Source organism: Pelophylax lessonae (assembly GCF_965119305.1).
Source record: "Pelophylax lessonae genome assembly, chromosome: 2".
In the NCBI taxonomy this organism is placed as follows: domain Eukaryota; kingdom Metazoa; phylum Chordata; class Amphibia; order Anura; family Ranidae; genus Pelophylax; species Pelophylax lessonae.
The window spans coordinates 653,667,804-653,956,161 of NC_138769.1; the positions used below are offsets into that span (position 1 = coordinate 653,667,804).

Below are 288,358 nucleotides of genomic sequence, written 5' to 3' on the forward strand. Positions count from 1 at the left end.
GCTGATGATCTCCTCTTGTTTCTGAATGACGCTGGCCCGTCTCTCGGTGGTTCCCTCAGGATCCTGAATGCTTTCTCCGATGTGACGGGACTCAGGGTGAACTGGTCCAAATCTCTACTGTTGGCGATTGACCCTGAGGCCAGGAGAGACTGTGGGCCTGATGTTGCTCTTCAATGGGTAGATAGCTTCATGTACCTTGGGGTCCGAGTCTCAAGGAACCCTACCGATTTTATTGCCCTGAACTTGGACCCGGTTGTGGCCACACTCAGGGCCAACCTGAAGGCGTGGGAGAACCTCCCTCTTTCCCTGCTAGGCCGGATCAATTTGATCAAAATGAAACTCCTTCCTAAATTGACATACTTGTTTCGACACTCTCCGCAATGGATTCCAAAGTCCTTTTTCACTGCGTTGAACAAGATGTTTTCTAGTTTCTTATGGGGCCCCCGCCCCCCCCCCCGTTACAAATTCGCCACCCTTATGCGTCCCCTCTCCCAGGGAGGACTGGCTTTCCCCGACTGTCACAAGTATTTCCTGGCCTCTCAGCTGGTCACAGCTGTCTGGTGGTTGGCCCCGGAGGCTTCCAATTCCGCAGTAGTGGTGGAGGCCGCGGTGTTGGGTTCTACGGAGGCGCTGTCCCTTCTCTTGTTTCGTGGCCCCCGGGCCCCTTACGAACTGACTACCTCCATGCGCACAACGCTTCGGGCGTGGCGCCAGGGACTTCTTTTGGAGTCTTATCCGAACACCGCGTCCTCCCCGAGCGCCCCTCTGTGGAGGAATCCCTCTCTGCCCCACCTGTACAGTCTCCCTGACCCGGTGCGATGGACCAAATTTAACATTAAGAAGGTCTCGGACCTTACGTCTGACCTCACCCTCCCGTCTTTCACGAGCCTAGTCTCGGATCGCAATGTCCCCCCCTCGCACTTCTTTCATTATTTACAGTTGTCCTACGCCTTCAGAGCCCAACTCCCCCTTGAGAGTTCTCAGCTGGTGCAGTCGGATCTGGAACGGGTCCTACGGTATGACTGCTCCGCTTGGGCGGTCTCGGTGCTACACCGCCATCTCCTCCGGGTCTCCTCTCTGGAGCTCCTGGGCCTCCACTCTCGCTGGGCCCGGGACGTTCCGGACTTGGACTCGGTGGACTGGTTGCATATCTGGGATTCCCCATTCAAGATTCTGGTCTCCATGCGTGACCGTTTGGTCCAATTCAAAATTGTGCACAGGGCTTATCTCACCCCACATCGTGTGCATCGAATCTATCCTGCGCAGTCCCCGGAGTGCTGGCGCTGTGGGGGTGTTCCGGGGGATTTTTTTTCACATTTTTTGGACTTGCCCAAAACTTTCAGCCTACTGGTCCCGTGTTTTTTCGGTGTCCTCCGCTCTTTTGCAGATGGACCTGGACCCTTTCCCCCGGCTTGGCCTCCTGGGACTGTTGGATGACTTGGTGCCTAGAGTGGCGGACCGCACCCTCCTAGGTCTCCTGCTTTTCTATGCCCGGAAGATTATTGCTTTACACTGGCGCAGGCGGGCTCCCCCCACGCTCCAGCATTGGAGGGAGCTGATAGATGGAGTTCTCCCACTATATCGAGACACATACGCACACAGGGGCTGTCCGAAAAAGCATGACCGTGTCTGGCAGCGGTGGCTGGAGGGTTCCTCGGCTGCCCTGCTGGCGTGCACGGAATAATGGCGGTCCACAGTTCGGTTGCCTCGTTTCCCTTGGTTTTGTTGTTTTCATGGCTGGGGTGGTTCCCCCCCTTTTTTTTTTTTTCCTCTCACTATGCTGACTGTGAACGCCATGTCTACCTGCGCTATTGATATGAGTGACAGAATTTTTGTTTATCCCTTCAGTGCCATGTAACTGATTGAATGCACCATTGTTGTTTTTGTAGTGTGTTGTTTTTTTTCTGTTTTATACCAATAAAAAGATTTAAAAAAAAAAAAAAAAGAAACATCGTACAGCTACTCCATCCCCTGCACACAAAAATGGATGAGCGTCCAATTGGGACTTTACTGCGGTCACACTTTTTGTTTAACCATAATTTCTACTTCTTCAAACCTCACTGCTAAAGCTATAAAATCACATACATGTAAGCGCTTAAGTTCCTCCAACATAGGAATATAAATAATGATGAATAAAAGGATCAGTCCAAATAAAATTGTATGGAAAGTCCATATAAAAAAAGTCCAATATATGTTGGCAACAACAAGTGCACCAAGCAGCTCTTCTCAGGAGTGAGGAAGAACTCTGGAGAGGATACAAAAAAGCACAGAAAAGCGCTCTAAGTGCAGATTGATTTAATAAGGATATTAAAAACAATTGTAACAATTCACAAGAGCCAAGGGATAAAAGGCTAGTATCACAATAGATTTGGTTCTCCTCTAGGTGGTGCCGTCCATCCACATAAAGTAAAACATCCGGGGTGAACTGTCCGTCACAGAAGGAAGCTGGCTGCCTCCTGTGGATATCCGGGTCCTGGGCAGAGCTGTAGTTCGGAGGTGGAGTGCAAGAGCGGCGTCACCGGGGAGCTGCTGAGGACACAACGCATTTCTGAGCATGCGCCAAGTCCTGAACAGACATGCGCGCTCTTTCATCAGGTGTAGGGGAGTAGTGATACTAAAGGGTCTTAAATAGAAATAAATGAATGACTGATGCGTGACCAGAATGGGGAAAAATTGCGAAAAAAAACTATTGGCCAGGGGGGCGTGGTCTTGGCATGGACGAGTGAAGACATGCAGGCAGTGAGCTCCCGGGAAAGCAACCCTCCAGCACCAACAGCAGCGGCTCTCCGAGCCACAACTTACCTTAAGGGGGATGCCCCCAAGCAGAGTCAATCCCAACAGCCTCCACGTACCCCGCGGCCTCGCTCCAGCTCCATAGGAGCATTCTTTTCCAGCTCTCGCCGGCCCGGGCCAGAACCTTACAAGGTGGCGGCGGCAGACGCTCCACGGCCTACCCGCGCAGACTCCCTGATCCCTTCACCACGGTTAGTGATGACTGCCACACAACCCCCGACCTCTCCCAGATCCTCTGCCGGCCACAGTGACCAGGACGACCCAGCCGTACTAATCCCCAATAAGGACTTGCGGGCTCATATTCTTTCCCTCCCAACAGCAGCAGACCTAGACCGCTTTGCTGGCAGGGTGGAGCGGGCCTTCTGCAAGGAACTGGACGCAGTTAAGGCAGAAACAACCCATCTAGGGCTTCGGGTAGAGACTGTGGAAACTAAGGTGGAGGGTCTCATACCAGCCATACAACTACTAACTGACCGCTGCAAGGCCCAAGATAAAAGGATCGATTCCCTGCTCAATCAATTGGATGACATGGAAAACCGAAGCAGGAGGGGGAACATTAGGATCCGGGGCTTCCCAGAGGCTACCTCACATAGGGACATCATCCCCATGCTGCAAGGCATATTTAAACAAATCCTAGGCCGTGATGCTCCTGACCATATTGAGATAGACTGGGCCCATTGCGCCCTGCGTCCACCGTCGGATGATCCTGAAAGACCACGCGACATCATATGCAAACTCCCCAAATATATGGTTAAAGATCGTATCATGTCGCACATGCGTGGGGTCTCTGCAGTGGATTTTGATGGGGCCCAGGTCTCCCTTTACCCGGATATTTCCAGGCGCACTTTAATGCAAAGAAGGGCCCTGAAACCCTTACTTGAAGCTATCAGTGATGCTTATCTTACTTATCGATGGGGCTTCCCCTTTAGTCTCTCCGTTACCAAAGAGGGGAAATAACATGTCTTCCGTGACATGGAAGATCTCCCACACCTCCTGTCCCAACTGGGCCTTCCATGGGTGGATATCCCAGACTGGCGACCAACGTTGGATGTTCCTCTCCCTGCTTGCTCCCCACCATGGCAGTCTGTCAGAAAGAGGAGTAGGAACCGTCCGCGTGCCTGGCCAGCGCGTCAAGATACCTGAATGCTACCTTTCTGCTGGCCCTCCATTGAGCTGAGACCTAACTGATCTTACCTTTATGCTGCCTACCTGGCTGTCTCCTGCTGCCTGGGCCATGGAACCAGCTTTCCTTTCCACAGCAGTAACCTGCAAGTTTTTCTTGATGTTTTGTTATCCTTCTAGACAGTTTCTATCTTTTTCACTTGCCCGGCTACTTTGAACTTACCTCCATGGCCTCATCATCTGGGCTACTCCGAGGCCCTGCTGCTGCAATTTCAGCTCCCAGCTGCCCTGCTTGCCTCTCGGGGCCTCAGACGGCGGCACTGTACACAGGGTGGTCTTTGCCGGTCTCCCTGTGATCCATGCCTTACCTTCTTCCCCCCTGGAACTCAGACTTTCTTGGTCTCTCCGGAGACATGGACTCCACCCCCCTTTTTCTAGGGGGGTCGACTGGCGGTCCGGGTGCCCTGCTCCCCCTTGTGCCTCTGCGGGGTTGCCGGGAGTGGAGGTCACCCGGATGGCCAACTTGACTCTAGGAACTAAAATATGGTTTGCCGCACCACTTAAGCGGCTGATGTTTGTGGACTATTTTTACCCCCTTTTTCCCTTCATTTTTTGTCTGGTGTTTTGGTGGCTAGTTTTTTCTGTCCATGCAAGATTTGGGATCTTACTTATGTTTGTGCTTCTACTGCAGGTTGTGCTGTGCTCCTCTGACTGGTCGGGACGGGTCTCTCTCTCACTCCCTATGGGAGTGAAGCACAGTCCTACTAGAGCAATATTATGGCTCCGATCAAGGTAATATCATATAATGTAAGGGGTCTGGGCTCTCAATTTAAGCGGGGCAAGTTGTGGCTTGAGATGAGGAGGCTGGGGGCGCAGATTCTCCTGTTACAGGAGACGCATTGCCGACCACAAGCGGAACTTCGCTTACCTACCTACCTATATAGTCAATGGTTCTTTAGCCACTCTCCCCGGGCGAAGTCAGGGGGTATGGCGGTGGCGATTCACTGGAATTGTCCCTTTCAGCCAACCGCTCACCTCTCTGACCCCCTCCTTAAAGGCACTCTGTACGGTCAGGCTATTAACATCGCCTCCATCTATGCCCCCAACTCCGGCCAGTTGACCTTCCTGGACTCGGTCCTAGAGACACTGACTTCGTTCCGCGAGGGCATGCTGATTCTGGGGGGACCTTAACATGTGCTTGGACCCACGCATCGACTCTTCCTCTGAACGATCCGCAGACTCCTTGTCAGCACACCGTCGTTTCCGGAGACTGCTCCACTCCCATGCCCTGATTGACTGTTAGTGGCTTCTACACCCATCTGCAATGGTATCCTGCACTGGGACACCATTTTGTCAAGCAATCATTTTGTGTTACTCCAGCTGCCATGACAGTTTGAAAAGACCCTCGCTCACACAGCCCCTCCCTGGGTCAATTAACTTAAGAATGCGAGCTTCAAAAGAGCTGTTACTTCAAAGAACCTTATCTAGGAACCTTATCTCAGCACATCCTGGCAGATGTCCACTAAGGCTGACCAGGCTGGGTTGTAAATTCCCCAGCCAAATTGTTAATTTGAGATGTACCAATACGTCTAACAAATCCATCCCCAATTCATAAATGCAGACAGGAACATGGCACATTAACAAAAAGTATACAGTATATTTGGATGAGAAATAAAATACTGAACGGAACGAGATCATACATGATCATGTTCGCTCCTATGGAAGACAAGCTAGCTGTCAGATGCCTTACGGGTCAGAGGTTACTTGGAGATAACCTGTGTTTGGTGTCTATGGATGTAAAATTCAATGCGGCACAATAATATATCAGTTTCAAGAAGAAAGCTGGTAGATATTGGAAGATATGAATTATGTTATAAATCTGTCTAAACGGGAGGTTCCTTGCCATAGTCTGGGCCACTGTGTTTATTGGTCAAGGACCTCTGGTGACACCCCCTGGGGTCTCAGAGAAAAGGAAAGAAGCAGATGGTTTTTTCAGTTCTCATGTAACATCAAAGAAGAAACATCTCTCAAGTTTGAGGACCGATCACACATGCTCAGCTTCTGAAACTCTGATAATACAAGGACATTGACTGCAAGTATTCTTATTTCTAATTCTTTATCTTAATTTTCTAAATTGCTGAATTGTGTGTCTCTATTTCTTTGAAACCCATTTTCTGTAAATATTTTTATTTTGCACCAATTTTAACCTTTTTATTAAACCTTATTTTGGAAAGTGTTAATCTTGTCACTAAGGTCTTAATGCAAAGCTACCAAAGAACCTGTCTCTTGAAGAGCGCTACTGTCTAGAATAACTACTCTGGACATTCCTGTCTGCGGTGACAGCGCATGTTACAGATGATTATTCTAAAGTAATAATTGGTGTTTCTAAAATTACGAGCATCCTCTGGGCTCATGATAACGTAGAGGTGGTGGCAGAGAAAGGGTTAATTGCTTAATTAGCCCAGTGACAATCGCTCTGAGCCTGCTGGCATCTGGATTGTTTCCCGCAAGCTGGAAAATCTTTGTGCCAGGTGCAGCTGAGAGTGGCATTGTTACGAAAGTGACGGCAGGGTGTGAGATTGCCTGGTCCTTGGTCACACCATCTACCCGGGACTACAGCTATTACTCCCCTGTACATGGCACATACACGCGAATAGATTTTTTGTTTCTTGACCAGCCTCATTTAGACACCCTCGCCAAAGCTGATGTCGGGATCCACACCATTTCGGACCATGCTCCTATTTCACTCTTGTTCGCTCCCTGGGTTCGGGCTGATAGGGCCATGATGTGGCGTTTGAACGAGAACATCCTTGATGATGCGGTAGCCTTACAGAAAGTCACAGACATTGCGTCCCTGTACTTTACAGAAAATCCTCCCCGAGAGGTTTCCCCCTCCTCGGTTTGGGAGGGACATAAGGCGGTTGTCCGGGGGGAACTTATTTCCCAAGCATCACGCCTTAAGAAAATTTGCACGGAAGAACTGAATCGCCTCTTAGAGGACCTGCGTAGATCTGAACTGGCCCATAAAAAAATCATTGACGGCAGATTCTCTGCAGACCCTTCAGAAACTGCGGGAGGAGGTCGCCGCACTTCTGGACGTCCAAATTCGCAAACGCCTGCGGTACATATCTCACAAATTCTATGAATTTGGCAATAAATGCGGCCGTATGCTGGCGCGGGCGCTGCGGCGTCACCAAACGACCTCACACATACATAAAATCCAAACGGCCCCCGGCTCCTACACGCAACATCCCTCACAGACAGCTAATGCATTCCGCGACTACTATGCCCATTTTTACCACATCACCGAGCCCCTCTTGGCCGAGGCTCTTTCTAACAAACTTTCCCGCATCCGGGATTATTTAAAAGGTGGCCAGGGTCCTCAGATTGCCTGTCCGAGATGGGCTGGACTTGGAACGTCCTATATCGGAAGCTGAACTAGCTTTGACCCTGAAGACGTTGCTGAACGGGAAGAGCCCTGGCCCAGACGGGTTCACGAATGCCTATTATGTCAAATTGGGATCTACACTGCTCACGCCTATGTGCTCCTACTTTAATGCATTGGCCAGTGGCATGGCTCCTGGCCCACATTGCTTATCCAGTAGTTATCGTCCTACTGAATACGGACATGAAAATTCTGGCGCATATATTGGCGAACAGAATGAAACCCCTTCTCCCCTAGGTCGTTCATTCAGATCAAACTGGTTTTATAGCGGGGAGGGAAGCCAGGGACAATTCTAACCGGGCCATCCAGATCATCCACTGGGTACAATCCCAGCAGCACCATCCACCCTGTCTCCTGCTGTCCACTGACGCAGAAAAAGTGTTTGACAGGGTGGATTGGGACTATATGATGGCAGTCCTTAGACGCTTGGGCCTCGGTCCCCGCATGCTCATGTGGATATCAGCCCTTTATGCATCCCCAAAGGCTAGGGTCAAGGCCGGGGGCTTCTTATCAGAACCCTTTTCTATTCATAACAGGACTCATCAGGGCTACCCGCTCTCACCCTTACTTTTCGCCCTGACACTGAAGCCTCTTCTCTCCAGGGTCCGGTCGAACCTCGACATCAGCGGTGTAGTGGTTGGATCGACAGAGCATAAATTGTCTGCTTACGCGGATGATGTTCTTTTCTATGTCACTCAGCCCTTGGTGTCCCTGCCCAACATTATGTCTGAATTACATGACTTCCCCGTTTGGTCTCGAATTTTAAAATCAATTTGAGTAAATCAGAAATTATACCCCTGAATGTTCCCTTGGCCCTTTGTACTCAATTGCAATCATCCTTTTCTTTTATGTGGTGCTACTCAACACTCAAATACCTGGGCATTCCCCTATCTGCCAACACCACTGACCTGTATACACATAACTACGCCCCCTTGTTGACGATCATTAGGCGTGACCTCACATCCTGGAATAAGACAGCCTTCACCTGGATTGGGAGGGTTAATATCTTGAAGATGAATGTTTTACCATGTATATTATTAATTCTCCAGATGGTGCCCATTCACTTGCCAGGATCCTTTTTCTCAAGCCTCGACAGCCTCTTTGTCCACTTTATTTGGGGGAATAGGGGACCCCGCCTGGCGCTTAGCCTGCTGAAACGCTCGAAGAAAAAAGGGGGGCTCGGGGTGCCAGACGTGCGGCGCTACTATGAGGCGGTGGCCCTGCAGAGGGTATTAGATTGGCACCACCATGTGCACGGTAAGCTCTGGGTGCCCATGGAAAAGTCCATGGCAGGCCGTAATCTCTCACATGCTCCGTGGCTCTCGGCCCAGAGTAGGGGCCTCTCATGCCTGACCTCCCTTCCTACTATTCATGCAGAAGGATGCAGAAGGATCCAGAAGGATCTTTCCTTCTTTGGGATGTGGGCACGGGATGGCGAAGTCTGTTGTGGCAGGTTCATTCAGGGGGGAGTGCTCTTGCCCTTGGAGACATTGCAGACATGCTATGGTAGGTTCCCCATGGATTTTTGGAGGTATCACCAGCTCTGCCACTTTGTAACTCTCCTTGGATGCGAGGTGCGTTCCCCACCCTCGATGACCTGCTACAAGAAATTATGTATTGCTAAAGACCTCACTTTACCTCACTCAATTTCCTTGCTATATGCGTTGTTGGACTCAGGGGAACGTGAGCCGAGGCCGCACTTTATTCGGGAGTGGGAGAGAGACCTGTCATTCCTTTTCAGACCAGCAGTTGGACCACCTATATCAGCTCACCCATTCCAGCACAGTAGACACTAAAATGCAGGAGAACTGCTATAAAATTATGACACGATGGTACAGGGTGCCGACACGTTTGGCAAGGATCTTCCCAGGTGATCTGTGCTGGCGGGCCTGCGGGCAGCGCAGTACCTTCCTCCACATTTGGTGGGAGTGCCCTGCTGCTACAACCTTTTTGGCAGGATATACGGGCGCAGATATGACTCATCCTGGATGAGGACATACCCGACAACCCTATGTACTTTCTTTTGCATGTGCCGCCTACTCCTCTTAGCCGCTATCGCAAAAGCATCTTGCCGCATCTTCTGAATGCGGCTCGCCGCCTGGTCCCCATTTATTGGAAAACAGTACAGATCCCGTCTCAGGGAGCATGGATCAAAATGGTGAATGATATCATGGCGGCAGAGGAGTGGATGGCTTGTTGCAAAGACAGATATGACAAATTCTATGCGAAATGGGCTGTTTAGATGCATTACGCACCACCTTCAGTCACTGACTGTGTACCCCCTTGTCCTTAAACCTGATGCACGTTTCTGGTTATCCCCCACACTTTTAATCTATCTCTAGCTCACCGACACCTTTCCGTCTTTCCTTTACCTCCTTGTATCCCTGTCCCCCACCCTCCCTCCCTTCCTTCCTTTCCCGTCCCATCCCCGCCTCGTCTTACTGCTACTGCTTTACCCCCCCTCCCCCCCTTTCTCCCCAGGTTTGAGTGGTACCGTCGGGAGTTGGAACCCGCATCAACTGAGAATGTTCCTTTTTTCATGCTGTTATATGCTAATTTAAGATTGGTACTGCCTCCCTTTTTTTTTTTCCCTTCTCTGACCTGATTCTACGCTATGTTTATCGTATTGGTTTCTTCTACATGTTTTATTTCTTTGTTTGCCTAATTAGAAATAAAGATTACTTAAAAAAAAAAAAACTATTGGCCAAAAAGGGGAAGGAACATTATACACTGGTACAGCATTCAGAATTATTAAAATACAATCTAAAAATGCAAAGGTCATCCAATTGATTGCTATTAATCTCAATAAGTAAAGCATAACAATAATGAAAAAATGAATGAAAAATAAATAATACAAATAAATCACAATAAACATTAATGAAAAATAATATATAATAATAATATAAAAATAATGTAAAATATAAGGAGAAAAAAAAAGAAAACACAAATGAAAAAAATGTAATATAATAATAAAAAAATGATTATATATATATTAAATATATATAAATATTAATACATTTGAAGAAAGTGATAAAAAATAATTATAATAATAAATAATGAAAAAAATAAAATAAAAATGATGATAAACGAGTAATGAATATGAGCCATATAGAATGTGGAACTCCCAAAAGAAAACATATATATGGGGGAACTAACAGAAGATGATCATGTGAATGTCATACACATGATAGTCATCTGTAAAAAAAAAAATATATATATATATAATGTATAAATAAATACAATCTTGAAAGGAATTAAGACACAATTATTCAAAAGAAATGATTATGCCGTAGAAGTGGGTAGGATACCATAGGATAGAAACATAGTGTCAGAAGTGATTATGTCGTAAGTGTGGGTGAAATACATAAAGGGTTGCAACATAATGAATTAATCACAATATGGCATGCACATCCAGTTCCTCATTTAACCCTCGAAGTGCAAGGGTATCAAGACTATATATCCAGAAGGTTTCACGTAGGCATAGTTTGGAAATGTTCTACTTCTGACAGATCCCTCGAGATAGACTCAATCACCCAAATTTTTAGGGACACTGTGGACCTGTTGTGTACTTCTAAAAAGTATTGTGGAACACTAGGTTTATCGCACACGCCCTCAATGAATTGGCGATGTTTGCCGAAACGCTGTCTCACGGGTCTGATAGTAGGACCTACATAATGCAATTTACAGGGATATATACAAGACAATATACTACATAATTGGTTGAACAGTTATAGAATCCTTCCAAGGGGCAAGTTTTACCTTTACATGTAAAGTCCTTTTGGCCGTGTTGGACAAAATTGCACATTTTACAAAGTTTCTTGTGACAGGCAAACATCCCTTTTAGGGAAAAAATCATAAGGGATTTTTGGGGGTCTTGGATCTTTTTAGCTTGCTTAGCGCAATCTTATTTTTAAGGGTGGGGGCCCTCCTATATGTCACCTTAGTTTCTATCCAGGATCACTGAATTTAGATGTGGGTCTTGTTTCAGAATATCCCAATGTTTATACAGGATTTTCTCCATTTTCTTATATTGACAATGGAACCTCATGACAAAACGGACTGGTGGATCATCAATAATCACCCATGATGTAGAAGGCTTCCCGGGAAGGTAAGTCAGATGAGCTTGATCTATCAGTTCCTCAGGGTACCCTTTTTCCAAAAATTTGAGCTTTAGATGTTCACTTTGTGATACATAGTCTGAATCTCTTGTACAATTCTGTCTTAATCGAAAAAATTGATCCTTGGGAATGTTTTTGGTGCACTGTGGGTGATCACTATCAAAATGTAAATATGAATTACCCCCAGTGGTGCAAAAATGGTGCCTAGTTCGTGCCCAAGTTCTAGGTCTAAAAAGGGAAGGGTATCAGAACCGACGTTATTGTGATACTTTTATCCCTTGGCTCTTGTGAGTTGTTACAATTGTTTTTAATATCCTTATTAAATCAATCTGCACTTGGGAGCGCTTTTCTGTGCTTTTTGTATCACTGCTAAAGCTAGATCCTGCCCGTTTAGGATTTACCTGTTATATACAGCGGTTCTCTAGCCTTATGGTGTTTCCCAGTTTATGGTTACTGCCGCCACGCTTTGAATGATGTTGGTTCTAATGGTTTGTTTTAATGTCATTTAGCATTTTTTTCTTTTATGATAGATGTTATAATGGTGCCTCCAGGGGGGGGGCGAGCGATTCCGCAAACCTTTTCTGATGACTTTGCTCACCCCCTGATGGCAAACAACCTACCCCTCCCTTGCTGGGGGGGAAGTGAGCGGGGATACCCCGCTCAAGCATGGCAAACACTTGTGTGCTTTATCCAAACCTTCCAGGATATTTTGTTATGTTTTCTACTCCCTCCTTGCTCCTTCTTAAAAATTTCTTCACCTGGTCCATCTTGTTACTTTTCCCCCTCTACTCACCTGTACTTACCTTGCTCCTAGGCAGATGTTATTGGTCGATATTGGGCTGGAGCTCCATCAGTCACTTCCATGGCAGCCCTCAATCTAGTTTTGCTTAATGTCAGAGGTCTACACACCTCGGGTAAAAGACATGCCCTATATAGGAACTTAAAAGATTGCAGTGTGATATAGCTTTCCTTCAGGAAACGCATCTCACAATCTCTACTAATACTAGGCTGTTCTCTCCAAACTACCAGGACTGGTATTACCAGTCTCTCAGATATACATAAAGCAAAATGGGAGGACATTGGTTTTCGCAGAGGGTCCTCCTTTACCTGTGAGGCCACAATGGTGGATATATATGGAAAATATTTGTTTCTGAGGGACAGGGTGGGAAGCATGCCATGTATGTTAGCCAATATCTACGCCCCCAACCACGATCAAGCCGGCTTCTTGTCGACTACCCTATGAAAGTTAAAATAATCCTGGAAAGGGTTGTATTATTTTAGCCGGAGACCTCAACGTTCCTCTGGAACCTAAACTAGACACCTCACTGGGCAAATCATCCCAGTCTCACACACGACTCACCTATCTCCGTAAACACACAACTCATGGACACTTGGTGCATTTTGCACCCATCAGAAAGAGATTTTTACTTCTCAAAAAAGACACCAAACATGTTCCAGGATTGACTGTATCTTTATCAACCACCACCACCTGGGACTTTTGTCTCAAGCCAAAATTGAATCGTTCTCTTTCTCAGATCATGCTCCAATGTGTTTAACATTGAGGGTCCCCTCCTTACCTGAGAAACCTTCCAACTGGAAACTTAAAGTTTTACTGCTAGACGAGGTGGATAAGTCCCAGATTGGATCAGACATCTCCTCCTACTTTGATGTAAACACATCCCACTGCACTTCCCCAGCGGTTGTTTGGGAAACCCACAAAGCCTTTGTGCAGGGCAGAGTTATAGAACTAGATTCATGTTTAACGAGGGAGAGGTTACAGCGCCAATCTGATCTCCTCCAAGAAATTCAGACTCTAGAACGCAAACATAAAGCTTCCCTTTTACTCTCTCTCCTCCATTCCTTGACACAGAAAAGGGAAGAACTGAAAGCTATTTACCATACTGAACAAAAATGTTCCTATCATATAAATAGCTAAAAAAATATATGAATGGGGAAACCAACCTAGTTAATGTCTGGTCAGGTCACTGCAAAAAAAAAAAAAAAAAAAAAAAATCAGCATCCTTCATACAAATCTCCATCAGACGAGTTAGTTTACGACTCCAATGCCATTGCCAGGGAATTCAGAACCTTTTATCAACAGCTCTATCACGTACAGAACCCTATTGGCGACAAAAATCAGAAACGAACCACAAGACAAGACTTCTTGTCCCAAGCTAATCTTCCCAAGCTCCCCCCATCGGCATTCAACATTTTAGAAGAGCAAATGTCAATAACAGAAATACGCTTCTGCTCTGAAATCAATGGCTACGGGGAAAGCGCCAGGTCCAGATGGACTCTTAACTGCTTACCACAGATCCTTTCAAGATATAGTACTCCCATTTCTAACCACATATGTTAACACCATTGCATGGGGGGGGGGGGGGGGCATTGAGATCTGAAACGTTACATTCCCAAATCACAGTCATTCCCAAGCCAGCGAAAGACCCGAGCATGTGTGGGAATTATGGGCCAATTTCACTTTTAACCATTGACGCCAAATTGTACGCGAAGGTGCTTTCCTCCAGACTCTTGCCTCTAATCCCTTGTTTGATCTCTGGCAACCAGACAGGCTTTATCCTCTGCAGGGAAGCTAGAGATAATGCAGCTCGAACGATTTCTCTCATCTCATATGTTAGATCTTCTCAGCCCACCCTACTCCTATTCATTGATGCTGAAAGAGCATTTTATAGGGGGGACTGGGAATTTATAATGGCAGCCCTTTCCCATTTGGGTATCAGACCCATTATGCCGGCCATTATTGCGGCTCTATATAAAACACCCACTGCGCAGATCTAGGTCAATGAAATCCTGAGTGATTCCTTTCAGTTGTATAATGGCACAAGGCAGGGCTGCCCTCTCTCCCCGAAATGATTTGCCCTTTCCCTCGAACCCTTCCTAGCATTTATCCGCAATAACCCCAATATACATAGTATTACAATAGGTAATATTGAACACAAATACACTGCATACACAGATGATATTTTATTTTACGTTCAACAACCCAATATCACCCTGCCCAATTTAATGGCGGCCTTCAAACGATTTTGGAATATCTCCAATTTTAAAATACATTTTTCCAAATCCAAAATTCTTAACATATCATTGACTAGATCAGAGGTTAGGAGGTTATAACCTGATTTCCCATTAACCTGGCAACCCACCGCTTTAAAATACCTAGGGATACATTTGACGGCTGATCACTTCCAAATTATTTTGCATCAATTACATTCCTCTGTTAAACAATAGCAGACAAGATCTTAATAAATGGAACCATTTAGCCACCTCATGGGTGCGCAGAGTGAACGTCATTAAACTGAATGTGCTTCCCAGGGTGCTCTTCCTTTTTCAGATGATCCCCTTTACCTTCCACCTGGCTTCTTTAATATTTTGAGATCTTTAATTCTCAAGTATGTTTGGTACCTCTCTCGTCCATGTCTCTCCATGTCCATACTCAGTAGTATGAAAGTGGATGGTGGGCTGGCCCTCCCAGAGTTTAAGGCATATTTTCAGGCAATAGTGCTCAATAGGATCTTGGATTGGAAACACCATCTACATTCTAAACTTTGGATTCAAGTAGAACATACCCTGAATGGTATAACCTCATTTCCCAACAATAGTTCCCAAACCAATTTAGAGATCTTGCAACCTACACTTCTCTGCCAACGAGATCTACTTTCCCAGTCTGGGATGCTGTACATCAAGCTTTTGGCTGGAACTATAACTCCCCACTGATGACTATCATAGGTCACTGCTTTTTTCTACCCGGGGAAACTGGATCCTAAATTCCACGATTTTAGTGATTGATCCATTAACAAGCTACTAAGTCTTAAAGTATAATTGAAACGATATCATCGCTATAATCACTCAATGCTTGAATTGCCTTGCCTGACTGGTTCCCGACATCTGCTCTGCAAACATATGTTCGCCCTACCTCTGATCCAGAGGGGTTAGTAATGTTCACATCTACTGTGTGTCATGTGATGTGCTTACTTGACTGATTGGTATTGTGTCTTGAATGGAATATGCTTTCATACATATCTCTGTAGGAAAATCAGTCTTTCTGGTCTCTCTGGCCCTGAGGAAGCCTTGCGGTGAAACGTGTCGGCTTGCTAGGGACCTCTATACTGCGCTGTAACAGACCATTGTTACCAACTGGTATATATGTATTGGCACTCCCATTAGGCGTATATATCTACATATCTTTTTTATTATATGTGTGTTTTGTAATTTTATCAATTTTGGATCAATAAATATGTTTCTTTTATGAAAAAACACACTGTCATAATTGTGATCCTCCCTTACATATCTGCCCCAAAAACCCCATCTTTTTCTCTTTTGTTGTATTTTTTGTTCAATAGGGGTGTTGGCGAAACAATCACGGTACTTTTGTTCTACTGTATATAGTGTGCACTGTGACAGGGAGTGAAAAGGTTAAATAGAGGGGTGTATCAGGGGGTTAAATGTGTGCTTATGTGTACTGGTGTCAGTGTAATGCTTCTGTACTCACAGTTGAGGTTATCTCCTCTCACGCTGGAACTGAAAAGGACTCCAGGAGAGGAGATTACAACATATCCTGTGCCTGTGTTTACATTACAGGGGCACAGGATGTTCTGCCATTGGTCAGAACCAATCAACAGGTCCAGGCCAAAAATCAGACCCCCCCCCCCCCAGCTCCGCACACGACCGCCAAAAAAGTACAGTATATCTGTGACGGGCGGTCGGCAAATGGTTAAAAAATACTTTATGGAAATAAATGATGAGAACCATGATGAAGTGCAAGTAGATTTTCCCTCCAGAGTTCATTACAGAAACCCTTTCTGCTGCTTTCTGGAACATCAAAGTGTTTCTTTACCAGCAGCATCTTCAAGTAAGGAAGTCTCAAAAAACCAGAAAATTACATCAGAAAACCTGGAGAAAATTGATCAAGCTCTTTATAAAGCAATATAGCAATATATGCTTCTGGATCAGCATTGTCAATAACTGAAAATTCATACCGACAGGAAGCTTTTAAATTAATATGGGGGGGGGGGGGTACCTGTTCTTATGTATAGGTGAAATGTTAACATATACATTCCTTAATATTCTATTTGAAATAAAATTTTAAAAAGCAAGTTTAGTTTATTTACTGAAGAAGCTTCAAAATGACCAGAAATGTAACATTTCTACTTTTATTCATAATTAACATTTTTTTTATTTTTTTTTACAATATCTTGTTCTTTATCTTCTTAATCCCTCCATACATCAGTTAGTCGAAGTGTTTAAGGAGGCAAGACAATTCCCTGGTACTCTTAAAGTCCCTGAGGATGACAGAGCCAAAGGTTGAGCAGGCTTTTGCTCAGAAGTAGCAGCAACATGACTACTGAACTGAAGACAGAGTTTAGGCAGGACATTTCACCCTGTCCACAATTGTGTTGCACAGTCATGCCCAAACAAACCAGACCCAGCAGTAGCTAGTTGCCATTCCACATGCACACAAACATCTGCAACCATGATATACATACCTGCAGTCTGAGAACATATACATGTAATTGCTATACGCTTCCTCCTTTCTAAGGGAACCCACCTTTCCCTCATTTTGGTTGTTAATGTTTTTTTCGTATGTCAAGAATTACCGAAACTTTTATTAGACCAGGGGTCTCCAAATTTCCTTCAGACATTTGGGGGGCCAGACTAGCCATTGGGACTAGAAAAGGTCCTGTCCGTGTGAAAAAACAATGCCCCATCATTGGTGTCTTTGGGAGGGACTGTGCCCTATCGTTGGTGTCATTGAAAGGAATTTTGCCCCTTCTTTGGAACCAGTAGGGAGGGGAGATTATGCCACATTGTTGGTAACAGTGCATGAAATAGTGCCCCAAGGGCCAGACAAAAGCAAGCAAAGGGTGACCACTGTATTAGACCATTCATTCCCAACGGTTGTCAGCCTGTATAAACAGTAAGAAAAATCCTTCTGGCACATAAAATGTTTAAAGCTGAACGTAAAGGTAATTTTTTTTTTCCCTGTACAATGTAGGAACTGCTCATTTTATTCTAGGGGAGAGGGCAGCGAAGATCTACTTAGCTGATCCTTCCCACAAAAGACTGATCCAGCACCCCCGTGCTCCAGTGGTCTTGAAAATGGACTGTTGCTGATGTCAGAATGCTCCAAAGACAAGAACAGTCCACTGCTGGAAAGTGGGAGCGCGCGGTTTTCTAGAGGATCAGCAAATCAGGTGAATATAAACTTTGTGCTCACCCCTAGAAAAAAAGTTGGGCTTCAAAATCGTTGCATTACAATAGACTTTTAGCCCAATCTGCAACAGTATCTCTCTTACTAATCTATACATTTGAAGAATGATATACTGTGTCTTATACCTGATTTCATGTATTATTGATGTATACGATCATATATGATGTGGAGTGTACAAAGACCAGGGCAGATTTTAACTCCAATATATATTAATTTATATATTTATAGTCAATGCTCTAAGGGGTCTCTTCCTGATCAATATTGAATACATATCACACTTTACCTTAGCCAATGTTCCGGATACAGCTGCTGGGGAAAACTTTTGTCCAGAGTAGCCAATCAGGTAAAGGTTTAGAGCTAAAAATGCTAGCTATTACCAGTATCTCAATAAATTCCAATATAGGGACTAGTGCTGGTGACACACCAGGATTCCCTCACTTTGGAGTGATTTTCTGTCACTTCCTGTTTTGGCTATGGGCCAGGAATCTCCCAATTGGGACACAGAGTAAGGGAAGGTTATAACTGTCAGTTTTTTTTTTTTTTTGTGTCATCTATCCAAAATAACACACAGTTTTGCCTTTAGTTACACTTTAAATATATTACATATATTTAATAATGCCAAAAGCCTCAAATAAAATTGTGTAGCTCTTTTAGATGATACAATATTCATTTTGTGTTAGGTTTCCATTTATGGGCTATTCAAATCTTTCCAATGCAGTGCATTACAGCAATTCAAGTAACGCGTCTAAGCACACTATGGTGCCATTTACTTTGAATGGCGCTCCAGTGCACTAAGGCAAAGCAGCTCCAAATCTTTTATGCTGTAGCACACCACAAGGCACTACTGTACAATGTAAAAAAATGGAACATGTTTTGGGCTCTTTTTTTAATTTTGATGTTTTGGCTTGTCACAAGCCTATTTGAATGGGCCAACTGAAAGTGTTAATAAACCCAGGACTCTACATTCACTATATCTGGTCTCCCACAGTACACAGAACATTTTGTTTTATTAAATATAAACTGCTAAATACCTTTCCACATTAGCAGTTTTGTGACTTCTATTAGTATCTGTTTAAAGCTTGTAGGAGAGGTTTTCATTCTGCTCCGACTGTCCTATGAGGCTGCAGGGCCCCTGACCCTCTGTCTGGGCGGTGCCGATTGGCCCTGTGCTGATCACATGCACCCTCCCAAGGAAAATAAAATTTCACACCAAACTGATAATGTGCAGAGACTCTGTACTATTAGTAGATGGATTGGGGACAGTAAAAGAAGAGAAGATCAAAACAGCCTTTTTACACAATGCAGAGGATTAACCCCTTAGGTTCCACAGTGAGTATAACAAGCATGCTTCACTGCATATGCAGACTGATTTCACTGTTGTGAGTTTAGTAACACTTTAACCACTTAAGCCCCGGAAGATTTTACCCCCTTCCTGACCAGGGGGTATTTTGCGATTCGGCACTGCGTGACTTTAACGGACAATTGCGCGGTCGTGCGACGCTGTACCTAAACCAATTTGGCGTCCTTTTTTTCCCACAAACAGAGCTTTCTTTTGGCGGTATTTGATCACCTGTGCGATTTTCTGATCACGCGCTATAAACAAAAAAAGAGCGTAAATTTTGCAAAAATAGCAATATTTTTCCCTTTTTTTTATATGAAATTCCCCCAAAAATAAATGTAAAAATCAAAATTTTTTAATATTTTCGGCCAATTTGTTTTATGCTACCTATGTTTGGTAAAAAAAAAAATCGCAAAAAGCGTATTTTGATTGGTTTGCGCAAAAGTTATCGCGTTTACTAACAAAGGGAAAGATTTTTGTCATTTTTGTTGTTTTTTTTTTTAACGCGTAATGGCAGCGATCTGCGATTTTTTTTGCGGTACTGCGACAATGCGGCGGACAGATCGGACCCTTGACTGACATTTTTGACACTTTTGGGGTTACCAGTGACATTTCTACAGTAATCAGTGCTATATATATGCACTGTTACTGTAAAAATACACTGGTAGTGAAGGGGTTAACTTTATTTGAGAGGGAGGGGCTGTGTGTGTCCCTAGGGGCGTGATTCTAACTGTGATTGGCTGTGGCTTCAACTGTATGCAGAGTGATCAATGGATCTACATAGTAGATCCATGTGATCATCTCTCATACAGAGAGGAGAATGACAGGCAGCTTGTTTACACAAGCTGCCTGACTTTCTCCCTCTCCCCCGCCGATCGCAGAGTGGCCGGCGGCGATCGGGTCCGCCGGTCACACGCGCGGGGGGGGGGGGGGGGTCCGTGACCACGCGGGAGCGCGCCTCCGGCGGCGCGCGCTCGCTCCCTAAACCCTCACAGGCGAGCGACGTAGACCTACGTCACTTTGCCTGTGAGGGGCTGACCGCCCACGTAGATAGTCGTGCGGCGGTCGGCAAGTGGTTAAGGCATCGCATGTTAACGCATGAAAAAGTGTACATTGATGCAACGCTCCAGGATGTCAAGGTGTGAATGTGCCCTTAGAATTAGATCAATAGAAAGCTTTTCCAGGCACTGTTTTCCATTGACAGTCATTTCATACAAAGGCCCTGCTAACATTCATCCTTTCATCTCCATTAGAATTATAAATAAATAAAACACAAGACATGAACATTTTTTATCACTAGTATTAAGTAACAAATTATTTCTCATAACAAAGTACTTCTCATAAAATAAGCATGGACAGGAATCAGAACACATAAAAATCAAGTGCTTCTCTACTTAAAAGCTCAACAAGATTTGTTTAGGGGTTACAAACAAACTACAATCTGGTCCCTTGTATTCTAATAAGTAGTCTGTAAACAAAGATAAAACATAGCAGCAATGCAATGACGTAAGAGACAAATTTTGCCTTACACAAATTCAGAAGATGTGACCTTGGGGTCATCTCCCAACGACATGCAAATCACTGTATTAAAAAGATTGTTCCCTTTATTTTAAGTTACCTCTGTATTAAAATAACAGCCAGCTGCAAATCACTGAGTGTTAAAGAACATATCCACCCAAAGCAAATATTTCCCACAGTCATCCTTCAGTATGGTTCACATGAGACAAGGCATTGTGCACCTGAAGGAAACACAAGGCTGAGAGATATTAAAGGGCTCCCAAGAACCAGTAGCCTCAGTTCTTGTGTTTCCTGCCTCCTGCAAACATGCTTTCCCCCTTTTTTTCCTTCCCCAGAGACCAGCTGCAGGTGTCACAGACCTCCCAACAGCAGTTAAGGGCATGCAAGAAGGCTACGTGGTCCTGTGGATCTGAGGCCTTTAGTTGCAGGGTTTTACGCTTCATTATGCCCCCTCCTCCTTTTTTCCTTCCTCTAGCTTTTGTGCTGGCTGGGGGTTTCCTGTTAGGTGGAGGTTGCTTGTGTAAACTTCCCAGATTTAGGATCCGTATGGAGCAGCATGTCCACGACTGCTTGGGTCCCACCTCTGGAGCAGCAGTGGAGGTCCTCGTGAAGCGGGTTTCAGTATGTTGCCAGCGTTTTAGAAGAGCCCTTGGTGCACAAGTAAGGATCTTCCCAGTGGGCACAGGTCTGTGATGCGTTTCTAATGTGTTGGAGAGCAGTGGAATGCACAGCAGTGGCACCCAAGGGTGACACAGCAATGCTCATGTGTTAGACGTTTAAGGGACAGTGCTTCTTCGGTCCTTCCTGGCCACACCTACTTTATAAAAGGAAATAATTGTGACAGTATCTCATGATGAGCGACTGGGATTGGGGGTTCACACTTTGCAGAAATGTACAAGATGCAGTCTGAAAATGGTTAGTAACTTTATCCCCCTTCCCTTTCTTTCTCCTTTTGCTGGGCGGGTAGTCACTGTTTTTTCCTTTCAAGACTCACAACAGCCAGTTCCTGTGTGGCAAGAAACCTAGATTTTTTTTTTTTTGTTAGAACCGCTTCAAGCCCACTTACCCTAGACATCAGCAGTAAAAGCCCACTTACCCTAGACATCAGCAGTAAATAACATGTTGCAGAATCGCTCAACTTACAGAAAAAACTGTAGCCAACATGATCGATGCTTTGCCCAAATCGGTCGGTTTGATTGACCGTATGACTGCTCCAGGTAATCCAGTTCACAGGACAGTCTAGCTCAAGATGCAGTCAGATCAGTTGGCATCTAGATGCCACCTGTGTAGCCTACCTTTTGATTGCAAGCTCCTCTTTGCACCAGAACATGAAACGATTTTAGAAAGATCCACAGATAGAAAGAAAGGATTCTTAGACAAGTGTCAAGGTTTTAATACCAGATGATTCGGAAGAACAACCAAAAACTACACCAAACAAAGACAGCTTGCTGTTCAAGCCTGCAGATGCAGCCCCTAAAACTCAAGTGATGTCAAAGAGGAGGAGGTCAGCTCAGGACCCAACCAACTGACCTCAGTATTATTCAAAGAAGTGTACATGCTGGAACTAACCCACAGCACTCCTAAGTTAGCAATCACCTCAACACACACAAATACGCAACACCCCTGTTCTAATCCATTAATTTTCCATGCTCCCACAATAGTTTTTTTTTTTACAGAATGGAAAAACTAAGACCATGGAATAATGTCCCAGGACTAATAAATGTCTCAAGTTCAATTCTAAATCCTCATAAACCTTTATATGTTTTCACCATAGCAAATTAGAAATATTGTAGCTTACTCGGTTTCAAATCCGAGTAGTCCCTGTTATTATCCCAATTCATAACATTTATGTTGTATCCATCCGGGACACAATGTAAAAGATCACAGGGCACCCTTGGCTCATCGTTCTACAGAAATGAAAGACGGAAAGCAAAACCGCATTCTACTACTTGTGGAGTTTTAAAATACCAAGAGGGTTATTATAGAAGAAAGACTTGCATAAAAGACAATACCCATGGATCCTCCTAATCCTTGTGGGGGAACTAGTTTTTCCACATGAGCTACTGGCTCACTCCTGCTGTCCTTAACATAAAAAAAAGGGAATTAAAATGCATGTACCACTAAAATCAGATGCGTTAAAGTCCATAGTCCTAAGGCTTTTTTTCACATTTCAGACCTCTTCTAGGTCCTTTATCATTGGTTTTGGATCCCAGAATTTTCATGAAAATCATGGCGGAGCAAATGACGATCCTTAGACGATCTTCTCTTGTTTGCACCTTCCATAGTGGAAGCAAACAGGAATCTATGATTCTGGATATTTCCTAGACTCAACTGTACAGAAAACCTGTCTGCCAGAAGAAAAGATACTAAAGATTGTGAACCAGGTGGAATGGTCAGAATGCTGTACTTCTCTATCAGAAAAGCAATTTCACTTCTTGAAAGCATGACAGCAGCTATCCAAAGAGATCAAAAAATACCTAATACGATCTTTCTGCCACAAACCTAAAGATAAAGAAGCCAAGTTTACTAGGATAGACATCTGCAGATGATTTATATTGATCCAAACTAAGGGCTTCAGAAAATCGATCACCTTGTGCTTTTCAGCGTGACAAAACAAAAAAGGGAAAAAACAAAAACCTAAAAATCCCGCACAAAACCGATGGATATGTAAGCAATCCACCTAACCTTTGCTTCCTCAGAGAACACATAGCACATTCAATTAAGAGTGCCTTCTACATCTTTAGGGGAAAAGGCTGGCCCTACAACTGAGCAGATTTGCAAAGCGGCTACATGGTCGAACCTTATTATTTTAATGAGACCAGGACAAACGCATCTGCATATCTGCCATCGCACTGACCTCCTCTCCACTAAGAACCAGTCATTTGGAAGGAAAGCGCTTCAAACGATAGTCCCAAACTGGTAACATCTTTTTTATTTTGCATTGTGAGCCTTCTTGGAGGACTATGGAAAACCAGGAGTTATTTACCTTTTCTAAAAATCCTCCAGTGAGCTCTCACACCAAGTATATCATGTATTCTCTCTTTTGATAGTCATCTTTTATATTGCTGAAACTACCAGTTTCTGGAAGCCTCTCTTAGTCAATGGGTTCCTGCAGGTGGGAAGAGGCATCTCATGTGAACGGTCTGTCAGGATTCTTGTAAAAGGAGTTTTCAGTAATGCAAACAAGCTTTTTCAGAAGGTCAACAGCAGTCCCTGTAATTTTCTAAAGTTACCTTATAATGGTTAGAAAGCTACAACTATTGTTTTATTGAATACATTCCAAGCTGGAACATACTGTACAATAATATGCATGCCCACACTATCAAGAGTCATTTCTTCTGTCACTCTGTACATTAGGGAAACTTCACAAAAGATTTGGTCCAAATGTCACTTTTTGAAACTTGGAGCTCAGGAAAAAGAACCTGGTGCTCTTTAATTTGCAATTCCTCAAGATGCTGAGATTGGGCTGAAAGCCCTCTACCAAAACTTGTACAAGTTAAAGGGATTTTTGACTTTGAAAAATGAACAGGTGCCTTCTGAACATTGCCACAAGATGGTTCTGTTTTTAGTTATACAGTGGGGTGGATTTACTAAAGGCAAACAGACTGTGCACTTTGTAAGTGAAGTTGCACTCTGCAAGGGCATCTGCTCCACAGCTCAGTAAATGAGGTGAAGCTTTACTGTGCAAAGAAAAAAACATTTTTTGCTTGCACATGATTGGATGACAGAAGTCAGCAAAGCTTCCCTTCATTTACTAAGCTCTGGATCAAAAGCTCCCTACCAGAGTGCAACTACACTTGCAAAGTACACAGTCTATTTGTCTTTAGTAAATCAACACCAGGGTGTGCAGCTGAACTTAGAGAAAGGAGGTGACAGCACACACTGATAGCAATGTATATACAATGCATTACATTTTTCTTCTGTGGCATTTTGCCGTTATTACTTGTAGTTCCTATTTCAGAACTCCTCCATGATGGCACCCAAGTACTTCACCTACTTTTGTACTTGTGGCATAATGTTTACAATTCCTGGGGGATATGTGGTAGTAAAGGAAATTCTCTATCTGCTTCCCCTAGGAGTATGGGATCACTTCTCAGGTCGGAGCTACCACAAAAAGTGAATCTGAAAGGAATTGCAAGTTTCTCAGATTTAATATTCCTCCATTTTTATGCAATTTATTACATAATACAGTATATACAGATTTTGCATAATACTTAGACATTACTGATATGATAGCTATGTTATCTAGCCATCAAACAACCCCCTGAAATGACTAACCTAAATACTTTGGTATTTCTGGCTCACCAGATTTTACTGAATACCTTCCTACATTCCTGTTCTAACAAACTAAGTTTTCAATATTCAAAGATCAAAAGGCAAGCAGATTGATGTATTTGGACTGAACATGAACACAAGGGAGCAAGTGGGACTCCAACCAATACATCTTATAACCTTAGCTCTGCTACCCCATGACATGAATTTTAGCGGATTTGCTTGGTTTTGCTCTATATATTAATCTATAATTTGAGCTGTGTCATATGATATCCAAAGAAATAAATGCCCATTATCTAGTTCCTTCATGAGATGTACACTGGTCCTTCCAACAGAGCAGCATTTAGAGTGCCAATGGGACCAGGCAGGAAACCATCAGTTGGTCTCTTTTCGCTTACCATCACTGTCCATACATGCTTGTAGAATAAAGAAAGTGCTGTATGTATATATCTTTTGGTACCTAAGGTCCAAGAGTTAAGGCTACAGTACCAAAGCATGATAATCCGTATCCCTGAATGGAGTGAATATTTGGTTTCCATGGAATAGCCACATTTATCCTCTGCAATGGCCTACTTAGCCCAGGGGAGCCATTTCTCATTATACAGAACTGAACTCATCATGGGCTAACCGCATCACTCATAACTCATTTGAGAGGACTAGTCATAAAAGAAAACACCATACTGAAAGAAATGTATAGACTGACATACTCTCCTCAAAAAAATGCTGTCTGGCTATATAACCAATTCTATGGCTTCAATACTTTATTTCACGGACACAGAATAAGTATGCAGATGAGTTTGGTCTCCACTGGCTGCATACTTGGTCCAGGTTGGTGACTGGCAAAGTACTAAAGCTAGTGCAAGCCATGCAACAAAATGTTAAGGTAGTCTGCAATGGCAGTCTATACATCTCATATGTCAGCAATGGTTCCTTCAGGGAGTAACTCCACTTTTGTTGAGGAAAAAACATTCCCCTCTGGGTGATCTATGTACATTCCAGGGATTTTAACAAACTTTGTTGCAGATTCCTACATTTTGTTATTCTGAAGTAATAGCTGTTTGTCTATGTCCATGTGCTGACTGAATCAGTATGGAAGTGATTTTATAATGATCAGCCAGCTGCTACACCTGCAGGGTTCTAATGAAAAAAGTGTCAGGGTTTGTATCTCTTTAGACGTGATATCACTTTGGGAGTCTCTCGCCAAAAAATAAATTTTTGTTGCAGGGGATGCTCAAAATCTGGTTTTGTATCTTAGTCAGACTTCTGGGAAAACCAGTGAGTCAATCACACAAGCAGGAAATTACATATTGGGGGGGGGGGGGGGGCGTTCTGTACAGCATCTGTGTACACAACACCTCCAGGTAGCCATATTGCATCATTTTACAGAAATTTACAGCGCTACAGATTAGAAGGGAAAGGTCATTTTTTAATAACATTCAAATACAATAGGACTTGAGTCACAATTGTATATGCTTTATCCAAAACAAAAACAAAAAAACTGTCCCTTTAAATAAACAAATCATTAAGGTCAATTCATAATATCAAAGAGCAAAAATATATATATAAAAAAAAAAAAAAAAAAAAAAAATTAAAAATTTATCATTTTTTTTTTAAATATATTTTTGCACTTTGATGTAATGAAAAAACCTTAATGATTTATTGTTTATTATTTATAGGGACAGCGCACCATTTTTTGTTTTGTATTTGGTATTGGCCCAGTGTCTGGGTTATATAGGCTGCAGCAGTCCAACAAATAATACCTTTATTTAATTTCCTTCTTGGTTGAGCTGAGCACAAGAGTTTCCTTAATACTGTATATGCTATATGATATATTTTTTTTATTTGCTAAATTGTTTTACCCACAAAAGTGGAGTTATCCTTTAAGAGTTATTTACTCTTATTTAGAAATCACCTGTTAGGAGTGTAATTTTTACCTGCAGCATAATATCTTTAGGGGATATTCATAGTTGTTTTTTTTTTTTTTTTTTTTTATATTTTATAAATGGCCACTAAATCTAATACACAAGGTACGTTATACAAGAAAAAAACCTCTGGTGCATGGTGTTTAAAAAAAAAAAAAATATAGGCTGTGTCTGATTTTAAGGCCACTGCTAAGTGCTGGCTGACTCAACAGAAAGCATGCCAATGAGCCACAACAGCAAAAAACGTAAATGGGTTCTCAGGCCTACTCGTCTATTAAAACGCAGGTTGTACAATTCCAACCTGAGCATGTTTGGGAGAAGGGTGTAGTTTTGCTAAAACTAAAGCAATGGTGCGTAGCTATTTTAGATATAAATAAATAGTGCTGAGTGAAGCAGAGATCTAAAATTATATACATACACACACACACACACACATATTATATATATATATATATATATATATATATATATATATATATATATATATATATATATATATATATATATATATATATATATAATACATACATACATACACACACACACACACACACACACACGTGACTTCATGTGCAGTAAGTCCTTGAATACTGCATTCAGTCCTGTGCCAGGGACAAAGTTTAATATAAGATACCAGGCTGCAGTCAGCCATACAGCAAATGTTCAAGCAATTATAAATAACTAAGCTTTCAGAGTATGGGGATTTTATAGTCAAGCAGTGATTTTTTTAATGCACGTTCACTTGCCTTTTAGTTTTAGTGGCCTTAAAAATGTTCTCATAATCTTTTAAAGGATTGTTGTAATAATCAGTATATTCAAAAAATTATTAACCATTTATGTTGCCGGTGTAAAACTGCAGAGATAACTTGTGGCATATAACCAAGAATAAATTAGCTGCCTGCCATTCATGTAGTAAATAGTATAGGGTCGTTTTGTCATTAGATGCCACCATGCATAATAAGTGCCACCCAAATACTGCAGTACACACAATTAAGAGCAAATCTAAAGGCAGAGAAGGGTTAAAATGAGCAGAGCCCTGAAAATATTCTCACTAGAAGGAGGAGCCAATTATAACTCCAGAATGCAGCACAAGAAACCTCCAAATGGTAAAACGCCAAACCAAATCAAAACATTCAATAGGAGGTTGAGTTGAACCGAGGAGGAGGAGGAGGAGGAGGAGGAGGAGGAGGAGGAGGAGGAGGAGGAGGAGGAGGAGGAGGAGGAGGAGGAGGAGGAGCTGTCAGGAGTCCCGGCTCAGATTAGTTAACACTTTTTAACATAGCAGTTAAAAATGACAAGCTCTCCTCTCCAAAGGCTGAATATAAAACCTTAAAGTCTACATTCTCCGGCTAGTGCGCGGCAGAGTCCTCAGTCTTCTACTCCATGTGTCTGTTGTCAGGATCTGTCCATAGTTGGGCATCAAGATACAACCGGAGTCATATCCCACAGCTGGGGGTAAGAGAAGCACAGAATTATTTAATTACCCTTTTCACCTTTGTTAAACGCCAACTTCAAAAAAAACAAAAGAAAACCCTTGCAGAGGAGCCCCCCTTGCACTGTTTGTTAAGCCTAGAGCAGGGGGTCTCTAGACTTTCTAAACAAAGGGCCAGTTTACTGTCCTTCAGACTTTTGGGGGGCCGGGCTGTGGCCATTGGGAGTAGAAATGGTCCTTACAACAGTGGGGAAAAACAATGCCCCATCTTTGTTGTCAGTGGGAGGAATTGTGTCCATTCGTTGGTTTCATTTGGCCCTATTGTTGGTGTCATTGAGAGAAACTGTGCCCCATCATTAGTGTCAATGGGAGAAACTGTGCCCCATCATTAGTGTCAATGGGAGAAACTGTGCCCCATCATTAGTGTCAATGGGAGAAACTGTGGCCCATCATTAGTGTCAATGGGAGAAACTGTGCCCCATCATTAGTGTCAATGGGAGAAACTGTGGCCCATCATTAGTGTCAATGGGAGAAACTGTGCCCCATCATTAGTGTCAATGGGAGAAACTGTGCCCCATCATTAGTGTCAATGGGAGAAACTGTGCCCCATCATTAGTGTCAATGGGAGAAACTGTGCCCCATCATTAGTGTCAATGGGAGAAACTGTGCCCCATCATTAGTGTCAATGGGAGAAACTGTGCCCCATCATTAGTGTCAATGGGAGAAACTGTACCCCATCATTAGTGTCAATGGGAGAAACTGTGCCCCATCATTAGTGTCAATGGGAGAAACTGTGCCCCATCATTAGTGTCAAATAGTGCCAAGGGCGGGATAAAAGCAAGCAAAGGGCCACATCAGACCCCCGGGCTGCAGTTTGAAGACCAATGGATTAGAGGGAAGAAAAGAGGCTGTATTCCTATTCGGACTGCCTGGCTCCAGCAGGCTCCGTGTACTGTACTCTTCTTCCCGAAGGTCTGGTCTGTGGGCATAACCTCTGAGTCACCATGTACAGTGCAGGGCTAATAACTCTACACTGCAGGTGGTGGAGACAGAAGTGTGACTGCGGCCTGAAGCAGCTTACAGAGGGCTGCCACAGATTGAGGGAACCTGCTGTAGTGATGAGAAGTAATACAGCCTCTTCTGCAACCCCCACTACATATATATTAGCCTTGCACCGATACCGATATCAGTGCCAATACTAAGCATTTGCGCTCCGATACTAATACCAATACCCTAATACATGTTTCACATATGTGCGGCCCGGTTTGCAGTGCGATTTCAAAGTCCGATCTGGTGTGATTTCTTTCAGCGGTTCAGGTGTGATTTCAATGCAAACTGTAGTGTATGAGATTAGAAATTGCACCTGAACCGGACTGAAATCACACAAGACTGTTTCTAATCGCACAGCGACTAGAACCACTCTGGCTCAGTGCATTTTGCCTATGATCTGTGCAGTGTAATGACATGCACATGTGCAGTAAAGAGAGTGCCATTAAAAATGACACTCCAGAATTAAAACATATGGCGGTAGGCAAGTGGCTAAAGAATCCTCTATTGCGAGGAACATGGAGAATGACCGCCCTTAATGAAAAAGCTGACCTGGAACAAGCATGCAGCAAGTTAAGTCAGATGATCTGCAGACTTGTCCCTGGTCAGTGACTTTGTAAAAATGCCAGGATGTCAGCAGCAGCTTCTCTCAATACAAGGATTCTCCAATGTTTAGAAGAGCTGTGTAATATACTGATTTTTTTAATCAATCTCTACCTATTAAACCTCATCATGATAAAACTTGCCATTGCAGAGATTTGGACACATTTTTACTTGAACGAGGGTACAGACAGTAATAACCTTGCTAAACTTAAAAAAATATAGATGCTGTCATTGCTAATCACCTTCTGAAAATGCTAATTCTTTCCTTAAAGCGGAGTTCCACCCAAAATCGGAACGTCCGCTCTTTTGCTTCCTCCCACCCTCCGGTGCCACATTTGGCACCTTTCAGGGGTTGGGGGGGGGGGGGGGGAACAGGTACCTGTTCCTCACTTCCGGGATACGGCGCCGTCCCTCGAAAGTTTGGCTCCTTCCTCCTTCCCCCACGGCCGAGCCAATAGAAATGCGCAGCGCGCTTCGCGCATGCGCAGTAGGGACCCACATGTGAAGCCGTAAGGCTACACTGCAAGGTTCCCTTACTGCCAATGGCAGCGGCAGCACCAGACAGCCGATGGAAACATCAGCTGCGGTGCCGACATCGCTGGACTCCAGGACAGGTAGGTGTCCTCATTAAAAGTCAGCAGCTACAGTATGTGTACAGTATGTGTAGCTGTTGACTTTTAATTTTTGGAGGGGGTCGAGGGGAAGCCGGAACTCCGCTTTAATAATAATTTCTATTTAGCACTCATTTTGAAAGATTTGCTCTGGAACGGCTTCAATATGTAGGGAGAAGCAGGGAATGATCTAAAATGATGTTTGGTAAAACCCTTGCAATGTGCATAGCTGAGCTGGTATTTCACGTCAAGCTTATACCTAACCAGCTGCAGAACATAGGCTTCTTCATGAGTGGGGACTGCAATGGATGAAAAGTATTCTGTACAGCAGTGTGAAATATGTAAAATAATTACATTTATAGGAGCATACTACTAACCTTAAGGACCTTGTCTGTTCCTGAAGTCAATAACCAGACCCTCGTTGGATCAAAGTTTACATGGATAATGTTGTGTTTACTATCATGGAAAGATGCAGTAGGCGCTCGCCTGCAAAGAAGAAGAGGAAAGGACAAGAAGGTTAGTCTTCAGAGGAGGAATAGTCCACACTCTGATCATTTGATACACTAGGGTCATTAATGAAAACCTTTAGCAGTTGGGAAAAATGAAAAGTGTCTTCTCACAACAACCAACCAGATGTTTCTAAACTGGTAAAGGAAAATTGATATTTGGAATTTGATTGGTTATTATGGCAATATACCTTCTCTATAGTGATCAATAGAAGTGTTCCACAGAATTCTAGTCATTCATATAACTTTGCTTTCACACCATTACTTACTGCTCATCTGTGATTGTATCATAGCAGCTGTCACACACGCGGACCTCAAATTCAAATCCCATGAGAGGAATGGTGGATCTCTTAGAGCTACATTTACCACATACTGCTTTTCCACACTTCCTGCAATGGTGCTGATGTAACAAAAAAAAACAAAAAAAAAAAAACTTCATTATAACAATCCTAAATGTTAGCAGTCTGCATTGCAGCAGTTCAGCTGGAAAAAGGAATTACTGTATGCTCTATTTTACAATGGTCCTCTGCTGCCACCTTATGGTCAGCTTTGACTATTACAACCACAATTTTTAAATCCAACTTTATAAACTATACAGTATATACCAATAGTACCTGCCCTACAAACCTACTATTAACTATTTAAACTTCAACACACAGTGCTCAATGTTATTCCCTAGAATTATTAACACCTATTTTAGTGCAATATTAAACCATATTTTAGTGCAGCATATGAGCTATTCACCAAACGTGAAATAAATCCAAGTTTAGTTTAAAGTGCTCCTGTGTGTCAAACTGTTTAAATACTGAAATATTCGAAAACCCATTGCTTATATATTCATCTCTAAAATCTTTAAAAAATGTCCAGAACCTCTTCATGCAAAATAAAGACGCGTTTAGGGGCGGAGACTACGAGCGGCGACACGGCAGCACGACTCCTCCAGAGGCCCTTTGTATTCGTTTGATCAGCTAGCACAAGCTGCGGATTGTGGTCGCTTTGTTAGCGTATTACCAATTTTTACAAATATTAAAGTTACCATATCAGAGAGCATTAGATCCCCTGTTGCTTTATTTTCCATGTTTACCGGGAGTTACTGTGGCTATATGCGGGCATTCCACATATCCTTGCAAGGAGCAGTATCTCATTGATGTCCCCACAAGGATTACCCCCATTGGGATCATTTATTGCTTACACAATCTGATGCATGGAGTAGTATATCAAGGATATCCCTATTAAGGATCACTGCCACTGGTATTGTGACTGCATTGAACCTGTGGGAAGGTGAGAGGCTATCCATTAGTTGTGGTGGTGGACACACGAGCACTGAGTGTGGAAGCATTTGACAAGCACCTCATCTTGCTGATTTTGCACATTTTTATTGAATGGACTTGTCATATATTTATATTAATTTATTTTCACTCCTGGTTTGCACTGTCTTCACTTGCACTGATTGATTTTGCACTATAATGAATTTATGGATTATTTTAGTGGATTGATTATTTGACATAATGCTATTGTTATAATATTGTCAATCACTTTATTAAGCACCTGCCACTTTAAATTAATAACTTTTTGGGATATCGTTATTTATATAGCAGGCAACTTATTAGCACATAAAAATAGTTTTTGCACTTATTCACTTAAGCGCTGTACCCCTATTTGTTTGTTAACAATATATGTTGATATTCTCTTTTTGTCCAGTAGAAAGTAAAGAAAAGCTAACATTTTAGAATTGGTACCAGAACTGGAGGAGAAACCTTCCTAAGAGTCACCTGTCTGGTGGCAACTTTCAAAGGAGGGATTTCCCTACATTGTCTGTTGTGTTTCCAGAAGAGGATGAGAGGGGAAATCGTATGGGTACACAGCAATAAAAACCTAACCTTTAAACCGGTCTCTAGTCTTCTTTCTTATTACAAAGATTTGTAGCTTTAATTGTGCTTGCCATTCAGTAATACACACACAACGCACCCTGTGAGTTGTATAGGCAAGATGAAAAATATTTTTGGATAGAGTGCCAAAGAGTGCAAATTTTATGTCAGGTTTTCATTTTGGTCTGTGACCCCACTGGGGAGATTTTTTTCCCACTTCCTGTTCCTGTGACATCTGTACAAGAAAGCAGGGTCGCAGGTGTCACCGAACTGGCAATAAAAAACATTTAAAAAGTTATAAGCCTTATTTACTATACCAAAAATTGTTTATAATGTCTGTGCTGGAGAAAGTTCTCATCACTTTCTTTGTGGACATATATTTCTAATATCTAGTCAGGAGTGTAGTTCTGGCCTCCCTGTGTGACTGCCACCTGCTGCATATAGCACCCTTATGTCATCGTCCCCCCCCCCCCACCACATACACACACTTTGGCCTTCAAAATTGTAATGCACTGTATCATTTTTATCTGCGTATAATGCTTTTTGCAACAATTGTATTGTGACAAGTATTGTCCTTGTTTGTTTCCTAAGAATAAACGCTCTAATCTTTCCACTTTCTTTTGCTGTTCTTTAACTAGCTGAGCTAAATTCTGAACTCTTCTGAAGAAACTCCTATCTTACTACTTCCACTACTTGTATTACTGGAAGTATTACTCTAAAATGGCTTTTTTGTCTTATTAAAGCTTAAGTTTAGGTATGGGAATTTTTACCAGTGTAACCAAGTGTGTATATGCCATACCTGTGGGCAGGGCCACTGATAGGGGGGGGACCACTGGTCCTATTGCAGGGGGCTCACACAAGGAGGGGGATTCGTGATGAACGACCTTTACAGAAATCTTCCTCCAGAGGCTGAAAGCTGAACTCTCCCCCTCTCCCTGCTGCCAGCTTTTATCTTCTGAGAAAGACAGTTGTCCCTCACTAATCCCCCCCTCCCTGTGCGGGCCCCCTCCCTCCCAGCCCTGGTTCTAATGTTATCTCTGTAACTTTGTTTCTCTCCCTGCAGTTCTTCCTATACTCCTTGTCCCATTTTGTATATTTTTTTTTCATCTCTCTCTTCCCCTTTGTCTCCCTGACACAATCACAGCTGATCAGCTGCGTTCCCATGGGGTGAAGAATTTACTGTTACACCAGTTTCATAGCTTCCTGTTATCTTGTCCCAGTGCAGTTTAGTGTTTTATGTAGCTGACTTCCCACTCCTCTCCCCCAGACTGCTTCCTGACCTATGCAACTTTGCTTCTTCTCCCCTTCACTGTCATTTCCCTCTGCAAATCCATCAACTCATTCTATTTAACCATTTACGAACTGATCTAGCAATAGTAAACTCCATTTTTTATCTTGTATCTACAAGTAAGCCTATAATAGGGCTTACCCGTAGGTACAGTGAATATCTACTAAACGTAGCAGCCGGTGATAGCATCAGCGCATGTGCACTGCGCTCTCAATGGATGACATACCATCCATTGAGAGAGCTGTGCTGTGACTATGACATCTGCGCGCATGCGTTTGAGTTACATCATCGCAGTTTGGCCAAAAGACTGGAGCCCAAGAAACCAGAGAGAAGACCAGCTGAAGATGAAATCCCTCTCAGTAGTGACAGCACACTGCTGGAGAGCTCGTTTTTTTTAGGCTAGAAAATTATAATTCAGGGCTCATTCCCACAGGTACTCTGGCTGTGTGAAGGAGGGGTTTGGGCTGGAGCCACCTGTCATTTTATGGGGATGCAGCGCCTGTATGAACACACCCGCAGGCCCTTATTGGACAGGTGTGCAGGTGAGTGGCCCCAAAATGCACACTGTGTTCGGGCTGTACACCTGCGTCCCCACGCCTGTCAAATTAGGACCTGCAGCTGTGTTCCTACAGCTCCAGGTGGCTCAAGCCACATAAATGAACCACAAATTCACACTGTACAGACCACACCCACCCATGTGCATGAGCCCCAAGATCTCATTCGCACACAGAGATTTATCTATCCACTCAGTTTCATCTTTTAGATTTAGCAGGAACTCTGTGAGTGATGTTGTATTGTGTCTGCTAATAATGATTTTATTGTATTTTTTATCAAAATATAGCTTTAATATTTTCTTGGGGGGGGGGGGTAGAGGGGCCTGTCAGGTACTGTGTATGAGGCCCCGAAATTTCTATCAGGAGCTCTGCCTGTGGGATTCCCCTGGATGCTTAAAAATCCACTGTATAAAGCACAGCTACTACAGTGACCTTCACAAGCTTTTGGGCCCCATGCCGAGAGACTGCCCTGCTGCATTATGAGCACAGGGGGGTCAATGAATGCAAGGAGTTCTCTGATTGGACGAGGTGGAGAGGTGGAGCAGTGTCGTTACAACCTCCACCTCGTCCAATCAGAGAACACTTTGCATTCACTGAGAAAACGCAAAGTGCTCTCCGAACTGTGTCTGTGCCAAGCAGGTGACCTTTGGTGTTTAGTAAGTAGGACGACAGCTGCTCAGCACAGGGCCCAGAACCAATGACAATCACTGTAGTAGGGGTGCCTATTACAGTGATTTCCAGCTCCTACAGGGATCCCGCAGGTATGGCGCATACATACAGTCAGGTCCATAAATATTGGGACATCTAAACAATTCTAATCTTTTTGGCTCTATACACCACCACAATAGATTTGGAATTAAACAAACAAGGTGTGCTTTAACTGCAGACTTTCAGCTTTAATTTGAGAGTATTTACATCCAAATCAGGTGAAAGGTGTAGGAATTACAACAGTTTGTATATGTGCCTTCCCACTTTTTAAGGGACCAAAAGTAATGGGAAAATTGGCTGCTCAGCTGTTCCATGGGCAGGTGTGTGTTATTCCCTCATTATCCCATTTACAAGGAGCAGATAAAAAGGTACAGAGTTCATTTCAAGTGTGCTATTTGCATTTGGAATCTGTTGCTGTCAACTCTCAATATGAGATCCAAAGAGCTGTCACTATCAGTGAAACAAGCCATCATTAGGCTGAAAAAAACAAAACAAACCCATCAGAGAGATAGAAAAAACATTAGGTGTGGCCAAATAAACGGTTTGGAACATCCTTAAAAAGAAAGAACGCACCGGTGAGCTCAGCAAAACCAAAAAACCAGGAAGACCATGGAAAACAACTGTGGTGGATGACCAAAGAATTCTTTCCCTGGTGAAGAAAACACCATTCACAACAGTTGGCCAGATCAAGAACACTCTCCAGGAGGTAGGTGTATGTGTGTCAAAGTCAACAATCAAGAGAAGACTTCACCAGAGTGAATACAGAGGGTTCACCACAAGATGTAAGCCATTGGTGAGCCTCAAAAACAGGAAGGCCAGATTAGAGTTTGCCAAACATCTAAAAAAAAGCCTTCACAGTTCTGGAACAACATTCTATGGACAGATGAGACCAAGATCAACTTGTACCAGAGTGATGGGAAGAGAAGAGTATGGACAAGTAAAGGAACTGCTCATGATCCAAAGCATACCACCTCATCTGTGAAGCATGGTGGTGGTAGTGTCATAGCATGGGCATGTATGGCTGCCAATGGAACTGGTTCTCTTGTATTTATTGATGATGTGACTGCTGACAAAAGCAGCAGGATGAATTCTGAAGTGTTTTGGGCAATATTATCTGCTCATATTCAGCCAAATGCTTCAGAACTCACTTCACAGTGCAGATGGGACAATGACCTGAAGCATACTGCAAAAGCAACCAGAATCCAATTGAGCATGTATTTCACTTGCTGAAGACAAAACTGAAGGGAAAATGCTCCAAGAACAAGCAGGAACTGAAGACAGTTGCAGTAGAGACCTGGCAGAGCATCACCAGGGATGAAACCCAGCGTCTGGTGAGGTCTATGCGTTCCAGACTTCAGGCTGTAATTGACTGCAAAGGATTTGCAACCAAGTATTAAAAAGTGAAAGTTTGATTTATGATTGTTAATCTGTCCCATTACTTTTGGTGCCTTAAATTAACCCTCAAATTAAAGCTGAAAGTCTGCAGTTAAAGCACATCTTGTTTGTTTCTTTTCAAATCTATTGTGGTGGTGTATAGAGCCGAAAAGATTAGAATTGCGTCGATGTCCCAATATTTATGGACCTGACTGTACTTACCTTGGTCCATGATAGTCCAATGTAACTATGTACAAACTGCCATACCTAAACTTCAGCTTTAAAATGTCAAAGGTATGCTTACATTGAACCACAAAGTAAATGCTTTGGATATAAAGGATTATCATAGCATCAAGAGTGATATTCTCACAATAACTAAATGTAAGAAATAATGCTTTCCCTATACCTGGTTACAGTACAGTACATTTGTGATACAGATACAGAAGACCAGCAAAATAAATAGAACACATATTTCCAATGCAATGATTATCATGATCTATCCATTAATATGACCTGGTGCACTATCAATAATCTTAAATCATGTGAAGGGAATTACTCTCACTGTACCATCAGCATTCAGCCACATCACCTTACTCACAAGTCCTGGTAAAAGCCCATCACACCACGTTCACAACATTAACCAAAAGATATAGAAATGACATTCAGGTTCTAGAGTTTAGAAATATGCCTGCATATGGTGAGAGGAAAGCAAGAATGGGGCAACTTTTATGCATATGATGTCTCCTCACATACAATCGACTCTGCAAGAAAAGATTGGGAACAGCTACATTCTTAATGCCAGCAGATGAGGACTCATCATCTCATCAACACATTGCTCACCAACCTGGCCACTTCTCACCTGACTGACAAAACAAACTCACCTGCCTGAGGCCAATCTTCTTGCTGTCCCACATCTGTTTGAAGTTCCAAAAGAAAGGCTGATCACACTTCTGACAGGAGTCACTGTCCAACCATTCTGGTGTCTGCAGAACAACAAAAGACAAGCAAGGTTACTCAGTACTCCAAAGAATAATTATTCTCTTAAAAGTATTACAAAGGAAACAATTGCTTCTGGTTTTAAAAATATTAACCTGTCATGAGCTGCCACTGATCTTCTGAAAAGAAAACTAAAGGGTTAGTTTACCTTCACAGAAAAAATGTACAGGTGAACTAATACTGAACCCTCAACTTACCCCTCTGATCCTCATTGTACTTACCTCCGGCAAACCCGAGCTGTCAGGGCTCCCAGTGCTGCACCAGCGGTTCAGGGATTTGAACTCCTTGCTTTTCTTCTTCTCTGCCAGCGTTTCCAGGATAAACCAGATGGATTCTGATTGGTCAGCGCCATCACATGAATGGCGTTGACCAATCAGAAGCCATCTGGTCTGTTCTGGAAATGCTGAAGAAGAAAAGGGAGAACAGAGGGAGGATTTCAAATCTCTGGATGGCTGGCAGGCTATTTATCATAGAAAAGACACAGAATGCTCATTCTGCCCATCAAGACAGCCAAAGACATCTGAAAAAAAGCTGGGGAGAAGATGGAGCTAGTGAGGGACCTGGTGGGCATTGGGTTGGAGGCTTTAGTTCCACTCTAAACTTTTCATTTTTTGCTCTATATGTGGCTCTCACCTTAATTCCTGGGATAAGGGGAAAAAAAAAAAAAGTACTTTGAAAGCTAGTGGAGACCTTAGTGGATGCTATTGCTGTGCCATAGGACTGGATGTATCAATGAAAGTGCTTCATGTTTTTGTTGTTGTTGGATATTCAGGTAATAAATTTACATAAAAGAGCTACTGCTATTAAAGTGGAGTTCCAGACGTTTTTGTGTTTATTAAAAGTCAGCAGCTCCAAAAAAATGGATTTTTGTAAGATCTTACCGTAAAATCCTTTTCTCTTAAGCTCATTGACAGACGTAGTCTTCTTGATTCTCAAGAGCTGGGTTATGTTGTCTCCGCAGGAGTAGGACTAGGCAGAAAGACAAAACGTTCTGGCTCCACCTTAGGGGCAGTCCCTGAGGGTATATCCTCCCTCTCTCTGCTACAGGGAATCAGTTCTGTTCTAAAGCAGTAACAGAGAATTTAACCCAACCCAACTCAATGATAGAGGGGCGGGTACTACGTCTGTCAATGAGCTTAAGAGAAAAGGATTTTACGGTAAGATCTTACAAAAATCCATTTTTCTCTATCGCTCATTGACAGACGTAGTCTTCTTGATTCTCAAGAGCTGGGACATCCAGAAGCAGTGCCACAAATGAGGGGTGGGATTGACAAAATCAAATCCAATCTAGAAGGCCCAACCGGTGCCAAACTAGAAGTTTTAAAGGCTCATTATAAACAAAGAATGAGACTAAAGAAAAAAATTTCCAACGGAAAAAAACCCTCGAGGTAGACCACTGGTCTCCTCAAATTGCGGCCTGCAAAACCTTGCGGCCAAACGAGGCATCAGACGATGCCATTACATCAACTTTATAATGTTTTGTAAAGGTTCCGATTCCATCTGAGAAGAATCTCTTGCTGAAGAATTCGGGTATGGGACTGGGCAAATGGGACTGCTTCGAAGGAAGCCACCATCAACCCCAGAACCCTCATGCAAGTTCGAAGAGAAGACCAGCTGTTGGATAGTAACAACTGGACTGCTGATTGAATCTTTCGGAGTTTCCCTACCGGAAGAAAAACTCTTGTCCTGACTGTGTCTAGAATTAGACCCAGATATTCGAGCCTCTGGGTGGGAACCAGAAATGACTTTTGCTGGTTCACCAGCCACCCGAATTCCTGTAAAGAAATCATAGTAATTTCTATGTTTTGTAGCAAGGTCTGAGGAGACTCTGAATGAAGCAGAAGATCGTCTAGGTAACCAAGGATCGATATGCCTCTTTGGCGCAGAAGTGCCAACATTGGGGCCAACACCTTCGTGAAGACCCGCGGAGCCGTGGCGAGACCGAAAGGTAACGCCACAAACTGATAGTGGTTCTCTTCTACGGAAAAGCGTAGAAACCGCTGATGTCCTGCGAAAATGGGAATGTGAAGATATGCGTCCTTGATGTCTATGGACGCTAGGACATCCCCTGGATGCAGGAAGGCTGCTACTGTGCGAATGGACTCCATTCTGAATCTTCTTATGTTGACAAAAGAATTGAGTGCCCTTAAGTCCAGAATTGGACGCACTTTGCCCTCTTTCCTGGGTATTGTAAATAGGTTTGAATAAAACCCTTGAAACCGTTCTGTCCAAGGAACGTGGACTACCACTCCTTGTTGTAGTAAATCTGTGACTGCTCTCCGCAGATCTTCTAAACGATCCGGGGATAGTCGGATATTGGAAGGGAAGAATCGCGCCGGTGGGAGAGATCGAAACTCGATCTTGTACCCTGACCTTATGACTTCGCAAACCCATTTGTCCGGGATTCTGGAAAGCCATGGATCCGGGAACCGGCGAAGACGTCCCCCCACCCCAGTTATGGGTGGGGGCGCACCTTCAGGCTTTGGACGGTTTATCTTCAGGTCTGGAGGGGGCGGGCTTTTGCTTGCCCGACCAACGACCCCTGACGCCTCCTGCAGGAGCTTTGGAGGACTTAGTTTTTTCACCCGCGGGACGAAAAAACCTCTTGTGAGCAGAAAAAGAAGGCCCTCGTCTTTGACGAGTTCCTTTACCTTTAAAATTTTGTGGTAAAAAGGTGCTCTTTCCACCCGTGAGATCCTTAATGATCTCATCTAAGTTGGCTCCAAATAGACGCTCTCCTAAAAAGGGGATATTAGCCAATGCTTTTTTGGAACCTTGGTCGGCTAACCAACCTTTTAGCCACAGTGTACGCCTGAGAACCACTGCTGAGACTGATGCTCGAGCAAATAATGGAGTGGCGTCTAACGCCGCATCACACACAAACTGTAACCCCTGTATCATTTGTTCCAACAAATCTGATACCGCCTGAGGGACCTCTTCTAAGTCCCGGCGTAACCACTTGGTCCATTCAGTTACAGCCTGCAAAACCAGACCAATAGCTATTATAGGTCTGAAAGCTGATCCAATCAAGGAAAACATGGTGCGAGACATAGCTTCTATCTTGCGATCCACTGGATCTTTAAAAGACGGAGCGTCTTCTAGAGGAATAACCGTGGCTTTATTCAATCTAGCAATTGGTGAATCCACCACAGGTGGTTCTGTCCATTTCTTAATGAGGGTTTCCTCAAACGGATAACGCCTGTCAATGCGTTTAGAAATAGTAAAAGTGCGTTTTGGCAGACGCCATTCTTCTTCGATTGGATTGCCAAAACATTTGGGCAATGGAAAAACCTTCGCCACTTTGATGCGTTTTTTAGTCCCAAAAGGGATTTCAGTTTCAGCTATTTCCGATGGAATACCCTGTAATCTTAAGGTTTCTTGAACAGATACAATGAGGGCGTTTACCAACGCTTCCTCTCGGGCTATGGCGGATGCCGAAACATCCTCCTCGCTGTCTGAAGAGACAGGACCCGAGACACCAATCCCAGATGAAGTACCTGCAACTGCAGAAATAGGCTCAGAGTCTGAATCCGAGGTTTCAGATAATAAGGGGTTAGGCGGGGGTCGCTTTCTTGCGCCCTGTCCCTGACAAGCCACTTCCACCCGGGACACAAAAGTTTCCATAATAGCTGACAATGATTCAATTGTCAGTGGGGTGCTGGAGGATCCTGCAGACCCCTCGAGGGGATCCGGAGGAGATACATGAGTGGCAGGGTCCATGTTAATTCAGGACACCTTTGCCAGCAAAACAAAAAAACTTTTTTTTTTTTTTTTTTTTTTTTTTGTGTGTCTCCCCCTAGCGCAATAGCGCCCCTCAGAGTACCTGCTTCTCGATCCCACAGAGAGAGAGAGGGACCCCAAAGGCTCACCAACCGATGCAGTGAAGTTTCCAACCAACTGCAGTCAGCGTCTGTCTTTTACAGACTGGAAGGAGCTGTTGCTTTTTCCCGGGTAGAAGGACGTGGCTCCGCCCCCTGTGTACGCCTTCCGGCGTTCCCAGCTCTCTACGAGGTAGCTGGGCTCACGAAACATGGCCGCCCCCATAGAAGAGACATAAGACTCCAAAAACATGGCGGCCGGCGTGACCTGAGGACATACATGCACTTGGTCTACGGCAAAATGGCGGCGGACCACCGAAATCGTTTTCCCAGCACATCCACCTGCATCTCTGCTAAGAGGCGATATATGGATCTACAGGAGATACACTACAAATAAGGTAGGATTATACCTCCTATGTCTGCTGTAATGTTACAGTCTGCTGGGTAGAGTGTTAGCTCTCAAACCAAGTCCACTTCCCACAAACACATGCTGTATTACAAGGGGGACTTGTAAGTATCAGATATATACTGACCATATATGGAGGGGCCCATAATTCATACTGCCTCATAACGAGGAAAGAAAAAAAGGGAACGTTTACTCACCATACCGAACCGACAGGCACCCTCTCTTCACAATACCCTCTCCACCGGGGTGGGGGTTTGTGGACCACTCCGGACGCCTCGACTCTCTGGTTCCTGGCGTCCAAGCGAGACTTTTAACTCGCAAGGTCAGTCCCTCCACTGGGACTCCGTCGCGGCCGACCCAGCGCGGAGCTCTGGTCTGCACGCGCTCGTAGGCAGAAACCGGGGTGACCACTGGATCTCAACATCCAGCCCGTCGCCCGGCCCCGCATACTTACTTGAATGTGTCGCGGCCGACCAAGCGCAATGCCATGGTCTGCGCGCGCTCGTAGGCCGGCTGGGGTGACCACAAGTGTCGCCCAGTCCGGCATTTTTGCTTGAAGATCTCACAGGAAAAACACTGGAGAAAAACTACCTAAAAAATGTCTTTTTCTTAAAGAAAAAAGTCTTGCCAGGACCAAAAGATCCCAGCAAGGAACTTAGGTCCTTACTCCTGACTAGACAGAAAAAAACTGATTCCCTGTAGCAGAGAGAGGGAGGATATACCCTCAGGGACTGCCCCTAAGGTGGAGCTAGAACGTTTTGTCTTTCTGCCTAGTCCTACTCCTGCGGAGACAACATAACCCAGCTCTTGAGAATCAAGAAGACTACGTCTGTCAATGAGCGATAGAGAAAGTGTAATAAACACACACTCATCTGTCCCAGGGTCCACCGATGCAGCCAGCAGGAGCCTTGGTTCTCTCCCTCTTCTCCCCGCGGCACCGGCATCACAAGTGTGGCCACCTGGCTATGGCAACTTGCGGCTTCACAGCCGGGTGTACACAGCACATGCGCTAGTCGCATTGCGCTTCCTTAGTGACCGGGCTATCTTTTGGCACCTGTGACGTGTCCCAGAAGATTGCAGGGAGGGAGGGGGAGAACTTCTGCTCGAGCTGCCCGAGCAGACATGGGAGTGGGTACCTGTCAAAACTAGCACAGCATTTCTGTTGTACCACAGTGAAATATATATTTATAGTTCACCAAAAAACTTCGAGCACTGTTTAGATAAGCCCTGGATATCAAATACAGTAAGAATGCCACATAGCTTTTATTTTTTTTATTTTTTTACTGCAACACTTTGTTCCTGCTAATGTACCATGTGCTATTGATATATTAATAATTAGCAGGGTTTCCTGAGACCTGAAGGTTGTTTCAAGGGTTCCTACAGGTTAAAAAAAATTAGCGAAATGCTGCACTAGTGTTACTTTTTGTGTGGTTGCACAGTTGAAAGCCCAACTTCAGGTAATTACCCTGGCTCATAGAGGAAACTGAATTTGATCCATTACACTGCATGATGGCTTAGGAAGAGGTGTATACAATCAATACCAAGGAGTAAGATTATTGATGGACAATGCAGTATTTAAATTTCATTTTCTCCTGGAGTTGGGCTTTAAAGCTAAATTCAGGCAGATATAAGACATATCTTAACGAAACATATTAATTACTTTTTTAAAGTATTTAACCCCTTCGCGCCGACAATACGCATGTATGCAGCCCCATGGGACTGTGCTTTTTTCCCGTGAGGTTGCATATATGCATAACTGTGTTTGTGCTGGGAGAGCGCCACACAGGGTCTCAGTGGAAGCCATGTGAATAAAGCTTTGGAACCTTCTTAGGAATTCTTGGTGTGCTGATGACATTTCTTCATTCAGCTCAGGAGTGAGCATGCACGAGTGCCCCCAAAGCAAGCGGATTGCTATGGGGACACTTGGCAAGGGGAAGGGGCTCAGAGCGCTGGCAGGGGACCCTAGAAGAGGAGGATCGGGGCTGCTCTGTGCAAAACCATTGCACAGAGCAGGCGAGTGGGACATGTTTAAAAACATGTACTTGTGTCTTGCTATGTTGTGCTATTGAATGCTATAAGACTACAAAACTTACAAAGCGATCGGTCATACTATACACACTCTCTAAACGTGGATCAATGTGCAAAATTATATTCAAAAGTGGTGCCGCGCTCCCAAATGCTAATGTGCTATTAGCCTTTAACCACTTCTATACCGGCCCATATCTGGCACTCCGCTCCTACATGTAAGACTCATCATCATTTTTTTTGCTAGAAAATTACTCAGAACTAGGGTTGAGCGGACACCTAGATGTCCGTGTTCGACGGGTTCGGCCGAACTTTAAAAAAAAGTCCGGGTCCGTGTCCCGGACTTTTACCGAACTTTTCCCGGACACCGAACCCCATTGAAGTCAATGGGGACCCGAACTTTAAGGCACTAAAATGGCTCTAAAACACCAAAGGAAAGGGCTAGAGTGCTGCAAATGGCAGCAAAACGTAATTAAGAGCATGGCAAGTGCTCTGCAAACAAATGTGGATAGGGAAATAACTTAAAACAACAAAAAAAAACAGAAAAATAAAACAATGTTCTTCTTCATCTCTGAAGGACGAGGCCCATATGGAGTAGGAGGGAGGTTGAGGTGGTGGTGGATGTGGCGGTGACATAGGCGTGCGCACAGGGTGTGCTGGGTGTGCCTGGGCACACCCTAATCACCTAGGGCACATAGCATTGCCAGTGAGGAGATGGGAAAGATCTCCCTGGGACCTGCTCTGCTCTATTTCTCCTTGCCTACAGGTACATGGCCCCGATACATTACTCTCCCTGCTGGCAAACACATGCATGTGTATTTCAACTTTGGGGTGCACACCTTAATGCAATAGGCTGCGCACACCTATGGGCGGTGTAGGTGGAAGCGGCGGTGGAGGAGGACCAGGGCCGGATTAACAGCATCATGGGCTTGGTGCTGAGGATTTTGAAGGGCCTTAAGGGCCGTGCCTTGCCATGCACCCAGAGGAGGAAGGGTGCAGCCATGCATGCCTAATTCAACATGGGATGCTGTCTCTGAAGCCCATAAACACATCCATGCATCGCCAACTGTCCCTCCTTGTCCGGCCTTCACGCTGTGTGGGGAGGTTCTGAGGGTGCTGCCTGGGGAAGCGAGCATAGAAGCCAGACTTCTGTGTTTACAAGTGACAGAAGAGCGGTAACAGTGAATATGGCCAACCCGGGGCCTATATAAAAGGTAGGGGCCTGGAGCTGCAGCTCCAATAGCCCCTACATTAATCTGGCCCTGAGGAGGAGGACGAGGTAGCCAAAACTGCTTCTTTTCAAAAATTTTAAATGAGGGTACACCCCAAAAGAGTGAGAAAGAGCAAAAATGGAACAATGGGTGGGTAAGGTCGGTATCCATTGCTATTCTGCATAAGGTACGGAAAAGTCCCGTGGGATCCATGCCTGGTTCATTTTAATGAACGTGAGCTTGTCCACATTGTCTCTGGACAGGCGGCTGCGCTTGTCTGTTATAACGCCCCCAGCCGTGCTAAATACCCGTTCAGATAATACACTGGCTGCAGGGCACGCCAGCACCTCCAAGGCGTAAAGGGCAAGCTCAGGCCATGTGCCCAATTTGGAGACCCAGAAGTTGAAGGGGGCAGACCCGTCATTCACTACATGTAGGCGTGTGCACACATACTGCTCCACCATGTTGGTAAAATGCTGCCTCCTGCTAAGACGTTCCATCTGAGCTGCTGGTGCTGCTGTTTGTTGTGGCGTGCTGACAAAGCTTTTCCACATTTCGGCCATGCTAACCCTGCCTTCTGAGGTGCTGGCGGTGCCCTGGTTGCGTTGGCGACCTCCTCCTCCTCCTCCTCTGCCTTGTGCTTCCACTGTGGCCCCGCTGTCAGATGGGAATGCCAGCAGCATGGCATCTACCAGCGTGCGCTTGTACTCGCGCATCTTGCGATCGCGCTCCAGTGAGTGAATTAAGGACGGTACGTTGTCCTTGTAACGGGGATCCAGCAGCGTGGCCACCCAGTAATCAGCACAAGTTAGAATGTGGGCAACTCGGCGGTCGTTGTGGAGACACTGCAGCATGTAATCGCTCATGTGTGCCAGGCTGCCCAGAGGCAACGAAAGGCTGTCCTCTGTGGGAGGTGTATCGTCCGTGTCCTCTGTATCCCCCCAGCCACGCACCAGTGATGGCCATGAGCTGGCCTGGGTGCCACCCTGCTGTGAACATGGTTCCATCTCCTCCTCCAGCTCCTCCTCCTCCTCATCCTCCAGAACTGTGCCCCTGCTGGACAATTGCGTCCCTGGCGTTTGCGTGTGCAGGAACCCACCCTCGGAGCCCCTTGCGAATGACTGCCCTGAAAGCCTTGGAAATGTTACCTCTTCATCCTCCTCCTCCTCCTCATCCTGTGCCACATCCTCTTCCATCATCGCCCGAATTGTTTTTTCAAGGAGGCATAGAAGTGGGATAGTTAAGCTGAGAACGGCGTCATTGCCACTGGCCATGTTGGTGGAGTACTCAAAACAGCGCAACAAGGCACACAGGTCTCGCATGGAGGCCCAGTTATTGGTGGTGAAGTGGTGCTGTTCCGCAGAGCGACTCACGCGTGCGTGCTGCAGCTGAAACTCCACTATGGCCTGCTGCTGCTCGCACAGTCTTTCCAGCATGTGCAAGGTGGAGTTCCACCTTGTGGGCACGTCACATATGAGGCGGTGAGCGGGAAGGCCGAAGTTACGCTGCAGCGCTGCCAGGCGAGCAGCAGCAGGGTGAGAACGCCGAAAGTGCGCACAAACGGCCCGCACTTTCTGCAGCAGCTCTGACATATCGGGGTAGTTTTTAAGGAACCTCTGCACCACCAAATTCAGCACATGCGCCAGGCAAGGGATGTGCGTCAAACCGGCTAGGCCCAGAGCTGCTATGAGATTTCGCCCGTTATCGCACACCACCAGGCCGGGCTTGAGGCTCGCTGGCAGCAACCACTCATTTGTCTGCTGTTCCATGCTCCTCCACAACTCCTGCGCGGTGTGTGGTTTGTCCCCCAAACAGGCAAGTTGTAAAACTGCCTGCTGTCGTTTACCCCTGGCCGTGCTGAAGTTGGTGGTGAAGGTGTTACGCTGTCCGGATGAGGAGGCGGTAGAGGATGAGGAAGCGGAGTAGGAGGAGTTAGGAACAGGAGGCAAACTGAAGCGCCCTGCAATCCTCGGTGGTGGAAGGACATGCGCCAAATTGCTATCCGCCTCAGGCCCATCCGCCACTGCATTTACCCAGTGTGCCGTTAGGGAGATATAACGCCCCTGACCGTGCTTACTGGTCCACGTATCCGTAGTTAGGTGGACCTTGGCACAGATGGCGTTGCGCAGTGCACACCTGATATTTTCCCCCACTTGGTTGTGCAGGGAAGGGATGGCTTGCCTGGAAAAGTAGTGGCGGCTGGGCACGACGTACTGTGGGACAGCCACCGACATAAGGTTTTTAAAACTGTGCGTCTCCACCAGACGGAATGACAGCATTTCAAAGGCAAATAATTTTGAAATGCTGGCATTCAGGGCCAGGGATCGCGGGTGGGTAGGGGGGTACTTCCTCTTCCTCTCAAGTGTTTGGGAGATGGAAAGCTGAACGCTTCCACGGGACATTGTGGAGATGGTTGTTGGTGACCCAGGTGGTGGTGTTGCTGACAGATCGTCTGTTTGCGGGGTGGCAGGTGCCGGTATCACTACAGATGTGGCTGGAGCGGCCGAGACTGAGGAAGCAGGATGAGCCAGAGACGTTTCTTGGTTTTGAAGGTGTGTACTCCACTGCAGCTCGTGCTTTGCACTTAGATGCCTGATCATGCAGGTTGTGCTCAGGTTGAGAAGGTTTATGCCTCGCTTCAAGCTCTGATTGCACAGGGTGCAAACCACTCGTGTCCTGTCATCAGCACATTTTCTAAAGAACTTCCACGCTAGAGAACTCCTTTGAGCTGACTTTGGTGCGCTCGTTCCCTTGCTGCGTTGGGCAGTAGCGGGCGTAGTGTCTAGGGCACGGCCACTCCGCTTCTGCACCCTGCTCCCTCTTCTGCTGTGCTGGTGGCTCTGTGCGACCACCGCCTCTTCCTCCAAACTACTCAGGTCACCTGCATGACGTTCATTCCATGTGGGGTCGAGGACCTCATCGTCCTCCACATCATCTTCCACCCAGTCTTCACCCCTGCCCTCCTTGTCGGTCTCCACAATGCTGAACGCCGCAGCAGTTGGCACCTGCGTTTCGTCATCATCGGAGACGTGCTGCGATGATCCTTGCATGTACTCATCTTGAGAAATAAGTGGTTGGGCATCGCTGCACTCAATCTCTTCCACTTCTGGGGCAGGGCTAGGTGGATGGCCCTGGGAAACCCTGCTGACAGAGTCCTCAAAAAGAATAAGAGACTGCTGTATGGCTTGGGGCTCAGACTGCTGGCCTGATTTGCAAGGGGGTGAGGTGAAAGACGGTTGGACATTGGCTGCAGGTGCCAACTCTGACCTTTCTGCAGTAGACTGGGTGGGAGACAATGTGAAGGAACTGGAGGCACTGTCAGCAGCAAACCAATCTACTATCGCCTCAACTTGTTCTGGCCTCATCACTTCTAGGGGCGTTTGATGCCCTACCAAATACTGATGCAGGTTCTGTCGCCTACTCACACTTGAGGAAGGTGTTTCACTTGTGCGTGTAGCTGGCACAGATCGACCACGTCCTCTCCTTGCAACAGGAGCTCTACCAGCAGCACCACGACCCAGGCCACGGCCCTTATTTGACGGTCTCCTCATATTTCTGTAATTTAAGATCTTGCCCTAGAAAGGTTTTTATTGAATAGCGGAATAGGAAATATGATCCAAAAAAGTGTATGTATCTCGCACGTACAAAACCACACTAGGCCCCAATTACTATTGTTTCTACCCCTAAAAGGATGGATGAGGAGTAGGAGGAGTATGGAACAGACAGCACCCTCAAATCTTCAGAAGTATGAGATGAACCCCAAAAACTTGGAAAGGTGGATCTCTCTCACACGTACCAACACAGACTATCCCCCAATTTAACTGATCCCCAAAGGTTTTTGATTAAATAGCGGAATAGAAAATATGATCCAAAAAAAGTGTATGTATATCACACGTACACAACCACACTAGGCCCCAATTACTATTGTTTGTACCCCTAAAAGGCTAGATGAGGAGTAGGGGGGGTATGGAACAGGCAGCACCCTCAAATCTTCAGAAGTATGAGATGAACCCCAAAAACTTGGAAAGGTGGATCTCTCTCACACGTACCAACACAGACTATCCCCCAATTTAACTGATCCCCAAAGGTTTTTGATTAAATAGCGGAATAGAAAATATGATCCAAAAAAAGTGTATGTATATCACACGTACACAACCACACTAGGCCCCAATTACTATTGTTTGTACCCCTAAAAGGCTAGATGAGGAGTAGGGGGAGTATGGAACAGGCAGCACCCTCAAACCTTCAGAAGTATGAGATGAACCCCAACAACTTGGAAAGGTGGATCTCTCTCACACGTACCAACACAGACTATCCCCCAATTTAACTGATCCCCAAAGGTTTTTGATTAAATAGCGGAATAGAAAATATGATCCAAAAAAAGTGTATGTATATCACACGTACACAACCACACTAGGCCCCAATTACTATTGTTTGTACCCCTAAAAGGCTAGATGAGGAGTAGGGGGAGTATGGAACAGGCAGCACCCTCAAACCTTCAGAAGTATGAGATGAACCCCAACAACTTGGAAAGGTGGATCTCTCTCACACGTACCAACACAGACTATCCCCCAATTTAACTGATCCCCAAAGGTTTTTGATTAAATAGCGGAATAGAAAATATGATCCAAAAAAAGTGTATGTATATCACACGTACACAACCACACTAGGCCCCAATTACTATTGTTTGTACCCCTAAAAGGCTAGATGAGGAGTAGGGGGGGTATGGAACAGGCAGCACCCTCAAACCTTCAGAAGTATGAGATGAACCCCAACAACTTGGAAAGGTGGATCTCTCTCACACGTACCAACACAGACTATCCCCCAATTTAACTGATCCCCAAAGGTTTTTGATTAAATAGCGGAATAGAAAATATGATCCAAAAAAAGTGTATGTATATCACACGTACACAACCACACTAGGCCCCAATTACTGTTGTTTGTACCCCTAAAAGGCTAGATGAGGAGTAGGGGGGGTATGGAACAGGCAGCACCCTCAAACCTTCAGAAGTATGAGATGAACCCCAACAACTTGGAAAGGTGGATCTCTCTCACACGTACCAACACAGACTATCCCCCAATTTAACTGATCCCCAAAGGTTTTTGATTAAATAGCGGAATAGAAAATATGATCCAAAAAAAGTGTATGTATATCACACGTACACAACCACACTGGGCCCCAATTACTATTGTTTGTACCCCTAAAAGGCTAGGAGTAGGGGGAGTATGGAACAGGCAGCACCCTCAAACCTTCAGAAGTATGAGATGAACCCCAACAACTTGGAAAGGTGGATCTCTCTCACACGTACCAACACAGACTATCCCCCAATTTAACTGATCCCCAAAGGTTTTTGATTAAATAGCGGAATAGAAAATATGATCCAAAAAAAGTGTATGTATATCACACGTACACAACCACACTAGGCCCCAATTACTATTGTTTGTACCCCTAAAAGGCTAGATGAGGAGTAGGGGGAGTATGGAACAGGCAGCACCCTCAAACCTTCAGAAGTATGAGATGAACCCCAACAACTTGGAAAGGTGGATCTCTCTCACACGTACCAACACAGACTATCCCCCAATTTAACTGATCCCCAAAGGTTTTTGATTAAATAGCGGAATAGAAAATATGATCCAAAAAAAGTGTATGTATATCACACGTACACAACCACACTAGGCCCCAATTACTATTGTTTGTACCCCTAAAAGGCTAGGAGTAGGGGGGAGTATGGAACAGGCAGCACCCTCAAACCTTCAGAAGTATGAGATGAACCCCAACAACTTGGAAAGGTGGATCTCTCTCACACGTACCAACACAGACTATCCCCCAATTTAACTGATCCCCAAAGGTTTTTGATTAAATAGCGGAATAGAAAATATGATCCAAAAAAAGTGTATGTATATCACACGTACACAACCACACTAGGCCCCAATTACTATTGTTTGTACCCCTAAAAGGCTAGATGAGGAGTAGGGGGGGTATGGAACAGGCAGCACCCTCAAATCTTCAGAAGTATGAGATTGTGTTCACTGTACCCCACAAAGATTGAGTTCACTGCACCCCACAATGATTGTGTTCACTGCACCCCACAAAGATTGTGTTCACTGCACCTCACAAAGATTGTGTTCACTGTACCCCCCAAAGATTGTGTTCACTGCACCCCACAAAGATTCTGTTCACTGTACCCCACAAAGATTGTGTTCACTGCACCCTAAAAGGATGTTGTTCACTGCACCCCACAAAGATTGTGTTCACTGCACCCTAAAAGGATGTTGTTCACTGCACCCCAAAAAGATTGTGTTCACTGTACCCCCCCAAAGATTGTGTTCACTGCACCCCACAAAGATTGTGTTCACTGCACCCCAAAAAGATTGTGTTCACTGTACCCCCCAAAGATTGTGTTCACTGCACCCCAAAAAGATTGTGTTCACTGTACCCCCCAAAGATTGTGTTCACTGCACCCCACAAAGATTCTGTTCACTGTACCCCACAAAGATTGTGTTCACTGCACCCCAAAAAGATTGTGTTCACTGTACCCCCCCAAAGATTGTGTTCACTGCACCCCACAAAGATTCTGTTCACTGCACCCCACAAAGGATTTTGTTCACTGCACCCCAAAAAGATTGTGTTCACTGCACCCCAAAAAGGATTTTGATCACTGCACCCCAAAAAGGATGTTGTTCACTGCACCCCAAAAATGATTTTGTTCACTCCACCCCAAAAAGATTGTGTTCACTGCACCCCACAAAGATTGTGTTCACTGCACCCCAAAAAGATTGTGTTCACTGTACCCCCCAAAGATTGTGTTCACTGCACCCCACAAAGATTCTGTTCACTGTACCCCACAAAGATTGTGTTCACTGCACCCCAAAAAGATTGTGTTCACTGCACCCCAAAAAGGATGTTGTTCACTGCACCCCAAAAAGGATGTTGTTCACTCCACCCCAAAAAGATTGTGTTCACTGCACCCCACAAAGATTGTGTTCACTGCACCCCAAAAAGATTGTGTTCACTGCACCCCAAAAAGATTGTGTTCACTGCACCCCAAAAAGGATGTTGTTCACTGCACCCCAAAAAGGATTTTGTTCACTGCACCCCAAAAAGATTGTGTTCACTGCACCCCACAAAGGATTTTGTTCACTGCACCCCACAAAGATTGTGTTCACTGCACACCAAAAAGGATTGTGTTCACTGCACCCCAAAAAGATTTTGTTCACTGCACCCCAAAAAGATTGTGTTCACTGCAGCCCAAAAAGATTGTGTTCACTGCAGCCCAAAAAGATTGTGTTCACTGCAGCCCAAAAAGATTGTGTTCACTGCAGCCCAAAAAGATTGTGTTCACTGCAGCTCACACACAGAAAAATGGATGTGGATCACTGACACCTGCCTATCTCCAATCCCACACCACACAGCAATATCGATTGTAGTTTGTAGAACACAGTTTCCCTAAAATTCAGCAGACTCTGTCCCTAACAGGATTGAGAAGAGATCGTAGATCAGGATTGAGTGCAGATTCACCCCACCCCCCACACAGCAATATCGATTGTAGTTTGTAGAAGACACTGACCCTATAAAATTCAGCAGACTCTATCCCTAAAATGCCTACAACTCGCCCTGCCTAAACACTCCGACCTGTCCCTCAATTCTATCCGGACACAAATGGTTTTTTCCTGCCTATCTTTCCCTAATCAGCAGCCAGCACATTGATGTGTGCTCTGTCCCTTAGCTAAGCAGCAGAATGACGCTGCTGCGGCGGCTGCCTGGAACTTATAAAGACTTGGTCACATGCTTCAGACGGCCAATCACAGCTACTAAGACATTTGCAGGCATGGCTGGGATGGCTTAAGGCACACCAGTTAAACGATTGTTGATTGGCTGTTGAAAGCCCGCCATGAAAAGAGCGCCAAAGCATGCAAAACCCGGAAATAAAACGACCGAACACGGATTTTTACCCGAACATACAGTAAAGTGTCCGTGTCCGTGTTCGGGTAAAAAAAATCCAATTATTCGGTACGAACACGAATAATACAGTCCGTGTTCGCTCAACACTACTCAGAACATATATATATATATATGTGAAAAAGAAAAAGTGCGCTGATCCGTGATATGCTGCTCCCAGATAAAAATAAATAAATGCGTGTAATTGGTGGTGCGCTATATCTGAAATATGTGCAAAAATGCAAACGAATAATGTGCAACCTCGAATATATACAATTAAGGTGCAAAACTGTAACATATAAATATATATGAGAAGAAGTCCCAAGACACTAATGTGTCTATATTGAAACGATTTTCGGTGATGTGGTTAGTGATGGATAGTGTTCAAAAGTAATACGTGACTTGAATTCCCTCCACCTGTTAGAATTCCTCCTTACCGGACGGAATGAAATAAGTGCTCTCCTTAAAGGAAACAAACAATCCCTGGTGCTCCAAAATCAAAAGGTGCTCCCCACCGTGCGTATAAAATAGCCTGCTGGGCTTCTTACCAGATGGATATAGATAACATGCGTAATTGCATCCCTCTTGGACGGGTCTGTCTCTGTATCCAATTGGTCCTTATCAGCCTCTGGTGGATATGGACACCGAATACTATTGCGCTGCTCACAGGCAGATTGGTCCTATATTCCGGTGACACTGGTAGCCGCTTACAGTAAGCGGTGGGAAGGATCGTATCGTTCCAGCATGACATGTAAAAAGGAATGACTGCTATAGTGCATTATCCTTAGTGTAAACTTTATTCAAAATGAAATTGCACTTACATGAAATATGCGGTAGAAAAGCGTAAGGAATTCCTGTATGACTAGGGTCCGGCTGCAGTCCGGATCCCCAGCGACGTGGTGACGGCACGCCTCCTGTCTGACGCGTTTCCGCCTAATTGGCTGTCTTCGGAGAAAGGAGGTCCTCCTTTCTCCGAAGACAGCCAATTAGGCGGAAACGCGTCAGCCAGGAGGCGTGCCGTCACCACGTCGCTGGGGATCCGGACTGCAGCCGGACCCTAGTCATACAGGAATTCCTTACGCTTTTCTACCGCATATTTCATGTAAGTGCAATTTCATTTTGAATAAAGTTTACACTAAGGATAATGCACTATAGCAGTCATTCCTTTTTACATGTCATGCTGGAACGATACGATCCTTCCCACCGCTTACTGTAAGCGGCTACCAGTGTCACCGGAATATAGGACCAATCTGCCTGTGAGCAGCGCAATAGTATTCGGTGTCCATATCCACCAGAGGCTGATAAGGACCAATTGGATACAGAGACAGACCCGTCCAAGAGGGATGCAATTACGCATGTTATCTATATCCATCTGGTAAGAAGCCCAGCAGGCTATTTTATACGCACGGTGGGGAGCACCTTTTGATTTTGGAGCACCAGGGATTGTTTGTTTCCTTTAAGGAGAGCACTTATTTCATTCCGTCCGGTAAGGAGGAATTCTAACAGGTGGAGGGAATTCAAGTCACGTATTACTTTTGAACACTATCCATCACTAACCACATCACCGAAAATCGTTTCAATATAGACACATTAGTGTCTTGGGACTTCTTCTCATATATATTTATATGTTACAGTTTTGCACCTTAATTGTATATATTCGAGGTTGCACATTATTTGTTTGCATTTTTGCACATATTTCAGATATAGCGCACCACCAATTACACATATATATATATATATATTTTTTTTTAGCAGAGACCCTAGTGAATAAAATGGAGGTCATTGCAACGCTTTATGTCACATGGTATTTGCGCAGAGCTTTTTCAAACACTTTTTTTGGGGAAAAAGAACAGTTTAATGAATTTAAAAAACCAAAACACTAAAGTTAGCCCAATTTTTTTGTATAAAATGTGAAAGATAATGTTACGCCAAGTAAAGAGATACCGAACATGTCACGCTTTAAAATTGCGTACAAAATGTTCTGTGGGTATCCATGGAAAAAAAACTCTGGCTGGATGCAATCTGGCCGGAGCACCATGGATACCCACTTCAGGAAGGGGTCTAATTGGACTTCACCCCTAACTTTCACGACCCTGAGACTTCAGGATAAAAGCAATAAAACAGGTGAATTAGCCCCGCGTACATCACCCTTCGCTCCACTGGGAGGATTCCCATGGTTCCCTCCAGGGGAGGAATGGAACTTTTTTGGTAGCTGGAACCTGGAAGGGGATACAAGCTGCAGGAGATTAGCTCCCACAGGACACATTAATCATTTATCAGATTTAAGACAGAGTCTTGGACAGTCCCCCAAGGACTTTTGGCGCCATAGAAGGATCTAAGATTATTTATTTAAATTGCGCCCGAAATTACGCCCAAGTAACTCATTAACAGAATTTGAAAAAATATGTGCAGGGGGAGTGAATGGGGGACATTTACTGTCACGCACATATAAATTACTTTTGGACGCAAGATCCCAAAACGTTCCTTATTTTATGAGGAAATGGGAGAGGGAACTTGGAATAACTTTTACCCAATAAAAATTCAGCGGATATATAAATTAACACATGTCTCATCAATTAATAAGAAAGAGCAAGAATCCTGTAATAAGTTCTTGGCCAGGTGATATTGTACCCCAACCAGACTGGCTAAGATGTTTCCCGCAGTGGACCCGAAGTGTTGGAGAGGGTGTCCACAAGAGGGCACTTACCTCCACTCATGGTGGAGGTGCCTTAAGATTAAAACATTTTGGGAAGATACTTTCCCTTGGATACAGAAAAATGGATTTTTGTAAGAACTTACCGTAAAATCCTTTTCTCTTAAGCTTATTGACAGACGTAGTCTTCTTGATTCTCAAGAGCTGGGTTATGTTGTCTCCGCAGGAGTAGGACTAGGCAGAATGACAAAACGTTCTGGCTCCACCCTAGGGGGCAGTCCCTGAGGGTATATCCTCCCTCTCTCTGCTACAGGGAATCAGTTCTGTTTAAAGCAGTACAGAGAAATTAACCCAACCCAACTCAATGATAGAGGGGCGGGTACTACGTCTGTCAATGAGCTTAAGAGAAAAGGATTTTACGGTAAGTTCTTACAAAAATCCATTTTTCTCTATCGCTCATTGACAGACGTAGTCTTCTTGATTCTCAAGAGCTGGGACATCCAGAAGCAGTGCCACAAATGAGGGGTGGGATTGACAAAATCAAATCCAATCTAGTAGGCCCAACCGGTGCCAAACTAGAAGTTTTAAAGGCTCATTATAAACAAAGAATGAGACTAAAGAAAAATTTTCCAACGGAAAAAACCCTCGAGGTAGACCACTGGTCTCCTCAAATTGCGGCCTGCAAAACCTTGCGGCCAAATGAGGCATCAGACGATGCCATTACATCAACTTTATAGTGTTTAGAGAAGGTATGCACCGACGACCAGGTAGCCGCCTTGCACACCTGGACCACTGACGCCTGATGGCGAAAGGCCCATGACGCACTAAGTGCCCGAGTGGAGTGCGCCTTAACAGGGAACGGGGGCTCCCGACCCTTAATAGAATAAGCCTGCACTACCGTCTGTCTGATCCATCTGGAAATGGTCGCGGCAGATGCAGGCAACCCCTTCTTGGGTCCATCTGGGATCACAAAAAGTGAATCCGTCTTGCGAAACGAGTCTGTCGTTTTCAAGTATACCCTGATCGCCCGGACCACATCCAAGGAGTGTAAAACAACCTCCCGAGGATGACTGGGCTTAGGACACAGGGAAGGTAACACAATTTCTTCATTCAGATGAAATTCTGAAACCACTTTTGGTAGGAAGGATGGATTCGGACGAAGAACCACCTTATCTCTATGAACCACCAGATATGGTGAACGACAAGATAATGCGGCCAGTTCTGACACCCTGCGTGCAGAAGTAATAGCCACCAAGAAGGCCACCTTCTGGGACAACGTGGGTAGAGGAATCTCCCTAATATCTTCAAAGGGAGGTTTCTGAAGAACCGACAACACTAAATTAAGATCCCAGGGGGGTAACGGCGCGTGCACTGGCGGAGCCAGATGTCGCACCCCCTGGATGAAATTCCGCACCAAGGAATGAGTAGCCAAAGGCTTCTGAAAGAAGATGGCTAATGCTGAGACCTGACCCTTGATAGTACTCAAGGCCAGTTTCTGCTCAACCCCTTGTTGCAGAAAAGCCAATATTCGACTAATCGAATAAGACCGAGGACGGAACCCCAAAGGTTCACACCATGCAATGTAGGACTTCCATGTGCGATGATAAATCTTTCTGGAAGTCGCTTTCCTTGCTTCAACTAGAGTAGGAATAACTGAAGCTGACAAACCTTTGTCCTTCAGCACCTGGGTCTCAATAGCCAGGCCGTTAAAGCCAGCGATCGTAAAGCAGGATGGAAGATCGGTCCCTGAGACAGTAGATCCTCTCTGAGAGGAAGTCTCCACGGGACGTCCGCCACCAGTCTGACCATGTCGGCGTACCAAGCTCGACGAGGCCAGTCCGGAGCTACCAGGATTACTGGGATTCCTTCCTCCTCTACCCTGCGAAGAAGTCTTGGCAGTAACGCGAGAGGAGGGAAGGCATATATTAGCTGGTATTGCCCCCACGGGGCGATCAGTGCGTCTGCGGTTTCTGCTAGAGGATCGCGGGAGCGAGCCACGAATCTCTGAACTTTCCTGTTGAATCGTGATGCCAACAGATCCACATCCGGGGTGCCCCACCGTAGGCACAACTGGTGGAAAACGTCTGGATGGAGGGACCATTCCCCCTGATCCAGGGTCTGACGGCTGAGATAATCTGCCTGCCAATTCTCCACCCCCGGAATGAACACCGCAGAGATTGCTGGAACAAATCGTTCCGCCCAGCGAAGAATGCAAGCCACTTCTTTGGCCGCTCGGACACTCTTGGTGCCCCCCTGATGATTGACATAAGCCACGGCCGTGGCATTGTCCGACTGGATCCGAACCGGGCTGCCCTGGAGCTGCTCGGTCCAGTGAATCAGACAAAGTCTGATCGCTCTCAGTTCCAATACATTTATCGGTAATCTGGATTCTTCCGGGGACCAAAGTCCCTGGACAGATAACTGACCGAGAATTCCTCCCCATCCGGATAGACTGGCATCCGTGGTCACTATCGTCCAATATATTGGCAGAAATGACCTTCCCTGGCTGAGCATCGGAGACCGAAGCCACCAGACCAGAGACTCTCTGGTCTGTTTGCTCAATCGGATCTGATTGTCCAGGGATTCCGGATTCCGATTCCATCTGAGAAGAATCTCTTGCTGAAGAATTCGGGTATGGGACTGGGCAAATGGGACTGCTTCGAAGGAAGCCACCATCAACCCCAGAACCCTCATGCAAGTTCGAAGAGAAGACCAGCTGTTGGATAGTAACAACTGGACTGCTGATTGAATCTTTCGGAGTTTCCCTACCGGAAGAAAAACTCTTGTCCTGACTGTGTCTAGAATTAGACCCAGATATTCGAGCCTCTGGGTGGGAACCAGAAATGACTTTTGCTGGTTCACCAGCCACCCGAATTCCTGTAAAGAAATCATAGTAATTTCTATGTTTTGTAGCAAGGTCTGAGGAGACTCTGCATGAAGCAGAAGATCGTCTAGGTAACCTAGAATCGATATACCTCTTTGGCGCAGAAGTGCCAACATTGGGGCCAACACCTTTGTGAAGACCCGCGGAGCCGTGGCGAGACCGAAAGGTAACGCCACAAACTGATAGTGGTTCTCCTCTACGGAAAAGCGTAGAAAACGCTGATGTCCTGCGAAAATGGGAATGTGAAGATAGGCGTCCTTGATGTCTATGGACGCTAGGACATCCCCTGGATGCAGGAAGGCTGCTACCGTGCGAATGGACTCCATTCTGAATCTTCTTATGTTGACGAAAGAATTGAGCGCTCTTAAGTCCAGAATTGGACGCACTTTGCCCTCTTTCCTGCTAGACAGAAAAAAACTGATTCCCTGTAGCAGAGAGAGGGAGGATATACCCTCAGGGACTGCCCCCTAGGGTGGAGCCAGAACGTTTTGTCATTCTGCCTAGTCCTACTCCTGCGGAGACAACATAACCCAGCTCTTGAGAATCAAGAAGACTACGTCTGTCAATGAGCGATAGAGAAACTAACAACAAACCCCTTCGAGTTTACACCTCTTAAGCTACTTTTTCATTACACAACTTCCTCTATAAGTTTATACAGAAGGAGTGTTATACCCCATCTGCTGAACGTAGCTAAAGGCCTTATCCCCCGGTATTGGAGAAAAACGAAATGCCCTACCTTGAGGGAATGGAAGAGGGAGGTGGATAGGATAATGGAGGCAGAGCGCTGGATTAGAGAAGAGCAATTCTTGGACACCTGGTCTGGGTGGATATTCCATACGGCAGAAATGAATAAAAATATGGATATCACAGCTTAGGAGTTTGGAGAGTAGGGAATAGAAATTAAATACATGAGATAAATAGTTATAATAAATTTATTAACAGAAAACAGGAGGTGCAAAACAAAGAATTAAAATAAGTAAACATTGTAACAAAAATAATTCTAAATATTTTAGGAGGTTGGGGGGGGAGGGGGGGGGGGTTCACGATAAGAAGGTGGAGGTATAAAGGATATGGATGGAATCTTCTTTTAACATTAAGAATAATTATATTCACAATTAATTATTTTTTACAAATAGGAGGACCCTTTCTTTTTTTGGATCCTCCTCCTCTTAACTTAATAGATATGGTCACAATCACAGATTTTACAGAAGTTGGATTGGTTTGTTTTACTATGATTTGGGAATGCCATATTATATTTGTGTATGATTGTAAATCTTTGTCTAAATGTAATTTTTTTCTATGTATTATAATGAAAATTAATAAATATTTAATACAAAAATAAAATTGCGGACACTAGTGGAATAACGCCAAACTTTGGTACTTAAAAATCTCCATAGGCGACGATTTAAACATTTTTACAGGTAACCAGTTTAGAGTTACAGTGGAGGTCTTGGCCTAGAATTGTTGCTCTTGCTCGAACGTTTGCAGCGATACCTCACATGTATGGATTGAACGCCGTTTATATAAGTGGCTGTGATATACGCATGCGTCCGCTTCTGCGTGCGAGCATGCGGGGACTGGGACACTGTAAAACATTTTTTTTGTGTGTTTATTTTATTTTTACATTTTCCCTTTAATTTTTTTTATCATCACTTTTTTTCCTATTACAAGGAACGTAAACATCCCTTGTAATAAGAATAGTGAATGACAGGTCCTCTTTATGGAGAGATCAGGGGTCAATAAGACTTCAGATCTCTCCTACAGGCTGGAAAGCCTGAAATCAAAAAAAACAAAAAACAAAAAGAAGATCTTGGCTATCCAGCCGAGATTACAATAGTATTGACAACTGCCAGGCCCGGCATGACGTTATGACATCTGGTCCTCAGCAGTCTCTATGGTGTACTTCCGCCGATTCCTTCTCCGGCTCGCCAATCGCACGGGCGAGCCGATAGGCGCACCGGTGGGCGGCGGGAGGGGGGTGGGGGGAAAGTCCCATCCCACCACATGTAAGAAGGATCAAGCACCTAAACAGCTGCTATGATTGTTCTTATGGTGAAGGGAATCGCTAACTAAAAAAAAATGATATCTGAATGATGCCTGCAGCTGCACCCATTATTCAGATATCCCCACTTAAAGCCCTGGACGTCATATGACATCCAGCGGAAAGGAAGTGGTTAAATCTGTTTGCATAGCAATTTTCTGAATCCGCATATCAAACCATATAGAACATTAACAAAACAATGTATCGGTCCATAAAGTGTCCTTTGGTATGAATTTGCTTGCATATGCTCAATCTTTTATAAAAAACAGGCTTGTGTTCACATATCCAAATGACTGCTTCCTTAATAAGTGTTCACCACTATGTGCTCCAATCATCCACATATATTAGTGATAATCCCCTCATCTGATGTCCCTCACCTGAGGGATAACACCAACCAATCGTCTACATGTGCTTTTGTCCCTCTCTGGGGATCAGTTATATGCAGTTTCACTGCTTTGGTGGCAATCTTTAGTTTGGAATCCTCCTCTTACACTTATCTCCATAAGCCCAAATCATAAAGAGAGAAAGCTGGACATAGTTCTTTCAGACAGTACTAACAGGGTATACTCACAATGCGCGCCTCAGCTTAGCAGATTGGCCCCTCCACTACGCATTACGCCACAGTGTCCTGTGGCTTCCTCAGGGGGATACAAGTGTGACAGGTCTGTTTTTTTTTTTTAATAAAATGATTTCCTTTACTATCACTTTCAATTTTTCTTATACTGCGTTGTGAGCCTCAGGGTGCTGTTGGTGGGCATGAAACATGAGTGACCCCATGTAATGGTCGAGTCCAGGCTCATCACACATTTTAAATTGACAACGTAATTTTTAGTGGTGGGTGGAGGTGTACATTTTCCTTTGCTAATTTTTTCCTAAAATTGTTATTCCTAATAAAGTATACATTTTTTACAGCAGTATATTCTTGTGATTGCATTTAGTATCAGCTTTCCTCCTTTGGGGTTCTTTCCCCTATTTGGTTTCTGGTGTTAATCTGGGGTACGCTGACCCACACCCTCCCAATCTGTAACAATATATCCGGTTCCCCCTCCTCCAGTGTAATTCCATATGATGACACATACTATGGTTTTGCCCAGTGCCAGTATTAGCGTTTGGGTCAAGTAAGGGTCAAAGGTCTAGGTTAGTATATTTTGGACAGAAGTTTTCTATATATATATATATATATATATATATATATATATATATATATATATATATATATATATATATATATATATATATATATATTAGAGCTGCACGATTCTGGCCAAAATGAGAATCACGATTTTTTAGCTTGGAATAAAGATCACGATTCTCTCACGATTCTCTGTGTAACAAAAAAAAATTGGGATAACTTTACTGTTACGTTTTTTTTTTTATTCATTAAAGTCTATTAATTGCGTTTGAAAGACTGCTGCGCAAATACAGTGTGACATAAAATATTACAAGAATCGCCATTTTATTCTGTAGGGTCTCTGATAAAAAAATATATATAAAATGTTTGGGGGTTCTAAGTACTTTTCTAGCAAAAAAAAAACTGATTTTAACTTGCAAGCAACAAGTGTCAGAAAAAGGTCTAGTCTTTAAGAGGTTAAACTTCCTTTCTCCCTGGCAGAGGGAAGGAAAAGATACAATGTAATCATTTTGTTTATAGTTACTGGGAGACTTTGCTGATAGGCGTTTGCCCGGAGGCTTTTTTTTTTTTTTTCCACAGCTGTTCTCTCTGCTATGCAAAGAATCGAGCATATTTCAGGTTTAGATCGTCAGGGGGGGTGAATCGAGATCGCGATTTTCATACGATTAATCGTGCAGCTCTAATATATATATATATATATATATATATATATATATAAACATTATTCGTTAGTGTCAGTGTGCTTTAGGTAGGCTAGAAGAAAGAAAATGTGTACTGTTGTTTCATGGGCTGCACTACAGGTACAAACAACAACATACATACACACGTGGTATCGCAGCGATTGTCAGGAGCAGGATACTTTATATTGGGATGTTCTTTGGTGGTAGATAATGGTAGTAACAAGAAAAACACAGCTACATTTAAAAAAAAAATATTTGATTTATTTTTTACTATTTTGGGCCAGTTTTCCTATGATTAAAAAAAAAAAAAAACAGGAGATATCCATTTACCACCAAATGAAAGCCCCATTTGTCCTGAAAAAAGGTATTATCCACCTGGATGTACAAAGTAGTTATGATATGTACGGTTATTGCTAACACATGTCAAAAATTGTGTTGGGATCCTTTTACACGGGCTGTCCGATCAGGTCCGCCTGTCAGTTTTTCAAGCAGACCTGATCGGACCCTCCAGTCTCCTCTATGGAATGGCAGACGTCAGTGGACATGTCCACTGAAACCCACCACCATCAGATCCGATCCTACCCTAAAAAAACACAAAGATGTTGGTTCTATTTTCCATCTGTGAGGTTAATCTGATCAAAAATTTAAGATTTCCCCCATAGAGAGCGGACTGTGTCTGTGCCTGCTCTGCACATTGAGCAGACATGGACCTGTCATCCGCCTGATTAGCGGAATCTGTAACATGGAGGCACCCGTGTAACCACTTCTGACCGGAAGATTTTCCCCCTTAATGACCAGGCTATATTTTGCGATTCGGCACTGCATTACTTTAACGGACAATTGCGTGGTTGTGCGAGGATTTACCTAAAAAAAATTGATGTCCTTTTTCCCCCACAAATAGAGCTTTCTTTTGGTGGTATTTGATCACCTATACGGTTTTTATTTTTTTGCGCTATAAACAAAAAAAAAAAAAAAAAAAAAAAAAAGAAGAAGAGCGACAATTTTCAAAAAATAACATTTTCAAAAAAAAAAAAAAAAAATGTAAAAATCAAACTAACATTTTGTTTTCTGCTACATATTTTTGGTATAAAAAAAAAAAAAAAAAAGAAAAATCGCAATAAGAGTATTGATTGATTGGTTTGCGCAAACATCGCATCTGCTAACTACGAGGGAAAGATTTAGGTCATTTTTATTTTATTTTTATTTTACTAGTAATGGCGGCAATCTGCAATTTTTAGCGGGACTGCGAAATTGCGGCGGACAGATCGGACCCCTAACTGACATTTTTGACACTTATGGGGGGACCAGTGACATTACTACAGTAATCAGTGCTAAAAATATGCACTGTTACTGTAATAATGACACTGGCAGGGTAGGGGTTAACATTGTGGGTGATCAAGGGGTTAAATGTGAGCCTAGGGGAGTGATTCTAACTGTGGGGGGACGTGGCTTGTGAAATTATCATAGGGACCTGTGATCCTATATAGAAGGATCACAGGGGCTCTGTGGTCATTCCAGGGAGAAGAACGGTCAGCTGTGTTTACAACAGCTGACCGATCTTCTCTCTCAGCTGGGAGAGATTGCGGGTGTCAGGTGGCATTCGGAGCCACCTGCCCCGTGTATCGGCTTCCCCGCTGCCGAGTGGGGGCGGGAGCATGGTGGTGGCGCGCGCTCGCCCCCTAGCTGACGGCGCGCGACCGACGCAGGTCTACGCCGGTTTGCGCAGGCAGGAGAGCAACACTGCCGCAGTAAAAAGGCGGCGTGTGGTCAGCAACCGGTTAACATGCAAACACTTAGGATAAGCCTCTTGCAGTCGCTTGTAAAGAAGCGCTCAGACTGGGAGAGGAAAAGCAGCACAAGGAGCCAGTGCAGCAGTGCTCGTGCTAACAAGGAACATGCTGATAGGAGGCAAGAACAGAGTTACACAGCAATGAGTTAATCAGTCTGCTATTCTCCTTTTATTGTCCAGTCACAGGCTGGGAGAGAAATTGAAGCATTACAAGTTTAACAGCAGAAGATAAAATGAGGTCTCCTGCTGTTCTAGCCTGTGCTGTGTGGTAGAGAAAGGTACACATATAGATGGACAGAAATAGAAATAATTTGGTAGGTAAAACAGTAAACCTATACGTATTTTATCTGTGTATTTAGTGGTTTTCCTAGGGCTGAGCTCAAATGTCCTTAGACTTTGAAGTATTTTCACCTGGCTTGGATTAGAGTAAAATAAACATCCTGGAAACTCTAGGAGATTTTCTGTAGAAGCTGGATGAGGCTCAGAAAACAAAGATGGCCGACTCTTATAAAACAGGAAAAAGACAGAAAAAGATAGTTAAAGGCTTCCAGGTTTCCACCATTTTAAGTAGAAATTAAAGCAGTTGTAAATTTGAATATTTTTAATTTTTATTTTACAGGATTTATATAGCGCCAACAGCTGACACCATAGTAGTACCCCAGCACTATCTACACAAATATAATCTGCATGGAACTATGGCTAAGTGGTTAGCACTTCCTCCTAGCAGCACTAGGGTAGTTGGTTGGAATCCCAACCATGACACCAACTCTACGGAGTTTGCACGTTCTCCCTGTGTTTTCTCTGAGTATTGCCGGTCTTCTCCCACACCCCAAAGACATACTGGTAGGTTAACTGGCTCCTGTCTAGTATGTTCAAGTAGGAATGTGAGTTAGGGACCTTAGATTGTAAGCTCCTTGAGGACAGGGACTGATGTGAACATAAAATATATGCAAAGCGCTGTGTAAACTGATGGCGCTTTATAAGTACCTGAAATAAATAAACTATAATTAGAAATGTAATCTCACTAGAAAACCCATACATCTGAATTATACAACACTTCCATTTTGGAAGTGCTGATAATTCTGAACATTATAGATGACAAACCGACATTTGGAGAAAATAGCGGAAGCATTCAGAAAAAATAAACTCATTGCCAATGGATAAGCACAGGGGTGGATGTGGTATGGCTTTAGGTTTGTGTGGTAGTTTGTGGCACAAATAACATTGTGCAGGCAGAGGGAAGAACATACTCCACTAAGAACCACAAATTATAAGTGAACTTGATATGGGAATGGCAGGCAGGATGTGATTACTTAGATCTAACAATAACCTTAAGGCCCCGTTCACATAGGGGCGACGCTACTTCGCACCGCGCCGCGACCTCGGAGCGGCCGCCACAGACTTCATAACATTGAAGTCTATGGCGGTCGCCTCCTGGTCGCCCCAAAGAAGCTCCGGACCCTTTTTCTAAGTCGGAGCGACTTGTGTTGCTCCTATTAGAACGGGTCCGCAGCTTCCCTATGGGAGGCGACCTACGGCGAACTGTGAGGCGACCAGGTCGCCTCACAGGTCGCCTCGGTGTGAACCGGGACTTCTACTAGACCTACTAAATAATAAATAAATAGACCACACGAAAATTGCTTGGACATAAAAGGCCGCGGCTGCTTTAATTATTGGCTTAATACATACATAAATAAATACTTAAAACTTTATTTACACTTACATCTTCAAATCACAAACACAACCTAGCCACTACGGCTCAGGTTGACAAATATAACGTAAACTTTCAGAACCATTATCCAGCTAATACTTAAAAACCCAGCTGAATTTGCGTCCACCGAAGCACCAATGCTAAGGCGACCGTATGAGCCAATAACTAATAACTGGCCAAGACGACCAAAGAAAAGGGGTGTGAGGGTGGGGGAACGCAGTAGACGAAGTTCTTGAGGTGAAGTGACCCGGAGCCCCGCAGCCACTACTTAAATAGCCCCTATAGAACCAGTTAGGGCTAGTTTTCTTGGAAAAGAGCGGGATATTTGAGTGGGAGCGGAGCTCCATGCGCAAAACTGCCTAGAAACAGCTGCTAAATGAGCGGGAAAGCCGCAGCTTCATACAGAAACTGCCTGGATACCCGCAGATTTAGGCGGGAAGCTAAAACTGCTTGACCAGGGTCAAAAGTTCAAATGCTGACAGATAAATTTACCTGACAGACTAACTACCTAAACCCTTATTGTCTAATAGCCCCCTACCGCCATCCCATAAAGAAATGGGGGCCAATACAGCACCCCTTACTTTTCATTCCCACTGATAGCCCAAAACTCACCTGAAATCCAACCACAAACTATTACAATTATTAAAACATCAAGGTGGTTTAGATTTATACAGTTCTGTGTGATTGCAGCATGCGTGGTAACGCACACAAGTAGGTGTGATTGGGCTTATAACATTTCCCTTTGTCTTTCACACTTAACTGCAGCACATAGCAGAAAACCAGCCTCACAGGAAAGGATGGGATTTCTACTTGACGTGCATTTTCATAAAGCAAAATGCTAGAGTTCTGCTGCATCAAAACAGAAAAGTGTGAATAGGCCCATATTGAACCTTACTAAAAAAAAAAACTGTAGGTAGGTCTCAGAAATGCACTTCAATTGAAAGAAACCCAAAAATGTATAAGAACCTGATGTGATGGCCACAGAAGCATGGCTTCCAGTTACAAGAAAAGTATGGAAGCTCTGAGTGTCCTCTAGGACTGATGGAGAGGAAATAATCACACATGGCTCGGGGTAAAATGTATTCTGTTTAGTTCGTTCAATGTATGAAAGCAGAACTAAACTCCCTCAACCAACATGAACTATTTTTAATCTTTATACTGCTAACCTTAGTAAATAGATAGGAAGGTATACTATATCTACTGGTTTGAAACTTTTTTTTTTTTTTACATTTCTCCAGTTGCTTCCTGACCTAGGCAAAATGATGTCGTACATCCTAGGATTCTTCATGGGCATTTGTTTTCTTTCATCTGGAGGAGGGGCTTTATCAGCTAAGCACAGGGCAGATGGATTCCAGGAAGTAAAGGCTACACAAATCAGCTGCCCTTACTCAGGATCAAGGCAGCTAGAAATTCTAGGAGGGGGTATGGTGTTTTTTAGACATGTGCAATTCATTTTGTAACGAACCGAAATTCTGACAAATTTTGCATCTTTCAGACTTTCGGATGCATACTAATGTCTGAAGAAAAAAAATAACGAATTTCAACTAATACTAATACGAAAATACAAAAACGAATTAACGTAAAATAATCAATATAAGAGAATGAAATTAAGTAATTTACGAAAGAAAATGAAACAAAAATTTTTCACCGTGCACAAGTCTAGGGTTTTTCAAAGAGATTTCTCAAAAAAATAAGGCATGGAGACATGGAAGGATGGGTGAGTTTGCTTTGAATATTAAAAATGAATTAACCACTTGCCGACCGCCGCAAGTACATATACTGCGGCGAGGGGCCCGTGTTCACCACAAGACCCGTCAGGGGGAAAGGGGGAACATACTACTCACCATACCGGAACCAGGCGGGCGCCAACTCCTGACAGTACCCCTCTCCACCGAGGTAGGAGGGCTGTCGACCAATACGGGCGCCGTGACTCATGGTCTTTGGCGTTTCAGCGAGACGTTTAACTCGCAGGGTCAGTCCCTGTCCAGTGGGACTATGTCGCGGCCGACCCAGCGCGGAGCTATGGCCTGCACGCGCTCGTAGGCTGAACTGGGGTGACCACTGGATCTCAACATCCCGCCCGTCGCCCAGTTCAGCTTTCTTGCTTGAAGATCTCACAGGAACACTGGAGAAAAAAAGCTGTCTTAAAAAATTATTTTCTAAGAAAAAAATCCTGCCAGGACCGAAGATCCCAGCAAGGTATCTAGGTCCTTACTCCTAACTAGACAGAAAAAAACTGATTTGCTGAGGCAGAGAGAGCGAGGATATACCCTCTGGGACTGCCCCTAGGGTGTGGCCAGAGCATTTTTCATTTCCTGTCTAGTCCTACTCCTGTGGAGGCAACATAACCCGAAGGTGCTGTATCACCGAGGACTACGTCTGTCAATGAGCGATAGAGAAAAATGAATTAACCACTTGCCGACCGCCGCAAGTACATATACTGCGGCGGTCAGCCCCGTGCAGGCAAAGTGACGTATGGGTACGTCACTCACCCGCGAGCATCCCCGCACGAGTGACCGGCGGTTTCCGATGTCCGCCGGTCACTCGCGATCTCCCGCTGGAGAGGGAGAAAGGCAGGCGGCTGATGTAAACACAGCCATCTGTCATTCTCCCTGGTATAACAGCAGAGATCATATGATCCTGCTATGTAGGATCGTATGTCTCTGTGGTTACATCAAAAGCCACACCCCTTTACAGTTAGAAGCACGCCCCTAGGGACACACTTAATCCCTTGCTCTCTAATAAAGTTAACCCCTTCCCTGCCAGTGTCATTTTTACAGTAACAGTGCATATGTATAGCACTGATTACTGTAGTAATGTCACTGGTACCCCCAAAAGTGTCAAAAATGTCAGTCAAGGGTCCGATCTGTCCGCCGCAATCCCGCAAAAAAAAAAAAAAAAAAGCAGATTGCCGCCATGATTAGTTAAAAAAAAAAAAAAAAAAAAAAATAGAAATGACATAAAATCTTTCCCGCAGTTAGTAAAACGCAATAACTTTTGCGCAAACCAATCAAAATATGCTTATCGCGTTTTTTTTCACCAAAAATATGTAGCAGAAAACAAATTAGCCTAAAATGTAAAAAAATTTAGATTTTTACTTTTTTTGGGGGGGAATTTAAAATATAAAAAAATGTGAAAAATAATTGTCGCTCTTTTTTTGTTTATAGCGCAAAAAGTAAAAATCGCACAGGTGATCAAATACCACCAAAAGAAAGCTCTGTTTGTGGGAAAAAAGGACGTCAATTTCATTTGAGTACAGCATCGCACGACCGCACAATTGTCTGTTAAAATCACGCAGTGCCGAATCGCAAAATAATGCCTGGTCTTTGGGCAGCCAAATCCTTAAGTGGTTAAGAAGCCTTTTCAGGCTGTGGTGCTCAGATACAAGTAACTTCTGCTTTAAATCAGCAGTTGTTGAGGCATGTCACTTTGAGCTACCTAAACATCTAAAAATTTCCATAGGACTGTCCCTTTACACTGGAGAACCCGGGGAGCTATAGACAGCATATCTAACCCTCCTGTGTGTACAGATGGGGGCGATCGTAATTGCCTTGTTTTCATGCTGCACTATGATCTAGCTTTCCATCAAATAATGAGATCTATGGGAAATCATGTTATAGACAGGCTAAATGGTCAGGATAAAGGAAGAAGAGAGGGTCACAAGACCCTAGGAGCAGTGCTCTGTAGGTCCATGGATGTAATGGTGATGTAGATTTACACCCTGGCCTTACCATAATTCCCCATCCTGAAATGTTTCTGCTCACTTTCTTCATTAGGATTGATATACACTCACCGGCCACTTTATTAGGTACACCTGTTCAATTGCTTGGTAACACAAATGGCCAATCACATGGCAGCAACTCAATGCATTTAGACATCTAGACATGGTGAAGAAAAGTTGCTGAATTTCAGACCGAGCATCAGGATGGGAAGAAAGGGGATTTAGGCGACTTTGAATGTGGCATGGTTGTTGGTGCCAGACAGGCTTGTCTGAGTTTTTTAAAAGCTGCTGATCTAACTGGGATTTTCACACACAACCATCTCTAGGGTTTACAGAGAATGGCCTGAAAAAGAGAAAATATCCAGTGATTGTCATTAGTGTGGATGAAAGTGCCTTGTTGATGTCAGAGAAGAATGGGCAGACTGGTTTAAGATGATAAAAAGCCAACAGTAACTCAAATAAACACTTGTTACAACCAAGGTATGCAGAATACCATCTCTGAACGTACAACATATCCAAAATTGAAGGAGATGGGCTACATCAGCAGAAGATCACACCGGGTGCCGCTCCTGTCAGTTAAGAACAAGAAACCGAGGCTACAAGTTGCACAGGTTTGCCAAAATTGGACAAAAGATTGGAAAAACTTTGCCTGGTCTGAAAAGTCTATATTTCAGCTGTGACATTGAGACGGTAGGGTCAGAATTCGGCGTAAACATAAAAGCATGAATCCATCCTGCCTTGTATCAACAGTTGAGGCTGATGGTGGTGTAATGGTGTGGGGGATATTTTCTTGGTACACTTAGGGCCCCTTAGTACCGATTGAGCTTCATTTAAATGCCACGGCCTACCTGAGTATTGTTGCTGACCATGTCCATCCCTTTATGACTACAGTGTACCCATCTTCTGATGGCTCCTTCCAGCAGGATAATGCCCCATGTCACAAAGCTCAAATCATCTCACCACTGGTTTCTTGAACATGACAATGAGGTCACTGTACTCCAATGGCTCCACAGTCACCAAATCTCTGTCCAATAGAGCACTTTTGGGATGTGGTGGAACAGGAGAGTCACACCATGGATGTGCAGCCGACAAATCTGCAGCAGCTGTGTGATTTAATGTCAATATAGACCAAAATCTCAGATGAATGTTTCCAAAACCTTCTTGAATCTATGCTACAAAGAATTAAGGCAGTTCTGAAGGCAAAAAGGGGTCCAACCTGGAACTCGGAACGTGTACCTAATAAAGTGGCTGTTGAGTGTATATTCATGGAAAAATAGGAGTTCTTCGTACCCAGCTGGCCTATGAACAGTATTTCTTTCTGCTGCACAGTCACAGAACAATATACAAATCTCTGGTAACAGGCAGCCTGTGTCTGAGCTCATCTATGTTCTGCATTGTTATGCAATAAATTCTCTGAATTGTGAAAGCACATTTATTGCGAAAAACTGGAGGAGAGAACATAACAGCACTATTATGAGGATGTCATTGGTACAAACAGAAAATAAACAAAGCCTTCTACACAGCCAAATGGGGATATGGAATTACATAAATCAACAAAGGTACTGACAATCCTAAGGGCCCCTTTATAAAGCAGAACAGCCCTACTGCTGATTCAAAGCTGAATTATAAATCATTAATACAGCAAAAAAATTTATGTTATTAAGAGCCTGAATTTGACTTTGTATCAGACTCTTGCAATCTACTTTACAGTAGAGGTAAGAGAGGGGAAAAGAGAAGCAGCACAAAGAGCCAGTAGTCAGGTGTGGTGCAGTGCAGGGAGAATGCTAAAAGTAGCAGAGCGACAGAGATTAGTTCATCAGTGTGTTGCTTCTCTTTTTACTGTCCAATTGGAGGATGGGGTTTGATAGAAGACCTGTAAATAACGGTAAAACTGCAGCGACTAAAAACTAGGTCCCAGTGGGGGGGGGGGGGGGGATTCACCCGATTTGGCACGTTTACCTTTATCACCAAGAGTAAAAAAAAAAAAAAAAAAGTATGGGTTGTCAATAGTAATAGAGGAGAAATCTTCCATTGGGATAGACAACCAGAGATTCACTCACTTTGTAGGGATTTCTTCTTACTTCCTGTTTTGGCTTTGGGACAGGAAGTGAAGGGAAATCTCCTCAATGGGATACAGATGGTAAAAAATTGACAGGGATTGGTTATAACCCATACATACTCTATTCAAAATAAAAAATGTGGCTTTAGTGGTTTCCATTTTAAACAAGCCCCTCCAGTGTTTAAACAAATTTGAAAAAGTTAATTTGCTAGAAAAAGACTGGAACACCCAAATAAAAATTCTTAAGAGCATTTCTAGTAGAAGAAATAGTGTGATCTGTTGTCATCTATACATACATATTCGCCAGCACACCTGGTGTGCTGGCAAATATCTATGTATCTGCGATAGACCCAGTGTCCAGCTGGTGATCGCTGCAGCACCCACAACAGATGTGTCTATATCCAGGAAGGTGTGCGATGGGAATATGAACTATTCTGTTGTCATATGTATCTCAAAATTTCCATCAGAGAACTAAAAAGTCTCCAATTGTCCCCACTCGATCAGCGCCGACGGCTTTTGCCAGCAGCACCGATTAGTCCCCATCATCAGAATACGATAACTCAGTGGGGAAAATCCCTCCAATTCCTTGAATGTGTGGATGGGGGAATCAGTTTTTTTTTTTTCTCCACTCAACCTGCTATGGGCTCCCTAAAACATAACTTTACTTTGGCTTTTGTTGGTCATTATTTGTACTACATACTCTTGCTTAAAGCCTGGTAAACAGTGAGCTTTTGTTTTTTTTTTTGTTTTTTTTTCATTCAACCCAGCATGACGAACAAAAAAAAACCGAAGAGCTCCGGTGGAGCCGCTGTACTAACAATCCGATAGTACAGTGATCTCCCCGGTGAGCTATTGTGTTCTCACAGAGGGATAGCCAACCCCACCAGAACACATTGGTTGAGAGCGCTGATCGGATGCCATCAGCAGACCATTTGCAGTCATGCCCCTTCGACAGAAGCCAGATCGGCTGCCATACACACGGGCCGAATGTCGGCTGGATTCTAATGACATTTGCCCCGGGTGTAGTAGGCTTAAGTGTGTCTTAGGCTCCTTTCATGAGGTCCGCTGTCCGGTGCGGTCCATTCTCTGATCAGCGGGGGATCGATCCGCCGATCCCCAATGAGCAAGCGGATGACAGCTCCCTCTCCGCTCTGTGTGCGGAGAGGGAGGTGTCAGATCCCCGCTGCTCTCTATGGGGGATTCGGATGAGAACGGACCGCCTGTCCGCTCTAATCCGCCTATCCGCTCTCATCCGATCCCCTGGACGGATGGAAAAATGGATTTTTGTAAAATCTTACCGTAAAATCCTTTTCTCTTAGCTCATTGACAGACGTAGTCCTCGGTGATACACCACCTTCGGGTTATGTTGCCTCCACAGGAGCAGGACTAGACAGGAAATTAAAAAGCTCTGGCCACACCCCAGGGGCAGTCCCAGAGGGTATATCCTCTCTCTCTCTGCCTCAGCAAATCAGTTATGTGAAAAAGCAGTCTTTAGAGATTTTAACCCAACTCAAAAAAACAGAGGGGCGGGGACTACGTCTGTCAATGAGCTAAGAGAAAAGGATTTTACGGTAAGATTTTACAAAAATCCATTTTTCTCTAGCGCTCATTGACAGACGTAGTCCTCGGTGATACACCACCTTCGGGACGTCCCAGAGCAGTATCACAACTGAGGGGTGGGAAAATGGAAATCAAATCCCAATCTAGAAGGCCCAACCGGTGCCAACTAGAAGTTTACAATGCTCATCCTTAATGATGAGACTCAACAAAAAAAGAGAAAACAATTTTTTTTTTTTTTTTTTTTTCAAACAGAAAAAAACCCTCGAGGTAGACCACCGGTCTCCTCAAATTGCGGCCTGCAAAACCTTGCGGCCAAATGAGGCATCCGCCGATGCCGTCACATCAATTTTATAGAATTTTGTAAAGGTATGTACCGACGACCAGGTGGCCGCCTTACATACCTGGACCACTGACGCCTGATGGCGAAAGGCCCAGGAAGTACTGAGCGCTCGAGTGGAGTGCGCCCTAACAGGGAACGGAGGACTCTGACCCTTAATAGAATAAGCCTGTACCACCGTTTGTCTAATCCATTTGGCAATGGTCGCGGCAGATGCAGGCAAACCCTTTCTGGGGCCATCCGTGATCACAAAAAGTGAATCCGTCTTACGGAATGATTCCGTAGCTTTCAGGTATACCCTGATTGCCCGAACCACATCTAAGGAATGCAACGCATGTTCCCGATGATGCTTGGGCTGAGGACACAAGGAAGGTAGTACAATATCTTCATTCAGATGAAAATCTGAAACCACCTTAGGAAGAAAAGATGGCTTAGGATGAAGTACTACCTTATCCCTATGAATCACTAGGTATGGGGACTGGCATGATAATGCAGCCAGTTCTGACACCCTGCGAGCAGAAGTAATAGCCACCAAGAAGGCCACTTTCTGGGATAAAGTAAGCAAGGGAATCTCCCTGATGTTTTCAAAAGGAGGTTTCTGTAGAACCGACAAAACCAAATTAAGATCCCAAGGCGGTAAGGGCGCGCGGACTGGAGGAGCCAGGTGCCGCACCCCCTGGATGAAATTCCGCACCAAGGATTTGGTAGCTAAAGGCTTCTGAAAGAAGATTGCTAATGCTGAAACTTGACCCTTGATGGTGGCTCAAGGCTAGCTTCTGCTCAACCCCTTGTTGCAAAAAGGCCAATATTCGAGACACCGAATAGGTACGTGGAGGAAATCCTAAAGATTCGCACCACGCAATATAAGTTTTCCATGTGTGATAATAGACTTTGCTGGAAGTCGCTTTCCTTGCTTTAATAAGGGTAGGAATGACTGAAGCTGACAAACCTCTGTCCTTCAGTACTTGGGTCTCAATGGCCAGGCCATTAAACCCAGCGACTGTAAAGCATGATGGTAAATTGGTCCTTGAGACCACAGACACTCCCTGAGACGAAGTTCCCACGGAACGTCTACGACTAACATGTCCAAGTCGGCCAGGCCGGCTTGAGGAGGCCAGCCTAGAATTTCTAGGACCACTGGCGCTGATTGGATCTGAACCAGGCGTCCCTAGAGGTATCTGGCCCCGACCATCCGAGAAAGTCTGGTCGTTTTCTGTTCCCACACATTTATCAGATACCTGATAGTTATCAGGAAAGGTGATCTTTTCTGGTTGAACCTCAGGGACCGAAGTCACCCGACTAGAGGCTACTTGGCCTATCTGGTCAACCAGATCCGATTCCTGTGAGGTATCGGGACTAATCTTAGGAAAAGGTAAAGGAAAAGATCTATTCAGGGAACGGTAATTACCGCTTCCTGTAGTACTTAAATGTTGGAAGGGAAGAATCGCACCGGTAGTAGTGGTTGATGCTCGATCTAATGTCCTGAATACCGGTGAAAACGTCCCCCCACCCCGAAACCGGGTGGGGGCGCACCTTCAGGCTGTGTACTCCTTTGCTTCGGGTTTGGCTGGGTTGGTCCTTTGCTTGTCCGACCAGCCCTTCTTGAACCCTCCTGGAGGAGTCTTGCCTTTCCCGCTAGTACCAGCCGGGCGCCCTTTATGGGCGGTAAAGAAAGGTCCTCGCTTGTTGCGAGGTCCCTTAGCTTTAGCAGCCTGTGGCAAAAAAGTGCTCTTGCCCCCAGTGGCATCCTTAATGATTTCATCTAGGTTGGCCCCAAATAGACGATTCCCCTGAAAGGGGAGATTTGTCAAGGTCTTCTTGGAACCTAGGTCAGCTGACCAGCATTTTAACCACAGCACACATCTGAGGATCACCGCTGTCTTAGATGCATGCCCTAATAAGGGAGTAGTGTCCAAGGCTGCGTCACAGATAAACTGTAGCCCTTGTATAATCTGTTCCATCAAATCAGATGTCTCCTGGGGAATATCTTTTCCCCTAAGATCTTGGCGTACCATTTTCGCCCATTCCGTAAGTGTCTGGGAAACTAGACCAATAACAATTACTGGTCTAAAAGCTGACCCTATCAGAGAGAAGATGGTGCGGGACTCTGCTTCCATCTTTCGATCCACCGGATCCTTAAAGGACGAAGTGTCCTCCACTGGAATAACCGTGGCTTTATTCAGCCTGGAAATAGGCGGATCCACGACTGGTGGTACCGTCCATTTCTTAATGATGGATTCCTCAAACGGATAGCGTCTAGCAATACGCTTGGAAATAGTAAAGGTACGTTTAGAATGCTCCCATTCTCCTTTAATCTGATTACCGAAACATTTAGGTACAGGAAAAGCCTTCATCGTCTTGATGGGCTTATTAGTACCAAAAGGAATCTCTGTTTCAGTTGCCTCTGCCGGTAAAGCCTCAAGTTTTAAGGTTTCCTGCACTGCTACAACTAGTGCGTCCACCAATGCTTCTTCCTGAATAATAGCAGGAGAAGAAGCGTCCTCCTCACTGTCTGAGGGGGCTTTACCTGGGATAACAGCCCTTGCAGAGGAACCTGCAACTGCCGTGACCACCTCTGAATCTGAGTCAGAGGTGTCAGATGGTATAGGGGTAGGCAGGGGTCGCTTCCTTGACCCCCGTCCCTGACAGGCCGCCTCCACCCGAGCCACCATAGACTCCAAAATTGCTGTAAATGACTCTATACTCTGTGCACCGGCGGGTCCCGTGGCCCCCTCGAGGGAAACAGGTGGGGGAATATGTGTGGCAGGGTCCATGATAACTCCAGTTACTTCCTGGATAATATAATTCAAAAATAAAACTTTTCTTTTTTTTTTTTTTTTTTTTCCGACCCCCAGCGCCACAAAAGCCCCTTAGTGTTACCTGCTAGGGATCCCTATCGATCGAGAGAGAGAGAGAGATAGACCCCCAGGCTCACCACTTGATGCTCAGAGTTTAACTGCAACAGGTTACAGCGCTGTCTTAACAAACAGGAAGTCTTTTGGCTGGCTGCCCAGGAAGAAAGGAGGCGGCTCCGCCCCTCTGTACGCCTTCCGGCGCCTCCCCCAAGCTCCACGAGGTGTTTGGATCACCTCAAACATGGCCGCCCCCATGCTGGAGACACGAGGCTACGCCAAAATGGCGGCTCGTGCGATCCAGCAAAAAAAAAAAAAATGGCGGCGGCCCGTACTGAATAGCGGTGTGCTGCAGGGCACACAACACTCTCACTGCATGGGGATATGGCGTGGTTGGCGGTACCGGCCCTGGCGGACCGCATGGCCGTTCGGGAGGCCTGCTAATAGCTGGAGATCTGATTAGGAAGGCAGTCTACATGTCCGTGGCTTCTGACTGGTAGGTAGCTTATTCTTAACCCATAAGATTCCCAGAATGCCACAGATTACATCTTTAAAACATGTATACAATTAGATTGTTAGCTCCCAAACCAAGCCTCCTGGCTTTTTGCACACATAAAATCACACTCAAAGTAGGAGGATCTGTGTCATGTTGTAGGATAGAAAGGGACTCTATCTTACCATACAGAGAGGGGCCCGCGTTCACCACAAAACCCGTCAGGGGGAAAGGGGGAACATACTACTCACCATACCGGAACCAGGCGGGCACCAACTCCTGACAGTACCCCTCTCCACCGGGGCGGGAGGGCTGTCGACCGATACGGACGCCGTGACTCATGGTCTTTGGCGTTTCAGCGAGACGTTTAACTCGCGTGGACAGTCCTTTAATGGGACTTTGTCGCGGCCGACCCAGCGCGGAGCTATGGCCTGCACGCGCTCGTAGGCTGAACTGGGGTGACCACCGGATCTCAACATCCAGCCCGTCGCCCAGTTCAGCTTTCTTGCTTGAAGATCTCACAGGAACACTGGAGAAAAAAGCTGTCTAAAAAAATCCTTTAAGAAAAAATTCTTGCCAGGACCTAAGATCCCAGCAAGGTATCTAGGTCCTTACTCCTAACTAGACAGAAAATAACTGATTTGCTGAGGCAGAGAGAGAGAGGATATACCCTCTGGGACGGCCCCTGGGGTGTGGCCAGAGCTTTTTAATTTCCTGTCTAGTCCTGCTCCTGTGGAGGCAACATAACCCGAAGGTGGTGTATCACCGAGGACTACGTCTGTCAATGAGCGCTAGAGAAAATAGGATTTCTATCTGTCCGGATTTCACGGAGAGGATTGGATGCAGATAGAAGCGGGTGTCAGCGGACATGTCTCCGCTGACATCCGCTGCCCCCATAGGGATACATGGAGGAAAAAAAAATGACAGGCGGATCTGATGGGATAGTTTGTGTGAAAGGGGCCATAATCTCCCACATTAAATGACGTTGTCTAATCTATATCGGTGTATCTGCCTTCCGTTCCTCCACCTTTATGTTTTCACAGTACACCATCTTAATGCAGGGGTGGAATGCAGCAAAATGGGGTATGTATAATTAGAATTTAAGTCAGAAAAAGGCCATAATTTAAAGCAACACTAAACTCTTGTTTAAATAAAATACATTAAAAAACATAAATACATAGTATGGCTAAAAAAAAACAAAACAAAAAAAAAAAAAAACACAAATCCATCTAGTTCAACCAACAAAAGGGAAACAAAAATAAAATAATTATACACACACACACACACACACACACACACACACACACACACACACACACACACACACACACACACACACAGCCCTATATACACAATCCTATAACCACAGTTGATCCAGAGGAAGGCAAAAAGAAACCCAATAAAGCATGTACAATTTTTCAAGATTGTGTTCTTAAAGCCCCTTTCACACTTGTGCGACTTGTCCTGCAACTTGGGACTGAAAAGTCACATGACAAGTCATACGCCATGATTTCCAATGAGTATCGTTCATATCTGTGCGACTAAGTCGCAACAAATTTCAAAATAGTCCCTGCACTAGTTTGGGCCAATTTTAATGCATTTTGAGGTCCATAGACATTGCTTCAAGTCCAGTCAAAATCACAGTAAAATTGCGTCAAAATCACTGTAAAATCGCATAAGTGTGAAAGGGGCCTAACTCAGAAAATTGCCTTCTATAGGTCTCAGCTAATTCCATTTTTTGTGGCTGCTGTGATCTGACTTCCCGTTAGTGGGTGGCTATGTTTGTTTTTCCATGGTTCTACTGTATGTGAGACTGTCGCCACCCTCTCGCTCACTTCTGAGATTACCTAGGGACTATGGGACTTGTAGTGCTCATAGAGCGGTGCCCATCCAACTAACATGCACGGTTTATTCCAAACAAATGAAAAGGAGGAATTAAAGGAGAGGGTTGGGAGCTCACAAAGGACATTACAAGTAGGCAGAAAAACAGTAAGAGACAATTTACTGAAGAATAGATTATAGGGCCATTAAATAGTAGATGTATATGGATTATTTTCTGGAGAATAAGGGTATTGTTAGTGTCGTTGTAGTCCAGATATGCCTTCCTTAAAAAATATATATGTAAACGAAATATGTTGATGCGAAAACTGGTAGAGTGATCTCGTGTTGGAGAGGCTGTCTTTTTGCTGACGTGGATACTGAGAAGTGAGCTGTGTGGGGGATACAGGGAAAGATCACTAGGTGTGCTGGGGATGGGATACAAGGGAGAGAGCAATGTGTGTCCTGGGGGGGAAGGATACTAGTGAGTCCAATGTATGAGCTTGAGGTGGGACACAGGAGAAAGAACACTAGGTATGCTTGGGTTGGGAAACAGGTAGGACTGTAATGTGTATGCTGGAGGTAGGATACATGCGAGAAGCCAAGGTGTGTTCTGGGGGTAGGATACAGGTGAGAAGCCAAGGTGTGTTCTGAGGGTAGGATACAGGTGAGAAGCCAAGGTGTGTTCTGGGGGGTAGGATACAGTTGAGAAGCCAAGGTGTGTTCTGGGGGTAGGATACAGGTGAGAAGCCAAGGTGTGTTCTGGGGGTAGGATACAGGTGAGAAGCCAAGGTGTGCTCTGGGGGTAGGATACAGGTGAGAAGCCAAGGTGTGTTCTGGGGGTAGGATACAGGTGAGAAGCCAAGGTGTGTTCTGGGGGTAGGATACAGGTGAGAAGCCAAGGTGTGTTCTGGGGGTAGGATACAGGTGAGAAGCCAAGGTGTGCTCTGGGGGTAGGATACAGGTGAGAAGCCAAGGTGTGTTCTGGGGGTAGGATACAGGTGAGAAGCCAAGGTGTGTTCTGGGGGTAGGATACAGGTGAGAAGCCAAGGTGTGTTCTGGGGGTAGGATACAGGTGAGAAGCCAAGGTGTGTTCTGGGGGTAGGATACAGGTGAGAAGCCAAGGTTTGTTCTGGGGGTAGGATACAATGAGAAGCCAAGGTGTGTTCTGGGGGTAGGATACAGGTGAGAAGCCAAGGTGTGTTCTGGGGGTAGGATACAGGTGAAAAGCCAAGGGGTGGGATAAATACAAAAGACCAATATGTGTGCTGGGGGTGTAATAAATGGGAGAAAACAATGCATGTTCCAATGGTGGGATACAGTGGAAAGACCAATGGGTGTGCTGAAGGTGGCACACATGGTAAGGACCAATGGAGGTGTGCTGGAGGTAGAACTCAATGCTACAGCATGCTTTGTTCAGCAAAATTTAGGACTGGAGACCAATATTCCAGACAGAAAATGACTTTAATAATCACACATGGATGTAAATTGTAGTGTCGATGCACATTATATAGTGGAGGGTTTGGGAACTGATATTTTCAGTGATGTGCGTTACAGTGATCCTACTGTAAGAAAAAATGTGGTAATGCGCCTTAATGGAATCATTTAATTTTAGGAGCACCTGCTTTCTGTTCAAAACATTTTTACTGAACAAAATACGTTAATTCACTGTAAAATACAGGAATCGGAATCCCACAGAGAGATAATACTATCAGATTTGCATTAGCAGCAGATTTAAGTCAGGAATAGGAAGCAAAACATATCATAATATAATAAACATCCTGGTAATTATACCTATTCTAAATCTCCTGATAATAAACAATGTTTTACTTTTTAATTGAAGTGAATATCATATTACGATACATGTCAGATTATGAGAATGAAATGAGTTTGGCACTTTTTTTTCCTTGCGTTTAGAATAATCTGTGCAAGGTAAGCCTCCCTTTGAATTGTCCAATTACCTGGTTTAATATACATGATGGTCAATTGTGTTTGCTGACCATGCACACTTAAATACCCTTAGAATCATCTGATTCCAGCTGTGATCCAGGATCATTTCCATCCTTGTCGGTCTTCATTTGTCGCCGATCGCCCTTATTATTACATTTTATTAGGTGCGTATTATTGGTATAAAGTCATATTACTTACTGGGTGTTGTGGTGTGTACCATGAGTGGGATGGCTTTGTACTTTTATTTATGTATAATTCAAAATTTTGTCCTTATCAGTTTCTACCTCCTCTGGGTCCTGCACTCACCCGGGAGATTGCCAATTGGCATTGCTGTTCTTGATATTGGTTTGACAGCTGGTGAATATGTTTTGCTGCACCTCCATGGCATTTGGGCAATGTGTGGAAAAAGATTTAGGTTTACTTATTTAATATTTTTTATTTACACCTTGGTGGTTAGTTTCACTTTTGATGTTCTACACATATATTGAACTATATACTAGTATATACACATTTATCCGTCGCTTTCTTGTATTATTTTTGGATGTGTATTTTTTCAGGATTTACCATTCCTCTTGAACCAAACTCCTAAAAAAGCGGACAATCTGCGAAACATGTAGAGTATGATTGGAAATTTACTATTCGAGGTCCCCCATCACTGGGTAGACACCTCAGTCAATATCCAATATATTAGAGGAATTTTATCATATGTTATTTCAAATAATTTATCCGATACTTGGTGGACAATTGTATGGTCTTTTTGCTGTTCAAAATTCCCTTTATGGGTAATTTTTTAACATATATTGATATAATAAACGTTTATATTTTTTATAGTATTACTGTGTTGTGAGTTCATATTGTACCATGAAAGTCCTCAGTGCCTCAATTTAATGTCTTCCCAGTTCACACCGGTGCGACTTGTCATGCGATTTGACAGGTCCTAATCGCACTCTATTGTCAGCGTTGGAACTGTTCAAATCTGTGAGACGCCGACTTTGCGGTGCCGCACCGATTTGAAAAAGTTCCTGCACTATTTATGGCAATTTTAGGTGCGACTTGCATAGACATCTGTGCATGAAGTCACACAGAGGTCAGCTAAGTTGCAGCCGAAGTTGCTCTGACATGCAGCATAGAAATCGTGCAATTTCGAGAGACGCTGTACAATGTCAAATTTGGATTTGGTGTGAATGGGGGCTAAGCGATACACGCTTTGTCCTTTTTATTACCCCCACAACATCATAACTTAGAAACTTTGGAATACTTTTAAAAGAAGGAAAGCCTTTAGGTATAGTTCACCACAGTAAGACTTAAGCAAAAATACTGAAAAGAATAAATCGGGTAACAAACCTCCTGTCTTTCAACATCCATGTTCCAGACAACAATACTGCCATCTGCGCTGCAGGAGATGAGCTGCCTGGAATGGTGTGCATAGGAGATGGACTGGATTTTATCACTGTGACAAAAGAAAAAATAAATCATCTGTTATAAAAAAAGAAAAGTGGCAAACAAATAATGCCAATTTATGACAGGCTAAGTCATCATTTTAATGGACTTTTGTAAAAAGACATCATACCATATTTTTAAGCATACCCCATACATGTTAACACGGTTCATTTTTGTAAGGCCCCCTGCACTTCCCACTACAAGAGCCAAGGGCTGATGTCATGAAACAACTCAATTGGGCACACCTAAATTGCCTGATAGAGTTCCATACATGTGCTGAGCTTTGATCCTTGCAATAATTCAATTTCCTCCTAACCACAATGTCATGGACTCATGGTAGATGAAAAATTCAAGCTGCATGGGTGAAATGTGGGCAGTGACAACAGTAATATATATATATATATATATATATATATATATATATATATATATATATATATATATATATATATATATATATATATTGGCCTAAATAGGGCTTTGTCTAACAGGACTGTTCATTATTTTCAAAGTATATGGAAGAGTGCCTTTGTTGTAAACATCAGCCATGTAGATTATTGATGCCACCCAAGGCTGGCCATAGATGGCTTGAATTTTGGTTGATTTCTGCTTAATCGCCTGAAATTTGAGCCGTAGGTGACCCTGCAAGCACCACACTTGACATGAAAAAAAAATGAAATGAGCCAGGTGGAATATCACTGGCTGGACAGTGACTGCATCCCATCAAATGCAGTCACTTTTTGCGTACTCAAGCAGCCGTGGGTGCTGCAGCTGTCTGAACACAACACCCAGCAGTAGGGATTCTTCCACCCACACCGTTTAGCAAGAATAGGGGACCACAAAATCGCAATGCCATTGCGGTTAATAGAACTGTATTGAAATGTCACTAGTGACATTCTGATAAAGTACTGTGCGAAAAAACAAAAAAAAACTGTACGATGCACTGGGCGAGTTCTATGCGACTCGGTTTGAAAAGGTCATAGAACTATGTGGGCATGCGTTGCCAGGCTTTGTTAAAGTCACAACTGCTTCTTTCCCCATACAAGTGAATATGAATGCATTGTAAATTGATCATAAATGTAAGTGGAATGCAAGCTGCATTTATACATCATTACCTGAAAAATAAATCTATCCAGTGATTGGAGCAAATAAAGAAACTAAATGGAAGACAACCCTTCTCCGCCTGTGGACTGCTCATTCAATTTAAATAATTAAAAGCTAGAAGAAGCTTCATACTGCTTCCTCAGAACTTCTCCATGTCAAACTGTAGAAATGCAGTTGAACGGTTATTGGGTATTTAGCCAACAAAGGGATTTTCTTGTTACCATTCTTAATGCATTAAATCAACGCAAAAAAAAAAAAGTAAAAAAATTGGCCTCAGGAGCTTTTAGCCACAACGTTCCACTATGCCAGCATGTAAGCACATTATGGTAGACTTGCCTGGCTAGTGATACCCTCCAGCGCTGCGCTGGTATTACTACCATCAGTCACGGGCACGGTCTTCCATTCTCCCTTCTGGGTTTTGATTCTTCAGCTACTTGGTTGGCCGGGCTGTTATGACTAATAGGGTCTTTTTAGTGATAAAAACCCCTACTTTTTTTTTTTTTCTTTAATTCTGCTTTAAAGAGGAAGTAAATACTCCTTGTTTGTTTGTACCTATAGGTAAGCCTATAATAAGACTTACCTATAGGTACTGTAAATATCTCCTAAACTTGCACCGTTTAGGAGACATTTACTATAGACTACGCCGATTACGTCATCGGCGCATGCGCTCTGAAGTGCCGTTTCTTCAGGGTCTGTGGCGCATGCGCTCTGAAGTGCCGTTTCTTCAGGGTCTGTGGCGCATGCGCTCTGAAGTGCCGTTTCTTCAGGGTCTGTGCCAAGACTGGGGGCTCTGGGGCCCATGTGCGGGGGTGACGTTATTGCGGCTCCGCCAAACCACAGCCCTGGAGCCCACCAACCCAGAAGAAACACATGGGAAGATGTTGGGTGTGTCAGCAGCGTGCAGGCGCAGCTGCAGGGCTTCTATGCGATGGATACTAGCTCATTATGCCTTTGGGTTGCAGGTTTTTTTTTTTCAATACGGGGGTTTACAACCTCTAAGTCCCAATGGGTTTAAACACATGGAAGTTTACTGGAAATCAGTGAGAGCAGAGAAAGCCTTGTTTCTAAGCAGCGGACTTCTCAGTTGTTAGGACTGTTGGAATACCAAGTATAGCCAGCACATCTTTGTACAAGTGAACTTGAACAGGCAGCACAATGGCTAATTGGTTAGCTCTGCCACCTAGCACCACTAGCGTCACCAGATTGAATCCCAAGCACGGCACTCCCTGCCTGGAGTTTGCATGTTCTCCCTGTGCCTGCATGGGTTTCCTCCGGATACTCTGGTTTCCCCCTTACTCCAAAGACAGGCTGGTAGGTTTATTGTCTCCTGTCTAAATTAGCCCTAATAGGTGTATGTATGAATGTGAGTCAGGGACCTTAGATTGTAAGCTCCTTGAGGGCAAGAAGTGACGTGAATGTACAATATATATGTAAAAGCGCTGTGTAAACTGACAGCACTATAGAAGGACCAGTAATAAATACATTTTTCAGCACTTCTCTGAACACTAGAACAAACACTTGTACATGAACGTAAAACAGCAGCAGTGAATGACTGGGCTCTTTCCCTGCACGGCAGGGCTGTGCCCATTTCAGGACGGGATGCACAGAAAAACAAACCATAAAACATATGTATTTGATCTGTGCAGTAAGCGGTTTACCTGGAATTAAGCTTTAACCTGCTGGAAAGTGAATAGTTGCACCAGCATTTTGAATCATCACTTTGACATGTAATCTGCATCTTATATAAATGCAAAGAAATCAATAGGCAGTGTTAAAGGTACACGTCCTTGGTTCTCTGAGTGACTGACACCATTAATGGAAGAGATCAGAAAGAATGATGGGCACAGCACAGACGCCTACAGACTGTGCAGCTCATGCTCACAGTACTGTGCTCTGCAGCACATAGCACACCATGTGCTTCACTGAGCCTTTGTGCATACTCAACCACTGTAGTTAAAACCCTCTTTTAGCCAAAGCCCCAGGGCCACATGTCAGGCACTCCATTTTAACACAGTGGGGTTGACCTTCTAAAACTGGAGTGTGAAAAATCTGGTGAAGTTCTGCATAGAACCAGCTTCCAGGTTTTTGTCAATGCTTAATTGAACAAGCTGAAGTTAGAAGCTGATTGGCTATCATGCAGAGCTGCACCAGGATTTTGCACTCTCCAGTTTTTGTAAATTAACCCCTTTGCATCTAGATACAAAAGAAAAGAAAAAAAAAACAGCTCTTTAACAAAGTATCTGTACAAAAGTCTGAAAATCACATCTCACAAGACATGTCTATAGAAGAAGTGAAATGCTCCACGGCCGGTTTCCAGGCAACAGATATTACCGGGCCTCCCTAGGTGCACAAAAGATGCTCAGTGGGATTGTGTGCAAAAACTAACACATTATTGGCCACAGATGACATTTTCATAACCGATAACAATAACAGTGACTCAAATGTCTTTTTTTTATTACAACCAAAAAATGCATTGAAAGCAGATTTAATTTTTTTTTTTTGGAGAAAAAAAAATGGATTTTTGTAAGATCTTACCATAAAATCCTTTTCTCTTAAGCTCATTGACAGACGTAGTCCTCCTTGATTAATATCAACTCGGGTTATACTGCCCTCTACAGGAGTAGGACTAGACAGGAAAGAAAAACGTTATGGCCACACCTTAGGGGCAGTCCCAGAGGGTATATCCTCTCACTTCCTGCAACAGGATATCAGATATGTCACAAAGCAGTGTTTAGAGAATTTAACCCAACCCAACTCAAAAACAGAGGGGCGGGTACTACGTCTGTCAATGAGCTTAACCACTTAAGCCCCGGAAGATTTTACTCCCTTCCTGACCAGGGGGTATTTTGCGATTCGGCACTGCGTGACTTTAACGGACAATTGCGCGGTCGTGCGACGCTGTACCTAAACGAATTAGATGTCCTTTTTTTCCCACAAACAGAGATTTCTTTTGGTGGTATTTGATCACCTGTGCGATTTTTTGATCATGCGCTATAAACAAAAAAAGAGCGTCAATTTTGCAAAAATAACAATATTTTTCACATTTTTTTTTATATGAAATTCCCAAAAAAAAAAAAAAAGTAAAAATCAAATTTTTTTTAACATTTTCGGCCAATTTGTTTTATGCTACATATGTTTGGTAAAAAAAAAAAAAAAAAAAAAAAAAAAAAAAAAAAAAAAAAAAAAAAAAAAAAATCGCAAAAAGCGTATTTTGATTGGTTTGCGCAAAAGTTATCGCGTTTACTAACAAAGGGAAAGATTTTTGTCATTTTTGTTGTTTTTTTTTTTAACGCGTAATGGCGGCGATCTGCGATTTTTTTTGCGGTACTGGGACATTGCGGCGGACAGATCGGACCCTTGACTGATATTTTTTACACTTTTGGGGTTACCAGTGACATTTCTACAGTAATCAGTACTATATATATATGCACTGTTACTGTAAAAATACACTGGCAGTGAAGGGGTTAACTTTATTTGAGAGGGAGGGGCTGTGTGTCCCCCTAGGGGCGTGATTCTAACTGTGATTGGCTGTGGCTTGAGGTGTAGTTACACTGATCAACGGTTCTACATAGTAGATCCGTATGATCAGTGTCTCTACACAGGGAGAACTGACAGGCAGCTTGTTTACACAAGCTGCCTGCCTTTCTCCCTCTCCCCCGACGATCGCAGAGTGACCGGCGGACATCGGATCCGCTGGTCACACGCGCGGGGGGGGGGGGGGGGGGTGCGTGACAACGCGGGAGCGCGCCGGCAGCGGCGCGTGCTCGCTCCCCAGACCCTCCCAGGCTAGTGACATACCGATACTTCACTCTGCCTGCGAGGGGCTGACCGCCGCAGTATATAGTCGTGCGGCGGTCGGCAAGTGATTAAGAGAAAAGGATTTTACGGTAAGATCATACAAAAATCCATTTTTCTCTGTCGCTCATTGACAGACGTAGTCCTCCTTGATTAATATCAACTCGGGACGTCCCAAAGCAGTGCCACAAATGAGGGGTGGGATAACAGAAATCAAAATCCAGAAGGCCCAACCGGAGCCAACCAGAAGCATCAAGGACTCATCGAGCAAAAAGATGAGACCTAAGTGAAAAAACCCAACAAACCCTCGAGGTAGACCAACGGTCTCCTCAAATTGCGGCCTGCAAAACCTTGCGGCCAAATGAGGCATCCGACGATGCCATCACATCAACTTTATAAAATTTTGTAAAGGTATGAACCGACAATCAAGTAATCGCCTTGAAAACCTGGACCCCTGACGCCTGATGGTGGAAGGCCCAGGAAACACTAAGCGCCCGAATAGAGTGCGCCTTAAACAGGGAACGGGGGATCCCGCCCCTTAATAGAATAAGCCTGTACCACCGTCTGTCTGATCCATCTAGACATGGTCGCGGCAGAAACAGGCAGCCCCTTTCTAGGGTCATCCGTGATCACGAAAAGTGAATCAGTTTTACGTAACGAGTTCGTAGTAGTCAAGTGTACCTTGATTGTCCGAACCACATCCAAGGAGTGTAATGCAAACTCCCAAGGATGGCTAGGCTTAGGACACAGGGAAGGTAACACAATATCTTCATTCAAATGAACTCCTGAAACCACTTTAGGAAGGAAGGATGGATTCGGACGAAGAACCACCTTATCCCTATGAACCACCAGATATGGGGAACAACAAGATAATGCGTCCGGTTCTGACACCCTGCGTGCAGAAGTAATGGTCACCAAGAAGGCCACCTTCTGGGATAATGTAAGCAAGAGAATCTCCCTGATATTTTCAAAGGGAGGTTTCTGAAAAACCGACAACACCAAATTAAGATCCCAGGGTGGTAAGCTCGCGCGCACTGGCGGAGCCAAGTGCCGTACCCCCTGGATGAAATTCCGCACCAAGGAATGAGTAGCCAGAGGCTTCTGGAAGAAGATTGCTAACGCTGAAACCTGACCCTTGATGGTGCTCAAGGATAGTTTCTGCTCAACCCACTTTTGCAGAAAAGCCAAGATTCGGGTCACCGAATAGGTACGTGGGGGAAAACCCAACGATTCACACCACGCAATATAAGCCTTCCATGTGCGATAATAGACTTTGCTGGAAGTCGCTTTCCTTGCTTTAATTAGAGTAGGAATAACTGAAGCTGACAATCCTCGGTCCTTCAGTACCTGGGTCTCAATGGCCAGGTCGTTAAAGCCAGCAACTGTAAAGCACGATGGAAGATCGGTCCTTGAGACCGCAGATCCTCCCTGAGAAGAAGTCTCCAAGGAGCGTCTGCGACTAGTCTGCCCAAGTCGGCGTACCCAGCTTGACGAAGCCAGCCCGGAAATACCAGGATAACTGGAGTTCCCTCCACCTCTATCCTGCGGAGAATCTCAGCAGTAACTTGAGAGGGGGGAAGACATACAGTAGCTGATACTGCCCCCACGGGGCGCTCAGCGCGTCTGCTGCATCCGCTAAAGGATCGCGGGCGCGAGCCCTGTTGAGCCGACATGCCAACAGATCCATATCCGGGGTGCCCCAATGAAGGGACAGCTGGTGAAATACCTCTGGATGAAGAGACTATTCCTCTTGATCCAGAATCTGACGGCTGAGATAATCTGCCTGTCCACCCCCGGGATGAATATCGCGGAGAGAGCTTGAACAACTGTTCCGCCCAATAAAGAAAGTTGGCCACTTCTATGGCCGCCAGGGCACTCTTGGTGCCCCTTGGTGATTGACATAAGTCATGACCGTGGCATAGTCCGATAGGATCCGAACCGGGCTGCCCTGGAGCTGCTCGGTCCAGTAAATCGGACAAAGTCTGATCGCTCTCAGTTCCAACACATTTATCGGTAACCTGTAATTTATCAGAAGAAATGACTTCCCCTGGCTGAGCATCGGAGACTGAAGCCACCAGACCAGAGCCTCCCTGGTCCGCTCGCTCAATCTGATCCGATTGTCCAGGGAATCGGGATTCCGATTCCATTTGAGAAGAATCTACTTTCGGAGAATTCGGGTATGAGACTGGGCAAACGGTACCGCCTCTAAGGAGGCGACCATCAGTCCCAGCCAGTTGACGGACAGCAACATCCGAATCATTGACTGAATCTTCTGGAGTTTCTCCGCATGGAGAAACACTCTTGCCAAGGATGTATCCAAAATTAGGCCCAGATAGTCAAGTGTCCTGGTGGGAACCAGCCTGTGAAGATGGGGATAAGAAGATAGGCATCCTAAATTTCTATGGACGCCAGGAGATCCCCCTGCTGCAGGGAGGCCACCACTGTTCGGATGGACTCCATCTCTCCAAGACCAGAGTTGGACGCACCTAGCCCTTTTTCCTAGGGCATTGTGAACAGGTTCGACTAGAACCCCTGAAACTGTCCAAGGAATGGGAACTACCACTCCCTGTTGCATCAAGCTGTCCCCCGCAAAGCTTTTTAAGCGACCCGGGGATGTCGAATATTGGAAGGGAAGAATCGGTGGAAGTGATCGAAACGCGTTCTTGTATCCCGACCGTATGACCTCGCGAACCCCTTTATCCGGGATTCTGGAAAGCCATGGATCCGGAAACCGGTGAAGACGTCCCCCCGCCCTAGAGATGGGTGGGGGCCCATTCTGTCAATCCAACGGGAAAACAGTGGCTTTATTTAGTCTGGAAATCGGTGAGTCCACTATTGGTGGTACTGTCCATCTTATAATGAGGGATACCTCAAACTGAGCAATGCGTTTGGAAATAGCAGGGGTTCATTTTCGGACGACCCCCTTTGGGCAAAGGAAACCCTTCGCCATTTTGGTAGGCTTGCTAGTACCAAAAAAGGAATATCAGTCTCAGCTACCTCTGCCGGTGTAATCTCAAGATTTAAGGTTTCCCGGACAGACACAACTAGCGCCTCCACCAACGCTGCTTGTGCTATGGCGGAGGCAGAAGCGTCCTCCTCACTGTCTGAGGAGACCGTACCTAAGACAACAACCCCAGAAAAGGGGCTGCAATGGCCAGCTCAGAAACCGTATCTGAAGTATCAGATGAAATAGGGGTAGGCGGGGGGTCGCTTTTCTTGACCCCTGTCCCTGACAGGCCATCTCCACCCGGGATACCAAAGACTCCAAAACTGCTGATAATGCATCATCTCAAGTGGGGTACTGGAGGGTCCTGCGGCCAACTCGAGGGGATCAGGTGGGGATACATGTGTGGCAGGGTTCATGATTAACAAGACACTTGCCAGCAAACACAAACAATTAATTGCAAGAAAAAACATTTTCCTTTTTTTTTTACTTAGTCCCCCAGCGCAATAGCGCCCCTCAGTGTACCTGCTTGGACCCCTCAGAGAGAGAGACCCCCCAGGCTCACCTGATGCACAGAAGTTTCTTATCAACCTGCTTCCAGCACTGTCTGTTACAGAAAGGAAGTCTTTGGCTTGCTTTCCCCGGCCGAAGAGGCGGCTCCGCCCCTTTACACGCCTTCCGGCGCCTCCCAATTACTCCTCGAGGTGTTTGGTCACCTCAAACATGGCCGCCCCCATGCTTGAGACACGAGGCTATGCCAATATGGCGGCCTTGTGCGATCTGCAGGAAAATGGTGGCGGCCTGTGGAGGATAGCGGCGGCTTGAGCAAAGTCGCAGCGGCCTGCGGGAGTGTGCGCTCGGCCTGCGGGAGTATGTGCTCGGCCTGTGCGGCCTGCGGGAGTGTGCGCTCGGCCTGTGCGGCCTGCGGGAGGTAGTCCTCGGCCTGTGCGGCCTGCGGGAGGCTGTGCGGCCTGCGGAGGTGACCGGCTTTATGGAAGGATGGCGACCTGCGGATGCGGTAATCCAGGCATAGGCATCGGCCTGTATACACATTATGTCAGGCAAGATACCTCTATACCTTAATAGTAATGCCTTTTAGCAGTCTGCCACTGACTTCAGTCATCTCCCTTATAGTGTCATATAGTGACTATAGATAGTCAGCTCCCAAACCAAGCTCTTAAGAGGGGGATCAATGACACCTGCTAGGATCACGTCCATCCATCCCAGAGAGGGGCCCGCATCCACCAACAAACCCGACAGGGGGAGAGGGGGAACATTTTACTCACCATACCGGAACCAGGCGGGCGCCAACTCCTGACAGAACCCCTCTCCACCGGGGTGGGGGGGCTGTCGACCAATACGGACGCCGTGACTCAGTTTGCAACTGGTCATTGGCGTCCAGGCGAGACGTTTAACTCGCAGGGTCAGTCCCTGTCCAGTGGGACTATGTCGCGGCCGACCCAGCGCGGAGCTATGGCCTGCACGCGCTCGTAGGCTGAACTGGGGTGACCACTGGATCTCAACATCCAGCCCGTCGCCCAGTTTCAGCGTACTTGCTTGAAGATCTCACAGGAACACTGGAGAAGAAAAGCTGCCTAAAAAAGTATTTCTAAAAAATCTTGCCAGGACCAAAGATCCCAGCAAGGAACTTAGGTCCTTACTCCTAACTAGACAGAAAAAAACTGATATCCTATAGCAGGAAGTGAGAGGATATACCCTCTGGGACTGCCCCTAAGGTGTGGCCAGAACGTTTTTCTTTCCTGTCTAGTCCTACTCCTGTAGAGGGCAGTATAACCCGAGTTGATATTAATCAAGGAGGACTGCGTCTGTCAATGAGCGACAGAGAAAAGAAGCTTTATTTTCATCAAAATAAACAACAAAAACATATACCAGAGCGTTTTTTGTAGCATACATATACGGCTTGAATTTGCACAAAAATGCACTTGTACATAGTGTTATATACATTCAGCTTAAAGATCTAAAAATTGTGTTGACAATGTGGAACACTTTAAGGGGGATAACTACTGGGGAGTTATGGAGTATGTATAGTAACTAGGGCATAAGGATCATTTTTTTAAGGTTTACTCGTCCTGCCAAAGACATTTTAAGCTTGGACCATAATTTAACCTGGTCACGGAAGTGGGCCAGAATCAGTGTCATATTAAGGTTAGTATAATCTAACGGGCAAGGAGTCACATGAAAACCCAAGTACTTGAGGGAGGTTGAGACAGGTATATTGGTGGGTAATGGAGCAAAGGTATCCATCGATGTGTCTAGTGGCATCAGTGATGATTTACATCAGTAAACCCAGAGTAAGTGCCAAATTTGGTAATGACTGCAATCATCTCTTTAAGTGAGGAGGTAGTGTCTCCCAACAGCAGTATAGTATCATCGGCGTATAGCATTGATTTTTCATGCTGAAATCCATTTATTCTCGGGTTAGCCCAGATGAGTGTCTCCATTGACTCTATGGCAAGGGCAAAAAGGAGAGGGGATAAAGGACATCCCTGTCTGGTGCCTCTGCATAAATCAAAGCTATGGGAAATTCTTCCTACCTCTCAAATTAATGCTTTAGGGCTTCTGTATAACAATTAGACCCAAGAGATATACCCCCCCCCCCAAGCCCAAACTTTCTCATCGTGCTCAAAAGGTAAGACCATTCAATGCTATCAAATGCCTTGTGGGCGTCAAGAGATAGCAAAGTCCTGTCCCCAATATTATCAGGGTGTGATTGTAAGTTTAAAAATAACCTGTGTAAGTTTATGGCCCCTGACTTTAGGGGCATAAAGCAGGATTGGTCAGCATGAATGATGGACGAAATTACTTTCAACCGTAATGCCAAGACTTTGGCCAAGATTTTAATGTCGCTTTGGAGCAATGAGATGGGGCGATAAGAACCTGGGTCCAGAGGGTCCTTTCCTGGTTTAAGTATAAGGATTATAGTTGCTCTAATCAGACTCTGGCAGAGTTTGGCCTCAAGTACCTTAAGTAAGTGGGGCAAGGTGTCAGATGCAAACAATTTATACATTTCCATGGGAAAGCCGTCCGCCCCCCAGAGCTTTTGAGTTAGAAAAGAACTGGTCACCAGTTGAAGCTCTTCTAGCGTTAAAGGGGCATCCAATAGTCGTCGGGAGGCCTTTGAGAGAGAAGGTAAAGGGACATTCTGAATATACTCTTGTAGCGCCTCCCCAGTGTAATTTTGCTTGGATTGATACAGTGTAGAATAAAAGTTAACTAGTTCATCCACAATAAGATCGGGGGAGTTGATTAATTGGCCATTTTATCTTTTTAATGCTCCAATTGATGGGGATACCTGTTGAGCATGTGCAATTTTTGCTAGGAGGCGACCAGTCTGTTCCCCCTCCTCATAAAATGCTAGTCTGTTGAAGAAGCCCTTCCTTTCTGCCGCTGAATTTTCAATGCTGGAAAGTGCCTCCCGAGCAGATAAGCAGCCATCTTTATTTTTATCTGTAGGGTCTGCAGTAAACGTATCCTTCAATTGCCGTATCAGATAGACCACCTCCTCCCCCCCCCACCCCCCCCTGGGCTGCTGTATTTTTTAAAGGCTGAGAGAGATGCGTTTTGGAAAGACAGGAAAACTATCTCTCCCCTTGATGGGTTTTGTGCCACTGATCCAGCCAAACGACCTCTGCAGAAAATTTACCCAAGGCTGTCCGACTCATTACTCCCCACGGCGGCAGGGGGGTGTTTGTCTAAAATTGGGTCTAAAAAGCAGTTGAAGTTGTGATGGACGTGGGTATCAGATCCCTGCCCTTTTCAATAACTCGTGGACAAAGGACCGGCCAATCTCACACCCCGGTGTCACTTACGTAACAATGCCACTCTCAGCTGCACCTTGCACAAAGATTTTCCAGTTTGCGGGACCACAATCTAGGTGCCAGCCGGCTGAGAGCGATTGTCACTGGGCTAATTAAGCAATTAACCCTTCAACTGCCACCACCCACTTTGGGGAAACTCGTAATTTTAGCAATACCAATTATGATTTTAGAACAATCGTCTGTAACACGCACTGTCACCACAGACATGTATGTTCATAGGATTTATTCTATACAGTAGCACTCTTCAAGAGAAAGGTTTTTTGTTAGCTTGCATTAAGAGCTTAGGGACAAGGTTAACACTATTCAAAAAAGGTTTCAATAATGAAAAGGTCAAAGTTGGTGCAAATAAAATATTTACAGAAAAAAAAAGGTGTTTAAAAGAAATAGAGACATAATTCAGCAATTAGAAAAATAAGGTAGAACTGAGGAGGAAGAATACTTGCAGTCAATGTCCTGGATGTTATCAGAGTTCAATCGATGAGCCAGTTGTGATCAGTTCTGATAGATTTTCCTTCTTTGATGTTACTATGAGAACTCCTCACTGGTTAGGGGCCTCCCTTTTTCTCTGGGATCAAAGGGGTGTTGACATGCCCCTGACCAATTAAAACAGAGTGGCCATGGGCTGTCCTGGGGTTAGGACCATAACAGGTCCCTCCTCTTTGGACAGTTTTATACCACTATGCATATCTTGAAATATGTATTGGTTACATTCTTTAACCACCTCCCACCCGGGCCATTGTAGATATACGGCCGGGTGGGAGTCTCGTCCTTCTGAATGGACGTTCCGGAACGTCCTTCAGAAGGAGCGAGATCGCGCCGCCGCGGGCACGCGCAGCGGCGCGATCCCGATGTGCCTGTGTCCCTCGGACACAGCGCAACAAGATGCGTCAGGAGGGCCCTGTGATTGGCCCTCCTGATCACATGACGGCTGTGTCCAATCACAGCCGTCATGCAATGTAAATACAGCCGTTGTAACGGCTTCGATCTCTTCTCCTCCCTGACAGATCCTGTCAGGGAGGAGAAGAAGAGGATCGATACTGGAGCTGGGGGTGATCAGTGAGTATTTCTAAGTACTCACTGATCACAGGGGGGGTCTGTGCTGGTAATCAGATGATTGATTACCAGTGCAGCCCTGGGGGGAGGGGATGCCACTAGAGCCACCAGGGATGCCCACCCATGACCACCAGGGATGCCCACCATGGCCACCAGGGATGGCAAACAGCCTGCCAGTAGTGCCCTCCTATCAGTGCTGCCCACCAATGCCATATATCAGTGCTGCCCACCAGTGCCCGTTATTGCCATCCACCAGTGCTGCCCACCAGTGCCCATTATTGCCCACCAGTGCTGCCTATCAGTGCCCATCAGTGCCCCCCATCAGTGCCCATCAGTGCCCCCCATCAGTGCCGCCCATCAGTGCCGATCAGTGCCACCTATCAGTGCCCACCAGTGCCTATCAGTGCCGCCGATCAGTGCCCATCAGTGCTGCCTATCAGTGCCCATCAGTGCTGCCTATCAGTGCCCACCAGTGCTACATATCAGTGCTATCTATCAGTGCCACATATCAGTGTCCATCAGTGCTGCATATCATTGCTACCTATCAGTGCCCATCAGTGCTGCATATCAGTGCCACCCCATCAGTGCCACCCCATCAGTGTCTCCTCATCAGTGCCTGTCAGTGCGGCATCATCAGTGCAGGAAAAAACGTATCTATTCACAAAATTTTATAACCTAAACAAAAAAATTTTTTTTTTTTCAAACTTTTCTGTCTTTTTTTATTTGTGCACCAAAAAAGAAAAAACCTGACAGTGATCAAATACCACCAAAAGAAAGCTCTATTTGTGGGGAAAAAATGACACAAATTTGGTTTAGGTACAGTGTTGCATGACCGCGCAATTGTCATTCAAAATGCAACAGCGCTAAAAGATGAAAATTGGTCTGGGAAGGAAGGGGGTTTAAGTGCCCAGTATTGAGGTGGTTAACCACTTTAGGCCCGGAGGAATTTCCTGCTTAACATCCAGGCCACTTTTTGCAACTTGGCACTGTGCGACTTTAACTGACGATTGCGCGGTCATGCAACGCCGTACCCAAACGAAATTTACGTCCTTTTTTTCCCACAAACAGCTTTCTTTTGGTGGTATTTGATCAGCTCTGCGCTTTTCATTTTTTGCGATATTAATAAAAAAAAGAGCGAAAATTTTTGTGAAAAAATTGCCATTTTTTATTTTGACAGTTAAAAAATATCCAATATATTCAATTTTTGTCATATATTTTGGCCAAAATGTATTTAGCTACATGTCTGACAAAAAAATTCTAAAATGAGCGTATTTTTAACCACTTTAAGACCGGAAGATTTTTCCCCATTCCTGACCAGGCTATATTTTGCGATTCGGCACTACGTTATTTTAACGGACAATTGCATGGTCGTGCGATGCTGTACCCAAATGAAATTTATGTCATTTTTTCCCCACAAATAGAGCTTTCTTTTGGTGGTATTTGATCACCTGTGCGATTTTTAATTTTTGGGAAAAAAGCGACAATTTTGAAAAAAAAAAAAAACAATATTTTTTACATTCTGATATATAACCTTCCCCCAAAAAAATAAAAAAATTTTATAAAAAATTTAACATTTTAGGCCAATTTGTTTTCTGCTACATATTTTTGGTAAAAAAAAAAAAAAAATCACAATAAGCGTATTTTGATTGGTTTGCGCAAAAGTTATTGCGTTTACTAACTACGGGAAAGATTTGTAATTTTTATTGTTTACTTTTTTTTTTACTAGTAATGGCGGCGATCTGCGATTTTTTTTGCGGGACTGCGACAATGCGGTAGCCAGATGGGACCCCTGACTGACATTTTTGACACTTTTGGGGGTACCAATGACATTACTACAGTAATCAGTGCTATAAATATGCACTGTTACTGTAATAAATGACACTGGCAGGGAAGGGATTAACACTGTTGGTGATCAAGGGGTTAAATGTATGCCTCATGCTTACTGACGTGTGTGGGGGGAGGGGGTTGTGTGACAGACACAGATCGCAGGTTCAGCTATGCTGAATCCTGTAATCTGTCACTGTCTGTCACGTAGGAGATCTGCCTGCTCGATTTGTTTACACAAGTGGGCGGATTTCCTCACTCGATCCCCGACGATCGGGGAAGAGCAGCGGTGATCACCGCCTCTCCTCCCCTGGCACGACTCCCGCTGTGCACAGCCGAGAGGGGGCCGAATCCAGCGACGTATGTCGCTGGACCCAGTAGAGCCACTTAGCCGCAGTAGGCTCAATGTGAGCAGACGGCAAGTGGTTAAACTGATAGTTTATCATTCAGCATGTCATTTCGCATCCAGGGATACCAAACACAGAATATCTCAGATAAACTTGTCACCCAGGGAATATCTGACAGCTATCTTCTATTCTACATGTGATAGGGTAGTCATGCATGATCTTGATTCGTTCAGTATGACATTTCTCATCCAAATATATACTTATTGTTAATGTGTCATGTTCCTGTCTGCGTTTATGAATCGTGTGTGTATTTGTTAAGTTTTGAATTGGCAGGCTTCATAATTGCCTTTTACGACTCCCATTAGTTCCGGTTATCCTTAATGGATTTGTTCAAAGTTTTACGATAGGCCTGGACAGAAGAAACAGACATCCTGCCAGGACTCAATTAGGGGTTACAGCTCTGCACAGGCCAAAATTTTGAGTCTTAATGAGTTGAGATAAGGGCTCTTTTGAAGTGTAAAACCTATGCATTCCATGGATTAAATGAGGTGGGGAAGGAGGGATAATATCGCTGCATGTATAACTGTTCTGAAAAACTGTCATGGCTGGACTAAAATGGCTGAACAACATGGCCGCTTGCTACAGCTTTTCGTATGTCCAGTGTGGGATATCATTACAGAAGTCCCCCAGGACAAACGATGAGGTCAGGGTAGCCCATCTGGTACATAAGGCCTATAATACGTCACTATTAAAAGGTGGTGGAATATAGACAAATGCTAAAATACATTTCAGATTGTACAATCGACAAGTCAAGAAAACATATCTACCCTTCGCGTCCATGGAGTGAGCAATTTTCTGGTAGTCTAATGACCCATGAATGAACACAATGACTCCCTTGGAGTAGTTAGTGTGGTTGGCGTGGTACACTTTCCCCACCCAAGCAAAGTTCAGGGAAGACATTGAGTCACTTGTAAGGTGTGTTTCCTGAAGCGCACATATAGCTTATGGATGTTTGCGCAACAAACCTTTGTCCCCGGAAATGGTAGGGAGAGTGTCCCAATTTTTGAGCATATAGGAGGGTGCTAAGTCCCAAAAAACAATAAGGTGTGACCACCCTCCTCCTGCGCTTGGTATCCAGGCCCCTCGACCACACTCCTCCCGGGACTCACAACTGGCTTCTTAGATGGCTTAGGTCTTGCTGCCCATAACGGACTGGGGTAGTCCACCGGTACTGAAAGCAAAGAAACAAAAAAGGGGCGCACCGACCTAGCGCATTATCCTCAATAGAAGGCTTTATTAAAGTAACATTAAAAAATGGCTACTCACAGACGTAGATAAAATAAATCATATCAAGCTCAATTGCTCAAACGTCCGGGTGTAGTCCATACAATCGTTCATAACTGATGAGTTGACGGCTGACGCGTTTCGAGGCCCAGCCTCTTCCTCAGAGCCACTGTGTCATGGCTTTCTCCTTGGTTTATGTAGTGATGTACTGATCCAGTCCCTACCCCTAAGTGGGAGTGTCTCTTCCCCCGGGGGAGTGGCTAGAGTACTACAGCTCTTCCTCTCATGACCTCACTTATTAGTGGTATATAGTGACATAAATCAATCATGCTGATACAAAACAATGCTAAACATATATGCTAAAAATGTATATGTATACATATAGTTAAAATCATGTGCATGAAAATAGGATTAAAATGTAATATAATAAAAGTAAAAACCCTATACATAAAAAACCATATACATAAAAACTACCATGAGCAGATATCACAGACTGATGGAGTTGCTTGCTGAGTGCATATAGAGACACTGTAGGGGCTCCCTGAACCGACAATGGAGGGCAGCTAATGTGATCACTATTGGTAATATTCCCCATAACTTTCCTTTTTTACCTTTGCTGGTCTGCTGTGGTCTGGGCCATAGTCTCACCCACTCCTCTTCATACAATCCCCAAATTCTTTCATCATACAGGAGAGGGAGGGGGGGCGTGGAGAAGATCTGCACCAAACAGGGGGAGTCAAAACGGGGGTGGGGAGCCGATCGATCATTATACACCGGCTCCCGGCTCCGTAGAATGCTAATAGGGGGAGGACTCATGCGGAATATGGAGCCGATCGGTCATTACATGCCGATCACCGGCTCCGTGGAACGCACGCCGTTACATGGCTTCCGGGTTACCGCGATGCGTTCCAGCTGTCGTCACTTCCGCTAACATCACTTCCGCTGACGTCACTTCCCATGAATGGAGATGCTACGTACAGCGAGGTAGTTCGTCTCCATGGTGACCCTCCCTGGCCCTCCATTGGTCCAACGAGCACCAGCACCGCCCCTACTGCACAGCACCATATCCTAATAGATTACATATGAACGATTCCAGTAATCCTATATTTTAGCCTCAATTGTAGCACTGTCCCTTATTCTAGGACCTCCACCCTAAATATGGAACCATTTAAAACCACAATACGTCTCTAATGGACTCGAGAGGATTGTATATGGATATATGTATATTTTACTTGCTTCCTCTTACTATTAGTACTATTGTGGTCCTAGTGCATACATGTGGTGGCGCGCATGATACATACGTACAAGGATCCACACCGGCCATGTGATCACATGCCCATATGCACACACACATGCACGCAGCACCACATATGCACAATATGCACATAGGATAGACAGAGCCCTTCTCTACGTTAATCTGAGTCCAAAAACCGTTAATATGAACACGTGTATAAGAATATGCTGCACTATATATCTAGATAAATGCTCAATATGGTCACGATATAAAACCGACAATTAAAATCAATATAAAGAGTAATTGATAGCTGAGGGGAATGTGTAGGTGTACATATATACCTTCCTTTTGAGGGTTGACCCGAGGATTGACTTTTACGTCTCTCCAGGGGAAAAGACCCGTCCTCAAGTCTGGGTGAACCGATATCATCATTCACTGATAGTCACAGGTTCCCGCTAAACCTGCGACTATACGGCTGTTTGCAAACTGGATGGGACCATGTCCTACAATATATTTCCGAGACTCCAGAACAACATCCATGGATGCCGCTCCGGAGACCCGAACTAGAACATGATCCCGATTCAATTTAGAAAATTGAAGCTAGATCATGTTTTTTTATCCTTAGAACCGATATCAAAAAGCAGAGAAGGAACAGACCGAATGTAGGGTGCCCACGGCACAGGCTATCCAACGGGCCCGGCATCCGACCTGAACATGTGGAAATGTGTATGGGGATCAATAGAGCCATCAGACTCAGTGTACCCATTGTCCTTACAGAACCCCATGGATCTCTAGATCCTCGTTAATGCCCCCTGGTGCTAAAGTCCCCAGAGAGAAGATCCAGTATGTTTCTCTCTTGCAGAGTTTCTGGAATCTCACCCCATCATCCTGGTCCTTACTGATGGCTTCGATCCCAAACACCCTTAGCCCTGTAGGGTCTCCATCATGGAACTGGCAAAAGTGGCGGGGTACCGAGTAGTTGTTACGATCTCTCGGTCCCTCCTTGGTCTTTTTGTTGAGTATGCTACACTTGTGCTCCCCGAATCTTACTCTCAGGGGTCGTATGGTACGTCCGATGTATAGTAGACCACATGGGCAGATTAGGGCATATATAAGGTAGCTTGTGCCACAATTAATGAATTGTTTGATCACGTGGCTTCGCCCGTCTGTCCCAGCTACTTCTTTCTTCCGATGCCACATGAAGGAGCAGGCCCCACAATTTTTGACCCCACACCTAAAGTTTCCCTTCTGGTCAAAGGCTGAGAACCACGGGTTAGATGTAGGTACCCCTCGAGAGATTTTAGGTTTACGAACCCTACTGGGTGCGATTTGGCTCCTCAAGTCTTTTGGCTTCCTAAACACTATTTCTGGTCTTTGTGGCAATACACTTCCCAAGACTGGATCTTGTTTAAGAATTTTCCAATTGCGCTGTATCACGCGTTGGATGTCAAAGGCTTTGTTACTGTAGACAGTACTGAACCTGACTGACCCTGTGCTAGTAACCTTGGGGGGCTTTTTCTTGGAGTTGCTGGTATGCTGGAGGCTATCTATCGGAGATGGGTGTTCGGCCAAGAGGTCACTCCCATACATTAACCAATATTTAACATATGCCTCCTCAATATGTTCTGCTTTATAGCCCTTCTCGACAAATCTCTCTTTAAGGATTGTACCTTGTTCTTCGTAGTCAGTCCTTTTGGTACAGGTCCTGTGTAATCTACAGAACTGCCCGAAGGGGATATTTCTTATCCATCTGGGATGGTGATTGCTAGTTGCATGGAGGTAGGCATTACCCCCACTCGGCTTGAAATGAGTTTTGGAGACTATGTTTCCATCGGAGTCTGCTCGCAGTTCTAGATCTAAAAAGACTAAGCGGGTTTCATCAATTACCTGAGTAAAAACAATCCCGAACGGGTTATTCGTACAATGTTGTACAAAGCCTGCCAGATCCTCCTTTGTGCCATCCCAAATGATGAGTATATCGTCGATGTACCTGGCGTACAAGGCTAAATTCGCCCTGAAGGGATTGTTCTTCCAAATGAATAGGTCCTCCCAGTACCCCATAAAAAGATTGGCATAGCTGGGAGCGAACCTAGCCCCCATTGCTGTTCCTCTAATCTGCCTGTAGTATTCCCCTACGTATGAAAAATAATTGTGGTTCAACACATAGTTGATGGAGTCAACTATAAATGTTGTTTGAAGGGGATGCAAGTTGCTGAGGCTCAGGTAATGTTCAACCGCCTTCAGGCCATAAATGTGTTCAATGGACGTATATAATGAGGACACATCCAAGGACAGCCATTTGTATCGAGGAGACCATTTCATTGGAGTCAGAATCTCCAGCATATGACTCGAGTCCCTAACATAGGATGGAAGAGTCACCACCAGATCTTGCAGGAAATGGTCTATGTAACAGCCTAAGTTACTAGTTAGGCTGTCAATGCCAGCTATTATCGGCCTACCAGGGGGGTTCTCTAGGTCCTTGTGGACCTTGGGAATGTGGTAAAAATGTGGGGTTTTTGGGTGTTGCTTAAATAGAAAGTGATATTCATTCTTTGTAATCACTTTATTTCCCAACGCGTTGTCCAACAGTAGTTTCAATGATGTTATATACTCCACTAGAGGATCCTTCTTCAGCTTCTCGTACGTCTCTTGATCATTCAAGAGTCTGTAGGCCTCTGCCAAGTATGCAGATCGATCCTGTATGACCAGGCCCCCTCCCTTATCGGCCTGCCTGATAATAATCTCCTCATTGTTTTTCAAACTCTGTTTCTATGAAGTGGTGTTGGAGGAAATCAAACATGTCTGTCAAAATAAGAATGGGATGCTCAAAAAGCAAAATCATCAAGCAAAGGGATCCGAAACGGGCGAAAGTATGACGGACACAATTAAGAGTTTGAAAAACAATGAGGAGATTATTATCAGGCAGGCCGATAAGGGAGGGGGCCTGGTCATACAGGATCGATCTGCATACTTGGCAGAGGCCTACAGACTCTTGAATGATCAAGAGACGTACGAGAAGCTGAAGAAGGATCCTCTAGTGGAGTATATAACATCATTGAAACTACTGTTGGACAACGCGTTGGGAAATAAAGTGATTACAAAGAATGAATATCACTTTCTATTTAAGCAACACCCAAAAACCCCACATTTTTACCACATTCCCAAGGTCCACAAGGACCTAGAGAACCCCCCTGGTAGGCCGATAATAGCTGGCATTGACAGCCTAACTAGTAACTTAGGCTGTTACATAGACCATTTCCTGCAAGATCTGGTGGTGACTCTTCCATCCTATGTTAGGGACTCGAGTCATATGCTGGAGATTCTGACTCCAATGAAATGGTCTCCTCGATACAAATGGCTGTCCTTGGATGTGTCCTCATTATATACGTCCATTGAACACATTTATGGCCTGAAGGCGGTTGAACATTACCTGAGCCTCAGCAACTTGCATCCCCTTCAAACAACATTTATAGTTGACTCCATCAACTATGTGTTGAACCACAATTATTTTTCATACGTAGGGGAATACTACAGGCAGATTAGAGGAACAGCAATGGGGGCTAGGTTCGCTCCCAGCTATGCCAATCTTTTTATGGGGTACTGGGAGGACCTATTCATTTGGAAGAACAATCCCTTCAGGGCGAATTTAGCCTTGTACGCCAGGTACATCGACGATATACTCATCATTTGGGATGGCACAAAGGAGGATCTGGCAGGCTTTGTACAACATTGTACGAATAACCCGTTCGGGATTGTTTTTACTCAGGTAATTGATGAAACCCGCTTAGTCTTTTTAGATCTAGAACTGCGAGCAGACTCCGATGGAAACATAGTCTCCAAAACTCATTTCAAGCCGAGTGGGGGTAATGCCTACCTCCATGCAACTAGCAATCACCATCCCAGATGGATAAGAAATATCCCCTTCGGGCAGTTCTGTAGATTACACAGGACCTGTACCAAAAGGACTGACTACGAAGAACAAGGTACAATCCTTAAAGAGAGATTTGTCGAGAAGGGCTATAAAGCAGAACATATTGAGGAGGCATATGTTAAATATTGGTTAATGTATGGGAGTGACCTCTTGGCCGAACACCCATCTCCGATAGATAGCCTCCAGCATACCAGCAACTCCAAGAAAAAGCCCCCCAAGGTTACTAGCACAGGGTCAGTCAGGTTCAGTACTGTCTACAGTAACAAAGCCTTTGACATCCAACGCGTGATACAGCGCAATTGGAAAATTCTTAAACAAGATCCAGTCTTGGGAAGTGTATTGCCACAAAGACCAGAAATAGTGTTTAGGAAGCCAAAAGACTTGAGGAGCCAAATCGCACCCAGTAGGGTTCGTAAACCTAAAATCTCTCGAGGGGTAACCCGTGGTTCTCAGCCTTTGACCAGAAGGGAAACTTTAGGTGTGGGGTCAAAAATTGTGGGGCCTGCTCCTTCATGTGGCATCGGAAGAAAGAAGTAGCTGGGACAGACGGGCGAAGCCACGTGATCAAACAATTCATTAATTGTGGCACAAGCTACCTTATATATGCCCTAATCTGCCCATGTGGTCTACTATACATCGGACGTACCATACGACCCCTGAGAGTAAGATTCGGGGAGCACAAGTGTAGCATACTCAACAAAAAGACCAAGGAGGGACCGAGAGATCGTAACAACTACTCGGTACCCCGCCACTTTTGCCAGTTCCATGATGGAGACCCTACAGGGCTAAGGGTGTTTGGGATCGAAGCCATCAGTAAGGACCAGGATGATGGGGTGAGATTCCAGAAACTCTGCAAGAGAGAAACATACTGGATCTTCTCTCTGGGGACTTTAGCACCAGGGGGCATTAACGAGGATCTAGAGATCCATGGGGTTCTGTAAGGACAATGGGTACACTGAGTCTGATGGCTCTATTGATCCCCATACACATTTCCACATGTTCAGGTCGGATGCCGGGCCCGTTGGATAGCCTGTGCCGTGGGCACCCTACATTCGGTCTGTTCCTTCTCTGCTTTTTGATATCGGTTCTAAGGATAAAAAAACATGATCTAGCTTCAATTTTCTAAATTGAATCGGGATCATGTTCTAGTTCGGGTCTCCGGAGCGGCATCCATGGATGTTGTTCTGGAGTCTCGGAAATATATTGTAGGACATGGTCCCATCCAGTTTGCAAACAGCCGTATAGTCGCAGGTTTAGCGGGAACCTGTGACTATCAGTGAATGATGATATCGGTTCACCCAGACTTGAGGACGGGTCTTTTCCCCTGGAGAGACGTAAAAGTCAATCCTCGGGTCAACCCTCAAAAGGAAGGTATATATGTACACCTACACATTCCCCTCAGCTATCAATTACTCTTTATATTGATTTTAATTGTCGGTTTTATATCGTGACCATATTGAGCATTTATCTAGATATATAGTGCAGCATATTCTTATACACGTGTTCATATTAACGGTTTTTGGACTCAGATTAACGTAGAGAAGGGCTCTGTCTATCCTATGTGCATATTGTGCATATGTGGTGCTGCGTGCATGTGTGTGTGCATATGGGCATGTGATCACATGGCCGGTGTGGATCCTTGTACGTATGTATCATGCGCGCCACCACATGTATGCACTAGGACCACAATAGTACTAATAGTAAGAGGAAGCAAGTAAAATATACATATATCCATATACAATCCTCTCGAGTCCATTAGAGACGTATTGTGGTTTTAAATGGTTCCATATTTAGGGTGGAGGTCCTAGAATAAGGGACAGTGCTACAATTGAGGCTAAAATATAGGATTACTGGAATCGTTCATATGTAATCTATTAGGATATGGTGCTGTGCAGTAGGGGCGGTGCTGGTGCTCGTTGGACCAATGGAGGGCCAGGGAGGGTCACCATGGAGACGAACTACCTCGCTGTACGTAGCATCTCCATTCATGGGAAGTGACGTCAGCGGAAGTGATGTTAGCGGAAGTGACGACAGCTGGAACGCATCGCGGTAACCCGGAAGCCATGTAACGGCGTGCGTTCCACGGAGCCGGTGATCGGCATGTAATGACCGATCGGCTCCATATTCCGCATGAGTCCTCCCCCTATTAGCATTCTACGGAGCCGGGAGCCGGTGTATAATGATCGATCGGCTCCCCACCCCCGTTTTGACTCCCCCTGTTTGGTGCAGATCTTCTCCACGCCCCCCCTCCCTCTCCTGTATGATGAAAGAATTTGGGGATTGTATGAAGAGGAGTGGGTGAGACTATGGCCCAGACCACAGCAGACCAGCAAAGGTAAAAAAGGAAAGTTATGGGGAATATTACCAATAGTGATCACATTAGCTGCCCTCCATTGTCGGTTCAGGGAGCCCCTACAGTGTCTCTATATGCACTCAGCAAGCAACTCCATCAGTCTGTGATATCTGCTCATGGTAGTTTTTATGTATATGGTTTTTTATGTATAGGGTTTTTACTTTTATTATATTACATTTTAATCCTATTTTCATGCACATGATTTTAACTATATGTATACATATACATTTTTAGCATATATGTTTAGCATTGTTTTGTATCAGCATGATTGATTTATGTCACTATATACCACTAATAAGTGAGGTCATGAGAGGAAGAGCTGTAGTACTCTAGCCACTCCCCCGGGGGAAGAGACACTCCCACTTAGGGGTAGGGACTGGATCAGTACATCACTACATAAACCAAGGAGAAAGCCATGACACAGTGGCTCTGAGGAAGAGGCTGGGCCTCGAAACGCGTCAGCCGTCAACTCATCAGTTATGAACGATTGTATGGACTACACCCGGACGTTTGAGCAATTGAGCTTGATATGATTTATTTTATCTACGTCTGTGAGTAGCCATTTTTTAATGTTACTTTAATAAAGCCTTCTATTGAGGATAATGCGCTAGGTCGGTGCGCCCCTTTTTTGTTTCTTTGCTTTCAGGGTGCTAAGTCCTCCCGGGGAAAAAGGTTTGTTCTATATCTCTCCATTGTTTCATATGTGTGGGTGTAAACCAGTGCCTGAGTTGATTAAGAATAACTGCATAGTAAATCTTGTATATCAGGAAATCCCAATCCCCCAGCTCGTTTGTGGCGTATAAGGGTTGTGTGGTTACACCTAGGTTTTTTGTTCGCCCATACATATGTTCTTAGGATTTGCTTGATGTTATCAAAGAAGGATACCGGGAGACCAGAGCAATTTTTAAATTTCTGCTATGGACCTGTTGATTTGGCAATAATTTTGTCATTACTAAAGATAACAAGTGGAATTCAAGCCGAGAGAGGGACTAATACTTGGAGCAAATCAGACATGCTGCATGCACTGTGACTTTCTAGTACATATACTTTTTCCAGGTCCACTTCATTTGGCACTTGTGGAGGAGTGAGAGAAGGTTTATATTCATTCCATCAGTTTACTTCCAATTCCGGTTTTTGAAAGTCCATGGAGGTTGATGATCGGTATCTATTTAGCTGACCCCTACCACCTATGCCTGACTGACCTTTCATTAGTTTGAAGGTCCACCATTTCTGGTAAGAGTACCTTGGCATCTAACAGCACGGTGGTGGATACTATTCTACAGCGGGAGCGGCTTCCTATCATCACTTCCCTTTGCCTATCTCTGACTCTCACCAAGACTGTGTTTAGTTTGTTTATGCACACAAGTTATGTTCATTCATATAACTGTATAGGACATTGGTTTCTTTTTTCCTATGTTTGATGTGCATTTTACCTATATGCATTAGGTTTATCATCATCATTCAGGCGCTGCACTTTTTATTTATATTTTGCATTCTGGATCTGGGTTCCTGTTGTGCTGGCTGCCGTTTTATCCTTTTATATTTGTTATTTGTTGAGCATTCATATGCTCATTTTTGGTCATTAATTCTGTCCACTTTTTTCTTATTGAGGGATTAGCGCAACTTTTTGTCTTCCAATTTCCTGAGAGTGAGTCGCCCCCTCCTCATCCATCCTCTCCAGGGTTCCCGACAGTTTGTGGGAATGGAATCTCATGTCCCTAGTCTGGTCTTTAGGAGGATTCTTAGCAGGCTTAGGCAGTTTACTTATCTCTGCTCTTGTCCCCGCCATGCGGCGTTCGTTGTGGAAAGACCGCCACCGCGCCATTTTGGCTGTCCGGCTGTGGGGTGTCTGTTTTGTTCTTGTGAGTGCCCATAGTATTGTATCAGGTCGGCTCCAGAGGCTGCCACGAGTGAGCTGGGACTCAGATGAGCCTAAATACCGGTGAGTGCCGAGCTGGAAGCAGGAACGATGTTGGATATACTCAGGGAGCTCTGTGAGCAGCGTTTTTCCACATGCCGTTCCTGACCACGCCCCCAGATTTATTTATTTTTTTAAAGAGAAATGCAAGGAGAGGTAAAGATTAACTCAGTTAAAAATAACAAACATGTTATACTTACCTGTTCTATGCAGTGGTTTTGCACAGAGCAGCCCGGATCCTCTTCTTAGGTCCTTTTCGGTGCTCTCTGTCCCTCCCTTTTGTTGAGTGCCCCCACAACAAGCAGCTTTCTATTGGGGGCACCTGAGCCGAGCCACAGCAACCTGTGTCTATTCAGACACAGAGCCATTGTCCAGCCCTGCCCCCTCTCTCTTCTCATTGGCTCACTGACTTTTGATGATAGCAGCGGGAGCCAATGGCAATATTGTGAAAAAGTTCAATATTGTAGATTCATGGTATCACACTCTAATCAGCTAATTAACTCAAACATCTGTAAAGGTTTCCTGAGCCTTTAAATGGTCTTTCAGTCTGGTTCAGTAGGTTACACAATCATGAGGAAGACTGCTGACTTGACAGTTGTCCAGGAGACAGTCATTGACATCTTCTACAAGGAGGGTAAGTCACAAAAGGTCATTGCTAAAGAAGCTGGCTGTTCACACAGTGCTGTATCCAAGCATATTAATGTAGAGTTGAGTGGAAGGAAAAAGTGTGGAAGAAAAAGGTGCACAAGCGACAGGGATAACCGCAGCCTTGGCAGGATAGTAAAGCAAAGGCCATTCAAGAATTTGGGGGAGATTTACAAAGAGTGGACTATGGCTGATTTCAGTGCATCAAGAGCCACCACATACAGACATATCCAGGACATGGGCTACAACTGTCGCATTCATTGTGTCAAGCCACTCCTGAACCAGAGACAATGTCAGAAGCGTCTTACCTTGGCTAAGGAGAAAAAGGACTGGACTGTTGCTCAGTGGTCCAAAGTCCTCTTTTTGGATGAAAGTACATTTTGCATTTAATTTGGAAATCAAGGTCCCAGAGTCTGAAGGAAGTGTGGAAAGGTAAAGAATCCAAGTTGCATGAGGTCCAGTGTGAAGTTTCCACAGTCAGTGATGGTTTGGGAAGCCATGTCATCTGCTGGTGTCGGTCCACTGTGTTTTATCCAAAGTCCAAAGTCAGTGCAGCCCTCCACCAGGAAATAATCTACAGCACTTCATGCTTCCCTCTGCTGACTAGCTTTATGGAGGTGCATACCAGGTGCATCTCAAAAAATTAGATCATCATCAAAAAGTTAATTTCAGTAATTAAATTCCAAACGTGAAACTATTTTATATATATTTGTTACACACAGTGATATAGTTCAAGCATTTCTTTCTTTTCATTTTGATGATTATGGCTTACAGCTAGTGAAAACCCCAAATTCAGTATCTTAGAAAATTAGAATATTACATAAGACCAATAATAAAAAAAAAAAAAAAAGCATTTTTAACCAGTTACTACCCGCCCGCCGTCAAATGACGGCGGAGCAGTGTAGCTATTATCCTGGGACGCCGTCATTTGACAGTGCCCCAGAACAGCCTCTCTCGTGCGCCCCCGGGGGCGAGCAGGGCGGCGATCGTGACCGTGTCCTAGCAACCCGATCTTGGTAAAGAGTCAGTGACATGACTCTTTACCCATGTGATCGGCTGTGTCCAATGACAGCCGGTCACATGTAAATGAGGAAGTGCCGTTATTTGGCTCTCCTCGTCTCACAGTGTCAGTGTGGGAGGAGAGGAGAGTGGATCAGCGGCTCCTCCTCATAGAGGACACAGAGAAATGTAATCAGGGCACTGATCACCAGTGCCCTGATTACACAAGAGTGAAATAAAGTGCCATAACTGCCCACCATCAGTGCCCACCATCAGTGCCCATAGTGCTGCCAGTCAGTGCCCATCAGTGCCTGCTCATCTAGGCACTGATGGGCACTGACTGGCAGCACTATGGGCACTGATGGTGCTGCCCATCAGTGCCGCCTATCAGTGCTCATCAGTGCGGCATATTAGTACCTCCTCATCAGTGCCACCTCATCAGTGCCCATAAGTGCCACCTCATCAGTGCCAATCAGTGCAGCCTATCAGTGCCCATCAGTGCCGCCTCATCAGCGCACATCAGTGAAGGAGAAAAACGGAATTTTTGTAAAATCTTACCTGTAAAATTCCTTTCTCTGAGTCCTCCGACAGTCGCCGCCTCTTCATATTCGTCACATATGGGTATTAGACTTTGCTCCGAAGGAGTAGCTAGGCAACAGAATATGTTAACAATAAAGCTTTAACATATCCCACCCTCAAGGGGTGGTCCCCTCAGTCAATACCCTCCTACTTCCTGCAACCATATCTCAGTTTTAGTGGAATAGCAGTAGAGTATACATTCAAACCCCAAAAGAGGGGCGGGGGCGGCGACTGTCGGAGGACTCAGAGAAAGGAATTTTACAGGTAAGATTTTACAAAAATTCCGTTTTCTCTTACGTCCTCCGACAGTCGCCGCCTCTTCATATTCGTCACATATGGGGACGTCCCAAAGCAGTGCAAACATGAGGGGTGGGAAACGCATCCGCGCCGAAAGGCAACGCAGTCTCCACATCAAAGAAAGGAACCTTACCAAAGGAAGGAAACCAGCTGGGCAACAGCAAAAATAAGTGCTCAACAGGAGCAACAACCCAGGAAAAGACAAAAAAACCAGGGGATACATAAAACTATCCCAACAGCCAGGAGTCCCCAACAAGGGACCCTATGGAACAGCCGCACTAAGAACCTTGCGGCCAAAGGAAGCATCCGCCGATGCCTGAACATCTACTTTGTAGAATTTTGTGAAAGTGTGTACGGTCGACCAAGTCGCCGCCTTACACACCTGGGCTACAGAAGCCCCATGACGGCAGGCCCAAGACGTACTCAGTGATCTAGTAGAGTGCGCCTTCACAGGCACAGGGGGAACCTTCCCCTGCAAGGCATAGGCCTGTTCAATGGTCTGCCTGATCCATTTAGCAATGGTAGAGGCGGAAGCCGCCATGCCCTTCCGAGGACCCTCTGGAAGAACAAACAAGGAGTCAGTCTTACGAAAAGACTCAGTCGATTTAAGGTAAACCCTTATCGCCCGAACAACATCCAGAGAGTGCAATCGCACCTCCTTCGGATGTTTAGGCTTTGTGCACAATGAAGGCAAAACAATATCCTCGTTAAGATGGAATTCCGAAACTCGTTTCGGTAGAAAAGAAGGATTAGGTCGCAAGACCACCTTATCCAAATGAACAACCAGGTACGGAGACTTGCAGGACAAAGCCGCCAGTTCCGACACTCTGCGAGCCGAAGTGATCGCCACCAAAAAGGCGACCTTTTTGGACAACATAGACAACGAGATCTCCCTGATCTGTTCAAAAGGAGCACGTTGTAACACAGATAGAACGAGATTCAAGTCCCAAGGGGGCAAGGGATCCCTCCTAGGAGGAACCAGATGCCGCACACCCTGAATAAAAGTGCCAACCAAGGAGTTGGAAGCCACGGGACGTTGAAACAGAACGGCCAGCGCCGACACCTGACCCTTAAGCGTAGCCAGCGCCAAACGCTGATCGACACCCGTCTGAAGGAAAGACAGCACACGGGAAACCGAGTACGTGCGGGGTGAAAACCCCCTGGACTCACACCAGGCAAAATAGGCCTTCCAAGTACGGTAATAAACCTTCCCCGAGGAAGACTTCCTCGCGTTGATCAAAGTATGAACGACCTCTGGAGAGAGACCCTTCTCCTTCAGGACCTCGGTCTCAACAGCCAGGCCGTCAAAGCCAGCGACTGTAAAGCAGGATGGTAAATCGGTCCTTGAGACAGTAGATCGTCTCGAAGAGGCAGACGCCAAGGAGCGTCGACCGCCAGATTCACGAGGTCTGCGTACCAGGACCGGCGAGGCCAGTCCGGTGCCACAAGAATCACCGTGCTGCGTTCCGAGTGCAACCTGCGAAGGAACCTGGACAGCAACTGAATCGGTGGAAACGCGTACATCAGCCTGTACTGATGCCACGGGGCCACTAACGCGTCCGACGCGTCTGCCCGAGGGTCGCGCGTCCTTGCCACGAACCTCTTCACCTTGTAGTTGAGGCGAGACGCGAACAGGTCCACATCTGGAAGACCCCACTTCGCGCACAACATCTGGAAGACAGCCGGGTGGAGAGACCATTCCCCCTGATCCAGGGTCTGGCGACTCAGATAGTCCGCCTGCCAGTTCTCCACTCCCGGAATGTGAACCGCCGTTATCGCCGGGACATGAGTCTCGGCCCAAGACAGAATGTCGGCCACTTCTCGAGCCGCTCGGGCACTCCTGGTGCCCCCTTGGTGGTTGATGTAGGCCACCGCCGTGGCATTGTCCGTCTGCACCCGAACCGGGCAGCCCTGCAGCCGGTCCGTCCAGCGATGAAGACAGAGCCTTATCGCACGCAATTCCAGAATGTTGATCGGAAGGGAAGACTCCCCCTCCGACCAGGTCCCCTGGGCGGACAGAACGCCCAGAACACCACCCCAGCCCGACAGGCTGGCATCCGTGGTGATTATCGTCCACGAGATCGGACGAAACGACTTGCCCCCGGACACCAACGGGGACTGGAGCCACCACAGAAGGTTTTCCCTGGTGCGATGACTCAACGAGATCTGAAGATCCAGAGATTGAGGTCGCCCGTCCCACCTGGACAGGATCTCCGCTTGGAGACCCCGCGTGTGAAACTGCGCGAAAGGAATCGCCTCGAAGGCCGAGACCATCAATCCCAGACATCGCATACCCGTCCGCAGAGACGAGTGTGGAACGTCCCTGAGGGACCTGACTTCCTCCTGAAGAGTCCTGAGTTTGTCTTCCGGCAGGAAGACCTTCGCCTGCACCGAGTCCAGTATCATTCCCAGATAGGGGAGACGAACCGACGGACTCAGTGTCGACTTTGGAACATTTATCGTCCAACCGAACTCCTGCAGAGTTTGCATTGTGACAGACAGGTCCTTCTCCAGACCCTGTCTGGTCGCAGACCGAACCAGAATGTCGTCCAGATACCCCAGGACAGAAATGCCCTGGGCTCTCAATAATGCCAGAACCGGTGCAAGCACCTTGGTGAAGACCCGCGGAGCCGAGGCGAGCCCAAAGGGCAACGCCACAAACTGGTAGTGATCCTCCGCAATGGCAAATCGAAGGTACCTCTGATGACCCTCGAATATGGGGATGTGAAGGTACGCATCCTTCAAATCGATGGAGGCCATGAATTCCCCCGGAACCAGGGCAGCCACCACCGAGCGCAGGGATTCCATGCGGAACTTGCGAACCCGCACAGAGCGGTTCAGAGCTTTCAAGTCCAGAATCGGACGAACCTTGCCCTCCTTCCTGGGCACGGTGAACAGATTGGAATAAAACCCCCGAAATCTGTCCCGATGAGGCACCGGAACCACCACTCCCTGAGCCCTCAGGTCCCGCACCGCCAGGTGCAGATCCCGCAGGCGCTCTGGAGACAGTTGAAGATTTGAGGGAAAAAATCTGCTCTCCGGCCGAGAGAGAAACTCGATCTTGTAACCAGATCGAACGATTTCCAGAACCCATCTGTCCCTCACACGGGCCAACCAGGGCTGAAGAAAACCGAGCAAGCGTCCCCCCACCCCAAAACTGGGTGAGGGCGCCCCTTCAGGCCGAACTGTTATGGGCCGCAGGTCCGGATTGACCGGACTTCTGTTTCCCAGACCAGGGCTTCTTCTGAGAGCCTTGGCCCTTGAACGGTTTGCCCTTGTAGTGCGGCCGAAAGGCACGAAAGGACCCCTGAGGGGGCCGAAAATGAGCATGCTTCTTCCCAGAAGCCCCCTTAGCCTTGGGGAAATGGGGCAAGAGAGTGCTCTTACCCCCGGTAATCCCCTTAATCAACACATCCAGGGACTCCCCAAAAAGGCGAGACCCATCATAAGGCAGATTGGCTAAGGTTTTACGTGAAGATTGGTCCACCGACCAACATTTCAACCAAACCAGGCGGCGAGACAACACCGCCACGCTGTGCACACGCGCAGCCAACGGAATCAGGTCCAGGTCCGCATCACACAGATACATGACACCCTGGTGGATCTGATCCACCATATCCAGGGTCGCCGCCGAGGCCGAATCGGCCACTAGGACGCGCCTAAGCATCTGCGTCCAACTTGCGATCGCCTGGGCCGCCATGAGAGAAGCAAACAGAGCCTTAAGCATAGAACCCGTAACAGAATAAGTATGACGGGCAAGAGACTCCAGTCTCCTATCCGTGGCATCACGGAAAACAGGGGATCCCTCTGCAGGGATCGCAGTGGCTTTGTTCAAAACCGCAATAGCATGATCCACTGGCGGAGGCACACACCACCGTTCATCAGTGGCAGGCGAGAAAGGATAACGCAGCTTAAATTTACTTGGTACCGCAAAAGGCTTGCGCAAATCGCGCCATTGGTCCTTAACAGCGCGTTGAAAATCAGCATTGCAGGGAAAAACCTGCGGCGTCCTGCGTTTTCTCTGCGTCCCATAAGCCGCCAAGGCAGCTGGGGGACACACCTCGTCCTGCAAACGTAGCGTCTGCTTAATGGAAGCAATCAACTCATCCATGATTGCAAGCTCTTCAGGCGAGCCAGGGGGAGAATTATCAACCCCCTCAACTTCAGCCTCTACCTCAGACCCCACTAGATCAAGAGAGGAGCGGGACCCCGATAGGGGAGTCCCCGCCAGAACAGCCCCATCACCTTCACCCTCAGAATCAGAGGACAGAGCAACTCTGGGCCGTTTAGTAGATTGAGCAGCCACCAGCATTTGCACCTGTGCAGCAAGGCCAGCCACAATAGTGGCTAAGTCCCCCCCTGGGGGGGAAACAGCGGTCCCCTGGCTTTCCACCAATACTGTGGGAAACTTGCCCTCCTGAGAATCCATTGCCCCTGTATGCCAGACAACCAAGGGTTAACTGCCCCCTTACAGCAAGCGCGGCAAGCGCAGCCCACCGCACCACACTCAGGCACAATGAGACCCCCACAGGGAATATACAGACTGAATACAGGCAATGGAACACAGGAATAGAAGGATAAAACCTGAGGAGACTCCGCTGCTGCTGCTGCCTCGATCGGTGCTTCCAGGAGAGAGGAAGTGATGCTGCCAGGGCGCTCTATGTAAGCCTATGGAGGCTACAAGAAAATGGCCGCCGTGCATGAAAACCATGCGGCCGGAGCGGGCGCCGGTAAAATGGCGTCGTTTGGCGCCGAAATCGCCGCTCCACAGTGCATAAAATCACACACAATATTATCCCATTATATGGATACATGTTAGATCGCCGCAGCGATCGCTGTATATGCCCCAACATGCCATTAAAAACATGCCCCACAGCACACAGCTCCTCACACTGCCCAGCCTGACATACTCAGTGTCATACAGCTCCCCCCCCCCCCCTTGCAGCCCACAGCATGCAGCCGAGAGATAGGGAGACAAGCAGTGTGATTAAAGGCAGGTTACACAGTCCCAGACTGAGACCCCCCCCCAGACAGACAGGTCCCCACATAGATACACTTACCTCACATGGCGTGGGGAACCCGCACAGGCGAACAAGCCGCTGCACATGAGGCAGGGAGAGTCGCAATTCAAGACGCACACAATGGCGGTTCAGAAACCGCACAGCGTCCGGTGAGGTAGCCACCTCACCAATCATCCCTGCACCGAACAGGGATGGGTCGTTCACTGTGCCAGGAGCGTTACCTGGCTGAACGCTCGATGGCAGACTGGGAAGCCACTGACCCACGACCTGCGACCAGGGGGATCAGCCCGAGACCCAGTCCGCATGATCCTCTTCGTCCGAAGAACTAACTAATGCTGACAAAAATAACAGCTAAGTAAAGGTAGAGAGAAAACTCAAACAAAATATCAAAAAGAAGAAAGAGTCTGGGACAAAAAGTCCCAGCACAGAGAGAGCCAGCCACTCCTGACAAGCTAGACATTAAAACTGAGATATGGTTGCAGGAAGTAGGAGGGTATTGACTGAGGGGACCACCCCTTGAGGGTGGGATATGTTAAAGCTTTATTGTTAACATATTCTGTTGCCTAGCTACTCCTTCGGAGCAAAGTCTAATACCCATATGTGACGAATATGAAGAGGCGGCGACTGTCGGAGGACGTAAGAGAAAATGTATTTATTTTCAAAATTTACTCACAGAAAATAAGAAAAACTTTTTTTTTTTTCAAAATTTTCTGTCTTTTTTCTTTTTTTTTTGTAAGAAATAAAAAACCCAGAGGTGATTAAATACCACCAAAAGAAAGCTCAATTTGTGTGAAAAAAAATTTCATATGGGTACAGTGTAGCATGACCGCGCAATTGTCATTCAAAGTGTGAGAGCGCTGAAAGCTGAAAGTTGGCCTGGGCAGGAAGGGGGTGAAAGTGCACTGTAGGCAAGTGGTTAATACAGAAATGTTGGCTTACTGAAAAGTGTGTCCATGTACAGTATAGTATGCACTCAATACTTGGTCGGAGCTCCTTCATGCAAAAGGAGCTCCGACCAAGTATTGAGTGCATACTATACTAAACGTGGATATACTTTTCAGTAAGCCAACATTTCTGTATTAAAATCTTTTTTTTTTTTATTGATCTTATGTAATATTCTAATTTTCTGAGATACTGAATTTTGAGTTTTCACTAGCTGTAAGCCATAAACATCAAAATAAAAATAAATAAATGCTTGAAATATATCGCTGTGTGTAACGAATCTATATAAACAATAAGAGTTTCACTTTTTGAATTGAATAACTGAATTAAATTAACTTTTTGATGATATTCCAATTTTGAGAGAGATCTGTACACACACACAGACACACAATTAGCCCTACACCTGCTATATACATTCACACATACATAACCAGCTAGAGGTGTCAAGGTCAGAACTTCTTAACTGCATATTCCAGGTCAATGTCTCAAAAAGGGGAAGCAACTGGATCCATATGAGGCCTCGTTCATATGGACGTACCTAAGCATATGCCCATTCGAGGGACGCATGCACACTGTCTGCATTTAAGGATCCACACTTGCGCAGCTGTCAAATTGGCTTAAGTATTCCCTGTGAATGAGGCAAAATAGTCAGACAATAAATTATAAAGTATAAAGAAAAATGGAGACCCACCATCCCCCCAGACAGTGAGGTTACTGGAGACAGAATCATTGGTAACTATGTACAATTAGCGACATCTGAGGCCTGACCTAATGCTCCCTCATCAGTACTTACTTGTGCCCTTGTAATTCCAGAGCTGTTCCTTTTCGTCCCCCAATGTCCCACATGATGATGGAATGATCTGAACTGCCTGAGAACAGAAGTCTTTGTACCGGATCCCAGCACAAGGTGGTCACCCCAGCTGTAAAGAAAGAAAGTGCACAAATGTGCAACATTAATTAAAAAAAAATTCTACAGTACTATTATGAACAAGCATATAAAATCACCAGTCATCTGACTTACCCCCTGGTTCCCTTATATGAGTAATGGCAAACCCTGGCACCCCAGATGTTTTGAAACTACAATTCCCATGATGCTCATGCACTCTGCAGTATAGTGAAGCATCATGGGAAAGGTAGTTCCAAAACATCTGGGGTGCCAAGATTCGCCATCACTGCTCTATACGTTAGATCTTTACAGCTTCAAGAACTTACAACAGCTTCAAGAACCTACAATAACTGGAACCAATCTACCCAACCTTCCATTTCTCCCAACAGCTACAATTGTAACTAGTTCTTGACACTTGTCCCAACTGTCTGTCCAGATGTCAAGCTACAGAGGTGAAAAATGAAACACTATAGAAAAGATTATTATTAATAGAATCATTTATTTTCAAAGTCTCATATCTTTAAAGTGGTTAAGTCACTTGCAGGGCTTTGTAAAATCCTGTTTGTCTCCTAAGCATGTGTACCTCGGTTTCAGTTTTTTATTTAAAAAAATGCTGTATATACCTGATTTCAGTGTGCTGCTGGGCGATCACATGACTGACTGGCTCTCTCCTCTCCCCGTCTGACAGCTGCAGGGGCAGGCCTGAGATTCACCTGCTAACGTCACTCAGGAGGAGAGGGGGGAGAGAGAGAGAGCCAGCTGGTCACATGATCGCCGATCAGCACACTAAAATCAGGTATATACAGCATTTTTTTTTTTATAAAGCAGAGAGAGGCACACAGGCTTAGGAAAAAAAAAACAGGACAATATTACTAATCAACAGTTATTTGAGCAGCAGGAGGGGCTGGCGGGCCATGGCATGGAGCTGACAGGCAGGGGGGGGGGGGTTAACAGAGGAGACAGGAGAGCAGAGAGCAGGCCTGCAGATGACGGAGGCATGTACACAGACTACAGTGTCAGGGCTCAGCAGCCATGATACACTGTGGTCAGTGTATAGGGGGAGGATAGAAACTGGACCGATCAGCCAGGTATTTTAGGTGATAGAAGGGGCCAAATTACACAGCACAAGCACTGTACTGTATAACATGCTTTAAAGAAACAGGATCAATATATATATATTTTTAGGGTGACAAACACTTTAACTTCTTACTGGAAAACAATTATTTGCGATCGTTCTAAGCCTATACATATCAATGGCAAGCAACTGCAGCAAGTCAATGCATATTCAAAGAACACATACAGAACATGTCTTTTAGGTTCAACCAGACTAGTCCTTTAATTCTCTACTGTAATACCCAGATCTCCACTTTTTGTTTTAAAGACAAAAGATTTAAAGCGTCAGTTCACCCAAAAGGAATATTTTAAGTGGTCTCAGGTGGTCCCTGGCTTTTTACATGTTTTAAAAGCTCCAACAAGGATATCTCCCTGATGCAAATTTCCTGACTTTAGAATAGAAAATGAATAAGTCCTACAGGGACAGTGGGGACTCAATGGCTACAACAAGGTCAGATATAGGAACTCAAGAACGCATATCTCAAACAGAGTTCTTTAGAAATAAAAGAAACTATTATGTGGTTTACCTCTTTAGCATCTACAAAACTGAAATATCAGGTTTGGGTGGATAGACCCTTTAATGATTATTAGTCAGTGAAGAGGAAGCCTTCCCAAAAGTTTTTTTGCTCTGGATACAGCACGTAAGGGGGTTAGAACCTCTTGCTGAATTTCTACTGCTGTGTATGACCCACTGCTAGGGAGATCTCTACTTCCTGCTACGCCTCTAGAACTGGGTATATACTATAAGAATTTTGTTCAATTTTTTTCATTCTAGGAACGTGGTTAGATTTTCTAATAGTTAGTGGGGTCAAACTGTCGTTCATTTTTTACTGCAATGACAAAAAAATTTTTAATGAATTTTTAACAGTAAATGTGTTTTCTTGTTTGGTAAAGTCCTTCATTCGAAAACTTAATGTTAAAAGCAAATTAAATTCATCAAGTGATAAAATGTAAAAAAAAAAAAAATCTTCTAGTGTATGACCCGCTCGGATGCTTTCTTCCGCCAAACAGTGCCTCCTGCCCTCCAAACCATTCCAGCAGACCGATGGCGAATACCAGCCCTTTTTACCCCAAGCATCATACACAGGCAAACTTATTGAGGTAAACTCCAAAGGAATGACTGTTGAGTGAACAGAAATACAGGATTTTACTCACTTTAAAAGTAGGTTTGTCACCACATGAACAACAAACCAAATATTTACCCACAACATCACACAATGGCTTAGATAACGAGGTAGAGCCGACACAGGGCTAATCCCATCAGAGATACCTCCAAGAGTTAGCCAACAGACCGAAAAAATAGGTGACTCAACTTATATAATAATGGGAATGCACACAATGGGAGAGACCTACTTAACAATAAGCATATAACAAACCCCAACCCACCTCAGGCTATCCGGCAACAGTGTATGAGATAAACTCCAACAACATTCCAACAGCCTGAAAAGGTGGAATTAATTTATCTTCATTGATTTATTAATTATTGATAACGTTGATAAATATTTCTGTCCCAAGTGAAAAAGCCTCTCCAAAACAGTCTGCAGGAGGGCCATCATATTCCGTCTGACCATTAAACAGTACAAGATAATTATTACACCTTTCCATCCACTCCAGAAGGGAAGATTTTTTTTTGTACTATATAATCCAAGCCTTACTCTCGGCATACAAAAGGTTGTTATCCATTATAGAATGATCTACTCTCTCCATGGGCCATAATCAGTGGGTACGTGGTTTGCCCCTGGTCCTTTTCAAAAGCCCCTGTCCTGGTTGGGTCTGTCACACAGCTTAACACAACAAATGAAGAAGCCTCCAAAAGAGGGACACAGACAGCTGTTAAAGAATTTTTATTAGCAAAGTGGCAAAGGGTAGAAACATCTATCAGCTTTTTAGTGCTTCAAGGCGGCTAGTTTAGTGTTCAGAAATGAACTCATCTGTATTTGAAGGGGGGAAGAGTTAAAACACTGAGACAGTCAAGCTCTATAATACTGCAAAATATTAAAGTGTTACTAAACCCAGGACTTCGAATTCCCTGAATTTGCATCCTCCCCAGACTGTCCTATGAGGCTGTAGGACTTCTGACCCGCTGTCTGGACAGTGCTGGTCCTGTGCTTATTACAGGTAATCTCCCCAAACTCACACCAAACTGAGCATGTGCAGAGTACCCCCAAGACTATGTTCTATCAGCAGATGGATTGGGGACTGTAAAAGAAGAAGGATCAGAGAAGACAGGATCAAATAGCCTTTTAACACAATGTGCGGGATTAACCCCTTAGATCCCACAGCGGGTATAACAAGCATGCTTTACTGATTGATTTAATCAATGTTCCCAATACAAACTGTTGAGGTCCGAGAGCCACACATCATAAAGCAAAGGGCTGCATACGGCTCTCAGGCAACAGAGCTATACAGTGTAGCCAAGATGTATGAAACACCAGACTTGATGACATTTCTAATATTTGGCATGAATAATAGTTCACAGAGGCATATTTGAAGTGTTTATTTAGCTGCTTGAATGGCACTCTCCTTTATATTATCCTGGGTAATACACAACACAAAAGAGCAACATGTAGATGTGATTATTACCGTCTAAAGAATAGACAATGTTAGGCTGTTCCATCATAGCACAGTCATGGAAAAAGCTCAGCTAAAAGATCAGAGAATTAATAGAAGTCTAGGCGAGTAAATTGCTGTAATTAGAGGTTAGTGTTAAATCCTAGATGCTTAGCACAGCCTTGGGAAGGCGTGGATGAATGTCATTTGAAAGGACTTTTTCTCAGTACCATTTACAGAGGGCCCTGCAGTTCAGCTGGCTGCTGAGATTAATATGATGTGTACAGCATTGCCAAAAGAGATATACAAGTTGTCCTTTCAAAAGCACAGCACAGAAAAATCAAAAAGAATGTCTCAATAAAAAAGGATATAATTCTATTCTAATTAGTAGTGGTGACATTTTTAAAGGTGCTGTTGGAGGCATGAAGGGGCGGCGCAGGCCCCGATAAACTTTACTACGTAGGAGATAAAACAATGTCTTATGTAATCATTCCACTGAAGCCCACTCACCTGTATGTCCCTTAAATGTGGTAATGAGGCTGCAGTTGTCTTGTTCAAGTTTTAGAATTGTAACCTGTCCAGAATGGTCCCCGACAAACGCGTGTCTCGTCTCCACATCGAATCTGTCAAGCTGATGTTAAGGGACAAACAAAAGCAGGGTCCTTTATCTCGTAACCACTTCAGGCCCAGAAGGTTTTACCCCCTTAATGACCAGGCCATTTTTTTTTTGCGATACGGCACTGCATTATTTTAACTGACAATTGCGCAGTCGTGTGACACTGTACCCAAATAAAATTCATATCTTTTTTTTCCCCCACAAATAGAGCTTTCTTTTGGTGGCATTTGATCCCCTGTGCGTTTTTTTTTGCGTTATAAACAAAAAAAAGAGCGACAATTTTGAAAGAATATATATATATATATATATATATATATATATATATATATATATATATATATATATATATATATATATATATATATATATATATTTAAAAAAATCTATCTATCTATCTATCTATCTATCTATCTATTTTTTTTTACTTTCTGCTATAAAATCTATCCAAAAAAAAAAATGCAAAAAAATCTAATTTCTTCATCAATTTAGGCCAATACGTATTCGGCTACATATTTTTGGTTAAAAAATACCAATAAGCCTATATTGATAAGTTTGCGCAAAAGTTGCCGCGTCTACAGACTGTGGGATAGTTTTTTTTTTTTTTTACTAGTAATGGTGGTGATAATTTGTAGCGGGACTGCTACATTGCGGCAGACAAATCAGACACCTGACACTTTTTTGGGGACCAGTGACTATTCTAGTGATCAGTGCTAAAAATATGCACTGTTACTGTACGAATGACACTGGCAGGGAAAGAGTTAACATCAGGGGCGATCAAAGGGTTAAATGTGTCCCTAGGGGGTGCTTGCTAACTGTGTGGGGGTTGCTCTGACTGGAGGAAGACAGAGATTAGTGTTCCTGTTTAGGAGGAACACAAGATCTTTATCTTCCCCCCTCTCAGAATGGTGATCTGCCTTGTTTACATAGGCAGACCACTGTTCTGCCTCTCTCAGAAACAACCGTAGGGGTTGGGGGACATCGGGTCTGCTGGACCCGCTAAATGGCTCCTCCCCTGACCAATTAGTGCTCAATTGCACCTCCAGCGGCGCTCTCCCCCTAATGGATATTGCGCGAACTGACGTAGAGGTAAGTGATTTTGCGCAATAGAGCCAACTTAGCTCTATGTACATGTACGTTAGGCGGTCAGCAGTTGGTTAATTGTAATCACACTCAGTATTCATATTCGCCAAAACCAAATTCTGCAGCTCTAAACAAAGTTACATAATGTCCTTACTATAGATGTAGGCCATTTATGTACCTACCAAAGCCTGACCGAAAAACTCTCAGAGATGGCATCATCACATCTTGCCTTGTTGATAAGACACTCCAAGTCAATTGAAACCCCCTCACATGCAATTTCTCTTCCCTGTCCAATAGCTTTAAGCTCAGCGATGCTGCAACAGGGGAGAGAGGACCACACGTGCAGGGGTTTGAAGCCCCCTCCTGTGATAGTGGGGGTGAGCAATAATGGCTGGGACTGTCTTAGCAACAAGGTAAGACAGGATGATGCCATCTCTAGGAGTTTTTCAGCCGTGCTTCGGGAGGTATGTTAAAGGCCTACACCTATAGCAAGGGCATTATCCAACGAGTCAGAACTGCATAGTTTGTTTTTATCTACATCTGACCCTTTAAGTTTTCATAGAATATGGTTTTCACATTTTTTTCATCCTTTCCTGCATCTCAGCACTGGAGATTTCCTCTAGCCTTTTTTCGGCCACATATCATTGCTCAGGACCAGCTTCACGATGGTGACAATAATGGACTATTCCTAAACAATGCATGTCAGCACAGTTGCTTTAAGTCATCATGAGGGACGCATGTGTCAAGATGACAACGCAGAACAATTGCGAAAAGTTGTCCCCTTTTAACAGAATGTGGCTAAACAAGGACCTTTTTGGCAGCATCTCAGGTATGCTTTTAATAAACCTGCAAGTTTAAAAAGAGAAAACAACCTAAAATTACATTAACACATTAACATTTATGTGATTGGCTTTACAAAAACTTTAGAGAGACCCTGTGGGGAAATCAGAAGTAGCTAAAAAGCTCTCCCTGCAAAAGGAGAATGTCAATTTTCATGCTTATTTTGGCAGAGATTTTCCTCTGTATTCTGAGAAACCAACAATTCATGAGTGCTGATCCCCTGCAGCATTCAGTAGTACCTCCTGCAGACCTCTACAACACCACAGGACATGGAGGACGGTGGAAAGAACCATTGGGTGCAGCAGGGGGGCCAAGAAACTGACACTTCAGACCAGCAAGTGTTGGTTTCTCAGGAGACTTCAGAGGATGATATGTCTATCGGTACAACATTTGGTGGCACAGGCAGCAGGAGACGTGAGGACTGTCTCCTATTTTGCAGGGAGAGCTCATTTTAGACTGACCCTTTAACAGTTTTGTTCAGTTAAAGAGAAAGCAGGTGCTGTGCCCACGTGTAACGTCACAGCATGTAAACCTGACTGTCTATTGATGTTTATGTCCTAATAATGCATTAAGAACCCATTTCACCAGAGCTAGGACTGACGGAGGGGTTTACAGGACATAAGCAGTTTCAAATTAGATTAAACCTTTGAAAACATAACTGCATTCACAATTAAAAAAATCACTGCACACTTTTTCTTCATGTAACCAATGTCTAGTATATTCGTCACCACTATTATTGCTCTTCTGCTGCTTCTAGTAACTTGTTATTAATGCAGATATGCAAGAAAGGTTTACCTTTGGCAGTCACATAAAAAACCACCTGATGATAAAAGCACTTTAAAAAAAAAAAGTCAAGATAATTGTACAGACTTTTGTATGCCAATTCCATTTGCCACAAGCAGCAGGAAGGGTTAAATAATTTCAGCTTGCAGTAATACTAGTCTCATCTAAAGGTTTTAGAAGCTTCTTCTAGAAGGTTTCACCAGATCTCCATATGAATTTCATTTCCACATTAAACATGTGCTGGGCGTTGCATCAAACAATCCACCAAAGCAAGTGCATTCCACCCATCCACACTGCACACTATTACATTGGAACAGATTGCTGGATTATATAAGCACATTAACCACTTAAGCCCCGGAAGATTTTACCCCCTTCCTGACCAGGGCCTATTTTGCGATTCGGCACTGCGTGACTTTAACGGACAATTGCGCGGTCGTGCAACGCTGTACCTAAACGAATTTGACGTCCTTTTTTTCCCACAAACAGAGCTTTCTTTTGGTGGTATTTGATCACCTGTGCGATTTTTTGATCATGCGCTATAAACAAAAAAAGAGTGACAATTTTACAAAAATAATATTTTTTACATTTTTTTATATGAAATTCCCCAAAAAAAAATGGGCAATTTGTTTTCTGCTACATATGTTTGGTAAAAAAAAAAATCACAATACGCGTATTTTGATTGGTTTAGGCAAAAGTTATTGCGTTTACTAAGGGAAATATTTTTGTCATTTTTTTTTTTTTAACGAGTAATGGCGGCGATCTGCGATTTTTTTTGCGGGACTGCGGCAGACAGATCGGACCCCTGACTGACATTTTTGGGGTTACCAGTGACATTACTACAGTAATCAGTGCTATAGATATAGGAAGGGGTTAACTTTATTGGGGAAGGAGGGGTTAAGTGTGTCCCTAAGGGCGTGTTTCTAACTGTGATTGGATGTGGCTTTACATGTAACAGCACAGATCAACGGTCCTACATAGCAGGACCGTATGATCTGTGCTGTTACACAGGGAAGAATGACAGACAGCTTTGTTTACACTAGCCGCCTGCCTTTCTCCCTTCACAGCGGACGATCGCGAGAGACCGGCGGACATCGGGTCCGCCGGTCACACGCACGGAGGTGTCCGTGAACGAGGCGGGGCGGGAGCGCGCGGGAGCCCCCTCTTGGCTTACAGGCTAGTGAAGTACCCATACGTCACTTTGCCTGGCTGGGGCTGACCGCCGCAGTATATGTGCTTGTGGTGGTCGGCAACCGGTTAATACTTTAATTCTGAGATTCACAGGTCTGATATGGTATCCAAATCAGGCCTTACATTATGCAATCTTCTTTCCTACAACCATGGGTTAAAGGAAAGAAAATTGCCCAATTCACAATCAGTGTTAAAGGTGGAATCCCTCCCGCAGCGCTATTGTGTACTGTTTTGCCGTCAGGAAGCCTTTCCCATGGCAGAATACAATTATCTCTGCTGGCGGCTATAGCTGCCGGCAGTGATTAGGCGAAAAAAAAGAAAAACCTGACAGTCTATAGCTGTACTTTAGTTGATCGATGGAGCAACTTCACTACAACCAGCATGCCCATAGATGGATTGAAATTCGGCCGGTTCCTGTTGAACTGGCCAAATTTCGATTAACCACGTAGGGACCGGAAGGTTTTACTCCATTAATGTTCAGGCCAATTTTTGTGATACTGCACTGCGTTACTCTTAAGCCCCGTACACACGTACCGATCGTCGGACGACAGATCGGCCGTCTTTTGTCCCCGGGCTGTCGTGTCCGCTGAAAAGTGCAAAAGACTGCACAAGAATTTTGTCCGCTGACTACAGCAGTGATGTCATGTAATGGTTAACTTTCCCTGTGTTTTTCCTTTTCTGAGCATGCCCAGTCTTGGAAATCAGCGGTCTGTCGGCCGAATTCTGTACTGACTGGCGAACAATCGGCCGCTCTGGTGTCGGCATACAAAAATTTTAATGCTTGCATGACAGATTCTTTTCGGCCGAATGTGCGCTGTCGGCTGTTGGAGGCATCATACTAACAAGCCTACAATCGGCAGATCGGTCGTCGGCCGAAGGTTTTCGGCCAACAAACTGGGGCCTTAAATGACAATTGAACGGTGGTGCAACGATGTACCCAAATAAGATTGATGACCTTTTATTCCCACAAATAGAGCTTTCTTTTGGTCACCTCTGCAGTTTTTTTTGTTTGCGCTATAAACAAAAAAAAAAAAAGCGACAATTCTGGACAAAAAAAAAAAAAAAAAAAACAAATATTCGTTACTGTTATAAAACATTCCCAATAAAAAAAAAAATAAAAAAAAAAAAAAAAAGTAAAAAATGTTTTTTCCCTCAATTTAGGCCAATATGTATTCTTCTACATTTGTGTTAAAAAAAAAATCCCAATAAGTATATATTGATTGGTTTGCACAAAAGTTATTGCTTCTATAAACAAGGGGATGGATACAGACCTGAAGACACTGGCAGAAAAGGGGTTAACACCAGGGGTTAAGTGTGTCCCTAGGAGGTGCCAGTGATAGGTTTTTGGGACACTAGCGAGGTATTCCCCCCTTATTATTACACTTATATTCCTGATTTGTGCCTGCTGCACTATGCACTTGTGTGAGAAAGTCTCCTGTTCTCTTTGTATTGCTTGATTTGTGTGAAATCCCTGGTGATTCTGCCATTCACTCTGCTTTCCAATTAAAAACTGACCACACTAAGCAGGAGCGCACACTGTGATCAATTCTCTAGCTACGCTGAGAGAACTCAGTGTGCTTCCCTCCAATGATCAGACTTGTCCTGACACACACCCCCTCCCTACTGCACAGCCATTTACTGAGAAGCTCAGTGTAATGCGGTTTCTACTCCCCCAGCTCTTATGCAGCTAAGAGCAGAGGAAATGTGATCACTTACAAAAAAAATTGTAAAAAAGTAGTTTAAAATTTTATATCTAAACAAAAATGATTTGCCTTTCATCTCTATTTTACAACTTAATGGGTTGTTTTATATGGTGATCATTTACAATCACTTTAACCACTTAAGCCACAGGCCTATTTTGGACACTTTTTGTTTACAAGTTAAAATCAGTATTTTTTCCTAGAAAACGACTTAGAACCCCCAAACATTATATATATATATTTTTACAAAGACTGTGGAGAATAAAATGGCGGTCATTGCAATATTTTTTTATAATAAGTTAGCCCATTTTCTTATATATTGTGAAAGATGATGTCACGCCGAGTAAATAGATACCCAACATGTTACGGTTTAAAATTACGCATGCCCATGGGATGGCGACAAACTACGGTCAATAGAAATCTCACTAGGCGACGCTTTAAAAAAATTTAACGGTTACCAGTTGAGAGTTAGAGTGTAGCTCTTTTTTTTATTTATTGCTCACGCTCTGGCGTTCGCGGCGATACCTCACATGTGTGGTTTGAACAGCGATTTAATTCGCGGCTCGACTTCCATATGCGTTTTCTTTCGTCCGTGAGCTAACGGCGACAGGGGCGGCTAAAATTTATTTATTTATTTTTCCTATTTAATTTATTTTTTTAACTTCATCACAGGTTTTTAAAAAAATAAAATAAAAAATATGATCACTTATTGCCATCACAAGCAATGTAAACATCCCTTGTGACAGCAATATGCAGTGACAGGTACTCTTTATGGAGGGATCGAGGGTCTAAAAGACCCTAGACCCCCTCCACTACACTTCCATGTATTCAAAATGCAGCAAACGGCATTTTTGATTACACTCGTTTTTTGAATTTGCCGCCTTTAGCAGCAGAGTAACCCGGACATGACGTCATGAACGCCGCCTCCGGGTTACGTCATCGGAGACCCGATCGAAGCTGCTCGGTCCTTACCACCGGAAAGCCGACCGCTGGCTCTAAACCACGGTACCGGGGTGATGCCTCTAGCTAGAGGCATCACCCCGGTACAACACCGCAAAGTCAGCCGACGTACCCCTACGTCACTTTGCGGTAAGTAGTTAAGACAGTGGTCTCCAAAATGCTGCCCAGGGGCCTGATGTGGCCCTTTGCTTGCCTTTATCTGGCCCTTGGGGCACTATTTCACCAACTGACACCAGTAATGGGCACCATTCCCCTACTGACACTATTAATGGTGCACTATTCTTTCCATGGATGCCAAGAAAGGGGCACTATTTCGCCCATTAAAACCAATGATGGGGCACATATGTTGGTGCATTTTCTATTCTTGCTTGCCACAGTCTGGCCCTCCTAAAGTCTGAAGGACAGTAAACTGGCCCTTTACTTAGAACGTTTGGAGACCCCCAGTTTAAGAGAACAGGATTATATGGCCTCTCCATATTTTCAGAAGAAAATCCCTTTCACCAATCACCAATAAACACTGGAGAAGGAAGTTTCTTTGTTGCTCTGGCTGGTAGCTATACTTAGCACCTGACTGCACACCCTTCAGACAAAGAATTTAGGCTCTAGTGGGTAAAGCCGAATTGTACAATCATGTATTGCATGCACATTTTACATTCTTTTGGTGTAGAGCGGCCACAATACCCAAAATGAATTTTTACTGAAACCTGAATGCAGTCAGTGTAGTAGCTAAAGCAAGGGCAAGGATGATAGCCCTAAACTTTAAGATACAAGTCATCAACGGCAGCGTTTATACTTCTGTCTAGACAGGTTCCCTTTAAACAACGTCAACAAGGGGTCACTAAATGGTTAAAAATGGCAGCAGAGATCACAGAGCTGGTCCACTCCAGTATAAATGCAATTTAGAAAATCAAGACATATAAAAATGGATTTTTGTAAAATCTTACCGTAAAATCCTTTTCTCTTAGCTCATTGACAGACGTAGTCCTCGGTGATACAGCACCTTCGGGTTATGTTGCCTCCACAGGAGTAGGACTAGACAGGAAATGAAAAATGCTCTGGCCACACCCCAGGGGCAGTCCTCGAGGGTATATCCTCTCTCTCTCCGCCACAGCAAATCAGTTATGTCACAAAAGCAGTGCTTCGAGAATTTAACCCAACCCAACTCAAAAACAGAGGGGCGGGTACTACGTCTGTCAATGAGCTAAGAGAAAAGGATTTTACGGTAAGATTTTACAAAAATCAATTTTTCTCTATCGCTCATTGACAGACGTAGTCCTCGGTGATACAGCACCTTCGGGAAGTCCCAGAGCAGTATCACAAATGAGGGGTGGGAAAATTGAAATCAAATCCAAATCTAGAAGGCCAAACCGGTGCCAACTAGAAGTTTACAATGCTCACCCTTAATGATGAGACTCAACAAAAAAATTTTCAAACAGAAAAAAACCCTCGAGGTAGACCACCGGTCTCCTCAAATTGCGGCCTGCAAAACCTTGCGGCCAAATGAGGCATCCGCCGATGCCATCACATCAATTTTATAAAATTTTGTAAAGGTATGTACCGACGACCAGGTGGCCGCTTAACATACCTGGACCACTGACGCCTGATGGCGAAAGGCCCAGGAAGTACTGAGCGCTCGAGTGAAGTGCGCCCTAACAGGGAACGGAGGATTCCGACCCTTAATAGAATAAGCCTGTACCACCGTCTGACTGATCCATGTAGATATGGTCGTGGCAGACACAGGCAACCCCCTTCAAGGGCTATCCGTGATCACAAAAAGTGAGTCCGTCTTACGAAAACCACTTTAGGAAGGAAGGATGGATTTGGAAGAAGAACCACCTTATCCCTATGAACCCTATGATCTGGGGAACGACAGGATAATGCGGCCAGTTCTGACACCCTGCGTACAGAAGTAATGGCCACCAAGAAGGCCACCTTCTGGGAATGTAAGCAAGGGAATCTCCCTAATATCTTCAAAGAGAAGTTTCTGAAGAACCGACCACACTAAATTAAGATACCAGGCGGTAAGGGTGCGCACACTGGCGGAGCCAGATGTCGCACCCCCTGGATGAAATTCCGCACCAAGGAATGATTAGCCAAAGGTTTCTTGAAAGAAGATTGCCAACGCCGAAAACCTGACCCTTGATCGTGCTCAAGGATAGTTTCTGCTCAACCCCTTGTTGCAGACAGACCAAAATTCGGGTCACCGAATAGGTCTGTGGGGGAAATCCAATAGATTCACACCATGCAATATAAGACTTCCATGTGCTGGAAGTCGCTTTCCTTGCTTTAACTGGAGGTAGGAATAACTGAAGCTGACACTCCCTTGTCCTTCAGTACCTGGGTCTCAATGGCCAGGCCATTATGCCAGCGACTGTAAAGCAAGATGGAAGATCGGTCCCTGAGACCGCAAATCCTCCCTGAGAGGAAGTCTCCAAGGAGCGTCCGCGACTAGCCTCGCCAAGTCGGCGTACCAGGCTCGACGAGGTCAATCCGAAATTTCCAGAATAACTGGAATTCCCTCCACCTCTATCCTGCGAAGAAGTTCCCGCAGCAACTTGAGAGGATGGAAGGCATGCCGTAGCTGATACTGCCCCCACGGGGCGATCAGCGTTTCTGCTGCGTCCGCTAGAGGATCGTGGCGCGAGCTACAAACCTCCGCACCTTCCTGTTAGGCCAAGGTGCCAACAGATCCACATCCGGGATGTCCCAATGAAGGGACAGCTAGGGAAAAACCTCTGGATGAAGAGGCCATATGCGATTGGATCTGAAATCGGGCTGCTCTAGAGCTGCTCGATCCAGTAAATCAGACAAAATCTGATCGCTCTCAGTTCCGATACCCTTATTGGTAATCTGGATACTATCGGAAGAAATTACTTCCCCTGGTTGAGCATCGGAGACTTCCTGGTCCGCTCGCTCAACCGGATCCGATTGTCCAGGGAATCGGAATTCTGATTCCATTAAAAAAGAATCTCCTTCAGGAGAATTCGGGTATGAGACTGGGTATACGGTACTGCCTCTAAGAAGGCCACCATCAGTCCCAGCCAATTGACGGACAGCAACATCCGAATCGTTGACTGAACCTTCTGGAGTTTCCCAGCAAGGAGAAACTCTCTTGCCCAGGATGTATCCAACCTTAGGCCCAGATAGTTCAGTCTCCTGGTGGGAACCAGGGATGATCTTTGGGAAAGCGAAAAAACGCTGATGTCCTGCGATGATGGGGATATAAAGATAGGCATCCTATATGTCTATGGACGCCAGGAAATCTCTGATGCAGGGAGGCCACCACTGTACGGATGGACTCTATTTCTTCCCAAGACCAGATTTGGACGCCCCTTGCCCTCTTTCCTGGGCATTGTGAATAGGTTCGAATAGAACCCCTGAAACCGTTCAATGTTAGAAGGGAAGAATCGCACCGGTGGAAGTGATCGAAACTCGATCCTGTGTCCTCCAGAAACCGGTGAAGACATCCCCCCCCCCCACCCCAGAGATGGGTAGGGGCGCATCAGGCTATATTCTTCAGGCTTGGCTGAGCCGGACTCTTTGTTTACCCGACCAGCGCCCTTTGAAACCCCTCTAAAGGGGCTTTGGAGGGTTTCGCCTTATCGCCCGCCCTCGCGGAACGAACAACTCTATATGAGCAGAAAAGGAAGGTCCTCGTTAGTTACGAGGTCTTTTTATCCTAACAGTCTGTGGCAAGACAGCAGGTGGTACCGTCTATCCTATAAAGAGGAATTCCTCAAACAGATAGCACCTAGCCATGCATTTGGAAATAACAGGGGTTCGTTTCAAAACGACCCCATTTGGGTAAAGGAAAATCCTTCGCCCTTTTGGTAGGCTAACAAGTACCAAAAAGGAATCTCAGTCTCAGCTACCTCTGCCGGTGTAACCTCAAGACTAAAGGTTTCCCGGACGGACACAACTAGTGCATCCACCACTCTTGTGCTATGGCGGAGGCAGAAACGTGCTCCTCACTGCTGAGGAGATATTACCTGAGACAACACCCCCCTAAGAGGGACCTGCAACTGCATTGACCAGTTCCGAATCCGTATCTGAAGTATCTGATAAACAATAGGGGTAGGCGGGGGTCGCTACTTGACCCCCGTCCCTGACAGGCCACCTCCACCCGGGATACCAAAGACTCCAAAACTGCCGATAATGCATTAAAAACAAGTGGGGTACTGGAGGGTCCTGCGGCCACCTTGAGGGGATCAGGTGGGGATACCTATGCGGCAGGGTCAATGATTATACAAGACACTTGCCAGCGACAAAAAATGACAAAGTAAAAAAAAAAAAAACCTTTTTTTTGTGTCCCCCAGTCGCAACAGCGCCCCTCAGTGTTACCTGCCTTTTTGGACCCCACAGAGAGAGAGATAGACCCCAAGGCTCATCCCTAATGCACAGAAGTTTTCATCAGCTTGCTCAGTGCTTGTCTTGTTACAGACAGGAAGTCTTTGGCCCTATTTCCTGGGTAAAAGGCGGCTCCGCCCCTTAACACGCCTGCCAGCTCCTCCCCCTGGCTCCATGAGGTGTTTGAGTCACCTCAAACATGGCCGCCCCCATGCTGGAGACACGAGGCTACACCAAAATGGCGGCCTCGTGCGATCTACCAGACAATGGCGGCGGCCTGCACAGAATAGCGGCATGTCTGCAGAAGGATCTCGGCCTCACAACCCTTCACCCTCATGGTGGTCAGCGTGGTCGGAGGTACCGGACCCTAGCGGGCCGTATGCGGTCCGTGGCCGTCGGGAGGCATCTGCTTAGCTGGAGGAATGATCTGGAATGCAGTATACATGTATAGACATCGCCCTGTGGCTACTGACAGGTAGGATACCTTATACTATCACAGTAAAGTTCTAGTACTGCCACTGACTACAATCATTTACACATTTTTACAATTAGATTGTCAGCTCCCAAACCAAACCTCCTGGCTTCTTGTACACAAAAATCACACTCAATTAGGGGGATCTGTGACATGTTGTAGGATAGAGGGGAACCCATCCTTACCATTACAGAGAGGGGCCCGCGTTCACCACAAGACCCGTCAGGGGGAAAGGGGGAACATACTACTCACCATACCGGAACCAGGCGGGCGCCAACTCCTGACAGTACCCCTCTCCACCGAGGTAGGAGGGCTGTCGACCAATACGGGCGCCGTGACTCATGGTCTTTGGCGTTTCAGCGAGACGTTTAACTCGCAGGGTCAGTCCCCGTCCAGTGGGACTATGTCGCGGCCGACCCAGCGCGGAGCTATGGCCTGCACGCGCTCGTAGGCTGAACTGGGGTGACCACTGGATCTCAACATCCCGCCCGTCGCCCAGTTCAGCTTTCTTGCTTGAAGATCTCACAGGAACACTGGAGAAAAAAAGCTGTCTTAAAAAATTCTTTTCTAGAAAAAAATCCTGCCAGGACCGAAGATCCCAGCAAGGTATCTAGGTCCTTACTCCTGACTAGACAGAAAAAAACTGATTTGCTGTGGCGGAGAGAGAGAGGATATACCCTCGGGGACTGCCCCTGGGGTGTGGCCAGAGCATTTTTCATTTCCTGTCTAGTCCTACTCCTGTGGAGGCAACATAACCCGAAGGTGCTGTATCACCGAGGACTACGTCTGTCAATGAGCGATAGAGAAATACTGTTTAACGGCCTCATGACTTGGTCTATTCCGGCAGCTTTTTTACCAGTTCTAGCTACTTCACACAGGTTCTGGTATGTAAGATGCCAGACAAGGCTGGCAGCAGGAGTTTAATGACCACTGAGCTACAAACTCTACATAGATCAACCAAGATATTTTAGTAGAGATCTCTAGAATGGATCTCTCTATATTTGTTAAACCACTCATTTTTTTTCTCTTATACAAAACAAATGAAATCTTGAGCAACCAAAGTAAAAATTCCACCAGTGTCACTCCTATTTCGTGTTACAAACTCTAAATATCTCAATTGCTGCTGCTGTAACCTTCCAGTGTTCCACACACTACAAATCTAGAATACTTATGCTACAGTGCTGCAATATCCCCACATTTTAATTATATACACACAAAATAAATAAGTCCTAATTATTTAATTTTCTGCTCCACAACAAATGTTCCTCGGTAAATCACCTTGTGTCACACTCCTTCACCACTGTATGGTCACCTGGTGTCTAGACTTCTAAAAATTAGGTCAAGATGTGCCTTCGCCTTTAAAGTGGTTGTAAACCCCCCCTCTCTAACTTGTAAGCCTATAATAAGGCTTACATATCGTGCGCCAATGACGTCATTGGTGAATGCGCTCTGAAGGAAAAGCCGCCCGTGCCACTCCTTCACAGCCCTGTGCCGTGACCAGCGGGAGTGAAGTCACGCGGCTCCGGACAGTAGCACAGACGGAGTCCGCAGAACCGGCAGAAGGACGGGTGTAGATGGATGCGGCCTCCAGTGGGGATGACGAGGGCTTCGTTTGGAGGCAAGGGTCACATAATGTGCTAATATGCAATGCATACTAGCACATTATGCCTTTACTTTTCAGGTAACAGGTTTCAGGTTGATGTTGAAAAATGTAAAGTAATGCACTTGGGCATCAGAAACACGAAAGCAAACTACTCGCTGGGGGGGGGGGCCTCGAAAAGGACCTGGGGGTCCTGGTGGACAATGGGCTTGGCAGTGGCATGCAATGCCAAGCCGCTGCAAGCAAAGCCAACAAAATACTGGCATGTATAAAAAAGGGGATTCACTCCAGAAATAAAGAGATTATTCTCCCTCTCTACAAGTCCCTGGTTCCGCCACATCTGGAGTATGCTGTCCAGTTCTGGGCATCGGGCCTCAGGAAGGATGTGCTGGAACTGGAGAGAGTCCAGAGAAGGGCAACAAAAATAATTAGGGGAATGGAGGGCAGCAGCTATGAGGAAAGACCCTGGGCACTGGGCTTATTCTCTCTGGAGGAGAGACGCTTGAGGGGGGGATATGATATCAATGTACAAATACAGTACTGGTGAGGACCCTAGCATAAGGAACAAACTTTTCAGAGAAAGGGAATACAATAAGACACGGGGCCACTCACTAAGGCTCCATGTACACGGGACGTTGTTAAAAGTCCCTTTGAATGCTGGAATTTTTAGGACGTTTGAAACGTCCGTTCGGTCGCGTTTGTACCCGCGTTTAGCGGCGTTTGCGGGCGTTTGCGTTTAGAAGCGTTCCTAGAGGTCAAAAAAATTATTCCCCTTTAAAATGGAAAAACGCGAACGCTAAACGCGGGTCATCGCGTTCGGACGCGTTTGGACGCGTTTAGACGCGTTCGGACGCGTTTGTGCGTTTGAAACGCCGGGAAACACACGTTCAAACGCAAATAATTGCGTTCTAAAAAAAGTCCCTGAACGCAACTGCCTGCAAATGACTGTAAACGACCTGGTGTACATGGACAGATTAGATAAAATGTAGATGGGTTCAGGGGCTTCTGAAAAAAACGCCCAACTGCTCCTAAACGACCATTTCCAGCGTCCCGTGTACATGGAGCCTAAAACTAGAGGAAAAATGGTTTAACCTAAAAATACGTTAAGGGGTTCTTTACTGTGAGAGCAGTAAGGATGTGGAATTCTCTTCCACAAGCAGTGGTATCAGCAGGGAGCATCAAAAGCTTCAAAAAACTATAAGATGGGCACCTTAAAAACCACAACATACAGGGGTATACAATGTGCATTGTACACATCATAGGTTGAACTGGATGGACTGATGTCTTTTTTCCACCTCACAAACTATGTAACTATGTAACAAAAAAAAAATATAAAATCACTGGCTTTACTTCCTCTTGAAGGGAATATTAGAGCCTGGATAGATCTTTACTTTTACTCTGTATGCCCATACAATTCCACTGGTCATTATGGAGCGGTTTCGAATATATTCTCTTTAAAGATGCTCAAAAAAAAAAAAAATACACAATGTGCTTTCTGTAACACTGTACATATTTTTTAAACAATGAATAAACTCTCACACTTCACTCACTCTGCCGTGAATGTCAGAGCAAGAGCAATAGATCTACCACCAGACCTCCTCTGTAACTAACTGGTAACCTGTAAAAGCTTATACAGCATCACCTATGGAGATTTTTAAAGCGGTGTTCCAGCTGGGGAAATAAAAAAAAAATTAAAAAGTCAGCAGCTACAAATACTGTGGCTGCTGACTTTTAATATATAGACACTTACCTGTCCAGGGAGCCCACAATGTCGGCACCGCAGCAGATTTTCGGATCGGCTGCCGAGTGCTGCGGCCGCCATTTGCTGTAAGCATTCCCCACTACGCTGCACTTCCTAATTGGCCCGACAGCAGGGGAAGGAGGAGGGGGGCCAAAATTCCGCAGGACATCGCTGGGGCGCTGTCTCCCGAAAGTGAGGAAGGGTACCTGTCAAAAACAGGTACCAGTTCCACCCTCTCCCCTGAAAGGTGCCAAATCTTGCACTGGAGGGGGAGAGGAAGCAGATCAGCTGATGTTCCACTTTTGGGTGGAACTCCGTTTTAAATACCGTAGTTTGGCGCCATTCCACAAGCGTGCAAAATTTTAAAGCAAGACCTATTTGGTATCTATCTACTCGGCGCAACACTATATTTTAGATGTAAAAGAAAATTGATATTAGAATATATTCGTGTGCATCAAAAATCATAAAAGTGTATTTTCTCCCAAAAAAAAAAAAATTGCGGTTGGAAAACCGCTACACAAAGCCAATGTGGCTGAGAGCACTGACTGGAGGGTTCTGGCAGGGGGGCAAGTCCGCCTGTCACAACACAGTAGAACAGCAGGGGAGATCACTGTACTAACAACGGATTGTTAATACAGCGACTCCAACTGCTGTACTAACATCTGATTGTTGGTACAGCGGCTCCAACCTGCGCTGTCAGTTTTTTTTTTTTTTTTTTTTTCATTCAGCAGACTGGGTTGAATGAAAAAAAGCTTGCAGTGTGTACTAGGCTTAACTACATATATTCTCATGCAAACATACTGGTTGGGGGCCATAATGCTGTATGGTTCATGGGACAGGTTTATATCACACATACAGTGGGAACATGGTGAATTGGTCAGAGCAAGTGAAAGGATACTGCAGACATGAAGCACAAGCTGTAGTGCGGTAGTTTCCCAGGCGTTCCCCCGTCTCTGAACAGTGCCATGTGAATAGTTTGTCCTGTCCTGTACTCAACATCCACTCCATTTCCAGGACAAACAGAACCATTGTCAGTCGGCTCTGATGGGCTGCGGAGACAGAATAGAAAGGTAAATGTTTAGCTACATGTTATGGTATAGATGAGTAACTATTCGTCATGTCTCTAATAAACCGCTCTTACATTGTTCAGGAATATGCAGGATGATAGGCAGCAAAAAGGTGGGTGAAAGAAAGGCACAAGCATAGTTTTTCACTTCAAAATAATAATTTATTGTATGCAAATGCTACTCAAGTCATATTGTAATTGAAGGTTTTTAAAAATGACCTTTCCTTTTCAATCTGCATCACTGTAATTTTCTGTAAAATGCAATGCAATATAGGTACCTGGAGCGGTTCTCAACACAGATGGTGAACAGACCGCCCCTGAAAATGTCATTGGCTTACTGATTTTCCCAGAAGGCTGCACTAAGATACAAGTCAGATTTTTAGCATCCCCTGCAACAAAAATGTAATTTTTGGTGAGATACTCCCAAAGGGAAAGAACATCTAAAAAGGGATGCGGACCCTGCCACTTTCTTCATTAGAGCCCTGCAAGTGCAGCAGCTGATTGGTAATTATAAAACCACTCGCATACAGATTCACTGTGCACATGGACACAGTCAAACAAACAGCTATTTTTTCAGAACAAAAGGTAGGAATTTGCAACAAAATTTGCTAAAATCCCTGCAATGTACACTGGTCATCCAGAGGGGATTAAACATAGAAACATAGAATGTGTCAGTAGATAAGAACCATTTGGCCCATCTAGTGTGCCCAATATATCTGAATCCTATGAATAGTCCCTGGCCCTATTTTATATGAAGGATAGCCTTATGCCTATCCCATGCATGCTTAAACTCCTTCATAGTATTTGCAGCTACCACTTCTGCAGGAAGGTTATTCCATGCATCCATTGGTTGGATTGTTTTGTTGATTGTTTTTTTTTTTCTAAACAAAAAGTGGAGTTAGTCTTTAGGCTCCATTCACACCTGGGCGTTTTCAGCTCCAAAAACGCTCAAAAGAAACACTTCCAAAACGCCCAACAAGTAAAACCCCATTAATTTAAATGGCCCCTGTTCACATCTGAGCGTTTTGCAAAACGCCTGTAGCTGAAAAAAGTACTTGAGCTTCTTTTTGGGCTGATTACCAGCGTTTTTGATAGATGTCAATGAAAAACGCCTGAAAAAATCGCGGTAAAAATCGCGGTAAAATCGCGGTAAAAAATGCTACGCTCAAGTGTGAATGCAGCCTTAAAGTTAAGCTCAGAGAGCACAGTAAGGGCTCTTTCACACGGCTGCTCCGTGTGAGAGCTCCGCTGCGGTCCTTTTTTTTTTTTCCCACGGAGCGGATGACATTTCTGTCATCCGCTCCGTGTGCCCGCATATCATCCCATCCGTTTGCGGATGATATGCGGACATAATGTAAGTCTATGGGGGTTTGCGGATGTCAGCGGATGACACCGCTGACATCCGATTTTCCTTCCTTTCCGTTTTTTGGACGGAACAAAAATAGGGTTTTGTTCAGTTCCAAAAAACGGAACAGAACTGACAGGAAGAAAATCGGATGTCAGCGGATGGTATTCCGCTGACATCCGCAGTGCCATAGACTTACATTATGTCCGCAAATCATCCGCAAAAAAATAGGATGATTTGCGGACATACGGAGCGCCCGTGTGAAAGGGCCCTAAAGAACCCAAGGACAACTCTGCTTGACAACTACTTGATAAACACATATGTCCAGGTGCACTGCAAAAGTGCACTGAATGACTGAGATTAAATATTCTGTGATGATATACTTCTGGGGGAGAAGTTGTAGAGAGGATACTGAAAGTACATTGTTGTGCGTGTTAGAGGGGGGTACACAGATATGCTGGGGGTTGGAGGTGCAGAGGTGTGTTAGGGGTGTGGAGAGAGCAAAGATATACAGTGGAGTACATAGATGTTTCTTTGGAGGTACATAGATGTGCTGGGGGTACAGAAGAGTGCTGGTGGTTACAAAGACTTGCTGCGATGTAAAAAGGTGTGCTGAAGGGATAGAGAGGATGTTGGGAGGTGCGGGGGGGGGGGGTACAGAGGCTTGCTGGGGGTTACGAAGACATGTTGGGGATATGAAGGTGTGCTGGGGAATACGGAGGATGTTGGGAGGTGCAGAGGTGTGTGTGGGGGGGGGGGGGGGGGGTTCCTTATGGTTTTTTGCACTGGGCCCCAAAAGGTTCTAGTTAGGCCTCTGAGAACAGCCCAAGGTTTTCGTTGACTGCATCAGAGGTCACAAGACTTTTCACTTTGAGGGCCACATTGTGTGTTTTACAAATATATAATTTAACAAAAATCAACTAAATCAATCAATTACAATGAAAATGAATGAATACAATTTGCTGTGATACCCGGGTGATACCGCTCCATTCAGCATCTACTCAATACTGCTCTGTCTCTCACCCGCTCACTCTCCCACCCACCCGATATCAATCCGTCTCTCACCCACTTGCTGTATCCGGGTGATACCGGCATACAATCTCGGAGGTCACGTGCGTGGTCACGTGACCTCCGAGATCGTCGTTGTATGCCGGACAGAGCGGTATCATCCGGGTATCACTTACAGCAAGTGGGTGAGAGATACCGATCTGCCAGCAGATCTGCTAATGTGGAATTGCTTATATCTTTAATTTGTACATATGTGAGTGGCATATTCAATAAAATTTCTAAACGGAATTATGCTAGGTGACATCATTTTACCCTTACATGAGCAATATGTGGAATATTGGCCAGTTCCGGGGCCGATACAGATATATCGGCAAAAGTCAATATCGGCCCTCAATATATCGGCCTTCCCTACTTTGTACCATGCGATCCCTTGCAGTACATTTTAAATAGTAGTGCATGCACTATTTGTAGTGTGGTGCGATTTTACCACATTTAAAACGAATGGACAGAAACTGCGACGCACATAACCGCATAAGAACGCTGTGCATTCCTGTGTGGGTATGTGAACTGGCCCTCAGAGCACTTCAAAAGCTTCAAGTAACTTTCTTGAAGCATGTTGTGTCTCCAGGCTGGGCGTTCTGATAGCAGATCTTGGTAAGATACTGGTTGTAGCTTTAGGGCCCGTTACACTTCCACATTGTGTTAATGCAGTCTGGGTGATTTTAAATGAGCTGCCTTAACGCATTGCATGTTAACACATCGCAGAGAAATAAATTAACCCCAAAACATTCCCAATCTGGAGCTAAAGGTTTTAAAGATTTCAATCCTAACTCTGGGAAACTAAAAATATATATTTTGCTATGACTGCACTGCAAGGATTAAGTCCACTGCCAAAGCATCAGGGAGCCCCATCTCCCGCAGGAGCGGAGGATCAGGTAGGTTAAAGTGCTTTTATGCTCTTCTCGACTAAGCAAGTAGTTACTACTAACTTTCACATTTCCTGGAGTTGGGCTTTCACGAAAGCTGCTTAGAAAGTGGATTATTTCTAGTGACAGAATTGCCCATCTGACATCAACCTTAAACCTTCTGTAAATGTGTTTTTTTCTTTTTTGCAATTTCATTCACCAAGTTTGGATGAGGATTTTGCTTTGAAACTTTCCCATCAGAGGAGTGGGGTTTTTGGAAGGTGCAGGAGGTGAGACAATCCTGGTTATGTTCCCAACCACAAGTGTAAACACACAACTATATATATTCCATTATAAGTGCATCCACACTGACATTTTTCTTAGTCCTCTTGCAAAGTCCCACAAATACCTGTTAATCCTGCCAGTGAAGCCCACATATTGCAGCTTTGTGTGATGTGGCAACAATGCTGCACTGCCCTTGAATTCAGAGCAGAGTTGCTGCTCTCATGCTGGCTGTGCCTATCTGCACTACAGTGGGATGGAAAATGTTTGCAGGGGGCGTGGCTATCAGCATAGTCACTGCTGACTCACTAGCTTCTCAACCAGCATCTGGCCACACCCAGTCACTGCTTTCTCTATTGACAGCCCTGCCACTGGAGTGTAATGGGCATAAACTGAATGTAATAACAGAGCATCCTCCATGCTGCCCTAAGCACAAAAATTGCTGAATATATTTGTCTGCATCTCTAAATGACAGGGCTGTATCTTACACCATATACTGTACACCCAATGGAGGACATTGTATAAAAATGACAGTAATGCACTGGGTAATGTGATTAAACAGAAATTGTAATGATGGATACCCTTTTCTGCCTTTACCGACATCTTAAGTCTCCTATGAGGTACGGGAGTCTCCCGCATTTGAGCTGCGGCTCCCTGACACCTGCAAGTGCAGCGCGATATCCCGGCTATCAGAACAGAGCCGATGCTTCCTGTATAGTTCCAGCTCTGTCCCGTAACAGGCGGAGTGATATGAAATGCACTCCTCTTGTGAGAGGTGAGATACAGGAAGCATCGGCTCTTCATCCTTCCTCCAGCGCCGCTCCTCACACTTCATTGATCATGTGTCTCAGAGGAGCAAGCATTTCCCACCAGCAGGCACAGCCAGCAATACCCGCCAGCAAGCACAGCCAGCAGTACCCGCCAGCAGTAACCGCCAGCAGTAACCGCCAGCAGTACCCACCAGCAAGCACAGCCAGCAAGCAAGCACAGCCAGCAAGCAAGAACAGCCAGCAAGCAAGCACAGCCAGCAAGCAAGCACAGCCAGCGGTACCCACCAGCAGTAAAATATAATTGTAAGTATCCCAGCATGTGCAGTGTTCCTGACTTCTACCACCATCACCACTTCAAATCACTGAAGTGGTCATGGTGGTTAGAGTGTTCCTTTATTGTCTCTCAGAAGGAGAAAACCTCTGTATACTGATTCCATTTCATTTGATCATCCTCTAGTCGTGTTAAATTGGTGGGGGGGGGGGTACAGAGTACCTCCCTGAAATGAGTTTTTGCAGGTTGGGATGTCTGTCGTCATCACCACCATCATCATCGTCCTCAGGATAACATGGTGCATGCACACAGTACCATACAGGTATGTACTTATACCCTGATCTAGGTCAATGGTGGCCCTTCAGCTCGCAGGAGCAGGGCCATCCTAACCCTCTTGTACTGAATTGCACTGACTAAGAAAGAAAAAGAATATCACAAGCCACTATACAAATGACAGTCGATTCAACTCCACTGTGTACATGGAGAAAATCAACACCTCAGGTTTAGGAAATGACACAGACTAAACAGAGAGCAATTCATTCCATGATCAGTGTCACAGGGGGTATATACAGTGAAATCAGTGAACATTATAATCGGTGTCACAGGGAACGAAGGGACTATGGAGAGAGGCAGGAGGAGGATACACAAGTTGTAGATTTGTGACTGGGGTCATAGAGTTGTAAAGGAGAATCTTATGATTGGAGTCACAGAGGTCATATATACTGATAGGACATGAGGCCCCCCGGTGTCACCACACTGATAGGACATGAGACCCCCCCCATCCTGCTAGGACATGAGCCCCCATGTCCCCACACTCATAGGACAAGAACCCCCCCCCCCGAATCCCCACAATGATAGGACAAGAACCCCCCCCCCCGTGTCCCTACACTAATAGGACATGCTCCCCCTGTGTCCCCACACTCATAGGACATGTCCCCCCCCCCCCCGTGTCCCCACACTCATAGGACATGCTCCCCCCCCCGTGTCCCCCCACTCATAGGACATGCTCTCCCCCCCCCCTGTGTCCCCACACTCATAGGACATGCTCCCCCCCCCCCCTGTGTCCCCACACTCATAGGACATGCTCCCCCCCCCCCGTGTCCCCACACTCATAGGACATGCTCCCCTCCCCCCCGTGTCCCCACACTCATAGAACATGCTCCCCCCCCCCCCCGTGTCCCTACACTCATAGAACATGCTCCCCCCCCCCCCCCGTGTCCGCACACTCATAGGACATGCTCCCCCCCGTGTCCCCACACTCATAGGACATGCTCCCCCCCCCCCTTTTCCCACACTCATAGGACTTGCCCCCCCCCCGTGTCCCCACACTCACAGGACTTGCTCCCCCCCCCCCGTGTCCCCACACTCATAGGACATGCTCCCCCCACGTGTCCCCACACTCATAGGACATGCTCCCCCCACGTGTCCCCACACTCATAGGACATGCTCCCCCCGTGTCCCCACACTCATAGGACATGCTCCCCCCGTGTCCCCACACTCATAGGACATGCTCCCCCCGTGTCCCCACACTCAAAGGACATGACCCCCCGTGTCCCCACACTCAAAGGACATGACTCCCCGTGTCCCACGCGCATAGGACATGACTCCCCGTGTCCCACGCGCATAGGACATGACTCCCCGTGTCCCACGCGCATAGGACATGACTCCCCGTGTCCCACGCGCATAGGACATGACCTCCCCGTGTTCCCACACTCATAGGACATGACCTCCCCGTGTTCCCACACTCATAGGACTGAAAGGGTTGTGTTCTCCTCTCATGGCAGCCTGCTCTCCTCAGGGAGGAATTTATATTCCAATAAAAGGTTTGCGCACTGTATTTAACCCCTTCATGCCAACGTAACACAAATATGCATCCTTTAACTTCAAGGGGTTGTACTGGGGTGATAGTTTTCTAGAGCAGACGGTCGGCTTTCTTGTGATAACAACCAATGCGGCAAATCCACTTCCGTCGCTCCATCCCACCGGGAGACCTGAAAGACCAGCTGACATGTCCGCCAGCTGGCCGGAGACCCGAGCAAAGCCGGAATCGGCTTTGATCGGGTCTCGGATCTAGTAACACGGAAGCAATGTCATGATTTTAGCACAAGAACTCCTCTGTAGCTCTAAACCATGGAGAAAATCAACACCTCAGGTTTAGAAAATGACACAAAGACTAAACAGGGAGCAATTCATGCCATGATCAGTGTCACAGGGGGTATATACAGTGAGATTGGTGAACATTATAATCAGTGTCACAGGGAAGGGATGGGAATCCCCCAATCAGTAGATGCAATCAGTATAATGATACTCCAATTGACAGTTGTAGCTATTTTGTGTAATATATAAAGTGGTTGTAAAGCCTGTCAAATACCCAGTGAAGTGACTGGTCTCAGAGGATACACAGAGATGAGATGAAACACCTACATAAGTTTTACATCCGTTCAAAGTGCAAAATTAAAAGAAAATCTATTTTTATCTGTGAGTAGTACAGAGCAGGGGGCGAGGAGCTGCAGGTAGAGGCCTTTTACATTGTGGGAGAGCTGATTGGAGGAAAAGGACACCCACCCCCTTCACAGAGCAACCATGCAGAGCTGTGCTGTGAATACACAGGCTGTGCGCTAATCTCTCCTCCCATGTCACCATTTTATCTCTGGTGTCAGGAAAACTTGTCAGATATGACTCCTACTGATAACAGAGGAACAAAGCACCAGAGAGAAATGACACTCAAAGCTTTGGAGAGGGACAAGTAAACAATAGAGAAATATGTGCCGTGTTCACATTTCATGTCTGAGCTTTACAACCACTTTAAGGAAAACTAAAACTGTAAACTAATCATCTTTTTTCTTCTCTTTGCAGATTGATTGTTTCCAAAATACTTTCATCGTTTCTCAGAGATTTTTATCCCACGTGACTCCTGGATACTATTCCAGTTTTCAGGCATATTGCTGAGCGTGTTCATCGTTGCATACATTGCGTCTGGAAATTCCTATTTCTTCATACACAAATCGCAAAGATGATGCTACTTACTGTTTTAGTAAGAGAAGCGGCGGCCAGAGTTTGGAATTAGTTTGTACCAGTAAGTATCTCATTTTCTATTTATTCTTGTATTATGTGTAGCACTACCTCTGCAAGGGCATCTGATTTTAACCGGCCTTTTTTTATTTTATTTTTCGGCTGAAATACTTGTTGGCCAAGTGGAGGTGCAGATGACAGAGGAGGAGAGAAAAATCACACTTTGGGGATTCAAACTAGAGGAATTACACTGGTGGGATTGCATTGGGGGCATTCCACTTGTGCAATAACACTAGGTGGATTACATTGGGGTCAGTACACAATGTGGGGATTTACATGTTTTTTTTTTTTTTTTACACTGAGGGGATTTATATGGGGGGGGGGGGGGATATACTTCGAGGGATTTACACTAGAGGGGATTATGGGCACTACTATTGCCATTATATGCAGTGTTGTATGGGAACAAAATTATGGGGGGGGGGGGGGGTGAGGTGCACAGAAAGGGGATGCATTTCCCTGCAATTTACTTGTCAAACGAGCTGAAAGAAATACAAAATTGTAGCCAGGGTTTATTAGGAGAAAGGGCAGTACACCCGACTGTTGCCAATATAAAAATGTCAGCCATGCATGGCTTGCATAATTCAAAAGACAGAATTTCCCGTCTTCATACCAAATTCAAAACAGAAAGGGTAAAGCCATTTCTTACCTTGATATGTTCTTGTTGGGTTCATTTTGTTATAATCTTCAGATAAAATAAATTCCTGTAAAAAGAAAATAAAATGTCTGATTATTTATCGTCTCAAACAAGGCTTTAAAGTTCCCGTGTGTCCCGCGTGGGGTAGGCTGAAGTCCACAGTTCCCAAGAACCTTTGCATGTGTCACTTCTCAGGTGTGGGTAATCACCACCTCCTATATATTGCATTTGCTATTATTTTTGGCTTGATATGCCCAGGGGCGTAAGTACAGGGGCCATTGCGACCCGGCCCCATGCTCCAGGGGGCCCCTGTGACATCCCTGTACGCCTGGATAGGGTGGCAACGGCATGTAGAGGAACTGATCCCTCCATGTTGCTGCTGAATACCTGCTTCTCCTCTCCCTCCCGCAGATATTCAGCAGCTGCAGGAGGGAAATGAAGGGCATCAGTTCCTCCACATGCCACTATAATATGCATATTATTTATCAATAAAAGGCCTCCAAAAGCCCCAAGAGTGCTACTGGGCAATGCTTAGACATGATGTGAGCAGCCCCTGCACATTTAGGGGGCAGAGGATCTAGGGTAGCACAGAGTAAATCAGACACTTTCAGAAAAAGAGAGCTAGGACATTCAAGGAGGAAGAAAATAATGCAAGGAAATTGATTTCTCTTGAAGCATTACATTTTTAAAGTTCAGAGGCACACTGAGCGAATAAAATAAAAAAAAAAAAAAAAAAAAAAACACTCCAAGTGAGCACTACTTAATCTTTCTGTGCTTTGACCTGCAGTTTCTTTTCATAGAAAATTAACTTGCATATTTTTAAAGTTGGTGACCAGGTGTCATAAAATGTTAGGGTCAGAAGTTTAAAAGTAAAGGGTAGAGTTAGATTTTAGGAAGCTCAACATTCGGCCCATGTCACATCCGAGAGTCTGCCACTAATGACACCTCAGCAGAACTGCAGCAGAATCCTGAACATGCAATTTGCATCTGATTAAAATTTCTTCCTTACTGATGGGAAAGCTGCAGAATTTCCAATACTGGAGAGGAAGGAAGAGCTGAACAGAACACCACCTAACTGGTTAGATCAGCCACGGAGCAACACCATAAAAGGTGAATGGACTCAAAAGATTAGGTTGTCATGAGGCAATTATTGTAACTTGACTACGATAGGGGTTCTAATCCTTCCCTACATTGTCCAAAACAGAAAAAAGTTTTGGCTATACAACGTGGGTGAATGGAGGGCTATGCAAGTTGTACCCTATATAGCAGTGATGGCGAACCTATGGCGCGCGCGCAGAGCCCTCTCTGTGGGCACGCGAGCTATGCTGGGAAGCTGCCACCGCTGATGCCTGCGCTCTCTAATCCTCCCTCCCCCCACACAGCGGTGGCGCTGTGACAAGGGGAGAAGCAGGCGTGGGCTATATGTATATTTCCCCCACTCACCCCAATTCTCTCAAGCAGCGCTAGACAGGGACAGAGGGGCGCTTGCAGAGATTGCCGCCACTGCGATTCCTACTGCCTCCCCACTGGCTGAAGATAGGGACCAATGAGGAGCTTGACAAGTGCATCATGGGATATGTAGTCCTGGAAGTCTATGGGTCCTTTTGTCCAGCCCAGATCCCCCCGCATGGCGAAGCTCGGGGAGTGAGAAGTGCAGCAGCGATGTGACAAGGGGAGAAGCGAGTGTAGGCTGTTAGTGTATTTCCCCCACTCGCCCCACTTCTTCTGTCAAGAAGTGCTGGACAGGGACAGAGTGGCGCTTGCAGAGATCGCCGCCCGCTCTGATTCCTCCTGCCTCCCCATTGGCTGCAGCCAGGGACCAATGAGGAGGTTGACAAGTGCACCATGGGACATTTAGTTCCCGGAAGACTATGGGTCTATTTTAATGTCCAGCCCAATTTCACCACCCAGAGAGAGAGAGAGAGAGAGAGAGAGAGAGAGAGAGAGAGAGGAGCCATTGCTTCAAGGGAGAGAGACTGAAGCAGCACATTGTGAGCCAGGGGACAGGAAGGCTGCCAGGATACCGCCCTTGCAGTGCCAGTTTTGGACATCTGTTCGGAGGAAGCATTGTTGCTGTGTCCCTGGGATTGGTGAGAGTCCCTTGTGGCTGTTACAAATTGCAGTGTTGGCACTTTGAAAAAAATAAGTTGGTTTTGTGTCGCAATTTGGGCACTCGGGCTCAAAAAGGTTTGCCATCACTGCTATATAGCATGTTTTTTTTGTGTTGCGAGAGAAAAACAGAGCATTGGGGGGAAACCAACACCAATAATAAAAAAAACACACAAACCTAATTATTTCTGGGAAACCTGTTAATTTATAACTAGAGAAGAAAGCAGAATGTATTTTGAAACTAGATCTTTTAACTAGGGATCGACTGATTAATCAGTGGGGTCAATTATTGGAGGCCGATATTCCCTTTTTATGAAGTATTGGTAACAAACTTGCCGATATGATTGATATTGCTTAAAGTGGTAGTACCAGAATGATGCCTGCAGCTACAAGCGAATGGTGGGCTTTCTTGTAATGACAGCCGATGTGGCTGAGAAGCTGCTCGATTGTCATTACAAGAAGCGAGAAGGGAAGGAATGCCGAACGACCAGCTGGCATGTCCACCGGCTGGCTGAAGACCTGAACAAAGCCGCATCAGGCTCTGATCGGGTCCCTGATGTAAAAACCTGGGTACTGGAGCCCTAAAGGCGCCAGATTTAAAAAAAAAAAAAAAAGAAGAGCATTCAAAACAGCCAAACTAGGCGTTTTGAATGCTTTTACGTGCAGACGAGGGGTTTGTGGTCTTGAACTGTCACTGCCTATATAAAAGTGATAAAAAAATAAAAATAAATGGTTTAAAAAGTAGAGTGTAAAAAAGGAAAAAAAAAAAAAAAACTTTAAATGTGCAGAATATCTGCACTTAATATCGGCTATCGGCCTGAAGGGTGGCCAGAAAATCAGTATCGGTATCGGCCCTGAAAAAACGATATTGGTTGATTCCTACTTTTACCTATGTGTTCTCCTGACACTTGGCTTTAAAAGTTCCAGTGTTCAAAATCATTTTTAATGTACAGACACAAAAGTTTTCCTGTAAAGTAACTGTCAGGGGTTTAGTCTAGTCGTCTAGTCCAGGAGACCCCAAATTCTTCAGGTCAACAATTAATGAAGTTTCAGATTGTTGGCTCTCCAACAGGTGGTGTACTCTCTGGCTCCCCAACAGAGTTTGAGGTGGGTACACAGTAAAAACATTTATGCAAATCCTTCCCAAAGTCAGGGGGGTGTAAGATCATGGACCCAAAAAACAGAGCACACTGGGAAATAAGGCCAGAAACCACAACTGATAGAAACAACTCACGGCTGCTCTCAGTGTTGGCTGACCATCTATTGCTAGCCACCCCATCTCAGGACTAGAGATTGGCATTAAGCTCTACAGAGACCTCCAAGGCTTAAATGGACCTTATATAAATTTATAAACCACTTATTTTCCCCAAGGCATTTTCTGACCCCAGCTATTTTATCAACCCCCCCCCCAATAAAAAATCCTAATGACCCTTGGGGGTCCCTTCTGGAAATCCTGATTTAGGACCTCTCCTATTGGCTTTCTATTAAGAGTCAAAGAATTACAGAGTTTCAAAGACTATGACAGGAGAATACAAAGAGAAATGACCTTATTCTAGCACTAGAGTCAATAATGGGCATTTTTCATTTAAACTAACTCAGCAATATAGCCTAGCTGCCCTAGCACATGAGTGGCTCTAGTTTTCACCATCCTCATCTTCTAAATGGCCCTGTGCAGTTCTGTGTGGTCCATGGTTTCAGCACCATCAAATCTCTGAGCCTACTCTGCAAACACACACCTCATAAAATTAAAATATCAGCAAAAAGTTAATTTCAGTAATTCATTTCAAAAAGTGAAACTCCTATTTTATATAGATGCGTTACACACAGAATGATATCTTTCAATATTTTAAGCTGCTCATATCAGTTTGATCATACTAGGGATGCGTGTAGCTTTACTGAAATTCTTTCTATCAGCCAGGGAACTGCTGAGGTCTAAAGGCTCCCAAAGACGGCTGAATCATCACCGGTTTCTCATGAAACTGGCTGTGCTAATTTCCTATCATTTCTACCACTGTCAAGGACAAAGTCACCCCACTATGAGGAAGTGAGGATTCTCTACAGCAGGCAGAGCAAGTTTACAGGACAAAGGACTATAGGGTTAATAGAACTTGGAAGAAGAACTGCTTATATTTTTATTAAACAGGAAGTCAAAGCTGATTTTTTATTTCCGATAAAGGATATATCTTCACTATTCAATTCAGTAGCTATAGTACACACATGCAGTGAAAGTGACTGCTTAAAGCATGGGTGTCCAACCTTTTGGCCTCTCTGGGCCACATTGAGTGTAGAGAAATTTTCTCAGGCCGCATATAAAATATAGACTATAGTTAAGGCATGTAATAAAATGCCGCTGCGCCCCCCGCACTAATTTAACACAACTAGAGGATCAAATTAAATGGAATTAGTATACAGAGGTTTACTTCTTCTGAGAGACAATAAAGGAACACTCTAACCACCATGACCACTTCAGTGATTTGAAGTGGTCATGGTGATAGGAGTCAGAAACACTGCACATGCTCGCCTCCTCCCCCCCCCCCCCAAGCCTCTGCCTACCGTTAGTTGGAAGCTGCTGTGGCTGTGCCCCCAACCCGAATTCCTTCCTCCCCAGCAAAAAGATTGTCAGGGGGCAGTGGGCCGCATTGCCTGCGGTTCTGGGCCGCAGGTTGGACATGCCTGGCTTAAAGCTAAACTCCAGGCAGATTTAAAAAAAAAAGCATTATTTCATGCAACGTGCAATTATTCTTTGGGCTTTTTCACACACGGAGTCCGCTAATCTATGTAAATGTATCCTCACAGCGAAAGTCCTCCACCCACTTGATTCTATTGCCCTTCGCTGAAAACCTTCTAATTTAGGGGAGGATCTTTTCTGAGGACTGGTAACCAAATATGAACTGCAAGGTATAAGATGCAACTGTAAGATGAGGCCAAGCCAGTGTTTTGTAAAGGGATATAATTATTGGTTTATCTTTGGAATGTATGTCCTTTTTAATGCATTCCAGTATTTAGCCATCATGCTACGGCTTGGCACTGCATGCTATTGCCAAGTGTGATTTGCGCGTACCCCCTGATCCTTTTCAGTCATTGAAGATGTGTATTTTGCATGTGTAACTTTTGAATTATTTCCCTGCATAATTTGGTATCACCAGCAAACACTGGAATTGAGCTCCAACCTCTAGATCAGTGGTCTCCAAACTTTGCTTTACTTTATCCAGCCCTTAAGGCACTATTTCTCCTTCTGACACCAACAATGGGGGCATAATTCTTGCCAGTGACACAAACAATAGCTTACTATTCCCTGTATCCTATACTGTACAAGATATATTAATATGACAAGTATCAAACAAAAGCTGACCGGGATCACGTTAGCTTTGAAACAAAGGAACCTGCAAGGATGTGAAGATTATGGAGCACTCACTGCACATCTTGCCAATACAGGAGAGCATCATAATGAGATTTGGGATTCATGGCATTTTTTGCGAGAGGGCCCCTCAGGAGGCTCTACTGACACTTGCTGGTTGTAGTTTTGGAGCTCTATACCCCCCAGGAGCAAAGATCTTAGGTCTTTCCCTTCCCCCCCTTTTCTCTCGCTTTCTCTGTTCTCTGGTTTCTATACAAGGGCATCCTTCTGGGTACTGAACTTTATCCCTGGGCCTTGTTCTGCTTCAAACGGCCCTTTTGAGATTAGGTTTGATGGATATTTATAATACTAGACCATGGGTCTAGTATTCAGACTTTCAGGGGGCCGGACTGTGGCCATTGGGAGTAGAAATTGTCCCAGCATCAGTGAAGTAAACAATGCACCATCTTTGGTGTCTGAGAAATTTTGCCCCATCGTTGGGAGAAATTGTGCCCCATTAATGATGTCATTGGTCCCATTATGAAGAATAGAGCCCCATCATTGGTGTCATTGGCTCCATTATGGATCTCATTTTGAAGAATAGAACCCTATTATTGGTATCATTGGGAGGAATTGTGCCCCATCATTGGGTCTTTGTGAGGAATTGTGTACCTTTGTTGGTGTCAGATGGGGGGGGAATTATGTTCCATTGTTTGTGTCAGTGGATAAAATAGTGCCCCAAGGGCTAGATAAAAGCAAGCAAAGGGCCACATCCAGCCACTGGGCCACAGTTTGGAGACCACTGTGATTGACTGTTTTTCTTTATATGGTTTAAGGGACATGTTGCAACTGTTATCTACTGCTAATTTGCAGGGACAAGTCATAAAACACACTTAGATTTTTATTTCTCTTGAAATTTGGTCAGCGGTTGACAATATACGATGTCCTTTGTTATGCTTATATTCTTTTTGGTATTATAAAAGAAAATTTAATAAAAATTGTCAATTCTAAAAAAAGAAAAAAGGAACGTGAACCCATTCACCTTTACTGGCAGGAATAACTTTATTTTTATAGAATTAGAGAATATTATACTGAATTCTAATTAAAGCTTCTTATACAGGCACTTCACACTGTAATACTGATTTACCATTGTATAGAAAAGACCCCTGCATGCAGTATGTTATTCTTATCTATCTTCTGCTCAGGCAGGATATAATTGTCTTGTACTAAAGTAAGAGAGAAAGAAAGGCCCAATATGGCTAAAAAAAGCAGCAGGAACAAGGTATTTTGAGGATACGCAACTGACATCTAAAAGGAATTGACAGAAATAGGATTGACAGACACATATATGATGTGAAATGTGAGTGAGCTAAAAATAACACCTGTGCTATCCTGAGCTCAGTGCATAGGTAACTCTCTACCATAGAAGGGAATTAATCTAGCTACTAACGGGGTGAATAAAACACATATTTGGCTTTAAACAAAAGCAGACTTTACACATACAACAGGATAATACAGTATATTTTTTATGATAACAATATCTTGCATATTTGTATATCCAGAGTGTTTATGGTCAAGACGTCCATGTTTATCAAATTAAAAGAGGTAAGATAGGGACAAAAAAAATTAGGTCCAATTGAGTCAAAGGGAAGAGGGTAAGTGAAATAAAGTATACAAAAATGGAACTACAGTATCGGTTGTAAACAGCCGGTCAAACAGGGCTCTGGTTCCTGACTTAATGCTATGGTAGCAGCTTACAGACTCTGCTGTTGTCAGTGTCTATGATGCAGAATTGCACCCCCTGTGTTCAATTTCTACCAGTGATTATCAATCAGCTGCTGCCATCAATTTTAAGGGCCCATTCACATTAGGCGGATCCGTTTGGACGGACTCCACTTGCTCAGCTGGGATTGCCTTGTTGAACCCTGCTGAGCAGGCAGATGACAGCTCCATCTCCACTCACTGTGCTGAGACGGGCCTGGCAGAATCCCGCTCGCCACTGTGATGGAACCGGACACCCCGACTGGGTATCTCCACCAAGAAGCTGCTTCCCAAGTTCTGGAACACGAAATCTGTGAATCTGGCTATAGTTACCCCAAGAACTAAACAGTACCAGTTTTGGAGTGAACCAGAATAAAAACTGTTTTATTCAAACACGGGCACAAAGAGATATACACTTTGGACAACCCCCCCCCTCCCCCTTAGCAGCCAATCCACATATACATCCCATAATAGGTTGATCTTAAGGCAGACAGAAACAATAGAACAATGGAATACAGGTCCTTACCAATAACAAACCTCTCTCCACCTCACTATCTAGCAAGGGTCTACGAGAGACTCCAAACACACTCAAGCAATCTGAAAAGTCAAATTGTCTATCTTTATATATCTCTTGAGGGACACTGTCCAGAAATATTATTGTCCCAAGCGAAGGAGGCCCTTCACTCTTTCAACACAAACCACACATATAGAACCCAGGATAACTGGGGTAACACGAAATGCGGTGTGGTTGTACAGCAAGTCAGATTAGTGCAGACCTGACTGGGGTTCTTGGTCACCCTGTGCCCCTAATAGACACAAGGTGACTTATACATAAGAGGGGGGGCCGGGGAAGCTGGACAAGGAGTTTCCTGACCTCTCTAAAGTAATCTGTGTTCCACGAGCCCCCCCTAGCCAAAGTGACTCCTGTCACAAACACAATGGGTAGATCGGATGACAATAGACAGCCTGTCCCATTTTCATCCGATCCAACCCACTAGACAGATGGCAAACATAATCGCCATCCGTCTGTTTTCAGCGGATCTTATTGGATCAGATGCCAGGCGGGTGTCAGTGGACAAATGGCCACTGACATCCGCCTCTGCATAAAGGTCAATGGGTGGCCCGATTGGGTCCGCCTGAAAAACGGACAGAAAGACCCGATCAGTCCGACTGTGAAAGGGGCCTAAGTCATGCCCAAAATGTTATGCGTTTTATATGTTGGGGCGCTAGCTCAAATGCAAATGCATAAGTGCAAATTACCATAAACAATACGTGTACAAACAAATCCGTGCAACCAGTGTCAATTGCAGAAACACAAAAACAAAAAACAATATAAAAGTCCTGGAGATTATAAAAATTCATGCAAGGCACAAATCTTTTAATCCACTTCTTTTTTTTTTCCACCACATGTGCATTAATGATACCTGCTCTTATTTTACTGTGCTCCACTTAAATCATGTGTTCCACCACCTAGTATAAAGGGGGGCCACTCACCAGATAGCTTTAGGCTTCCAGGACCCTCACCACTTTAATGCTTAATCCGAACCTTGATGTATACTTGTCATCCTCTTCCTTTGTACTTATATCCAATGCCACCAGCAGCATAAACCCAGAATGAGATAACAATAACACGATAATTGTGCAATACGTTTATTAAAAAAGAAGATCAATCAAAAAAAATATATGCTGGTACACTTACATTTCCCATGTGCCATAATGGGGCGCCCTCTATGAAGAGCTTGGTTAAATTACAATATACCAAAACCCAAGAAATCGGGGGACCAGATCAATCATCAGTATAACCATGTCACACTACATCGTGCTTGTCAAATAGCAACGAAAACAAAAAACTTAGCCGTGGGGAAAGGCCCCCAGCAAAAAAGTGGTTATAAAATTGACAAGTCAAGACAGGTAATAGATGTAAAGGTGCCTAATTTTATTACAAACTTTTTCATGTGTCTATTTTTTACCCTATTGGTGCACAGCTATATGTATGTTTACATGTTGTCAGTTTTGTGTGGTCATCTATGTTGGGTGATGGGCCGATTGTCCTATTGCATGCGGTGATCTGTACCATAGCTAACTAATATGACTGACATTCATTGGCTTTTTTACTCCATTTTTTACATTTTGTAAAAAAAATTAGGCACCTTTACATCTATTACCTGTCTGACTTGTCAATTTTATAACCACTTTTTTGCCGGGGGCCTGTCCCCACGGCTAAGTTTTGTTTTAGTTGGGTTACTTTACAATTCTCGCTGCCGGTCGTCTCATAGAGCCAGCGTGCATGCCACCTAAGCCGGACGCAACATCAGTAAAGCACCTGGAAGTTACGCCACTAGTCAGACCTCAATGCATTTCCACCAGAAGGCATCATCAGGAAGTCATCGGATTTGTTTGTTTATACACGTATTGTTAATGGTTATTTGCACTATTTGCAAACATTTGCATTTGAGCTAGCAACTCAACATTTAAAAACACATGATGCAGAGCTTTCCGAACATTACAGCTTCATATGGGGCTACCATTGGTGACCTCTTTGTAAAGATGACAATTGCCTGGCTATTTGACCCAATGGCTTCAACGTGACCTGAGCTGCTTATAGCACCACTGGAATCAAGAGTAAAATTTCCCCGGTCCTCAGGTATGAGGGGTGCTGGCTTCTAAATTACTCACCCAGGGGTATCGGTAACGCTACATCCGAGACGCCGCTCTACCAACCCAACCAAGGTACAATACGATGTTAGGTGGCCTCAGCCAGCTCTTCTTCGCTAACCATGCCCCCCCACTAACGAGTTTGCCTCCCCCCCACCCCATTGGGATCACTGGCTTCAGTGCCTTACAAGTTACTAACCAAGAACATCTAAATTATGAAAGTCAAAGTCCTTATCTGCACTTGGAGATCGATGTATTATAGGTTATTATTCACAAAGAGAGGAATTTACTAAGACTAGAACAGTCAGAAGGTGGATCATCTGTGCATGACAAACAAACAATCAGCCATCATCTATAATTTTTAAAGCTTGAAGGGTAAAAAAAATAAAATAGCGTATACAATTGTGACAAAAGTCATATTGTAAATGAATATTATTAAAAACTACCTTTCCATTTCAATCTGCAGCTCATTCATTTTCTGAAAAATGCAATGTAATATGGCTACCTGGAGGTGTGCTGTACAGTGTGTACTGACCACACCCAAGAAACATAATTTCCTTCTTGTGTGATTGGCTCACTGATTTTCCCAGAAGTCTGCACTAAGATACAAATCAGATTTCAGGCATACCCTGCAATAAAAAAATAATGGGATTTTTGACTTACCGTAAAATCTATTTCTCTGATGTTCATTGACAGACACAGCTCCTGATTCTTCTTAACCATTGGGTTAAACTGCCCACTACAGGTGTAAGACACTAGGTAGAAAAAAGCTTGACTACGCCTATGGGCAGTCCCAGGGAGTATACACCCACACAGCTATAGGCACTCAGTTTTGTTACAAGCCGTGTCAGAAGAAAGCCAATGCCACGGAGGTTTTTTTTTTACAGTAGAGAAAGGGGTTTTACGGTTAAGTCAAAAATCCTATTTTCTCTTTTGTTCATTAACGGACACAGCTACTGATTCTTTTTAAACATTGGGACGTTCCAAAACACGAGGGGTGGGGTAGAACAGCAGAAACAAAATTCTCAAGGCTAACCATAGCCAACCAGGTAAAATGGAGCTCAACCAGAACTAGAGCTCACCTGAAAAAAAAAACCAATACACCCTCAAAGAGGACCAGGTCCTCTAAACAGCAGCCTGCAAAACCTTGCAGCCAAAAGAAGCATCCGCAGATGCTGCCACATCCATTTTTTAAAACCTTGTAAAAGTGTGCACAGATGACCGCCTGCAAACCTGTATCACTGATGCCTAACGAAGGAAGGCCCAGGATGCACTAAGCGCCCGAGTAGAATGTGCCTTAACAGGGAAAGAAGGAACCTGACCCCAAATCGAATAGTCTGTCTGATCTATCTAAAAATGGTCGCAGCAGCAGAAGTGACCTACCCTTTTCGAGGTCCAACTGTGAGTACAAATAGGGAGTCCCTAAAAGGCTCCGTGTCTGCCAGGTACACCCTGATTGCCTGAACCACATCCAGGGAATGCAGAGCAATTTTCTTAGGATGTTTAGGCTTGGGACATAGGGAAGGCAACACAATGTTGTCATTCAAATGGAAATCAGAGATGACCTTTGGAAGGAACAACGGACAGGGATGAAGAAACATCTTAGCTCTGTAAACCAACAGGTAAGATGAACAACAAGACAACGCCGCCGCCAGCTCTGACACCCTGCACACAGAAGTAATAGCCACCAAAAAGGCCACCTTCTGTGACAACGCAAGCAGGGGAACCTCCCAATATTTTCGAAAGGGAGATTCCTGGATAACTGACACCACCAAGTTGAGGACCCATGGCGGTAATGGAGACTGCACTGGAGGAACCAAGTTTTGAGCTCCCTGGATAAAGATACGCACCAAGGAAACAAAACCGCCAAGGCCGAAACCTGGCCCTTGATGGTACTCAAGGCCAGGCGCTGCTCAACACCCCATTGGAGGAAAGCCAAGATCTGAGTCACCAAAAAGGAGAGAGGGAGAACCTCAAAAGACTCACACCACGCAACATATGTCTTCCAAATACGATGGTAGATCTTCCTAGAGGTAGATTTCTAACCTTTAACAGCGTAGGAATCACCAATTCAGACAAACCTCTATCCTTCAGTACCTGGCTTTTAACCGCCAAGCCGTTAAAACCAGCGACTGAAAAGCAGGATGGAAGAGAGGGGGAAAGGCATATATCAGACAATACTAACACCAAGGAGCCACTAATGGTTTGTGGCGTCGGCCAGAGGATCCTGGGACACTTCTTGTGCCCCCATGGTGATTAACATAGGCCATGGCCGTGGCATTGTCTGAAGTCGTACCGGAAAACTCCTTAAGACAAATTGACCAATGATCCAGGAAAAGACTGATCGCTCAGAGTTCCAGTAAATTGATCAGCAGTCTGGACTCTTCCGGAGTTCAGACTCCCTGAGCACAAGCTGTGCCGAGAACAAGTCCCCACCCAGAAGTGGATTCTTGTCCCATTTCACCAGAATTTTTTTTGCAGAGATCTTGTGTGGAACTGTGCAAACGGAACCGCCTTGAAAAGGTAGACACCATAAGGCCCAGCACCCGCATGCAAACCTGGAGGGATGACTGCCTGCTGGATAACAGAAGCTGAATTGCCTCCTGCAATTTCTGGAGTTTTTCCAGAGGAAGCAACACTCTGGCTGAGGCCGAATCTACCTAGATAGTTAAGTTTTGTGGATGGAACCAGAGAAGACTTCTGAAGGTTCAGAATCCAACCAAACTCCCTCAGAGATTGCAGAGTAATCATTAAGGAGTCCATCAAAGCAGTCGGAGACTCTGCTCACAGAAGAAGATCATTCAGGTATCCCAGTAACGCAATCCCCCACTGACGCAACAATGCTAGCACCAGGGTTCTTTGTGAAGACCCAAGGAGCGGAGACAAGACCAAAGGTAAAACGCTACAAACTGATAATGCTCCTCGCCCACGGCAAAGTGGAGGGAGCACCGATGACCGGCACATATTGGAATGAGAAGGTAGGCATCCTTGATGTCAATAGAAGCAAGAAAATCCCCGAGATGCAGGGATTCCACTACCGAGCGGATGGACTACATTCGTAACTTCTGTACACACACAAAGCAGTTTAGCGCCTTGAGGTCCAGAATTGATATACCTTGCCTTCCTTCCAGGGAACTGTAAACAGGTTTGAGTAAAACCCCTGAAAACAGTCCAAAGCTGGAACCAGGGCAATCACCCCATGAAGTAACAAGTCTTGCACTGCCCCAAAGTGACCCCGTAAGTGATCTGAGGACAAGTGCAGGTTGGAAGGGAAGAACCTTACTGGAGGAAGAGACCAAAACTCAATCTTGTAGCCAGACCGAATGACTTTGTGGACCCACTTGACCTGTACCAGAGAGGTCCACAGATTCAGCAATGAGCGAAGACATTCCCCCACCCCCAGATACAGGTGAGGGTGCCCCTTCATGCAGAGGAAGCCTTGTCTGCAGGTCTGGAAGAGTCCCTCGTGGCTTGCCTGACCAAGTCCTCTTGGAACTTCCGGGGGAGGCCCTGAAGGACTTTTATCCCTTGAGGGACGAAAAATGCTTCTTATGAGCCGAGAAGAATGGCCCACGTCTACTAATGATGTAATCCAAGGAAGCCAAAATAACAAAGATAGGAAAAAACCCATTTAAAAAAATAAAATAATTGCCAGGGCCGAGATCCCAGCAAGGAACTAGGTCCTTACCCCTGACTAGGCAGAAAAAAAAACTGAGTGCCTATAGCTGAGTGTGGGTGTAGTATACCCCCTGGGGCTGCCCATAGGCGTAGTCAAGCTTTTTCCTGCCTAGTATCCTACTCCTATAGGGGGCAGTATAACTCAATGGTTAAGAAGAAACAGGAGCTGTGTCCATCAATGAACGAAAGAGAAATGTCATTTTTGGTGAGATACTCCCAACAGGAAACCACATCTGAATGGATGAAAGACCCTGCAAACTTTCCTCAGAGCCCTGCAGATGAAGCAGCTGATTGATAATTATGAAACCACTCTCATTAGATTCACTTTGCACACAGATACAGCGAAACATACTGGGATCTTCAAAATAAAAAAAGGTAGTATTCTGTAACAAAGTTTGTTAAAATCCTTGCAATGTACAGAGATCACCCAGAGGGGAATGTTTTTTTCTCAACAAATGTGGAGTTACTCTTTAAACCTAGGTTCACATCTGTGCAGGTGGTTCCTGCTGGGGATCCTCACCTGTTCCTGCCGCCCTAACCACCTGCACAGAAAAATGCAGGAGATGTGTGCGGGTGTCATGTCTGCGCAAAACATGTCTTACAGAGCCGTTTGAGCGTGAACCTAGCCTAAGGGCCCATTCACAAAACAATGCACATAAAGTGAGCAGGGGTAAGAGATCAATCACCTTAAGACATGAGCAGAGGTCCCACAGTGTGGGGTATGGCTATAGGTAGTGGTGCACCGAAATTTCAGCAACTGAAATTTTCGGACGAAAATGGGCCTACCCATTTCGGCCGAAAACGGGTCAAAGATGCCGCCCCCCTCCCCGGTGTGTTAGTTCATATACATAGTCACGTAGTAGTGACATCACTGAGAGGCGGGCCGCTGGCCAGAGGCGGGATTTTTAACTCTAGGGGGGGGGGGCTGAGGCGAGGTTAATTACCAATGGTATTTGTATTATGCAGCATGAGGGGGTTAATGTATTGCCACTGATAGATCACTGATGCATTAGTGACAGTGTCAGCACAAAGGGGTTAATTAACTGCCACTGGTAGGTCACTAATGCATCAGTGATCTATCAGTGGCAATACATTAATCCCCCTCATGCTGCATAATACAAATACCCTTGGCAATTAAAATTACCACTTGCCAACAAGTCACAGTGGCAGCTACAGGTGTACTTCGCTGCCTGTTTCTGGTTTATGCCCCTGTTCTATTTTAAATCATTTGGGCGAAAAGTCATTTTCGGTTTTCGGCCAAGGGCATCCTGACTTTTCGGTTTCTGCTTCGGCCCAGAATTTTCATTTCGGCGCATCCCTAGTTTTAGGGGTACACCCAGGGGGCAGGTCCAGCAAAGATTTGCCCATGTCCAATCACCTGAAGGTACCAGCCTACAACCCAGGGTCTTTGAATATCCAGCCTATGTCCTGTAGTGTATGATTAGAATATATAGCTTATGTATTACTAGGATATATGCAATGACTGTAGCTGGTCTTTAACAACTAGCAGCTACGTGGAAGTGGTGTACCACAGAGAACAAACACCATTGTTACAGCATAAGAAGCAGAAGCATATAATTTGTTAGGGAAAAAACCTACCATGCCTTGCCTGCTGGCAAACACTAATGTCTTCTTGTACTGGAGTTGCATCATTTGACGTATTTGCAAATCACATGGAAATGGCATTGAAAATCTATTAAAATTCCAAGGGCAGTCAAGATTTAGAAGTCTACTCTAGCTTCAGACTTTTTTTTTAATTTTGTAGAAAATGGGAGGGGTTAGAGCCTTTGGTAAGTTTTTATTGCTTGCTAGGTCCCCAAAAGGGGGCAATTTAGCCTTACTTTCTGTTAAAAACATCCTGTCAAGAACATGAAATGGTGTCACTGGGAAAGGAAATGAGAAGAAATTCACCCAATGAGTTACACTGCCAGAGTTTCTAACCCTTCTCCGCTCTGTCCAAAGCTTTTGGCGGAAGTTTTAGACAGAGTGTGTGTTCCTCCTATGTGGCACTAACTTTCCAATATCTGAACAGTTAACTTTTCTGGGATGATTTTTAGTATCTAAAACAAAAAAGCACAGGCGCATACACTCATATGCCACTTTATTAGGTACACCTGTTCAATTGCTTGGTGTAACAAATTGCTAATCAGCCAATCACATGGCAGTAACTCAATGCATTTAGGCACCTGGATTCAGTGAAGACGATCAAAAGACCAAGCATCAGAATGGGGGAGAAAGGGGATTTAACCACTTAAGCCCCGGAGGATTTTCCTGCTAAAAGACCAGGGGGTATTTTGCGATTCGGCACTGCGTGACTTTAACGGACAATTGCGCGGTCGTGCGACGCTGTACCTAAACGAATTTGACGTCCTTTTTTTCCCACAAACAGAGCTTTCTTTTGGTGGTATTTGATCACCTGTGCGATTTTTTGATCACGTGCTATAAACAAAAAAAGAGCGACAATTTTGCAAAAATAGCAATATTTTTCCCTTTTTTTATATGAAATTCCCCCCCCAAAAAAAATGTAAAAATCAAAATTTTTTAACATTTTTGGCCAATTTGTTTTATCCTACCTATGGTTGGTAAAAAAAAAAAATTGCAAAAAGCGTATTTTGATTGGTTTGCGCAAAAGTTATCGCGTTTACTAACAAAGGGAAAGATTTTTGTCATTTTTGTTGTTTTTTTTTTTAACGCGTAATGGCGGCGATGTGCGATTTTTTTTGCGGTACTGCGACATTGCGGCGGACAGATCGGACCCTTGACTGACATTTTTGACACTTTTGGGGTTACCAGTGACATTTCTACAGTAATCAGTGCTATACATATCCACTGTTACTGTAAAAATACACTGGCAGTGAAGGGGTTAACTTTATTTGGGAGGGAGGGGCTGTGTGTGTCCCTAGGGGCGTGATTCTTACTGTGATTGGCTGTGGCTCTAGCTGTAAGGACACTGATCAACGGATCTACATACTAGATCCGTGTGATCAGTGTCTTTACAGCGAGGAGAATGACAGGCAGCTTGTTTACACAAGCTGCCTGACATTCTCCCTCTCCCCCGACGATCGCCGAGTGGCCGGCGGACATCGGGTCCACTGGTCACACGCGCGGGGGGGGGGAGGGGGTCCTTGACCGCGCGGGAGCGCGCCTCCGCGGGCGCGCGCTCGCTCCCCAGACCCTCCCAGGCTAGTGACGTTAATTAACGTCACTCTGCCTGGCAGGGGCTGACCGCCGCAGTAAATCTACTTGCGGCGGTCGGCAAGCGGTTAAGTGACTTTGAACGTGGCACGGTTGTTGGTGCCAGACAGACTGGTCTGAGTATTTAAAAAACTGCTGATCTACCAGGATTTTCACGCAGAACCATCTCTTGGGTTTAGAGAGAATGGTCCAAAATAGAGAAAATATCCAGTGAGTGTCAGTTGTGTGGAGGAAAATGCCTTGTTGATGTCAGAGGAGAATGGGCAGATCGGTTCAAGATGATAGAAAGGCAACAGTAACTCAAATAACCACTCGTTACAACCAAGGTATGCAGAATACCATCGAACCTTGAAGCAGATGGGCTACAGCAGCAGAAGACCACACCGGGTGTCACTCCTGTCAACTAAGAACAGGAAACTGAGGCTACAATTTGCACAGGCTCACCAAAATTGGACAACAGAAGATTGGAAAAACCTTGTCTGACGAGTCTCGATTTCAGCTGCGACATTCAGATGGTAAGGTCAAAATTTGGTGCAAACATCATGAAAGCATGGATCCATCCTGCCTCTTATCAACAGTTCAGGCTGGTAGTGTAATGGTGTGGGGGATATTTTCCTGGCACACTTTGGGCCCCTTGGCTGAGAATCATTTAAACACCTGCCTAAATATTGTTGCTGACCATGTCCCATCCCTTTATGACTAGTGTCCCCATCTTCTGATGGCTCCTTCCAGTAGGATAATGCACCATGTCACAAAGCTCAAATCCTCTCACCACTGGTTTCTTGAACGTGACAATGAGATCACTGTACTCCAATGGCTTCACACTCACCAGATCCTAAAAATGCTCTATTGGATTGAGATGTGGTGGGAAGGGAGATTCGCATCATGGATGTGCAGCCAACAAATCTGCAGCAACTACGTGATGCTATCACGTCAATTTGGACCAAAAGGAATGTTTCCAACATCTTGTTGAATCTATGCCACAAAGAATTAAGGCAGTTTGGAAGTCAAGCCTGCTACCAGCAATGTGTACCTAATACAGTAGCCGGTAAGTAGATTTTTGCAGTGTGTCTAATTAGGTTTTCCATACCAAAGGAGAGGATTTACTTTTATGTAACTTGTTATTGATTGAATGAGTATATGGTACACAAAACCACTGAAACACTGTAACCTTTGCCGTGCAGAAACAATCTGCTCTTTAGGTCCCCCCCCCCATATGCTTTCCTCCAATCTGCTCTATAGATCCCCCCCATAGGCTTTCCTCCAATCTGCTCTATAGGTCCCCCCCCATATGCTTTCCTTCAATCTGCTCTATAGGTCCCCCCCATATGCTTTCCTCCAATCTGCTCTATAGATCCCCCCCCCATATGCTTTCCTTCAATCTGCTCTATAGCCCCCCCCCCCATATGCTTTCCTCCAATCTGCTCTATAGGTCCCCCCCCATATGCTTCCCTTCAATCTCCTCTATAGGTCCCCCCATATGATTTCCTTCAATCTGCTCTATAGGTCCCCCCCCCCCCAATATGCTTTACTTCAATCTGCTCTATAGCTCCCCCCCATATGCTTTCCTCCAATCTGCTCTATAGGTCCCCCCCCATATGCTTCCCTTCAATCTCCTCTATAGGTCCCCCCCATATAATTTCCTTCAATCTGCTCTATAGGTCCCCCCCAATATGCTTTACTTCAATCTGCTCTATAGCCCCCCCCCCGATATGCTTTCCTTCAATCTGCTCTATAGGCCCCCCAATATTCTTTTCTTCAATCTGCTCTATAGCCCCCCCCCCCCATATGCTTTCCTTCAATCTGCTCTATAAGTCCCCCCCATATGCTTTCCTCCAATCTGCTCTATAGGTCCCCCCATATGCTTTCCTTCAATCTGCTCTATAGCCCCCCCCCCCATATGCTTTCCTTCAATCTGCTCTATAGGTCCCCCCACCCATATGCTTTTCTTCAATCTTCTCTATAGGTCCCCCCCTCATATGCTTTTCTTCAATCTGCTCTATAGGTCCCCCCCATGTGCTTTCCTCCAATCTGCTCTATAGGTCCCCCCCATATGCTTTCCTTCAATCTGCTCTATAGCCCCCCCCCCCCATATGCTTTCCTTCAATTTGCTCTATAGGTCCCCCCCATATGCTTTCCTTCAATCTGCTCTATAGGTCCCCCCCCGCATATGCTTTCCTTCAATCGGCTCTATAGGTCCCCCCCATATGCTTTCCTTCAATCTGCTCTATAGGTCCCCCCCATATGCTTTCCTTTAATCTGCTCTCTTACTGCTTCTTCCTACTCTGCAGCCAGCACTGAAGTGACTATTCTTGGCTACCTGGGGGGGACGGACATCAGTTCCCCAGTCATAGGACAGAGCTCAGGCCTAGTAATTGGCTACAGAACCTGGATGAAGCATGAAATCACAAATCCTTCTTTGAGTTTCTCATGCTCCATCCAAGGCAAACAAGCTTTTATGTTAATAAATGAATACGGATGTAGCTTGAAAAACACCAAATAGTGTAAAAAAAGGGAGTGCAATGCAACAAGTTCAAAGATGAACATTTCCGGATGTCTTATCACTTTTCTACAAACAGCAACTAATAGTGTTAAAGGGATTGTAAAGGCAGAATGGTTTTATTTTATCTTAATTATAAAATTTGCATTAAAATAGAAAAACCTGTGTGCAGCAGTTCCCCCAGCACCCCCTAATACTTACCTGAGCCCGTCTTTAACCAGCGATGTTGCAGGAGTGTCTAAGATGCCCGGGACTTCCCTCCTCATTGCCAGAGACAGAAGCGTGGCTTGATTGGCTCCCGCTGCTGTCAATCAAAACCATTAAGCCAATCAGGGGAGAGAGAGGGGGGCAGGACCGTGTCTGAAAGCACACAGGGAGCTGGGACTCGGATTGGGTGCCCCCAATAGAAAGCTGCTTGCTGTGGGGGCACTCAACGGGGGGGGGGGGCAGGAGTGCCAAAGAGGGGCCCGAGAAGGGGAGGATCCAGGCTGCTTTGTGCAAAACCAACTGCACAGAGCAGGTAAGTAGAACATTTTTTTTTTTTTTTTTTGAACAACAAAAGAGACTTTACAATTACTTGAAATATAAATGCAGGTGACGTAACCGAGAAGCTGGATATACTTTGTACTTACTGAGATAGTACCATTGTCCAGGCCTATGGACAGCCTCCGAGTTTCTGGATTAAAAGACATACATGTACATGGGGCTGGAAAATAAACAGAGGGTGCCATTAGCATTGTAAAGGTTGTAATAAACACTGCTGACATAAGGGTCTTACTATGAAAGTGTACCTCATACAATACATGTCCCCAACAAGGGCATACAGGTAAAAATAATTTTAAACCCTCAGATTTTATCACTTTCACTTTCAGTGGCTGATGTAATCACTAAGTATGTCATTTCTTTATCTTTTAATCCTTGCCTATGTTCCAGTTAAAACTAGTGCCATTATTGCTTCCCCAGATTTCCTGATCAGGGTGGCTCCTTTCTTTTGCAGCACCCTATGGAGTCCCCTTGCATGCAGGGACTAGAGTTGTCTCCCTACACTGCGTGCATCAATGGAAACACACAGCCCTCCAGCCTAAGAAACAAGGCACTCATCTGCAACTTCCTTCCCCCAAACTAACAGACTGGTTCAAGACTGCGCTGTCCACTGTTAACTCTTTCTGATGAAGACTAGAAGTTCAAAGAAGTAGCACTGAGAAAACAGGAGCCAACCGCATTGAAAGTTGTAAACTGCAAGCGCTGGTGAAGGATTAATAAAAAATAGTTTACTGAGGAATGTATTTTATTGTGCTCAATGTGTTAAGCTAAGAACGCTGAGGATTTAATACTACTTTAACCAGTTCCCGACCGTGCTATAGCCAAAAGACAGATACAGCGCGGTCATCCAGTCCTGGGAGGGTGTCCATGGACGTCCTCACAGAACCGAAACTGGCACACTCTGTGATCCCGCTAAAGGGCCAATCACAGCGGCCCTTTACCACGTGATCAGCTGTGTCTAATCACAGCTGATCGCTTGTAAATAAACTTGCAGGTTTTCGGCATTCCTTTCCTCATGCGCTGTCACAGCGTAAGGAGAGGGGAGCCGGTAACCGGCAATTCTGACAGGGGACATTTACACTGGTATGAGGGCAATGATCATCAGTGCCCTGATTATCAGTACTGCCTTGTTAGTGCCCATCAGTAAAAGGAGGAAAAATTACTTATTTGCAAAATTTTATAACAGAAACTAGAAAGTTTTTTTTTCCAGAATTTCTGTTCAGTTGTTATTTTTTTTTTTTTTTTTTTAGCAAAAAATCAAAAACTCAGGAGTGAATAAATACCACCAAAAGAAAGCTCTACTTGTGTGAAAACAAATTATGAAAATTCCATGCAGGTTTAGTGTTGCATGACCGCATAATTGTCATCCAAAATGTGACAGCACTGAAAGCTGAAAATTGGACTGGGCAGTGAAAGTATTCAGTATTGAAGTGGTTAACGTCTTACATACATACATACATACATACATCAGAATTCCTGCACTCTGCATCTGTATTATAAAACAACCCAAACTAGAGTGCAAGATTATACATACTTAATAGGGGGAATCATCACAACGTTTACATGCACACTGATGCACGTGCTCTTGAAGCATTTACACTGTGCACAGGTTACTGAGGGTTAACCCTTACAAGTTGGGGGAACTAGGGGGGGGGGGTGGGTGAAAGCAGTATTAAACCCAAAAGCAAACATACTACAGCTTATCAAATCTTAGATGTAATGGCTGCATTAGTTTTCTTTTTTATGCTTTCTTTTAATTTCACCTGGTGATCCGGCCAGTAAGGGTTTATCAACAGAACAAGCTGTCCTGCAGATGTAGCAGTTAGAGGGATGCAACAAAACCTTTCCCACTGACAAGAATGCTTACAACAATCAGCTTTTATGTAAAACTTTTTTTCCTAAATAGAAAGCAACTGTTGCTTTAACTGCTTATAAAAAGAGTTAGCTGGATTTTAATTTGTATTGTAGATCTAAATCTGCTACATCTAACACTCCCCTCACCCAAGATTAATACTGGCTGCCCAAAGGTGCCCCCTGTACTCCTTCATCCACAGTGGAGGCATTGTAGCACATGAAGTGCGTTACTGGTAAGATCACCAGGTGACAGAGGAAAAAAAGTCTAAGAAAAATGACCTGCCCAATGTACATATACAGCGGCAGTGTGGCCTTTAAGCACAAAATCCCATACCTGTATGCGATTCCTCTTATCGGATCTGGGGCACGCCCCGCCCCCACTGTGATTGGGCACAGTGGGGACTAATCAGCGGGTCCAGCGGCCATGATGGCTGCCAGGACCTGCTGATCATTCACAGGAGAGGCAGAACGAAGGTCTGCCTATGTAAACAAGGCACAGCATCCCCCTAACCCTTAGAAAGCACTCCCTAGAAGCACATTTAACCGTTTGATCGCCCCTAATGTTAACTTCTTCCCTGCCAGTGTAATTTATACAGTGACAGTGCATTTTTAGCACTGATCATTGTATTGGTGTCGTGGGTTGCAAAAAAGTGTCACTTAGTGTCAGATTTGTAAAATGCAATGTCACAGTCCTACCAAAAATTTGCTAATCTCCACCATTACTAGTAAAAACAATTAAAAAAAAAAAGTCCATAAATCTATCTCATAATTTGTAGACTCTATAACTTTTGAGCAATCCAATGAATATACACTTACTGGGGTTTTTTTTTTTAACCAAAAATATGTAGCAGAATACATATTGGCCTAAATTGATGAAGAAATTCGATTTTTTACATTTTATTATTCGATGTGTTTTATAGCCGAAAGTAAAAAAACAGAATTTTTGTAAAATCTTACCTGTAAAATTCCTTTCTCTGAGTCCTCCGACAGTCGCCGCCTCTTCATATTCGTGACTATGGGGTTATTGACCTTTGCTCCGTAAGAGTAGCTAGGCAACAGAATATGTTAATATCAAAGCTTTTAGCATACCCCACCCCTAGGGGGTGGTCCCCTCAGTCAATACCCTCCTGCTTCCTGCATTCCTACCTCAGTTTAAGTAGCATAGCAGTAGAGTACATAAACAAAACCCCAAAAGAGGGGCGGGGGCGGCGACTGTCGGAGGACTCAGAGAAAGGAATTTTACAGGCAAGATTTTACAAAAATTCAGTTTTCTCTTACGTCCTCCGGCAGTCGCCGCCTCTTCATATTCGTCACTATGGGGACGTCCCAAAGCAGAGTAGACATGAGGGGTGGGAGAAAAATCACAGCCGCGCCCAAGGCAATGCAGTACCCACATCAGAAAAAAAGGAACCTTACCAAAGGAAGGAAACCAACTGGGCAACATGAAAAAAAACTTGCTCAGCAGGAGCAACAACCCAGGAAAACAAATAACCTAGGGATAAAAACATCCCAACAGCAAAGGGTCCAAAAGAAAAAACAAGGAACCCTAAGGCACTGCTGCACTAAGAACCTTGCGGCCAAAGGAAGCATCTGCCGATGCCTGAACATCCACTTTGTAGAATTTTGAGAAGGTGTGAACGGACGACCAAGTCGCCGCCTTACACACCTGGGCCACAGAAGCCCGATGATGAAAGGCCCAAGACGTACTCCGAGATCTGGTAGAGTGCTTCTTCACAGGCATGGGGAGAACTTTTCCCTTCAAAGCATAGGCCTGTACAATGACCTGTCTGATCCATTTGGCGATGGTAGAAGCCGACGCCGCCATGCCCTTCCGAGGCCCCTCTGGAAGGACAAATAAAGAATCCGTCTTGCGAAAGGATTCAGTCGATGACAGGTAAACCCGATCGCCCGAACAACATACAAGGAATGCAAAGCCACCTCCTTTGGATGTTTAGGCTTCGCGCAAAGCGAAGGCAAGACAATGTCCTCATTGAGGTGAAATTCCGAAATCCTTTTCGGAAGGAAGGACGGGTTAGGTCGCAAGACCACCTTATCCAAGTGAACCACCAAATACGGAGATCTGCAGGACAAAGCTGCCAGCTCCGACACTCTGCGAGCCGAAGTGATCGCCATCAAAAAGGTGACCTTCTTGGACAACATAGACATAGAGATCTCCCTGATCTTTTCAAAGGGAGCATGTTGCAACACGGACAGAACAAGATTCAAGTCCCATGGAGGTAAAGGCTCCCTCCTAGGAGGGACCAGATGCCGCACCCCTTGAACAAAAGTGCTAACCAAAGAATTAGACACCCCAGGGCGTTGAAAGAGAACGGCCAGCGCAGAAATCTGACCCTTAACCGTGGTCAACACCAAACGCTGGTCCACGCCCGTTTGAAGGAAAGCCAACACTCTTGATACCGAGTATGAGTGAGGGGAATACCCCCTGGACTCACACCAAGCAAAATAGGCCTTCCAAGTACGGTAGTAAACCTTCCCCGAAGAGGACTTTCTAGCCTTGATCAAAGTGTGAATGACCTCAGGGGAGAGACCCCTATCCTTCAGGATCTTGGTTTCAACAGCCAGGCCGTCAAAGCCAGCGACTGTAAAGCAGGATGGAATATCGGCCCTTGAGACAGGAGATCTTCTCGAAGAGGCAGACGCCATGGAGCGTCGACCGCCAGATTCACGAGATCTGCGTACCAAGACCGGCGAGGCCAGTCTGGCGCCACCAGAATCACTGTGTGTGGCTCCGAGACCAACCTGCGAAGGAACCTGGAAAGTAGCTGAATCGGTGGAAAGGCATACATCAGACGATACTGATGCTAGGGAGCCACTAACGCGTCCGACGCGTCCGCCCGAGGATCGCGCGTCCTTGCCACGCACCTCACCACCTTGTTGTTTAGACGAGACGCGAACAGGTCCACATCTGGTGAGCCCCACTTCGCGCACAACATCTGGAAGACATCCGGGTGAAGGGACCATTCCCCCTGGTCCAGGGCCTGGCGACTCAGATAATCCGCCTGCCAGTTCTCCACCCCCGGAATGTGAACCGCCGTTATCGCCGGGACGTGCGTCTCGGCCCAAGACAGAATGTCGGCCACTTCCCAAGCCGCTCGGGCACTCCTGGTGCCCCCTTGGTGGTTGATGTAGGCCACCGCTGTGGCATTGTCCGTCTGCACCCGAACCGGACGGCCCTGCAGCCTGTCCGACCAACGCCGAAGGCAGAGATTTATCGCTCGCAATTCCAGAATGTTGATCGGAAGGGAGGATTCCTCCTCCGACCAAGTACCCTGGGTGGACAGAATGCCCAGAACACCACCCCAGCCCAACAGGCTGGCATCCGTGGTGATCACCGTCCACGAGAAAGGGCGAAAGGACCTGCCCCCCCGACACCGCCGGGGACTGGAGCCACCACAGAAGGTCCCTTCTGGAGCGATGGCTCAATGAAATCTGGAGATCCAGAGATTGCGGTCGCCCGTCCCACCTGGTAAGAATCTCCCTTTGGAGACCCCGCGTGTGAAACTGGGCGAAGGGAATCGCCTCGAAAGCCGAGACTATCAATCCCAGACACCTCATGCATGTCCGGAGGGACGAGCACTGAACGTCCCTGAGGGACCTGACTTCTTCCTGAAGCTTCCCGAGCTTGTCTTCCGGCAGGAATACCTTCGCCTGAACAGAGTCCAGGATCATTCCCAGGTAAGGAAGACGAACCGACAGACACAGCGTCGATTTTGGAAAACTTATCGTCCAACCAAACTCCTGTAGAGTCTGCATCGTGACGGACAGGTCGTTCACCAGACCCTGACTGGTCGCAGACCGAACCAAAATGTCGTCCAGATACCCCAGGACCGAGATGCCCTGGGCTCTCAAAGCCAGAAACGGCGCAAGCACCTTGGTAAAAACCCGCGGAGCCGAAGCGAGACCAAAGGGTAACGCCACGAATTGGTAGTGATCCTCCGCAATGGCGAATCGAAGGAACCTCTGGTGACCCCCGAAAATGGGGATGTGAAGATACGCATCCTTCAGATCGATGGACGCCATGAATTCACCCGGAACCAGGGCAGCCACCACTGATCGCAGGGATTCCATGCGGAACTTGCGAACCCGCACAAAGCGGTTCAGAGCTTACAAGTCCAGAATCGGACGTACCTTGCCCTCCTTCCTGGGCACAGTGAACAGATTGGAATAGAACCCCCGAAATCTGTCCCGATGAGGCACCGGAACCACCACTCCCTGAGCCCGCAGGTCCCGCACCGCCAGGTGCAGATCCCGCAAGCTCTCCGGAGACAGCTGAAGATTTGAGGGAAAAAATCTGCTCACCGGCCGAGATAGAAACTCGATCTTGTATCCAGATCGAACGATTTCCTGAACCCACCTGTCCCGAATGCGGGCCAGCCAGGGTTGAAGAAAACCGAGCAAACGTCCCCCCACCCCAGAACTGGGTGAGGGCGCCCCTTCAGGCCGCATTGTTATGGGCAGCGGACCCGGACTGGCCGGACTTCTGCTTACCTGTCCACGGCTTTTTCTGGGAGCCTTGGCCCTTGAAGGACTTGCCCTTATAGTGCGACCGAAAGGCACGAAAGGACCCCTGAGGGGGTCTAAACGAGGTATTCTTCTTACCGCGAACAAACTTAGTCTTGTGAGTCTGGGGCAAGAGAGTGCTCTTACCCCCAGAAATACTCTTTATCAGAGTATAAAAAGATTCGCCAAAAAGGCGAGAGCCCGCGTAGGGCAAATTAGCTAAAGTTTTGCGAGAAGATTGGTCAACAGACCAACATTTCAGCCATATCAGGCGACGGTTCAACACCGCCACACTTTGGAGACGCGCAGCCAAAGGGACCGTATCTAAGTCCGCATCACACAAATACATGACACCCTGATGAATCTGATCCTCCATAGCCAAAGTTGTCGGCGGGGCAGAGTCAGCCACCAGGGTGCGCCTGAGCACCTGCGTCCAATCTGCAATAGCCTGGGCTGCCATAATGGAAGCAAAAATCGGCTTCAGCATAGAGCCCGCAACCGTATAAGAGTGACGGGCCAGAGACTCCAACCTCCTGTCCGTAGGGTCCCGGAAAGCCGGGGTATCCTCAGCAGGAATCGCAGTGGATTTATTCAAAATCGCCACCGCGTGATCCACCTAAGGCGGCACACACCAACGCTCATCAGTGGCGGGAGTAAAAGGATAACGCAGCTTAAACCTACTCGGCACAGCAAAAGGCTTCTTCAAATTGCGCCATTGTTCATCAACAGCGCGCTGAAATTCCGTAGAGCAAGGAAAAACCTGCGACGTTTTGCGCTTTCTTTGCGTCCCGTAAGAGGACATCAAAAACAGGAGGACATGGTTCATCCTCCAAATGCAGTGTTTGCTTGATAGAAGCAACCAACTCATCCATGAGTGCAAGCTCTTCAGACGAGCCAGGGGGAGAAACATCAACCCCTTCCACCTCAGCCTCCCCTTCAGACCCCGCAAGGTCTAGAGGTGAGCGAGACCCTGAGAAGGGCACTCCAGCCATAGCATCCCCATCGCCCTCAGAGGAAATTGACACTCTGGGCCGTTTTGTGGATCGATCAGCCACCAGCATCTGCACCTGAGCAGCTAAGTTAGCCACAATAGTGGCCAGATCAGCCCCCTCGGGGGAAGCAGCAGCCCCTTGGCCCCCTACCAAGGTGGGGGGAAACTTGCTTTCCTGAGAATCCATGCCCCAGTAGACTTAAGAAAAAAAGGAGTACTGCCCCTTTAAGATCGCGGCGAGCGTAGCCCACTGCACTCACTGAATACACTGACCCCCACAGGGATAGGAATACTAGGCAAGGAATACAGGAATATGGAAAGGTAAAACCTGGAGAGATCACACAGGCTGCTGCACCGATCGCTGTCCCAGAGGAAAAGGAAGTGATGCAAGACTGACCGCCCCTATGAAGCCTATGTAAGGCTACACAAACATGGCCGCTGGCTGAGGCTCCATAGGCAGATACAGAACAGGGCTGACATGAGGCCTGAGCGATCGCCGCCAAAATGGCGGCGCTTGGCGCCAAAAAACGCTGCTCTTTCCACACAGGACCGGCCACCATAGCTCGCTGTAAAAAAATGGTGGACCGCAGCAGTGGTCGCCGCACAGTATGCCCAAAAATGTTGCACAAGCATGTCACATACAGCATGTCTCACAGAAAACTCAGCCTGTTACACAGAGCAGAGCAGGAGAGCCCCCCCCCCCCTCTTCAGCCCACAGAAAGGCAGCTAGTACTGACAGGGAGCTCAACGTTTTTACACAGACATGCAGAGTCCCACAGTCCCAGACTGACACCCAAAACAGACAGGTCCCCACACAGAATACACTTACCATCCGGATGGCGTGGGGAGCCCACACAAGCGATCAAACCGCTGCACTAAGGACAGGGAGAGTCGCAGCCAGGACGCAGTGGAACTGCGGTGCGAAACCGCAAATGGCGTCCGGTGAGGTAGCCACCTCACCGCAGCATCCCTGCAGCGAACAGGGATGGGTCGTTCATATATGCCAGGGAAACCTGAGCTGAACGCTCGATGGCAGGCTGGGAAGCCCCTGGCCCTGAACCCCGGATAACCAGGGAGGCCAGCCCGAGACCCAGCTCCGCACGATCATCTTCATCAGAAGAAACTAAACTAGTGCTGAAAAATAACAGCTAAATAAAGAAGAGAAAACACTTGAAATAAAATCAAAGAGAGGGAATAGAGGCTGAGACTGAAATCCCAGCACAGGATAAGCCTGCTAACTCCTGAGCTAGACAATTGAAACTGAGGTAGGAATGCAGGAAGCAGGAGGGTATTGACTGAGGGGACCACCCCCTAGGGGTGGGGTATGCTAAAAGCTTTGATATTAACATATTCTGTTGCCTAGCTACTCCTACGGAGCAAAGGTCAATAACCCCATAGTGACGAATATGAAGAGGCGGCGACTGTCGGAGGACGTAAGAGAAATACTGTTTTTCAAAATTGTCGCTCTTTTTTTAATTTTTGTGCAAAAAATAAAAAAAACGCAAAGGTGATCAAATACCACCAAAAGAAAGCTCTATTTGTGGGGACATACATTTTTTGGGTACAGTGTCGCACCTCTGCGCAATTGTCAGTTAAATAACGCAGTGCTGTATTGCAAATAATTGCCTGGTTATGAAGGGGGGGGGGTAAACCTTTCCGAAGCTGAAGTGGTTAATGCAGCCACCACATCTAATGATTGGTAAGAGACAATTACGTTTTTAGCTTGAGTTTAACACCACTTTAAAGCGCCCTTGGTGTAATACTGGCTAGAGAGCTGTGTGTACTGGAGGGGCATCCTACTGCTGGGGGGAAAGGAGAGTGAGACACCAATGTGTGCCCTAACAAACACAATCCCGGACCATACAATGGAAAGCAATAAGAAACTAACTTCCTGAACATCAACTCAATACAGAACCTGCAGATTGTGTGCCTGGGCCCAGCATGCAAGGACTATGGGGGGGGGGGGGCGGGAGACAAGAATAGTGTTCCACATACAGTTTGCGTGGTGGGAATAGAAGACTGCAGACTGAGGGGTCTCTAGAGGAGAAACTAAAGAATGTGCGCTGGAGAAGGAATACAGGGAGTAAAGATTTAAAAAAAAAAGTCCCGGAGAAAATAAGAGCATTGAGAAAAAAAAAAAAACCAAATGTATGTGAAGGAAAAATACAGAGGGGGTCCAATGTGTGTGCTGAAGGAGGGATATGGGGAGGACCGATGTGTGCCCTTAGTGGTTGTAAACCTCAATATGAACAAAGCATTTCCTTCTATAGGGTGTACGTGTCTCAATCCAGAGCACTAACTGTCATGTGTCTGTTGTTTGGTTTCTCTGCTATCTGTATGAATCACTTCTGACAAATCTGACACCAAGAGAAATAAGGTGACAGGGAAGAGACCTCCAGCTGATTGACAGCCTCAGCTCTGTTCCTGTGTGGAGGGGAGTCTGTCCCTTCAATCAGCTCTCAGAGCTCTTCTCAATCTCTGCAGAGTGTAATTTCATCTCCCCTCCCTATTTTTTCTGACAACTCAGACAAGCTTTATACATTGTACTTTTTGGCCTAAAAGCAAAACGCTAAGTCCTGGTTCACACTGGGGCAACTTGTCAGGCTCCATTCAGTCCTATGGATTCCTTCTAATCGGAGCAACTCAAGTCGCTCCGACTTAGAAAAAGGTTCCTGCACTACTTTGGGGGCGACTTGCATTGACTTCTATTAGAGAAGTAATTTGCAAGCCCCGCTGAAGTCGCCCTGCACGGGGCAGCTTCAGAGGCGGGCAACTTTGAAGCCGCCCCAGTGTGAACTGAGCCTAAGTGTGGCGGAAAACTAACACTACACATCCCCTTGAACATACCATCCACACCATGAAACATGGTGGTGGCAGAATCATGTTGTGGAGATGCTTTTCTTCAGCAGGGACAGGGAAGCTGGTGAGAGTTGATGGGAAGATGGATGGAGCCAAATACAGGGCAAACTTAGAAAACCTGTTAGAGTCTGCAAAAGACTTGAGACTGGGGCGGAGGTTCACCTTCCTGCAGGACAACAACCCTAAACATACAGCCAGAGCTACAATGGAATGGTTTAGATCAAAGTATATTCATGTGGTAGAATGGCCCCAGTCAAAGTCCAGACCTAAATCCAGTTGAGACTCTGCAGCAAGACTTGAAAATTGCTGTTCACAGACACTCTCCTTCCAATCTGACAGAGCTTGAGCTATTTTGCAAAGAAGAATGGGCAAAAATGTCACTCTGTAGATGTGCCAATCTGGTAGAGATATACCCGAAAAGACTTGCAGCTGTAATTGCAGAGAAAGGTGGTTCTGCAAAGAATGGACTCAGGGGGGCTGAATACAAATGCACGCCACACTTTTCACATATTTTTTTGTAAAAAATTTGAAAACCCATTTATCATTTTCCTTCCACTTCACAATTATGTGCCACTTTGTTTAGGTCTATCACATAAAATTCCAATAAAATACATTTACGTTGTTGGTTGTTACATGACACAATGTGGAAAATCTCAAGGGGTATGAATACTTTTTCAAGGCACTGTATATGTGGTCCCCTGCATGAGGCTCTGTCCGGTGAGTGCTTTTTTCTCATACAGCATAGAGCAACCTTCTGACTGTCCCCAGTGGTGAGAAATGGTAATGCGGGGTGCCGCCACTGCGAGAACAGTGCTGGTTGACTATGTGTGACAAATGCGCATGTTGCTGCTTTCCTGTGGCAGCTTTAATATCTGCGAGTGCATTTTAGTTCTGTTGCTCACGGTGGTGGAGAGGATTTTTTATAGCTGGAAGACACTTTTTTTGCGGTGATATCTATCACATATTTTAGACTCTTTTCCATTGGACTTATTCACACCGATTTATTTTTATTATCATTTTTTAATATAGTGGATGCTTCTTGCACACGATGAATGCTGTACTGATAGCACATGCTTTAAGTTTGTATTATTGTATATTTGGAGGCGCTGCAATTATTTTCTTTGTTAGAAAAAATAAAATTGGTTTACAACAGCCAGTCAGCAAAGAAGTCATTATAGAGCTTTTACCCACTAGGAAGCACATTACATTTTTAAAAGAATTAACTTGACTATTAACTGCAGTTTAGTGCACCCTAATGCAGCATGCAGCACTTTTTTTCCAAAGCACTGCAACACAAACATAGGTGGAAATACGGTCTTTTGAAAGCAATGCATTCTCCAATGTTGATGCTTGTGCTATAAAACGCATCTGGAGGAAAATGAGTCCTGTGAAATGGGTTTATGAAGGTCATCTGTGCCAAACAACGTACCTGGCATGGCATGAAATATACTAGGCCAGAACTGACCACTGTCTCTCTTTATCCAAACACGCACTGTCCTGAAAAAAAAAAAAAAAAAATTATGAGAGAAGAATACGGGTGGTAAGAGGTACAAAAACTACAGCAACACAAGAATGTATCATGGAGCAGAAGAGTTTGTAATTACAATAGTTCTGTCACTTGAGTCGTGTCACCCATTTTGTGCACTGGAGCAAGGTGACATTCTACTAATCCATTGACACATGAACAGGCAACCTCAGCACTCCAGTTGCAGGGAAACTACACATCCCATCTTTCTACTGCCTCTGGGAGTCATGCCTGCCGCTGTATGAGTCTGGGTTCACACTTATGCAAATTGGATGCAGTTTTCTTCACATCCAATTCGCATGACAGACTGTGACTGGCTCTCAATGGAGCCTGCTGACATCTCCGAGACGGATACGGTCCGCACTGGAAAAGGGGCCTGTGTGTCTTTGGCTCCGTTTCAGGTCCAAATTTAGACAAGAAATTCAGACCCAATTCACACCTGAAACAGTGAACAGGGATGCACCGGACCCCAGGCACAAACCCGTGATCGCAACAGTGTGAACCCAGCCTTGGGGTCCTTTCATACAGGAATTCCGCTCAGCTGACTCCACTTTGCTCAGCCGGGGAATCGATACGCTGATCAGGCGGATGATAGGTCCGTCTCCGCTCACTGTGCTGAGACGGACCTGTCAGCGCCCCGCTCTCCTCTATGGGGAGATCGGATGAAAATGGACGGCCTGTTTGTTTTCAGCCAATCCTATCCAGGGGTGTTAAACTGGTGGCTCTCCAGCTGTTAAGGCACTACAAGTCCCATGCCTTTGGGAGTCATGCTTGTAACTGTCAGCCTTGCAATGCCTCATGGGACTTGTAGTTCCGCAACAGCTGGAGGGCTGCCAGTTTGACACCTGTGAGAGGAGGTAAAATAGGGTTACCATCAGTCTGGATTTCATGGACAGGAGCGGATCAGATAGGATAGCAGCAGACATGTCACCGCTGACATCTGCTGCCCCATAGGGGTGAATGGAGCGTCTGATCAGGTCCGCCTGAAAAACGGACAGGTGGACCTGATCGCAAAGCCCCGTGTGAATCCAGCCTAAAAGGCCCGTACACACGATACGAAAATCGGAAGGAAAATTTTGTCCGACGAACGATCTGCTGATTTTCAGATTGTTAGTATAGTGCTCTCGACAGCCGACTACGGATTTTCGGACGACAAAAACTGGATGTGCAGGCTATAAAATTTTTATCGTACGTCAACACAACGTCTGATTTTCATTTAGTTAGTACAGTTTTCGTCTGAAAAAAAAACCTAAGAGCAAGACTAGGCATGCTCAGAAATGAAAGAACACATACAAAACAATTTAACACATGGCATCACTTCTAAAGTTGAATTCTGTCCTACGGGAATTTACGTATGAAAGTAACCTCTTCACTTTCCATATGAGACTAGCATGCAACAAAAAATGGACGACAGATCATTCGATAATCTGATCGTGTGTATGAGAGGCTTTAGTCTTACAATGCCCCGTGAGATTTGTAGCTAAACAGCTGAGAGTGCCGAGGTTACTAGTCCATGCACTAGGAAATAAGAACCTTGGAGGACAGGACATAAAGTAATACAGTGAGAGTGGCAAATGGCATCGGGAATACTTATGGTGAACAAGTCACTCTGAAAAATGGCACAATAAAAAATACATTCTAGGTTGGAAATAAACGGAGCTTTCCCAGTAATAATAATTTCCCCTTCTCTGTAGTCTGCGTTACTTACTCCTGACCCCTGCGCTGCATATTGTTGCCACACCCACAATCTTCTGGATAAACCAGGGGGGGGGGGGGCATTGGCAAGCCCTGCAACGCAGGTTGTTCATGGCCCCTGATTTCTACTGGCAACCCTGAAGGGAGCGTCACCACACCTGTAATCCATTGATGCTACCTCCAGCCTGTAACTAAAGGAGCTGGAGGAAAAATCTCCAGAGTTCTGCACCTGTGATGCACGGATTGTGGTGGAAAGGCTTTGCAGGCTCAAATGCAAAAATAAAAAATTACACATTGTAATAGTTCACCTTTACCACAAAACTGCCTATGCAGATAAGGGGCATCTGTAGATAAAAACAAACTTTGCAGCTCTGGCTAAAGATGAATAAAGCCCTTGCTATAGGGGTAGGCCATTTACATACCTTATGAAGCCTGACGGGAATACTCCCAGGACGTCGCTAAATGAGGCCTAGTCATCACTGCTCACCTCCACCATCACAGGAGTGAGCTCTCAAGCTAGTTCAGAGCTACTAAATCAGGGGAGAGAAAAAAAGTGTATGAGAATGGGTTTGAATCAGAGAAAAAGCTTGCCCCTGTGATGGTGGAGGTGAGCAGTGATGACTAAGCCTCACTTAGCAACGTCCTGGGAGTATTCCAGTCAGGCTTCACAAGGTATGAAAATGGCCTACACCTAAAGCAAGGGTATTCTGTATCTTTAGTCAGAGCTGCACAGTTCGTTTTAATCTACAAACATCACTTACCAGCATAGGCGAGTTTTTTGTAAAGGCGAACTATCCTTTTAGGTACATTATTCATTTTTTTTTTTTTTTTGCAAAATGTGGGCTTACATGATCCACTACTATGAGCCCACAATCAGATCGCTCTTTGCCTGCTCTCTCACCTGCCAATACAGGACAGGTTCTTCACTGCATCCTTTTTCTCCTCCACTTCTTAATACTCCGTTTTCCCTTTATGTCCACTCTGCCCTATCCATGCAGCCCAAGGCAAACTTGTGCTAGTTTTTATAAAGCTGACAAATGCTCAGTCACATGCCACCAAAGAAGCTTACAGACTAATCTCTACCAGGGAGACACTCCTGGATTGAAACTGGTTAGCTGATTATACAGAAGAAGATACTTAAAGCGGAGTTCCACTCCATCTTAAGTTCATTAAAAGCCAGGAGCTACAAAACGTGTAGCTGCTGACTTTTAACAAACCCATACTTACCTGTCCCACGGTCCAGCTATGTATCCACCCAAGGCCTCGATCCTCTCTCTCACCTGTCCCTGGCGCCGGCATCACAAGTGGGGGAACCTGGCTGTGACAGCTTGAGGCTCGTCTCCTCAGTGGCTGGGCAATCTTCTGGGACGTCTGACGTGTCCCAGAAGATTGCAGAGAGGGAATAGAGAACATCTACTCGAGTCGCCGAGGCCGCCCGAGTGGAAGTGGGAGTGGGTACCTGTCAAAGCAAGGTACCTGCCCCCCCCCAAAAAAAAAAAAAAAACACATGACGTGCCAAATGTGGCATGTAAGGGGGTGGGGAGTGCTTAAAGCGGAAGTTCCACTTTTGGGTGGAACTCTGCATTAAGCTAGCCAAAGATGGATCAAAACTTGGCCAGTTCAACGCAGACTGGCCATATTTACATTTGTGTCATTCTTAACCGCTTGCCGACCGCCGCAAGTACATATATTTATTATTATTATACAGGATTTATATAGCGCCAACAGTTTGCGCAGCGCTTAACAAAATGAGGGCAGACATTACAGTTACACTACAATTTGGAACAAAAGGAATCAGAGGGCCCTGCTCGTTAGAGCTTACAATCTAAAACTATACTGAGGCGGTCAGCCCCGGCCAGGCAAAGTGACGTATCGGTACGTCACTAGCCTGTGAGCCAATCGCTCAGATCGCCGCCATTACTCGTTAAAAAAAAAAAACAAACAACAGAAATGACAAAAATCTTTCCCTTAGTTAGTAAACGCAATAACTTTTGCGCAAACCAATCAAAATACGCTTATTGTGATTTTTTTTTACCAAGCATATGTAGCAGAAAACAAATTGGCCAAAAAATTTACTTTTTTTTTGGGGAATTTCATATAAAAAAAAAATGTGAAAAAGATTATTATTTTTGCAAAATTGTCGCTCTTTTTTTGTTTATAGCGCATGATCAAAAAAAAAAAAAACGCACAGGTGATCATATACCACCAAAAGAAAGCTCTGTTTGTGGGAAAAAAAGGACGTCATATTCGTTTAGGTACAGCGTCGCACGACCGCGCAATTGTCCGTTAAAGTCACGCAGTGCCAAATCACAAAATAGGCCCAGGTCAGGAAGGGGGCAAAATCTTCCGGGGCTTAAGTGGTTAAGAGAAATAAGAGAATAAACTACTTCTAATGAACGGGCTTTTTGGAAAAATCTGTGTTTGATCAGAGAATTCTGACAGCGGGGAGTATTTCCCCATCCACCTTGTTTGTGTGGATGAGGAATCCATTCAGCCCGCTGGCTGGAAACAAAACAAAGCAAGAAAAAAAACTGATGAACGTGTCGCTGGAACAAAGCATATGTAATTTGCAGGCCATCATAGCTGACCTCCATCTGAAAATATAACGTCCCTGACTGTCTCCGCCTTCAGTATTTTGAGTCACTTCCTCAGATCAGTTGTGCAACAAGATCAGCCAGAACTCCTGATCTTCAGTCTTGTACTGTACAGAAGCGAATGGATCAGAACAGCAGCCAGGCAACTAGCAGCTTCAAAAGTAGAAAACTGCAATGGCGGCCTCCATATTTTTCTAAGCACAGGTTTCCTTGAATGATCATCACTTATAGTCTGATTAAGGTATCTGTATTGTGAGGAAAAAGTTTGAGTAACATGAAGCACAGAAGGCCTGGGAAAACAAACCAAACCCATGGCCATAGTCCACATTCAGCTCATGGCTAGCATATCAGAGAGAAATTATTCAGGACATTCCTTCAGGATCCCAACATTCGGTAGTTCAACAAGTCACCAATGAGTAGGAGGATTTGGGAAGTACTACCTGGCTTCTCATAATTTGCTGGTATCTCAATGTAATAGATGGGACATCTCACTAATCACTAGACAAAACAGGTACGCACAGTGGAAACACTTTGTAAACTGCAATGCTAAACGCTGGGCTGCCCAAATGTCTTTCAGAATGTGGCCATTAGACATTTACATATACCCAAGATTTTATTTTACATGAGACCTCATACCAGTTATATTCACAGAGGCAGTTCAAAGATCAAAGTACATTTCTTTGTAATAGTCCTTATAGAGGATTTATATACCACCAACAGTGTGCAGCACTTTACAAATTAAAGGGAGACAGTACAGTTACAATACAAGAGGATTGGGAATGCCCAGCATGAGAGTTTACAATCTAAAAGATTCTCTAAATCAAACAACCAGAAAGTTGTCAGTAACTATCTGTGCAAACCCACACTGCTCAAAACAGGGCATGCTAAGAAAGAGGCGTGGACACACACAGAACCCGAATTTGTTCAGTTCATAACATGTGCATAACCATTAGGCCCCTTTCACGCAGGCTTTCCAATCAGGTCCGCCTGTCACTTTTTCAGGCAGACCTGATCGGATGCTCCATGCACCCCCATGGAATGGCCGATGTCAGCGGTGACATGTCAGCTGACCCCCTCTGCTACTCCATCCTGTCCGTTAAATCTAGACGGATGGTAACCCTATTTTCCATCCTTCTGGAGTATCGTTTGAATACAGGAGGTCCCTTTTAATTTGATCTCCCATAGAGGAGAGCAGGGCTCTGACAAGTCTGTCTCTGCACAGTGATTGATTCCCTGCTGAGCAAAACGGATTCTCCAGGGCAGAAAGCCCATGTGAAAAGGACCCTTAGAGGTATGGCGAAAAAATGGTAAAATACAAAATCGGCGCAAACGATCAACAACTGGTACAATTCAAATTGCAAGCTGAACACTAAAGGGTACATCACTTGACCCAATCTACCCATACAAAGAAACAGTGCAGTGCAATATACTTATTACAAATAAACCATATAATAGCCAAATAGGATTTAAATATTTATAATTAAAAGTCCATAGTAGAGCCCAAAAGTCCCTTAATGAGCAAACGAGTTCCACACGATCAGTGAAAGAAAATGGAAAAGGCACTTCAGGTGATAAATCCCTTCACCCACAGAAACACACCGCGCTCACCTCATTCGCATTGTTTCGAGGCACAGATCTGGGGAAGGGTACAGAAAGATTTCTTCAGCATTGAAGGTCCCATTGAGCACAGTGGCTTCCATTATTCATAAATGGAAGTTTGGAACCACCAGGACTCTTCCTAGAGTGGGCCGCCCCGCCAAACAGAACGATTGGGGGAGAAGGGCCTTAGTCAAGGAGGTGACCAAGAACCCGATGGTAACTGACAGTCAGTGTTTCTCTGTGAAGAGAGGAGAACCTTCCAGAAGAAACACCATCACTCCACCAATCAGGCCTGTAAGGTAGAGTGGCCAGATGGATGCCACTCCTCAGTAAAAGACACATGACAGTCCGCCAGGAGTTTGCCAAAAGGCACTTGAAGGACTCTCGAACCATGAGAAACAAAATTCTCTGGTCTGATGAAACAAAGATTGAACTCTTTGGCCTGAATGGCAAGTGTCATGTTTGGAGAAAAACAGGCATCACTCATCACCTGGACAATACCATCCGTACAGTGAAGCATGGTAGTGGCAGCACCATGCTGTGGGGATATTTTTAGTGGCAGAACTAGGAGACTAGTCAGGATCGAGGGAAAGATCAATGAGCAATGTACAGAGACATGATGAAAACCTGCTCCAGAGAGCTCTGGACCTCAGATTGGGGCAAAGGTTCATCTTCCAACAGGACAACGACCCTAACCACACAGCAGAGATAACAAAGGAGTGGCTACGGGACAACTTTGTGAATGTCCTCGAGTGGCCCGGCCACAGCTCAGACTTGAACACGACTGAACATTTCTGGAGAGATCTGAAAATGGCTGTGCACTGAAACTCCCCATCCAACCCAATAAAGCCTGAGAGGTCATGCAAAAAAGAATGTGAGAAACTGCCTAAAAAAAATTTTTTTTGGCAATCAGTGCAGTACATGGAAACCATGGCTACTATAGTGTAGGGCTTGGGACCTAATGAGAGAGTAAACAATAAGAGTTATGGTGGAAAGGGATTGAACACTATATTCCTGGTATTGTAGAAGAAAACATAACACACAGTGGAATGCCTTTGTGTGACATCCGCATATTCTATAACCACGAGTAAATAAAAAGATCTGTCATAGATCAGAGAACTTCAGGCGTATAGCAAACACAGGAAATGCCATCATTTCACAGGACAACAACAGAATGTTCCACGTAGTGAGGACATTTTTAGTTCTAAAGCCCCGTACACACGTCCCGAATGTCGGCCGTCTTTTGTCCGGTGCTGTCCTGTCGGCTGAAAACTGCAAAAGACTGCACATGAATTTTGTCGGCCAACAACAGCCGACTGCAGAAGTGATGTCATGTGATGGTTAACTTTCCGTGTGTTTTTTCTTTTCTGAGCATGCCCAGTCTTGCTAATCGGCTGTTTGTTGGCCGAATTCTGTACTGACTGGCGAACAATCGGCCGTGCTGAACACTCCGATCTGTCACTCCCTGTCACTTATCCGCCCGCTCTGTTTACACAAGCGGGCGGATCTCCAAACTAGATTCCCCGACGATCGGGGAAGAGCGGCGGCGATCGCCGCTGCTCCTCCCCTGGCCCGACTCCCGCTGTGACTGAACACAGCAGGAGCGAGCCTCCGGCGGCGCGCTCACACCGCCCACAAGGGGCGGAGTCCAGCGACGTAGGTCTACGTTGCTGGACGATAACGAGCCACATTGCTGCAGTAGCAGCAATGTGAGCGGAGCTAAAGTGGTTAATTATTTTCCTCAAAACTCTACAAACAATACCCCATAATGACAACGTGAAAGAAGTTTGTTTGAAATCTTTGCAAATTTAATGTACAGAAGTATTCACAGCCTTTGCGCAAAACTTTAGCACCCTTTGCCCCTTTAGCACCAATTACAGCCTCCAGTCTTTTTGAGTATGATGCTACATGCTTGGCACACCTATTTTTTGGGCAGTTTCTCCCATTCTTCTTTGCAGAACCTCTCAAGCTCCATCAGGTTGAATGGAGAGCATCAGTGCACAGCCATGTTTAATGGGGTTCAAGTCTCGGCTCTGGCTTGTGTGCTTAGGGTCGTTATCCTGTTGGAAGACAATCCTTCATCCCAGTCTGAAATTGTCTCTGTACATTGCTGCATTCATCTTTCCCTCAATCCCACCTCCCTGACTAAAGCCTCGTACACACGCAACGAATTTCCGCCGACCGGTCGTCCGTCTTTTGTCCAGAGTGGTGTCTGTTGGTTGGAATGTGCTCTAGACTGCACACGAATTTTCCCCGCACAACAGAAATCTAGTGATGTCATGTGTTGGTTTGCTTTCTTTGTGTTCTTTCATCTCTGAGCATGCCTAGTCTTGCTCATAAGATTTTTCCCCATCAAAATCTATACTAATGAGACGAAAATCGGACGTGTTTTGACGGTCGACAAAAATTATATAGCCTGCACACAAGGATTTTTTCGGCCGAAAAGTCGGGAGTCGGTTGTCGGAAGCACCATACTAACAAGCCGAAAATCGGCAGATCGGTCACTGGACGAAATTTCCCAGCCAAATTTCTACTCGTGTGTATGGGGCTTAAGGCTCTTCTCCCCTGATCGCTCAGTTTGGCTGAGCAGCCTACTGTAGGAGTCGTCCTGGTGGTTCCAAACTTCTTCCATTTACGGATGATGGAGGCCACTGTGCTCATTGGGACCTTCAATATTGCCTAAGTTTTTCTGTACCCTTCCCTAGATATGTGCCTCAATGCAATCCTGTCTCTGAGGTATACAGACAATTCCTTGGACTTAATGGCTTGGTTTGTGCTCTGACATGCACAAACGTGGGAGCCTTTCCAAATCATGTTCAATCAACTGAATTTACCACAGGTGGACTCCAATCAAGTTGTAGAAATATCTTAAGGATGATCAGTGGAAACAGGATGCACCTGAGCTCAATTTTGAGGGTGTTAACAAAGGCAGTGAATTCTTATGTACATGTGAATTTTTCGCTTTTTATCGTTAATAAATTTGCAAAGATTTCAAACAGCCTTTTACACAATGGAGAGGATTATCCCCTTAGGCTCCTCAGTGAGCATAACAAGCATGTTTTACTGCATATACAGACTGATTTTACCGCTGTGGGTTTAGTATAGTAACATTTTAACTTACTGGAGATGAGGTGAGTAATGGACAGAGCTGCTTTTTTTTTTTTTTTTATGCTGGGAACTGTCGTTTTAGCTAAAGCTGGGCTTTAAACACTTTACAATTTGTATTTCTATTTGCTTTTATAAAGGCCGACAGCACAATGTGGTGACCCATAGCAACCAATCACTATTAAAAGACTAAATGATTTAAAAAAAGTTTAAGGCCCACATGGGCCAAATGCCAGGTGACATTCAGACATTCAGCCTGTGTGTATGGCAATTGGTCCGACAGAAACGGGCTGTTTGGCTGGCTTCTGTTGGCCGAGCATGCTGAAAAAACAGCATCTGACCGGCTCCCGATCAGCACTCTCAACCAATGGCAGAGAGCACTGACCGGAGTGTTCCGATGGTGGGGGTGGCTCCCCTGTCAGAACACGATAGCTCAGTGGGGGAAATCGCTGCACTAACGTTAGATCGTTAGTACAGGGGCTCTGACTGAAGCTGACAGCCGTTGGGTTGAACAGATAAAAATCATATGCATGTCCCTCATTTGTATATCACCACAATTTTAAGAGGGTCAAGCACTGCCTCAGGTGAAAAGCCCATGAACCTCATTTGTGACATTAGGGTGGGCTCATGTCTAGCCCCCCCTAATATCAGATGGCCCATGCACCTCATTTGTCCAATTCAAGGGTGTCTAGCACAGTCTCTGCAAAAGGACGCGTGTCCCTATTTGTACATCATCATTTCAAGGATGTCTAGCACAGTGTCCACACAAGGGCCTGCACCAGGGCCCATTTGCTTCATAATTAATGGGCCTTCTCTGTATATTGCAGTATTACACTTTGATTCTATTCGACATAAGATCACCTTTTTCAGTCTTCTTTAGTTGTCCCTAGACATTCGATGGTTGTCTTTTGGTTCTGCCAATCTTGGCAAGATTGGGCTTTGGCTGTGATGCCAATGGGCACATGCCAAGATAGCAGAAACCCCCCCCCGGTTCTTGTTCTCAGAAGGAAATGACAGTTTGCCATGTTGGATTTACCCTGCTGCTCAATATCTTTGGGAGCACTTTGGCAGCTTTATATCTGTGGCTACATAGACATGGACACGTTTTTTGCATTCTTCTGTTTAATGATAATGAATATTCATTTGTTCCAGAATGCAATCATTCCTAACTACTATCAAATGATTCCAACCAGCTTAATAGGAGCTGGGTGACTTGTTTGATCGCCTTCTCCCAGGCAGCCTTCATCGTTTCACTGAATTACGATGTTCAATCCCTGCATTTTCTAAGTAACACAAACAGTTAACTGTACAACTGGCCCAAAATCTGGGTCACTCTTGCCTCCAAGACATAACCTGGATGGCAACTTTAGTAATTTGTGTCAGCTAATCAGTCTTCTCTCAGAAGGCAGAATCCACAGAAGTGTAGTATGGGAACGACAGAACGAAGGAATAACATTTCCAGGCTTAAGTCTGGATGTTCTGAAACTGTCAGCCCCCCAGAGGATCATGGGATTGATTCTTGTTTCTCTATGGATCAAGAGGATTGTTAATCCAGGATATTTTCTATTTTCTTTGCAGCCACGTTTACAGGAAATTAAAAAAAACAACAAAACAAAACAAAAAAAACAAAAAAACACATACCTGTTTAAAAAAAAACTCAGAAAACGGTTTTATTGTTAGCCTAGGACTTTGCAAGTGCAGAAAAAAAAAAAAAAATGAAGGTCCAAATCTGAGCAACACCTGATCCTTTAGATTTTTTTTAAAAACATACTTTTCTAGATTTTTCATTGAGGTCTTATGACATCAGAGTTCCTCCTCATTCTCCAGAGATAGATAAATCTTGAATGCTGCAGCAAGTGATGCCGAATTATGACATTGCGCAGCTCTCTGTCAGTCCAAGAGGAATGGTGCAGCTTTGCTTAATTGTTAAAGCGGAGTTCCACCCTGGGAAAGTTTTTTTTAATAAAAATACCTCCGAGACAGTCAGGGCTAGTACATTCCACAATGGATAGCCTCTGATCTGTCCCGGTTCGCACTTACATTTTAGAAGAAACACTTACCTTGAAAAAGTATTGTCCAGCGCTGCCATCTCAAGTGTGGGCAGCTTGAAGCCAGCGTGATCCTCTTCTGCGTCCTCTTCCGTCTTCTTCAGTCCCACGATGCCCTGCACCGGCCCCGACGTCACTTCCGGTGCCGCAGCGTCATCCCTGCACAGCTTCCGGACATGCCCAGAAGCTGTTTAGCAAGGTATGACGGCGCCTGCACCGGAACTGACGTCAGGGCCAGTGCAGGCGCATTGATTCCTGGGAGCGATGACGTTCAGCACCCAGGAATCATTGCAAGCCAGGAAGTGACGACTCGCCGTGGCCGCTGAGGGGAGGAAGAGGAAGTAAGAGTATATTTTCTTCTAAACCAGGTAAGTAAAAAAAATAAAAATAGCGATTATCCATTTTTTATTTCAGGTGACCCGGAGCAAGAAGATGGAGGCAAGTATAATTTTAGGGTGGAACTCCACTTTAAATTGTTTATAAATCTTTTTTTTTTTTTTTACTTTAAAGAGATTCACCCTCTCTATTTGTCCTGTTTACCGTTATCATATAGTAAAATCCCAAATTTTGGATGGTCACCAGAAAAGTAATAGGAGGGAAATTTTCCAATGGGGACATTAGTTCTGGTGACCCAAGAAATTTCCGTAATTTGCAGGGATTTCCTCTCACTTCCTGTTCAGCTATGGGACAGGAAATCTCCGCAATGGAACACAAGATGGCGGAAAAAAAAAAAAAAGGTTTGCCTATGGTTCTACCATAATGCATTCCCTGAATCAAGGTAAAAAATGTCCCACAACCTTTACTCCCCCCCCCCCCCCCAACACTTACCTGTCCCCTCTCTGATCCAGTGCTCTTGCCTGTTTGCAGCAGTGCTGGTCTCTTCCACTTCTCACAGGACAGATTGAGAGCAGCTCCTGCTGCTATTGGTCAAATTCTGTAAAAAGGGATGGGGGGAGCTGACCTGCACTGTGTGTGTCTATGGATGTACACAATACAGCCTGGTTGGGGAGCACGCCCGCATGTGAGCACCCATAGCAAGCGACTTGCTATGGCGGTACATGCATGAGAGGACAAGGACAGCACACTCTAGAAGAACATTCCATAAAGCAGACAAGGCCTCATGCACAATGGATGTTTTTTGGCCTCAGACGTTTTTTTTCTGCAGCCAGTTAACTCCCCAGCATGTTATCCTATAGCCTCGTACACACGCAACGAATTTCCGCAGACCGGTCGTCCGTCTTTTGTCCAGAGTGGTGTCTGTTGGTTGGAATGTGCTCTAGACTGCACACAAATTTTCCTGCACGACAAAATTCTACTTCAGAAGTGATGTCATGTGTTGGATTGCTTTCTATGTGTTCTTTCATCTCTGAGCATGCCCAGTCTTGCTCATAAGATTTTTCCCCATCGAAATCTGTACTAATGAGACGAAAATCAGACGTGTTTTGACGGAGGACAAAAATTTTAATGCCTGCACACCAGCATTTTTTTCGGCCGAAAAGTCGGAAGCACCATGCTAACAAGCCGAAAATCGGCAGATCAGTCGACGGACTAAATTTTCCGGCCGAATTTCTTATCGTGTGTACGGGGCTTTAGTGTCCATGTACACACAGGCTGTTATCAGCGTTTCTTGGCAGGGGCATTTTCTGGCTGAAAAAAACACCCTAGAACCTGTGGATTTTAAGAGGTTGTCAGTTGTAAAAACACTCTAATTCTGATAAAAGCTTAAAAACACTGAAAAACATTTATTCAGTGTTTATTAGCATTTTTGAACCATAAGCTTTTATAATTTTGCTAAAAAAAAAGCTAAGCAACGCTGAAAAATGCTACTGCAAAACTCATTCTACAGCTACAGCTTTCTACAGCTAATGCTACTGCCTTTTTCTTAATGTCCTGTGTGCACGAGGCCTAAACCTCTATTATTTTCGGGGTAAAAAATACAACTTTTTCAACCACTAAGTCTGTGGGGGGATGTCTATGACTTCAACAATTTCAGCCAGTCAGCGATTTGAACAATTTTTGCAGATCTGAACGTGGAAAAAGAGTCAAATATCCTTTGTGCATACTTGTTCCAGGTCAGTGCCTCAAGATATTAAAGCAAAGAGAGGGTGGTGTAGAGGATCTCTCATAGAAATCTATACAACAACAATTTAAAGCACCCCTCCCCCATCTGAAACTGCCAGCATTATTAAAATAGATTTTGCCTAATAACTAAATCTAATCAATATTGGTTACTTTATACTATGCTCCCCATATGCTATTATCCTGTTCCTTATCTTTAGGTAAACTCATGCCGCTATCATCGGTGGGAGACTTCTTTTCTGCATTTCTATTCAGGGCCGCCAATTACATCAGTGGCAAGTTCTTGCTGTGTTCTCATTGTTATCTATGGGTAAAAAACAAAAGAAAAAAACACAGTCTTCCCAGGAGGTAGATGTGAGGCCCTGGCTTCGTCACCAGTGCCTCGGAATATCTAGGAAGTGGATTTAAAAAAAAAAAAAAAAAAAGGAGTTCAGTGTTGAGGGCAAAATCAATTTTAGTCTCATCTAACTATAACACTTTTTTCTGTGTGGCCTCAGAAACTTCAAGGCGCGTTTAAGGTGGTCAAATGAGACTAAAATTAAATTATTTGGCTTTATCCCCAAACCATAATGTCTGGCGATTATCCAATACAGCTCACCATCCAAATAGCACCATTCCTGCAGTAAAGCCTGAAGCGGTAATATTCTGTTATGGGGGTGTTTCTCCGCAGCAGGGACTGGAGCACTTGTCAGGATAGAAGAAAAATGGATGGGGTATAATACCATCAAATTCTTGAGGAAAATGTAGCTGCCCTCTGGCAGAAAGTTGTCAATGGGAAGAAGGTTTACCTTCCAACATGACAATGACGCAAACCACACAGCAAAAACGACCACAGCGGTTGAAGGAGAAAGGGGAGTGTCCTTGCATGGCCTAGTCAGAGCCCAGACTTAAGCCCCATTGAAAATCTGTGGAATGACTTGAAGACTGCAGTCCAAAAACAGTCACCATGAAATGTAACTGAACTTGAGCAGTTCTGCATAGAAGAGCAGGCAAATATTGCAAAATCTAGATATGCAAAGTTAGTACAGACATAGCCCAACAGACTACAGGCTGTAATTAAAAGAGGTTTTTTTTTTTTTTTTTTTTTTTTTTTAAGAAACATACGTACCTAGGTGAATGCAGCACTGGTCCATTGGCTCACTGAGGGGCTGAGCTGGGTGCCGGTCCAGGCATTTGGCCGGATCCCAACTTCGTTTACACGCCGATATTGCCTGAGCCTGGACCGGCACTGTGATGTCAGCCGACAGCAGGCTTCACCTTTAAAGCAAAAGATGGTTCAACCAAAATACTGACATAAAAGGGTGTGATCCTTTTTCCAACTCAGTGATTCGGTTTTTGATTTTTTTTTTTTTTTTTTTCTGACATGTTGGTGTTATATCTTTCATTTGGATGTTTTAAGTTGCACTAGGAGATACAGCTGGATAAAACAAAAAGTTGCACAAGCAGGGTGTGTGCTCAGGTGCACACAGCCCTTATAATGAAGGTTTAGGAAAACCTCAGGGCTCCCAGTTGGAGACTGTTTCAGCCAGCAGACAGGAGGTCTGTTCGTGGGGAGTCAGGAGGACTCCGATACTCTCCAGGAGTCAGTGGCTGCAGGTGGCAGCGAGAGCACGTGTATGTGTGTGTCTGAAGAGACAGGAGACGGCCTGAGGACCGAGGCCACAGTGAAGCTGTCAGCTTTAGACAGTCCATGGTCTGGAGACCAGCATAAAGTGCAGAGGTACTGCTGAGGAAAAAACTGCACTAGAGCGAGAGAGCCAGGTGGGCTAGCATTTTCAGTTTTGGATTTACTGGTGAAGAACCCCTGCGTGGGAAACTATGTTATGGACTTTCCTTATTGTTTTAATAAAAATGGGCTGCCATGCCCTTAAACCACAGTCCTGACTACAGTGAATCACTGGAAAAACGCATCTGCCACTGAGCTAATTGTCCCCCATGTTACTATATATATATATATATATATATATATATATATATATATATATATATATATATATATATATATATATATATATATATATATATATACACACACATACACACACACACACACACACACACACACTTAAACAGTATATATATTTATTATACGCACAAACTCTACACATCTATATCATGTATAAACACTACAGGCGGTCCCCAGGTTACAAACATCCGACTTACAAGCGGAGAGACAACAGGAAGTGAGGAGAAATCTCCCCCTATGAAGGGAAATTCACTCCTGCAAGAGTTCTCATGGGAAAAAGGTGTCTCCACTGAAGCTTTATCACTAATCCCTGTTTCCACAACAACCCAAAATGTTCAAAATCCAATTGTCATAGGGACAGAAAGTGAGAGGAAATCTTCTGATCAGGGGCACAGACTGCAAAACAAAATGGTACAGGGGTTTTAACCCTTCCCTTAGCTATCCAAAAAACGTAAAAATTATTCTTTTGACTGGAGCTAAACTTAAAAAATGTACCTGTTCCGACTTACAAATTCGACTTAAGAACAAATCTACAGACCCCCATCTTGCTTGTAACCCGGGGACCCCCTGTATATCACTATATCTTGAAAGTAATGGACTTCGTTCTCCCCACCTGAAGCCTCGTACACTCGATGAGAATCTCGGACAAACGATCGCCCATTTTTTTTTGCATGCTAGTCTCATATCGAAAATAAAAAAGTTAATAAACTTACGAAAATTCTCGCACAACAGAATACAACTTCAAAAGTGATGTAATGTGTTGTATTCTATTGTAATGTATTCTTGCATTTCCGAGCATGCACGATCTTGCTCTTCTATTTTTTTTTTTCGGACAAATACTGTACTGATGAAAATGAAAATCGTAAGATCAGGTATCGCACGAGAACATTTTTCATGTTTGTCCCTTTGGATTATTTTAGATGAACAGTTGTGATCGGCTTTCGAAAGCGGTGTACTAATGATCAGGTTATCATACATTTGCTTCAAAATCTGTATGTTTTGTCTCATTAATACCCTCAAGTGACCCTAAAGCCTAGCACACATGAGAAAATCACTTGGGACAGGAGTCATGATCTTGTTATCTACTGCTATGTGTATATCTCAGGAATATCTCATCCTCTGCACTCTGGTGATGCGTGATCAATGAAGAGAGGAAGGCCAAAAATCAATGTTTTATAAAGGGAACATGGCATATGCTCCCTAAGCACCAGCTTTACGTCTACAATACGCACACTAAGATGTCAGCAAGGATGAGGGGAGGAAGCATCTTTATATTAGAAAATGCTATCTAGAAAAATGCAAGCCGTTTACATATGCGGGTACGACGTACGTATGTGTTCGCTTCTACGTGCAAGCATGCGGGGACAGGGGTGCCATAAAAAAATGCGGGACCCCATTCTGCCACCCGCAGAAGTGATTAAGTGGCTAATTAGCCACTCAAATCACTTCTGCGTTGTAGAGAATTGCCAGCTGCAAACAATGGTACCGGGATGATGCCTGTAGATGCAAGTATCATCCTGGTATAACCACTGAAACTGGGTACGTCCTTGGGTGGGTAGTGGTTAACCACTTTACCACCGGAGGATTTTGCCGTCTTACGTCTGGGCCACTTTTTGCGATTCGGCACTGTGCGACTTTAACTGACAATTGCGCGGTTGTGCGACGCCATACTCAAAATTTACGTCCTTTTTTCCCCACAAACAGAGCTTTCTTTTGGTGGTGTTTGATCACCTGTGCAATTTTTACTTTTTATGCTATAAACAAAAAAAGAGCGTTTATTTTGAAAAAACAACAATATTTTTAACATTTTTTTATATGAAATTCCTCCCAAAAAAATGTAAAAATCTAATTTTTTTAAAATTTTTGGCCAATTTGTTTTCTGCTACCTATGTTTGGTAAAAAAAAAAAAAAAAAAAAAAAAAAAAAATCACAATAAGCGTATTTTGATTGGTTTGCGCAAAAAGTTATTGCATTTACTAACTAAGGGAAAGATTTCTGTCATTTTTGGCGTTTTTTTTTTTTTAACGAGTAACGGCTGCGATCTGCGTTTTTTTTTGCGGAACTGCGACATTGCGGCGGACGGATCGGACCCTTGACTGACATTTGAGACTTTTGGGGGTACCAGTGACATTACTGCAGTAATCAGTGTTATATATATGCACTGTTACTGTAAAAATTACACTGGCAGGGAAGGGGTTAATTTTATTGGAGAGGGAGGGGTTAATGTATGCCTGGTGCTTACTGACGTGTGTGGGGGGAGGTGACTGAGTGAGTCAGGGACAGATCGGATGTTCAGCTATGCTAAACCATGCCATCTGTCCCTGCCTGTCACTTAGGAGATCCGCCCGCTCTGTTTACACAAGCGGGCGGATCTCCACACTCGATTCCCCGACGATCGGGGAAGAGCAGCGGCGATCGCCGCCGCTCCTCCCCTGGCCCGACTCCCGCTGTGACTGAAAACAGCAGGAGCGCGCCTCTGGCGGCGCGCGAGCGCCGCCTACAGGGGGAGGAGTCCAGTGACGTAGGACTACGTCGCTGGACGATAACGAGCCACACTGCCGCAGTAGTGTCCATGTAAGCAGACGTAAAGTGGTTAAAGCTCAACTCCTAACTCCTTTATAATCACTTACACAGCATTCCCCTGCTGCTTCTTTCACCATCCCCAAAGCATCCAATGCTTTTGGGTATGGGGGAGCACGCGTCCTCTTTAAAAGTGTTACTAAACCCACAACAGTAAAATCAGTCTGTATATGTAGTAAAGCATGCTTGTTATACTCACTGTGGAACCTAACTCACATTGTGTTTGATTCTGTCTTCTGTGATCCTCCCATTCTTCCACCGTCCCCAATATATTCCTGATGGAACAGAGCCTAGGAGTCACCCTGCACATGCTCAGTTTGGTGTGTATTGCTAATTAGTTTTTTGTTTTCTTGGGAGAGTGCATGTCATCAGCCCAGGGCCAATCAGCACTGTCCAGACGGAGGGTAAGGGGTCCTGCATCCTCATAGCACAGTGAGTGCAGAATGAAAACTCCTCCTACAAGCTTTACCAGGACACTAATAGAAGTCACAAGACTGCTATTTACTGCTGACGAGAAAAGGTTATTTAAATATAAATTAGTTTATATTTACTAAAGTAATTGCATTTCCATGTTCTGTGTACTGTGGGAGATCAGATATAGTGAATGCAGGCTCCTGGATTTAGGAACACTTTAAATGATGACGTGCTTAAGCCTAGCCACCAATCTGTAAGCTTAAATGCTGTCACATTATAGAGGGATGCTGCCATCAATACCTGCAAGATCCAGCACCAGCAGTTTATTTTGCAATGGTTCAGGCGGAGGACAAAGCACTGAGGGAGCTTTGTAAAGGAGAGTATACCAGAATTGTGTTGAGGGCTTTAAAGCGGTAGTAAGCAACAGCAAAAAAAAAAAAAAAAAAAAAAAAAAAGGGCCTCGGGCAAGTCATAATGTGTTAGTATGTACCGCATATTAGCACATTAGGACAGACTTCCCTGAAAACTAAGCCCTCCAGCAGCGAGCTGTCACCAATGTAGGCGTTTCCATCGTCACCCAGCGTTCCTTCTGGGTTTGCGGGCTTCGGCACTATGAATGGATGTATCTAAAGTAAATATCTCCTAAACAGTAAACGTTATATACATTTACTATACCTATAGGTAATAAATTAACCAAGGGAGTTTAACTCCCACTTTAAAGCAGACGTTGGAACTACGAGCAAAGTCCACTTACTTAAAGTAGTACTTCACTCTCCCAATCAACATGGATTATTTTTAATCCTTATGCTGTTAGCATTAGTAAATAGATAGGAAAGTATATCATATTTACTTGTTTTAAACATCATTTTTTACATTTCATTAGTTACTTCCTGGTTTCTTGCCTAGGCAAACGATGTCATACATCCCAGAAGTCTTCAGATGGGGAGAAGGGGTGGTGGGATTTTCTCAGCTAAGCACACCCTCCTGCATGCGTACTTGAGCTAAGGGCAGGAAGTCAATTCTACATGAATCATTTGCCCTTACTCGACATGGCCACGGCCAGAAATGCTAGGGGGTGTTTTTCAAAGTGATTTCTCACCAAAATAAAGCATGGAGACATGGATGGATGGGGAAGTTTGCTTTGAATATTAAAAACAAATTAAATTGTGTTTTTGGTTTGTGGTGCTCAAATGCAGTGAAGATCCACTTTAACCATTGCTTCCCCCATGGCAAAAAGCTGCTAAAAAAGGAACTCATCACTTTGTTGTGGTTTCTGAAACTGACCTGAAACATGTATTGAAAATCAGCAGTTCTGATATTACAATATGCATTAATGTCCCATATTAGTGGCTCAGAATGTATTGCGATACTGTGGCACTTTTCCCACTCAATGACTACCTCTCTGGGACATTTTTTCCTCCCACTGAACCACAAAAACTAAGGCATTTTTCCTCCTGTTGACCATTGACATTTATTCTCCCATCAACACTGGGACATTTTTATTATCAATCACCACCAATGCTGATAATTTGTTCCGTCACAGACCCACCCACACTGAGGAGCTTTCCTCACACTGACCGCCCACACTGAGGAGCTTTCCTCACACTGACCGCCCACACTGAGGAGCTTTCCTCAAACTGACCGCCCACACTGAGGAGCTTTCCTCACACTGACCGCCCACACTGAGGAGCTTTCCTCACACTGACCGCCCACACTGAGGAGCTTTCCTCATACTGACCGCCCACACTGAGGAGCTTTCCTCACACTGACCGCCCACACTGAGGAGCTTTCCTCAAACCGACCGCCCACACTGAGGAGATTTCCTCACATTGACCGCCAACACTGAGGAGGAGATTTCCTCACATTGACCGCCAACACTGACAAATATTTCTCAGCCGTCTATGTGCGGAAATGATGGATTTGTACCACAAAAACTAAGGCATTTTTCCTCCTGTTGACCATTGACATTTATTCTCCCATCAACACTGGGACATTTTTATTATCAATCACCACCAATGCTGATAATTTGTTCCGTCACAGACCCACCCACACTGAGGAGCTTTCCTCAAATTGACCGCCCACACTGAGGAGATTTCCTCAAATTGACCGCCCACACTGAGGAGCTTTCCTCACACTGACCGCCCACACTGAGGAGCTTTCCTCACACTGACCGCCCACACTGAGGAGCTTTCCTCACACTGACCGCCCACACTGAGGAGCTTTCCACAAACCGACCGCCCACACGGAGGAGATTTCCTCACATTGACCGCCAACACTGAGGAGGAGATTTCCTCACATTGACCGCCAACACTGACAAATATTTCTCAGCCGTCTATGTGCGAAAATGATGGATTTGTAACTTTGGTCAGCCAGTCTTGGAATTTACATGCCTGTGCCATGCTGGACTGCTAGACAAGTGACACCATTATTTCCAAGTTTGGCTTTCTATGCGACCTGTTTGCCTTCAGCCTGCCCACTGTACAATTATCATCTCTTCTGTCAAATGAGGGCGAGTCAGGAAGTACGGTTGAACTGAAATACAGCACAATGTCCATGTCTATACCGTGTAGGAAAAGTGCACCCGAGCAAAACTGCAAGAAACAACAGAAAGAAGTTTTGCTTTAAATCTCTTTAGCCCCTGTTCACACGAAATCTGACTTTGAAACCGTGCGACTTCACTACTTCACTTGAAGTCGCACACTTTCAAAGCCGCAGGTCAGTGTGACTTGGCTGACATCTGTGCAACATCATGCACAGATGTCTATGCAAGTCGCACCTGAAATCCCAAAAGATAATGCAGAAATCTTTTTTTTTTTTCAGCATTAAAATGAACTGAACAGTTTCATTGCTGACAAAAGGGTGACTTGTCATGAAATTTGAACAAGTCACACCGGTGTGAACAGGGTCTTAAAATATTAGAAAACAAACATTTACATTTGTATGCAAAACTAAAAGATCTGATAGCCATGACAGGTGGACAATGTGCCAACAGACAGTCTCCATGAAGCCTTTTAAACATAAAAACGAATATTTCTCATTCAGAATCAGTTTCTTCCAGTTCTTTTTAACTGCAAATAGAAAAAAAAAAAAAAGGATAAGAACAAGCTGATGTAGTCACACTTTGATCTGACATACAGTTCCATGACAACACCATGGACACTTTGGAGTAAATCTGTTCCAAATCCGGGCAATTCAAATTTAGCATATGAGGAGGTTAGTTACAGTGAAAGCTGCTGCATGTCAAACCAATTGCTAGATGCAGAGATCTAGACAGCTAAAGTACATGCAAATCTCAGCTGTTCCAACAAAATGTCAGCATCTTGTTTCAAAAAGAGGAAGGGGGTGGGTCCAGTTATGTTATTACAGGAAAATCATGAGTCAAGTATGTCATTTCATTTTCAAATATCTCTGGCCATTGGTCCCTGAACACATAGGGTCCTAAGGGTACGTTCACAATGAACGCGGGTTTGTAATCGTGCGAGCTCAGCTGAACCCGCACAATTTCAAACCCGCATTTCAGTGCGGGTTTGGGGGCGATTTGAACAACAACATCTGTGCAGGTTCATGCACAGATGTCTATTGAAATCGCCCCCCCCCCCCCAAAGTCGCCAAAAGTAGTGCAGGAACTACTTTTGAAAATTGGTGTGGTGCTGCAAAGTTGGTGTTGCATCGGTGGGGACAGTGCCATTGCAGGCAATAGTCAAATTGCGCCAATGTGAACGGGGACTAAACAAGAGTAGCACTTAATACAATGTTCAGCCCCATCCTGCTGCAGTCTGCCATGAACTTTGATTGGCTGAAATCAGCGGGCTGGACTGCACCTGTCCCTCGAGGATGTATTAAAAAACTGGAAAGGGGTGCACAGCATCTAGACAGTCCCATGTGCAAGGGGTCCAAGTATTGGCACACAGTATCAATACAAAGGCCATGGCACAGGCTACTGGTGTGTCCCAAGTGCTTCTCATTGAACATGGATAATAGTGTCAGTGCTCAAAGACCCCATCCACTCATCCTGGAGCTCACTAGGTGCTACACAGAGTGTACAAAGCTTGAGGGTTCATAATATAGGCGTTCAGATGTGTAATATTTCCTTTTTTATATAGATCTGAATGTTGTATGTTATTCCACATGCGTACATCATTTAGTGTACACGTATGCCATGGGTCCTAAATACTGGAGGATGCTAGACAGCAGGAGCCTCCTGCATTCTAGCAACCAAGGATGCTAAGCTGCAGGAGCCGCTTGCCTCCTAACATATAGAGTACGTCTGAGCTGAATGCATATAATGTTAGCAAACAAATTGCACTTCCCTTGGTCCAATGCCTGCCGACTGAGGTAATCCGCCTGCCAGTTTTCCACCCCTGGAATGTGTACGGCAGGCAAGGCTGGAACGAACTGTTCTGCCCACCTTAGAATGCCAGCTACCTTCAGAGCTGCCAGGATACATTCTTGTGCCCCTCCTGGTGATTGACATAAGCCACGGCCATGGCATAGTCCGATTTAATGCCCACTGGACATCCCTGAAGACGATCCGTCCAATTGTCCAGATCGCCTGAGCATAATGTTTGCTGAGGACACCTCCCCAGCCAGACAGGCCGGCATCCGTGGTGACCACTGTCTAATACAAGGAAAGAAAGGGTTTGCCTAGACGGAGCGCCTAAGAACGAAGCCACCATTATCAGGGACTCCTTCGTTCCCTGATTCAGCCGGATTGGATTGTCCAGAAACTGGAATCTTGTCCTATTTGGCCAGAATCTCCCTTTGCAGGGACCTCGTATGGAACTGTGCAAGCAGAACAGCCTCGAAGGTCAACACTATCAGGCAGAGAAAGGAGCACTCTGGCTAAGGCCAAGTCCAGAGTCAGACCCAGATAGTCTAGCTTTGTGGATGGAGCCAGAGCAGACTTCTAAAAATTCAAAAATCTAGCCGAACTCACTCAGAGTTTGTATGGTGATCTCCAGGTTTTCCCCCAGAGCAGGAGGTGGTCATCCAAGTAGCCCAGTACCACGATCCCCCATTGGCGTAACAAAGCTAGCACCGGTGCTAACACTTTTGTGAAGACCCGAGGAGCAGAGACGAGACCAAAGGGTAAAGCCACTAAACTGATAATGCTCCTCTCCCACGGCAAAGCAGAGGAAGCGCTGGTAGCCGGCAAATATTGGAATGTGAAGGTAAGCATCCTCGATGTCGATAGAGGCAAGAAAATCCCCCTGACGCAGGGATGCCAACACCAAGCGAATGGACTCCATTCTGAAATTCTGCACCTGCACAAAGCAGTTCAGTGCCTTGAAATCCAGGATTGGACGCACCTTGCCTTCCTTCCTGGGAACTGTAAACAGGTTTAAGTAAAAACCCTGAAAATGTCCTGAAGTCGGAACCGGGACAATCACTCCTTGAAGTAACAGGTCTTGTACTGCCCCAAACAGACCCTGTAAGCCGTCTGGGAACAGGCGCAAGTTGGAAGAAAAAAAAGAACCTTGTCGGGGGACAAAAGCGAAACTCGATCTTGTAGCCAGACCAAATGAGTTAGTGGACCCACTTGTCCTATACCAGGGAAGTCCACAAGTCCGGAAACCAGCGAAGACGTCCCCCCATCCCCGATACGGGTGAGGGCGCAACTTCATGCTGAAGGAGCGTTGGTGGCGGGTCTGAAAAAGCCCGCTCTCGCCTTGCCAGACCAGGCCCTAAAAAAGGCTTCTAGCCCATGTCAGTCGATCCTGAGGGACGAAAAAACTTCCTATGAGCTGATAAGGAGGGCCCATGTCCACAACCACTTTCCTTGCTCTTCGTAGCCTAAGGAAGAAAGATACTCTCCCCCCCCCTGTGAGACCTTTAATGATGTCATCCAGGGTAGCTCCAAAAAGGTGATGATCTTGAAATAGTCAAGGACTTTTAAGAAGTCTGGTCTGCAGACCAGCATTTGGGCCAAAAGACAAGCCGAAGGACCACTGCTGAAATGGAGAGCCGAGCCACATCCAAAGAGGCATCACAGATAAACTGCAGCCCCTGGACGAGCTGGTCTGCCAGCTCAGCAAAGGCAGGGGGAGCTGTTCTCCCTCCAGGTCATGAAGTAAAAGCTTAGCCCACTCGGTCAAAGTTTGCGACACCAGGGCGATGGTGAATACCGGCCTCAGTGCCAAACCAGCCACAGTGTAGATATTGCGGGCAACAGCCTCTGCCTTTCTGTCAGCCGGATCCTTAAAGGCCGGGACTCTTCAACAGGAATCATGGTTGGCTTGTTCAATCTGGAAACCGGAGGGTCCACCACTGGTGGAAGAGTGCACTCCTTAATAAAGGGACTCCTCATAGGGGTAACGCCTAGAAAATCGCTTAGGGACCCCAAGGGGACGCTTTGGTCGGCCCCACTCATTAGCGAAAACTTTTGTCAAAATAGGCGGGGAAAGGAAACACCTTTGTGAGCGCCAAAGGGAACCTGCGCCTCCGTCGCAGCTGCGTCCTCCATCTTCAAGGTCTCATACACAGCTGCAATCAATGCGTCCACCTGCGCCATTTCATGCGCGGTTGCGGAGCGGATTGCGGATGTGGAGGAATCGTCCTCACTATCTGAGGATTCCGGGCATGTGGTTGCAGACCCAGCAGGGTGACCCACACCTGTGCCCGAATCAGGATCTGATGAGACAGATGAGGCAGGGGAAGGTGGGGGCGCTTTTTGCTAGCCTGTCGCCCAAAAGCCACCTCCCCCTGGGACACAAAGGACTCCAGGACCCCCATCAGTGCATCGATGAATGGTTGGAACCTGAAGGGCCCCGCAGCCTCAGAGAAGGGATCAGGTGGGGAGATGAGCTCCAAAGACTCCATGAGTCACCAGGGGGACCTCACAAAAAAAAAAAAAAAAAAAAATTTTTAAAACACTGCAAGGGACAAACCCCACCACGTTGGCAGCACCAAGCGATCCTCAGCAGAGAGGGAGAGACCCCCACAAGACTCACCACTCAGCAGAAACAGGCACCTGCAGCCACCAGGATAATCTGCACTGCAAGCGCAGGGAACAGGAAGTAAAAAGATCCAGGAATCAGCACCAGGGGGTGAGAAGGGGCTCCCACTACCTAAAAAGCCACCAACAGGGCTCCACTGTCATGGCTGTGGCTACTTTCAATGGCAAACCACCACAAACATGGCCACCGTGCATAGAAACACACAAGCTACAACAAATTGAAGCCCCGCGCAGCACCACAAGGCTGGGGGGGACCATGGCAGGAGCCCCCCACCAGGTACAACCCCCCCCCCCCCGGCACAGCCAATCGTCCAGTCGCCGGCAGCACACCCCCCAGCCCTCATTGAAAGTATAGTGCCCTGCCCCCACCACAGGAGGTGGGCCAGACCACCCAAACAGCCCCAGCATAGGTGGAGGGGGGGTGGGGGGGACAGATGAAAGGGGGGCACCCGACGGGAAGAAAGGGAACCTTTCCCAGTTACTCCTAATCACCACTCACCATACCAGGAACTGGGTGGGCACTGCTCCAGAACCCCTCTCCACCGAAATGGAGGGGCTGTCGGCCAGGAGGAACCCTGTGACTGGGGCCGAGCCAACCGAGCCCGACCCAACAAACATTTGTCACACAGGCAGAACAAGGCAGATTGCTGTTCTGTCAGTAAGGAAAGCATGGATCCTGTTCGCCACCATTACTAGTAAAAAAAAAAGAAAAAGAAAAACCCATAGTAAGTTTTAAGACACTAAGTTTTGCGAAAAAAAAAAAAATATTTGCTTATTGGTATTTATCAGAAAACGGCCTTAGATGTGGGAATATTGTTCTAGTTGCATACTCAATTACTACACAGATCTGGAACAAATGCACAAAGCACGCCAAAATTTAAGTATGAATACACACGCCTCTTGTGTTTAGACACGATTTGCTTATCCCAAAGTTTAGCTTTAAAAGCATATCACAGTACATTTCATACATTGGCTTTTGAACTGCCCTAAAATCCCACCAGCAACTACTGCATTTAATGAACACCGAATTGTTTTGCTAGTGGAAAAGTATGGTATGATCTACTCGCAGACCAATCTCAATGGTCAGTGTATTGCACTGAAAATAAAATTGGCCCTTTAATTGCTTTGTGTAATGTAATGTAATAAAGTGCTTTACTGGCCAATCTGTGTGCATGTATTTAAAAAACAAAACCACACCAAGATATGCTTACGTATTTTAAATGAGAGAAAGAATGATACAGGGCAAAAAAGACAGGAGCAACTGGGGAGAGGTCAAAGGTTTGAAGTTCAATGTTCAGTTGACATAAGCAGAAAATAGTCAAAAAAGAGAAACAGTTCCCTCCTCTGGGGAAAAAAAAAAAAAACTTCCCCGTTTCACTCTCTATCCTGTCCTAGCGGCATTAAAATACTTTAAAGAGGAGCTCCAGTCTCCCCCGAAAAAATCTAAATTCAGCAGCTACAAATACCATAGCTGCTAACTTTTATTATAAAGACACTCTTCTGTCCAGGGATCCAGCGATGTCCTCAAAAGAGCAGATTCTTCACCGGGCTTCAGGTCCAGGCGCTGGCATCTTAGGTAAGGGAAACAGGCAGTAAAACCTTTCGGCTTCACAGATGTTTTCCTAATGCACATGTGCGAGCCATGCTGTGCTTTATGAATAGTCCTGCAGTCTTCTGAGACCTGTGGTGTGTCCCAGAAGGTTAACGGAGGAAGGAGGGGAGGGCAAAGCTCCTCTCAGATCGACGTAGCAATCTGACCAGAAGTGGGGTTAAAGCTGCATGATTAATCATTAAAAGTTTGCAACCTCAACTGAATTTCTCCCACAATCTTAATCCAGCATTTCCACGATTCATGTGCGAAGCAGTTCTCCTGCTCAGAGCTGTAAAAAAAAAAAAAAAAAAAAAAAAAGCAGCTAGCAACGTTGATCAACAACATTGCTTAGTGCTGGTTCACACTGAAGCGGCACGACTTCAGGAGGCGACCTGTGAAGTCGCGTGCACCGCTGTGCAGCGCGACTTGCACAGACTTCATATAATGAATGTCTATGCAAGTCGCTCCGAGGTCACCCCGAAGTAGTACAGGACCCTTTTTCTAAGTCGGAGCGACTTGTGTCGCTCCTATTAGAATGGGTCCTGTAGCAGTCAACGGACCGCGACTTGTCAGGCTGACAAGTCGCGGCAGTGTGAATGGGCTCTTGAAAGAAAAAGAAACATTGTATCCTTCTGTTCTTTTAGAGATCAAAGGGATGACCTTCCGTCTGTAAATGAAGTCAGTTTAACCACTTAAAGAATAAGCCTTTTTCTGACACTTGTTGCTTACAAGTTAAAATTTGTATTTTTTGCTAGAAAATTACTTAGAACACCCAAACATATATATTTTCTTAGTAGAGACACTAAAAAATAAAATAGCGGTCGTTGCAATATTTTTGTCACACTGTATTTGCGCAGCGGTCTTTCAAACACAATTTTTGGGGAAAAAATACATTCAATCAACTAAACAGTAAAGTTAGTACAATTTTTTTGTAGAATGTTGGAATCACCCAGGTAGTGCACCCAGGTAGTGCACATTCTTACATTTATCTGCCCATGCTGGACCAATGTAACTAGGCAAAAATATTCATACATGGAATTCAGATTTAATTAAAGTAGAACTGTAGGCAAAACTTTTTTTTCAACTTTGGAAAGAGTTAGAGAGGGTTATAACTAGGGCTGCACGATATTGGGAAAAAAAAAAAAAAACATTGCGATATTTCGTTTTCAACTATATATATCGCGATATTTCTCTGGGTGGAATGCAGAAGACGGATTAGGCAGAGTCGGGACTCACAGTTGTGGTAGGAGGTAGAAAAACACAGCCCGACATGACATCTGTCCCACACGTTCCCTCTGTCGCCCTGGAGCTAGTTCTCTTGACAGAGCGGTGAGCGCGGCACAGCGAACCAATCACGTGAGTAGCGGCACAGGGAACCAATCAGATGTGCAGGCACGCGTGATTGGTTAGCTGTGCAGCTGCTCACCGCTGAACGTGTGGGACGGCTGCCAGTATTGTGAGTCGTCCTCCTCCCCCCGAGTCCCGACTTCTCCCTGCCTAATGGTAAATATCGTGTCTTCGGCGATATGAATATCGCCCACAGAACGATAGTCGATATCATATCGACTATCGTTCAGCCCTAGTTATAACCCCTGTCAGATTTTTTTTTTTTCACTATCTGTGCCCCGTTGGGGATATCTCCCTTCACTTCCTGTCCCATAGCCAAAACAGGAAGTGAGAGGAAATCCCCACAAATTAAAGGAATTCCTTGGGGACCCCAGAACTAGTGTTCCCATCTGAAGATTTCCCCTCTATTACTTTTCTGGGGAAAACCCCAAATTTGGGATTTTCTTTGCCACAAGTGTGTGTTTTCATCTATCTTTACTTGCTGGCCTGAACCATTAAAGTGATATTAAAGTTTTGGATTTTAGCTCTCTAAAATACCAAACACTTAATACTTATCTGTGGTTTTGCACAGAGCAGCCCCGATTCTCCTCTTCTTCCACTGGTGCTCTTGGTGACTCCCCTGCTTGAGTGCCCCCATAACAAGCCACTTGCTATGAGGGCACCCATGCATGCTCATTCCCAATCTGGCTCTGTGTGTCCATTGACACGGAGCGTGGCTTAGCCCTGCCCACTGCTCCTTCCTCACTGACAGCAGCCGGAGCCAATGGCCATGGCTGCTGTCTGTGTCCAATGAGGAGAGAGAGCGAGAGAGAGATAGAGAGATAGACGCTGTTCCCATGCACATTGCTGGATTGAGATTAGGCTCAGGTAAGTATAAGGGGGGGGGGGCAGTAGGACACTGAAGTTTTTGAAGGCCTGAAATGCATTAAGGACGATGGACTTTAGAACCACTTTAACACCACGTTCACACTAAATGCGGCTTTGAAATCATGCTACTTCAGCTCGCAATTTCAAAGCCACCAGTCAGTGAGATTTCATGTGCGGCTTGTCAACATCTGTGTGACTCCATGAACAGAGGTCTATGCAAGTTTCACATGAAATCTCCAATAATAGAGCAGGAACCTTTTTCTGTTTTGTTCGGTTTAACAAGTAGTTAACATGCAAAAGTTCCACCCACACAGGGGCTAGCATTGACGGTTATAAGAGGAGTTAGCTCACAAGAAAGACAAATAAGGCAATAAATAAAAAAGAAAAAAACGGGAGCTAACACAACAGCAGTAAATAGGCTTGTTCATGAAGCCATAAGGACCAAGGGGTCCTGGAGATGTTTCCCACAACGGGGATTCACGTGGGACTGCCAATATCCAAACGGTGGTGCAAAATACAGCCTATACAGGAAAAAAAAAAAAAAGGAGCAGAAAGCAGAAGAAAGTTAGGTAGAAAGGTGAATCTAAAGGACAAAAGATTAGGGAGCCAGAGAAGGGATAGGGGGATCAAGGGGAGAAAGGGGGGGGGGGGGTTCAGAAAGTAAGGGCTCGGTATGATTGGGACCATCCAGCACTGGTGGCCCAAGCTGGCCGTGTGTGCGTGTGTACTTGGTAAGAGTAATTGCGGATGCTAGACATCTGTTCGTTAAGCAGTAACGCGGTCATGCAATCTCTCGCCCCCTGGAAGGTCTGGAATCTTTGTAAAAATTAGTGTAAGTTGGAGTCACACCAATTTGAACGGTTGTATAGTCACAAATATAGTGCAACATCTCTGCATTTAAAGGAGGGGAAGCAGTTCTAATGTAGGAATTCTCTATTTTCTTTTTGGTTGGTGTTGGAAGGTAGTTTGGATCAGCTGTGCTGACTAACGGGAATCAGTTCCTTCCTTTCTGTTACTAAGAGAGCAAGACTTCCATAATTCTCACACAAAGCTGCTGCATATAGGCAGGGAATTATGAAGACGTGTACAAAGCCAGCTCTGACAAACAACTACACTGGAATGTACTCATCTGGAACAGAATGATACTAGAAAGGAATACATATCCAAGGAGAAAAAGAAATCTCAAAACAAGAGTCAAAAAAAATTTTAACACAAACCTAGAATTGAAGAAATGAAAATGCTAGTTGCCTGGCTTTCTATTTTTTCTAATCCGGAGGTTTCAGTACTTTTCAAGTCACGGCTCCCGAACAAGGAAGCACACCTGTTTCCAGGTCAGTGACTCTCCAGGTAGTAAAGGATAAAGCCTCGTACACACGCATCGATACTTGGCCGTGAATTTTCGGCCAACGTCCGATCGGCCGATTGTCGGCTTGTTAGTATGATGCTTTCGACAACCGACTCGGACTTTTCGGCCGAACAAAATCTGGTGTGCAGGCTATAAAATTTTTGTTGGCCGTCAACACAACGGCCGATTTTCCGTCAGTCAGTACAGATTTCGGCAGACAAAAATCTAATGAGCAAGACTGGGCATGCTCAGTGTAGAAAAAACACACAGAAAGTAAACCATCACATGACATCACTTCTGAAGTTGGTTTTTGTTGGCCGATAAAATTCGTGTGCAGTCTAGGCACATTCCAACCAACACAACAACACTGGACAAAAGACAGCCGATCGGTCGGCCGATAATCGTTGCATGTGTACGAGGCTTAAGAATGACAGCCTGGGGCCCTCACCCTCCCCTTCTTTCACTATCCAGTCAGATGATGGGGGAGGGAAAAGGGATGATGCGGTCAAATCAAAGGCTGTGTCCTGGAGGTCTCCCCCATCACCTTTTTCTCTTGATGTCAGGAAAACTTGTCAGCGACACATTCTGATACCAGAGGACCGAGCCAACAGACAGATATGACACTTAGTGCTCTGGTTTGAGACAAGTACACATTATAGAGGGATAATGAGATTTTTTACTTTTCATAAAAACTGGATTTTTGACTTACCGTAAAATCCTTTTCTCTTAAGTTCATTGACGGACTCAGTTCTCTCGGATTCATATCAGTAGGGTTATACTGCCCCCTACAGGAGTAGGACACTAGGCAGGAAAAAGTTATGGCTACGCCTATGGGCAGTCCCGGAGGGTACACCCTCTCTTTTTCTGCATAGAATGTCAGTTTTGTATCAAAGCAGTGTCAGAAAGTAACACCAACCCAACTCAAAATAGAGAGACGGGTACTGCGTCCGTCAATGAACTTAAGAGAAAAGGATTTTACGATAAGTCAAAAATCCATTTTTTTCTATCTTTCATTGACGGACGCAGTTCTCTCTGATTTATATCAGTAGGGACATCCCAAAGCAGTGCCATAAAAAGAGGGGTGGGAACAGCAGAAAAGAACAAGTCCCCAAGGCCAAAAACAGCCAGCCAGGTCCTGATGGCAGGATTAAAACTGACATCCTATCAGGAAGAGAGAGGGTGTACCCTCCGGGACTGCCCATAGGCATAGCCAGAACTTTTTCCTGCCTAGTGTCCTACTCCTGTAAGAGGCAGTATAACCCTACTGATATGAATAAGAGAGAACTGCGTCCGTTAATGAACGATAGAGAAAAAAAATTTTCTGATGTTCATTGATGGACACAGCTCCTGATTCTTAACCATTGGGTTATTCTGCCCCCTACAGGAGGAGGACACTAGGCAGGAAAAACCTTGACTACGGCTATGGGCAGTCCCAAGGGGTATACACCCACACTCAGCTATAGGTACTCTTTTGTTTTGTTACAAGCAGTGTCAGGAGAAAGCCAACTCCACAGAGGGGTGGGTGCTGTGCCCGCCAATGAACATCAGAGAAACTGATTTTACGGTAAGTCAAAAATCCCATTTTCGCTTGTGTTCATTGACGGACACAGCTCCTAATTCTTCTTAACCATTGGGACGTCCCAAAGCAGTGTTAAACATGAGGGGTGGGAAAATAGCAGAAAAAAATTCCCAAGGCTAATCATAGCCAATCAGGTAACATGGAGCTCAACCAAAACAACTGGAGCTCACCAGAAAAAAACAATACACCCTGAAATAGGACCAGGTCCTCTAAACAGCAGCCTGCAAAACCTTGCGTCCAAAAGAATCATCTGCAGATTCCAACACATCCACTTTATAAAACTTTGTAAAAGTGTGCACAGACGAACAGATTTCTGAAGGTTCAGAATACAACCGAACTCCCTCCAAGATCGCATCCAGAGACTCTGCTCACAGAAGATGATCGTCCAGGTACCCCAGTACCATGATCCCCTGCCGACACAACAATGCTAGCACCGGGGCCAACACTTTGTGAAGACCGGAGGAGAGGAGGCGAGATCATGGTAAATGCCACAAACTGATAATGCTCCTCGCCCACAGCATGGCTGGAATGTGAAGGTAAGAGTCCTTGATGTTGATTGAAGTGAGAAAATCCCCCAGATATAGGGATGCCACTACCGCGGGATGCCTCTTTGTTTTTGACAGCCAAATGAGCTTTTTAATTAGGAATATCGCACTACTGCCACAAGCCTAGTGTTTTGGATTTGTGCTTTCAACATGGACAGGGGGATAATTGTTGGCACGTCTTGTGTATACTTCCATATGGCTGCCTTTGCAGCTTAAAGTGGTTGTAATGAAATATGAACAAAGCATTTCTCTTTCGTTCATTGATGGACAAAGCTCCTGATTCTTCTTAACCATTGGGTTATACTGCCCTCTACAGGAGTAGGACACTAGGCAGAAAAAATCTTTGACTACGCCTATGGGCAGTCCCATGGGGTATACACCCACACTCATAGTGCTATAGGCACTAATTTTTTTTCTGCTTAGTCCTCCCGATAGTGCCTATAGCACTATGAGTGTGGGTGTATACCCCATGGGACTGCCCATAGGCGTAGTCAAGCTTTTTTATGCCTAGTGTCCTACTCCTGTAGGGGGCAGTATAACCAGAACAAAAAAGAGCGACAATTTTGAAAAACAAAACAATATTTTTCACATTCTGCTATATGACATTCTCAAACAATGTAAAAATCAAAAATTTTTAACATTTTAGGCCAATTTGTTTTCTGCTACATATTTTTGGTAAAAAAAAAAAAAAAATTGCAATAAGCGTATTTTGATTGGTTTGCGCACAAGTTATTGTGTCTATTAACTACGGGAAAGATTTGTCATTTTTATTTTTTTTTTTACTAGGAATGGCGGCGCTCTGCAATTTATTGCGGGATGCGACATTGCGGCGGACAGATCAGACCCCTAACTGACATTTTTGACACTTTTGGGGGTACCATTTGCTAAAAATATGCACTGTTACTGTAATAATGACACTGGCAGGAAAGGGGTTAACCCTACGGGTGATCAATGGATTAAATGTGAGCCTAGGGGAGTGATTCTAACTGTGGGGGGGCGTGGCTTGTGAAATGACCATAGAGACATGTGATCCTACATAGAAGGATCACATGAGCTCTATGATCATTTCAGGGAGAAGAACAGTCAGCTGTGTTTACAACAGCTGACCGTCCTTCTCTCTCAGGGGGGAGCGATCGCGGGTGTCAGGCGGCAATCGGAGCCGCCTGCCCCGTGAATCAGCTTCCCCGCTGCCGAGTGGGGGCGGGAGCGCACCGGCTGCGCACGCTAGCCCCCTAGCTTCCCGCGACTGACGTAGGTCTACGTCGGTTTGCGCAGGAGAGCAACCCTGCCGCAGTAAAAAGGCGGCGGGTGGTCGGGAAGTGGTTAAAGTGGTTGTAAAGGCTCAAGGTTACCTTCATACAATTTATACATAAAGGTAAAAATCTTCTGTGTGCAGCTGGGGTTTCAGCTGCTCTGTGCAAAACAACTGCACAAAGCAAGTACGTATAACAGGTTTGTTATTTTTAAACAAAAGAAAAATCTGCCTGTACTATCCCTTTAAAGTGTACTTTACCACAAAAATGGATCTCACATATACAGTATGTGTCTACTTTGTCATACTGCTGTAGGTAAATGCCGCCTCTTTGTTAGGACCCTTATTTATTCTGAAATACCTAGTGATCCTGCCAGATCCCCCTCTCTCCTGTTTTGTTCTGGAAGTAGATTGGCGCTGGCACGGTCAGTTTGTGTAGGTCTTGGAGACACAGGATACCGTGCTGACACACAGCATGCCTGCATCTCCTGTAGTCAGTTTGGCTTTATCTTCTCCCAGCAGGAATCTCGCTGTAAAAACAGCACCTGCTGGAACATAACCCAAACAGACATGGAAGCAAAGGATTAGGTATGCAAATATTTCCCCTCTTCCCTAGACAAAACAAGCAATTAACCCCTACAGTGCGGGCACAGTCCTAATGCAAGGGATTATTTTACGTATTCCTGGGATTGGGCTTTAGGCTTTAAAAATAAAGGATAAAAGCTCAGTAGTCGTTCACAGATATTTTGAATTCTGTGTGCTCGTCCTTGTAAATTCCACTCAATATTGCGGTTTGAGCCTTCCCGTCCTGGCGACACCTGCACCTATTCAATGGAGGCATGTACAGAGATTCACTCTTTCACACACATTCCAATATAAAATAAAACGAACATTGCCTGATATGAGGCTTTAGGCTCCATGTACATGGGACGTTGTTAAAAGTCCCTTTGAATGCTGGAATTTTTAGGACGTTTGAAACGTCCGTTCGGTCACGTTTGTACCCGTGACCGGGAAACACACGTTTGAACGCAAATAATTGCGTTCTAAAAAAAGTCCCTGAACGCAACTGCCTGCAAATGACTGTAAACGACCTGGTGTACATGGACAGATAAGATAAAATGTAGATGGGTTCAGGGGCTTCTGAAAAAAACGCCCAACTGCTCCTAAACGACCATTTCCAGCGTCCCGTGTACATGGAGCCTTAAAGTGGTTGTAAAATCAGAAATTCTTTTTATCTTAATGCATTCTATGCATTAAAGTGTTACTAAACCCACAACAGTAAAATTAGTCTGTATATGAAGTAAAGCATGCTTGTTATACTCACTGTGGAACCTAAGGGGTTAATTCTTTGCATTGTGTATAAAGGCTGTTTGATCCTGTCTTCTCTGATCCTCATTCTTTCACCGTCTCCAAAAAATACTTTTTCAGAGCCAGGGAACAGGCTGCACATGCTCAGTTTGGTATTTTGTTTTTTTCCCCATTTCTTGGGAGAGTGCATGTGATCAGCGCAGGACCAATCAGCACTGTCTAGACAGAGGATCAGGGGAGAAAGAAAACTCCTCCTAAAAACTTTACTAGAAAACTGACAGAAGTCACAAGACTGCTATATACTGCTGATGGGAAAAGGCATTTATCCCTTTATATTTACTACAATAATTGCATTCCCATGTTCTGTGTACTGAGGGAGACCAGTGAATGCAGAGTCCTGGGTTTAGTAACACTTTAAGATAAAAAGCCTTCCATGGGCAGCAGCCCCCCAAATACTTACAAACTCAATTAGCCAATCAGGAGAGAGAGTTGGTGGGGCCGAACGGCAGCTCTGTGTCTGAATGGATATACAAAGCTGCAGCTCGGCTCGGGAGCCCCCATAGCAAGCTGCTTACTGTGGGGGCTCTCAACAGGAGGGAGGGGCCAGGAGCACTGAAAAGGGACCCGAGAAGAGGAGGATCCGGGCTGCTCTGTGCAAAACAAACTGGCCAGAGGAGGGAAGTATAACAGGTTTATTATTTTAAAAGAAAATAAAAAAGGCTTTACTCACTTTTGTTGCCAGCGGTTTAGATATTAATGGCTGTGTGGCGAGTTATTTTGAGGGGACAGCAAATTTACCCTGTAAGGCCCCTTTCACACATGAAGTCCGTTCAGATCCGCCTGTCAAGTTTTTTTGGCGGATCTGAACGGATGCCCCATGCATCCCTATGGGTCATCGGATGTCAGCGGAGACCTATCCGCTGACATCCAATCCGATTCGTCAAAACCGGACAGATGGAAACCCTATTTTCCATCCGTCTGGTGGATCGGATGAAAACGGACAGACGGTCCGTTCCCATCCGATTCCCCCATGGAGATGAATGGGGACCTGACAGCTGTGTCTCCGCACACAGCGAAGAGACAAAGCTGTCATCCGCCTGCTCAGCAGGGGATCGGCGGATCGATCCGCCGAGAAAAACGGAGTCCCCCTGACAGACTCCGTGTGTGAAAGAGCCCTTATACAAGCTGTACACTCACTACTTTACAACAAAGTGTCATTTCTTCAGTGTTGTCACATGAAAAGATATAATAAAATATTTACAAAAATGTGAGGGGTGTACTCACTTTTGTGAGATACTGTATATATATATATATATATATATATATATATATATATATATATATATATATATATATATATATATATATATATATATATATATATATATATATATATATATATATATATATATATATATATATATATATATATATATATATATACACACACACACACACATATACATACATACATATATACACACACAGGCAAGTGGTTAAAGGAAACCTGTACTGAGAGTAATACAAAGAAAAATATGGTTTGCAGGATTCTCGCAGAGCATAAAATCCAAATCTTCAGGGCTTGTTCACACTATCAGTAAAATCTATGTAGAACAATAGTTTTCTTTGTACCCTGTTCACACCATAACAGACATGCATTTTTAATCACCTTCCACGTGTCATCGCGCTTCAGCGCATACACGTGAACAAAGTTTTATTTTGTGACACGTCAATTAAAAAAAAAATAAGGAAACAGTGTCTCGCATTGTACTAACATCCCATGCACAATGCACACCGTCGCCCGGGCACATGTTGGCTCTGGTGTGAACAAGCCCTTATTCTAAATAAAAGCATAGGGACTTTATAGTGTAAAACATGTAGCGAACTATGGCAGTTCACGCATTCATGCACTGGATTCCTATACACACCATATTCAATGAGGATACAGTTAGGAGAAACTTTTTGTGGGAAAAGAAGCACAAGAAGTCCAGAAGAATGCTGATAGAAGGAGAAAGCAAAGTGATAGAAAGATGAGCTCATTACTGGGATGCTTATCCTTCACTGTCCAATGACAGGTTGGAGATGGCTCATAACAGTTTTTTTAAAGTGGGATAAATGATGCTGGCCCGACATTTCACCAGGGAGGCTTAAAACATCTAGTGTCAGAAAAGTGGTACTGCAGGGCTCAGCTCTGAATTGTATGCGAGTAATGCAGCAAAAGATAAACTATGTTTTAACCCCTTGCCGATGCCTCTCAACCTTTTGAGGGGTTCTGAATGACGGGAAGCAGCAGAAGAGTTCCTGACCACTATGACTGGGATTAAGGCCCATCCACCCTGCTGACACACACATGCACTGGGCGGTCAGCAAGAAGGTAATGGCCAATTCTTTTTTTCTACAAAGTAGACAAACAACCATAACGTCCCATTAAATTATGTGTAACAATTTACTATAGACTGAAGACTGATACATTTTCAGTACTATACTTCGCACACTATAAGATTCTAAAAGGAACAAGAATTAGGCTCCATGTACACGGGACGTTAGAAAAAACGTGCCGCAAAGCTAGTTCTGATGCCGGGAAAAAGCAGCTGTTAAACGTGCTTTTTAAAAAACTTTCCAAAGCGTCTCCTGTCGTTATTTACATACACTGCCTTTTATGGGGTGGTGAATGGGTAGAGGTACAGTGTACCCCATACCCATTCACATAGGGAGCGGGTCCGGGATCTGGGGGGGCCCCCTTGTTAAAGGGGGCTTCCAGATTCCAATGAGCTCCCTGCCCGCAGACCCCCACAACCACCGGCCAGGGTTGTGGGGATGAGGCCCTTGTCCTCATCAACATGGGGGCAAACTGCTTTGAGGTGGGGGGTGCAGAGCTCCCCCTGCCCCAAAGCACCAACACCCCCCCTCCATGTTGAGGGCATGTGGCCTGGTATGGTCCAGGGGGGGGGATGGGACCGCTCGCTCGTCCCCTCCCCCTTCCTGCCCTACCGGGCTGCATGCTCGGATAAGGATCTGGTATGGATTTTGGGGGGGACCCCCACGCCGTTTTTTCAGCATGGGGCTACCCTCAAATTCCATACCAGACCCGAAGGGCCTGGTTTAGAACCTGGGGGGGACCCCCACGCAGTTTTTTTCCCATTTTTGGCGTGGAGTTTCCCCTCAGGATTCTCACAGCGCAAGTCGCACCGCAAGTCGGATCATCCTGATCCGACTTGCGGTGCGACTTCCATTCAAATCAATAGGCTCCCAAAGGGAACCATTGATTTTGAATGGAAGAAAAAAAAAAAAAAGGAAAACGTGGCTGAACGTACTTCATCACGTTCGGTCGCGTTTGGTCACGTTTTTGCGTTTGAAACGCCGGGAAACACACGTTCAAATGCAAATAATTGCGTTCCAAAAATGTCCCTGAACTCAACTGCCTGCAAATGACTGTAAACGACCCTGTGTACATGGACAGATAAGATAAAATGTAGATGGGTTCAGGGGCTTCTGAAAAAAACACCCAACTGCTCCTAAACGGCCATTTACAACGTCCCGTGTACATGGAGCTTATTCTGAACGCAGTAAGAGCCCGTATTATAGAACGGTAAGGAACCCTAATCCAAAACCATTCGTTAGGCTGGGTGCATATTGTTACACCGCAGTAATGTGTATTTATTGCGGTCTGTGCCCCTGTTAGGGAGATTCACCCTCTCCATGTTTTCCTTTTGATCAGACCATTTTAAGCAAAAAAAAAAATCCCAAATTTTGGGTTTTCATCAGAACAGGATGAGGGGAAATCTTCCAATGGGGACACTAGTTCTGGTTACAACCAGGGATTCCCTTAATTTTGAGGAATTTCCTTTCAATCCTGTTTTGGCTACGGGACAGGAAATGAAGGGAAATTTGCCCAAAGGGGACATACTGCAGCAGATGGCAAAAAATAAAAAAAATACAACAAAGAAAATAAGCACCAAAGAGGCGCTGGGACAATAATTAGAGTACAAAGTAGTGAGAAGACAAATGTTCGGAGAGCTTACTGGTACTGACCCAGGTTAAGCTCATAACAGACAAGGCTACCCTCCGGTGGGTATCCAGCAAGTTACCAGTGGAAAAAAAAAAAAGCACCAATGAAAGGAGTGCCAGACCAAAAGATAACAGTCCTGATTTATTGGTACACAAAAAAAAAACATGTTTCGGGTGCCAGAAAAAAAAACTTCCCATCCATCAGGGCTTCAGTTAAAATGAGGAACTTGAATAGATGCAAAATAGGGCTTTCCTGTGTGCATCTATGTAGGGAAGCTAACTTCTGGATTAGAAGAGTTACTAGCCAGCAGTATTTGTGTGAACAAGTTCTATTTTGAGTTCCTATTTTAAAGCCTAAAGCCCCGTACACACGTACTGATCGTCGGCCGAACGATCGGCCGTCTTTTGTCCTGTGCTGTCGTGTCTGTTGAAAACTGCAAAAGACTGCACACGAATTTTGTCGGCCAACAACAGCCGACTGCAGAAGTGATGTCATGTGATGGTTAACTTTCCGTGTGTTTTTTCTTTTCTGAGCATGCCCAGTCTTGCTAATCTGCTGTCTGTCGGCCGAAATCTGTACTGACTGGCGAACAATCGGCCGTTCTGGTGTTGGCCAACAAAAATTTTAATGCTTGCACGACAGATTCTGTTCGGCCGAAAATGCGCTGTCGGCTGTCGGAAGCATCATACTAACAAGCCTACAATCGGCCGATCGGTCTTCGGCCGAATATTTATGGCCGACAATCGGTACGTGTGTACAGGGCCTAACTCTAGGTGTACTGTGCTTGTAAATAGTTCATATGGGCCAAGCTTGTCCAAACACACTATTACAGCCTCAGACACATTCAGTATACGGCGCTGTGTTTCGGCGGTAAGACAGGAACCAGTTAAAGGCACAGTAAACATGGAGTTGGGTTTTAATTGAAGGGGGAGTTTGTTCTAGCCCCCGAAAGGTGTTGGATTTTTTTTTTTTTTTAGTGTACTGTAAACCAAGGGCTTCCAGTAATTTCAGCATGAGAGCAACACTGAAGATTTTACAAATATTCGGGGGTGGAAAAGAAATCTGTATACTCTTATATCAGAGTCCCTCTTTTCTTACCAGATTCCCCATCATATCAGAGTACCTCCTTTCACATCATAGCGCCCCCCCCCCACCATAGCTCCATTTTTCACATCAGAGTTGAGTTGCACCAATACCATTTTTCACCAATACCGAGTACCGATGCGTTTGCAGTGCGATTTAAGTTATACATAATGAATAGCGTAATCCTGTCCCAAATCACATAAGGTTTCCCACACTGCTCCTGTGTGAACCCAGGCTGAAGTCACTAGGACAACGAGCGGTGTGGGAAACCACATGCAATTCAGACAGGAATAGTGCCGCATTCCTGTTTAAAACACATGCCATTCTTTGCAGTGCAATTAGTCTATTCATTTTGTATGGGCTCAAATCGCATTGCAAAGCTATCGGTTTTAGGTATTGGAGCATTTGCACGAGGAGGCAAATGCTCGGTATCGGTGCAACCCTACATCAGAGTCCCTCCCCCCCAATCACATCAAAGTCCCCCCTTCCTTACATCAGAAATGCTATGGGCCAGGTAAAACCCTGTAGAGGACCAGATGTGGCCTGGGTTGCAGTTTGGCAATTAAAGTGATAATAAAGGTCAAGTTCACCTTTATTGCAGGTAATAAAAAGTGAATTTATTATTTATTTTTGTTAGGAGCCTATAAAGCATTGCACCCAGGAACAGCAGATCATGAGTGTAATTCCAGGCTCCTGCAGACTGTCTGCTTGTACAAGCAGGAAGTTCAATGAACTTCCTAGAGTGCTCAATAGCGCCCCTGGTGGTTCATTGAAAACCATAAGCAAAGACTGTCGGTACTTGTAGTTCATTAATTTACAGAGCTCTACAAATCAATGATGCGGACGTGTGAGTGGAGCCCCACACGACTGCACTCTATTTCAATTGTGACAGAAGATCCTCGGCTTGCTGCTACATGGAGGGGGGGAAATCGAAGGAAGCGGGTTTTAGATGCTGAACAGGTTACATGTTACACCGTGTATATGGAAGTACCATGTTCAGAGGTTCCCTTATCCTTTAACAGAAGTTTTTGAAAAACAAAAATAAAAAAGATATTATCTCTTACCTGCTCTGTGCAACGATATTGCATAGCCTGCCCCTTACCTCCTCCTTGGTGGTCCCCTGCTGGAACTCTCCACTACTTTGGGTGCCTTCCCAGCAGGCCATGTGCTATAAGGACACCTGTGCTCCCAGCCGGGCTATGTGAGTCCATAGATACACACAGCATGGCTAGGCCACGCCCCCTCATCACAGGATTTGAATGACAACAGCAGAAACCAATTGCTCCCACTGAATCCTGTGATAAGAAGACAGCAAAGCAGCACTGGGACATAAAAGAGGAGACAGGTAGTGGGGCGATTTTTACCTTAGTGCATTACAGTGGTTGTAAAGCCTCTCATATACCCAGTGAAGTGACTGTTCTCAGGTGATACACAGAGAGGAAACACATACACAAGTTGTATATGTTTATCTGCAGTCTTCTCTTCTCTACATCCGTTCAAAATGCAGAATATTTAAAGTGCTACTAAACCCAGAACCTGAATATACTATATCTGGTCTCTCACAGTACACAGAACATGGATATGCACTAGTTTTAGAAAATATAAAATGCTAAATACCTTTTCTCATCAGCAGCATATAGCAGTCTTATGACTTCTATCAGTGTCTGGTTAAAGCTTATAAGAGGAGTTTTTATTCTCCCCCGATTGTCCTATGAGACTGCAGGACCCCTGACCCTCTGTCTGGACAGTGCTGATTGGCCCTGTGCTGATCACATGCACCCTCCCAAGAAAAAGCCTCCTTAGCAACACACACCAAACTGAGCATGTGCAACCTAACTACATAGATTCTGTGTTATCAGGAAATTATTAGGAGACAGTGGAAGAAGGGGAGAATCAGAGAAGACAGGATCAAACAGCCTTTTTACACAATATGGAGGATTAACCCTTTAGGTTCCACAGTGTATATAATAAGCATGCTTTACTGCATATACACACTGATTTTACTGCTGTGGATTTAGTCACACTTTAAAGCTTGTCTGAGAAAAAAGGGGCCGGAGAGCCGAAGTTACACTCTGTAAAGCTCAGTAAGGAGAGCTCTGAGAGCTAATTGGAAGGAAAGGACACAACCCCCTCAACACGTCAACAGAGCTTAGGGTTTCAATAAGCTGGGGCTGCCTCCCATAGGTGTGTGCAGCCTATTGCATTAGGGTGTGCACCCCACAGCTCAAACACACGTCTTTTCTCTGCAGCCTCAGCTGCACTAGACAGTGAATGAATAGGAAGTGGTGCTCTGTGCTAAGTGGCTTCCTATTCATTCACAAACTGGGGGTGGGGGGTAAGAGAGGAGGGAATCCAGCAGCACTGCAGGGTGGAGGTGTGGGGGGAATTGGCACCAGGCCACACCCCCTGCGCACGCCTACGCTGCCTCCCCTGTCACCATTTTTCTTCTGGTGTCAGGAAAACTTGTTAGAAGTGATTCATTCTGATAGCGCAGGAACAGGGCAGTAGACGGAAATGACACTTGCTTTGGATTGAGGCAAGTACACACTATAGACTTGCAGGGGTCTTCAAACTATGGCCCTCCAGTTGTTCAGGAACTACAATTCCCATCATGCCTAGTCATGTCTGTGAATGTCAGAGTTTTACAATGCCTCATTGGACATGTAGTTCAACAGCTGGAGAGCCGTAGTTTGAGGATCCCTGCTATAGAGTGTTCATATTTCATGTTTACAACCACTTTAAGGTTAACTGCTTGGCGCCAGCTGCACACAAAAATGCAGCCTCTCAGTGGCTGGGACTGGTCACTGATCAGCCGCATATTTGAGAGCATTAGTGCAAACAGCGCTGTGCCTAGATCACACACACATCCTGCATGCTTCCAGTGGCTGATGGAAAACTTGTGATTGCTGCTTGTGATTGGGAGATTTCGGATCATGTAACATATAATGATCATGTGTCATATAACCTTAAGCCCCACCTCCTGGCATGTAAAACCAATCAAGCCTTCATTTACACTGAACACGGCTTTGGAATCATGCAACTTCACCTGAACTTGCATGATTTCAAAGCTGCATTTCAGCCCGACTTCGGGAGCGACATGAAAGACATATGTGCGGGTTCCTGCACAGATGTGTATTAAAGTCACCAAAATTAGTGCAGGAACTACTTTTGGAAATCGATGCGGAATCTCACCGATTAGGACGCCCCCATTGCTGGTGATAGGCTGCGATCCGACCTGTCAAATCCTGCTGATGTGAACGGCGGCAGGCGCTGGCTCCAAGGGGTTAAAAAGAAAAAAACATTTTGATTTTAGAATCAATTTAATTTGTACTTTTTTTGACTTTATCATTAGATCTGTTGATCTGCGGATCTTGCCGATCCATTGGTGCGTGTTTCTTCCCTAGCAGGAGATTTAAAAAAAAAAAAAAAAACCTGACAGAGGTTATAACCCCATCCCCATTGCTTCACCCAAAAGGAAAAGATAACTATAGGAAAAAGCATGCTCAGGTGTGGGAGGAGCTGTCACCCAGGGGGCAGTGACAGTGCACAGCTCCTCCATCACAAACTGACATCAGTCTGTATAGTATAGAATGTGATGTGCGGTTGCCATGGACAACCACCTAGAGAACTTCCAGCAGTCATATGAGATCCTTGTGCACCTGTCACAGCGCAGACTCTAAATTATTCACAGCGCTCATTAATAGATGATGGAGGAGCTCATACCTGTCCTCGGACACACTGATCACCCCGTCCTCCTTGGGCACAATCACCGCCATGTTCACCACGTCTTGCGAGCCCTCCACCTTGTTCAGAAGCACCGGCTTGCGGGTCAGAGGCTTGGAGTGGATCTCGGCGGCCATCCTGTCCCCGGGGAACGAGGAATCCCCACCTCCGCAGCCGGGACACACCGCCACTAGCACGGCTACACCACTCCGCAGCTCCTGTCAGCTGACCGAACACGTCACCGCTCCAGACACGCCTACTCACTCCGTGTTGTTGTCAGCTGACCGAACACGGCGCACCTCCAGACACGCCCACCCACTCTGTGTTATTGTCAGCTTTTTTTTTTTTCCCCTCAAATCTTTATTGGGATAACACAAGGTGACAGTACACATAAGAGATAACAGATCCATGCAGTGGAGGGACTTGGTCCCCTCACTCACTGTGGAATGTCATAGTGCCCACGTCCCTGCCAAGCCCTTCAACCTATTTGCTGCCAGAGACCTTTTTTTGCATTTTAGGTGTAGGGGTGCGCTAGGGTGGCCACTTTTTCTTCAAGCCAAACCCCAACACTTTAGCAGTGTACAGTACATTTTTTTTAGCATACACTATAGGATTGTAACAGGTTTGGGACAACTTTGGGCACTCCAAAGAAAATAGTAATGTGGCACACATAGTGCCCACTCACCCTCCTGTCAAACCCTGTTTTTTTTTTTTTGTATATAACATAGTTGCCAACATTTGAAAAAAAATTCCAGGGACACTTTGCAGCACAGCTATCAATTACTTACCACACCCACTTCCCTGAAGCTCCGCCCACTCCGCATAATTAATCTCCGCCTACTTATCAGATTATAGGGTCTACTTCATAAAGAGAGAATTACAGGAAATTGAAAAGGGAATTGAAAACTTATGGCCAAAGTAGCAGAGTTTGAATAATTCTCCCATTCTGCTGCACTACTTCTGCCTTAAGTTTAAAATTCTCATCACAATTCCCTGCAATTCTAAAGTGTGAAATGTGCTCAGGTGTGACCATAGAAAAAATGTAATATGTAAATATAAATAAAGTGCAAGGTGTAAATAAGTATGATTATACTATCTGGTATAATTAGGTTTTATTGTACTTATTTACACCTAATACTTTATTTAGATTTACATATTCCATTTTTTGTATGGTCACACCTGAGCACATTTCACACTTTATTCACCTGTCTTTGAATTCAGCCCTCTGTAGGGTGATAATTTTCATTTACATAAAACAATGTAGCATCCTTTCCTTCCTAACACATTACCCAGTCCATACCAGTATAGATCCTAAAACATTACCCAGTCCATACCAGTATAGATCCTAACACATTACCCAGTCCATACCAGTATAGATCCTAACACATTACCCAGTCCATACCAGTATAGATTCTAACACATTACCCAGTCCATACTGGTATAGATCCTAACACTTTACCCAGTCCATACCAGTATAGATCCTAACACATTCCCCAGTCCATACCAGTATAGATCCTAACACATTACCCAGTCCATACCAGTATAGATCCTAACACATTACCCAGTCCATATCATCCTCACACATTACCCAGTCCATACCAGTATAGATCCTAACACATTACCCAGTCCATACCATCCTCACACATTACCCAGTCCATACCAGTATAGATCCTAACACATTACCCAGTCCATACCAGTATAGATCCTAACACATTACCCAGTCCATACCAGTATAGATCCTAACACATTACCCAGTCCATACTGGTATAGATCCTAACACATTCCCCAGTCCATACCATCCTAACACATTACCCAGTCCATACCGGTATAGATCCTAACACATTCCCCAGTCCATACCATCCTAACACATTACAGAGTCCATACCAGTATAGTCCATACCAGTATAGATCCTAACACATTACCCAGTCCATATTATCCTAACACATACCAAGTCCATACCAGTATAGATATCCAGCATGAGATTTTTCCCATTGAGGATTGAGGTCTGTTTTCATTTTTTTTTAGAAATATATATATATATATATATATATATATATATATGCACACACATACACGGATATGTACACACATTTATGTAGAGCTAGAAAACTATATATATGTATCAATTAACAGGTGTATAAATTATATCTATAAAAAAACATTATTGATAGTAGTAATTAATGGAGTGTGAGGCCTCCAGCTTGTCGGAAGGTGCTCTGCCTCCCCCTGCTGGCGGATTTTGGAAAGTGCACCATGCTGACACCCTGCCTTCTGTGACACGTTAAATTTGCGACAGGCGGGAAGAGTGAGCGGGCACAGAGAGAGAGACAACCTGCTGCCAGAACTACAACTCCTAGCTGGGGTGAGAGCGACACTGTGTGGCACAAAAAAAAAAAAAATTATTTATTTATTTTTTTTTTTAAATGATTTACATTGTCCCTGATTAACAGGGACAATGTAAAATACCTGGGACAGGCTCCTATTTGCCGGGATTGTCCCGGGAAAAACGGGACAGTTGGCAGGTATGTCTAAAAGAGGGTGCAGCTTGTGCTGTTCTCCTCAGTTATTTGTACATTGCATCATTTATCTTTGTTTCTCCATGTTGTTCCTATGCATTGTTGTACTGCTGCCATCTGCTGGCCAGAATTTGCATGCCGCACGCCTTGTTCTTGTCAGTAAAGTTTATTGTATAATGGGCGTGGTTTTTTCACACTGTGTGTCTCACCACACGCAGCAGCCATCTTCAGTTCATTAAAGCGGAGTTCCAGCCATTTCACTCACCTGTCCAACGGTCCAGCGATGCGGCCGCCCGAAGCCTCGCTCCTCTCCCTCGGCGCCGGCATCACTGCTGTGGGCACCCGGCTGTGACAGTTTGCGGCTTCACAGCCATGTACGCACTGCGCATGCGCGAGTTGCGCTACGCGCCGTGATTGGCCGGCAATCTTCTGGGACCTTTGACATGTCCCAGAAGATTGCAGGGAGGGAGGGGGAGAGGAGAACTTCCGCTCAGGGCGCCGCTCCGAGCGGAAGTGGGAGTGGGTACCTGTCAAAACTAGGTACCCGTTCCCACCCCCAAAAAAAAATGACATGCCAAATGTGGCATGTCAGGGGGTTAGGACCACCTAAAGCGGAAGTTCCACTTTTGGGTGAAACTCCGCTTTAAGTGTGACTGGAAAACTCTCCTCATTTTTGGACTTGTGAAAAGGCATCAGTTTTTGACCAGCAGTTAGCCTCAGGATAGACACCAACAGGACAGTATTGATACCACTACTACAGGACAGTATTGTATCACCGTTTATTGCTGTATCTGGATTGAATAAACCCACGTTTGATTTCATCCTCATGCCTAAGTCTGGATTCATCAAACCTGAGCATCTGCCGGTCCGGTTTGCCCCACTGCTTGGATACAAAGATAAGAAGTCACACAGCTATTATCAGTTATACCTTCAATCGCCTTCATGTGGGGACAGAACAGTCAAAAACTGCCTTAATGTCGACACCCCAGCTACAGATTCCCTCGGAGTGCGGTACCACACTCAGGAATCTCCCCTGCAACAGGCCCACATGCAGCAAATCTGCCCGGCTACAGTGAATGTTCCACAAGTCTTTGCTCGCATAGCAGAAGAATTGTTAACGCACGCGGGGTCCCTCTCCTATCAAACCCCGCAAATCGCTCAAAACACCTGAGGAACCTTGCCAGAGTGACCCAGCGCAGCCGTACTGCAATTTTCAGCCCCCAATTCAAAAGTTTATTTTCTTAAAGAGACAGCGCACCTTAAATAAAATGGCAGAAAAGGACCTCGCACAGTTCCCCAGTGATGAAACAAAGTTAATGCAGCCTGATACCGATCTTTATGAAGAACAGGAAGCAGAACCCACACTTCCAGCAGACCAAGTCGTGCGACCAAGACGCTCCCTCAAACCGACACTAAAGGTCAGGGAAAACTATCAAACCACAAAAGACGAGCTATGTGATAACCTGGAAGAGCTATGGGATCGAGTTTCCTCCCTCATGTCAGGCCTTAAATCCTTTGGTGATGTCACAAGCTCACAAGTCGCCATCAGGCAACTGAACACAGCTCATGAAAGATACAAGAGACTGTCCACAAGGTATATAACCTTTCTTAAAGATGCTAATAATGATGAAGCCCTTTCAGAACTGAGCAAGGCAGAATCAACAGACAGACAAAGAGACGCCATGGTGCTGCGTGCTAAAGATAAAGCGGAACTCCGTATCTCCCATTTGCAAGAAACTAGATCACACAGATCAAATTCATCTAAACATTCCTCTGGGTCACACAGATCATCATGCTCAAGAAGCTCAGCCCTAAGTGACAGATTACTAGAGGCCCGCATAAATGCAGAGCAATCCAAAGCGAGACGTTCCTTCACTGAATAAGAAGCTCTTGCAAGAGCAGAAGCGGAGGCCAAGAGGGCAGATGCCAAGAGGGTAGAAGCAGAGGCGGAGGTCAAGAGGGCAGAAGCAGAGGCTCAAATAAAGATTCTTGAATCAGAGATGGAAGAGGAAATTGCATTAGCTAAAGTAAGACTACTTGAGCAAGCATTGAGCCAAGGTCTTGATCCAGTCTGCTCGCCACCACAGGAGACAGAAGATCCAGCTGATCGCACCAGCGACTATGTACTGGAACAGTTATCTGCACCACCCCCAGTATGCAGTACCGTCCAAGCAGACAACACCGAAACCTCCCAGTCAACTCCATCTACAGCGCCAGTGCCACTCACAGCGCCCAAGCAACCCGATGGCATTCACCCAGATGCGCCTTCTCAAGGACAGTTATTACAGCAAAAAGGCTATCAGGCGTTTCCTGGCCTAACCCCACAGCTCAAGCAGCAGTCATCACAATCTACAGACAGAAAAAAAGGGGGGGAAGGTATCTGTAGATGTGGTGAAGACAAGACGCTTCAGGAACCACTTCACAGACCCAGAAAGATGATCAAAGTATAGACTCCAAAAATTGCACTGTGATAGCTGAGTTACAGTGAGAAAAATACTAAATTTTATTAAAGCACTTATGCCTGGTGAGAAGACAAAGAACATTCATGTACACAATACAAATTAAAATAATAAAAACATGTACATGCAGTGGATGGTATCACAAACAGACCAAAATGAAGAAATTAATGGCTGGTAGTAAAGGTTCTGATGGTGGACTGCAGGATATAAGGCCACATCCAGTTAGTTAATTATACCTGTCTGCTCCGATGAAACCGACATGAGTCGGTGAAACGCGTCAGCTTCTACAGTTGGATGCTTCACTACGACCAACCTCCAACACGTGTGTAGGTGACCCCCATCGCTCCTGCCTGGCTACGGTTCCCCTGGTTACGCTGCTCGCCGACATCGGATGTGACGTAAGACCGTCCGCCACGGACCTGTCCGTCACCACCTGCAGTCTCGGCTTGAGCAAGCGCTGAATGGGACTACGCCGCTGGAAGCCTCTACAAGCTGCTGGGTCACCGCTACTCTACACACGGAGGTACGGACTTTCCATTTTATTGATTTAAGGTGTTTATATCCCTCTGTTTGGCAGCACTAAGGACTTTTTTGTCTATTTCCCCATCATCCTTGGGGTATGCAATACCATCACTGCATGGCCGACTGGTAACCGTCCTACAGGTGCCGGTGTCCGCACACAGAGGAATCTTTCACCTGCTGTTATTGTATCGGTTCAGTCTTGGATGGACAATATCATCAATTGGAGTTTACATATTCCAGTCAGCACCAACTCCCCATATAGCAGTAACTGGCAAATCACCTTATTTCCATCGTTTGGATCAAGATTCATTGAAGGGGTTTTTTCCCTCGGTTTCACTTGCTCGATCCACTCTCAATAGGTGCCTACACACCCACTGCACTATACAATTATCCTGTCATTTTGAACTTTATGGAGTTCCTATCCAGGAACACGGCAGGACAGGTATAATTAACTAACTGGATGTGGCCTTATATCCTGCAGTCCACCATCAGAACCTTTACTACCAGCCATTAATTTCTTCATTTTGGTCTGTTTGTGATACCATCCACTGCATGTACATGTTTTTATTATTTTAATTTGTATTGTGTACATGAATGTTCTTTGTCTTCTCACCAGGCATAAGTGCTTTAATAAAATTTAGTATTTTTCTCACTGTAACTCAGCTATCACAGTGCAATTTTTGGAGTCTATATTTTGATCATCTTTCTGGGTCTGTGAAGTGGTTCCTGAAGCGTCTTGTCTTCACCACATCTACAGATACCTTCCCCCCCTTTTTTTCTGTATGTCTACTTTTGATCAATAGGCACCTTATCAGTCACGTCCCAGCTGAGCGGCCATATTCCCTCTACTTTTATTGATATTTATCAAGAGGCCACTTTAGGAACCAATCCACCCTTGCTTTTGAATCACAATCTACAGAGGCTAGATCACAGCTCAACCCTGCAGCAACATCATTCTACCCGGAAGCATCTCACCCTTTCACGCCGCGCAGCCTACATGCCCCGGCGGCATCACAAGTTGTCGTGGCAACAAGCAGTGAGAAATCAGATATGTCTGAGTTTGCCAGGTTTATGGTGAGCAGAGAGCTAATTAATACAAGTCTCTCATAATTTGATGACCGTGCAGAGAGCTATAGAGCTTGGAAGGCAACCTTCAAGGCCGCCATTGCCAACCTCAACTTAAGAGCAGAGCAGGAGCTCGACCTCTTGATGAAATGGCTGGGCCCAGGCTCCACAAATCGTATCAAGAGCCTCAGAACTGTCTATGTAGGACAAGCAGATGCAGGTCTCGCTGCCGCCTGGCAGAGACTCAAACGTACCTTCGGCAGTGCAGAAGCAATAGAGAAAGCCCTATTCAGGAGACTGCAGAACGTCCCAAAGATCAATCTTAAGGATGTCCATAAGCTTCAGGATTTGAGTGACCTACTCATGGAACTAGAGCTTGCCAAAAGAGACCCTCGTCTGACTGGGCTGTGCTACCTGGATACAGCCCATGGAGTGAACCCAATTGTCGTGAAACTACCATACAGTCTGCAAGAAAAGTGGGCAGCATCAGTCTCAAGGTACAAAAGGGTGCATGACGTCACTTTTCCCCATTTATCCATTTCTGCAGATTCATTGATGAACAGTCCCAGATGAGGAATGACCCCAGCCTCGATTTCCTGGAGTTCAACACTACAGCTTCAGTGACACCATCATCAAGGTATGAAAGTGTCATGCATAAACACAGAGACTTTAAGAGCAGCGTGAGTGTTAGAAGGACTAACCTACCATCTTCTGCAGCACCCAAGGGTAAACAGTACAATACCTCATCAGGAGACAAATCCTTCAATCGTGAATGTCCCATTCATAAAAAAACACACTCACTGAACAAATGCAGAGGGTTTAGATCCAAAACCATACAGGAGCGCAAGAAAGTCCTCAGCGAGCTTGGGGTATGTTTCAGATGCTGCGCTTCATTGGAGCACATGGCTAAGGACTGTAAATCCATCATCAAGTGTGAGGAGTGTCATAGTGAAAGACATGCCTCAGCTATGCACCCAGTTCCTCTCCCCAGAGACTAGGGTGACCACTTTTCCAAACTGCCATTCAGGGACACCCCCCCCCCTCCCCCCGACAACACCCCCGCCCAAAAAAAAAAAAAAAGATGATTTTTTTATACTTTTTTTTGCCAATTAGTTAAAACAGGTTGTTTACAATGTGCACCTGCTTTAACTAAGTCCTCTTCTTCTTGATTACTAACCCCCACTTGTGTCACCTTCTTCTTGATTACTGTCCCCCATTTGTTTCACCTTCTTCTTCATTACAGCCTCCCACTTGTGTCAACTTTTTTTTTCATTACTGTCCCTCACTTGTATCTCCTTCTTCTTCATTACTGTCCCCCACTTGTTTTACCTTCTTCTTCATTACAGCCTCCCACTTGTGTCACCTTCTTCTTCATTACTGTCCCCCGACCAGGCACTATGTCTCTGCTCACTGCTCTCGTATTGGCTCGAATTGTCTTGTACAGCCCGCCCTCTAACATGGTACAGCCCAGCCATCCTCCCTCATCCAGCGGACATGGTACAGTCCAGGGCTCCAGGCACTATGAATGCTCGCATACTTCCTCTTCCTTTCTGCCGGTTTGGTGGGGGAGCGGAGCGGCAGTGCGGCAGCAGCGGCACGTGTTCTCACGGTCGGCGGACGGCGGCTCACACGGTCGGGCTCAGATCATTCCGGGACACTGCATTGTCCCGGAATGAGGGTGAGCGGGACCCGGGACAGACTCTCCAAATGCGGGACTGTCCCGGGCGATCCGGGACACGTGGTCACCCTACCAGAGACTCACCAGCTGCCGTCACCACCAGTCCTGCTCCAAGACATGGTGGGGAGCCCCAGAACCACGCTAACACAGCCACCGCTGTTTCCTGCTCATGTTTGGAAGTATGTGGTGAGGGCCGGAGTGAAAAATGTTGTGCCCGCATATGCCTAATCAAGGTCTATCCAGAGGGACTACCAGAAAAGGCAATAAAAATGTATGCCATCATCGACGACCAAAGCAACCGGTCCTTAGCGGGACCTAAATTCTTTGAAGCCTTTGGGATAAAGGGACCATCAGAACCCTACATCTTAAACACCTGCTCAGGCCGCATAGAGACTAGCGGCAGGAGGGCGCAAGGATTCATTGCTTCTCCCATCAGAGGGAATACAGAAATACCCCTACCAACGCTGATTGAATGCGATCAAATACCCAACCATAGGGATGAGATTCCTACCCCAGAAGCTGCATTTCACCAACCCCACCTAAGGCACCTAGCCAACGTTATCCCACCTATGGACAACAATGCCGAGATTCTACTCCTGCTTGGCAGAGACAATCTAAGGATGCACAAGGTGCGTCAACAATGTAATGGTCCTGACTACGCGCCATATGCCCAGAGGCTGGACTTGGGATGGGTAGTCATAGGAAATACATGCTTGGATCAACCAAGAATTGACTCATTTAAAACGTACGTGCGTGCAGATGGACACACAACTTGCATTAAGCCGTGTCCTCATCACTATGAAGTGAAGGAGAAGTCTCCAGAACTCATACAACCACCTGACATCATTTCTTCCCTCTTTGCTGACAATTTGGGGAGATCAGTCTTTCCCACAACCAAGGATGACGATAAAGTAACCTTATCAGTAGAGGACAGAGAGTTCATCAAGATAACGGACAGTGAGTTCTTTAAAGACGAAACCGATCACTGGGTTTCTCCATTACCCTTCCGAACCACCAGGGTAAGGCTGCCGGACAATCGGGAGCAAGCGCTATCCAGATTTAAATCTCTTCAGCGTACCATGAACATCAAGTCTGAGACGAGAGAACACATTATCGCCTTTATGTATAAAATATTCTGTACCAATCCAGCAGATCACGCCACCAGGCCTATGTCTATGAGTTCTTTTACTAACTCTACTTGGCTTACAGGTCCAGAGTTTCTGCTAGGACGGGCAGACGAATGTGTACAGGAAGTTTTCAGCATCCAGGATCCGGATAATGATCCAGAAATCCGCGCTGAAGTTAGTGCATTAGTCACTGAAACAAGTTGGATGAGACTTGTCAGAACCATTGCAAGGTTAGTGCACATCGCTAGATGTTATCACAATACTCAGGATGACAAAGATTGTCACGGTTGGCATGTCTGCCATAAACCCTTCTCTGCTGAGGACATTTCTCATAGCGAGTCTCTCATAATACGTCATGTCCAGCAGGGAGAATTTAACGTAGAATGGAAGTGCTTGAACAACAGACAGCAGATTCCTATAAAAAGTCCTCTTGCTAACTTAAATCCAATTATGGACAGTTTTGGACTGCTCAGAGTTGGTGGTCGTTTGAATCAAGCCCACCTAGGAGTTGCGGAACAAAATCCTGTCATTATTCCCAGCAAACATCATATCAACACGTTGCTGATCCGGCACTACCACAAAAGGGCTGAACACCAGGGCAGACAAATCACTGAGGGCAAGTTAAGGTCTGCAGGTCTTTGGATTATAGGTATGAAGAGACGTGTAGCCCAACTACTGCATGACTGTGTGCACTGTCGTAAAGCAAGAGGAAAACAGCTACACCAACAAATAGCCGACTTGCCTGCGGATAGACTATGTACAGAACCGCCCTTCACCTACACTGGTCTGGACGTCTTTGGACCATGGATGGTATCCGCACGTAGAACTCGTGGCGGTCATGCAAACAGTAAACGTTGGGCTGTGCTATTTACTTGCATGAGTGTGAGAGCCGTTCACATAGAGGTGATAGAATCTATGGACACGTCCAGCCTCATTAATGCCTTAAGACGGTTCTTTGCAATCAGAGGACCAGTGAAACAGTTGAAGATCTTCAGGAAGGGTGAGCTTAAAAGGTTTGCAAGGCCGATTAACGAACTCATTTTAGTATTGCCCATCGAGAACGTTCCTGAAGGATGAAAAGGACTGAACTTGAACTTCATGATCTACTCTACTACGAGTCAGGGAACCCGACTGTTATGTTTATTGCATTTTAACATGTTCTTTGTTGCAGGTTGTATCATATTCGTCATAGTGAAATCTCCAAAGGAAATTTCAGACGGGGAGTGTGCTGTTCTCCTCAGTTATTTGTACCTTGCATCATTTATCTTTGTTTCCCCATGTTGTTCCTATGCATTGTTGTACTGCTGCCATCTGCTGGCCAGAATTTGCATGCCGCAGGCCTTGTTCTTGTCAGTAAAGTTTATTGTATAATGGGCGTGGTTTTTTCACACTGTGTGTCTCACCACACGCAGCAGCCATCTTCAGTTCATTAAGTGTGACTGGAAAACTCTCCTCATTTTTGGACTTGTGAAAGGCATCAGTTTTTGACCAGCAGTTAGCCTCAGGATAGACACCAACAGGACAGTATTGCAGACATCTCAAGTCTCCCGCAAGTCGCGGGAGACTCCCGCTATCCGCCCTGAGCTCACGGACACCCGCGAGCTCAGGGCAATATCCCGGCTCTGTGTGTGAGTCAGTCTGAGTGAGTGAGTCAGATGAGATGACTCATCGATCGATGCAGGCAGGAGTGTGACAGCTGTCAGCAAGCTGAGCCTGCACAGACATCACGTCGGAGACATGAAGTAGATCCGGCTCACAGGCGGAGTGATATGAGTCATGCACTCCGCCTGTGGGAGGAGCTGCAAAGAGCAAGAAGCGGCTTTGCTCTCTACTACAGCCACATTCTACTCCAGGAGGCATTTTGGCGCGCGCGGGACCGTGACACTGTGACACCCCACTCTGTGACAGTACCGGCAAGTGACCAGGCCAGTACCAGCAAGTGACCAGGCCAGTACCAGCAAGTGACCAGGCCAGTACCAGCAAGTGACCAGCACCAGTGACCAGACCAGTACCAGCACCATTGATCAGGCCAGTACCAGAACCAGTGACCAGGCCAGCACCAGCACCAGTGACCAGCACCAGTACCAGCACCAGTGACCAGCACCAGTACCAGCACCAGTGACCAGTACCAGCACCAGTGACCAGGCCAGTACCAGCACCAGTGACCAGTACCAGCACCAGTGACCAGGCCAGTACCAGCACCAGTGACCAGTACCAGCACCAGTGACCAGGCCAGTACCAGCACCAGTACCAGCACCAGTGACCAGCCCAGTACCAGCGCCAGTGACCAGGCCAGTACCAGCACCAGTACCAGCATCAGTGACCAGGCCAGTATCAGCACCAGTGACCAGGCCAGTACCAGCACCAGTGACCAGCACCAGTACCAGCACCAGTGACCAGGCCAGTACCAGCACCAGTGACCAGGCCAGTACCAGCACCAGTAACCAGGCCAGTACCAGCACCAGTGACCAGCACCAGTGACCAGGCCAGTACCAGCACCAGTGACCAGCACCAGTACCAGCACCAGTGACCAGGCCAGTACCAGCACCAGTGACCAGGCCAGTACCAGCACCAGTGACCAGGCCAGTACCAGCACCAGTACCAGCACCAGTGACCAGCACCAGTGACCAGGCCAGTACCAGCACCAGTGACCAGGCCAGCACCAGTGACCAGGCCAGTACCAGCGCCAGTAACCAGCACCAGTGACCAGGCCAGTACCAGCACCAGTGACCAGCACCAGCACCAGTGACCAGCACCAGTGACCAGGCCAGCAACAGTGACCAGGCCAGTACCAGCACCAGTGACCAGGCCAGTACCAGCACCAGGAACCAGGACCAGTAACCAGGCCAATACCAGCACCAGTGACCAGGCCAGTACCAGCACCAGTGACCGGTACCAGCACCAGTGGACCAGTACCAGCACCAGTGACCAGTACCCGCACCAGTTACCAGACCAGTACAGTACCAGCACCAGTGAACAGTACCAGCATCAGTGACCAGCACCAGTGACCAGGTATACTGATTACATTTCATTTCATTATTCTCTGGTAGTGTTAAATTGGAAAGGGGGGTGCGGCGCAGGCGTGCGTGGGGGGGGGGGGACGGCGGCATGTGGGGGGGGGGGCTCACCTCCCTGAAATGACTTTGCCACCTCCCTGAAATGAGTTTTTGCAGGTTGGGATGTCTGGTATTGATACCACTACTACAGGACAGTATTGTATCACCGTTTATTGCTGTATCTGGATTGAATAAACCCACGTTTGATTTCATCCTCATGCCTAAAGCCCCGTACACACGTACCGACTGTCGGCCGTAAAGATTCGGCCGATGACCGATCGGCCGATTGTAGGCTTGTTAGTATGATGCTTCCGACAGCCGACAGCGCATTTTCGGCCGAACAGAAGCTGTCGTGCAAGCATTAAAATTTTTGTTGGCCAACACCAGAACGGCCGATTGTTCGCCAGTCAGTACACATTTCGGCCGACAGACAGCAGATTTGCAAGACTGAGCATGCTCAGAAAAGAAAAAAGACAAGGAAAGTTAACCATCACATGACATCACTTCTGCAGTCGGCTGTTGTTGGCCGACAAAATTCGTGTGCAGTCTTTTGCACTTTTCAACAGACAAGACAGCCCTTGGACAAAAGATGGCCGATCGTTCGGCCGACGATCGGTACGTGTGTACGGGGCTTTAGTCTGGATTCATCTAACCTGAGCATCTGCCGGTCCGGTCTGCCCCACTGCTTGGATACGAAGGTAGGAAGTCACACAGCTATTATCAGTTATACCTTCAATCGCCTTCATGTGGGGACAGAACACAGCTTATTACGCATGGGGCACAGCGGGGATGTAGTGTCTGCAGACACCAGCATCTTCTATTTCCAGAGAGGGGGAGGGGTGAGTGCTCAAAAAGTTATTTTGAGGGTAATTTTAACCCTTTACTGCTGGACATTTTTATTCATTTTATTCCATTTTCCATTTTTTCCAATGTGCTAATTGCTAATTTCTGCCCTCAAAGCATTCCATAGTTTGTGAAATGATGAAGGCCCCAGTCATACCTCTGACATAATCCTGTATGGGAAGCACCCATTTTTTCAAGCTTTTTTTTTTTTCTTGCCCAACAAGCATAGAGCAGTTTATTGATTTCATTGGGCTGTACTATGCGAGACAAACGTGGCAAAGTAGCGCATGGCATGTTTCAGTTAGTATGGTTTTTTTTTATCATGCATTTTGCCACATTTGTTGCATGTTTTTGCGTGTTGCAAAGCATGCATTATCTTCTGGCATTTGGGGTGCCATTTACAATAAATAGTGCTACCAGCATGACGCACATTTTTTTTGCATATTCCGGGATTGTGTGGAAATGTGCATTTCTGTGCACATTAGCCGAACGTGCAAATGTGTAACGCTCCTGCGTTTTTAGTATAGGCTGGATTTGCAGCTGCAAAATCTCCACTCAGTAGTCATGTAGAGATGTGTTGAATACCAGATCCAACTCTCCAGGACTCATCACCGTGGGCCTGTCAGCTTCAACATACAGATATATACACACTCAATGAGATGTTCCTGGAGTGATAGTATGTATATGATAGTATGAAGGTGATGTGCTGAAGGGACAGGTGTGAACAGTGACAAGGATGGTAATCACTTGATAGGGTTTGTATAGGAGAGTTCAAGATGGTATTAGGAATGCAGATAGGTTAGTATCGAGTAATCTAACAGGTGGTGAGGACAGCAGATGACAAATACAGGATAGACTAACCCAGTGCAAGGATAGATAGTAGTAGACAGGAGAGCCAGCAATCTATGCAGCAGTGCAGATGATAGATGGTAGTAGGCTGAAGAGCTAGCAATCTATGTAACAGTGCAGATGATAGGATAGTATAGATAGGTAGTAACAGTCCTTAATGTGCATAGGTAGATAGTGCAATAAGGTTATGGAGGTTTCCCCTGCGGGGTACTTATCACTTGTAATGTTAGTAGTTTAGAGAGGTCCAGTAGATGAGGAATGATCCGGTAGCGAGATACAGGGATCAGTAGCGAGGTTCCGGTCTGCTCCAGGTAAAGGGAATGGCTGGAGGTTCCGATCGAGAGACAGGCTTGAAAGCATGTGGGTAACAAGGCAGGTTGAACGAACAATGTGAGTGAGACCGCCGGCGGTTGAAATAGCCGCTCTGCGGCGCTCAGCAGTGACATCATCGTTCTTAAAGGTATATGCGTACCACCTGAAGAGAAAGGTGGGACGCATTACAGAGGAAAGTGGTGATTAAGGGTACCGGAGGTACCAGAATCTTACAGTACCCCCCCCTTAAGGCCGGCTCTGGAAGGCCTATAGGACAGGTTTCTCTGGGTGTTTCGAGTGAAAGTTCCGTATAAGTCTAGGAGCATGAATATCAGAGGTATCTAGCCAGGTGTCGTCTTGGGGTCCATAATTCTTCCATCTTATGAGATACTGGAGTCTTCCTCTATGGATGCGAGAATCCAAAATTTCCTTGATCTCATACTCTTGTCCGCCTTCAACTTTTATTGGAGGTGGAGGCAAGATGGTAGGCCTTATTCCTTGGTTAGGAACATGGGGCTTCAGTAGCGACACATGGAAGATGGGATGGATCTTGAGATCTGCTGGTAGGGTGAGCTGTACTGCAGCTTTTCCGATAAGTTTTTTAATTGGGAAGGGTCCCAAAAATAAAGGTCCAAGCTTCTTGCTAGGGATTTTTAATCTTAAGTTCTTTGTCGATAGCCAAACAAGGTCCCCAATAGCATACTGAGGAGAAGGTCTTCTACGGAGAGCGTAGTACTTTTTTTGTTGACTGTGAGCGTGTGATATAGTGGTATTGAGTAAGCCCAAAGAGTCTTTTATTTGGGTAAGGTAATCTGAGGCTACTGGGTTACTCGATGGCAGGATGCGTGGTGGAAGAAGAGTGGGATGAAACCCATAGTTCAAGTAGAACGGACTTTGCTTCGTGGTACTGTGGGTTGCGTTGTTGTAAGCAAATTCTGCTAGAGGAAGGAGATCCACCCAATCATCCTGCAAGTATGATGTGTAGCAACGTAGATATTGCTCAATGCACTGGTTGACTCTTTCAGTCTGTCCGTTGGTCTGAGGATGGTAGGGAGAAGTGAGCTTTCGCTCAATGCGTAAAATTTGACAAAGTGCTTGCCAAAATTTAGAGATGAATTGTGAACCACGGTCGGACAAAAGAGTTTTTGGAATTCCATGCAACTTAAACACATAATTCATCAGTAGTTCTGATGTTTGTTTAGATGAAGGTAGTCTACGGATAGCAATGAAATGTGCCATCTTTGTCAAGTGGTCCACTGACACTAGGATGGTATTAAATCCTTTAGAGGGTGGTAGTTCTACTATGAAATCTAAGGATACATCTTCCCATGGAACCTGGGGTATTGGTAGACTACAAAGTAGTCCAGATGGTTTTGTAGTGTCAATTTTGGACCTTGCACAGATGTCACATGAAGAAACAAATTTTTGTACAGACGTCTTCATATCAGGCCACCAAAACTGCCTGGTGAGCAAATTAAAGGTTTTCGTTATACCCATATGTCCTGCCATGGGCACATCATGCGATAACTCCAAAATCTTGGTGCGCATAGTAGGGGGTATGTAGAGTTTGTCATTGTAATAGAGGAAGCCTTCTGCATCAGTACTTAGTTGTGGTGGAGGTGAATCCATTCTTATACTGTGCAAAATCTCTTCCTTCAAGGAACGGACAACACCAATAATGCGTTCATAGGGTATTATGGGAATGGAAGGGATTTCGGCGCAGTTATCTTCGGTTAATCGTGATAGCGCATCCGCTTTTTTATTTTTGTCTGCAGGCGTGTAGGTCACTAGGAAATTAAATCTTAAAAAGAATAATGACCATCGTACTTGCCGGTGGGAGAGAGTCTTGTTAGTCTGGAGGTATTGAAGGTTTTTATGATCTGTATATATGAGTATTGGTAACTGGGTACCTTCGAGCAGATGTCGCCAATTCTCCAGTGCCAGTTTTATGGCAAGCAACTCCTTTTCACCCACTGGGTAATTCACCTCTGGGCTGCTTAGTGATTTTGAAAAGAAAGCAACTGGGTGAAGTGATGAAGTGTTTGTTGGTCGTTGGGAGAGAACTGCTCCTACTGCCATATTTGACGCATCTACCTCTAGAATATATTGGAGGGATGGGTCTGGATGGTGTAGTATGGGAGCAGAGGTAAAGCTTTATTTTAACAAGCAGAAAGCTTGATTTGCTTCTTCTGACCATTAGAATGGTTTTTTTATACTTGTCAGTTGTGTGAGAGGTCTAACAATAGCGGAAAAGTTATTGATGAACTTCCTATAGAATTTCGAGAATCCAAGGAATCGCTGTAGGGCCTTACGAGTTGTTGGTATAGGCCAGTCTTGAATACAGGATATCTTACTCATATCCATCTTAATTCCAGTTTTGGATATGAAGTATCCTAGAAATAATATTTCTTCTTTATGAAATAGACATTTTTTTAATTTCACATATAGTCTGTGTGAGAGCAGTCTGGACAACACAAGTCTTACATGTTTTATGTGTTCAGGCATAGATCGAGAATAAATAAGTATATCGTCTAGGTATACTACAACACAGACATCAAGTAAGTCTCTAAAGATGTCGTTTATGAATCTTTGGAAAGCTGCGGGAGCATTACATAGCCCGAATGGCATCACAAGGTATTCAAATAGTCCGTATCTGGTTCTGAATGCTGTTTTCCACTCATCCCAGTCACGGATTCGGATTAGGTTGTATGCCCCTTTCAGGTCTAACTTGGTGAAATAAGTAGCCCCACGCACCTGTTCAATAAGTTCAGGGATAAGCGACAAAGGATAGCGATCCTTTATCGTAATCGTGTTTAATTGCCTATAATCGATAATAGGCCTGAGACTGGAATCCTTATTGCGGACAAAGAAAAGTCCTGCAGCAGTGGAAGAAGTAGAGGGTCTAATGAACCCTTTTGTCAAATTCTCAACCAAGTATTCCTTGAGATGAGAAAGTTCATCCTGTGAAAGGGGATAAACATGACCGAAAGGCAATTTGCTGTTAGGGAGTAGATCGATAGTGCAATCGTAATCCCTATGGGGAGGCAACACTTGAGCATTTTTCTCAAGGAACACTTCGGACAGATCCTGATAGCATAGTGGTGCAATTTCATCAGACACCACAGACAGAATCTTCCCATAAGATGGGAGGTTACACGTATTCTCACAATAGTGAGAAGGGAAAACCAAAGTCCGTTTTTTCCAATCTATGATTGGTTGGTGTGTGTGTAACCAGGGAAGTCCCAAAATAATAGGAAAATGGGGTGAGGATAGTATGTCAAAGGTGATGGTCTCCACATGTGATTCGTTGGTAGTGGCAAGGAGTGCCTGAGTCTGGTGATTGGACCAGAAGACAGTGGAATACCATTAATGAAACTAACAGAAACAGGCTTAGATTTTGAAATAATAGGTATTTTTTTTAAGGTAACAAAGCGTGTATCAATATAGTTTGGTGGTGATCCTAGTTTGGTCCCACTGTAATATTAAATGAACAAAAAGATAGGGGTTAGAGAAGGAAGTCGTTAATCCTCCCAGCAAGACATGTGAACACTCACCCTCTTTTTTGCGGACAAGGGGACAGTTGTTTATCGAATGATCCGAGGATGCGCAGTACATGCAGAGATTTCTGGATGTTCTTCTAGCTCGTTCAGTAGTCGTTAAAGGTGGGCGTATGGTTCCTACATCCATGGGAGTAGGGTCAACGGCCGGAATCTGAGAAGGACTAGACAATGGCATTCCCATCTTTTCAGCCCTTCTTTCTCGCAGTCGTCTGTCGATGTTGATACTAAGTTGTATCAAGGCCTCCAAGGTGCCAGGTAAATCCGCTCGGGCGAGCTCGTCTTTAACAGCTTCCGATAACCCGAGTCTGAATTGAGTTCGCAAAGATGTGTCATTCCACCCTGAATCAAGGGTCCATCTTTTGAACTCAGATACAAAGTTTTCTACAGGTCTCCTTCCTTGTTTTAAGGCCCTCATCTGAATATCAGCAGTACTCTGCCTATTGGGGTCATCGTATAAACTAGCGAGTTCCGCTAGGAATAAGGAATAGGTGTTGAGAATCTGATCATTACTCTCAAAGAGAGAGTCTGCCCAGGCCCGTGGATCACCCGTCAGGTATGAAATAACGGTACAGACTTTTATTTGATCAGTGGGGTATGTACGAGGTTTTAACAAAAAAAGCAATTGACATGCGTTTTTGAATTCACAAAATTTTTTCCGATCACCTGTAAACACTAGAGGAGGGTTTATTTTAGGTTCAGGAGGCTGAATAGCAGTAAGCCGTGAGAGCTGGGTTACCTGCTGTGTCAGAGTCTGATTCTTTTCTTGTACGTCAGTCAGAGCAAGTATTAACGCTTTTACTTGTTGTGTTAATTGTGTCACTTGAGTGGGTAATTCTGCTGAATCCATTTTTATGGTTCGTTCAATCTGTAACGCTCCTGCGTTTTTAGTATAGGCTGGATTTGCAGCTGCAAAATCTCCACTCAGTAGTCATGTAGAGATGTGTTGAATACCAGATCCAACTCTCCAGGACTCATCACCGTGGGCCTGTCAGCTTCAACATACAGATATATACACACTCAATTAGATGTTCCTGGAGTGATAGTATGTATATGATAGTATGAAGGTGATGTGCTGAAGGGACAGGTGTGAACAGTGACAAGGATGGTAATCACTTGATAGGGTTTGTATAGGAGAGTTCAAGATGGTATTAGGAATGCAGATAGGTTAGTATCGAGTATGCTAACAGGTGGTGAGGACAGCAGATGACAAATACAGGATAGACTAACCCAGTGCAAGGATAGATAGTAGTAGACAGGAGAGCCAGCAATCTATGCAGCAGTGCAGATGATAGATGGTAGTAGGCTGAAGAGCTAGCAATCTATGTAACAGTGCAGATGATAGGATAGTATAGATAGGTAGTAACAGTCCTTAATGTGCATAGGTAGATAGTGCAATAAGGTTATGGAGGGTTCCCCTGCGGGGTACTTATCACTTGTAATGTTAGTAGTTTAGAGAGGTCCAGTAGATGAGGAATGATCCGGTAGCGAGATACAGGGATCAGTAGCGAGGTTCCGGTCTGCTCCAGGTAAAGGGAATGGCTGGAGGTTCCGATCGAGAGACAGGCTTGAAAGCATGTGGGTAACAAGGCAGATTGAACGAACAATGTGAGTGAGACCGCCGGCGGTTGAAATAGCCGCTCTGCGGCGCTCAGCAGTGACATCATCGTTCTTAAAGGTATATGCGTACCACCTGAAGAGAAAGGTGGGACGCATTATAGAGGAAAGTGGTGATTAAGGGTACCGGAGGTACCAGAATCTTACAAAATGTGAACGCAGAATAACTGGTATGGTGAAAGTTTGTGACAGCGGCATGCGATGTTCCACCATATTTCTTTTTTTTTTCCCTTTGTTTCCTGTTCCAATTTTCACTTTTTCAGCAAGTATTGGGCATGAGTGATTGTGCATACAGAGCAGCAGATCTATAGACTGGGTGAAGTATGTTCATTAGATCAGGGGTGGGGAAACTATGGCCAGCATTTCCCACAGCAGTACCAGCCTAAGCCAGCAGTACCCACTGCAGTACCAGCTTGAGCCAGCAGTACCAGCCTGAGCCAGCAGTACCAACCAGCAGTACCTACCAGCAGTACCAGACAGCAGTACTCGCCAGCAGTGCCAGCCCGCTGTACCCACCAGCAGTACCCACCAGCAGTTCTTTTCAAAACTTACCATAGCAAAGAGTCAACAGTGCTCCAGACTGACAGACGCAAACCTGGAAAACCAGTTACAAGTAGCAACATCATCAATACCAGCTAAAATCATTCACCTCCAGCCATCACATTAGGGGTGAGTTAATTCAATGATGTTATAAATATCCAAATGGCCCTTGGCAGAAAAAAGGTTCCCCAGCCCTGCAGTAGATCAATAGAGCATATAACTGGAAGCAGGGCCAAGACAAGGGGGGGAAGAAGGGTAACATGACCCGGGTACTATGCTCAGGGGCAGGGCACAGGTGACAGCTGCAGGCCCCTGCTCCTATCACCTCCCCCACAACACTACAGTAGAGGAATTACATCATACTCCTCCACCCCTCCGCCAACTATTCTGTTCCACCCACTCCTCAGTCTGAATTCTCCTATCTTCTTTCATATGCCGAGAGATTAGAGGAGTTTCCTCCCACATAAACTCCCTTGCTCCACCTCCTGCACAGGCTCATAGGTTCATAAAGCCTTCACTAACATGGTGGACCACCACAGGTCCTGGTCCTGTGAGCAGCAGTCATTGGTTGCTAGGGATGCCGGCATCCCTAGCAACCAATGACTTCACATGCATGCTGTGTGCACGTTTCTCCTGCTAGTTCCTACCTCCTTCCTGTCAGGCTATAGGGATTTCTCCTACAGTTACACTAAGCACTGTGATGGGGCAACTGATCTATGGGGGTACTTGGATGGGGGCAACTAATTCATCGGGACACAGTGATGGGGGGGCAACTCATCTATGGGGGTACTCTGATGGGCGGCAACTGATCTACAGGGACACTATGATGAGGCAACTAATCAATGGGGACACTGTGATGGGGGGCAACTAATCTATGTGGGAAACTTTGATGGGGCATTATGATAGGGCAACTGATCTATGGGGACATTGTGATGAGGGCAACTACTCTATGGGGGCAATGTGATTGGGGCAAGTAATCTATGGGGAGACTGTGATGGGGCAACTAATGTATATATGTACTCTGATGGGGCAACAAATTGATGGGGGTACTATGATGGGGCAACTGATTTGTCAGTACAACTTATCTTATTGGGGCACTGTGATGAGGGCAACTAATCTATATATACTATATTGTCAAACGTTTTGGGACACATGACTTTACACACATATGAATTTTAATTTCATCCCAGTCTTTGGATGACCGAGTTTGGGGTGGAGGAATTTGACTGGTCTGCACAGAGTCCTGACCTCAACCCGATAGCACACCTTTTGGATGAATTGAAGCGGAAACTGGGAGCCAGGCCTTTTCATTCAACATCAGTGCCTGACCTCACAAATGCTCTTGTGGAAGAATGGTCAAACATTCCCATAGACACACTCCTAAACCTTGTGGACAGCCTTCCCAGAAGAGTTGAAGCTGTAATAGCTGCAAAGGGTGGGCCAACTCGATATTGAACCCTATGGACTAAGACTGGGATGCCATTAAATTTCATGTGCGTGTTAAGGCAGGTGTCCCAATACTTTTGACAATATAGTGTATGTACTCTGATGGATAATCTAAGGCTGCAACTAATCTAAGGGGACATTCTGATGGGATAACTGATCTATGGGGGCACTGTGATGGAGCAAGTGATTTGTGAAGGCACTCTGATGAGGGAAACTGATCTATGGGAGTATTTTGATGGGGCAACTGATCTATGGGGTGTAACGGAACAGGGCACCCCGACCAGATACCTCCGTTGAAAGATGCTCCTTGTGCTTCTCCAAGGGCTTCAAGCACTCCACCAGACACCGTAACCACTTCAGACCCCACAAACCGCCGCAGCTTGGTTAGGGTCTCGGCATCTCCTTCCCACCATGGACCTACGACAAGGCTCCAGGTTCCTGTGGGTGAACCTCTTTCCCCAGAAAGTGCAGCAGAACAAGCTCTTACACAAGCTCTTACAAGAGCTTAGTGATTATCTAAGGGAGTATGGAAGACCATAGCAATCCCTTGCAGCATATCCCCCAATAAGAGACAGAACTCTAGATTGAGGGTGAAGGAACTCAGCACAACTTTATTGAACAAGACTTATATACAGTTTTTACCCACAAAGTTACCACCCAGATGGACCTTGTTGAAGACTGAACATAATATTCACCATCCAATAGGAACAGAGTTTTGCACTCTCATACAGTGTACAAAATATACAATGTGGGACAATCCCCCCTCCCCCTTAGCATCCAATCCACATTCCTATAAGTTTCTCTTAAGGCAGACAGACAGAACAAAGGTGAGCTCGTTAGCACACTTAACAATAGGTGAATGGAAAAGCTGTCTCAGACCCTATTTTAGACAAAAGCACTTCAATGATTAGCAGACATGCTGTCTCTACTAGTTCCTGGACGCCCAAATTAGGAGCTGCACTTCCTGTGCCTGACAAGTCTAAAGAAATATGATAGATCTCTATATTTCCTGAGAGATATGGTTAATGCATATTATTGTCCCATTTGAAGGAGTCCAACCATATTCTCAGTGTTCACCACCCTCTTGGTCACCCTGCATCCATAACAGATGCAGGGTGACTTAAACATAAGAGAGCCCCATAAAGGCTGGGCATGGTGCCCCCCAACCTCTCTAAAGGAATTTGGAGTCCACAACCCCCATGCCCAAAGTGACTCCTGTCACATTTCTCCCCTTTCGGCAGGAGACTAACACAGAAGGAGACCCCAAACGGGTTTACTTCGAAGTTAGTCCGTAGTTCCAGTCCTCCAATGTCTGCACCCACAAAGTACCCCAAACAAATTGTCCGGGACAGAACGTCACTCACCCAGTCAACCTCTGTCACTCTTGTAGAACATCCCCTCCATGGGGAAGAAGCACGAACTGGCCCTTCTCCCAGGATTCTTTTCAGCTGCTGGAGAGAGGACAGGGTGGCTGGGCTCACTTCCTCATGCTGTTGGGGATCTGGGCCGACTGCCCAGCATCCCTGGGGTATACAAGTGGAGATTGTAGTATCATCCACCTTCTCAGGAAATCCATCCTTTGTAAGTTGAGGGCAGAGGCCAGCAGCGCTCTGCTCTGTTGCCAGCCCTTCTGCTGGGTTGGGGTTGGCGAATACTACCCCCAGGACCTGGTTGGGGGTCTGCTGTAGAGAGGAGGGATCGCCTACCTCCTCCTCCTGGTATTCCTGCGGGGCAGGTTGGGGATCTGGACCGGCCATCCAGCATCCCTGTAGGTCTGGTGCAGAGACCGCGGTCCCATCTGTACCATTGGGGTCAGGGCTGTTGTCTCCCTGTGGTTGGGGAGAACGATTAGTTGTCTTCTCTCCCTGGAAGGTACACTGCTGCTTGGAAGGAAGGACGACACCTTCAGCTCCCTGTAACTCCTGCTGTAGCTGGGGACCTGGGCTGGCTGCCCAGCCTCCCTGTAGGGCCGGTAGAGAGACCTCGGTCCCATCTCCACCTGCCATCAGTGGGTCTTCATAGTACCACCAGTCTGTATTGTCTCTCCAACTCAAGGGTTGTGGGTCTGGATCTGCCACCCAGGACTCTGGCTCTGCTTGCAGGGTAGATTGGGGTGGAATGGAGCAGAGCAGGCGTTGGTAGTCCTGCTCCAGTTCCCACTCCATTCCGACCAGATGAATCAGGTCTGACCCCACGTCATCCGCTTTGGGGAGACCCCGTAGGGCTTCCCTGGTGTCCTGGATTTCCCAGGGCCGAAACTCTGCTGGACTTTCAAAGTCCCTCTCCTCAAAGGCCTTCCACAGCAAGCCCGGGCCACTATAGTCCTCACCTTCCGGCATATTGTCATCAGCCATCCAGTGGTTGTAGCTGGTGGCGTACCACTTTAGTGCCCGGTAAGCTTCATCCAGCCACAACTCCTTCCAAATCAGGTTCCACAGCTCCGTCACCCACTCATCCATGGGTTGCTCACCTAGGAAAGATAAACGCAGGGCAACGTATACCTGGAACCACTGTTCTTCACTGGGAAGGTTCTCTCTCTGCCTCCACTGCACATCCTCTAAGGCAGTGGTTCTTAACCTGGGTTCGATCGAACCCCAGGGGTTCGGTGAGTCAGTCTCCGGGGTTCGGCAGGGGGGGGGGGGACAAAGGGGAAATTGCTCCCCCCGAGAAAATATTACTAATTGTGAGGCCGAGCGCACCCCGGGAAATCAGAGCTGCGGTCGGGACAACTCACAGCCATTACACATAGACACTTGACACTCCGCCCCCTGTACCTCCCCCAGCAGGTTTCCAGCCTATCTCCTGCAGGCTGCTTGCTGCATGAGTGGGAGGGATGGGGATGTACCTGACCACGGAGATCGCGCCCGCCTGGAAGAGGGAAGTGTGAGCAGCTGAGCAGAGGGAGCCGAGTGAATGTTCCTGGAGGTAGGCTCAGATAGCTGTACATGGTGGATTCGTTTACAAGGACCTCTATGCTACGTCTGCTGAGTTACTGCAGCTTAGCATAGAGGTGCTGTTAGCTGACAGATGGAAATGCATGTCCTTTTCATTTAGCTCAATAAAGCATTGTGAATACCCCCTGGTGTGTGCCCTCCTGATACCCCATGGAATGCTCTCCCAACACCTCCCCCCAATGTGTGCCCTCCTAACACCCCATGGTATGCCCTCCAAACACCTCCCCAAAGTGTGTTCCCTCTTGACACCCCATGCTATGTCCTCCCAACCCCCCCAGTGTGTGCCCTCCTGATACCCCATGGTATGCCCTCCCAAAACCCCCCCCCCCCAGTGTATGTCCTCCTGATACCCCATGGAATGCCCTCCCAACACCTCCCCCCAGTGTGTTCCCTCCTGACACCCCATGGTATGTCCTCCCAGCCCCCCCAGTGTGTTCTCTCCTGACACCCCATGGTGTGCCCTCCTGACACCCCATGTTTTAATGGTTTTGTTCTTTGTTCTTAATGGTTTTGTTTTTTGAGATACAGTCGCCAACACTTGCAGGGAGGCCCCAGCGAGATTTGAACTCGCGACCCCTGGTTTACAAGACCAGTGCTCTAACCCCTGAGCTATGGGACCTTTTTTTTTTTTTTTTTTTTATGGTTTTATTTTTTAATGGTTTTGTTCATTTTGTGCACCTATGTATAAATATATACCCAAATATATACCTATGTTTTGAATTTGAAAAAATCATATTTTATTTTTTCAATTAAGAAGGGTTCGGTGAATGCGCATATGAAACTGGTGGGGTTCAGTACCTCCAACAAGGTTAAAAACCACTGCTCTAAGGCCTCATACCACATTTCCTTTCGAGTGAAATCTCTCCAGTCCAGTATGGCTTCCTCTGATACAGGCCCATCCTGTTGGACCAAGTGTTGCTGCAACCTCCAGAGAAACTCCTCCTCATATGCGGACGCTGCAAGGGTGTTAGCTCGCTCCATAACGTTACCGGTGTCTCTGAGCTGCTTCTCCACACACTAGGATGCCATCCCACCGCTTGCCACCAATGTAACGGAACAGGGCACCCCGACCAGGTACCTCCGTTGAAAGATGCTCCTAGTGCTTTCCGAGGGGTCCAAGCACTCCACCAGACACCGTAACCTCTTCAGACCCCACGAACCGCCGCAGCTTGGTTAGGGTCTCGGCATCTCCTTCCCACCCTGGACCTACGACAAGGCTCCAGGTTCCTGTAGGTGAACCTCTTTCCCCAGAGAGTGCAGCAGAACAAGCTCTTACACAAGCTCTTACAAGAGCTTAGTGATTATCTAAGGGAGTATGGAAGACCATAGCAATCCCTTGCAGCATATCCCCCAATAAGAGACAGAACTCTAGATTGAGGGTGAAGGAACTCAGCACAACTTTATTGAACAAGACTTATATACAGTTTTCACCCACAAAGTTACCACCCAGATGGACCTTGTTGAAGACTGAACATAATATTCACCATCCAATAGGAACAGAGTTTTGCACTCTCATACAGTGTACAAAATATACAATGTGGGACAATCCCCCCTCCCCCTTAGCATCCAATCCACATTCCTATAAGTTTCTCTTAAGGCAGACAGACAGAACAAAGGTGAGCTCATTAGCACACTTAACAATAGGTGAATGGAAAAGCTGTCTCAGACCCTATTTTAGACAAAAGCACTTCAATGATTAGCAGACATGCTGTCTCTACTAGTTCCTGGATGCCCAAATTAGGAGCTGCACTTCCTGTGCCTGACAAGTCTAAAGAAATATGATAGATCTCCATATTTCCTGAGAGATATGGTTAATGCATATTATTGTCCCATTTGAAGGAGTCCAACCATATTCTCAGTGTTCACCACCCTCTTGGTCACCCTGCATCCATAACAGATGCAGGGTGACTTAAACATAAGAGAGCCCCATAAGGCTGGGCATGGTGCCCCCCAACCTCTCTAAAGGAATTTGGAGTCCACAACCCCCATGCCCAAAGTGACTCCTGTCACATGGGGGTACTCTGATTGGGGTTCCTGATATAAGGGGGCACTGTGAAGAAGAACACCTGATGTAAGGGGGCACAGTGATGGGGGTAACTGATCTATGGGGATGCTCTGTTTGGGATAAGCAATGTATGAAGGTATTCTGATGAGGCTCCTGCTTTACGGGTATACATAAGATGGGAACACCTTATGTAATGGGGCAGCTAGTCTATGGGGAGGCTGTATTACGGGGGTACCCCTATGGGGTATTGATATATGGGGGGCACATTGAAGGGGGCAATTGATACATTAAGATATTTTCTGATTGGGGTATGGATTTCTAGGGGTACTTTGATGGGGACATCTGATGTAAGAGGGCACTGTTATGGGAACACTTGATGTAAGGGGGCACTGGTATGGGGACACCTGATGTGTGGGGGCACTGGTATGGGGACAACTGATGTAAGGGGGCACCAGATGTAAGATGGCACTGCTATGGGAACACCTAATGTAAGGGGGCACTGTTATGGGAACACCTGATGTAAGGGGGCACTGTTATGGGAACACCTGATGTAAGGGGGCACTGTTATGGGGACACCTGATGTAAGAGGGAACTGTTATGGGGACACCTGATGTAAGAGGGCACTGTTATGGGGACACCTGACTTAAGAGGGCACTGTTATGGGGACACCTGATGTAAGGGGGCACTGTTATGGGGACACCTGATGTAAGAGGGCACTGTTATGGGAACACCTGATGTAAGAGGGTACTGTTATGGGGACACCTGATGTAAAGGAAAAGGGGCACTGTTATGGGGACACCTGATGTAAGAGGGCACTGTTATGGGGACACCTGATGTAAGGGGGCACTGTTATGGGGACACCTGATGTAAGAGGGCACTGTTATGGGGACACCTCATATAAGGTAGCACTGTTATGGGGACGCTGGATGTAAGGGGACAGTCTTAAGGGGACACCTGTAATAAAGGGGTACCTTGATTGGGGTAACTGATCTAAGGTAATATTCTGATGGGGGCATCTAATATGTGGTGGCAACTGATAAGTGAAGGTACTCTGATTGGGGTTCCCGATTTATGGGGAACACAAATGGAGGCACCTGATGTGAAGTGGTTCTATTTTCTTTAACTTGAAAAATGGATATGATTGGCCTACTTTTATGTTTTATAACAGAGTTATTTCTTTGTCTTACATCTTGTTTCTGGTAAGGATAGTTGTTTGTGGAAGGCCAGAATAAAAGGGCACAGCCAGTGAAGGTGCAAGAATAGGAATGATCACAGGAAGGAGAAGCGGAGTGCCCAAAAGGCAGAATCCGGGGCTCAGAAAAGACTGGTCACCATGAACAGATCCAAGGCCAAGGCACCACTGGAAGCTCTGAGGATCAATACTAATCAGCTGCACTGGTCGGAGGTAAAGTCTTATCTATTAACAATGTCTTTGCTACAAGTCAACCCCAGTTATCTGCTGATACTCCAGACCACCCCTCAATTTCGTCCATTTACACTTCAGTTCATTTTCCAGTATATATGGACAATATCACAGGTCATCCTCCATTCTACCAATACTCCAGGCCACCCTCTGGCCCAGTCTGCAAACACTACAGATCACCTGTTGTCAGGACCATCAATAGGGGGTACACGCAGTACTTCCCATTTGGTCAGCAGGGGGCGCCAACAGAGGCTGCCTGTGGATACGTGGGGCTGTCTGGTCAGCTCTGGTCATTTCTAATGGCAGCCCAGCCTAGCCCTGTCATCTGTAGTCAGCCATTTTCTCCCTTTCACATCATTGGCTCAACACAGACACCAGCCAGCTGTGCAGAGACAGCGACCTGACAACTCTGGTTGTGATAAGGATATGAGAATATCTGAATATTTCATAGGGTGGTCCATTCCTCCTCCAAGTGGGGGGTCTGCACACCTGGAGGACTGTAGGTTACACTCATTAGTTCTGATAAGCCTACATTTCTGGAATGTGGACAGGTGGAGATTGTATTGATACAAGGGAAACATCGGACACACTTCTATAGAGATGTAGCGATGAGACCTGAATGTATCCGAACACTCGCCATTATTCCAAATCATTTGGTGGAGAGGGGATTATGCTGTGTTTTTTTTTCTCTGGGGTTGGGCTTGGCCCCTTAGTTACAGTGAAGGGAACTCTTTAGCATACCTAGACATTTCAGACACTTTTTTATGCTCCCAACTTTGTGGGAACAGTTTGGGGATGGCCCTTCCTGTTCCAACATGACTGCACACCAGTGCACACAGCAAGGTCCATAAAGACATGGATGAGCCAGTTTAGGGGGGAGGGACTTGACTGGCCTGCACAGAGTCCTGACCTCAACCTGATAGAACACCTTTGAGATGAATTAAAGCGCAGACTGCGAGCCAGGCCTTCTCTCCAACATCAGTGCCTGACCTCACAAATGCTCTTGTGGAAGAATGGTGAAACATTCCCATAGATACACTCCTAAACCTTGTGGACAGCTTTCCCAGAAATGTTGCCGCTGTTATAGCTGCAAAGGGGGGCCAACTCAATATTAAACCCTACGGACTAAGACTGGGATACCATTAAAGTTGATGTGCGTGTAAAGGCAGGCGTCCCAATGCTTTTGGCAGGATAGTGTGTGTGTGTATAGATATATACACACACACTCTCTATACCTTCCTGTACATCCATATACATCTCTTATATACCATCCTATTCATCCATATACCTCTCTTATATATCATCCTGTATATCCATATACCATCCATATACCATGTCATAAGTAATTTTTCTTCTTCTCTGACGTGTGCTCATGAGGCTGCACTGATATTCTGTACTGATGGGCACTGATGAGGCTGTAATGATGGGCACTGATGAGGCTGCACTGAGGGGCGCTGATGAGGCTGTACTGAGGGACGCTGATGAGGCTGCACTGAGGGGCGCTGATGGGGCTGCATAGATAATCATGGCACTGACCTTGATTCTCAGTGTAAACAATTTACTTACAGCCTTGCTGGTTATCAGGTCTCATTTTCTAACACAGACACAGCGCGTGAGCAAAGGAGAGCTGATTACCGGTAAATCTGTTTATGTGTAATCAGCTGTGATTGGACATAACAGATCCCATGGTCCTTTACTCTGACCTGGGATGAGCTGTGTCCAAAGGACACAGCGGTCGCAGAGCGTGCCTGATGTATGCCCCAGAGGGCAGGGTTCTGCGTTGACATCCATGGACCCCCTCAAAGAACCGGACATCTGCGCTATAGCCGTGTTTTGGCTGTAGCGCGGTCGGGAAGTGCTTAAACTAGATGATGATATGGTAATCCCGCGCAATTAGGAAAAATGCTAAAAGAAAGATATAATCCTGAAGTTTGCAGCCTCCTAGAATACTTCTCACCCAAGTGAGAAGTATAAAATTGAAATATTGATAGTAAAGGGTATGGGCGCTACTTCTAATATATGTTGGTATATTTAACACTGGTATGTGATGATGTATCTGTTATAGTGTTATTGGTGTGACATATGGTAAACATATAACAACACACTTATACATACACGGCATACAATATGATATAGCTGTAAAGCAGTGCCACAAAATTATGATATGTAAAAAAATTATGTGATAATAAATCCTGTGAAAAGGCGAAATCCTTCTGTGGTATAAGAATATAATAAATAAATAAATAAAGTGCTGCAGTGTCAAACCTGTAAAAAGGTGAATACCTACTGTATAGATACAAAGTATGATAAATAAATATAGTGCTACAGTATTAGCTGTGCAGAGCTTGCTACCCCTTTACAGGGTAAAGCATTGCTATGAGTGCAATTCTTACAGGGGCACTGCATCACCGCACAGAGCACAGCCAAGTAAGAGATAAGCACAGTACCACCGTCTCACCTATTCTTTTGGCTTCTCATATACTTGGGATATCACAAACACCTAAAAAGGATCACAAACTGTTAATACTTAGATTTATTCTTTGGATTGGTTTGGCACTACGGCACCTTCAAAGAGTAATGTGGCTGACAGCCCATCTCAGCACATAATATTGGGACTTTGGACATATTTGATCTGGAGATATTTATATATATATATATATATATTTATTTATATATCTATTTTTTACCTATAATACTGTAGCACTATATTTATTTATCATACTTTGTACCTATACAGTAGGTATTCACCTTTTCACAGGTTTGACACTGCAGCACTTTATTTATTTATTTATATATTTATTATATTCTTATACCACAGAAGGATTTCACCTTTTCACAGGATTTATTATCACATAATTTATTTACATATCATAATTTTGTGGCACTGAGCACGAGAGCACTTTATAGCTATATCATATTGTATGCCATGTATGTATAAGTATGTTGTTATATATTTACCATATGTCACACCAATAACACTATAAGAGCCGGTTCACACTACCACCACTACCACGACCAGAAAGTTGCCCCGTCACTTGAAGAGACTTGTTTAGAGACTTGGAAGAGACTTGGAAGAGACTTGTGCACTACTTTAAAGAGACAGGCGATTTTGTCTGTGGGGAATGCCTGGCTAATCTCTTTCTTCTTCCTGGAAAGTCTGATAACAAGTCGCTTCAATTAAGATAAGGAGGCGACTCCCATTGAAGTATATGGGACTTCACTATCGGATCACAGGTCGCCTCAAAGTAGTACAGGACCCTTTTCCGAAGTCGGAGCGACTTCAGTAGTGCCAATTAAGACAGCACTGATTGATTAACATTGCTTTTGTTATGTCAAGCGACCTGGGGCTACACAAGTCGCCTCACAAGTCGTGCTAGTGTGAATGGGCTCTAACAGATACATCATCACATACCAGTGTTAAATATACCAACATTTAGGCCCCGTTCACATTGCCGCGATCCGACTTGGGGGGGCGACCTCCGAGGTCGCGGAGCGAGCAGCGCGCCGCGACCTCGGAGCGGCCACCACGGACTTCATAACATTGAAGTCTATGGCGGTCGCCTCCGGGTCGCCCCAAAGAAGCTCCGGACCCTTTTTCTAAGTCGGAGCGACTTGTGTCGCTCCTATTAGAACGGGTCCGCAGCTTCCCTATGGAAGGCGACCTACGGCGACCTGTGAGGCGACCAGGTCGCCTCACAGGTAGCCTTAGTGTGAACGGGGACTTAGTGCCGGTTCACATTTGTGCGGCTTGCGAGATCGCATGCAATTCGGAGAGCACTGCTCCTTCATTACATGCGATCTCATGTGCGGATGTGAGTTCAGCCATACACTTTGTATGGCTGAATTCGCACTGTATCCGCACCAAACACACACATGAGGCATTTTTTCAGCCGCATCAGAATCGGAGCGCAGTGGTTCACACCTGTGCGATCCGATTCTGTGCGAACTGCGATATGCGATCAAACTGGGGGTGTCATTAACACTGCCAGATGTGTGGATGCGATGCGGGATCACGCTGCATATTCGCAGCGTTCCCGCATCGCACAAGTGTGAACCGGCACATATTAGAAGTAGCGCCCATACCCTTTACTATCAATATTTCTTAAACTAGATGGGCCTGTTTCTCTTTCCAAACTATGTAACAAAGTTTTTGTTTTTCCCCGTTTGCACTGTTGTCACCCTGTGGACAGGGTAGTCTTAGATGAACATTTAATTTTAAATGGATGGTTAGTGAGAGATAAAAGATGAAAGCCCATCTCCAGCTAAAACTTGTAGCCCTCATTTTTTTATTTTAATGTAAGAGAAATTGATTTAGGAAATACAAACTATAGTCTTCCCTAGTCATTAGGTTAATGTGTTGGGTTACCATAGACAATGGATGGCACTCCAACATGCTAATGCATGGAACGTGTGTCCACCTACATTGCGGTAACGCACATTACCACAACACAACACTAAAATGTGATGCTTAACCTCTTGCCGACCGCCCACCACATTGTTACTGTGGCAGGGCGGCTCGGCTGCGCAAAATCGCCTAGATTTTGTGCACGAGGTCTCAGTGGCGCATTCGCTCCGCCGGAGCCACGCTCCCGCTGTGTTTGGACACAGCGGGAGGCGGGCCATGGGAGGAGTGGCGACGATTACTGCCGGTCTCTCGCGATCGTCAGAGAAACTGACAGAAGAGCAGCCTGCTTATGTAAACAAAGCAGGCGAGTCTTCTGTCAGACAGGCGGGGAGAGATCAGGAGTTTCAGCTAAGCCTGTCATAGAACCTTCCCCCACACAGATAGTAATCACATTTAGGCATACATTAACCCCTTTGATCACCCCCGGTGTTAACTCCTTCTTTGCCAGTCTCATTTATACAGTAACAGTGTATATTATTTAATGTCACTGGTCCACAAAAAGTGTCAAAAATGTCAGTAAGGGGCCCGATCTGTCCGCTGCAATGTCGCAGTCCCGCTAAAAAACGCTGATTGCTGACATTACTAAGAAAAACAAAAAAATAAATAAAAATTCCAAAAATCTATCCAGTAGTTTGTAAACGCTATAACTAACAAACCAATTAAAATAGACTTTTTGGGATTTGTTTTTTACCAAAAATATTTAGCAGAATACAAATTGGCCTAAACTGATAAAAAATTTAGATTTTTTAAATTTTTTTTATTGGGAATGTTTTATAGCAGAAAGTAATATGTTGTTTGCTTTCAAAATTGTTGCTTTTTTCTTGTTTATAGCGCAAAATCTTAAAACCGTAGAGGTGATCAAATACCACCAAAAGAAAGCTCTATTTGTGGGGGGAAAAGGACATAATTTGTATTTGGGTACAGCATCGCACAACCACGCAATTTTTCATCAAAGTAATGCAGTGCCGAATCGCAAAATATGGCCTGGTCATTAAGGGGGGTTAAAACCTTCCAGGGCTGAAGTGGTTAAAGTAAGGTGCGCATGGGCAGCCAGCCAACAAAATCTGAAAAAGTCTAAAACGTTTCAGCGATTTGTTTTGGATTTATGTTCGATACATTTGCAAATATATGTGAAGCCGCACTGCCACGTCAAGGCCCCTCTGAAAAGTGCGGTCCCTAACTCTATTCTATTGTCATTTCCAAATTGTGACATACAGAGTAAAAAAAACACTCCAAGTCTAAACTAGTTCAATCATTAAATTTAAAACAGAGGTTTTGGTTACATAGATTTGCAATCATATGTAAAATTACCTTCCATTACAGGCTGTACCAAACCTGTCTGAGAAAAATACCAGCCTCCAACCTCCCCTTATAGCTGGTCCAACACACACCTGAAAAAATACCAGCCTCCAACCTCCCCTCATAGCCGGTCCAACACACACCTGAAAAAATACCAGCCTCCAACCTCCCCTTATAGCTGATCCAACACACACCTGAAAAAATACCAGCCTCCAACCTCCCCTTATAGCTGGCTCAACACACACCTGAAAAAAAAGTACCGGCCTCCAACCTCCCCTCATAGCCGGTCCAACACACACCTGAAAAAATACCAGCCTCCAACCTCCCCTTATAGCTGGTCAAACACACACCTGAAAAATACCAGCCTCCAACCTCCCCTTATAGCTGGTCCAACACACACCTGAAAAAATACTGGCCTCCAACCTCCCCTCATAGCCGGTCCAACACACACCTGAAAAAATACCAGCCTCCAACCTCCCCTTATAGCTGGTCCAACACACACCTGAAAAAATAACAGCCTCCAACCTCCCCTTATAGCTGGTCCAACACACACCTGAAAAAAGTACCGGCCTCCAACCTCCCCTCATAGCCGATCCAACACACACCTGAAAAAATACCAGCCTCCAACCTCCCCTTATAGCTGGTCCAACACACACCTGAAAAAATACCAGCCTCCAACCTCCCCTTATAGCTGGTCAAACACACACCTGAAAAAAGTACCGGCCTCCAACCTCCCCTCATAGCCGGTCCAACACACGCCTGAAAAAATACCAGCCTCCAACCTCCCCTTATAGCTGGTCCAACACACACCTGAAAAAATACCAGCCTCCAACCTCCCCTTATAGCTGGTCCAACACACACCTGAAAAAAAGTACCGGCCTCGAACCTCCCCTTATAGCCGGTCCAACACACACCTGAAAAACAAACGGCTTCCAACCTCCCCTCATAGCTGGTCCAACACACGTTTGCAATAATAAATTATACCACACAACACAACACACCACAAAACACACAGCACACCACTAAACTAACCACACAGCACACAACTATACTAATCACACAGCACACCACTAAACTAATCACACAGCACACCACTAAACTAATCACACAGCACACCACTAAACTTACCACACACACACACACACATACATTTGCTATAGCGGTCTCCATTTTTTGAGCCAGATTATTCTGACACAATCACAGGTCAGGCTCTGAGACCAGTAGCTATAGCAGTAGTTGGACTCCCACCATACAGCAGGATAGGTATAGAAGCAGATCACCCTGGAGATGACATGGGTTCACCTGAGGTACGAAGTCTAAGTACTAACTGGTGTTCACCAGAGCTCCTGATGGTGGAGATGGGGTTTGCTGCGTTTTAGTACCAGGTCACTGTCCTCAGGATTGCCCCACCAGGAGGTGAGCAAGCCAGGGTCCAGTAGCATATATAGCATATATAGAAGGTAATGATCAAACAGAGCTGTAGTTGGTAAACAAGCTCAGCGAGAATAGTCATTTTCCAGATACAACAAAGGTCCCAGGTTCAAGTTCAGGCCCTGACACCTAGTTTAAAATTTCTTCCAACATTTTGGCCATCTTCACTCCCAAAAAAGCTGCACCCTTCCCATTTAAGTGCATTCCATCGATGCCATAGAGATGGTAATTGACTGAAAAGTCAGCCCAGTTCTCCATGAAGCCAAACCCCTCCTCCCTGCACCAGTTCCTCAGCCACTTATTAAGCTCCCTAAGCTCCTGCTGCCTCTCTGGTGTGGTTCGAGGTACAGGCAGTATTTCTGAAAATACTGCCTTGGAGATCCTTTTCTTCAATATAGCTCCTAAGTCTCTGAAATCACTTGTTAGGGCGTTCCATCTTCCTCTAACTTTGTCATTAGTACCAATATGTACCATGACAGCTGGGTCCTCCCCAGCCCCATCCAACAATCTGTCCATGCAGTCTACAATGTCCCGAACTCGAGAGCCTGGTAAACAACATACTGTTCGGTGAGAACGGTCGTTCTGACAGATTGCCCTCTCAGTTCCTCTAATAATTGAATCCCCTACCACCAAAATCTGCCTATTCTTTCCTGTATCCTTGCCCCCATCTTTACTGGAGGAGTTGTTCCCATGGTTCCTCTGGTATTTTGGTGGAGTCTCAACTTGAAGTTCTTCCAGCTTTTTGGTCATCTTCTCTCCCAATAGAGCAGCACCTTCCTCATTTAAGTGCAGTCCATCCCTGGTATAGAGCCAGTAACGGTATGAAAAGTCAGCCCAGTTTTCCAGAAACCCAAATCCTTCTTTCCTGCACCAGTTCCTCAGCCACTTGTTAAGTGCCCCAAGCTCTTGTTGCCTCTCTGGTGTGGCTCCAGGTACAGGCAGCATTTCTGAAAATACTGCCTTGGAGGTCCTTTTTTTCAATATAGTCCCTAAGTCTCTGAAATCATTTTTTAGGGCGTTCCATCTTCCTCTAACATTGTCGTTAGTACCAATATGTACCATGACAGCTGGTTCCTCCCCAGCCCCATCCAACAATCTGTCCATGCAATCTACAATGTCCCGAACCCTAGCGCCCGGTAAACAACATACTGTTCGGCGATAGCGGTCTTTGTGACAGATTGCCCTTTCTATCCTTCTAATGATTGAGTCCCCTACCACAAGTATCTGCCGATCCTTTATTGTAACTGTGGCCCCAACTTCACTTGAGGAGACGTTCCCCTGGCATTTTGGTGAAGTCTCAGCATGAACATCACATTCTGGTGGAGTCGCAATGTGAATGTCGCATGCAGGTGGAGTCACAATGTGAACATCGGATTGTGGTAGAGTCTCATTGAGAAAGTCGCATTCTTTTGGAGTCTCAACGGGAACTTCACATTCTGTCTGCGTCTCAACAGGAACATCACAATTTGTCGTAGTCTCAGTGGGAACGTCACAATCTACCGGATTCACAGTGGGAATGTCACAATCTGATGGAGTCTTAGTGGGAACTTCACATTCTTCCGAAGTCTCAATGGGAACTTCACATTCTGACGGTGTCTGATTAGGAATGTCGCATTCTTCTGGAGTCTCAGCAGGAATGTCGCATTCTACCGGAGTCTCAGCGGTAATGTCACATACTGTTGAGGTCTCAATGGGAATGTCACATTCTGCTGGAGTCTCAATGAGATCCTCACATACTGCTGCAGTCCTAGTGGGAATGTCACAATCTGCTGGAGTGTCAGCAGGAATGTCACATTCTGCCAGAGCCTCCACGGGACCGTTATATTCTGGAAAAGTATCAATGTGAATAACATATTTTGGTGAATTCAACATTTTTTCCAACTTTTTGGCCATTTTCTTTCCTAACAGAGCTGCACCCTGTTCATTTAAGTGAAATCCGTCCCTGCTGTAGAGCAGGTAATAATTAATTGAAAAGTCAGTCCAGTTCTCCATGAAGCCAAAACCCTCCTTCTTGCACCAGTTCTTCAGCCACCTGTTAAGCTCCCTGAGCTCCTGCTGCCTCCTTGTTGTGGCTCGAGGTACAGGCAGTATTTCTGAAAATACTGCCTTGATGGTCCTTCTCTTCAATATAGCCCCTAAGGCCCTAAAATCATTTTGTAGTACGCTCCATCTTCTAATGTTGTCGTTGGTGCCAATATGTATCATGACAGCTGGGTCCTCCCCAGCCCCATCCAACAATTTGTCCATCTGTTCTGCAATGTCCCGAACCCGTGCACCCGGGAAATAACATACTGTTCGTTGATCACGGTCTTTCTGGCAGATTGCCCTCTCTGTCCCTTTAATAACTGAATCCCCTACCACCAGTATCTGCGTATCCTTTTCTTTAAGCTTGCCCCCATCTTCACTAGGGGAGGTGATCCCATTGCTCCCCTGGTATTTTGGAGGTTTCTCAACATGAACGTCACATTGTGCTACAGCCTCAACGTGAACATCACATTCTGGTGGTGTTTCAAAGTGAATGTCACATTCTGGTGAAGTTTCAATGTGAACATGACATTCTGGTGGATTATCTTCGTGAACATCACATTCTTCCGGAGTGTCAGCGGGAACATCACATTCTTCCGAAGTGTATGCGGGAACATCACATTCTGCCGGGGTCTCAGCGGGAAGGTCACATTCTGCCAAAGTCTCAGCGGGAAGGTCACATTCTGGAGGAGACTCATTGTGAACATCACATTCTGGAGGAATACCATTGTGAACGTCACATTCTGGAGATGTCTCAGTGTAAATGTCACATTGTATTGGAGTCTCAATGTGATCATCCCATTCTTCCGGAGTGTCAGCGGGAACATCACATTCTTCCAAAGTGTATGCAGGAACATCACATTTTGCCGGAGTCTCAGCGGGAATATCAAATTCTGCCCAAGTCTCAGCAGGAACATCACATTCTGGAGGAGACTCATTGTGATGGTGAAATTCAGGAGAAGTCTCAATCTGAACGTCACATTCTTGGGAAGTCTCATTCTCAACATCACATTCTGGAGGAGTACTATTGTGAATGTCCCATTCTGGAGCTGTCTCAATGTCAATGTCATATTGTGATGAAGTTTCAACATGAACGTCTCTTTCTTCTGGAGTCTCGGGAACGTCACATTCTGTTGAAGTCACAACAGGTATGTCACATTCTGCCTGAGTCTCAGTGGGAATGCCACATTCTGCTGAAGTCTCAACAGGAACGTCACATTCTTCTGGCGTCTCAATGTGTACATCACATTTTGCTTGGCCGTCAATGTGAATGTCACGGTGTTGCTCACTGGGGCAGGCCTGTTGCATGGGCTCTGTCTGCAATAAATTTCCGCCTTCATCTGCAATAGAAAAGAAAAATCTGATTTAGCACCGTCGTCTACATTTCATATATATTTTCTTCCTACAACTTCAAATTATACAGAGAAAAATTCAGTGCCAGGAACAATAAATAAACCCAAAATGACAGGGACACAGGAATGACTATTGTTGGCCTTCATATAAAAATGCTGGTTGCCTGGCCGTTATGCCAACTTACTAAATTTCAGTGACTCGGGAAGCTGGTAACAAGTATTTTTAGTGGTGTGATAATGCACTTTCATGTTTAAATGAGTCGGTGGGTAACAAAAGAAGTTGCAACAGGAGGTATTGGTGTCACTTGCTTGGCTTTGCATTGTGGCAGGGGTTTGTGAATCATAAGACCAGCTAAGCAGAGGCTTTGTTAACTGTCAGTTTTGCCCAGAAAGCTTATCATTTATCAGCCCTGAGATCAGACAGGAGACAGGTCACTCGCTAAGGGGGTCATACACCAGCCTGACATCAGCTGATATGTTTGCATTGGCCGGGAGAGAAAACAAGTGACTAATGTAGTAGGAATATTAATGTATGGTTTTCCTATATTCTTATCATTGTTTTATAGATTTTCATACTGTACCTTCAATTGCTATATGTTTGTTATGTTTGTTATGCTTAACCCCCCCTTTGACAGAGTCTTTACCCTGGTAGGGGGAAGGCAGGGGGGGACCAGCCAATCACAGGACTGATTCTGTCATATGAGGGGCGGTTTATGAAATCAGTGGGCCTGTGTGCAAAATCATAGGTTGGGCCGGCTGCTTAATTAAAAAAAAAAAAAGTGGTGTCGTTAGTGTGGCACAGTGAAGAGTTTAAGCATGGTGTTCATTAAGCAGGGGTGTTGCTAGGATTGTAAGGGACCTGGGGCACCTTTGGGCACATCAAGTAGAAGAATAATGCGGTTCACGTAGCATGCCATGGTGAACAGTGGGTGTGGCCAATTATGTTAATGGTGGGAGGGACTTAAAGGGGTGGTTAAACAAAATAGAACATGCAGCATGAACATGTGAGTCCCACAGACATACAGAATCTCACAAAAGTGAGTACACCCCTCACATTTTCGTAAATATTTTATTATATCTTTTCATGTGACAACACTGAAGAAATTACACTTTGCTACAATATAAAGTAGTGAGTGTACAGCTTGTTTAACAGTGTAAATTTGCGGTCCCCTGAAAATAACTCAACACACAGCCTCTAATGTCTAAACTGCTGGCAACAAAAGTGAGTATACCTATAAGTGAACATGTCCAATTGGGCCCAAAGTGTCAATATTTTGTGTGGCCACCATTATTTTCCAGTACTGCCTTAACCCTCTTGGGCATGGAGTTCACCAGAGCTTCAAAGGTTGCCACTGGAGTCCTTCCACTCCTCCATGACAACATCGCAGAGCTGGTGGATTTTAGAGACCTTGCGCTCCTCCACCTTCCGCTGGAGAATGCCCCACAGATGCTTAATTGGGTTTAGGTCTGGAGACATGCTTGGCCAGTCCATCACCTTTACCCTCAGCTTCTTTAGAAAGGCAGTGGTCGTCTTGGAGGTGTGTTTGAGGTCAATATCATGTTTTAATACTGCCCTGCGGCCCAGTCCCAGAAGGGAGGGGGATCATGCTCGGCTTCAGTATGTCACAGTACATGTTGGCATTCATGGTTCCCTCAATGAACTGTAGCTCCCCAGTGTCAGCAGCACTCATGCAGCCCCAGACACTCCCACCACCATGCTTGACTGTAGGCACTTGTCTTTGTATTCCTTACCTGGTTGCCGCCACACACGCTTGACTCCATCTGAACCAAATAAGTTTATCTTGGTCTCATCAGACTACAGGACATGGTTCCAGTAATCGATATTCTTAGTCTGATTGTCCTCAGCAAACCGTTTGCTGGCTTTCTTGTGCATCATCTTTAAAAGAGGCTTCCTTCTGGGATGACAACCATGCAGGCCAATTTGATTCAGTGTACAGCATATGGTCTGAGCACTGACAGGCTGACCCCCCCCACCCCTTCAACTTTCTTAGCAATGCTGGCAGCACGTATACGTCTATTTCCTAAAGACAACCTCTGGATATGACACTGAGCATGTGCATTCAACTTCTTTGGTCAACCATGGCGAGGCCTGTTCTGAGTGGAACCTGTCCTGGTAAGCTGCTTTATGGTCTTGGCCACTGTGCTGCAGCTCAGTTTAAGGGTCTTGGCAATCTTCTTATAGCCTAGGCCAGCCGTCATTAAATGGTGGCCCGCGGTCCAAGAACGGACCGTGCGAGACTTCCGCCCGGACCGTCAGGCCACCACTATAAGCAGTCATTGGTTTGCTGGGACAGCGGGTGTCCTAGCAACCAATGAAGTCCCGTGTGTGCGCCCCACCCCCCTGCTTCCTTCCACGGCTCCCGGCTCACTCCCAGCCGGGCCACGAGTTGGGGCGTGATGTCACGTGCACGCCCCGCCCCCTACTCCCAACTGCGGCTCCCGACTCTCACTCTCAGCCGGGCCACGAGTGGGGCGTGACATCATGTGCGCGCCCCACCCCCCTGCTGTTTGCCTCTCGCATTTTCCGCCCCCAAAGGTATGTGGGGCACATTTTTAAGGGGGTTTCTTATTTTATAATGGGCAGACTGATGGGCATATTTTGTTAAGGGTCACGCTGATGGGCAAATTTTATGATAAGGGACACGCTGATGGGCACATTTTATGTTAAGGGGCACTCTAATGGGCATATTTTATGTTAAGTGCAACGCTGATGGTAACGTTTTGTTTTGCCCATCAACGTTACCCTTAACATAAAAATTGCCCATCAGAGTGCCCCCTAACAATGTGCCCATCAGCGTGCTCCTTATTTTATGTTAAGGGTCACGCTGATGGGCAAATTTTATGCTAAGGGTCACGCTGATGGGCATAATTCATGCTAAGGGTCATGCTGATGTGCTTATTTTATGCTAAGGGTCACGCTGATGGGCACATTTTACGCTAAGGGTCACTCTGATGGGCATATTTTATGTTAGGGGCACTCTAATGGGCATATTTTATGTTAAGGGGCACGCTAATGGGCATATTTTATGTTAAGAGTAACGCTGATGGACACGTTTTGTTTTGCCCATCAGCAAAATTCTGCTTAACATAAAAAGTGCCCATCAGAGTGCCCCTTAACATAAAATGTGCCCATCAGCGTGAACCTTAACATAAAATGTGCCCATCAGAGTGCCCCCTAACATAAAATGTGCCCATCAGCGTGACCCTTAACATAAAATAAGGGGAACGCTGATGGGCATATTTTATGTTAAGGGGCACTCTACTGGGCATATTTTATGTTAATAGCAACGCTGATGGACACGTTTTGTTTTGCCCATCAGCAGTGTGCCCCTTAACATATAATGTGCCCATCAGAGTGCCCCCTAACATAAAATGTGCCCATTAGCGTGCCCCTTCTTTTATGTTAAGGGTCACGCTGATGGGCATATTCTATGTTAAGGGTCACGCTGATGGGCACATTTTATGTTAAGGGGCACTCTGATGGGAATATTTTATGTTAAGAGCAAAGCTGATGGACACATTTTGTTTTGCCCATCTTTCTGAGTCATAGCACAGACTTGAGATTCGGACCTTGGCCCAAAGAAAATTTTAGCGAATGGACCTCCTTATATGAACGGGCATCACTAAATGGTGGCCCACGGTGCGCGTCCGGCCCAAGCTACTGTTCTATCTGGAGCGCTGCGACCGCGTCATTTAGCTAATGCTTTTGTTTCCCACCCTCCACCGCTGTCCTTACAGAGCAGAGGGGGACGGTGGGAGGAGGGACAATTCTGAACCGTGGGCGGGACCAGCACTGCCTGGAGAGAGCCAGCTGCCTGAATTAACTTTTCACATTAACCAGGAGATGATTGGCTGCTAGGAGGCGGTCCTAGCAACCAATCACCAGCTTGCTAATATGAAAGGTTAACCCGACAGCTCCCGCACCCCATCCAGTGCTGTTGGGCCTCTGTCAGGATTGTTCCACCTTTTCCCCTCCTCTGTGTGTAAGGTAGGAGAGTGAAGGGAAGAAATGACATGGCTGTGAACTTGTGAAGGATGGGGAGCAGGGTCATGTAAAGGAGGCAGTGCTGTGTCGGAGGAGGTGGGGTCATTTAAAGGGGGGGTGTGAAGGGGGCAGTGCTGTGGGGGGAATGTAAAGGGGGCAGGGGGGATCTTAAAGGGGCAGTGCTGTGGGGGGAATAAAAAGGGGGCAGGGGGATGTTAAAGGGGCATTGCTGTGGGGGGAATGTAAAGGGGGCAGGGGGGGATGTTAAAGGGGCAGTGCTGTGGGGGGAATGTAAAGGGGGCGGGGGGGGATGTGAAGAGGGCAGTGCTGTGGGGGCAGGGGGGTGAAGTGGGCAGTGCTGTGTGGGGATATGAAGAGGGTTTTCCTTTGGGGGGGATGTGAAGGGGGCAGTGATGTGGGGGGATATGAAGAGGGTTTTAACTGAGTATCACTAACGAGTCACATGACACCAGGGAGGGAAAATTGCTAATTGGTTTAGACATTAATGGCTGTGTGTTGAGTTATTATAAGGGGACAGCAAATTTACACTGTTATACAAGCTGTACACTCACTACTTTACATTGTAGCAAAGTGTAATTTCTTCAGATTGTTTTCATCAACAACAATTTTTACAAAAATGTTAGGGGTGTACTTACTTTTGTGAGATACTGTATAAAACTCATCACAATTATTTAAAATAAAAATGATAATTATTTAAAAAATAAAAATAAAACTCTTCCATTGTATCTGATTTTGTGTACATTGAAAATAAATAGAGAGCTAACACTTAATCTGAGCCGACCATAAAGGATTCCTTCACCTTTTAGCTAAGAATAATAAATGGCAATTTTTAGCAGTTAAGAAAATGTACATTTACTTTTTTTTTGTTTTAGGAGCCTGTAAAGCATTGCACCTGAGATTAGCAGATCCCTGGTACCATGCAGGTCTCCTTCACACTGACAGTTTAAAAAAAAAAAAAAATCAGTTGGCAGCTAACAGGTGAAGAGAGAGAGTTGGGGGGGGGGGGGGGGGAGAGAGAAAGCTCCAAGATTTACAGTTTGTTTCTCTTGATTTAAAAATCTGCAGATTGCTGTTTACAAGACAAAAGCCAGCAATGTTCATGGCAATCCCTATACATGTATACATATGGGGGGAGGGGGGTGACCTGTCATCAATAGGAAAGAAGGATCCAATAAAAGGGTGTCAGTTATCTTGTATCTATCAATATCCACAATACTTACCAATCCCAGTGTCTGTATTTCGGTGAGGTCTATTGGCTTTACGGCCGGAACCAATAGATCTAACAACGGCTCTGAAGCAGCCGCGCACAAAAGCCCGAGCCTTCTTCATTTTGGTGGGCTTCTTAGTTGGAGTATCTGCAGGCTGGTCACTGATACCTCCTTCCATAGCTGCTCTTCCTATGGTGGGTTTCTCTTTGGTGTTTTTCAGAGAAACAATCTGTTTACATTTAAATTGGTTCATTATTAAGAATAATGAAACACGCTTTAAACGTACAACAATGAAATCACAATGAAATTGAATTCAAATGAAATCAAATCCAATGAAATCGCAAGAAATATCTCAGCTGAATCAGCAGAGATATAGACAGGTCTTCACTGGTCAGCAAACACTTGTCTACAGAACATTCTCTCCTGCAGCAGCTCCTTATATAGGCTGAGCTCTGAGGTCTGGTCATGTGACCTTTTTTTTTTCATGATGACTCAGCAAAAAAAATAACTGACGATTTTTCTTAAAGGAGCCTCGTCCTTGTTTGTGAGCTGTGTGAATTCAGCCTGTAGGCTCAGTATACAGATCTAATAGGGATACGGCTCCTGTAATAACATGTTTTTCTGGAAGTGACAGTTATTTTGATTGAGATTTAACCCTTACAGTCCCATGGCTGAAATAAAGGTCTGTATTCCTATAACACAGTGAATAGAGCCTTATAAATCCTCCCTAGAATCAAAATCAAATATTCTCATTTCTTTCCCGCTTCTCTTTTATTTGATCATTCTTACAAACCAATTATTTTCCATTTTAACCCTTTACATGCCAATCCATATTTTTTCCCCTTTCAGCTTTTAACCCTTTCACTACCAAACTATATATTTCATTTATTTTTAAACCTTTAACTCTAAAACCAATGCCTTCCTCCTTTTTCGTTTATTAACCCTTTCACTGCCAAATCTTTTTTTTTTTTTTTTCATTTCTTGCCCATATGTTAAAATATAAATAAAGGAAAATGTTTTTATTTTTAGTTTTGCATGGAGTGAAGAGGGATTAGAACACCTGTTAGGTTTTTATCGCTGTGTGTGCCCCCTTTAGGGATATTCACCCTATTTGTGTTTCATGTTTACCGTTATCACCCAAAGTGAAAGAAAATTCCAATATTTGGGTTGTCACTAGAAGCAGAATTAGCTGGGAAATCTTCCAATGGGGACACTAGTTCTGGTGACACCCTGGGATTATGTCATTTTGGGGGATTTCTCTAACTTCTGTTTTTGGCTATGGGACAGGAAGTGAAGGGAAATCTCCCCAATGGGGACACAGATGGCAAAGTAACCCTGACAGAGGTTATATCCCTCCCTTACACTATTCTAAATGGGAAAAAAATTGTCTTTAGTTCTATTTCAACTTTTAACTTGTATGTGGGGGATGATGGGGAGTCTGAAAGAGGGGGCTTACACATGGGGCTCAGTGGGGGTGTAGTGTCTGTAGACACGAGCATCTGCTACTTTCAGAGAGGGGGAGGGGTGAGTGCTCAGATAGTCATTTTAACCCCTTCACTGTTTATGTATTTTCATTTTTTCACGTGTGCTAACTGCTCATTTCTGCCTTCAAAGCATTCCATAGTTTGTGAAATGATGAAGGCCCCAGTCACACCTCTGACATACACCTGTATGGGAAACACCCATTTTTTTCAAGCGTTTTTTTTTTTTTTTTTACCCAACAAGCATAGAGCAGTCTACTGATTTCAAAGTGGCTGCCCTATGTGCGACAAACATGGCAAAGTAGCGCATGGCATGTTCTGGGTCACTTTTTTTATTGTTCTCGATGTATTGTTCTCAGCGATACCTCACATGTGTGATTCAAATTCTCTTCAGCGCGTGAGTACTGAGGGATCCGGGCACTAAAGGATTTTTTTTCCTTATCTATTTTATTCTTTATTTTACACTGTCTCTTTCATTTTTATCACTTTTATTCCTATTACAAGGAATGTAGATATCGCTTGTAATAGAATATAAGGATAAGGATGACAGGTCCTCTTTTTGGGGAGCTCTAGGGTCAAAAAGACCCCAAATCTCTTCTTTACCTTTAATCACTTCCTCCAAATGTACGTACCCGTACGTCCTCGGGTTTATACTGGGATGGTGGGTGCACCTACAGGCATCATCTCTGTATCATTGTTTTCAGCCAGCAAATTCTCTACAAGGTAGAAGTGATCTGAGGGGCCAATTAGCCACTTGAACCTCGATCACTTCTAGGGGTGGCGGAAGGGGGTCCCACTCCTCTCCCCCGCCCCCGTCTCTCCAGTTCCATCGCAGAGGCTGGGAGTGATGCGGCCGGCGGCGATGGCTGTCCTGTACAGAGAGAGAGAAACTGACGTCATTCCCCTCTCTCTGTAACCCTGGAAACCGGGAGCCACAAGTATTCATCACTTCCTGGTTCCGCCCCCTTTGTTTACCTGTCCACCAATGGCCGGAGAAGCAGCTGATCGGACCGATCTCAGTCTGATTGGCTGCATTGGGGGCCAGAGGAGAGATTTGGGGTCTAATAGATCCCAAATCTCTCCATAAAGAGGACCTGTCACAGCCCATGCTGTCACAGGAGATGTTGTTCATCCCTTGTGATAGCAATGAAGTTATTACAAAAAATAAATAAATAAAAAAGTGTAAAAAATACATATATTTTTTAAAATAAAATAAATAATAAAAAAATGAATAAAGCGCCCCGTCCCACCGTGCTTACACAGAAATGCGAAGTCATACGTTACTCCCGCACACATATGTAAATGGTGATCGCACCACACATGTGGGGTATTGTCGCGAACGTCAGAGTGACAGGAATAATTCTAGCACCAAATCTCCTGTGCAACTCTAAACTGGTAACCTATAAAGGAATTTAAAGTGTTGCCTATGGAGAATTCTAAGGTCAGTTTAAGGTCAGTGGTTTGCTGCCATTTAACGGGCAGGCACAATTTTAAAGTGTGACATGTTAGGTATCTTTTTACTCGGCGTAACATTATCTTTCACAGTATGTAAATAATTGGGCTAACTTTACTGTTTTTTTTCCAAAAAAATTGCGTTTGACATACCGTGTGACACACCATTTTATTCTATAGGGTCTCTAGTAAAAAAAAAAAATAATGTTTTGGGGTTCTAAGTATTTTTCTAGCAAAAAAAAGTAGATTTTTACATGTAGGAGCGAAGTGTCAGAATAGGCTTGGGAAGGAGGTGGTTAAAAGCAAATGATAACAAAAAAATGTTTTTTTTTTTCGCTTTAAAAAAAAAAATGTATTTCCAGCCTGGACTGGAAGTCACGTCATGATGTCGCTCTGGTCCTCCAAGGTTGTAGAGTGGATGAAAGAGTACTGACTCTTTGATGGGTTATGGGAGCTGCTGGCCGCACCGTCAGATAATTTCTCAGGTGAAGTGGCGGAAACCGTAAGCCCGAGAAACGCCGACGAGTGTTTCATGAGCCGCTTGGAGCGGTTTCATGAGAAAGCCAGGTACTGGGGTTATGGATGATATTTTCAGCTATAATCCCGGTAAACCACTTGCAGATCACAACGGATATATACGGTTGGCAAGTTGTTAAAATAGATCTCATATAAGCTTTAAAACGCTGATGTCATGTCATGCAGCTTTTATTAACCCCTTACTTACTGGGCACCTAAACCCCCTTCCTACCCAGGCCAATTTTCAGCTTTGAGGGCTGTCACTCTTTGAATGACAATTGCACGGTCATGCTACACTGTACCCATATGACATTGTTTTTTTTTTCACAAAAATACAGCTTTCTTTTGGTGGCATTTAATCACTACTGGGGTTTTTATTTTCTGCTTAACAAACAAAAAAAGACCAAAAAAAAAAAAACAGTTTGTATAGTTTTCATAAAATTTTGCAAACAGGCAATTTTTCTCCTTCACTGATGTGTGCTAATGACGCCGCATTGATAGGCTGCACTGATGGGAACTGATGAGGTGGCACTGATCAAGAGGCACTGATGTGGCTGCATTTATAGGTGGCACAGATGGGCACTGATGATCACTGATAGGTGGCACTGATGGACACTGGTAGGTGGCACTGATAGGCAGAGCTGAAGGGAACCGATAGGTGGCAGTGATGGGCACTGATGATCACCTATAGGTGGCACTGATGGACACTGATGATCACTGATAGGTGGCACTGATAGGCAGAACTGAAGGGAACTGATAGGTGGCACTGATGGGCACTGGTAGGTGGCACTTTTAGGCAGCACTGATATGTGGCACTAATGAGGCTGCACTGAAAGGTGGCACTGATAGGCAGAACTGAAGGGAATTGATAGGTGGCACTGATGGGCACTGATGATCACTGATAAGTGGCACTGATAGGCACTGGTAGGTGGCACGTAGTGTAGGGTGACCAGACGTCGCCGGATTGAGGACACTGTCCCCGGTCCAAGTCTGTCCCTGGTTTTGTCCACGGATTCAGGGCCAGATTATTGTAGACAGGGCATTCCATGCTGGCTGAGAAACAGCCTGGTGGCTCAGATGCAGTTGCCCCACTGCCGCTCCTGCTGCTGTTCAGTGGAAGAGAAGCAGAGCCAAAAATGTACTGTGTGGAGGGCTGAGAATGGGAGATGAGTAGATGGGGGGGAGTACTGTTTGTACACAGGTGATGGCAGTGGGGGAGCAGGGGTCACAGCTGATACAGCTGCATGGAGAGATGGAGAGTTTAGCTATTGTGGGGGAAGGGCTAACAGGTGGCTGCAGAGATAATCTGTGAGAGAAGGGTGCAGCTATGGATGTGGAGGTAGAAGTGTCCTCTGTGCATAGCAAGCCTATGAACGCTGCACTCTATGCCTAACACCCTCCTGTATATTATGTAGTCCTGTGCCCAGCGCTCTGTGTATTATGTAGTCCTGTGCCCACCGCTCTGTGTATTATGTAGCCTGAGTTTTCTGATGTATACAGTATATTTTCTGCACTATGCACCATACTAATATGATAGTAAGTGACTACAGGGCATACAAAGGGTACAACAACTGTTGTCAGGTCCACCGAGGTGACCAGTCATGGCTTCATCCTACTTATCTACCTGGATATATGACTAGGCAGCAACATTTATCAATGTGGGGGAATTTATATATAAAAAAAAAAAGACACCAGCCTTCTTTAACCACTTTACCACTAGAGCATTTTGCTGTCTTACGTCTGGGCCACTTTTTGCGATTCGGCGCTGTGCGACTTTAACTGACAATTGCGCGGTCGTGCGACGCCATACCCAAACAAAATTTTCGTCCTTTTTTTCCCACAAACAGAGCTTTCTTTTGGTGGTATTTGATCACCTGTGCGATTTTTACTTTCGCGCTATAAACAAAAAAAGTGCGTAAATTTTGAAAAAATAACAATATTTTTCACATTTTTTTATATGAAATTCCCCCCAAAAAAATGTAAAAATCAAAATTTTTTTAAATTTTTGGCCAATTTGTTTTCTGCTACCTATGTTTGGTAAAAAAAATTCACAATAAGCGTATTTTGATTGGTTTGCGCAAAAGTTATTGCGTTTACTAACAAAGGGAAAGATTTCTGTCATTTTTGGTGTTTTTTAACGCGTAATGGCGGCGATCTGCGATTTTTTTTGCGGGACTGCAACATTGCGGCGGACAGATCGGACCCTTGACTGACATTTTTGACACTTTTGGGGGTACCAGTGACATTACTGCAGTAATCAGTGCTATATATATGCACTGTTACTGTAAAAATGACACTGGCAGGGAAGGGGTTAATTTTTTTGGAGAGGGAGGGGTTAATGTATGCCTGGTGCTTACTGACGTGTGGGGGGGGAGCTATGCTGAACACTCCGATCTGTCACTCCCTGTCACTTGGGAGATCCGCCCGCTTGTGTTTACACAGGCGGGCGGATCTCCACACTAGATCCCCGACGATCGGGGCAGAGCAGCGGCGATCGCCGCTGCTCCTCCCCTGGCCCGACTCCCGCTGTGACTGAATACAGTGGGAGCGAGCCTCCGGCGGTGCGCGAGCGCCGCCCACAAGGGGAATTGTCAGACGATAACTAACCACTTTGCCGCAGTAGTACTACGGTACTCAGTGGCAAAGTGGTTAACAACAGCATTTTTTCTGCACATGTGCATGAGACCCTATGGCATAAGGCCCCATTCATTTTTGGGATTAGGGATGTTAGTGATTAGATGCGGAAGATTCAGCGGGACTTTCTGGCTAGATGCAGGCAGAAACCCCATTGAAATCAATGGGAGGCTAAGTGTGCTAACAAGATCACTTCCTCTTGTCTATAGTGACCAATCAGCTTCCAGGCTTTCTTTCATCCTTTTCTGACTTAGGCTCGGTTCATACTGCCGCCACTTGGGATCTAACTTGTGAGACTTCAAGTCGCGTGACATGTGAAATCCCATTTTAGTCAATGAGAGCTGTCTTAATTAGCACTTCTGAAGTCACTCTGACTTTGAGAGAAGGTTCCTGTACTACTTCAAGGCGACTTCTATCCGACTTGTGGCCATAGACTTTAATGGAAGTCACCTCTAAATCGGATCCTCATGTTAACTGATGTGATTTGGTTCTGACATACATGAAGATTACCCAGGTATTCCGTGAAGTTGCTTCAAGTCACTTCAAGTTGCCTGGCAAACTGGCACTATAAGTCATGCGACTTTCAGGTCACGGCAGTGTAAACCAAGCCTTATATCTGCTATTTAGAGTGGGACTCTGCTCACCTCGACTCCAATTATGTGATGTCCATGAGCATGCTCGTCAGCTGCTGACATCCTTTACCTGTCTTCTTCTGGGTTCAGATCTTCTGCTGTTTTGACTGGTTGAGAGGGGATGACATCAATCCCAGGTGTGCGCTGGTTCAGCATGGGCACCACCTGTGGATCATCCACACTCTGCACCAAAGCCTTTGCAGCCAGTTATGACAACCCACCCATCACCAGGGAACCCGAGACCAAGGATACAGTTGTTGTTCTGTCTCAGCATCGATTGTACCTGTGACCCTCTTGTAGACCTCCAGTCTGTAAGTGTGTGCAGCAGGTTGAATGATGGCTTTAACAGATAGTTTACTCAATGAATAAAGACTCCAGAGGTGTTCTCCAATGCTTCTTTATGCTTCAAGTTAGCAAAGACATAAACATAGAGGCTTTTCCATAGGTAAATTTCCAATGAAGTTACACAGCTTCCACACTCTGCAGTCTCCTCATAACAACTAAACAAAATGGGAGTTACAGCAGGAAATGAAGGATGGGAGAAACCATCTAGCCAGAAACAGCAGGGGTGCAAGGAAGATACCAATAACATAGCATAACATATCATGTAATAACAACTGCTAGACAGTTAAAGCTGCGTGGCAGCACACTCCCCGCCTGGTATCGTGAGATACCACTACACAATTATTTTCCATAAACATACAATTAACATTGCATACAGTAGAATGCTATGTAGCCCTCTCCTCTAAGCTAACTATGCTAGAGATCTAAGTGACTCCTTCACATAACACTGAATCAGAATTTTTGGAAGCAGGCATAATTAGGACTGTCTCAGTGACTGGTCTCAGGAAGGTTTTTGGGCTCCCGTCCTTTACAATCCTGACTTCCACACTTCGGACCTTTCCATCATCACTAGCAATGGCCTTTGTAATAACTCCAACTGGCCACTGGATCCGGTGAGTTTGCTTATCTTTTAGAAGAACCAGGTCCCCTTCCTTTAAGTTAGGCTTCTGGGTATGCCACTTTTTACGTCCTTGGAGAAGTGTGAGGTATTCCCTCCTCCATCTGTCCCAGAAACAATCTGCAAGGTATTGAGCGTATTTCCATTGACATTTATATATGTCCTTTTCATCAAAGATGCTCTTTGGCGCTGGGATCTGTCCAATTTTCCGGCTCAATAATGCAGCTGGAGTTAAAACAGTCGGACATTCTGGGTCTGTGGATACAGCGGTCAACCGTCTTGAGTTGATTATTGCTGCAACCTCAGCAAGGAATGTAGTAAGTACTTCATGGGTAAGACGTGAAGAACTCACATCAAGCAACATAGAATCCAGTATGCGCCTTGCCATCCCAATCATATGTTCCCATGCTCCGCCCATGTGTGAAGCGTGTGGTGGGTTGAATTTCCACTGGTTTGCAGTGGCGGAGAAGGTGGTCCTTGGAGGTGTCTCTGTCTGAGAATGTCATGGTCTTACCTTCTTGCTGTTCTCCTTCGTTTGACATGTGCTGGCGGCCATCTTGGTTTCTGGGTTTCTTGTAGCCTCCCACCCTGCGGCTCCTCCTTCCCACTGGGAGGAGCTGGATGCCTAGCTCATATATATAGGAGGTCTGTGGCTTCAGTTCCCTGCTTGGTCCTCCTGTGTTCACATGCTACTAAGACTGCTGCTACTTCTGGTTCCTGTTCCTGGCTTCGTCTGACTACCCTGCTGGTTCCTGATCCTGGCTTCGTCTGACTACCCTGCTGGTTCCTGATCCTGGCTTCGTCTGACTACCCTGCTGGTTCCTGTCCCCTGGCTTCGCAAAGACTCTGCATCGGTTTCGCCATCCGTTTGGACTTTTGCTTTATAGCTTGTTTTTCAATAAAGCTTTCTTATTTTCACTTATCTGTTGTTGTACGTCTGGTTCATGGTTCCGTGACAGAGAAGCTCGCTCCCGCAGGGGTTTGTTAATGCTCTGGGATGCTCTCTCGCTATAATTGAACTGGTTGGTCAGTTTTCTCTCCTTCTTGTTCCTGGATGGTATTTCCTCACCTTCTGTCCATTTTTCACTAGCCTGAGCATCAGACTTCCCATCTGTATCTTTGTCTCCCGGCTCTGTGGAGTCGTTGGCCTGAGTCTCTTCAATGACTCCCAACTTCGCCATCTGTCGCCGCGCTTTATCAGAGTCTTCGTGTAACATGTTTCCATCCAGGGAGAAGTGTACGGCCAGCTGGTCCACGATGCTAATGGGTTTGTAGGCCAGTTCCTTAAAACTGTACCTCACAATGTTCTGGGGGGCATGAGGGTTGTTTGCAGTCAGGATACGAGTGAATTCCTCCTTAAGTTCAGCCTCGCTGAGTTCCAGCTGGTTCGGAGGCTTAACCAGAGTCTTGGCCTGCATCCATTTATCAGCTCCATCCCCCATATCTGTGGGGTCATCTTCATCCTCCAAATTTCTTCTTGAGCAGATGTTGGAACTCAATGCTACAACTTCAGGCCGGATTTCCGGATCAGTATCTGGATCCTTCAGGTGGAAATCGATGTCTTCTTCTGAGTTTGTAGAAGACTGGTCCATTAAAAACTTGGGTCTGTTGGAATTGTCCTTGAAGAACTCTTCATCCAAAACCTTGATGAACTCCTTGTCTTCGACTGAAGGGGCAATCTTGTTGTCATCACAAGTAGTCTGGTACACTGAATCACCAAAGTCCTTTTGAGAAGTGAGCTTGCAGTTAATACTTTGAAGTGCTTGATATGGAACTTCGTTTTTAAAATCAAGTCTTTCCTTCATATAATAGTGCGATGGACGTTTCATCAATTGACAGGTAACATTAGTTTTGTAGGAAGCTACATCCAAGAGCTTGTGAGATTGGTCTAAGCAGACTTCTCCTATTATCACCCAGCCAAGATCGAGTTTCTGGGCCTGAGGAGCATCATCTGGACCGTTACATAACTCTCTTATTTTATGAACTCTAGGAATGTCTCTCCCTAGTAGAATCAAAATCTTAACATCCTTGTTAAGTGGTGGAATGTAGTTAGCAATGTGACTCAAATGAGGGTGATGACGTGCAACCTCTGGTGTGGGGATTTCTTCTCTGTTGTTCGGTAGCTGATCACATTCGATTAGAGTTGGAAGAGGAAACTCTGTGTCCTCATATTCTGATGCAACTACGAAGCCATGGGCTCTTCTTCCAGAAGTATTGACCTTTCCTGCACATGTCTGCAAGGTATAGGACCAGGTCTCTCCTTGAATGTTGAATAGGTCAAAGAATTCTGTACTGGCCAATGAGCGATTGCTCTGATCATCGAGTATGGCATACATTTTTATGGATTTTTGTGGACATCCTTCAGGAAAAACTCTTACAAGACATATCTTGCTACAAGACTTGCTATGAAGCCCTTCTCCACATACCTCTGTACACCTTGTGGTTACGGGGTCGGCATATTGCTCAGTTCTCTCCCCGCCATCATCTGATGTAGTCTTGGGGTTGCTGCCGAGTGAAGGTTTCCTTTTGAACAGATCTGAATGAAGAGCGTCCACATGTTTGTCACTGTTGCAGAGAGAACATCTGATGGCGATCTTACAGTCTCTAGCTAAATGATCGGAGGATGCACAACACTTAAAACAGATATTATGCTCTTTGAGAAATGACTTGCGTTCTTCAATAGGCTTGTCCTTAAATGCACGACATTTGGAGAGAGAGTGTGGCGCATTATGAATAGGACACTGTTGATTAAGATTGCTAGCTTTGATGTCTGTAGCTAAGACGTTGGATGCTATCGCGGTCTTCCCCACTGCAATAGGATGCCTTAAATCCTTGAATTTACCGTTGGTGGCAATACCCTTGAAGTACTTAAAGGAATGGTGGTTGTATCTGGATAGAAGAAGCTTGGGTCATTCTTGGATCTTGCAACCTTCCGCACGAACTCTGAAAAATAAGAAAAGGGAGGGAAGGAAACACGATGCTCATACTTATACTTTGATCCTACACTAGTCCACTTTCCCTGAAGATAACTAGGCAACTTTGCTACAATAGGATTTACGCCCTGAGCAGTGTCTAAATAGCTAAGACCTGGTAAACTAGGATCTAACTTAGCAATTTCAAGTTCTTGAAGGAGGTCACCTAACTCTCTAAGCTTATGATTGTCCTTAACAGAGATTTTAGGAAAGTTGTTTAGTCTCTGGAATAAGGCAGATTCAATGACTTCGGGGCTCCCATAGTCTTGTTCTAGACGTTCCCAGGCAGCATCAAGGCCTGCTTTAAAGTTATAAATGTAGACAGATTTAAGTCTCTTTACTTGTTCTGAAGATTGACGCCCCAACCACTTTATTAGTAAGTCAAGTTCTGCTTGAGGTTCAATGTCCAAGTTCTTGGTTACCGCCTTAAATGTAGATCTCCAACTCCTGTAGTTCTCTGGGCGGTCATCAAATCTAGACAGTCCAGTTGTAATCAACTCTCGTCGAATCATATACTTGCTGAACTCTGCAATGTCAGTGCTTTCAGTTTTTATAGCCACAGGGTCTACTGATGGTGCGCCATCTTGGACCATGGTTGGTATATGATGTTGGCTGGTAGGTAGAGAGAAAGGTGTTGCATACGGGTTTAATCTAGGTAAGGGTCTGTCGTCTGAAGGTCTCTGAGCATTTGAAGTTAAAGAGAGCTGTATCAAAGGGGGTATAGAGTTCATTCTGTAGTCTTCTGCTGTGCCCTTGTAATCTCTATGCACATAGGGTTGTGGTGGCACATGAGCTGCGTAGGTTGATTCACTTGATTTTGTGACGTGCGGTAGTTGTGGAGTGTCTCTGTTAGTAGCTGTGTCTAGTTGACCAGCATGCGTTGGCGACACATTGCCTTCTGATCCACTTGCTGGATGATTATGAGAAGAATCTCCAACTGTAGGTGGGACTGTATTGCCGTGGTTCTGAGTTAAGACAAACTGTAGGGTCCTTTCAACGGGGTCTTGACAATCAGCCAAGCTGGTACAAGCTGCTCCTTCTTCCAATAGGGCTTGTTCCAAGACAGATAACTCTGCTAAAGCTACTTCCTTTTCTCTATTTTTCTGAAGAATTTCTAGCTGAGCCTCTGTTTCTGCTTGTATTCGTTTAGCTTCTGCCTTGAAGGCTGCTTCTTTTTCAGAGCAGGCGGCTTGAACCTGGGCTACTGCAACCTTTTGGCGAGCTTTGAGTATTTGGTCGCTCAGTATTGACCTTATAGAGCAGGACCGCAATGACTTAGAAGAAGATTTATGATATGAGCGGGCAGACCTAGAAGATTTTCCTGAGTGTCTGGAAGAAGCAGAGTTACAGGATATAGTTTCATGTAGCTGTTCCAATCTACCTTCTATCTGTGCCTTTGCTTTAAGATATGTGCTATGCCTCTGCTGGTCATTAGAAGTAAAGTCCTTTAATTCCAATGCAGCTTCCTCTATGTTGGAATGTGACAATAGGGAATAGTACTTCTCAGAAAGTCTTTTATAATTCTCAAATGCCTTCTTAACCCTTGAGAGAGCAGTGTTCAATTGCTCAGAATTGTTGCTAGTTTCATTAGTGGCTGTTATACAACTTAAAGTCTTTTCCCACAATGCAGTCAGGTTACTAGATGTTTCTTCCTTACTTGCTTCATAAACCTCCCTTGCCTTCAAGGATGGATGAGGGGCTCTGACAGGACGAGAAGAATGATGTAAGGAGTCTGCTTTATCTTGACTAAATGCAGGTAACTCTGTGAGATCTCTGTCAGACATAATAAGGAATGTATTTTTGGTGTCTTGTTAGAAATCTGCCAGAGCTCAGCTCTGTAAGTAGTGACTTCTGTTAGTAAGCAGGCTGGGCTGAGGTGCTGGGTATTTGTTACACTAGCTAGCTAGTGCTGAAACTGGTTCAGACTGGCTCATCTCAGAAGGCTCATCTCAGAAGGCTGTAACAGTAATGAAGCATTCAGTAGGTGGCTGGTTTCATATGCAGAGTAATGCTTCTGGTGACACACAGGCAAGTGTGGTACTCACGTTTCTGAAGCTGCAGATTCATGGAGATTTACTTTTCTTAAGCTGCAGAGATACCTGTGATGGATTCTTCATGGAAATTTACTTCAAGTACTTCTTGGAAATTTACTTTCTGACGCTGCAGAGATAACTGTGTGATGGATAATTGGAAATTTACTTTCTGAAGCTGTATATTCCTGGAAATGTACTTTCTGAAGCTGCAGAGATAACTGTATGATGGATTATTGTAAATTTACTGTTCTGTCTCAGCATCGATTGTACCTGTGACCCTCTTGTAGACCTCCAGTCTGTAAGTGTGTGCAGCAGGTTGAATGATGGCTTTAACAGATAGTTTACTCAATGAATAAAGACTCCAGAGGTGTTCTCCAATGCTTCTTTATGCTTCAAGTTAGCAAAGACATAAACATAGAGGCTTTTCCATAGGTAAATTTCCAATGAAGTTACACAGCTTCCACACTCTGCAGTCTCCTCATAACAACTAAACAAAATGGGAGTTACAGCAGGAAATGAAGGATGGGAGAAACCATCTAGCCAGAAACAGCAGGGGTGCAAGGAAGATACCAATAACATAGCATAACATATCATGTAATAACAACTGCTAGACAGTTAAAGCTGCGTGGCAGCACAGTTGTCTCTACCTCTACATCGACCAATGACATTGGCCAAGTTTATTTTGGTTCCACAACTATGTGCTACACACGGGTCAACTTAACTCACACAAGTATTAAGGAGCCTTCCCACCACTCAACCACTATAGCACAGGAGAGTCCAAGGGCTCAGCAATGTCAGTGATCTCTAATAAAAGGATAGACTACATTCTCAGTGCTGTCAGCAGTCTCTAGTGAATGGATAGGCTGTATTCTCAGTGATATCACCGGTCTCTAGTGAATGGATAGGCTGTATTCTCAGTGATATCACCGGTCTCTAGTGAATGGATAGGCTGTATTCTCAGTGATGTCAGCAGTCTCTAGTGAATGGATAGGCTGTATTCTCAGTGATGTCACCGGTCTCTAGTGAATGGATAGGCTGTATTCTCAGTGATGTCAGCAGTCTCTAGTGAATGGATAGGTTGTATTCTCAGTGATGTCACTGGTCTGTAGTGAATGGATAGGATATATTCTCAGTGATGTCACTGGTCTCTAGCGAATGGATAGGCTGTATTCTCAGTGATGTCACTGGTCTCTAGTGAATGGATAGGCTGTATTCTCAGTGATGTCACTGGTCTCTAGTGAATGGATAGGCTGTATTCTCAGTGATGCACTGGTCTCTAGTAAATGAATAGGCTCTATTCTCAGTGATGTCACTGGTCTCTAGTGAATGGATAGGCTGTATTCTCAGTGATGTCACTGGTCTTTCTGAAATTCTGATATTTCAGTGCGTTACGTGCCATTTAGCGCAGCATATTTCTGTGCGTTACATGGCGTTTACCGCAGTATAGTTCTGTGCATTAGTGCACGTTTAACGCAGTATATTATTGTGCGTTACGTGCTGTTTAATGCAGTATATTTCTGTGGGTTACATGGCGTTTACCGCAGTATAGTTCTGTGCATTAGTGCACGTTTAACGCAGTATATTATTGTGCGTTATGTGCTGTTTAATGCAGTATATTTCAGTGCATTACGTGCGGTTTGGCGCAGTATATTTCTGTATGTTACATGCCATTTAAACGCAGTATATTTCAGTGCGTTACGTGCCGTTTAAACGCAGTATATTTCAGTGCCTTACGTGCCGCTTAGCGCAGTATATTCTGTGCGTTACATGCCATTTAACACAGTATATTTCTGTGCGTTACGTGCTGTTTAATGCAGTGTATTTCAATGTGTTATCGCATGTTTACAGCAGTATTTTTCTGTGCGTAGTGCACATTTAACGTAGTATATCTCTGTGCGTTACATGCTGTGTAATGTAGTATATTTCTGTGCGTTACTGCGCATTTACCGCAGTATATTTCTGTGAGTTACTTCTATCCAACGTCTGCGGGAGAGACACCAGAATTTATCCAAAAAATCTCTCAAGCCGTTGCCTGCAAAATAAAGAAAGCTTGAAGGAAAAATGTCATAATTTTTTTGGCTTTATAAATGCAATTATTTCTGCAGCAGCTTCTATACACATTACAGATGCGCCACTTTACAGGTAGACTAAGAGGACCCCCTAGGCATTATATTTAAAGGAATTTTTCATTTTTGTTGTTATTTCTCATTTTGATGCATTCACTTTAGGCATCAATAAAACACTGCTCATTTAAAAATGACGTCTTTTACAAACTTTTTTTTCATTGATAGATGTCCCCAAGGGCAGTACCCAGACCCCCATAACAATTGTATGCCCAATTACGTACATATAAACCTTCAAAATGGGCACTTTTGATTTTTCCAGTTCTGGTCCCATAGACTTCACAGGGGTTTGTTACTCGGTTCCAAACTTTCGCGATGTTCGAAAGTTCTGGTGCAAACCGAACAGGGGGTTGTTCGGCCCATCCCTACTATAGACCTGTGAGAGAAACCTCAGATAGAAGTTACCATCCTTTGCCCTGAGATGTGACTTCAGAGCCCTCAAACTCAAATAAAACCTAGCAAGGCATGGCAGCTTCTATCAGAGGCTTCTCTCACAGGTAGGGTTGCCACCTCATCCCATTAAAAATGAACACATATTAATTATACAGGTTCTGTGGCTGATTAAGGTGTTAACTAAATTCACTTAGTGCCTTTTCTGCATTCAATTTTCTCCAGAACCTGTGTAATAAATATGTGTTCTGTTTTAAAGGGATGAGGTGGCAACCCTACTCACAGGTCTAAAGCTTTGTGGTAGTTTCACTTAATGCCTTGACAGTCATGATGAAGGCCGGCTGGGGCTTGGTCACTTCCTAGCTTCAGTCAGGTTATAGTACTCTGAAAAGACAATAGGTCATTGTAAATGCTACAGCTCAGTGATCTGTTTAAAGGAAGATTTCAGGTTATAAAACATTGCTTTAAAATTGTCTCTCTCCAGCTGAAAATCTGAAATGCAGCAGTACTCATGTATTATAGCAGTGCGTGTAATCTGAGCTCTAGCTATTTAGGTACATAAAAAAGGCTACAATACACATTCAATTCTCAGTGATGTCACTGGACTCTAGTGAATGAATAGGCTCTATTCTCAGTGATGTCACTGGTCTCTAGTGAATGGATAGGCTGTATTCTCAGTGATGTCACCGGTCTCTAGTGAATGGATGAGCTGTATTCTCAGTGATGTCACTGGTCTCTAGTGAATGGATAGGCTGTATTCTCAGTGATATCACCGGTCTCTAGTGAATGGATGAGCTGTATTCTCAGTGATGTCATTGGTCTCTAGTGAATGGATAGGCTGTATTCTCAGTGATGTCACTGGTCTCTAGTGAATGGATAGGATATATTCTCAGTGATGTCACTGGTCTCTAGTGAATGGATAGGCTGTATTCTCAGTGATGTCACTGGTCTCTAGTGAATGGATAGGCTGTATTCTCAGTGATGTCACTGGTCTCTAGTGAATGAATAGGCTCTATTCTCAGTGATGTCAGCAGTCTCTAGTGAATGGATAGGCTGTATTCTCAGTGATGTCAACGGTCTCTAGTGAATGGATAGGCTGTATTCTCAGTGATGTCACCGGTCTCTAGTGAATGGATGAGCTGTATTCTCAGTGATGTCACTGGTCTCTAGTGAATGGATAGGATATATTCTCAGTGATGTCACTGGTCTCTAGTGAATGGATAGGCTGTATTCTCAGTGATGTCACTGGTCTCTAGTGAATGGATAGGTTGTATTCTCAGTGATGTCACTGGTCTCTAGTGAATGGATAGGCTGTATTCTCAGTGATGTCACTGGTCTCTAGTGAATGGATAGGCTGTATTCTCAGTGATGTCACTGGTCTCTAGTGAATGGATAGGCTGTATTCTCAGTGATGCACTGGTCTTTAGTAAATGAATAGGCTCTATTCTCAGTGATGTCACTGGTCTTTCTGAAATTCTGATATTTCAGTGCGTTACGTGCCATTTAGCGCAGCATATTTCTGTGCGTTACATGGCGTTTACCGCAGTATAGTTCTGTGCATTAGTGCACGTTTAACGCAGTATATTATTGTGCGTTACGTGCTGTTTAATGCAGTATATTTCAGTGCATTACGTGCGGTTTGGCGCAGTATATTTCTGTATGTTACATGCCGTTTAATGCAGTATATTTCTGTGCGTTACATGCCATTTAAACGCAGTATATTTCAGTGCGTTACGTGCCGTTAAAACGCAGTATATTTCAGTGCCTTACGTGCCGCTTAGCGCAGTATATTCTGTGCGTTACATGCCATTTAACACAGTATATTTCTGTGCGTTACGTGCTGTTTAATGCAGTGTATTTCAATGTGTTATCGCATGTTTACAACAGTATTTTTCTGTGCGAAGTGCACATTTAACGTAGTATATCTCTGTGCGTTACATGCTGTGTAATGTAGTATATTTCTGTGCGTTACTGCGCATTTACCGCAAGTATATTTCTGTGAGTTACTTCTATCCAACGTCTGCGGGAGAGACACCAGAATTTATCCAAAAAATCTCTCAAGCCGTTGCCTGCAAAATAAAGAAAGCTTGAAGCAAAAATGTCATAATTTTTTTGGCTTTATAAATGCAATTATTTCTGCAGCAGCTTCTATACACATTACAGATGCGCCACTTTACAGGTAGACTAAGAGGACCCCCTAGGCATTATATTTAAAGGAATTTTTCATTTTTGTTGTTATTTCTCATTTTGATGCATTCACTTTAGGCATCAATAAAACACTGCTCATTTAAAAATGACGTCTTTTACAAACTTTTTTTTCATTGATAGATGTCCCCAAGGGCAGTACCCGGACCCCCATAACAATTGTATGCCCAATTACTTGCATATAAACCTTCAAAATGGGCACTTTTGATTTTTCCAGTTCTGGTCCCATAGACTTCACAGGGGTTTGTTACTCGGTTCCAAACTTTCGCGATGTTCGAAAGTTCTGGTGCAAACCGAACAGGGGGTTGTTCAGCCCATCCCTACTATAGACCTGTGAGAGAAACCTCAGATAGAAGTTACCATCCTTTGCCCTGAGATGTGACTTCAGAGCCCTCAAACTCAAATAAAACCTAGCAAGGCATGGCAGCTTCTATCAGAGGCTTCTCTCACAGGTAGGGTTGCCACCTCATCCCATTAAAAATGAACACATATTAATTATACAGGTTCTGTGGCTGATTAAGGTGTTAACTAAATTCACTTAGTGCCTTTTCTGCATTCAATTTTCTCCAGAACCTGTGTAATAAATATGTGTTCTGTTTTAAAGGGATGAGGTGGCAACCCTACTCACAGGTCTAAAACTTTGTGGTAGTTTCACTTAATGCCTTGACAGTCATGATGAAGGCCGGCTGGGGCTTGGTCACTTCCTAGCTTCAGTCAGGTTATAGTACTCTGAAAAGACAATAGGTCATTGTAAATGCCACAGCTCAGTGATCTGTTTAAAAGAAGATTTCAGGTTATAAAACATTGCTTTAAAATTGTCTCTCTCCAGCTGAAAATCTGAAATGCAGCAGTACTCATTTATTATAGCAGTGCATGTAATCTGAGCTCTAGCTATTTAGTTACATAAACAGGCTACAATACACATTCAATTTAAAGTGGACCTTTCACAAAAACATCAAGTTCCCCTAATTTAGTGAGGGGAACCTTCCCCTTGCTGAACACTTCACGCAGTGCTGCATACAGTAGGAGGCAGTGCTGCATACAGTAAGGTGCAGTGCTGCATACAGTAGGAGGCAATATTGCATACGGTAGGGGGCAGTGCTGCAAATAGTAAGGCGCAGTGCTGCATACAGTAAGAGGCAATGCTGCATACAGTAAGGTGCAGTAGGGGATATGGTATACCTGCGCTATGGAGTTATACCAACAATTCATCACCCCTATTTAGTAAGGTGCAGTGCTGCATACAGTTGAGAGCAGTGCTGAATACAGTAAGGCACAGTGCTGCATATTGTAGTGGGCAATGCTGCATACTGTAAGGTGCAGTGCTGCATACAGTAGGAGACAGTGCTGCATACAGTATGGGGCAGTGCTGCATCCAGTAGGAGGCAATGCTGCATACAGTAGGATGCAGTGCTGCATACAGTAAGGTGCAGTGTTGCATAAAGTAGGAGGCAATACTGCATACAGTAGGGGGCAGTGCTGTATACAGTAAGGCACAGTGCTGCATACAGTAAGAGGCAATGCTGCATACAGTAAGGTGCAGCGCTACATACAGTTGAGAGCAGTGCTGCATACAGTAAGGCACAGTGCTGCATACAGTAGGAGTCAGTGCTGCATACAGTAAGGTGCAGTGCTGCATACAGTAGGAGGCAATATTGCATACAGTAGGAGTCAATATTGCATACAGTAGGGGGCAGTGCTGCATACAGTAAGAGGCAGTGCTGCATACAGTAGAAGGGCAGTGCTGCATACAGTGTGGTGCAGTGCTGCATACAGAAAGGCGCATTGCTGCATACAGTAGGGGGCATAGAAAAGTGATGGCAGAAAAAGACAGAGTAGCCCATCGAGTCTGCCCATATTTTTTTTTTTTTTCGTTAACTTTTTTGTCTGAGTATAGATCTATGTTTGTCCCAAGTATGTTTGAAGCCATTTTAGTGTGGACTGTCACGCTACTGCTGGTATTTTATTCCAAGCATCAACTACCATTTGTTCTTGATTTTGGATTCATATTGAAAAAACTGCCCTCCTGAACCTTATTCACCCACTTGATGTATTTACAGGTTTCAATCAAGTCTCCCCTTTCCCTTCTTTACCCCAGACTGTACGTTTTTATTAAAGGAAAATAGGTGGTACAAAAGATTAATACAGTAATACAAAATATGCATGGTATATCAAATTGTACATAGCAAATTTTAAGGACCTATTTTTAATTGAACAAGAGTGAGAAGTGAATACAGAGCTATGCAATCGATACTAGTTGTACGTAGAGTGAAATAATAGATGGAGTTTAACCACTTTAAGACCGGAAGGATTTGCCCCCTTAATGACCAGGACACTTTTTTCAACTTGGCACTGCGTGAATTTCTTTTCAATAGTTTTTATTAAGGCACTGCGTGAATTTAACTGACAATTGCGCGGTCGTGCAACGCTGTACCCAAACGAAGTTTAGGTCTTTTTTTCCCTACAAATAGAGCTTTCTTTTGGTGGTATTTGATCACCTGTGCGATTTTTATTTTTTGCGCTTTATACAAAAGAAGAATGACAATTCTGAAAAAAAATCTATATTTTTCACATTCTGCTACATAACATTCCCCAAAAAAAAATGTGAAAATCAAAATGTAACATTTTAGGGCAATTTGTTTTCTGCTACATATTTTTGGTAAAAAAAATTGCAGTAAGCGTATTTTGATTGGTTTGCGCAAAAGTTATTGCGCCTACTAACTACAGGAAAGATTTATGTAATTTTTATTGTTTTTCTTTTTTTTTTTTTTTACTAGTAATGGCGGCAATCTGCGATTTTTTGCGACATTGCGGCGGAAAGATCCGACCCCTGACTCACATTTTTGACACTTTTGGGGGGACCAGTGACATTACTACAGTAATCAGTGCTAAAAATATGCACTGTTACTGTAATAATGCCATTGGCAGGGAAGGGGTTAACATTGTTGGGTGATCAAGGAGTTAAATGTGAGCCTAGAGGAGTGATTCTAACTGTGGGGGGGCGTGGCTTGTGGAATGACCATGGAGACCTGTGATCCTATATAGAAGGATCACAGGGGCTCTATGATCATTCCAGGGAGAAGAACGGTCAGCTATTTTACAACAGCTGACTGTTCTTCTCTCTCAGCGGGGAGAGATCGCGGGTGTCAGGCAGAAATTGGAGCGGCTACCAGCCGTAGTACATCTGCAGCGGGCGGTCATAAAGAGGTAAAACAACTCAATCCAAGGGGTAAAGAAAACCGTTCTTAATTATTTCTAAAAAGGCAGAATTTGTTGTCTGTTAACACAAGACATTTTCCAGCTAACATGCTTTAAGAATCAGTCGGAATGCATTGCATCAATAGTTCCGAGTCTTTATACCAAGGATCCCATTTATCATTATAGAAATGTGATGAGTTGTAGATAGTGCGGACATTTTTTTCCATGAGGTTGATAGAGTTTATTGTTTATTTTCCAAAGAATAGCTATCAGCCATTGAATGGCTGCACATATTGTGTGTATGAGCCTCATCTTGGGAACGGTTACTGTCAAGCCCTGTTTTGAGCCACAATCCTGTCTGAACAATGTGCCCGGGTTTCAGGTGGACTAAAACCCTGTCAGATGATTCAAAAACCCCAGACTGTCCGGGTGAATCCCAGACAGGTGCCAGGGCACACCCTAATCACCCAGTGCGGTGCCGATTCCCCCTGCTTCCTTTCTCCCCCTGCAGTGCTGCCAGCTTTCCTCCTCTCTTCTTAGGAGTAGGGAAGGGGCTGGTAAATACTTCATAACTGGCCCCTTCCTTTTCTGAATGAACACAGTGAGTGATCTGTACCGATTGCTCCTGTCTTTATTCTGAACTGAAGCATAGTAAACTATGTTTACTGCAGGCTTGTAATGTTCCGGTACCTTTGGTACCCTAAATTACACTTTCCACAAGTGTATGCGCCCCACCATTTACTTTTGGAAAGGTGCGCATACACCTTTAAGACTGGAGCTGTCATCACCCAGCGCCGGACTAGATGGCTATTTAAAGCGCCTGTTCTCACTCACATGTGTTCGTTCAAACACCCTTACCTGGATGCTAACCTTGCTTGAAGCTTCCATGCTTGCAAGCTTACCTCGCTGACGGAACCTCGCCGCGCTGATCCCTGTATCCCGCTACTGGATCATCCGCCTCTCCTGAACCACCCTTCGGCTGTATCGCTAAGAGTGCTAAGTACCCCGCAGGGGAATTCTCTATAAACTTATACTAAGCTTACACTATCTAGCTCGGCATAGTAAAGACTGTTTATCACATCTGCATAACTAGATTGCTAGCTCTTGAGACTACTGCTACTTTTCTGCACTGGGTTGATCTCTTTTGTATGTCCACCTGCTATTCTGTCATCTGCTACCATACAACATTGCTAAACCTTCCTGCATCCATCTGCTACTGTCTCACCTTCAAGTGTCTATCACCTACCATCTCCACTCAACCTATCCCTCAACCTTCATCATTGTGTTACCACATACATAAAGTCATTCTAGGAACCAGCTTGCTAATTGTGTGTATTTACTGGCTGAAATAAGACCGTCCACACATGATGAGTCATTGAGGTTGGGAATGGTATCTCAGCATGTCTCTTACATGACTACTGACGTGGAACTATTTCTGCAGCTGAAAATCCACACCATATAAGAAACGCAGGAGCGTTACAGATTGAACGAACCAAAAAATGGATTCAGCAGAAATAGCCACTCAGGTGACACAATTAAAACAGCAAGTATCTGCGTTAATACACGCACTTGCTGAATTAAAAGAAGACAATCAGGCTCTGTCGCAGCAGGTAATTAGACTGACACAACTTACCTCTGCTCAGTCCCCTGAACCCAAGATAAATCCCCCTTTGGTATTTACAGGCGATCGCAAAAAATTTCGCGAATTTAAAAACGCATGTGAGTTACTTTTTTTGCTAAAACCTCGTACCTACCTTACTGATCACATTAATGTTTGTACTATTATTTCTTACCTATCAAGCGATCCTCGAGCCTGGGCAGATTCTCTTTTTGAGAAAAACGACCAGCTTCTCAACTCCTATGCCTTGTTCCTGGCAGAGCTCACTAGCCTATATGATGACCCCAATAGGCAGAGTACTGCTGATCTTCAGTTAAGATCCTTGAAACAAGGAAGGAGGCCTGTAGAAGACTTTGTCGCAGAGTTCAAGAGATTTACCCTTGATTCAGAATGGAATGATGCATCTCTGAAAACCCAATTTAGGCTTGGCCTATCAGAAACCGTTAAGGACGAGCTCGCCCGAGCGGATCTGCCAAAAACCCTGGATGCATTAATACAACTCAGTATTACCATAGATAGAAGACTACGAGAAAGAAAGGCTGAAAAGATGGGAATGCCATTATCCGTTTCCTCTCGGAGTCTGGCCGTTCCTATGGAGGTAGGAACCATACGCCCACCGCTATCAACTATGGAAAAAGCCAAAAGACGAAATGAAAATCTCTGCTTGTACTGTGCATCCCCGGATCACAAGATAAACGTCTGTCCCCTAGTCAACAAAAAGAAGGGTGAGTGTTCACATGTCTCCCTAGGAGGATTGACAACTTCATTCACTAACCCCTACATTTCTGTTTTTTTGACATTACAGTGGGACCAGAACAGGATTACTACTAAGGCCATGATTGACACAGGATCTTGTGGAAATTATATGGATATATATTTTGCTGCTTTAAATAAAATTCCTATTATTTCTAAACTCAAACCTGTCTCAGTAAGTCTTATTACCGGTGTTCCGTTATCCTCTGGTCCGATCACCGATCAGACACAAGCACTTCTAGTCACTATTAACGAGTCTCATAGGGAGACTTCTACCTTCGATTTAATACCATCACCCCACTTTCCCATTGTGTTGGGACTTCCCTGGTTGCACACACACCAACCAACCATAGATTGGAAGAAACGGTCCTTGACCTTCCCTTCTTGTTATTGCGAGGAAACGTGTAACCTCCCGTTTTCCGGGAAGATTCTGTCTGTGGTGACAGATGAGATTGCACCACTATGTTATCAGGATCTTTCTGAGGTTTTTCTTGAGAAAAATGCTCAAGCATTACCTCCTCATCGAGACTATGATTGTAGCATTGATCTACTCCCAAATAGCAAATTGCCGTTCGGTCATGTTTATCCTCTATCACAGGATGAACTTGCCCATCTCAAAACCTATTTGGATGAGAACTTGGAAAAAGGTTTTATTAGACCTTCCACTTCTTCCACAGCAGCAGGACTCTTTTTTGTTCGCAATAAAGATTCAAGTCTCAGACCTATCATCGACTACAGGAAATTGAATGCTTTCACAATAAAAGATCGCTATCCTCTACCGCTTATCCCTGAGCTCATTGAGCAGGTGCGTGGAGCTACCTATTTTTCAAAATTAGACCTGAAAGGAGCATACAATCTCATTC

At 45.1% G+C, this 288,358-nt stretch overlaps 1 protein-coding gene and 1 pseudogene across 3 annotated transcripts; one reads left to right on the top strand and one right to left on the bottom strand.

The window, feature by feature from the left end:
- Window positions 1-27,981: 27,981 nt before the first annotated feature.
- On the bottom strand, window positions 27,982-221,069 carry WDFY2 (WD repeat and FYVE domain containing 2). 2 transcript variants are annotated; one of them, XM_082244711.1, is made up of 12 exons: window positions 220,812-221,069; window positions 177,032-177,099; window positions 165,467-165,540; window positions 145,612-145,666; window positions 137,145-137,295; window positions 121,430-121,542; window positions 117,164-117,290; window positions 82,166-82,271; window positions 37,628-37,729; window positions 31,224-31,354; window positions 30,826-30,934; window positions 27,982-28,204 (listed from the first exon to the last, which is right to left on the bottom strand). In XM_082244711.1, exons 1-12 carry the CDS (start codon window positions 220,946-220,948, stop codon window positions 28,175-28,177), a joined length of 1,203 nt encoding a protein of 400 aa, XP_082100837.1. In that variant the 5' UTR covers window positions 220,949-221,069; the 3' UTR covers window positions 27,982-28,174. The 2 variants fall into 2 exon arrangements, with proteins under 2 accessions (XP_082100837.1, XP_082100838.1); XM_082244712.1 differs by having other exon boundaries at window positions 177,032-177,094; window positions 220,812-220,934.
- A 4,258-nt stretch (window positions 221,070-225,327) lies between these two features.
- LOC309548227 lies at window positions 225,328-227,946 on the top strand (annotated as a pseudogene). The gene is made up of 2 exons: window positions 225,328-225,703; window positions 227,228-227,946. The product of its transcript is annotated as an uncharacterized misc_RNA (transcript).
- The last annotated feature ends 60,412 nt before the right edge of the window (window positions 227,947-288,358 follow it).

Bases quoted from the DNA above. Each gene is read 5' to 3' on its own strand.
- WDFY2 (XM_082244711.1), bottom strand. From the start codon at position 220,948: ATGGCCGCCGAGATCCACTCCAAGCCTCTGACCCGCAAGCCGGTGCTT. The intron at 30,935-31,223 runs GTAAGTAATGGT...TCTTCTTTGCAG, and splicing joins GATACAATCACAGATGAGCA to GCGAGCGCCTACTGCATCTT. The intron at 28,205-30,825 runs GTTAGTAGTATG...TCTTACCCCCAG, and splicing joins GAACAGACAAGGTCCTTAAG to CTGTGGGATATGACTCCGGT.